Consider the following 288,358-nt stretch of genomic DNA (forward strand, 5'->3'; position numbering starts at 1 on the left):
CTTTAAAAGCGGATATGTTACCACTCGTCCAATGATTGGACTGAATTAAATAAACAGTACAAAAATAATACACACATTTTTAGACTATTTGCAAGTTTGAATTTATAACACACGGGTTTGTATTTATTTAAAGACGGCCACCCTACGAAGTAACAAAATGTAGGTGCCAAAAACAATAAATACCAATTTGCCAAAATTACATATTTGCGAAAATCCCCAAAGTTTTTGTATTCCTTACACACATTTTTATCGGAATTTCTAAAGGATGTCGGTTCGAAAAATGTGCGATTAAATAACCAACCACTAGGGTATTCTTGTAATTTTTTTCATTTTATAAAAAATGTCAAAAAGCGATAAAAAAACACTTTTCCGGTTTGCTATGTCTATGTAATTATATAGAATAAATATTTGCAAACGGTACGATAAAAAAGATAATATTGATTTTTTTTAAATAATAAGGTCTTGTCACAAACGATATTCAATATATAAAATTTCAAAAGTCATTTCAAAAAATTGAGAGCAAAATAACTGTCACTGTGTTTATACTAATGGTTTTTTGGAGACAAAAAAATGTAACTACATTTTTATTCGCTTCATATCGAAAAGTGAAAGTAGGAATAATGCTAAATGTTTTACACTGTAATTAAAAAAAATATTTGATAAATAATGGAAGATAATATTTTTCAAAAATACCTCTCGACTGCGAAGCAGGTACATTCATAATATACAAATATTCATATTTCAATCAGCCATTTATTAGGGCAGGGTTTCCCAAACTTTTTCTGCAATGGAACACTTAGCAAACCCGGAAATTTAACGGAACACTTAGCTTATTTTTTAGATTGATTCCTAATGATTCCTAATAGTTCAAATTTAAAAAAAATGTTATTTAAACACATTATTTATTATTACATATTTTTAAGTATACAACTATAATATAATATAAATATAAAACTATGAATAAATAAAGCACTTAGGTAATGACTTTGATAATTTTATTTTAAGTCCTTGAATTGCATTTCTTCTTGATATCAGGCACAGTATTGGTAAGTTGCATTCTAATATCTGGCGTGGCGTCGAGCCTGTCCCTGCACTTTTGAGTTCGTTGTAGCATAAATAGAAAATCCCGCTTCGGATAAATATGTAGTAGAAAACGGAAGTAAAACAATCATAGCCCCCACATTCTGAAGCGGGCCCTCATGATAGGATCTTTGGCGGCCCCCCTACCTATCTCTAATGTTAAAGGCAGTGTGACACATTACATTAACATATTTCAAATGTTGTTACGGCTGAAATTAAGGGCCCTTATTCAGTGTATTATTAACTATTTTTTAATATTTTTAATACATCTACTTTCATCATGGAGTTGTCGAGAAACAAAAATTACATCGTTCAATTATATAATTTAAAATTAACAAATGTCAATAGTTATGAAGTTTTTTAAACTATTAAAGCAAATTATTGTGATGTGTGTTTATCTTACTTATCTAATAAACCCGCTACGCCGGGCTCACCCAGAGCCCGTGCCCCCAGGCTAAAGCCCTGTCAGCCTCCCCCCCATTGTGGGGGGCATGAAAACAATAATAGCTTGTTTTGAAAAATTGGGGTACTCTTCTGACAAACTTGCCCAGAAATCATTTAAAGGCTGATCTTTAGATCTAGAGATTCTCAGAATCACTAATTAAATCAATAAGATTTTCATAGTCACTTGTGCTTAAGCCTACTGGTTTAGCTGTCACACAAAATGGATTCCAAACCCAAGAATCGTCCTTACTAGTTTTCAGAAAATATTGCAAAAGTGTATAAAACCTTTCCAAAATGTCGCGGAACACCGTCCTATTCAGGTCCAGCGGAACACTGTGGATTCGGGGATTAATCTAGTACCTACTAATTATTCATTTTGATCATGTGAATTCTCAATCTCAAACTAAAGGAAGTCCACTTCTGACTTCGCTTTAAATGCTATTTTGCAAAGAGAGATATTATAATTATTTTGACTTCTAACATAAAAAAACAAGAACATTATGTTTTTATACTGACATTAAACTGATACTATCTGTATCATTTTTCATTTCGAATATTTGAACTGCTCTCCTGAACATTTTCACTTTTGTGACTTACCGCCTTCTATTTCTGAGCCCCAGAATTATGTTATTATACTTTGTTCATTAATTTGTTATCTAAGAAAGAGAGTTTCTTTTGGAAACCATTTTTTAAGCAAAGGTGTTGAAGAAAAAATCTACAAAGATTAAGATTTAATAAGCTGAAAGTTATTTCGCACAAAATATTATATTATTGTCGTTGTTAAATATTATTACAAAACTGTATTACAGAAAATTAGTGAGTATTTGAAGTTTTTCTAACAATATTCTGGTTAGCCAATTTTGATGTCGCAGATGACAAATATTAGACAATATATTATGTTATGCATGGGCATTTTAGTTAAATTAAATGTCTTAGCATAACACGAAAACACTTTAACAATGGATCTACAAAATTCAATTTATTAACAATATATGGGAAAATACACCCCGTATTACGTATGTATAGGCGTAATCAAACGTTTTAATGTATATTTTTTATTCTTAGTTCGTAATTATACAACTTGGGATATACAACATATATCTGTTAGCTCAGAATTATTATTGTATTATAATTTGTTTACTCTCTCAATATGGTTTCTTATTTCTAATAAAGGTATTTTATGGATTAATTATTCTTTGTGTCAATGATTCACGGAAAAATAGCTGCTACTGACAATAATACATGTATTTCTTTTATAAACACTTAGATCCATCGTATATTATTACATTGGTAGTTATTCTTACCCTTTTTTGTTGAAACTCATTTCGTTTTATAGAAATAAAACTTTATATTTTTCTATTTTCATATGAAAAAAGTTGCCGTTCCCTGGGGTGGAGTATCAACGTAACAATAGTAAACTTTGGTAAGTACCGAATCGATATTGTTTTTACTGTTAGTATATTTTTCGTTACCGTTTTGTTTGAAAAGCAACTGTATCTATTAATTATTTAATTATTACAATACACGACATGACGTTCACGGTGGGCCAGTTACGTGACACGTTTAGATAAACGGAGGATGGGAAGACCCCGGCAATGGTGGTTTGATGACCGAAACTGATGCGGCAGCGTGTTACTTCCTACCAATGTATGATCTCGTTATATCTGTTTATTTGACTTAATCTGTGATTATTATAGTATTCAACAGGATTTTGCCTGATTATAATATGCTCCACGTTGATGCTTGTATAACCATAAACTTTATATGGACCGGTCACCGTTATTTACAGAATCAATGATAATATAAGATTTATAGAGTTTATAGAAACTTTGGTAAAAGTAATTGTCTATCTGCCTTCTATGACTAGCTATACTATCGGCGCGATGGGTAGAGTATATTATGCTTCATGACTTTGCACTCCGGATCTAGGATGAACATGATGTAATATGTTCTAAAATATTTTTTTACATAATATATTACATATTAATGTATTAATTACTACATATATTTATGCAAGTGAATATCGTTGGCTCTAATTTGATGCGAGGTATAATCAGGCAAATAGGCATATCAAAAATAGTGCTAAAACGTATACTCAAAATGGGAATGGCGCGAGCCATAAGAACATAAACCAGAATGTTTTAGGCGCATCTTTCACATGAATACAATAAAATTACAAAAAAAGGAAATCGGTAGGTATCTCGAAAATACAAATTAAGTAATATTTTTGATAAAAATACTTGTTTGCGTGTTTTTTGTCTTGTAAACATAAAATGTTTCAAATTGTACAACCATGTAACGAAATTCTAAGTTTATCTCGTAAAAGAATAAAACCAAATGTGCGAAAAAACCACACGGAGAAAATAAACCGAATTTATGTCGCAGTATATCTTCCTATATTATTTCTTTGAATTATTTGTGTGCACGACTCCTAATCCTGACCCACGACTTGGTTATTTAAGCAAAGTGGCCGCTAGAATCCTTGTACAGAAAACAAAACCATTTAAAGAAATACTGGCTTACTTGAATAATTCACTCGATCCATTGGTTGTGTGATACGCATGGCCTTGCGCTTACATTTTCAACGATATATTATGAATGTTTCAGGGATAATAGTAAAAGTTTATTATTGGATAAGTAAGTAAGCTATTTACTATACACTATCTACAATATCTATAACTTGTTACATGTATTGTTGTTACAAAATAGTTATTCACATACAATTATTATTACTGTCCTATTATATTTATGAAACATGCAATGTTTGCTTTACTGCTTTTTTATTATGATAAAATTACAAACAAGACTAGATTGATAATGAAAGGAAACTGGGCAGGATGAAATGTGTCAAATTATTGGTCCATATTTTTTTGAAAATCGTAAACAACGAATAAGTATATTTGTTTTTATATTTCAATTACATAAGTTCACCATATAATTTCAACATCGTTAATTATAGATATTTACCAATTTTATTTGCAGTCTCATTCTGTATTTATGTTAAAATCATGCTTTATTTGAAGGGGCATCTTATGATAGAAGAGAAAAGTGAAAATAAAATATATTTTAAAAATAAATTCTGTTGGGAATGATAAATTTACGCCTATGCCACCAATATAATATAATGTAATTTGTTGTAAATGTTAACATCATAACTTTAAGGATTTTCTTTGCATGTTCAGATTATGAGATATAAATTTAGTAGGTGCTTCATGAATTAAGAAAAATAAACGAGGAATAATAATAAAAGGAGACATGTTTGGTTCACAGCTGCATTTTGCCTTGGTGTTTTCCAGCCCAGGGCTAGAGCTGGTAATTTCTTGACTTTTCGTTTCTCGAGATTGCAGTATTCTAGGATTCAAGAATATATTTTTCTCGAGATTCGAGATTGGTTTAATAATTTTTCGAGATACAATATTTCTTTTTCCGTTCATTTGATACAAATTTTCTGCCGACCGAATCCATTTCAACCCAAATTCGAATTGTTTAAAAAGTTTTTTTTACCAAAAAATGTCATTGGCAAATTAAAAAAAAATTTTTTTGAAAGACATGATCTTATTTTTAGCTTTATATGTGCCACTTTACCAGCAAATTAAAATAGTTTTTTTAAGCTTTCTTGCAAAAAAAAAAAAATTGTCGGCAAATTTCAAACATTTCGTTCTGATTGCAGGTCGTCATGTTTTTCTCTTTTTACTCAAAGATAGAAAAGATGCACAATAAAAAATTTACTGGCGAATAAGAAATTCCGTTTCGGTTCAAAGTCTAATGGTTTTCCCCCACGGGGAATTTCAATTGAACGTAGTTATGTAGAATGTAACCAGTCCACAATAATGTCGAGCTGAGATAATGGCACTTTAGTAACAACATGATTGTTAGAAATGTATGTAAATGTAAAATGTCAAATTGTAAATAGTATTTTACTTCAAGAAATTTTTTTTTGCGGCTTGGCTATTTTCAACATAATGGAGAGAAAACCTTCTCCTATCTGATCTATATCATATCTAATTTTTTTTATTTTTTGTGGACTGGCTACTTTCTGCATAACTATGTCCAATTTGAGATCATGGTCGGCAGGGTTACTTTTCCGTTTTAAATTATCCCTTGTTATTTTTTTGTGGTAAGAATTTTTCAAATTCTAGAGATTGTCATTGATGTTTTTTTTCTGGAGGAATTTTGGAGAATTTATTTCTCCAGACTCAAAATTATTTCTCACATCCACACCTAGTGATTTATATGTATATTTTTAAATTTATCGATTGGTACTTTAGTATGAATCAGACAGGTAGGGGTTCCCCGAAATTTTACAAAATTGTTCAATAGTTTTACTAAGCAAAAGAGTTAAGAATTAATTAGCTTAGCTATAAGTACATATATCCTGAAGATGAAAAAAGACAGATTGCGAGTCGCTTAAATCGATTCTAAGGAATGATATGAAATTCTCATTTTATGAAATTTTAACTGAATTTCCACCATGTACCTACCTATTGACCGTCAGTAGTATTATTTATTTACTAATTTAAATTACATTTAAAAACGCGTTTTGTAATGTCCTTAATATGTCATATTATGAATAATTACAGAATAGGCTTCCGGCGATATGTGGAAGACACATACTCTTATTCTGTATCCAATAATACATAATTGAATACGTGTATTAATTAAGGCGCTAAGTACCAAAAACATAAAACTGACATTTTTATAGAAAAATGTTCTACATACCAACGTCAATAACTTCAACCATAGTCTAAGTGCCTCAAGCAAGTAAAAAAAATACAGCAACATAATTAAACCTGTATACGTTGTAAGTCCGTTGGCGTATTTTATTTATAATGGTGTAAGTAGCACTGCAGTGGTCAACGGCATTCAATATAAAATAGCTGATGATGGTGTGTTCACAGTTGCGAGTTCTTAATACTTAAAATTATAGAAGCTGCCGTGATTGCTTCACACTGTAAAACTACATTTTTCAAAAGGTCTGCTTCATGAAATTTTACTGCAACGACTCGGTATTTTGTAACTACAAGCAATACTACTTTTTGGTACTTAGAGCCTTATTTAATACACGTATTCATATGAGAAACCTCCCCGGAAGCATTTCAGAAAATATGTGAAATAGACAACGATACATGTTATTATTTAATAACAAAACATACCTACATACCTAATGTTTTTGGGATTTTGACAACTGATATTTTGGCGTTTGTATATATTGGTCTTATATTTCGTCATATTATATCCAACACAGGTAGTAGTAAACATCAACCTTTTTATAGTACTTATATAAACATGCAGTTAATACAAGATAGTTGTAATATATAGGTATTATATTTGAATAGATGCTATGCTTATTCTATAGATACTGTTACCAGGTGATGTAATTTTGAATGCAATATAAATCCCGGTATTAGTATTTCCAATAATATTGATTCTGATCTTATTGGTGAAAAGTAATATTTTTTTGCTAAGATTTGTCAGTCTTTTGAATAAACAATATATTTTTACTACTACACTTGTAAACAAAAAACTATATTATTGATTTTATTTTATAAAATACATTTTTTAGTACTTATTCCACTTCACTATTAGGAATTCAACTGAAAATGTCCCGATGAAGCGGACGAAACCGGTCTAGATTTATTTATTAAAAACGGAATATGTACATACTAAAAACATGTGTTTTATTAAATTAAATCAATAATATAATGCATTTCCACCATAAATTATTGATCGTTAATACAATAAAAGAAGAGAAAACTATATACATATCTATTTACTACTAACCTTAGTATTTTCCATTTAATGACATGTTTTAGTACCTAATAATAAATTATGTACATTTATTTACAAAATATATGTATAACAATTATCATACCTATATTTTATACCGATATACTAAAAAAATAAGAAAAAGTTATCGCACACAAAATAGAACATTACACAAATAATGGGCTAAGCTGAAAATCCCGGAATTAAAGCATTTCCAATACGATTATTTTGGGATGAATAATTAATCAAGCATAGTTCCAGGATTGCATACTCGTTACTCGTAGTTGTTATGTACTATAAAGTATTATTCCGGGCATTAAAGACTAGCTTAAGCCGATGCGTTAAAATACGGTAGTGTGTATTCCGACAAGAGCTTAACTACACTGACTAATAATAACAATTGAAAGATCGACGATTTTCTCTTACCACATTGTTAAAAAGTCATTTTAATTTTTCTTCTATAATAATTGTATACAATAAATTATATTAATTATTATGTATCGACATTTAATTAAGTGAAGCTTTAAAAATGTGATTTTGATGACATCATTAGTTACTATATTGTCAATTATTACAAAATAATCTCAATCCGTATAAAATGTTAATTACTGTTTGCAGCAATTATACACCCATCAATTAAAAGGGTTATCGCAAGACAATGATATGCCACATAATTATAAATTTATTGATTTTGAATAAAACCAATTCCCAGGGCACACACTCAAGTTTTACTAGACACTTTAAAAAAAAATCAACAGATGTCTCAATATGATTTATGTGTATTTCTTGCAAATTAAAATTTTGCTCTAAAAATGGTTATATACTCGTATTATAACAATATGATATGCCACACAAGTCAAAATGGAGACCGGTCAGTCATCCACGCCTTCTTGCTCCAAACAAAATAATTATTGGTGCGATATATAAAAATATTTTAAATCAGGATAGTAATTTTCCTGTTACAATAGCGACGTTGATCAAGAATATGTGAACAACGAACAAAAACATTAAATTGCTCATATCTCCAAACTATGTTTCTTTGGCTGTCTTGCAATAATCCCTTTAATTGAAAGACATATTTTAGGAGATTTTAATAGTCAACCGTTCCTACGCCCCTTAAAATTAATTGACTCCCTCGATATAATAAACAAATTAATTTAAAAAGTTCATTCATGAGTAAGTGCAGTTCTGATGGATAGAAGTTGAACTCTCGCTCGATAATATTTATAAATAATATTATTACGATAAATATTGATTGTGTATCTCAAATCGTGGTATAATAAATGGTAGGTCACTTTATTTTTAAGTTAAGTGTTCATATTTATAGCATAATGCTGACAAGTCTGTGGAGAATAATATTTTATATTGCTAAAGCCGGTACCAACAAATACACCCTCACCTAAAAAGTTACTTAACTACATTAGACTCTAACTTAACTACACAAACAGTACTAGTGTACTATCCTAAACTATCCAATTACAAGACTATTTAAAATATAAACTTTAAACTTATAAAGAGCTTAGACTAATTAATTATTTAATTGAATAAGCTTCGTTTAAAAGTTTCAAAAATACCACACGTACTTTATATAAAAGTCTAAAATACCAGTTCTCTGAATAGAATATAATATACTTCTTTTTTCTTTTATTGCACTACACTCGGGCCACCTCAAGTAAATTCCTCTACTCTTCTTATGCATTCGGTCACTAATATACCTCAAATATCTCCATGTAAGCCATCAAATTTAATAATCAAGGCACACCGACTTTAGTGCGCGGGACTCTAGGGCGCCGGGGTATTAGCGCGCAATACAACCCCGACTTCAGCGCGTGAGACCTTAAGGCTATACCTCAGTTGAAGCACGGTCTTAAAAGATCGTGGCTAGGCGATACGCGGATTGCGGGTCGCGGGTGCAAATGACGCATGGCAAACGAAATATAATTTGTCAAATAAATCCAAAATGCATCCATTCAATGTTCTGTTTTATATATATATATTATATAATAAGCTTCTCCACAGCAACTCCACAAGAAAAGCAACGGCATGGGAAAACCTGCAGTCGAACCGCCCCCGGGAGGGGATAAGCCAATAGTTCCCGAGGACTGGTACAATACGCAATCCGACCCCTCCTCCGAGGACTCTGACACAGATGCAGTGCTTGACACCACCAAATCCGAAAAGGAAACGGTGAGAACTAGGGCGGAGGCTGCCACAAAGGCGAAAATCCTTGATCGAAAGGCTGCGGATCTGAAAGCGGAAAAAATCCTAGCGGAAGCTGCCGTGAAAGCCAAAGCATCCGAACGCCAAGCGGCCACAGAAAGAAAAGAGAAGGAAGAGGCGGCAGCCACCAAGGCCAACAAGAAGGTCAAAAAGGTCAGGAAGGAAAGACGTTCCCTGGCTGAGGAAATACCACAGGACTCCGAGGAAACCCCGAGGCCAAACGCCAAGAATCCAAAGAGCGTTGCCCCTCCCGGGGATAGGATAGCCGACTCGGATGTTACGGACTCACAAAACGGGGCTACTAAGGTTGCTCAAGCAATCCAAAGAGTGAAAGAATTACTCACCGGCGACGGAAATATCCCCGCATCGACAATTAAGGCGATAACAATGGAACTGGAGGCAGTCGTCGCGGAGACTTGGTCTCTCGCAATCAAGCTTGAATCCAGCAAAGCCATACTGGAAGATCGTGCCTCCTACATAAACGCGGTTGCCGCTGCCACTGGTGACGCAGTCAGTGAAGGAACCAAGTATTCTTGGAGCGACGTCACTCGAAAAGGCGCCAAGCCGGTCAGACAGACTTCTCCGGAATGGCCAATTGTGCCACCAACAACCGCCGCAAGGCCCGGCGTGTTCTTTTTTCCTACACAAGAAGGAATGGAGTCTCCGGCCACTAAAGAAGTCGTCAAGAAAGCCATCGTGCCCGCGGAACTAAAAGTCCAAATAACGGGCTTGAGAATGGTACGTGGAGGTGGGGTAATCATTCACCCCAGAACCGAGGAAGAGGCCAAACGACTGGCCGCCGCTCCTGGTCTAAAGGAGGCCGGTCTCCGGGCTGAAATCGCAGGAAAAAGGCTCCCGCGGATAATTGTATTCAACGTGCCGGTCAAGACGACGGAGGACGACCTTAAGGAAGCCATTAAGACCAACACTCAAGAGGTCACGGGTCTCCCCTCGGAGGCATACCGCCATGTTAAACTGAGCCACAGGGCAGGCCCCAGAATCGGAAAATGTCACATGGTGATATCAGTCCCGGCAAAGGTGAGGGAAGCGCTCATCAATGACGGGCGCATATATATGGGATGGGAATCCTTCCCAACCAAAGACTTTTGTGGCGTCGTCAAGTGCACAAGGTGTCACTTATACGGCCACATGGCAAAGAATTGTTCGGCGAGAAGCGCCACATGCGGCCATTGCACCGAGGAAGGACACGATAGGACTGAATGCCCTAATATTAAGGCCCCCGGAAAGTGCCCGGCCTGCGCCAGGCACAAGAAGCCGCATCAACATGCAGCGATCGACCCTGATTGCCCAGCGCGCAAGTACGCAATGGCACAGGAGCGGAACCGAACGGATTATTTGATTCAATGATTCGGTTCGGTCAGTTAAATGCGGGCAAAGGGAAGGCTATAACGGCGGAGCTGATCAAGACGGTTCGGGAAATGGACATCGATTTGGTCCTGGTGCAGGAGCCTTACTCCTACGGCCCCAACCTGGGTTTCAGTGGGGGTCGGGTAATGCACCACGGCCTGGGGTCCATGGCCTGCATCTTCGTTGCGAATCCTACCCTAGTGGTGCTACACCTTGCCCACTTGTCGAGCGAACTCTTTGCCGTAGCGGAGGTCTCCGACCGATCGGGGAACTCCATTGTGGTGGTCTCTTCTTACTTTAAATTCAGCGTAAACATCCTGAAATGCGTCGAGCAGCTCGATAAAATTCTGGTTGCATGCCGCGGCAAACAGATTATAGTGGCAGCGGACGTCAACGTTCAATCATGGCTGTGGGCCCCCCGGGGGCCGCGGTCTGGCCGGGACAATCCGGCGCCCCTCGAGGAACTCGTGGCAACTCACGACCTGACGGTGCTGAATAACTCTAATGGTCCAGCCACATTCTCTACCAAAAATGGGGAATATCACATTGATGTCACTTTGATATCCAATGGTTCTGCCGGACGCGTCGTGAACTGGACTGTCCATTTGGAAGCGTCAGCAAGCGACCACCGTCTGATCACGTTCGCCTACAGGACCGAGAGGGGCCACGCGTCTCTCGCTCCACTTGTGAGCGAGTCACTGCCGAGGCGTTTCAGGACCAAGGGAACCGACTGGGTACGTTTTGACCGCGAGTTTGCTGAGGGTCTGGACAGGATGGCCTCGCGCCCTCCGCCAAAGGACATGCACGCTGCGGCTGAGGACCTCACGAATCTCATTATTGAAAAAGCGGAGGGCACTATCGGAAGGACGACCCCGAGACCGCCGAACCTCGCACCCTGGTGGAAGCCGAGACTGACAAGACTGAGAGACACGATGAGGAGGGCCAGAAGGGCCTTACAAGCAGCGCGAAGATCGCTGGAGGGGCCGCTGCACGCGGACCATCCGCTTGCGGTCACCTACAGGACCACTAGACTCAAGTTCAAAAAGGCAATCAGTAAGGCTAAGAAGGTGCACTGGAGAGAGTTCGTCACTGAAATGGGTGGCAATGATCCGTGGGGCCCCCCCTTCCGCGTGATGAAGCTTGGCCTACGGCCCGGAAAAGTCATGTTGGCGGTACGGCGCCCCGACGGATCGTTCACCAATAGCTCTGAAGAGTCCGCCACAGTCCTGTTGGATGCTCTTATCCCGCAGGACAACGAGTCGCTCGACATTGACAACGACCGATTTCAGCAGCTTCGCGTCTATGCGCTGCTCCCCTTAAACACTCCGCGATCCGCAGCCACTACCATGTCCGAGCTAGGGATCCTGTTTGCCAGCCTCCCGATTGGCAAAGCCCCGGGGCTTGACTGCATAGATAACGCGCTAGCGAGAAGGGCGTGGTCTCTTGCCTCACACGAGATCACGCAACTCTACAAAGAATGCATGAGTAGTGGCATATTCCCCGACTGCTGGAAAAAGGGTCATCTCACGGTGATCCCCAAAGCCGGCAGTCGCCCTCCTTGTGACCCGAAAGCGTATAGACCGATTACGCTCCTTCCCGTCTTCGGAAAGATATTGGAAAGATTGATAAACAGCAGGATTGAGTCCCACCTGTCGGAAAACTGTCCAATCTCGCAAAGACAATTTGGGTTTAGACCCGGAAAGTCCACCGAGGATGCGATTCGCTTTGTGATCGATTCTGTGGAGAGCTCTGGCAAGGACCTCGTTGCCGGGATTTTTCTCGACATAGCGGGCGCGTTTGATACTGCGTGGTGGCCCTTGGTTCTGGCAAAGCTTAGGCTGAAACAGATCCCCGGGGACCTCTTTGCCTTAGTTCAAAACTACTTCAGCAATAGGGAGATAACCTACGACTCCGGCCCCAGCCTGATTCACAGGAGGACCACCATGGGGTGTCCTCAGGGCTCCGTCCTGGGACCCCTTCTGTGGAACATTCTGTTTGACGACGTTCTGTCCCTGCCACTGCCTCCGGGCTGCACGCTCGTTGCGTACGCCGACGACTTGCTCCTGCTTGTTGGGGCGACCAGCCGACCGGCACTTGAGCGTGCAGCCACGGACGCCTTGGGCAGAATCCTTAATTGGGGGTTGCTGAACAAGCTGACCTTTGCCCCGAGCAAAACGGAAGCTGTCCTCCTCAGGGGTAGTTCTCGGGTCAACATAACTCGACGGCCGCCCACGGTTCGTTTTGGCCAGACCTCAGTGCGTTTCTCCGAAAGGGTTACGTATCTGGGAGTAATTCTTGATGACAAGCTGTCTTTCGTTCACCACGCCAAGACGGCCGTCTCTAAGGCCAATTCGGCCTATCAGAGAATGGCCCGAATGGCGGGCAGCAATTGGGGACTTAAGCCTAGAGCCCTTAAGGTTGCATACGGCGCAATTTTCATGGGAATTGCCGGTTACGCCTCCAGCATTTGGCATTCTCGAGTAAACTCCTTAACTCTCGTGAGACGCGCACTATTAAGCGGGCAGCGACTTGCGCTGATCTCGCTTACCAAAGCCTACCGCACAACTTCTACTGACGCGCTTGCCGTACTCGCGGGGGTGCTACCCCTCGATCTGCACGTCCAAGTCAGAGGATCGATCACCCTCCTCTTGAGGGGGATCAGCACAATACTCGCCGGTGTCCATCTGACACCACCGCAGAGATCCGAGGACGTTCCTTACAGGAAGACTGTAAGTGACATTGTGTACAAGACCGCATTTGCGGCATGGCAGGCGAGGTGGACCGCCTCCCCCAAGGGGCGGCACACTTACCGTTTTTTTCCAGACGTATTCTGCAGGCACCAAACTAGAAGACTCCAACCTTCGCACTGGATTAGCCAGTTCCTCACCGGCCATGGCAACTTCGCCGCCAGACTCCACGAGTTTGGCTTGATAGTAGATGGGCCGGGTTGTACCTGCGGGCATGACCACCAAGATGTTGAACACATCCTCTGGGATTGCCCGCTTATGGAATTCGAACGAGCGGAGCTGTTTGCCAGGGTCCGTCCTCACACGGGCCCAATTGGTCATGGAGATCTGGTAGCAACCGAGGCCAACTTTGCGGCATTTGAGAAATTTGCAGCGTCGTATGGGGAGCGGGATAGTCCCGACTCTTCTGTAGACTCATCCATTTCAATTCGTGACACTCAGTATGCGGGTACACAAAGCGCTTAACGTCAGCGGACAGCAGAGCCAGTCCAAAAACAAACATTTTCTTTCTTAACTTTCTTCTTTCAGCACTACGGTGCATGGTTGCAGCATCAGTCCCGTGCGGCTCCGTCTCGGGACGGAATGAGCACTTAAAATCACTTCTTTCAGACACGTTTAAAGCGTCATAGAAAGCGGCCGTGCATATCCACGGTTGTGCATATATGACGGGTGGTGGTGGGCACTTTAACGTATGTTCTATTAGTAACAATAATAATATATTCATACACATGGTATCTTTTTAAAGTAAATGGGTAACGTTTTTAGTCATCTTTACACGATTTAAGAATTAATACCCACGTCGCCATCACGAAACAAATTGACGTGTTCCCAGCACGACGTTCTCTCTCCAAATGGCAGCGAGTCCAAAATTTATTCGTGCCTATAGTTGAAAATTATTTGCCGTTTCACTGATGTATCGCCTTAACACGCTGACAGTAGCGCGCAAAATAATATTATTTTGTATTGTTGAGTGCTCATTCAAAGAAATTTACCTACCTAAGATAACTTTTGATCCAAAATTACACCTTTTTCAAAAATTATTGGTACTTTTACAAACCTATCCATGAACATTTTATTCATTGAAAGTTTATCAATTTAAATGACTTGCGACGGAGACGCGTAACCTAGCCTAACACATTTCATGAATATAATAAATATATATATATTACATATCTTCCACAGCGCTACATCCCGGGGTGAGATTTGGCCTCACAACCGCTCTCCACTCACTCTGGTCTCTCGCCACACTTCTCCAGTTACCGGTTCTTCATATATGAAGCCAGTCCACTTCTACGGCGTCAGCCAATCTTCATCTTGGACGGCCTCTGGGTCTCTTCCAATGGGGTAGCCACTTTGTCATGATCCTTGGCGCTCTAACTTCAGGCATTCTCTCCACATGTCCCGCCCATCGTAGTCTTTGGGACTTACAGTATCTTATGATTGCTTGCTGTTCAATCAGCTCTTCCAACCCGTGGTTCATTTTTATTCTGTAGTTCCCATTTTCCAACGTGGGTACAAAGATTTTGCGGAGTATTTTGCGCTCGAAGACAGCTAATTTGTTTTCCTCGTTTTGAGTTAAGCACCAAGTCTCACAGCCATAAGTGACCACTGGCTTTATAATTGTTTTATAAATTAGAAGTTAACTCCTTCGGCCTAGAATTTTCGACCCCACTAGTCGCTTGCAGGCATGCCAGCATTTATTCCCGGAGATAAGGCGGATTTTTATCTTCTCTGCTGTCTTATTTTGGGTATTTAGACTGGATCTGAGATACGTGAACTTGTCCACCCCTTCATATGCATGCTGTCCTAATATATATGTATAATATAAATAATAAATAGTGCGCTCGAGTCCCTCGCGCTAAGGTCGCCGCACTATAATCACCAAAGTCGTTGTCATTCTCCACTACGTTTTCCTTCCGGACTACCTACTACACGTGAAATACTTTAACAGTGCTTGTTCATCTCTATATCTCACGTGGTCAGCTTATTTTAATCATCAAGATTTGATAAATTCAAAAAAAGAACTTATAGAGTACTATGTAATGGGAAATGAGTTACTTTAATACGAATGTAATTATTTGCGTTAATTACAGGACATGTCTCGTTCTGAATGATAAATAATCATTCGAGTCACAAATAATGATAAAATTGATTCTCGTACGCGTTCACGGAGAAGGCTCTGACGTGCTCTTGTTTTAAAAACGATCACAAATTACGTCCACTGGATGAAAGCACATTTTTTAGCCATACGTAGAAGATAGTATACGACTGATTAAAAGGCAGCCTCTGTCTCATACAGTTTTCACTAGTCATACATAAACGTTGCTTAAGTTATAACAAAGCTTTCAGATGAGAACAAAGATTTTTTTAAAGATGTTGAAATCAAACACAGGTAGATCTGGAAATTACGATTACTATAGGTTAATGTTCGTGTCTCTGAGCAGTACTAGAAAATCGCTCTCAGCAGTATATTATATACTTAGGTGGACTATCATATCTTGATAATTCGGAGGATTTTAAGTATCCATAAAGCATAATAATATAGTACTTTTTATTGACATTGGTTTATAATCCAAGCTAGTTAAACTATCAATACTTTCAAATGGTTTACTATTTAGTCTTATTACTTTAGAATCGTTTAATTTAAATCTCATAAACACTTACCTAACCAATTAAATTGTCAACTTAAAAAAAAACAATTTATGACTTGAACGTGTGAAATTTAATAGGGTTACATTTTTAAATATAAATAATTCATTACGAATCAACAGTGAGTAATAAAGTCTACCCAGTATTAAATCTGAACTGAACCTATTTAAAGAATACAAAAAGCAACGTCTATTAAAAGTTACCCACGCATAAAAGGATTATATCAATATTAAAAGTATTTCGGTAGAGCACAGTAAACCCCTCACAATTAGAATAACTAAGGTAATTATCTCGTTCAATAAAATGGTTAACTACCGTATTATATTATATTCTAATTGTAAGATTTTTTGTACAATTTCATTATTAAATTTACTTTATAAAAACCATTATTGTATTCATGAATGGTTAAAATTAGAAATCTAATAACCTTATAAATTTCTCCCCTTTTAGTCTATTTCACATGGCTGAGGACCGTGACCACCTCAAAATTTTATCATCTTCTGAGCAACCAAAACTCTCCACCCCTCATGGTCCTTTGTTTCTAGAGCAGAGTTATGACTTCCCCCAGTAAAATTATTCACTTATACGCTTCAACGCGTTAACTCATCTCTCCTGGTAGTCTATTCCGCGCCGAAAACTATGTTTTAAAACATATTGTTGACAGTCATTTCTTTATCTTGAGTCTCTGTGCTCTATTCAAGAAATTACTGCGGGCGTGAAGATCTTTTCACGAAATTTTTGCTGACCGTATGATTAGCTTCATTTTTTTTATATATTATACACTACAAATATTTTTATTTTTATAATTTCCCTGTGCTCTTCTCTCCCCGGCAATTTGCATTAGAAAGTAACTTTAAACTCAGTCAGAGCTCACTTTGAGCGTACCAACCTTAGTCCTGGGTATCTTCTCTTAGGGCAGGGGTCGGCAAACCGCCGCTCGCGAGCCACATGTGGCTCTTTGGGTATTGGCGTGTGGCTCTTTGCCAAATTCCCAATTCACATTTTTACAAAAAAGGTATGATTGTTGTCGTTTTAAATCCACCCATTGCAAAAGTCGACAAATTAAACTTTTCTCCATTTCATATTGACACGAGCACTTTTGAAATAGATTTTTTTGTGGATTTAACAAGCAAAGAGTTATGTAGCTCCAAATTTGTAGGTCTTGCCACTAAAATTGAGGATTTGGAGAGAAAAAAATGCAATTTAATTTTACAACTCAGCGGAGCGCTCTTAAAGATCTACATAATAAGGTAGATACTACGATTTTTAATACATGGTATAGCTTTCCAAACTCATATTTGAGTCTACATAATATGTATGTGAACAATCATTTTCAAACATTAATAATATAAATAGCATTTAGAGAAGTCAAATAATCGATGCGAATTTGGAGTCGCACCTAAAATTGAAAACTACAAGTTACATACCAAACATACAGACACTCTCCAAAGAAATGCAAGGACGGTCATTGTTCAAATTAGTTTTAAGGAATGCGTGAAAATTGTATGTTACTCATTTTCTGTAAAAAATATATTTATAATTTCAACAATAAAAAAACTTACATTTGCGTTAGGTTTATTCGCAAAATCTTCTTCACCTGATAAATAAACAATAACATTTACTAAAATAAATCATATTTATAAAAATATATGTATGGCTCCCGAAATTTTTTTTAACCGTTGTGATACTCATATTTGGCTCTTTTGGTCCAAGAGTTTGCCGACCCCTGTCCTAGGGCATTCCCGGCCTAAAACTGAACTAAATGTTTCACATCGCCAATGTAGGGCCACGTGATATGCTCGATTAAGACCAGGTGTGGTGCGTGGTGGGTTTTGGCTTGGAGGGATAAACTTCAATATTCAAGAAATACAAATCCGTTCTCTTTCCTTTAGGGTCCTTGACTCAATATCGTACAAAAATTTGTAAAACACTAATTATATTTCCACAAGCACCATTTTCGTGGTAATTAAAATTCCTCGATAATCCCAAAAAGTGGTAGGATGTGTCATCGCATTTTTTGAAATCTGTATGCGCTTTCTTATTTCTACGGATGATTACGCTTTTCCCACTTATGGTGAATCTCAGATATACAAACTCGTACATTTCTAGATCTTAAAGTTTACCTACTCAATGTGGGTAGAAGGTTGGTGCGATCGATAACCATTAACTTGATATTATTCTTACAAATAAGTGGGACGTACTTATGTACGACTCTCTTCCTCTAGGTGTAGCAGCTCTGTGAGTTTCTTTTTATTAGCAGCGATCAATGTAACACATTGTAACTCATTTAAATGGTTGTAAATTTTATCTGAATGATTTCAAATTATAATGTAGAAGATATTCAAATAAATATTATTAAACGTTATTGTGGTAAAATAAATATATAAATTACATAATTTATTATAAACATGTCTCATAAGTGTGAGTTCCGATAGTTTTGCCACGAGACAAGACATGATTGCAGATGAGGAAGGTGAGAGAAAGCGATGCAGTAGGCTTGAAGTATCAACGAGTTGAAAATGTCCCTCTGAGGCGGACGAAACCGGTCCTAATTTATTGATTAAAAGTGGAATAAGTACTACAAAAAAATACGTTTTATTAAATTAAAACAACAATACAGTGCAGTACCACCATTAATTGACAGTTAACAAAATAAAAGATATCATATTAGCCTTACAATTTACTGCTCACTAGAAGAAATATTTTTTGCATGGTCAAAGTTGCAACTGTAATGTTATGTATTGTAATAGTGATTGAACAACCAGCATATTACAAAGCTGTCATAGCACTTTATGTAATTTAATGGACAGAAACGAGGGTCAAGGTCGAAAATCTGTCTGATAAGCGGAAGGAATCTGCAATTCTACTGATTACATTAGTAAATAAAGTAAACAAGTAAAAATTACTATTTAACCGGTTTGTTAACAGATATTCTTACGTGGAATAGTTTGCGGTAAGATATTGGGTCTTCATTGAAAAAATAGCGTACATTTTTTGATCAACCGTGGATTTAAACCCCCGATTCACGACTTTATGTGTAAACAACTAATAAGTCCTACAGTAAAAATAGTTATATAGTTTTCAAAAAATGGGTAACAATAAAAAATTCGATGAAGATAAATTCGTGTGTAAAACAGCTAAAATTAAAGTGCCAATAATACGCTTCTGAAGTACCCAGTTAATATTAATAACGCCAGCTGTCAAGACCTTTCCGGTAACTACTGAGTTTGAAAGGTTTGGTGACTTATATGAATATGGCGTACAAAAGGTTTAATAGAGCGCACGGCCCAAGCCAAAGAGAATGTAATATAAAAGGTGAAAGCGAATATTGAGGTTCTAAATTTTACTGAACGAAATATGAGTGGATATCTGAATGGACATAAAAATATTGCTGTATTGAATATCTACGTGGTACTACAGTAAAACATTTACTTTCAATTCCAGTAAACCATAAACGTAATGATATACAGTATTCATATCGTCTAAAATGCAAACTTATTGTTTATATTTTAATAAAAAAGACAAAATATCTTACTCTATTCAATACATGCAGCAATAGAGAAAAGGTTTACAACCTCATATAATATATTATAATTATAAAAATATATTTTACTCCAAAATATTTTATTGGGGACTAACCAAAAAGAGATTTTTTTTATTGCTATATTCCAATATTTAATGGGCGAGTCGAGTTATTTAATCAGGATACCAATAAGTACCAGTATGTATACATTTTTTAATATGAAATACCATTTTCTGCTAGCCTCTCCATCAATGTAGGCTGGCAGTTAGCGACTACTACAAAGATAACGTGATCATAAAACAAAATATCATACAAAATGTAATATGCGCTTTTTGTTTCTGTTTTTTGGTAAATTAGAAAATTGGTTAACAAACTGATTTAAGTTAAGATTCTTTTGCTGGAATGAAATACCAATAAAAATGGCGTATTTAAAAAAATAAAACCTTATTATTAGCTCAATAATTATTATAAAACAATCATTATTCGTAGGATGTTTTGTGCCCCTTTTTTGAATAATAAAATCCCTAACTCTTGTCAAATTTGGGATCAACGAGATTATAAATATATTTTTTATCGTTAATATTTCACTATATAATGTTAACAACAGTTTTACAAATGGTTTTATAAATGCGTTTAAAAATTAATAAAACTAAAAATCTTAACACCACTGCACATCGATTTACTGAAATATGACTATATTCTAAAACATTAGATCAAGAGGTTTAAAAGAATACTATTTTATGTAATAAAAATACTTTATGCAGTCATCAAATGTATAAATAAATTATAATTAACTATTACTTTTATTCAACGAATAATTCACAAGATTTAAGAATATATCATTCTGATTATTGAACATATATTATTATGAAAAAAACACTTTCTGATAGAGTATATAATAACCAATAGAAAAAATCTTTTTTTTGAAAAAAGTAAGTCACCCCGACGGGGAATCGAACCCTGTATCTCCCGAGTATACGCCTCATCCGTCGCATTACCATTATGCTACGGCGTGACATACTAATAGCGAACAAACTTTAACTATTGGTCAATTACTATACCTACCCATCAGCGTTCCTTCCAAATCAGCTACTTTGGCAATCGATATATACTCGGGAGATACAGGGTTCGATTCCCCGTCGGGGTGACTTACTTTTTTCAAAAAAAGATTTTTTCTATTGGTTATTATATACTCTATCAGAAAGTGTTTTTTTTTCAAAATAATTTATGTATAAATAAATATAAAAGATAATAAGGCTTCAAAATTATATAAATAGATTATCTACAACGTTTAAGGAATGTCCAGGCCTACGCTCTGAAAATATCATAAAATCTCCATTTTGACATACGTGGCGCATGTGGGCCGTCATTTTAATAAAAAAATATTAAGATGAGAAATCATTATGGAATTATGTAAATATTCAATTTACTTTAAAAAAATTAACAAGGATAGTTTGTTTTTTATACAAATATGATAATGCGGGTTTTATGTACATACATAATATACACACAGCATTTTCTATAGCCCATGATACCGTTAAAACAAAAAGCGTATCACCATAGAGCGGTAAAGTAAGCTATTAACACCATATCTTGACATTACGTCAATGCCACATAATATTAAAACGTCTGCCAAATTATAACCCTACACGTTGAACTTAATAAATAGAAAAAACTTAAAAAGGGTTTTATTTGTTTTGCCGATTCTCCAATTTGACAATAATTAATACACGCATATCTGACATATTTATATATATTTGTGCAGGCAATATTATATTTTATTATATTCAATTCGGAGAAAAATATAAAAAGTTTAATAGAGATTTTAACTACTTTTCAATATCTAAGGCACCTATTGAATTTACACAAAATGTAAGAATATAATAAACATTCTTTATTAAATATACTCGTATATATATTATGTATCGTATGTTTAAACACAATAAACACGGTAAAATACAATTTAAGATTTTTCAGCAATTTTTGTCAATTTACTATTAATTATACAATATACTCAAAAGTGAATTCGCCTGAAAGGTATGATGCATTAGATAGGTAAAAAAATCTGTACTTAAATTAATAATTTTCTGCAAAATCGTATAGGTACTTTAAGAAAAAAACTTAGACTAGGTGAGATTTGAAAATAAAACAATCGCATGTCAGTTGAGTGCTTTATTCGCTGCGTCCAACGCAACTACGCAACTAGTGCGTTGCCCATCAGGTAGCCATTTGATATAATTAGCATGTCATTTAAATGTGGTAATTAAATATTAATTAAAAAGTCCGTAGTGAATGGGTTAAGCGACCTGGTATTTGTATTTCTACTTGGCCCAATATGTTTCCTTAAAGAAAGTTTTAATATAAAACTATGATTATTTTGAGGTATTTTTGTGAGAAGTTTACAATATATCTATGTTTTATTCAATATTTAAAATCGTCTATTTCATACTAAGTCTTTAATTCTTATCTACGATAATATGAAGCGTTCGTTTTTAGTCTAGGTAAATATATCAAGTGAAAAGAGATTTCTGGAAATAGATAATCTTTCAGATTGAGTAAGATGGAAGGTGTTTTTTTTCACAGTAAAGTCTCTTTTTAGGAAGTAATGCGGTGAATAAAACGCTTGAAAGAAAGGTTTTATTGATTTTTTCTGTATCTATACACTAAGAATAACTCTATTTCCAATAAATAAGGTAAACCACCCGACATAATATTGTATCTTCGACTGTAAAAAAAATATAGATTTTTTATATTATTATAATATCTGTTTATACATATTATGTAAATTTATTAAATATTGAACATATGTGTCGCTGAGTTTCAAAATCCGCTATAACACCTTTTCATTATGTTGAGAAAATCAACAAAAACTTTTTACACTAGAAAGGTTTTTGAATGTTTCAGTAGTGTTATAGCGGAATTTGATAGACACATTGATTTTGTTTCATATATGACAGTTAATCGTAGCGGCTTTTGAAAGAGGCGATAAAATTTTCATGTAGAAATTTTAATAACGAATCCAACGATATATATATCCTAATTATTTCAAAAGAGTGTTATAGCGGGTTTTGAAACTCAGCGACACATATATGATACTAATAATAAACAAACACTACAGCTTATAAGATTAATTATTGTTTGTTTTATGACATGGAAATAGGTATAATAAATATATATTATATAAAAGATTATACATTGTCATAAATAAGAAAGACAAGTACACCAAGTGAGATAATTAGACCTTATTAAGAATATAAAAAGAAAAATATTAAACAACGTCCATTTTTAAACCCACTCTCACGTAAGTGAAACGTATCAATACTAGAAACAAGTCCGCAGGTTAGTCATGAACATTGACAAAAAAAATGATAGTTTTGATTTCTAAAATAGTTATCCGAAAGAACAGGTCAATACTAGCAAGAAGAGCAGAATTCTCATTTATATGGGTTTTAAATATTAAACGCATAATATACTATGTAGGTACATGAAAATATTTGGAGACACAGAGTATGTTATCAATTTTAAGACATTATTTAAATAAAAAAAAGTTGTGGGTAGTAACGAGTGCATTTTTCAAAATATGATGCTTCTTTAGAAATACAGACATTAACCTGTTCTCTTTTTTCAAAAAGTCAACATAGTTTTTATTGTATTAAATAATAATATTATTATAATAAAAATACCACTCTGAAAACACTATCACAAAATAATTAAATAGAAACATTTTTCATTCAATGAATAAATCATCAGATTTAATAATTAAGCATTCGTTATTGAATACAAAATAATTTAGAATACGCTCAGGATCACATTTTTTTATAATGTTCTAAGTTATGTCAGATTATATAATTTGAAAATAAAACACTTTTTTTAATTAACGAATAAGTAATTTATACGATTTAAAAAGTTTGTATTTTTCACTAAACATATTATATAATTTAAAAACACTCAGAACCATAGCTATCAGTGATAATCTAGAATATAAATAAAAATAAAAATAAATGGTAACAGGTGGGACTCGAACCCATTTCCATCGGATTTCGGCTAATACGTTTTACTATTTTATCCACGAATTTTACGATGAAACTAATGGTTAAGCAACTGAAGGTGTGTGTTTAAATTTATACTGAAAATCCGTTAGACTATTGGTGACTAATTTTGACATCCGCAAACAAGTGGGATATATTCGAAAAGCCCTTTGGAAGTTGGTTTGAAAACAACAAAACTACAGTACCTTTTTCACATTACAAGAGAATAAAGTTATTATATTATTCATCCAAGAAAATATCAACGGTATACCTGGGTAGTATAGGATGATGCCGGATTTTGTGGTATTAGATCCTCCGAGATACACGAATGAAGTTCCACCAAACTGTTTTGATACGAATCAACAAAAAAAGATTGCCCTGATAGTGGTCGACTTCCAATAAGGTAGGGCGTGACATGAAAAAATGTATGTTTACTTATACTACAAATTTACTATAAATGTAGAGTTCCGAGTGAGGATTCCAATCCCGGGATCCCGAACTATTTTCGATACCTATGAATCCCAGGATTGGTAAACATAATCCCGAAACTTTTGGGATTGAATTTTTTATCAATTTTTATGGAAAATAAAATAAAAACGAACAATAACAGAAAAAAATACTTTTAATAACAAATAATTACATTAGAAATAAACTGAGTTTGAATGAAGTTTGATTTATTACCCATGTTTAAGTTACCAATTCATTTATTTATTTACATAAATTAATCAAAATGAAAATGATTGGAAAAAAAAAATGATTCGCACTTTTAACAAATTAATTCCACCATGATCTCATATGTTCCATGGCAGTTTCATATTTGGCTGACTAATTAGATTTATGAAGCAAAAAGGCCATACAACATGATTTGATTTACTATTTTAAATCTGGGTTACCCATTCATTAGGTCTTTACTATCAGAAACAGCAATCTCACATAATATATGTAAACACTAACGACAATATTGATTTTACGAAATTTTATAAATGAAAATCGCTTAAATTTTAAATATTTTAACATAAATTAAAAAATCCACGTACTATGTACGATGCAGGTAACATCCGTAAAGTGAATTTGAGAAATAGAATAAATAAATCAAGAAACATTTAATTATACGTTTCAGCCATTTACACCTAAGCTGTCTTCTTTTTATAGAAAGCAAACCATTGCTCAATACCAGAAAATGCTATTCTGGAGATTATTTCGGGCATATTATTCAGAACAATTACTTAAATCTTTATTTTTTTTCAACACAATATATTATTTTTTATTTTAATTGAAATTGTATTTTATTTGTTATCTTTTCATAAATAAATAAAATTGTTTGACTTTCACATTCCAAGATCGAACGTACACAATATTAACAATAAAATGTCTTAAATAGTATAAATTATACTAGATTTATTTTTGACCCATTTTATCAATGTTATTTGTATATATACAAATTCAATATTAACTATGGAAAAAATGCCAATCCCGGGATTGTCAAATTGTAATCCCGAAATCCTGGGATCAAAATTTTGACTAGGGATTGGATTCCCTAGTTCAAAGGTTATAAGATATAAAAAAGAACAATAATAAGTTTATCAACTTATGCGGTTATAATTTAAAGGAGCATTTAAATTGTCAGAATTCCGTAAGTACCTACATCATTTCATAAAACTTGATAAAACATCTTTTTCATTATGTAAGTACTATTTAGTTGAAGATCAAACAACATTAATTTGTATTAATAATAAATGATACTGTTCCCATTTCCTATTGCGTGATGCTGTATTTTTATTTACTACGTTTTTCTTAGCTCGTATTTTTATTTGTCCGGTGCAAATCTTGCAATCAATTTTTAACTAACTAACCGACTAGCTAGACATTCAAAACTTTTAGAATATATCAGAACACGATGCCAATGCATTTTTTTTAAATACTTTTAGCAATCTTTAAGTAGAATTTAATTCATTTTCAGTTAATTCTGTTTTGTATCAAAAGTTATTTCGATACCATAATTGGTTGCTAAGGGGTCCTAGCAACTAAATTATTAACATATAAGTGCGTTACTATGGAAATCAATATAAAATGACATTTCATTATTCAGTATTTCTATCAAGTACATTTTTTTTGGATCGTTTAAGCTAGTCAAGTCAAGTTTATATGATTCAACATAAATAATTCACACTAAATTTTGTCAGTCAAACGTATTGGTTTTCATAGAAATAAGACAACAATTTACTGATGGTGTAGGTTAATCTATATATTTCAATTAAATCCTGCGAAACCCATGCCATAGATATAATAGTCAAAAATATTCGTCTATCTATAAAATATCTAAAATGATGCAATGATATACATAACTTTGGATATTTTATAGATAGAATAATATTTTTCAATTATTATCGTTTGGTTTTGATGAATTAAAAAAAAATAACCCACAATATTGTGTAATATGTATTCTTAATCTAACGAAAACGAATAAGTATGAATGAAAAAGTGCGCACAGTAATCCAAACTTATCTTAGTTAGGTTTAGACAGAGTTTATTTAATATTTAAAAACTAACCAACACCATATCTGTAAATAATTGTAGTCTTAGTTCAATAAAAACAAATACGTATGGCTAACAAAGTTCAATGTGCACTATTTATGGCGAATCTTAACAGCCTACCTCCACCCTTCGCCACTGCGGCGGGCACCTATATAATACATTCATATAATTTATTTTCATATTCTGCACTGCTAATAATAATATTATCGATATCTACTCGTTGGGATTATAATATTATGTGGCTTATTAACCGAGTTTTTCCACTTATGATAAATTTATTTATCGCCTGTTTAATGCAAGCAATTTGAGATCACAATATTTCTTGCGCCATTATTTCAAACCTAAACGAGGAAAAAACTAAAAAAAAACTAAATACATGCCTGTATATGTCACACCACGAGAAGTCGCACCAAAGTTAGATATCGGTGCATACAAGTTTGATACGGTCAACAGTTTCATATACCTTGGATCTCTTGTAACTCGACATAATGATATTACAGAAGAAATTAACAAGAGCATCATGTCTGCGAATAAATGCTACTTTGGTCTGTTAAGACATTTTAAGTCCCGCTTACTATCTCGCCGAACTAAAAACACTCTTTACAAGACACTTGTAAAGCCAGTGCTCACCTACGCATCGGAAACCTGGACATTAACTCTGCGAAATGTACGAGCCCTGAACATCTTTGAAAGAAAAACTCCCCGCCGTATATATGGACCGATCAAGGATGGCACCAATTGGAGGAGAAGATATAATGCTGAGCTCTACGGGCTGTACGAAGATTTCAGCGCAGTTGAATCAATTAAGATTGGGAGACTGCGATGGCTAGGTCATGTGCACCGTATGAATGACAATGAACCGGCAAAGAGAGTGATGTCCAGCAATCCAATAGGACGTAGAAGAAGAGGGAGGCCAAAGATTCGCTGGTTAGATGGAGCTGCCAGTGACTGCCGTATTCTGGGGGTACCAAATTGGAAAGCGGCCACACTGAATAGGGACAGGTGGAGGGAGCTGTTGGAGGAGGCCAGGACCCACACCGGGTTGTCGCGCCCTTGATGATGATGATGATCATTATTTCAAACCTTTATTGTCAAACAATATGTTTTTTCATACACAAATCTCAGCACATACCAGTTGATTTTATGATAAAATGATTTGAATGAACTCTTTAGAATTATAAATTTTTAGGTTTTCTTAGTACAATATGATATTATAATATATTATGAGATAAATTAATTGTAAATACTTGTAAAATAAACATTTCCATTCTCTAGTTCTAGTAAACTAAAATACTTAGCTATTTATGAATATTTTATATTAACACCGTTGACTTTAATATTCTACTACTCTGTTTTAGTTCATTATATATTATATATTATAGATTTCGACGCAAATTCATATTTTAATACACTTACTTAGGTTTTATTTTACCTGAGATGCAAATTAGTTATTGGCAAGGCGAAATGGCTTTAACATTTGTTTCAAAATGTCGTAAAGAATTTACAATGTTCACAAGTATTTAAATCGTAATATAATTTAAATTTTACGATTTTGGAAAACAATCATTGTTGCCATGCAGGCGATGTATATAGCTTTTAATGGTTTTAGATAATAATATAATTTTGCTTATAATATATTTATTTGCCTTCTACAAAAAATATATTTTCTACCAATATGACTTTATTATTATTGGTATAAAAATTCTGATGCTTATTTCTTATTTACACAATTATGTAAAAAAAAAAACATAAATCATACTAATTAATATTTCATTAATGAAAAAATAAACGTTATATTTTATATGTAGTTTGTTGTTTTTATTGTATTATACGAGTACATCTCTCGACCATGCCCGATCCTAATAGGATCATATGGGCCTCCACAGAGTGGAGGTTTATATTAACAGATTTTATTTTTACGAGAAATGGATTTCAGCCACTTGCTCAACCTATTAGGTCCATACTCTGACTCATACACAAATTGAAAAACAATATATTGTGTACTTGCCAGACCTAGGATTCGAATCTGGGACCCTCGACACTATAGACCATAATATTATTTTGAATATTAAAATGATCTACTTACCTTAACGGTAAATACTTTTTATATTTTGTATACAATATATTTTATGATTCAATTTTTTTAATATAATATCACAAAAAAATTAGTTGAATACAGTAATATTATAATGTAATATAAGAATATTATGTTAATAAATCCTGCCTAATTATCCATACATATTATTTAATTAGAGCGTACCGCATAAAAAGAAACTAGAATAAACATCCTCCAAGGATCATTAATTGATTTATTACACAATATTACATCGAATAAACTCAAAATGAAACTCAGAAGTTTTGTCAAATAACTCACCTCCATTTTGAGGACTTGATAATAACGTTATGTGTATCTTTCTTGTAATGTTGTTTTTGCAGTTTATATTACACACAGGTTTTAACACATTTACAATTAACCGCTTCCATCGTTACCTTACAAATGTATTTAGTCACATAATAATATATTTTAAGAGCATATTTTTATCATTTTATCTCACGGAAAACTATTCTAATGTGCATTCATTATATTTAAATAAGCTTTCAATATTTAAATATCTGTATATTACTTTTTTATTTATACTTAATGCATATTATATTAATAATATAAGCTCTTAAAAAGTTAAAATTTCACACACTTATAAATTCTACACAATTTTAAGAAATTTTCATGACAAACTTAAAATAAATTTATTTTTATCATCCAATAAACTTTCCTCGATACACTGTAAAAATTTATTAGCGTAACGTTATAGAAAGTCGTAGAGTATTTGGCGTAGACCCACCACAGCAAGAGATGTCGACGGTCGGCGGTTGGTCGGCAGACTGTCGAAGGAAAGCTTTTACTTCTCACTGCCAGTCTGCATTTGCGCAAACTCTCTTTTATATTTCATCTCGCTTGCAAAGTTTCAACTGAACAAACAAAAGTTCATCGTCAGTTTGATTTTCTCTTTGCAACATTAGCATTATGAGAACATAGAATATAATAATATATTAAAAAAATATATATAATTTATAAAACCACAACTTTTAGTTTTAGAAGTAAAATATTAAAAAACATATTCAATCAACTAATCCATGCAAATACTGAAATTTCAACACAAATAATAATTATTGTACAGCTAATTGTATTCTCAAAAATATTAAATTCTTAAATTTTAATTATCATTATTAATAGGATATATGTAGGTTTCAATAATAAATAATAATGATCTTACACAATTTACAAAAAATATCTCAAACATAATATATATTATAATACAAATATTTTAAATAAATATTGGTATGGAGTGTGTACCAACTCATGTACCTATTTACATTGAAAAATGAATGTTATATTCTTAAATCTTCTGACTTATTCGTGAATAAAAAAAAAAATTAAAACTGTATAATCGTTTGTATTATTATATAGATTTTTATATTTTTATTAGGAACAACATGTTGTAAACTGTATCACAAAATAACAAGATCATTCATTTTACTAACATGATATGATACTCGTATTAAAGTTTATTATAATATTTCTTTTATTGTGTTAACTGTCAATGCATGGTGAAACTGCATTGTAATATTGAATAATTTAATAAAACGCATTTTTTTGTACTTATTCGACTTTTTTATTTGATAAACTTGGACCGGTTTCGTCCATCTCAAAGTGAAATTTTTAACCCTGTCCCTTTGAGACGGACGTAACGGGTCCAAATTAATCAAATAAAAAAGTAAAATAAGTACAATAAAAATTGCGTTTTATTAAATTAAACAATAATTATAATAATATATTATTTATAGGTACCGAGTTTATTTTATATTTACCCTGATAATCCCGGAATAGTTAATATAACATGTAGTTCCATTATTTGAGATTTCTAATTTGATTTACGACTTTAACCATTAATTGTCACACAGTTACTGTCAGTGTAGGCTACTTGTTCTTAAAAAAATATTTATCCCATAGTCGTCTCTAATTTTTTGGTAAGAACACAGACTAATCTATCACAGATTGATGAGATCTCAAAATAACAGGCTCATTTTTGATTAAACGGGTTTGTTAATAAGTTACATTGAGACCAATTTAGATAAATCCGTATATACTATTACACTCACAAAAATGCACTGTTTGTTACAGTTTGCACGCTGGTGGCATCATCGGACCTTATTTCTTAAAAAAATGAGACCAAAGCTTGCTTTACAGTCGATGGAGACAGTAACTTGACTACGATTTTTTTTTTTAATATTCATAACATTAATCTAGATCTAGAAGATATTATATGATTTCAACAAGATGATGCTGCATGATGTGACACCTCTAGATTATTTTCTGTAGGAAATTTTTTTCCCGGTTACTTGTGGTTCATGCTGATGGATCAGTAATAATTTATGCCTTGGAAGCCAATATTGTTTGTGGTATTCGTGGCATATAGCCAGCAGTGCTCGAAAAAGTAGCCTAAATGTCCAGAATTCGCTTCGTCAATAACACCCTCGGCGGCCATAGGCCCGAAATAATTTTCAAATGTTAATACTATGTATTGATCTTTCGAATAAAAAAACCCCAATATAGTTAAATCTGAATTAACCTGTATTCGTTGTCAGTTTCTATTTACCACTGGTGAATGCGAATAGTGCCTGAATAGTGTAAAACTTTCGTGAAACATTAGAATTTAAATTCAAATTCCATCAAGTACCTACCCTCGGTTGATAGAATTAATATAATAGTGTTGGCATTAAAAAAAATTTTCATGGTGTCTGTATTGTGTACATTTATCCTGTTAAACAACTAATAAAATATAGCATACAAAATTTGAGAAAATTTTAAGAGAATATAATATAACCAATAGAAAAAATCTTTTTTGAAAGAATATGACACCCAGCAGGAATTGAACCTTCGTCTCTCGAGTTTCGCGCCCACACACATTGACTACAATGCTATAGGTATCTTACATAGTTGCAACAAATTTTAACTTATGCTTCTTACAATACTGTCTGAACCGCTTTTTAAATGGAGTTACTATTGACGATCGGATTTTGTATTTTTAAATCAAAGTAGGTAATTACTTTTATTGTAACTGGGATTTGCTAATAATTTGTTTCAGAAGTGTTTTTAAAATGATGTATGTTCAATAAAAAGAATATTACATTTTTTTTAATCTGGTGAATTATTCGTTGAATAAAAAAAATAGTTATTAATATTGCCATAAAATTATGTATAATGTATATTATTAACTAGAAAAATAGTACATGTAAGTCCCATCGGTCAATTGTCATACGCTCAATAATATTATTCACTTTTATATTCTTTCATCCATCTGTCACACACATTTACAGTAAAAACAAAACAATGATTCGGATCGTGGATTGTATGCGTACAAATACGTATACCATTGTCATCGCTACGAACACATTGACTGCCAGGTAACTAGTACCACTAGTATTATTATGGCTAAACATCCGCACGTACACCATCGACCAACCGAATCATTGTTTTTTTTTACTGTACATAATGTTATGTTTTCTCTCACCTTAAAACTTGTACAACGTCTTCTCCCTGTCTCACTCTCTCTCATACGTTTATGAGTACGTTTTATCTTACCATACTGATATAAGTATATAATTCTTCTCTCCGTCTCATACACATTAAGGTATGTTTAATTTCACATTACCCCCTTTAATATTTCATCTCTTGCTCACTCTCTCTCGCACAATTTTGTATACGACTTTTTTACCCTCTGCGTTATAGACAGATAGATATTATTATATAAATATATAATAATGATGTTATTATGAATTTATCATAAAGTTATTTCATTAAGATTGCCTATTTTTCCACTTTTCTATCCTTTGTCAATTTAAAAAAAATTTTCAATAAGACTAGAGAAAATTGAAATATTATGGTACTATTTTAAATAGAAAAAATGAACAAAGTCAAATAAATATTCCTTAATCAGAGACTACAGAGCTTACGTTAATTAAACCTATCAACCTGTATGAAGTAATTTATTTATATTAAATTAAGAAATAAAAATCAGACCATTTATAGCAAAGTATAATATTATTATGTTACGTTTTAATTACGATAATGAATGTAGCTTGCGAATGGATTGCGAAAAACCACGAGGATATTAATATTATCCTGGAATTTTGTGTATGTTACAATGATTTATATGATCAAAGGGGCAACATAGATACTTATTTATTGTTACAATACGTACATGAGACATTACATAAGTCCAGTTTAAATATCTTTACATATTTTGAAGATTTCATAACAATATTTTCCATCATTTCACATTTCCATTAGTTTTATGTTTAATGGTTATCAAATTCTACAAATAACTGTCGAATACTTTTGCCATAATCTTTTATTGTAACATTTTTTTTTTGTTTATTTTTAATACAATTTTAGGGTTGTTTTTCCTTTTTACGATTTTTAAGTTTTTAGGGGCATGATATGATTTCTTATCATTATAAAAATAGTCTACTTTTAACAACCATTTGTATCAAATCGTCAGCCACAATATAATATAATTAGTAGACTCACAATAATTAATACTAGAAAGATTGAATTATTGCCATTGACTAATCTTTCATGGCAGTAATTATGAATCTTTTTCTATAGGTATTTCACTTAATTTTCTGAACCTAAGATTAGGTTCGGTTAAAGTCCGTGAGAATATTTCTTATAAGGAATTTCTATAACAATCTTAACGTGGATACCTTGGACGTATCTTACCCTACTTATAACGCAAGTTGACTTCAGAATTGATGGTCTTATATAATATTAATTATACTGTGCGTTAATTGCAGAATATTTTTCTAGGGAAGTATGTGGTATGTGAAGATGGTGATCGAGTAGGAAAATGTTTTTTTCTAAAATTTCAGATTCAATACCGGCGTCTGTAAAAATTTCATGATGTTTGCAGTGCATGGAGCTTTAGGATGAGATAGGATGGCTAATAATAATTTCTCAGTTAGGAAAGCTTTTCGACGTTTGTGTGTAAAAACAATATCGTCAGTTAATGTTCTATTTATGAGTATGTAATTTTTATTAATAGAAATTTCTGTTTAATAATCAAATTAATGAGTTAGGTATGTAATTTGATTATACAATATATATATGGGTGTTTTTTTATTTTACATTATTTTTTATACAGTATTTTTCTCTAAACACTACACACCTTTTTTAAATACATATATAATATAAGTACCTACATCAGTTATGACTTTGCCACGTTGTGGATACCTATACCTAAATCCAAAGTAGGTAAATGATGACTAAGAGAAAAAGATGCAAGATTGGTTGTGTCTTTCACACCAACCCCCACCCTGCGGCAGGACGAGACCCTACTTTTTACTTTGGTGGCAATGGGGGATGGACCTCTATTTCTTTCACTTTTACCCTGGCGTTTGATCTGAGAGGAGCTCTGCACTTAATTTACTTTTGTTGATGGCCGGTACGGACGCCGGTCACATTAATTCTCAGTATTGCTTTCGCTTCATTGAGCTTTCATTACCATTTGTAAAATCAGTGTCTTCAAATGAACCAGCAGATGAGTACCCCTATTTTTGTATTATAATGTTATTGTAAAACTATATTGGTTCACATAGCAAAGATCACGAGTCTCTTGAATTTCATGTCTCTATCAGATAGAGACATGAAATTCAGATTCAGAGAAGATTCTTCTTACTTGTTTAAATAAATTCAATATTTTATAGCTTATAATAAACAGTTGTTACCTCTAAATCACAGTGTTTTCTTCAATATACCATCATGTACATATCTAGAAATCATTTGGCACCCTAATCATTAATCAATTTTATCATACACTTACAAGTCTTGTTTATACACATTTTTCTTAGTATCTACTTAAACTCTTTTTTTATTATATTACAAAGCTACAAGTTCACTGATAGTCACATCCATTTGTCAGCGCGATCACATGCCCTGAACTATTTAATTATCCTATTTTACTCTTACATCTTAATCATGCTCTACTCTTAACTTTCAACTACTCTAATCTTTTTATTTACCATTCTATAATCTCTCATCATTTATCACGATTACAACTTTCCATCAAAAAAAAATGAGATTAAAAATAGTAAAATATTATGAAAATAATCAGCAAATATAATTTTGTCATTAACATTTATTTATAGTACAACTGACGAAGGATATGCTCAAATTATTTACAAAATTAATGATTTGGGATGACTTAGATATTATTTACGGTAGTGAATCCAAAATGAAACTTAGGGCGTAAAAAGGATCCACGAGCTGAATAACTTAGGAAGGAGAACCGCAAATCATTGGTAGATTTGGTAAGTCACAAAGATTGCGTTGGATCATGTTGTTGAAAATAAATCCAAGCCATTTAGTTTGATTAAATATCTTGGTTCCAGAATGTATCCATGGATATTTCTATAAGATGCATATCGTATGACTTCTCTAATAATCAATGTAAGCAGGTATATTATATTGTAAAGTTTTCCATGTCGAAATGTAAAATTTATTTAATTCCTACACTTCTCACTCAAATTTATAAATACTTTTACGAAATACGAAAAAAGTTACATTTAAAATTATATTTTTTTTTTCATACGAGATTTTTGATTCTATCTTAGAATTATTTATAATATAACATTAATTTATTTAAGTAATTTAAGACCAAATAATATATGTAGTATATTAGTAATATCTTACAAATTTATTGTAAGATATGCATTTGCTGAAATGACATACTATAGGTACTCAATGTTATTTTCATATTCGGTATTATTAATTCGAATATTATTAATCCATGGTTTTCAATATAAGTAATAACTTTTTTTAGAATGTGTATGTATATTACGTTCTTGTCCATAAGTAGTTGTTTTTAAGAGATATATTGAAATTTGAAATGATCATTATCTTCCTAAATGTTACTTAGCAAATAATGTCACTGAGGCAAATGCATTAAAATTAAAGGTACCCACCATATATAATGTTTGTTAAAAATTATCTAATTTTCAATGGAATTTCCTACTATCATTTACAATTATATATCTAGGAATGATATATCCATTTTTATTCGATACATGAAATGTACATTTCTTTAATTCAAACTATTATAATAATCATAATGTGTCTAGTAGAGCTTTGACTTGAATTAACTAACGTTGTATTATTGAAACATGTATACTTAGTACTATTTTTAATGTTGAACAAATAATTTTGCGATACGTATTCAATCATCTTTTATGATGAGTTTTTACTTATGTTAAGTATATTATTATAAGTATTCTTATTATTTTTAAGTTAATACCTACATAATTTTTACAATTATTTAATAATAAATAAAATTATGAAAAAAAATATAATTTTATAATACTCGTAGCATGTGATTTTCTGTTGGTAATATTTAACACCAAAATATCTAGGTAAACAAAGAGTTATTCAAAATAGTGCGATAAAGTTAGATAAACTTAAAAATTTACTATTTTATAAGAAGAGGTATATATATTATTATAATATGAATGTTATATTATCATTAATGTATATAATATCACAAAACAAGGAAAGATGTATCATCCAAAACTAATGGTTTCAGAATCTTTTCAGAAAATTTTAAGACATTCCCACCTTAGGTACCTAAAATTCCTAATTTTAGAATTACTTTTAAATTTTTTTAAATTTTAGAAAATTTTACCCCTTAAGTAATAAAATAGATAAAAATGGTATCTAATTTTTCTGTTAACATGAGTCACACACAGCAAACAATTAGCCGGTCGATATTATCGCTAATGGAAGTATAATAGATACAAAAAATATGCTGGACATCACTCACAGTTACTCTATTATTATAGCATTTAATAAAATTGATAGGAATTATATTCTAAAAATAAAAAAATTATTGTGTTGCTATGTCGTATACTCCAAAACTAGGAGCTCTATGACCTCTTCCAAGAATAATTTATCACCACATTCGTTAAACTTAATTAAGAATTAATAGTTACAAACCACTGAGTGGCAGATTCAACGGTCAAGGGCCAACAGTCAGCCCCAAATCTTGGTATCTGAACGGTGTTAATAAGGATGTTGGAGCAACCGATGTATAAGACACCTGAAAGATACTGGACTAGAATAAGGAAAAAATGCTTAGACTTGATTTGGGTTAATAAATCACTGATAATGATGAATGTTTTAATATAAGGCGTCACACGTATAATATATAAATGTCGGTAGCAATTTCATAATATAAAAAAATTCTCAAAATCTCAGATCTACTAAAATACTTACATATTATTTAAATTTGAATCTGAGCACCACTCGTGGTAGACGTGAAACTTATTTGCTCTAAATAAAGAAATAGTGATCAGCTCTGAGTTATTCTGCTAAAGCACATAAAACTAAAAAGAAAAATTAGGTACAGCAGTTTTTGCTCTACAATGTCCATCGCTTTACAATCTAAAAAAAACACTTATTTAATATACAACAATTTTCATATCACCTAAAAAGCCTACTGGAAAACAAAATATGTAAGCCAAACATGATATTATGAACATAAAATAATTGCATTCTAAGTGCTGTACTTTGCCGTTTAAGCTACCGATATATCTATTCACCAATCACTACAGTTAAAGTAAATAGTGGTTGAATTGATACTAAAGCTTTTTAAAATGTCATTGCAGCCATTTTTTTCTGTTTCCCACCATTTGTATTCAGTACTTATAGTTTTTTTTAATTATAATAAAAAGATACACAGTTGTATAGCGTATTCAAATAGTTGTTAAAATTCATTACAACAATAATGAATATATCGAGCTACGTTTTGGGCTTTACTTGAACTTTATTATCAAAATAATTAACTTGCAGAGCTTACTGTTCGTAATGTGATTGGAAAACTCAAGTCAAATGGTAATTTTTGTGATGTTAAGAATCCAACTCGTCATAAATGTAAACGTCTGGAAATTTTGATGTTGTGAATTAAAATGTGAATAAAAATCCAGAACAATCAATTACACGTCGTTCTCAAGAACTTGTACTTTTAATACATAGAATATTCTTCATAAAGACTAAGTTTACACAAGAACTTAAACTGAATGACCATTTGGTGCGTCGAACATCTGCTGATTAAATTTTAGTGCAACTTGAAACAAACCCATTATTTCATGAAAAAACCATCTTCAGCGATGGAATTCATAATGATTAAAATGGCGTCGTAAATAAGCACAATTGTTGCATTTGGAGTAATGAAAACTCACATGTTATATTCAAAACATGTTTACATCTACAAAAATTAACAATTTCGTGTGGTTAATGGTCTGGAGGCGTAATTGGACCGTATTTTTTTGAAAATGAAAATGGCAATGTAGTTATTGCCAATGCTACAAAAACATGATTAGGTACTTATTTTTTGTGGCATGAATTAGATGAATTAGTTCTAGCGATATGTGGTTCTAACAAGATGGTGCAAAAATATCACTTTGATATCTTATACCGTTAGATTTAATTAACATTAAAAAAATAATATTTTGGTATCTTATATAATAGCCTTATATAATGCAACTTAAGTGTTATTTTGAATCATGGTATTAATTTAATAGGTACTTTGACCTTTGACTTTGACAAAATCGGTTCATAGTGTTATTTAAGCAACCTTCCAATTGTTAATATTTTTTAAATTACATTATTGTTTTATTGAAATGAATAAATATGTTATTCGTAATATTTATAAATAAACCATTCTTAACGAGCAAGTTACTAGATATTATTTTGGTAAAAAATCGTACCTGTGACATTTATATTGTTAATATGTTTTGCGTACTACCTATCTCAATTTTATTAAGCTTTTCGTCCATTATAAAGCATATTTTTGGCAATGAGAATTATAATTTCTTAGAATTCACCCAACTTCGATAGAAGCATCCACAATAAAAAATAAAATTGTTCTTAAATAAAAGTTAAATAATAATATGATGTATAATAGTTTTCTTCGAAAACAATTTGCCTGTAAATAATTGTTAAAAAAATAATTGATCGATGGATGAGCTGTTGGATTAAAATATAACTGTTGTTTTTACGATAATATAGGAAAGTATTTTATACCAAGAAAAATAACCAACATGGCTGTCGTTATTCCCTTGTCAGTAGAGTAATGTTAGTTATTTAATCAAATCAATTCAAGAATGTCCTGACAATAAGTTTATCAGCAGGAAAATGGAAGGACAAAAGGATGTCAAAGCTGTGATAATAACTTTATCTTTCCTAGATTCTCTAGATTTCCTTTAGATTTCCTATAACATAGATAGTTAGTTGGTATAATAGAACATACTCACAATTAAGGAGCTATAGGAAGAAAGATAAAATGTTCTCCGCGACCTTTTTAAGAAGCGGTCAATACTCAATAAGGGTTTTTGAGAAACTTTTAATGAAACAAAACAGCCTAATTGTTTTGTCCCTTTTATTTTTTTAATCGCAAATTAAAAATCAAACTTATATTTTTAATTTTAAATGTGTACGCAATAGTAATAAATTTTAATACGGATATTATATTCGCGATAAGTCTGTATTAAAAAAAAATGCTTCACTTTCGGGATAATATTTAACATTAAATATGTCACTAACTACGTTTGGCTACTGGTTTACAAATAAATTCAATACATAGTATGTATCAAAAACAATAACCAAGAAGAGCGCAAGAGTTATTGGATTGTGGCATTCATTTTTATCAGATTATGGTATTCTTGTTGGAGTGTGGCCAAATTTTGGTTTAAACTAGACTTTTATTTCATTTAATATATCACTGATAAACATAAATTGAGCACATGCACGTTACTTTCATAACTGCTATTAATGATGTAGTATTTTAATTATCTAAAAGTATTTGTATACATATTGACATAATTTAACTTAAATATATTTAAATAATATAATCAACTATGTATTTTATTCAAGAAATAAGCAAATTCACGCAAAAACAGTGGTTATAGGTTCATGACCCGTCGGGCGTCGTATGTTTTCAAAAAATATATTTTTATTAGGTATTTATTTGAGGTGTTTTTAAATTACGTTTGTTTATTATCTAAATATTAACTTTATTGTACCTATATAGCATAATTATTGGTTATTTTTTTATTTCCTCACTCTAAGCACCCAGTTATCTGGAAACAATTTGTTCAGGTAAATAATATTACAAATGACATAATACCTACTAAATATATTATTCATTTGAAAACAATAAAAAATTGTAATAATATCAAGGTTTTCAATCAAATATGTGTACATAATATGCACTTTTGGGAATCTATTAATGTTTGTGTACTACCCAATATTCGATATTATATTGAAAACTAGTAAAGCTCACAAATCTGTGAAGACGTTGAAAAAAAACATTATTCATTTAATATATTAAAAAATGTAATACTCTATCTATACGTTGACACAATACATAATATTATTGATTATATTATTTTATGATAATTATAGCAATAGGATTCATTAAAATACATATTTTTTGACTTTTTAAACATTATTTCTCACGTCCCTTACTGGGTTTTGTAGTTTCACAGCCGAACACTGCAATTACATTTTTCCAGGTGAGATTAAAAAACGTCTAATATTAATTTCAAAAATTCATTGGGTTTCTTTTTCAAAAAATATGTATGCATTCAGTAATTATTATTATAAGTACAAAAAGCCATTGATTGATTTGTGAGAAAGAATAAAAAAAATAATAACCACCCTATACTTAAAGTACTCTAGATTTCCTCTGGTATATCAAATATTACCTTATGATATTGGATACGTCAAAAGTAGCCAAATTAACAACCATTTCAGGTACTCATCTAAGCGGTACTTATCTGTTTCGGTAGCCAATCAAAGACCAATCTTTGCCACCGTCCTTAAAGTGAAGGGTTATCAAGGTCCAAATATACTAATAGTTCTTTTATCATTATCATCTTCTCAGCCACCCTAGAACCACTATTAGATAAAGGTCACTTCTTAATGTTTTTACTCTTCTCGGCCATTCTCATACCTAACTTGCATTTAGTATAAAAAGCATATTAATTATATGACTAATCATTTTTATTCAAGACATTCATCATGTGACATTTAGATCATTATTTAAATAAAATTATAAATTAAGCATACAATATATTACTTTTATTGTATAGTCTGTACGGAACGCATTGATCAGTTTCGCAGTCTTTACTATTGTTTCCGAATATGTCTGACAAGAGGAAACAATTTTTATTTTGAAGAAATCCTGCAATCCTGTAACTAATAGGTGCATAAAAAAATATTTTTTGTTATTCGCCAATGCTTAAATAGTAAAAAAAAAACATGCCTTGAATAAAATTATAATATAACAAAAGAAACATTCTCATTTTGAAGAATTATCAAAAGAAAAATGAACATATATATTATTTAACTGAACGAATAACCAGTTTAGGTACTTTTATTAGTCACCAGTTGATATAAATAAGCACAGCTGGATGAAAGCTTGACTAAACTTTCACAGCATAATTATTTGATAACCTAACTCTCAAAAGTTATTACAAGCTAAAGCTAGAGTTTGCTTTATAATTTTATACCATACTGATAACTAATGCAATTTCCCGATTTCAAAAAAGTTTATTTTAATTAACCAAAACTGATATATGGTATAATATTAGTAAGTACTTACTAATTTTCTTCATCTTCTTGTGTCGCTTTAATCTTTTGACCACCCGAGACGTTCCACTTTTCACTCTTCTCTGCTCGTATCCAGGATGAGTGAAGATTGCCCTAAGTAAGTGTTCTCATTTGGTTCCACTAATATACTGACGCGCATCTTCTGAATCATCTTCCATAAAAGCTACCCCAGACCACCAGCATCTTCAAATTCTTCCATTTACGACAAATTCATGACAGCCGTTCCTTTATATCGAATATGCGAATAATTTTTGCGTTATTCTATTTAGTGATCAATTTCTTTTCCCTTCAATCCATTATCCAATACCGTTTTGTAATATAGGTAATATATTTTTTGAAAAACATTTCATGGTTATTAAAATTACTCAATTATTCCACACAGTGGTAATATGTATCGTCGCATTTACCACTAATGGTCAATCCTGGCTTTATACATATTATAAATATTTCATTAAAAAGTTTTTACGAATATATTATAATATAATAGTTAAATTATCATATCTAAATAGATATAATTTTTCATTTTCTTGTTTTTCATTATTTTATTATTTTTAAAAAAAATATTATGGAATCAACATAATAAACAAAACTTTACAAATAATAATTATATGTATATAAATGTATCTCCATTCGAAATAAAAACAAGTTATATTAATTAATATTATTTACAAACATCTAAGAAAGTCCATCAGTATATTTGCTAAGTGTAAACATCCTTATAAATGGAAAAGTTTCTGAGGTCGAAAGCGCTATCCGCATGATTTTCTATTAAGCACACACGGAGTTTATCCTTATTTTCTTTTACCAAAAAATCTTTTAGCTTTTCAAATACTTCTCTTGAGTCACTTATTTCTGTATCATAGTATTTTTTATTTGATATTATTACAAACAGAAAATTTTATGACAATTATTTTGCTGAACAAAACAGAAAAAAACTATAAGTACGCAGTATTTATATTAAATATTTATTTTTATATTAACTTTGATAAGTATATATATATATATATATATATATATTATATTGTCTTGAATAAGAAAAAGACTGACGAAAACTAATTATCGTCATTGACACTCAAATGTAGTTGATCAACATAATATTATGTTATATATACATATTATTATTATGTCTATATAGATAAAATTTAGCTATAAACGAGATTTCTTGCAAGATTAAATTGGCGTGAAGCGCATTTTTGCGACTAAATAGTATATTCTAAAGTAACTTTCTAATGTCTCTAAAGCTAAATCAATGTGTGCTACTAGTGTTAATGACGTATATATATGAAACGTAGACTCGCAATGTAAGAAAGTACAAACATTAAAACGAATGCATGTTAGACACAACGTGTAAAGACTACAAAATGGGCCAGAAGTACGTGCAATGTCAATGCCAAACTAATTTCATAGCAATGGTCTGAACATAACGATAAATGAATAGATAATCAATGGATCAATACAAATATAACCAAAGTATACTACATTACCACATGTCTATCAAAATATTCGTAGGGTCGATTAACTAATCTAAAGAGAAGTCTGCCACCATGTAGAGGGAGGCCTTCATTCTACTTACGGTATTATTTAAAATTTTGTCACCTACATTGTAATTGACATGTGAATTCTGGGGTAGACGAATTCATCAACTGTTTCGATTCATTCGTTGTTTCAAATTTACAGAAAAATAATTGCTTAGTTTACGCATTTCTGTTGCTCTCCAACTTAATGTGCGTGTCACATATACTAATATAATTTTGGAAAACCCTGTTGACTTTATGGGTGAACGTGGATTATACTGCCAGAAGAGTACCGGGTGACATAGTCATTCTACCATCAATGATTTCATCTGTTGATATTTGGTTTCGTCTGTCAAGGTAAAATCATATTGGATAAAAATAATTTTAGTTAGTTTATAATAATATCTATACTATAATTATTTGAAGAATATATCTGGATGTTTGTACCGTCCTTCGGTTTTTCTTTATACAAATCCACACGCGCAGTCCGATTTCGACAAAATTTGCATAGTAGACGTAAACTGACGAGCCGGAGTGCGTTGTTGGAGTGTCGAATTTCAGAATTAACCCGTTGCACCCCGGGGACAATTTTACGGTTTTTGCGGAAAATGAGCGCCGCGTACAGGGCGTTGAATTTTCGACAGTTGACTGAACTGCATATGCACACACCATTTACAAAAGTCAAGTTTTATATTAACTAACGTAAAATTAGATTTTTAAAATGTACAATATGACTAACTGACAATTGAGAATAAGGTTATAAAGAAATATTTTGTCTACCCTAGTGTAAAAACAAGTAATGGCCATACAAAAAAATATTTTTTACTAGGCAGAATTATACTTCGAAGGCAAAATAACCCCATTTGACGGTAATAAAAATACTTTATGCAGTCATCAAATGTTTAAAATAAATATAAAGGATAATTAGGCTTCAAAATTATATAAATTGGTTATCTACAACGTTTAAGGTATGTATGTATGTATTAGAGTGGTAAGGTGTCTAAAAATAATACAATATTTTCGTTTATCGACAATTATTGGTAGCAATCCTCGCTCGGATTTTGAAAAACATCGTAGCAGCCAAAAGGTTTTAAATAAAAAAATTGGTGCGTTTTCCAAAATCTCTTAGGATAATAATATATAGGGGATGAGTGCGTGAGATTATAATCGCGGGTAATGCTTTACTGGTGAGATCGATGCGGTCAAAAGATTGATTATATTGATAAATTGAGAGACTTGATTCGAGTAGAATGAACGTTGACTATATCGAATGAACGACTCGTGACAGTCGTGACGATGGTAGTGCGTCTCGTGACAGACTCAATTAGTAAGAATTCATGCATTTTCCTTCTACTTGCTGCAAATGCAGTCCATATTATTATATTACAAGAGATGTTGTTGCAAATTAACAATTCACAATAATATACCCTTCTGATCCAGTTATGATTGAGGAAATGCTGACTATCATTATCGCTCTGTTGTTTTGTTTTGACAACAAAATATACATAATACAGTATGCCACTCTTTTCATGCTGTGTGGTATGATTGTTACAGTATTATTATTCGTTACTTATTTATTACTTCACTAATTTAAATTCAAAATATAATTACCCCATGTAATATAATATTATGATATTTATTTAATAAAAAAACAATAGTTTTTAAAATACTTTTCTCTACATACAGTACCACCAGATCTTTTGGATTGTTGATTGAGTTAAAAACTATTAAAATATACGTGATTATTGCTGCCACCACGTGATACGTACCAAAGTATTTATCCAATAAGCTCTTCTCAGCGGCCAACGATTAGCATTACTGGCCCTCAGCCCCTCACTAACGCTTATAACAGTAGAGTAGATACCTCTACCGATGCTCTGGCATCTTTACTTGAGTTTACGTCTTGCACATTTAGGTCAGCGGTTCTACGAATACCTTAATCGGGGTCTGTGGCAAGATGTGTGTAGTAACACAGTATCACCGCATCAGGATATTGAATTCATGAACTAGTACGTTCAAAAAGTTCCGCCATCTTAATACATTTGACACTAAAGACGCGCCCAATGCGTAATGATTAGGTGACCAATCGATATAATTAGCATGATATTTAAATGTGTTAATTAAAAAGTAATCATCTAGTCAGCAGTCAATGTGGGAACGATTAACCTTCTCTTCTAAGGTAAAAAAGCATTTTTTCCCAAATTTAAAATGGCGCTAAACTTTTCGATTCTTAACCAAACACAGTGATCTTGCATCCAAGTTCTCTCAGCTTGGCCTAAAAGAATATTCAACTTGTTTATTATTATGGTAAATTGCAGGATTTCGATCACATCCTCAGAGCGTGTCTAGGAAAGAGCATCTTAAATTATTGATCCAACTCTCAGTTTAAATATGTCAGACATTGCGACTTAATATCTACAAGGGAAAAACTTTTTTGTATTTTTACATCAATAACCGTAAGCGGAACCACGCATACTCTAGTGCACTGCAATTTTGGAAGGAAAATCAAGTACCTACATACAACGATACAAAAAAGATTAAATCAAGTTACTTTGGTAATAATTACTTGTGTTATAAAAACTTCAAAAGTATATCAATAAGAGAATCATATAAACTGTTAGGTATTTTATAACATTTAATATAATGAAATATTATTCATCCAAATAACGATGCTTTGATGCATTAGACTTGGCTCATTATCACAGTGTGGCCCTATCAAATATCAAAATTTTCATTGCAGAATAATTATTGATGTGAAACTTTCTAAAAAGTAATCTGAAATGTAAAATGTATCACAATTAATTCAGTCGTTAGCCTCAGTAACATGTTAACTTTCACAGTAGCATATTCAAGCCCCATGTTCATAATATAAGAAGGTTTTATTTGTACTAATCCAATTAATAAATTGACGCCGCTCGTTTCCACGACAAATCTGTGGAATATACATCTGGATAGGGTTATCTTATTAGATATTCACAATGTATATGAAATTATTAATTAGCTAATTAGTTTTAACGCATGTTGATAATATGTTTATTATAAACAGGATTACAATGTAACAGTAGAGAATGGAATGAATATTAATTTAATAATATACCATTGTAGTTTCATTTAATAGTTTTTTTATGAATATTCTCTTATATGAATTTTATGCGTATTTTTCAATGGATTTATTAATTGATCAGAGATTTTTTAGTATAATCATTATAATATATTAATTTATATCCTCAATAAAATATTTAAAAACATTTAATAATACAGGACATAATAAATGTATATTTCAAGTTACCTAGTCAATCATATTAAAGCGGATAATAATTAAGTGCATAATATTGTATTTTATTTTAATTATTTGTTGTAAAATTATTGTAATCTTAATTTATAATATCATTATTTTTATTTAACGTAAGTACCCAACCTAATGAAAAAAATTTACTCTCATTGATTGAATTTCTCCTTTATATAATATATTCAATCAAGCAATTAAGTATTTTTTTAATATTTAAAAACATGAACCAATGTAATATATATAAAGCTTTATGTCAATTAATCTAATTGACGTCCGATCACTATTAAATTGAAGTATTATTAGGTTATATTTACATAAATTACATTATTTTCTCCACAAGTTATAAATAAATATATCATCATCATCATCAGCCTGAATCTATCCACTGCTGGATGAAGGCCTCTTTAAGCTGCTTCCACTTCTCTCGGTCCTGTGCATTGCGCTGCCACCTACTTCCACAGAACTTTATCATTTCATCGATCCAGCGGCCTCTAGGTCAACCTTGCGGACGTTTTGTACTTCTTGGATACCACTGGATGACTAGATTTGTCCAACGATTGTCTCTTCTTCGAGCTATGTGACCAGCCTATTTCCATTTAAGGCTTTTAAAAAACTCTATTACATCGCAAACCCTTGTCTGCTTCTTTATCCACTCATTCCTCTTCTTGTCCTTTCGCGTTATGCCCAGCATGCACATCTCCATACCACGTTGTGCTATTGTAAGTTTCTGGGTCTCTCTTTTACTTAGGGTCCATGTTTCACACACATATGTGATCACGGGAAGCACACACTGGTTGAACACTTTGCGCTTTAGGCACAGTGGAAGGTCACTTTTGAAGACAATATTCAGGCGGCCAAAAGCACTCCAGCCTAGCTTTACTCTGCAAACAATTTCATCAAATATACATCCATCTATAGACACTTATTGTCCCAGATAGATGTAGTTTTTCACCTATTCGAGCTGAATACCATTTACGAGGATGTCTTTTTGGCCCGCAAAGCAGTTGAGCATGACTTTCGTCTTTGTTACATTTATTTTCAAACCTACTTTGTTGTTTACTTCAGCGAGTTCCTGCATTCTGCTTTGGAGGTCTTCTGAGTCTTGCGAGAAAATTACTATGTCATTGGCAAAGCGCAGATGACTCTGGTATTCTCCATTTATGAGGATCTTTTTTATAATAAATAAATATATAATGCTTCTTAAATACTTTAACGGTAAATATTGAATGTTTTTTCTATACAGTAACTTCTCTAAAGCCATAACGCTCCATGATATTTTGTTGGTTCAGTACCCAGTAAGTAGGTACTATTTTTTTATTGATTTTCTATTAAATTTCAGTTTCCATTTTAATGTATAATAATATTATCTATTAAAAGTAATAGATTCACGAGTGAATATTAGGCGGAGTGTAAAACTAAAGCGACAGTGAAAATAAACGACTATAATAATACTAATGTCATAATAAATCACGCAAATGTTTTAAAATTATAATAATAATGAAATACGTTAATTTAAAACCATCGCATCGAGTTTCTAATGCGACTTGTATTCTTGTTCTCAGAATATTAACGCTTGTATCCGTTGAAATATGCAAAGTTTTCACCCACTTAATGAGAGGAAAATTTGTCATAAAACCACACAACTACCCGCATTTTCAGTAGCATGGTCAAACTTACGTGACTTCAATAGCATAAGTTAATAGGCACGACCCTAAAATCAAATGAGTTCAACGAATATTAGTTTTGCGAATTTATTCACACAGAGCCCACGTGCTAAGATAATGTTAAACTTAGAGCTCTCACAGACGGGATTCCGGTGTCGAGCCACCGAAGAATCCAGCCACTCTACACTGCAGTGGCTATGGCAGCCACTGAATTTATATCGCACCATCACAACTAAACCGCCACAAGTGCAAAATTATATGATTTGAGTTAATTATTACGTTTAATCGCTTCACCGCGGAACATTTAATTACTATTTAAATACCACGTTTAAATAGCATGCTAATTATATATAATGGCCACCAAATGAGGATACAACAGCTGTGCTGTCAGCGCTGTAAGGATTAATAGTCTATCATTCATAGTAGGGGAAATGTGTTCAAAATGGCACAGTGGGGAAAAATAAACTTTTGCTCTACTGGCGAAATGGTGCAGTCTAACATGATGCAACTAGCTCAGGAACAATGCATGACTCTTCTTTTAAATATTCAGCCATATTGAGTTTACTCAAAACAGCCGTACAAGAAGATACAGTGGAAAGATTTGTGAACCAAACGAATATTTTTGCAGCTTGTCGACAAAAGGTAATATTACATGTATTTTATATTATTAAATCTATATATATATATAGATTTAATATAAACCAGCTTAAGTAGCCGTTATTAGTGTTCATGTACGATGTAAATTTATCATAATTACTGAAGTGTAAACTGCATTTTTTTTAACGAATTTGCCAAATTCATTTGATTGGGATAAAATGGCATACATTATGATAGGCTAAAACGGCATATTATGTGATTTATGATTTTATTGTTTCTGAAAGATTATGTTCCGAAATTACCTACGTAAAACTCTGTAAGAGACATGGGATACAATGAAAATAAATCAGGCAGTTTTAGCTGTGAAAATGAATGGAAGAACTTAAAGAAGGCATTTTTTAAATAGAAATAAAACAATAAAAACGGAGATAAACATCTTGGAAGATTTATGACTACTTTTCAGGTGGAAATTGAATGTCAAAATATGAAATTTTTATTTGATAATATATTTTTGTTTCTATTTTTGGCAAATATTTATGTCGTTTGCCATTTTGTACAACCGGAGGGGTGAAATGATTTTTAACTACACGTTTTTACTTCTTTTTTTTAAGGTAGTTTTACTTTATTCATGCTCCGTTTTTATAATAAATTATACGTTTTGATATTCTTTTTTTCATTAAACTTAACACTATGCCATTTTGCACACCCTTCTCCTACATGTATATCTTTAAGTCAAAAGATCGTTCAATTTCTAAATATATTTCGAAAACACAGTACAAAAATGTGAAAGGTAAAACTAATTTTGCGTTAGGCGGTTTAATTTAAATGGTGCGGTTTCATTACGTTCGTCTAATTAATAATAATATAATAATAATCACATGTTGGTCGACGAATACAATACTATTATTATTATTGCGTATTATTATTATGACGGTGAATCTAGCCGCAATAAAAATGTTTTTTGGTCGATGCAGTAATAACAAACCATTTATTTTATACAATGCGTATAGAATACGTTGTTTAATATATATGATATCTAATAGCTTTTTTGCAGGTACCTATAACTAATATAGATACATACAAATACCAACTAATATATACCTAAAGTAATACTATAACTAACTAAAATATACTAAACGTTAATTTATTTAGATTTAGAATATTTTATATCAACTTATCCGAAATGCTACACTATACCACTTACCGTGATTAAATTAGTTATAAGAACTTAAGTAGATAAAATGCAGGCTAACGTTCATTTCTAAAAGAACACACGCCCGTTCTATTCAATCATGTATTTAGGTATTACAGGAGCGAAGGGTGAAGGTAGGCTGTTAAGATCCGCCATAATTAGTGCCTATTAAACTTTTTAAGTCATACGTATTTGTTTTTATTGAACAATTTACAGATATTATTGGTTAGATTTTTAAAATCAATTAAACCCTGCCTAAACCAAACCATACTAATTTTGGTATATTTTGGGCGTTACGACAAAATTGTGCATACCTTTTCATTCATACTTATTTGTTTTCGTTGGATTAAGAATAAATATCATTACACATTTTGTTGGTTGTTTTTTTAATTCATTAAGCCTTGTCTAAACCAAACTATAAAAGATTAAAAAAAATATTCTATCTTTAAAATATTCAAAGTTATGTATGGTTTAATTGCATAATTTTAGATATTTTATAGATAGGTATTTTTTTACTATTATCTATTATGGCTTGGTTTCGCAGGGTTTAATTGAATTAAAAAAATGAAACAACAGCTTCTGTAAATTGTGGTGTTATTTCAAGGAAAAAAATACTAATACCTGATAAAGTTTGGTGTGCACTATATATAGTGGATCTTAACAGCCTACCTCCACCCTTCGCTACTGAGGTATTATTATTTGATTTAAATATATATAACGTGGAAAGACACATGATTCATGACATGCAACGGCAGGTACCTTTCTACATATTCTATTCAAAAAACACTTTTAGAAAATAAAAGGTTTTTATTTTTTTTACTTTTTCCACATTTTTTTTCATAATTTTGATATACAAGCGCTTTTATCCTAGCGTAAATTTTCAATTGAATGACAGTAAAAAATATAGGTACATATTATTGAATAAAAAAAATTATAGAGAACGTCGGTTTCGATTGTTTACTTAAATTAATACTAACTTGTTGGTGATATTTGTACTTATTTATATACATTATGAGATTGCCTAATTTTATCATAGAAAAATTTGCTGTGTTTAAAATTCACCTACAGTATGTTAAAAAAAAGGTTCCTTATCAATGACAAATTTTGTATTGTACATTGTAGTTCTGTTATGAATGCTCGATAAATACAAACTTCATTATTCCCATCCTAACCAAATAATAAAAAAATATATTTCCTATCTATAAAATATCCAAAGTTGTGTACCTACCTATAATTTAATCGCATAATTTTAGAGTATTTTTTACTATTAGCTATGGTTTTCGCAGGTTTCATCGAATTTAAAAAAACTTAGTACACCATCTGCAAATTGTAGTTTTTTTTAATGAAAACAGAATAATATTAAATACGATTTAATAAAAATAAACAATAATTTAAAATTTATTCTGCTCATTATGCTCTGCCTAATCAAATAATAAAAAATATTATCATATCAATAAAATAACCAAAGTTATGTACCTACCTATAATTTAATCACATAATTTTAGATATTTTAGATGCCTATTAATATTAATTATGCGTCAATGATAAATTAAAATTTACAAAATAAATAGCGCCGAGGAGTTCAATGAAAAGACAATAGGTAATTAGACCTGGCTTCAGCAATAAAAATAATTACACGACAAAGTATGGCAAATACATTGAGAGAAAAACTTGTTAGTATTTATTTCTTTACATACCTACTTAAGTAGGTATTTTGAAGATGCTCGACCAAACTGATCTATTTGATTATAAACTATTGTCAATAATGAATTTCATCAAATCGATCGTAAGAAATTTTCTCACCAACACCACCATCTGTAAATTGTCTTTTTTATTGAAAACAGAATAATATTCATTTTTTTTTCAGAATCTGGATCAGTATGAAACACTGTTTTCATATTATATGCATTTTATTTTGAAGAAATTTCTATTTAGCTAAAAAACATGCCTATTAATATTAATTATGTGTCAATGATAAATTCTATTTCAATATAATAATAGCACACGTGTCGCCGCATCAAAGCGGTCTTTGTATTAATTATTATTATTATTACGATCGCCGGAGTTTCGGCCGAGGCGATGCATAAAAAAAGGTAATAAAAACCGCGCTCGCAAATAATAATGAGTTCGAGCGGCTTGACATTGTGGCGGGCAAAGGAAAAGTGTGCGATTCTCGTAAACACGAGTATCTTCCGTTTGAACGCTCCCATTTAGTTATGTGTAAATGCGGAATCTCCGCCACACAGGTGGCTTAAAAAAAGTGCGATACGGGTGTCTTCCGTCTGAACGCTCCCATTTAGTTATGTGTAAATGCGGAATCGAGCCACGCCGGTGGCTCGACACCGGAATTCCGTCTGAAAGAGGGCTTATACTCAGAATAGGTAGCTCTAGTTATCTTGTAGAATCTTCTTATTACTAATCACCTAATGGCATCGGGTATAAGTACCTTCTTATTGCTTCACATGTAGTTCTGTATTCTGTGTTTTTAATTAACAGTAAGTAATAATCATTTAAGTTGTACTTAGGGATATCATACTATTATCAACTATTCGCATAAAATATTCCTTAGAAGTATCTATACATTCTGACATCTTTAGTTATAGTGGAATTTAAATGTTTTTAAACTACAATATTTGAAGGAGTAACACTGATTCTAGTACGTAACAATACTTGCTAGTGAATCCAAACGGGTGTTATGGTGGAACTATCATCATCACATTTAGCTCCCAAACTCAGAATAAGAGCCAGCTTCATGAAGTAGAATATTACAGATTTGACGGTAGTAAGTCCCAATAGTACCGATACTCGATAATTTTAATATAAGTAGTGTTTTATATTTATAACCGTTCCTTTCAAGTTATTCTGTTATATAGTTCATTCTGTTAATTAAAATAATTATTTGAAAAATATATATTTTGAATAGACTAGGTATTACTTATGTAAGCTGTCGAGATAGGCCATTTAGGTCCATGGCTTCCAGGCATGTCTCATCATTTTCCATCTCTCTGCATCCATGTTGACGTTATCCATCCATTTCTTATTCGAGTGGCCCAGAAACCGAATGCCTACTGGGATGCTTTCATAAATCTTATGAAATAGTGTAGATACGTTGCATTAAGAACTTGTCTGGCATATTTAAGTAATCTCGCCCTCGAGATATTAGCTATATTGGAGTAAAAAAATGTTAGGTGAGGTTAGCGTCTTGGTATTATTAAATTGGTATTCTTCGGATAATTTCATTTGTTCGAATTCGGACAGCATTTTCTTGTTTCTCCGTTATGCTCCAATGTTCACACACATACAGAACTATCATTTTTTTGGTCTCTTTTTGGTAACTTTGACTTAAAAAAATTCTTTGTTATAATAACACAGCATTGCCACTCTTCAGTTTATTTACGAATTCCGGGTTTATCTAGGTATGAATCGTGGCTACCGAGGATCTAAGAACAGCCTTCATTTCGAATTTAGATAAGCTACCAAAATATTTTATGAGTCTCTATTCTTCCTCAATATTCTTAACAACTGGGTATTTTCAGTATTTTCAAATAGAATAAAACACGATGATAAAAACAGTAACATATATGGAAATGTGATGGTTGATAATCAATAATTGCCTTTTATGTATGCATAAAATTTATTAGGGACTCGCAGAATATTTAGTTATTATAAAAGAGTTACTCAACGCGACAATAGTAGGATCTAGGATATATAAAATATATTTAAAGGACCAACTGGATGTTATAGAATTAAGACTTCTCCTAATTGTAAAAACATTTGTTAATTATAATATATAAATGATAATAAATGGTTGCAAAAAAATCATGTTTGGTTTTGTTATTTGTGTTTAATAATTTGTATATAAAATACATAATATATAATAATAATAATTATCAGATCTACCATAGATTTAAATTATATTGTTTTAGTGAAAATAAAACAAACACAATTAAAAAAAAAACAATTCGCTTATACATATAGATAATATATAATCAACATTGTACAATCAATATATTTCAAGTTACTTATATAATAATATCTTTATAATCTACTAGTTTAATTGTTTTATATTATGTACAAGGTTTGATACATTTATTATTATACTTATGATGTATTTCAATTCTAGCCTCTTATAATTTTATTGATTGTTACAATTTATATTAATGTAATGTAATCAAACGAGTTTTTTTTAAATAAGTATAATAATCAAAAGTGTACCTAGTCAATTTTCAGTTAATTTTTTCTACACATTCTTATCTTTTCAATTCTGCAATATTATATTTTATGTCAGTTATTAAGCACTGCATCCACTTAGTAAGAATCATCAATCACAATATATTTTTTGACAGTTCTGAATTTTATAAAATAGTTATAAAGAGTATATTTTTCCAAAACCAAGGTTTTCATTTTGACACACAGGTATATCGCTAAACTAATAAAATGTGACGTAATTTATTAGCACAATAAAATAAATTTTACATACAAAGTATCGGTGAAAACAAAAATATATTTTAGAAGGATATTGTTTTCATTAAACCAAATTTTATTTAACATTAACAATTACTCATATTAATTTATATTAGAACATAGTATTTACACTACACAATTTTTACCATGAGTATTATTATTAATAATTTTAAATTCTACGTATGTGAGTATATTATCTCAATATAATAAATTAAGTGTTTTGGTAATAACATGGAAAATTCCTTCGTATAAATTTCGTAATCTTAATAATATGAAAGATTAAATAATGTACAATATATTATAAGGAAAATTCAATTAGGGTGTTAGTGATATTACATTATTATCATTTAGCCAGATAATAAATTCTCAGAATATTCTGTTAAACAGCTTAACAAGAGTATTAATAATTTTATATTCCGTCTCCAGAATAAATAGCACAGTAGTAAAGTTGACTTAGAGGCAACAAGACATATCTTTTTTGTACAGAATTTGTTTGTGAATCGCTAAAGTAATACGTTATTAAAGCACTTAACTAAAATTAATAAAGTATAATACTAAATACGTACTGTAAATAAGTACTGTAAAAAGAGAAAATATACCAGTTAATGTGGATAAATATAATTAAATTTCTATGTCAACTAGCATCATTATATTAAATAAAATATAATGTGTACTTTTTAATTCTTTAATTCCAAATAGTATGATAATCCATTTTCACAATAAAACTATCATCATTTCAACATGAAAAACTATAATAATATTATGCCCTTAAATGTGCCAGTATGTGGTTATCAATATATCAGTAACTACTGGTGAAAGTCGTAATTTTCTTTTAAACTACTGACGTACCTGCTGCTATATTGTACCATTCTGTTTTATTAGTATAATAATATTTATAAAACCGGCTATGATGATAATTAAACTATCAGGAATTAGTAGTACATCTTACTGTGTTTACAGATTTACTAAAATGAAGTTAACGCAAAACAAAGAAACAGGTGAAAATAGACTCATCCCACCCCTATTTCCCTTTAAACTAGTCTGTGCTCTTATAGTCTTATTATAATCTCGCATGAATAAACAAAAACGTGGTGGGCGATCTACTGGCTGAGAATATGAGCACAAAGGTATAATATTGTATATGTATACCCTTTTCATATTCATGCTTAAAACTCTTAACATATTTTAGCCCAGCCCACTAATTGTAGTTCAAGCATTGCATTGTATAATAAATTAAACAGTGTTTTCAATTAAGGAAGACTTGTATTTTAAACTGGAACGAAAACAAAAACAGCAAGGTTTTTTTACGTAAGAAACTATCAGCTACATTTTTTTTGTATTTATGGTGTAACATTTCATCCGTAATTATTATCATTATACCCGTTCGTATAATTTATCTAAAATTGGCCCTTTGCTCTAAATTTGGCTAAGATCTTTGTTAATATATTATATTTACTATTTTCTATTCAACCGTTTATAATAATTATTGTTTTTAAAAAAATCAATAACAACATGAATCATAGTGATATGAAAGGATCAGATTATCGTAAAATTTTAAGGACTTTTATAATGCACTATTTTTTAACATGGAATAATACTTCAAAAATGATTCTAACATATGAAACCATGTTGTTTTAGATGATGAGAAAAGAAGGCCAAATAAAACTATCAAACCATAATATAAATTCTGATCACATATTATATTACATGCGCTTAGTAATATGTTATTTTCACCTGAGACACTAAAAGTAATACTTTCATTTTTCACCTTTACAAGGAACACAATCTACAATACTTGTATTCGATCATACTTTATAAAACTTCTAGAATTAAGAGCTTTTTGATGTTTCTCATTGTGTGTAGGTAGGTATATTAGTAATAATTATTATTAAACGTAGATACCCTCCTAAAAAGTTTCGATATATGTCAGTCAAAAAACTCTTTGTATTTAGATAAGGGTTGACTTGTCAGTACCATGACAGCAAACTATTACCGATATCTACTCAATGGCAGGACATATTCTAAAAAGCTTTTTTTTATAAATTGATTTTTTATTACCTATACATTTTTTTACACTCACTTCTATAAGTTCTAAATCTGTATAGATTTTTTTCTCAATTATATGTATCTGTATACTACTATAACATTAGCATTCTTACATTATTTTCAAATTTTACTCATGGAATTTTACAGTAACGCAATATTTTCATGACTAAATTTATTTTGAAAAATAACATTCAATATTATTTATGAAGAATAATACAGAATTTATGTTATTTCTTTTAAGAAGAAAACTGTTTAATATAAAAGCTTTAAATACAGTATAAATATGTTATTTTAACAATAAAAACAATGGTGGTACACTAACAACTACACAAATTGATATTTTATCATGTAACATAATATTATATGAATGTTTATTTATTCTAACATTTACGTATGATGCTATAAAGTTGAAAATAAAAGAACATTATTTTCAAATATTAATACGTAAAATATTTAATCAATAGGCAAGATCATTCTTTATAATATTGTTGTTATGCAAAATAATTTCTATAAAAGTATACAACATTTCATATTGTTAGATTCTTAAATAAAAATAAATGCAGGATACATAGCACAAAGAAGAGATATCAGAGAATGGACATATCTATTCACCCAATGATACCCAATGGAAACTATGCATGTGGTAATACAACTAACAAGACTATAACGTACAAATTTAACTTTGAAAGGGCTCCATCCAGTAAGGCTGGATTTACCGTAGGGCTAGAGAGGTTAAACATTTATGAAGAAACCTCGAAACCGACAAAGCAGCTGTCAGTTGCAAATTGGGTTCAAAAGCTCGACTAAAATAATGACATAGGTGTATACTAATATTGAAATTAATTTTAAAATATATATGCCACCGGAAGAAATGTATTCTATAGACAAATTTGTATATCAGAAATATATTATAATACATCATTGCCTTTAGACATTATGACATAAAAACTTATCCAAATTCGCGGTTGAAAGAAATATAATAACATAATATTGCAAGAAAGTAAGAAGATTATAAATATGTTTGTAAATTGCCATTTCAATAAATTGTTTTTCTGGGAAGCGTACCACCATTAAAAGAATGAAAAAAAATGTTTAATGATAATTGTTATAATATATATTATTAAAACAGTTGATTTATTTTTTATAGCAGGATAAAATGATTATTTTTATTTAAATAATGCGAAAAAAAATTTAAATTTACTTAACTTTATTATTTAATATAATAAATAATGATGATTGAAATTAAGATTATAAAATGTAAGGTCATTAATTTTCATCAACAAATTGATGCTCAGTATTGATAATCAATTAAATAACTTTTTCTTGTTATACAAATTTTAATTGTGTGCATACAGGCAAGTCATTATTCAGAATAGGCGTCTAGATAAACGAAGTGACTCTTATACTAATTGCGCTGAATTTTGATTGTTTCGTGTTGAGTGGCGATATCACCGTGCAATTATTTTCAATGTAAAGTGAACACGCTAATACAAGAGCTCATTTTGATTTAAGCATTCATTTTGTATTCGTCACACGAATGCTTTAACGAAAAATATTAATCAGATGCAAAAAAAAAATCTAAATAGAACAAATAACTAAAAAAAAAATGTAGCTTTTTAATGAATTTTTTTTCAAAGTAACAGTTCATTTTATCATAAAGACGTTAGAAATACAAATAATATAATAATTGTCCGCCAGTACCTAACTATTGCCATAGTGCACAATATATACTTGAAAACCTTCCGTACCTATTGTGAGGGAAGCCACACAAAATGAAAAGGAGAAAATAATATAAAACAGAATTCTGATAATATTAGTTATAATTAAGGGGTGTTATAAAGTAAGTGATAATTTATATTTACTATTTTTATCAAAAATGGCTAGATACAATTTAATGCTATAAATTATATATAAATAAAGGTGAGATATGTGATGAAAATTATTTTGAAATATAATATTACAAAAGAAATAATGCACGTCTATTTAAATATATTTTTTTTTATATATAAGTACGAAATTTTAGATAAATAAAAATATTACGACGTGTATAATAAATATGGATAGATAATATTGGGCACTATAATTAAACAATAAGATTGTTTTTACAAAAATAAAGAATTGTTCAGGTCATTAAAATAGTAACTTTCAACTTCACAAATTATTAATTTTAAACCATTTTAGAGCACGTAGGAGTAGCTCTGATTCAATGTATAATTAATTTAAACTTGCGAATTGCTGCTTAATTAAAATGACTTTAAGAAGTTGAGATAATAATAATTTTACGTGAAAATGATTCTTAGATGTACAAACTTACAAAACTTTTTCAAAACTGAAAGTCTTTTACGCCGAGTGAGATTTAAACATGCCTAATAATTTATTATGTCTGCATGGCATGCGGATGAAATATGTCACAACTTAATTTTCGACATATCATATTATAAACCTGATAATATAATAATATTCATCTCAAATATATTCTAATGTTTTGTTTCCGAAAACCTGACAATTAATTAATTGATATTATGTATTTTGAATAATTCGAGATATTGAACAATAACAGTATATCTAAACTAAACAATGGCTTTACGATATAATTGATTTCTGTAAGTTATTAGTAATTATTCTCATAAAATTGTTGACAATTTCCACTGTCTCTAGAATCAGATATTTGTGTTGATTTATTAGTTCCAATTTCAGTACCTATGTATAGACATAATAGTAATTATTACATAATTTAAATATTCACAGCTGCTGTATCGAAAGAAGTATATTAACCTTCATTAAGCATTATCTGATTGATGATTGATGGTAATGCAATAACAAATAACATAATACTAAAAATATTTTAAGCATGTTTATACAACCGAAGGGCCGAAAGATCATTCAATATAATGCATTGGATCCTACAATTGATATTATTGATCTTGAAAAAAATGTTTGTCCCTTAGTACAAAATTATGTTCAACGTTAGTTAATAATTTGTATAAGATGTTAATTCTGAAACATAATTATTACCATTATGCACACTATATATTGTTATATTTATACAGTTTTTCTACATTTTGATATAAAACCATTTTTGGTTAGCATTGTCAATTGTTGTCAAAAAGTTTCTGCATTTAACTTTATAAATATTAAACCAATATTAGAACTTATTTACATGAGATCAGTACTCGTTAGTCATACGAATACTAATACTGACATATTGTGGTGATCAAATACTAATACTTATTACCTATTCAGCATGTTTTCACGTGGCGGCATTAGTGCGCGTAGTGATTACATTAATCCCATGTAAATAATCCTCAAGAATCATAATTGTGTTATTAGTTCTTGTAACATAATTATGTATAATATATAAATAAGTTTAATTTTACAATGTCTTTTATTGTTAAACTTGGTGGAATGATATTGTATTTATTAAAATAAATAAAAAAACTTATGGTACTCAATCCAAATATTTTAAATAACAATAATAGTAGACATCTTAACGGATCAGATAATAATATCGTTTGAAACAGGTAAAATCGATTGTGACATTTTTATGTTTAATAAGTAATATATTACTGTACGTTTGAAATTTTATTTTAAATTTAATTATAATCACCATCTGCTGGACTCGATCTATTGAATAAAATAATAAAAAAAAATTAAATCTCACTTACAACAATTTGAAAAAAATCTAGTTGATGGTACTTACTACACCAAACTGTATGAAAATTTATATTAAAGAGTTCCTATACAAATATAAGATCCATATTGAACCACCTCTAAGCTTTATAAAATAATTATACAGTACAAAAAATCTTAAAATAATATAACATGTCGAATTTATTAACGAATCAGAACAAATATACACAATAACACAGCTAAATACCTTTAAATATACTATAATATTATTTAGAAATTTCCAGTCTTCATTGGTATAATAATATGGTTTAGTTGACGTCATATATTAACACTTTTTTCAAACTTTTTCTCCACTTAGACTGACTACGTTATAATATGAGTGGTCTGGGAACCTCTCCAGCTCAATATAGTCTGTCTCCGTCATAAGGAGTCGCTCTAGAAGTGTGATGCACTCCGCAAAGGTCGGTCGTTGTGCCGGGTCTTTGTCCCAACAGTAGAACATAATGTTGTACAATTCTCTTCGGCAATGCTCCGGCTTTTCTAACCGATAACCATCGCGAACCTGGAAAATATAATATATATATATATACCGTTAATGTTTATTATTTTTATAATAAAAAAAATATTTTTATAATAGTAAATAAATTGATCACATGACTGAATGAAATGGGTTAGTAAAACAATAAACTCAATGCATACTATTTTAAAACATGCATATATGACTTACATAGTATGTTTTGAGATTTGTTAATCCATCAAAGTAGAAACAATATACATAATAATATAAATAATATTAAAAGTGCATTTACTTATAAAAGTTTGAAATCTCTGTGAGTGGAAATTGTCTTAAATAAATAATAATAAACATATGTTATCGGTGACGTAGTTATTATTTTGATAGAAGCGCACAATGTTATCAAATATTTTATTTACATTCTCATATTTCATACAAAAATACCGTGTTTTATGTACGAAAAATAAGTATTGATTTTATTTTAGTTCGAATGCTACATTTCGGTGGAAAATTATAAATATTTACATTATCTAGTAATTAATTTGAGCTAGGTACCCCATATCTACCTATCATATATATGCAGCTAAGTCATTTCAATAAACTTTTTTTTAAGTTTTTATTATTCAATTTAGCCAAAACTAAAAAAAATCTACAGAAAACTGTAAAAAAAAATTACGAAAGATTTATTGGGAACATTCATTTTCGCACTTGCATGTTATAAACGATCATAGAGAAAATGTTATAAGATAAACAAACTCTTTATACTGACAACATTTTGTGAGCCATCCATCTAACTCAAGTGAAAGAAATGTCTTTGATGTGAATCAAACAAGCATTGAAAAAAACACATGTAATTTATGCCATATACAGAAATCGAATCACCCACGAATTTCACGAAAGTCACCATGAATACATATGCTTCAAATTTAAAACTAGATCTTTCTTAAAAATTATGAATAAAAACAGCATGATTCTGTTACCATTAATAAAAATTAATAAATAAAATATATAAATGAAGTATTTTTTATTCAACGAACATTTCAGAGGATTTGAAAATGAAATATTCTTTATTGTACAGACATAATATTTTGAAAACACTTCAGAAAATATATAGCTACTAGGAAAAATCTATTTTGAAAACAATTATTATTAAAAATACACTATCAAAACATTTTGCCTACTACAACAGTAGGTACCTAAGTCTTTTAAAGTTTTCACTTAGTTATTGTAAGAAATGTGTACTAATAACACTGTATTTGTAATGCAAAATAATCATTATCTGCCTTATTGACAATTTATATTGTGGTTTATCATAATGACGAGCAGGGAACTTATTCAATGACAAGCAATTCGACAAAATTCTATTTGACACGGCATGCAAACGACAGCAATATTTGTTGTGCGGCTGGTGTCTTTGAAGTTTATCAGAAAGAGAAGGTAATTGAGACGTCAGGGAGTGCGAGGGTGGTATCTCATGATAAAACAATCGAGTAATCCGACGCAACCTGCAAAGGCCCACACAAAGGCGGGAGTCCCCTTTTCCTATTTTCCTACGCATTAAGGCGTCTGAAAACTTTTCAACGCAAATTGATTAATCAATAAAAATATACATACTTCAAGCCAATGACAATGCTTATTTGCCTTTTTTATCGTGATACATTAGAGATTCTGAACCATTGTTCATTTATTATGATGATGTGATATAGAGAAAATTCACTAACCAACATTTGGTACAGCTAAAAACCGTATTTATTAAAAAAAAATACCATGGCAGCATGATACAGTTATCCAATATTATTAAGATAAATATCAGAGTATTTAAGTCGAATAACATAATTCAGATAAATGAAGAGTGTTCTATTAAAAGCATTGATCCCTGACCACAACACTTGTCAATTTTTGACTGAATACGGTGGGTTTGCTGCCAAGCTTTATTAACTTGGACTTGGTATCTAAACAACGTATACTTGTGGCAGAGAAATGCAAAATGAAAACCATATCTTCTGACGATGACTTGAATGGTGTACAGAATGGGAAAAGATGCCCAAGTCGGTAAAAGCTAGCTATTAGAACTATTGGACTATCCGACATGGTCGCATGACGATCTGTTCACATTGAATATTCGAAAGTTTTATTAGCTCTGTTTTCTACCCACTATTTTTGTATATTGTTATTTACAATTTATTTTTGTGAGTTCTCCATGCTCGTCTCTATCATTGATTTATTTTAATTACTTATTACGTATAAGTACTATTTTAGCGAAACACCTTGTGTAAAAGATAATATTTTAATTTACATTGAATTAAGTATTGTGAAATACTGCATACTTCAATATTTCGGAAACCAGGCCTCACCATCACTGAATTATACCTAACCCCAATTTGACACAAATTTCATTTGCAAACCCGGCCAATATAATATAACTTACTTTGAATAATATGTTCGGGTAGCAGAACTGATAACCAATACAGAAAATCGTACCTATATCCTTTTCAAATATCTCTCGCTACATATTGTAATACTTGCAATACTGGAATTATTGCCAACGTTGAAAGCAAAACACATTGAATTTAGAATTCCAAACCATTTCAATATTGTTGGTGATATTCAAGTAACCCATGTTTACTGTCTATTATTATACACGTATCAGTGAAAAAATATAAAAAAAATATCCGAATTAGTTAACGAGCACAATAACATAACATTTAATAATTTCATTAACAAAACTATATAAAAACTAGTTTAATAATTTTGGCATAAAAATACGTATTATTCAAGTTTGTTCCATATCCTATATTTTATTTGTTTTTTATCTTAGAAGTCTTATTCAATTGTTATAATTTAAAGAAGTTTTCATTAATTTTTGTTTCAAGTCTATATATTTTTTCATATTTTTTATATAGGTACCTACGTTCATAAACAATTTTTCAACCAAACGAATAAGTCACACGATTATTTACGAACGAAGCATATCATTTGAAATAGGTATACATAATATTAGAAAATTCCAATTGATGCACATTTATATCTCACTGTATGCCAATATATTTTCTAAAAGATATGTTATTCATGTGTTCCAACTTATATATATCTCATTATTTATGGAAAATCACTTAACTGTTGTAAACTGTCAATTTTCGATGGATAGACATAGCATTAATTAAAATATAAAACGATGCCTTGGTTGCCGTCATTCTTTTTATTACATTTTACTGATAATTTTCATTCAATCCAACGCAATCTCAATATACAAATAGTACCTACACATCGTGTTGTATTGGAAGTTTCATCATTAAAATATGGGTTTATAAGTTGTTTAGAAGATCAAAAAGTGATTTTTTAAACAAAAAAAACATAATTTTAAGATTTTTTTTTAATTAAATTAAATAAAATTTATTAAATATTTTTTTGCTTTTTTTTACTAATAAGTACCTATATTATTTACAGCCTTTCCCAGCGACATATTTTTGCTTCGCTTTAGACATTCACTTGGTATATTATAATATATAGGTTTCTATGCAATAGATATGCAATTTAATAGATCAGCGATTTGAGCAGCACTCGCATCGAATATTCGCCACGTTCCACCAGGCTGTCGGTTTTCCGGTAAATCATTTTGAGTATTCCTTTACATTACAAGTTTAGACAGACAAGCTAGCAGCCAAATAGCCAGTTGTATATTACGTCTTGTTCTGATGTGTCAACCTAGCGAATATTTTTCTGCAATTTAATATTTGCCGAAACTTTATATTGGCGATAAATTCTTAAGAGCATACTTCAGTGAAACGGCAAATAATTTTCAGCAATAGGTGGGACGTAATTTCGGCCGCGTTGCCAGTCATAGAGCGATAGTCAACCTCTTAGCACGTCAACCAGTTTTGTGATGGCATCGGAGGTATTAATTCTTAAATCGTGTAAAGATGACTAAAAATGTTACGTATTTACTCGAAAAAATAAAACATGTCAATGAATATATGATTATTATTACTTAAATAACAATAAACATAGCATTAAATGGACGCATATTGATTTTTTATAACAAATTATGTTTTGTTCGTCACGCGTTGTTTGCACAATCTACGCGTCGCGTAGTCACGATCGTTTTAAGTCTAATTCTAATTATTTCTAGAAATTAATACGTCTAACGACTTACCGAAGTGTAAAATTAAAAATAATGAGTCTTTGTGACGAGCATAAGCTATGGGAGTAAACTTTTTATTACTAAACTATTTTACAAACGGATGTTAAAAAAAATAAGTTCAAATCAAAATGTTACACACATTTTAATCACTGGATCGATATAGTAAAAACATCAAATTTATCTGTCTTCATCACTCAATTAGAGGTAGTCTGCAACGCTAATTAATAGTATACTTATGACTGAGGTGCCAGTTATTAGCTTTTGTTCAAATGAGGTGGACGCGTCATTCAAATATCTAGAATTTGATATCATTAAAGTTAGTAAGAAAATGAGTGTCTACATGCATAACAGACTGATATTACACGTCGATAAGCAACTTGATATAAGCATAAATCTATGTTAAGAGGAATCCTATATGCCAACAGAGAACCTAGCGGAAAAATACGAAGCTTGCAATTTAAAAATTCTTTTTGATAATTTACAATTTCAACTGTATTAATATACAATGAATATGTATCTGAAAACATTAAAAAGTTTTTTTTAAGTCAAAGATATACTTACAATTGTAAAAAAAATGTAAATTTGTCACATATTTGGTACGCAGGTCACGTTATTATTACATTATTTTTATGGTTGTATTTATTATTAAAATTTAGTTTATTATGTTTTAAATTTTTTACCTTTTGACTAATTCATAGTTTTAATATTTTTTATATCTATTTTAAAAAACATCGATTTTTATAAAAAATATAAATATTGTATAAACTTGAAATCTTTTTTATTTTTATGAAATCTTATTTAGGTATTGTCCCATTTTTTTCAATTTGGAATTTTATTTGTTATAAAGATAAAATAACTTTTTGATGGAAGAAAAATGTTACTTCTGACTGTGTAAATGATGTCTATTGTAATAACTTACGGGATATAATAGATTTATGTTTCAGTAACAGAAATAAGTAATGGACAGGATACTTTTTTGAATTTAAAAGTGTCATTTTCACGGCCAATCTACGTGTCAAAATATCGCGAAAATATTTAGGGCTTTTCTTTTTTACGTTTTATTAATATGAGAGACGGCTATTAAATTGAAACATAACTCTCAAAGAAAATTATTTAGTACCATTAAATTTAAGATCAACCGTATAACACAGAAGCCATTATAATTAAAGTAGGTCATCCTATTTTTAAATATGAACGGAGACATGTACCTACATAAAATTAAATATCGAATTAATTATATCTAATGTATGCTAATTTTAATTTAATTAAAATTTATGAATGTTTTAATTAAGTTTATTTGTAATAATTAACGTTAATTGATATATAAGCTATTTTTTATATTAAAACTCAGGCCATAGGTATCTACCCAATTATATCACAATACATTTAAATGCCTAAAAACCATTTTAAAAGCTCTTAACTTTGAACACCGCCTAGGAATTTATGAATCAATACAGTATTATATTTAATAAAAAATATTTCCTTTAGGTATCATATAGGTACCAATATATTTAAAAATAATGTTTGGAGAGCTAAATAAATAAATTTTGAAATACTATATTTTATTTTTTATTTACTAAACCAATTAAGTTTTGGATAAGGATTCAGGAAATAGTCGTATCCGATATCAAACGAATGTTTACAAAATAATATCTCTACAGGTAGGAATTTATTAATAATAGCTTAGTTATAGGTAATATTAACTTAAAAGATACTTATTTCAAAAAAAAAAACATAATTACTTAATACTATTAAATAAAAATTATTATGTTTGCTATATATTATTTGACGTTAATTTATAGTAGTTTTCCAAATTATAATAAATTATCGCAAAGATCGTGGATAGCATCAATTGGAAAATTCATTAATAATGACTAAAATACTACCTAGGTATAGAAAGTGTAATCATCGCCAATAAGGTGCCTCTATGGTATATTAAACAAATTAAATCAAAATATATATACAAAAAAACATAGATGGTGTGCTGCTAGATGCAAATAATGATTCATAGATCTCATCTGTTATTGGAAAACTAGTAATGGTGTAAATGAGGTCAGCGTATTCAAAAAAAAAAAATAGGCCCATTTTCGGAAATTGGAGTATGGTAGTTTCAGCATAATTATTGTGAACTGTACAGTATTTATGATCATAAAGATACCATGAAGTTTATTAATATCTTAATTTTTCGGTGTGTGGGACGCAAAGTAAGAATCGATGACAAATCGTCATCTGAACGCCAAAGACGCACCACTGAAGATCACGACTACGGTAACTAGGTCGAGTAAAAAAGGACCTTCAGACATCCAGTATCCCCAATCAACATTCCAGACCATTCTTGATTCTTTCCTTTCCATTTTTTTTAAAAGAAAATGAATCCTATAAACTTGCTCAACTTATAAGGTCCTTGCTCTGGATTTAAACATTCAACGACAAAAGACATGTGAATTTTCAAGACACGGTATTTGAACCAGTGATCCGCGACTTTATAAGCGGACACGTTATCGTGCGTGTATTCCGAGCAAATAACACGAAAAAATGTTTATTTATCTTTTAAAGAAAATACGGACAATATAAATAAACTATATTCAATTGAATATTATGTGACTTTTTAAATTTAGAAATATTTTCAATAATGTAGGTTAATCTTTTAGTAAACCGATAAAAGTCAACGTCGAAACATTGCCTATTTTTATTCTCTCAACGCAATATCCTCAGATGTTTTATTGGGTTTGACAATACTATAATTTTATTATTTTTAGACGATGTAGATGTCTATATACCGACAATACGTTCTGACATAAGCCTTTATTCACTATTGAGTTCACGTCTAAGATTATATTTCCTTCCAGTATTTGCTATCAAATAGTTTTCGTTTCCGTTGCTCATTTTTTTTCTATTTTACAAAATCTTTTGCTTTTAAAGAACATCTTGAAACCCAGTGCAGAACGCGATATGACTTAAACATGATCTTATTTTAAATATTCATTTTCAAACAGAATTTAGCGGAAATTTTTTTCACAACAATCAAATGAGAGCGATTTAATAAAATCATTTTATTTATAAAATGTTCTCGATTATTATTTATAATATAATATGTTTCGCCTTTTTGTGTTATCATGTTTCCATTATTCTCATTGTTTCCTATATGTTTTGTTAATATTTTAGATGCCATTTTCAAGACATACCGTGATAAAGTGAAGGTATTATGATATTTTTGATGCGAATTTTGTTAAAGTTATAATTCATGAACAATTAATTCATATTATACTTAGTAGCATCATATTATACTCTATACAACTATATTATTTACTATGACAGCAATTAGAGGTATAATCAATATTAAGCAAAAAGGGTATATAAAATTTCACACCGTTATTATTTTTGTATTCTCGTATTACAGTTTTTGGAAAGTGTAAATAATGAATTAATTTATATTTTAGTTAAACTCTCTCAACCAGTAACAAGCATATCACTAGTGTTAGGTACCTGAATAATTCATACAACACACAGTATTTGTATAAAATAACAAAAATAATTTTAAATAAACAGTGTAAATAACTGTCAACATTTTAGAAGGAGAAAATTATATTTCTTTTATATGAGGCTAGATTTTTCTCAATACTCTACATAAAAAAAAGTATAATATAATATGTATAACAAAACTCAACTTCAACGCAAATTTACATTATATTATATAAATAAAAATCAAGAAACTAAAAATACACAAATTTAAATATTATTTTACTAATATGCATTATATTTTTTCAATTAGTTAACTAGTTAATTGAGTATATTTTCTTGACAAATAATTTAATTTTAGAATTTTGGCTAATGAACATTTAAGAATCATTATTATACTTATACTAATATAACTGTTATAATCTCTATATATATAAAAATCTCGTGTCACGATGTTTGTGGTCGCACTCTTCCGAAATGGCTCGACCGATTTTTATGAATTTTTTAATGTATATTTTTTAGGTATGAGAATAGGTCAACAAGTATATTTCATACCGCTAGGTGATTAGGGTATCTCTATCCAGAAAAAATTTTCTTTTATTTTTTTACAATTTTTTTTTGTATTTTTTTTATTATTTGGCATCAAAAAATATCTATAACTCCAAATTTTCACCCTCCTACCCCCACCCTCCCATTTTTAATCGTGATTTTATTAAATTTTGTATGAACATATTTAATCGTCGTTCGTATTTCAAACAGAACGAAATTATTTATGTTGTTGAATGAAAGATGGCGCTACATCCGAGAAGAATTCAAGAGAAGCGTCGCGTCATTTTGACATTTCATTCGGCATATCACAACGCAGTGCATGCAAAATTTTGTAAGATTTATTTTAATTTATCTATTTTTGTGTGCGTGTATTACAGTGCACAATGCCAGCAAGACACAAGGGGGCCATTTGGGCCGTCGAACGAATAAAGCAACAAACATGCGAAATAGTAGAGCAGAAAGAACAGACGAACAAATACAACAAGATAACAAAAACGTGCGTGTGAGCATGTTGCAATTGCGTGCATCTCAATCACAAGAGGCACGAGCTGAACGAAATCAACAACGATAATTGGAACGGAGCCAAGCGCGCCGGTTCGTAATTAACACACGCAGAGCAAATGACTGACAACGCCAACAAGTACATTGAGCATTTACATCCGCTTCGTTCCTTCGTCTCGCATTCGAGTAAGAGCCAGATATTGAATATTTCGCTCATCCGAAAGTGCTGATTGGTGCTATGGATAAAGAATGTCCCCATTGTCATGCGCTCAGCGTCAGCCGGGATATTGTGTTGCGCATCAGGAAAAGTGCAACTACCAGAAATTGAGATACCACCAGAACCATTGAACGGCTTGCTCATCGGCACGGTTCCAGATTCAAACCTGTTCCTGATTCAATTCAAGTCCATTCGCACATTCAAAATTCATGCTTCCAAATGACTTCGTTCGGAGCAACAGAAATAGTTTACAATACTGCGGCAAATGGTCAACAATTCCATTCTACGTTCAAAATCAAAGGCCAAGTATACCACAAAGTAGGTTATTGTCATCAATCCTGATAAAACACCAGCTGGAGAGCACGTGTGTTGATTCAATGCACCTGTTGTTGACGACATTGATAAAATCATGGTTGGCGACCGCACATCGACGCGAGAAATCGTGATTCGAAGAAGAAACAATAATCTGGAGTTCATCGCTGACACACACCGTTCATACGACGCTCTCCAATATCCGCTAATTTATTGTATTTTAAATTATTTATAATTAAAGGGACAAGACCGATATTGCATAAACATTAAACAACGAGATCCTGTCACAGGTAATTCATTCATTATGAACATCATTACTCATTTTGAATTGAGAAAATGAATGGTTGGTGTTTTTTTGTTTTAATCGGCGGTCATCGTCTACAGCGCTCCATTCCTCTTTCTGTCATAGATCCCATCCCCACACACTTACGATACATTTGTTATTTTTTATTTAACAACCAAAATATTCACTAGAAATAATTTATATGGCAGAACAACGTTTGCCGGGTCAGCTAGTAATATTATATTATATCAAACCATAACTTCAATCTACAAATATGTAGGTATACTTATCTATACGTATTACCAAAAGTAAATAAGTATAAAATGTAATAAGTTAAAAAAAAAATTTTCTCAAAAAATATGATATTATGTTACATGAAAGTTTATGAATGTTAAATAGAGGTTTGACAGATTATTATTTGAAATATAGTATGTATGTAAATATTACATAACGGGTTGAAGCACGTGTCAAAAAAGCTTAAAAATTTATATCATGATAACTTTTCATAATAAAGTGAAAAGTTTTTGTAAAGCCATACTATACAAAGGGTGGACTATTTTTTAATATTCATCGAGTTATAAAATATACACGAGTTGTTACTGCCTTTTCTAATTAAGTGAAAGTTAATCTGTATGAACAAATTTAATTTATTTTACAGCAAAATACTTTCACTAAATATTATTTTCTGATTATGTAAAGTATTACTTATTTAAATATATACCTACTTTTATATATATAGTTATATTATATATTTTTTTACTTTTATAATTTTAACAAATACCTTTCTCATGACATCGCCGGCCGATAATCCAGGATATGGAGTAGATCCTAACGTCACGACCTCCCAAATAAGCACACCAAAACTCCAAACATCAGACTTCACCGAAAAAATATCATCGTATAAAGATTCTGGTGCCATCCACCTGCAAATAAATATTGTGGTTAGATTATTTTTCAGATTTTTTTTTTATAATTAAGTACCTATCTAGTGTTTTTATTATTTTTGTGTTATATTATATTGAAATAAATTTTTCCAAAGAAAACAATTTATTTGAATAAATTATGTGATTAAAATAATATTATGTTCTCTGCAGAGTAGAGGTAATATCAAGCGGCACTTAGTATAAAAATGCGAAGGTTGCAATTTGAAACACATAGTTTAAATTTTAAAGTTTTTTAGTTAATAAATACATGTGTATCTAAAAATAATATTAAAGTCAACAATAAACATTGTGAAATATGAATTTCTCTAATTCTCTAACGCATTGAAAATATTAAAAAAAAAGTTGAAATCTTTTATTTATATTAAATTTGATTTAGATGTGGTCACAATTTTGAACGATAAGTTTATCTTTGACTTATTTTGCATATTATTGATTACCTAATTAAAAGATATAATTGTCTCATCTTGCAAGATTTGTATTTTTACGCTAGCTGGTGCCTCTAGTATAATAACCATCCACTTTAATAGAAATAAAAGTATTCTGCACGTATTGCCAAATAATAATTTTACAGTGTTCATACAGTGGTATTCTGATGTATCAAAATATGGCTTAATTCTCAATTTTACGCAATAACGTTTACAGTAATACTATTTTACATTAATTATATATTTTACACGATGGTTAGATTTAAGTATTGATATGAAAAAAAAACTATACAATTAAATCATAATATGTACACAATTTTTCATGATTTAATTCCTTTATGATCACAAAGCAGATTACCTCCTGATTTTTGGAATTTGAAGTACCTACCTCAGTTTAAATGTAAATATAAGAAATAATTCGCATAAGTCATAGATGGATCAATAGCTTAAAAGTCAAAACACTCACCCGGAAAGTGAAAGACGTGAGTTCGAATCCCCTTCCTCAATTTTTTTCAAACATGAATGTTTCTCAGGTTTTTTTCAAAATTAGGTTAAGTTTTTCATTATTTTTTATGCAATATTGAATATTATACACAAAATGTGAAAATGTATTATTTTAGCATTAGAATCATATTACAATCTACTCATTATAACTAATGATAACGCTTTCTAGTGTGCCTTAAATTCCACTGAATGAAAAACGACCAGATTTATAATTTAATTAGACTGAGTAATTTACAAACCTCTACTTTGTGTAAGCCCATATAATCTTCTAGGATGGGATATGGCCAAAAAAATATATCACTAACTTTACCATAGCAAACCAAATTTAATGTGTAAAATATCTAAAATAATTGGTGCTTTTCATATTTTGTAAAAGAGTAAGTAATAATTTTGTTTTTAATCCGAGAAACAAAAAAATATTTGATTCAATTCTTTTTATGAACGAATACGACAAAATTTACTTAACAACCGCACTTAATATAGGTAAATACTTATGTAGTGAATATACTATAAATCTTGTACATTTGTCTAATATACAAACCTTTTTAGTTTCCTATATAATATATATTGATCATACCATTATAAGCACTTCTCTCTTTGAAATCATACCTGATAGGTAGCCGCCCTTCGCTTTTTCTCTCGTAGACTTGCGACGTGACGAGATCCCGTGCGAATCCAAAGTCTGCCACTTTGCAGACGTGATCTTCTGTTATCAAGATATTTCTAGCTGCCAAGTCTCGATGTATAATCTGAAATTAAAAGCAAAATCGTTATTACCTGAGCCTTATTTATCCATCCGAAATAGTTCTTTAAAATATACCTAGTATATGGGTTTTACATTTTAGTTTATTCATTTATAATTATTTTATTTTTTGAATTGCCGTAGTTATAATAAATACATAAATGAAATTGTTAATAGCTTGATTGAAATAGTAATTTATTCATTGGTCCAAGATAAAGCAATAATAATTAAATATATTTTTAAATAAAATTATGAATAGCTTTAGTAAAATATTAATTTATTCAATAATCCCTGTTTGGAACCAAATAAGGAATAATATGCAAATCGTCAGAAGCTACAACCCAGGAATGGCTTCCATCATATTGAAATTACTAACCCAAAAGGCGTTCATAGTAATTCGCAACTTTATTTTATTGATTTTGTCAAATATTTGTCACTGTCTGTAGTGTTAATTTTTTTTTAACTTCGTCACTGAATATCTTTTACTGCCACTCTATAATACATAAGAATTTTACCGATATTAAAAAACTAAAAATATTAGTGCAGATCAATAATGGAACAATGAAAACATTTTATTTTGAAAACATAAGTATGTATTTATGTAATGAGAAATTTGTGTATAAAAAATGAACCAAGGTGGAATTTCAATTATTTTAGGCTTAATAATTCGAAACTAGACCCAACAAAATCTAATGTTATGTTAATATTGAACTTTTTCTAGATATTATAATATATCAGCTAATTGAAATGTAAGGTAAAATATTTGTTACACATTATAATTGAGAATTAATAAAGCACATAATGTTTGATATCTCCCTCCCATTTCATTATCTAAGAATAATTTTGCAATAGCTGAAATTCAACAAAACCATTAAGTAAGTATATTATATGAGTTACATCAGTGGCGCACTCAGGATTTAATATTGAGGGGAGCCGAGGAGGAGAATGTAAATTAGTCCCATAGGCTCTTTTTCTTCTTCATATAATTACTATTTTTACATATTTTCACAATACACGGCGGCATATTTGTACAGTTTCTCCTAGTTTTGATTAAATTGGAGGCATAGTGGCGGTAACCATCGAGCGTGTCATCAGTGACTGGCGGATTGGAAGTGACTAACAGCGACCATGCTGGATATGTGCACCTAGTATACTAAAACATTACTCTACCCGCTACCCGCTTGGCTTAGAGAGCTACAATAATTATGCCGAATTCCACTAAAAAAAATGTTCTTTTGATTTAGACCACCACCGACTGTAGTGGGTGTAGTCATTCTTTTCGCCGAATGTTTATCATCGATTTTTGGTTTTTTAATATTGAGGTTCCAAAATATTAATTTAAAATGGTCAAAAAAAATGTGTGTGTACTTACGTACGCGCGTTAGAAGTTATACTTCTTTGGCGTAATAAAAACAAAACTTATGATAACTTAGATTCTTCGACTAGCTCTTAATTATCTTGTTAAATTACACACTCAAGAAAAAAGATCGCTTATTGGAACGCCGTTGGTTTATATCTATACACCTTACTATTACTAAATTATATAATTATTTATCGTTGTCTTTCTTTTTAAAGTAACAACTGCCACTATGACGTTTAATAGTTTGTTTATGTAAGGGATTGCAAATGGCCGACAATAATAAATTCGCTGCCTAGCCAACGGAACAATTCTAAACTATGATATTATAGATATAATATTATAAATATAAGATTAAAAGCAGTGTGAAACACTACATTATCGTTTTTCAAATTGTGTTTTAGTTCAAATTAAGGGTACCTACTTTATTTATTTTTTTTTAATTTTTAATATGTCTACTTCAATAATAGAGCTGTCTACTGTTGCTACTACTAATACTATGTGTTTATAATAATTAAGATAAGATATTATTATCAAAAAAATTGACGCCGTTCAAACAGAAGTCACTATCAGCATAACATTACAGATTTCTTTTTGGCGGCTCTCGTGGTGCAGTGCACAAGAAAACAACGCAAGTGTTCCATCACAGAGTTCTGAGTTTGATTCCCAGTGACATCAAAATATATTTACATAATCTAATATGTAAATTCCTCAAGCCTGTGAGTTTTACCAGTATTATTGAGCATCACGGCCTGTTGTGGTGTTTAATAAAAAAACAAAAAAAAAATGATAATATGATATTGAATAGATTTTCAAAAATATACGTTAAACAAAACAATGTTACTAAAACTTTACACAATACTAAAACTGCCATGAGGGATTAACTATGTCAAAATCATATTTTTTTCCACATCTTTATACATTCAAAGAATTTTATCTCAAAGTATGTTTCTTCTGATAGTGACTTTTTCCAGATGATATATATTTTTCATAATATTGTAGCATTTTAAGGTACTGATAGATAGTAATTTATTATAATATTGTCATAAATAACATCTTATAATCGCTTATAGTGATGATTTTTAGGGCGCTGCTACCGGAAAGATTTATGTTTCCCATGTGCACCATATACGAGTGTCGTTAAACCCTATGTGATAATTTATGGTTATAATAAAATTATATTTACGTACTAGAATACAGTATAGACTTAATCGAATTAATTTACTCTTAGCTTCAGTGTTAATTAGTATTTCTTAATTTATATGTGACTATAACCCATTATATATGTTTACATACATTAGGTACATGACAGTTTGTATACAGTATGGTGAGATTAAGTTTCTTAACTCGAGTTGTGTACATGTACGTGGAAAAATTTATATTGCCTGATTTACTTGCCACTGTCAATCCAGAAACGGTTTATTAAATCAATTCTGCCAGTACTTCTTTTCTTTGATAATAAAATTGTTCGAATTCGGTGAACAAATGAATTATATTTATTATTATTATTCTAATTAACTACCGTTCGGCTGCTAATTTTTTATTAATTTACTGAAAAAAGTATTTTAATTGTTTACACAATTTGAACCATCTTAAAAGCTAAGCCAGGCGAAATTTTAGAAACATTGGTATAAAAAAGAAAGCGTTTATTTTGTCAAACTCGGCACGATAAATACAAATATATTTTTACCAAATTTTAGCTCCATTTTAATACGAATATCGTGGGTCCAATCTTGGCAAGGTAATAGGGTAAAAAAGTTGTTTCTTTTCTTTATTTCTACAATTTCTAGTGCTTACGAAATATACCAAAATTTTAATACAATTGACAATAATTGACATATTTCCGTGACTAAACAAAATAAATATTACTATAATCTCAAGTTATTGAGCATGTTCCTGTACGCGGATTACACCAATCCTGGTTATTAATAAATTGTATAAATTACATATAAGTATATTAATTGAGTTAGCATTTACTTAGTAGAATTCCATTTTATAAGAAATGAAAATATAATTATTATTAAATTCTACGGGTATTTTAAAAATGTTTGTCGTAGTTCATGTTCGTATTCGTGTTCGTGTAGTATTAATTATATTACAATTAATAATAAGTATACAAAGTCATAATATTGTTTGAAAGAATAAGAAAATGTTCACTGTCTCTATCTATACGTATAGTATTTAAGCAAAGGCAAACGGCCTATCTGAATAGTCTTGATAATGGTGTTACAACCGAAATAGCTATCGACAAACTTTTTTTCAAAAACTTGTAGAATTTAATATTAATTATATTTTCGTTTCTTGTAAATATAAGTATTTATAATAATTAATAAATAAAAGTATAAAAAATACACGCTATTCGATTATTTTAGAAACACTTTTGCAAAAATGCAAGCATTTAATTACCAAAACTAAAAAAAAACTATTAATCATCTAAAATATTATATTAATTTATTGTTATTTATATTAAGAGTATTGGTATTATTCTAAAATATCATAAAAAAATTGGTACCAAGTTTGTAGTTAGTTAATTTGTGATGCATTTTCCCATTGCCTTTGTTTTCTTTTGACATAGATACTTAATTACACTAGAAAAAATAAATTCACAATGCGAATTGAAAATCGTTCACACGTCTAATAATTGTCACATAAATTCGCCATCTTGGCATAAAGAATAACAAATATTTACGATACTAAAAAATCCATTATAATACTTTTGAATAGGTACTTTTATTACTGTATATTAAATATTTCTATTAATGAATAAAAATAATTGATGAGAATTTTGTATTAGCACACGAGATTCAAATTGAGCCATCCGGAATTCGTATATCGGCATATCGTACGTATTTATCTTAATATTTTGAAACAAAATCGAAATAGTAACATCAATTATTGATTTGTCATCGAGCACTTTCACTAATATGCAGAATGCAAATAAATAATACGGAAAATTAATAGCTAGGTACCTACTCCTCTTCGGCTTCACTTTTATATGGTTAGCCTCCGTTCTCAAATAGGAAGGTTTTTTTTAACATTTTTTATCTCATTACGTATTTATAGGCTCAGAGATAAGAGAAACAATTCCGTATAATTGATAGCGCGATCGATCTAGAGAAACGAATTTGAAGTAGGTACGAAAAATTCGTAGTATTTTTTCCACTTCTTTAAGTCTTTTTGTCCAGTAATAGATAGAAATGGAAGGGTCTCATTTACAGTGTTTATGAAAGGATACTTTCTTTTGTTGAAAGTTTTCTGTTTCAAGACAAATTCCTACGGAGATTTAGTTTTATTAAAACGAACGGTTCTGTCACGTATAAATACTAACTTTAAAAAACTTAAGTAGATATTATTTTACTATGTAGTTTTTTGAAAAAATGCTGTAGAATAAAACACCTGTCCTGTCTATGTCAGCTTAAATAATAATAAAACTTTATATGTATATATCTATAAACTCTGTGTCCCAGGGGAAGTATATTCCAGTATACGCCCACATATTATTCAGTAAATATGACAAACAAAATCTGCTGTAATATTTTTTTTTTCATCTTTTACGATTCATAATTTCTATTTTTAAAAATCACAATTCAATACGTGTAGTAAATGAATTTTTGTATGCAAAAATGCATAAAACTAGTTGGTTTTAACAATTTTTTTCTAATTTTTTCAAACTAAAACAATATGCCGATAAAACCCTTTTTTTAATACGTATACCTAGGTAAAATAAAATTGGGCATATCATTTTATGGTGTCTGTTATTCATTATAGTAAAAAAAATCTTATGCTTATATAGTCATTACATGCGGTGTGAAATTACATATTAAATATTATGACGTATGAATTTGTTGTTTGATTTTGTTAACATATTATGTAGACCTGTCAATTTTTAAAAATCGGCGTTTAAATTTTATGAATAAATATTACAATTTGTTGGCTTTAATTATAAGTGCCTTTTCGATAAGACTTTTACTTTAGCAGTAAAATTATGATTATTTTCACATTACCTTCAGACGGCATTTTAATTTAGCAATAATTTAAAAACGTATCAAACATGTTGATTTCTTTTACCTTAAGAGTTCACGTTTTACATACATACGTGAACGTTGGTAGCACACATTGAACACTTTATGCTTAAGATACAATGGGAGGTTACTTTTGACGATGCTATTTCGACGCCTATATGCATTCCATGCCAGTTTGGTTGTGAGAGTAATCTCGTCAAACACAATATTACTAACTAACTAACTTACTAGGTAACTCAAAAGTCCAAATATTTCAGAAACGACACTTTACATATTTTGAAGTCCAGAGTTATTAATAAAGTTGACTTAAAAATAAAAAAATCTTACTACGTAGTACGAGAATTCCTTTTATATTAAAAAAAAAAATAAAACAATTTCACGTCAATCTTCCTATCTAAACTAATTGATAGAAAAAGTTTGTTAGTTTAGTAGGTAATAATCGTAAATTTCTCACTCAAAGTTTTACAACAATATACCCTATCTGTAAGGTATTTTAGTTATTCAGGGCGCCACTAAACTTTTAAAACTTAAAAGCCAATTTTAGACTTCAACTATTAAACTCACCTAGATAAGTTTAATTTTGCTGTATTTTTACCTTTATATAGTATTATTTCTAAAAAATCTTAAAATAAAAACATACTTTATGTTAACATACAAATTTAAGTGAATAATAATTTATTTGCCTTGTTAAAAAACCAATTTACGAACAAAGAGTACCTTTTTGTTTTTATAAAAGTAGCAATTATTTTTATAAAAGCATTTTTTTGTAAGTGTTGTTCTTTAAATATAACAAAATTATATTTAACCTCAACGTAAAATACAGTAAATACAGTACAATACCTACCTACAGTTTAATTATGAAACCTTGGTAATGTTTTGTACAATACACAGCAATAACGATATTTTATAATCATAATTCAATTCCCTAGCGTTGTTTGGATTAATTAATAATAAGTGATATTTATAGTGATAGTGAGTACCGTTGTCCAATATTCTACAATCTACATGTAAAACAAAAAATCTTCGAGTTATGTAAGTCAAAAGCCTAATATTTAAAGAACAAGGAATAAAATGAGTTTAACGCTTAGAGAACAAAGTAGTCAATTTAATAAAACGTATCATTTTTGTTAATGTTCGTGTCTGTCACTTATGAGGACCGTGACTTCTCTCAAATTTATTTTTATGTCTCTCCAACTATCCCTGCATTTCGTTATCTGCAAATCTAAGGTATTGAGAGACCCGTAGCATCATTCACTTAGTTAAACCACCATATAGGTGACCTCCCTCGTCAATATTCGTTGTTTCCGTTAAAGGCAAGCTTTCAAAATATATATACATGAGAAATAACTGCAAAACTCTTTAGATACATATTTTAGAGAGCCATTGTATTACGTTTTTTATTCACAATTTAGACATTAATTGTCGACCTTACCTTCCATGACATTTTAACATGGAACATGTTTTACTGATGGCCTCCAATGCAAAAGCGTTAAGAAAAATAGACCTAGAAAAACCTTGCCTCGATTACTTACGCGCGCCGATAATTTTTTATTTTACGTTCAGTACTTAGCCCAGCGGTCCCCAACCGGTGGTCCGTGAGAAAATTTTGGTGGTCCGCAGAGTACCTAATTTGAATATATTATTTGAAATTTTAGCCTTGTTATGTCGTCAATCCATATGCAATGTGTTAAAGAAGAAATAAATTGATAATCAAGTTTGCTATTCGGGATAAAATAAAATGCAAATACGAGCGACGACCACGCGATACTTTGACGGAAGTAACGTTGGTGTATTACAAAACTAAAAAACTAAACAATGTCATTATGCACTGAGAGATGCCCCTCGAGTGATCATATCGCGGCAGTATGATATGGGGGATGTGACAGAATACAAACGAAAAATGGTTACTTAACACTATCTTTTCTTCAACGTGGAGATTGATATTCTAGATGGAAACATTTCTTGAGTATTTACAACGCCATCGAAGATGCCATTTTAAATCGACGAAAAGAGTTTGAATGCGGCATAGATATTTATAAAACAATGGAATATTGTAAACAATAATTGTTTACCGAAACTGACGATCAAAATGAGGTTCAAGGACAACAAGACAATTACGCGAAAAGCAAACAAGTTTCGAACAACTTCTTGCAGTCTCTTTCGGCCAACAACGATGACATAAAATTACTGCGGATGTCAGACTGATCCTTCGGTATTCGAAAACGAGAGAATGTACGGTCGTCCGAAGAGGACTACCGAGAGATGAGAATGACAAATAAAGAGCAACGAGAGTTGATATTGGAAGCGATTCATAGAATGCACAACAATGCCGATTCGGAACCCCTTCAGATATTTTTAACTGGGCCTGCGGGTTGTGGAAAAACGTTCACAATAAAACTTTAGATGAAGACGTACAAGAGATTCAGTCAACACCATAATTATGCTTACAATTCATATTATGTTGCTTGTGCATCCACTGGTAAAGCGGCTACTGCTATCAATGGAACAACTACTGTACATTCGGCTTTTCGAATCTCGTTATCCAGAATGTTCAGAACGGATCACGGGTTATCTATAGAATCTTTGAATTCATTTCGCAGTGGAGTCAAAAACATCGATATCGTTTTCATAGTTATTATTGGAGCCGAGCTTTTTGAAATTCTCAATTCGCGGCTTCAACAAATTCGTATGGAATCCGATAAGGTTGATAATGAATCCGGCTCTCTCGACTACTCGTGGTGAGTCGTGCATCGATTTGTTCTTCGCTCGCCACATCGACAAAATTCATTTGTAAACTTCATTATTTCAGCTATCATAAACCCATATTGTCCATTACTTGTTCATAAATTTTAATTTTCATAAAAATTAAATTGTTTGGATCCTTTGGATTCGGTTACTTTCACAAATAAATTTTCTTTCGAATTTAGAAAACCAGCATTCAGAGATTCAGTAGGCAGAAAATCAGATATTCGGCAGCCAACACGCTAAAGCATGTTCCTTGTTTCATCAGGGCTTAATACTTTGGACGCTGAAGACGCACCTGGCGCATAATGACCAGGCGGCCGATCGATGAATTGACGTGCATTTCAAATATGGTAATTAAAAAAATCATTATCTAGTTAGTAGCGAATAAGTTATTAATGAAAAATTAATAACAGATCTCAGTAAAATTAACTTCACTTTACGTATTTTGTAGACCAGAGGTCATTATTAAAATTAATATGGATACACCATTTTAATTGGTTGTTGAAATAAAGTGGAAAATTTTTCTGTGGCTCACTCGGTAAAAATAATTAGTTACGTCATGTTTATGCCTATTGCTTTTACCGGGATTAAATGAGCAAATGTAACCACATTGTAAATTGTATGATGTTGTTAACTTGAATCGGGCTACTAAGTGCTTAGTGTTAATTAAAATCAAAATAAAGGCAGTATGTGATACTCATTTCAATTTATTTATTAATTATCACAACCAGTTCAGGCTTCAATGCGACATTGTCAACTTACCGTTGACAAGTCTTATTATAGCGGATGAAACTCATCTTGGTGATTAATCAACAATGTGGAATTAGTAGGTACCTAGTACCTAATACGTATTGTGTTTTTTTTATATATATTTAATGTATTTTTACTTAGAATTGACTGGTATACAAGTGGAGCAAAAATACGATGGACCAATTTAACATTGAACGTACGCAGATGAAATTTCTTCTTAATTCGCAGGACATTGGAAAGTAAATGTGCTTGTTATTACGGTTGCACTTTTTGACTGTACTTATAATATGCCATTGCATCGCTTTCTTATTATTTAGCATTACTGTGTCTTGATTTCTGACTAAACTATCAATCCGCACGTCCGTCGTTTTAACCCCTATGGTAATTTATTTTATTTATTCTTTACTGAAATATTTTTTTAAAATACTATTATTTGTATTAAAGCTTTCATAAATCTTAATTTACTATTATTATGGGTTTGTAGAAAAAAATATACTTACTTCGTAATATGTTATTTTTAAGATTTTAATAAAGACTTAATAATAATTAGTATTAAATGTAAATTAGTCAATATATATATATATGCACATTATTTTATGTAGAAATAATATGTCCACTTTATAGAAAAAATTGTCGTATCATCGCATAAAAAATAAAAGTTGCCATTATGTAAAAGAAATACAAAATAACCTAATTATTAATAATGGTTTTTGTTTTAATTTAAGATTTTGTGTGTTCTATTTTTTTATTAAGATACGAAGTCTCATTTGAGACTTATATAGTTTTACGTTTATATAGTTATCTAACATACACTGTTATTACATAAATATTATCATCAACTAAAGACATCACGATGCCGCGATAGTACAAATATGGTTTTAGCTGGTAACGCGTTCTCCATTCATCATGACGCTCCATCTTTAACTCTGCAATCTTTTTTTTTGTTTAATATTGAAGAAACTTCATCAGACATTCGGGCATTCTTTTCTTCGTGGGTCACTTCCGTTTGACGTTATATTCACCCGCAGAGATAGATAATTTGACGTAATATGTTTAACTCAATAATTTTTGTGACTTTTATTACGTCAAGTAAATGAATAACCCATGACCACGCTGCTAAATACCGTGTCTTGATTCTATTATTATTCTTTTCCTCAAAAATTTTGCCAACTACCATGGCAATGTGATAACTCTATCTTAACCTGTCCTCTTTAGGAGTACCTAGGAAAAAAAGTATGAATATATATATATATTTATAAATGGTTTGCTGGTAAACATTATTTATTATATTACTGTTTTGTAGTAGTTAGTTAAAGTATTTCTCAACCAATAATGGACTAACCATACCTTTTTAAGATTGATCAATATTTAAAAATATTGTTTAATAATTATACACGATGATATTAGTACCTATGTAGTTCCATGAGCTTTTAAAAATATCGTGGTGATATCTTTAGCATTAGAGTGGAAACGTACTTTAGTATACGACCTGCCTTTTATTTATATCAGTTAACATCAAAACTCAGGGCGAATACTGATTTTCCCATATTTAAAGGTAGACCCTCTTGTGGAAAGCTACGCCTGAGAATTCGGACTAAGTATTGACTCGTGTAATATGGTTTTCCCTAGGACTTTGAAAAACAGTGACACGTGCCGTGCATTTGGGAAGTTATTAACGTTGATGTCCAAAATAAAAAGGAGGACGATTCGCAATATAATTTATATTATAGTAGGAATACTATTTTATTTTAGAAGTAATATAATACTGATATATATTATGTTAATAGTACAAAAAACATCTGCAACAGATAATGAATACTTTCACCTTGTCATAAATGTAAAATTATTTAACAAAAAATTCTAATTGAAAAAATATTGTTAGTATAAAATATTAAGAAGGTATTGCTACCAAAATGATAATACATCGATGAGACTTAGATATTGAGACATAATTTATTATGAAGAATATAACATGACCAAAACATGTTTGGTTAAATTTTAAAGTGCGCACTATTTGCAAATAGTACACAAATTTTCAGAAAGACGGCATTCGATTGGGCGAGACAAGCATCCGAGAACCTCAGTTGATCACCTTAAAGGGCCGCTGAAAAGCTCGACATTCAAATATAATTTAGTATAAAAAGGACCTCGGCGTCGTAAGTACGTTAATTTAAATCGACCTTTTCGCAAAAATCACTAATCATCGGAGATGTTATTTCAAGAAATATTATTATTATTTTTGATATTGTCTGCCGCTGAATAATATTGTTATTTTATAAACACCTGCAAAATATACGCCGATCAGAAAAGAGGGCTGTCAAAATAATATTATGTAATATAATATTTTTAAAATGTTAATTTCATCATAGTTTTTAATCAAACCTGTGCAAGTACGTACTGATAACTTGGGTGGATTTTGTAGCAAACATACTATTGATATATATACGGGTATATTATCATTATAACCCAATTCAAATTGAACATAGGTTGATACTTAAATACTATTATAGTATGTTTATGATTTCGAGAAAATAATACGATGGTATAATTAATCCATATCAATTATTTGAAAACATTACATTCGCACTTTGAAATATAACATCAAAATGTGTATATACTTATCTAAATGACGAATGACATTCATGAGTGAGCATGGCTGAAAGCTTGGAAATGTGTTTTTTTCTATTTCAAAATCTTTTAATTGTGTATTATTTTATTACAGACTCAAGGCCAACTTCATATAACTAATAAAAAATTCTGTTTGTTTCTACAAATAAAAAAATACAGGAAGGAAGATGTGTACAAATCACGGCAATCAGAAAGGCCGGCAAATATGGCCGACAATGCGTGATACACAAACATAAAATACCCAAAATTACAAACATATTCGAAGTTTGCCGCACACGTACAGACCACGTGATATTTGTTTACGCAAAATCGTCGCTTTTCAAAATGGCAAATTTGATTGCCAGATTTTACTGCGATGAATCAGTATGTTTCTTTTTGTCTTTTTTTATTCGTAGGTTTGTTTACTATGTACACCGAGAAATTTCCATTTATAAAATCGGAAACGATTTTTACAGAAGAGTTTTGGAATATAATGCAACCAAAACTGGAAAAAATTCTATCATGGGTGTTGACTTCCTGAATTAGTTAATCCCAGGTCCATGCCACTACGTGAACCACAGTGGGTATTAAGCCATTTCCACACTGGCAACAAGTTGCTGGCAACCTAATTAAATTTTACGATACTTACCATAATTGCTTAAGAAATTTTACGATCGTAGTATATTCTTGGGTTTTCACCGTGTCTCCTTCTTCCTTCTTTACTCGACGTTTCGGGCTCGTTGCAGAGGCCATTATCAAGAGATATGTTTTATGATGAAATGTAGTGTATGTATGTGAATGTAAACGTTGCTCTAAGAAAGTCAAAAGGAATCCGATTATCTAAGAGCAAACGTTGTTCAGAGTAATCTGTCAATCATTACGACCGGAGATACTGGCTCGAATATTAGATTTTGCTGATAGTGCCGGAAGCCATGACGTTTTTAATCGTAATCCATCATCCCTATTAATGTTTTCAGGGTTTCTGTGGATTTCAATGGCCTCCTTTACCAATCGTGCGAAATATCCTTTATTCCGACCCAATATCTTGGTCTCGAAGTCAAATTTGTGCCCTGTATCCATCGAGTGCTCGGCAATTGCCGACATCGTGTAATGTTAAAAGTCTTAAACATTACACGATGTCGGCAATTGCCGAGCACTCGATGGATACAGGGCACAAATTTGACTTCGAGACCAAGATATTGGGTCGGAATAAAGGATATTTCGCACGATTGGTAAAGGAGGCCATTGAAATCCACAGAAACCCTGAAAACATTAATAGGGATGATGGATTACGATTAAAAACGTCATGGCTTCCGGCACTATCAGCAAAATCTAATATTCGAGCCAGTATCTCCGGTCGTAATGATTGACAGATTACTCTGAACAACGTTTGCTCTTAGATAATCGGATTCCTTTTGACTTTCTTAGAGCAACGTTTACATTCACATACATACACTACATTTCATCATAAAACATATCTCTTGATAATGGCCTCTGCAACGAGCCCGAAACGTCGAGTAAAGAAGGAAGAAGGAGACACGGTGAAAACCCAAGAATATACTACGATAAAAAACAACCGTGAAAGCCTCAAACATTATATAAATTTTACGATAATCATCATAATTATCGTAAAATCTAACGAGGTTGCCAGCAACTTAATTTGTTTCCAGTGTGGACCCGGCATTAGATGAACAAAACTTAAATAATATATATTATAAATAAAAAATTAAAATTAAAAATATTTATGATTTATGTCTTCGACAGCCCTGATGAAACATGAGTCGGATCGAGTCATAGAGCAAATTTATTGACACACACAACATTGACACGACCTTTTTATATTAACTAGTAGACCAGATATTATGGACTACATGTTAAAAAATCATATTTTCAATTTTCAAGGCCAATTCTGTAGAACGTCCCCTTAAATCAGTTGGAGATTGCTGTTTTTGAAAGCTAAGTTTAAGCACGAAATTTTTTTAACATGTGAATACGTGTAAGAAATAAGGCTCTAAGTACCAAAAAGTAGTATTGCCTGTAGTTACAAAATACCGAGTCATTGCAGTAAAATTTCATGAAGCAGACCTTTTGAAAAATGTAGTTTTACAGTGTGAAGCAATCACGGCAGCTTCTATAATTTTAGGTTTTAAGAACTCGCAAGTGTCAACACACCATCGTCAGCTATTTTATATTGAATGCCATTGACCACTACAGTGCTACTTACACCATTATAAATAAAACACGCCAACGGACTTACAACGTCGACAGGTTTAATTATTTTGCTGTATTTTTTTGATTTGCTTGAGGCACTTAGACTATAGTTGAAGTTATTGGCGTTGGTATGTAGAACATTTTTCTATAAAAATGTCAGTTTTTATGTTTTTGGTACTTAGCGCCTTAATTAATACACATATTCATGTAAAGCCATACCATTCAATTTTGTTACTCGGTGGTTAGGAAAGATAGGTATTTCTCGTTTCTAGCACCATCACATCTTTTGTAATTAAGTTTAAGTAACGATATGATATATTATTATATATTTTTTAAATACTTCCTACATATTTAACAATTTTGGTATCGAATATTATTAGCATTAACAACAAAATTTTTGAAATTAATATTAGTTTCAAAATAAAAAAAACTGATATTTTCAATAGCGAATCCACCTTGGCTAATGATGGTGATATAATTATCATTCAAATATTTGTAATGGTGAGTTTTCCTGGTTTTGTATTTAATTGCCAGTTTTCTAATCGCCTCATAAGATATTTCTAGGGAAATACTCACTTACTTACTTCACCATGTTTGATCCTCGAGAGGATCATATGAGTCTTCACGGAGTGGACGTTGTATTAACAAATTTTTCTACGAAAAATGGATGTTAGCCACTAGTTAATTAAAAAAAAATTATGTATTTTTCACACCTGGGATTCGAATCTGGGAGCCACGATATTATAAATTGACGCTTAAGCCGCTCGACCTTCGTGAGCACTCACATTTAAAAACCATATAATAATAATTGAGAAATATTGGCTATTCATAACATATAGGTACTTGTGAAAGATACTCTTTAGAGTTTATTTTCAAAAAACGAAGAAAAAATAGCAAACTTCTAAGTCGTGCCTATAAAACGCCCAGATTTCATATATCCAATGAACCGTGATTTTAGAGCATAGTGCTCTTCAAACGCTGGAAACTCGTTTTACGTTAAGTAGATATCCTATCCGTATAATACCAAAGGCAAAGAAGAAGTAGAGTATTGGCTTGTCTGCGGATTAGTTGGAGATGGCTGGTGGTGGGAACCGAGGAAAAATCTCGCCGCAGGATGTGTGGGTAATCCTTTTGGGACGTAAGGGTTGACCGACTTCGAATACTTCTTACACGAGCGTGCGTGTTAAGGGAAAATGTCACTGCACTGTGCCGACTTTAATTAATTTAATACACAGAAATCAATAGCCAATATTATAACGTAATTTGATGAGCATTTCACGTAAGAAGCACTACTTAAAGTTATCGTAATTAAATAAGATGCCCGCAGCTTAATTGCAAAGAACACTAATGCAAATCTAGTGGTTAGATTTTTAATTTCCGTCGGGTGTCGTATTTTTTTTCTAAAATGGATTTGTTTCTAGTATGTAAATATATGCATGAGATGTTTTAAAATTATGTATGGTCAATATTGCACGGTGGCCACGCGGGTTAATACTTTGGACGCTGAAGACACACCTGGCGCGTAATGACCTGGCAGCCGATTGATGTAATTAACGTGCATTTTAAAGGTGGTAATTAAAAAGTCATTATCTGGTCAGCAGCGAATGAATTAAGCGTTGGACTATAACGCCGTGGGTCCCAAGTTCGAATCCTGAGTATGGCAAGTAGGTGCATAATAACTATATTGTTTTTCAATTTGTGTGTGGGTCAGGGTATGGACCTAATAGGTTGAGTAAGTGGCTGACATCCATTTCGCATAAAAAACAAAATCTGTTAATACAAACCTCTACTCTGTGGAGACCCATATGCTTCTATTAGAATTTTGGACATGGTCGAAAAAAACAGATTTACAAAAAATATATAAAATGGATACATTCTCGAATCTTGTGAATTATTCATTGAATAAAAGTAGTGGTTTATAAATTATTATAGAGTTAGTTAAAGGATTTACTTTAGTTAGTAAGTTGGTTAAAAACATTAGGTACTGTACAAACATTAATTACATGATTCTATATTTCAAAAGCATAATCCTAAGTGGAAAGTCAAAATATCATATTTACTTCTTGGCATATCGGCTTTCACACAGTACATATAAGTTGTATTACCAAAATTAACCTAATGGTTGTTTGCTATTCGCCCATCTGATTGATTCCTTATACATTAAAGTGAAAAATATTCATTTAATCTCCCGTTGGATCAAACCCACAACCCACAGCTCCGGATGATTTATATAAATATGACCATTCTACCCACTAAGGCAATGTGGGGGCTAAATTAACTTTAGTACATTAAATTCCAAAATTTGTTAAATTTAAGATAATTATAATATTATTTTTGCAATAATATTAATTATCTTTACACTAATGAAAAAATTCGTAATAAAAAATAATTATGCAGATTTTTAATATAATTTAGCTTATAGTTGATTAATTAAAAATAAAGGTTCAATAAAAATAAGTATTTAAAAAAAATTGGTTGGTTCGAAGAGAAGTGGGTACCATATTTAAAAATTGAATTGTAGAATATTGTTATGGTTTTGAGACAAAGTAAGGTATATTTTTGAAGTAGAATTAGCACAAATAACTTTGTTTCAAAAGTATTATACTGAAGTTCTACCACGTAAACACTAGTTCAATTAAAAGATTATTGGTGTTATTTTTATTCAATTCAACTTGAAATTTATTTTCTTTTGTATGCTCTGTTTCTTCAAAAAAACTCCACTGTGAGACTTGTAATATTCGTGTTGTGTTGTACGCAGCTTTCTAGGATAGTGCTCAGATTTACGGCAAGGCCAAAACAGGTGTGAAAACCATACAGGTGAGCCTTATCATCGCATCGTAAAATAATAATATTATGTTGTATAGTAATCTATTAACACACAATACAATATAAACATACTTTTTTATTTTATTATTATGTTTATGTATTATTGTACATATTATTATCATTCTTTTATTTTATTATTTTAGAGTACCCAATATCTCACTGACAATATCTAGGTACCTATATAATAATACTATATTTGGGTACATCTAAAGAATTCTACAAGTTTTTTTTTGCTGGAAAAATTGGAAATAATTCTAGCGATTAGTGTGAGGTACGAGTAATATAATTATATAATTGTGCGCGCACCATTTACATGGTCAATGAAATTTGCACGAGACGGATAACCTGCAAATCTTCTATTAAATTTTAATCGGATAATAAATAAATAGTTTTAATACTGTTTACCTGTTTCCGATCTGGAAAATTATTTTTAATATTAAATTTTTGCAGGATATAATAAAATGGAATAAAATAAAAATTATCGATGTTTTTTCCCTGCGTTCCGCACTGAAATGGCACTTTACCATGTTCAACTATAATAATATCTACTTCAAGTCTTCAAATATAAAATACAAACTTCAAGTTTATTAAAAAAAGTTTATTTGAATTATTGACAAAAAAAACTATTTGTAGGTAGATAAGGATCAGTAAAATAAGGTCCAAAAAAATCTCTTCTTATGTATGAATATTGAATTACAAAAGATTTTCATGTCCTAACCAAATGTCAAGTATTACTTATCCGTGCACGAGATAAGTGCCCCAAACGATATTCTTTGGAAAAAATACCGAGCCTTTTTTACTTATACTGTATAATATATGGGTACAAAAAATAACTTATAAGCTCATATTCATGTTTTTTCAATCTGTAGAAAAGTTTTTATTTGTGATTTATGGAAGCTAAATAAACTTGTATGATGTGTAATGTGTTATGTGTGATTTTGATTGACAAGTCAATAAAAATGTTTTATTCCTCTATACGTATGATCACAAAAAAATCTTTCTCAATCACACTTTTATGTTTCATTTAAACACATGTTTAGCATTGTGAATTTACTCTGAGTAAATAAAAGTAGTATGTGTACCAAAATCAAAATATCAAAGATCTTATTTATGTGCGGTTTATGGATACTAAATTGGTTGTATATACTTAGTGTAGGAAATCAATGATGCGAAAGGAGGTCACACCAATCACATATAGGTGGTTTATTAATTTAAAATTAAAATTTAATTAACAAATTAGGTGAGAATGCGTTTGTGTCAAAATTATATTTAAATTGAAATGTGTAAATATGTACGTCAATATTATACAAAGGTACCTTTATTTGTAATATATTAATAAATTACATTCCTCGAAATGCCAACTTCAAATATATCTCCTGAATTGGGATTGATCCTTTGTTCAACATATTATTATAGTCTACGATACAGCATGGTAATTGCTTTGTAGAACATTTTGCTAATAATAAACATATGTTACAGCGAGAAACATTTAAATACGGACTATTGTGGAAACAACGAAAATATTATTTATGATTATTTACCATTATTAACATTTTTAGTTTTGACAAAACTGTGTATCATTTAATATAGATATTATAAATAAATATAGAAACAAGTAGGTATCTTAATTATAAGATTTCTAATCGGATGGCCAAATGCAATATCAATATTCAAATAATTTAAAATAAATATTGATGCAGATATTATAAAGTAAAAATATGGTAGCGAATATTAACAAAATTACAGACTACGCCTCGGACATATTTATAGTGGACGTCATTTGGTAAGTACAACCGGAAATTGATGACACTCAGTATGCGGGTACACTAAGCGCTTAACGTCAGCGGATAGCAGAGCCAGTCCAAAAAACAAAATTTTTCTTTCTTAACTTTCTTCTTTATGCACTACGGTGCATGGTTACAGCATCAGTCCCGTGCGGCTCCGTCTCGGGACGGAATGAGAACTTAAAATCACTTCTTTCAGACACATTTAAAGCGTCATAGAAAGTGGCCGTGCATATCCACGGCTGTGCATATATGACGGGTGGTGGTAGGCACTTTAACGTATGTTCTATTAGTAACAATAATAATATATTCATACACGTGTTATCTTTTTAAAGTAAATGGGTAACATTTCTAGTAATCTTTACACGATTTAAGAATTAATACCCCCGTCGCCATCACAAAACAAATTGACGTGTTCCTAGCTCGACATTCTCTCCCCAAATGGCAGCGAGTCCAAAATTTAGTCGCACCTATAGTTAAAAATTATTTGCCGTTTCACTGATGTATCGCCTTAAAATCGTCAAAAGTAATGAAAAGAGCTTGAAGAGGCATTCGTCCAGCAGTGTATTGATATCGATTATAGACTGATAATAATAATGAATCACTACCCTTAAAGGTTAGGAAACTCAAAACAAATGAAGAAAATTGTTGTTGAATTATATTGGAAAAAATTTGGAGAATATTGGTAAAAAATATAAAAATATAGATGACATTGTTACAACACGAAAGTAGACCCCTCCAAATCAACCTACCCCACATTACACTCTTAATCAAACTTAATGAAGTGGGAATAAAGCATCAGTAGTTTTATTTCGCCTGTGAATGTCTCAGGAGCAGATACTTAAGACTAAGGTCATAAAGCACTCAAGTGTGCTTTGACTAATTTTACTGTGAGACATTCTAATAAAAATTTACCATGGGGGAGAATAGAACGGTGAACTAAAAACCAATAAAATATGACTTTACTTAATAAATATATATAATTCAAAAAACAAAGCTAAAACAATACTGACAGTCAAAACTATGCGGAGAGATCTTCATGTCCTCAGTAAGACATCGCATTTTTTTTGAAACAATAAAGTTGGCCTTTTTGTGGCATCAAGTCTGACGGTCTGGTGGGCCCATCAGCTGGTTGGACCGACTTGAGTATCTCTTTCCTTCTTGTACATATTTTTAGAGATTTCCAGGGCATATTATAAGAAGAATTTTGTTGGTAACTTTCGCTTTGATGCTGAAAAACTATCACAGAGGAAATGGAGCGGCATCAAACAACTGGCAGCAAAAGTGGCATGACTTCACCAAGGGCATAAACATATAATTGCTTTTTCCTTATGTGCAATGGCGATTGGAGATAGCCGCTTTTACTCCTAACTACTATTTATACTGCCCTAATGCCCTGCAATAATATGTGAGTAACTTTCTACTGAATATTTTTTTTGTTTAAAAATGTTTCTGTTATTTTGAGAACGGTAATCCAAAAGAGTTGTTAAAAACAAAACTTTAAGTACACTTATAAAAAATATATCATCGTTAAAAAACCACATCCATACTTACGCATGTAGGCTTTTTTCGCATTTCAATGAAATCAGCAAAATACGCAAACCATACCACACCCGCCTGGGAAACTTTGCTAAGCAGGCAAAAGGAAAAATCTCGCATAAAAAGACAAAAGGTAAAGAGCGCAATTTTTAAGCCGTGCACTTTACGTGGAAACTTTTTAACACCAGTATGTATAATAATATAAAGATACTTGTTCTTCTTATTTACGTAGGTAAGGTATTTAATAAAATTGTGAATGTTAAAAACCAAATGTATTATATTGTATACTAATAAATTAATGTATGTTCAAAGACCTGATACAAATAATTATATAACGTTTACCTTGATTTGTAAAAAAATCCTCTTATTAGCTGGTTTTTCCAACAATTTTTTTTCCTATTAAAATCTTATCTAGACGTCTATTTTCAGTGACAATATTGAAATAGTCCGTGGTACATACTTTCGCCACCCCTATTATAATACATTGATCGCTAATTACTTGTGCATTAATTAGTATTATTTTCGTTTGCTTTAATTGCCACTGATACGTCCTGGCTGGGTACATTATTTTCAATGATACCACAATATCTAGAAAAGTAACATTCTGTATTACATAATTTGAAATAAATATAATTGTATTATTATGCGGAAAATGTAGAAAAATAATCTTAAACTTTACTCACATCGTTATCCGAGCGGTGATTTTTTTCTGATTAAACTATCATGAACTAAGTTGTTATTTCAAATCCGTCACCGTTTTTATCAACTTACGTTAATTAATATTTATGTATACCTATTATGTATATTAATAATTGTTTATTCTAAAATTTACGAGATTTAAAATACTCACCCCTTTAGAAGAAAGATAATCCATTCCTTTGGCAACTTGGTAAACATACGAAGTGAGATCACGTGACGTGAGGGTATCGCTTCCTGCATGAACGTTTCCGTAATGACGCTCAGCTCTAGATGCTCTAAGGAACGCTTGGAGTTTTCCAAGGCTTATGTATTCCATGATCACGAAAACTGGCTCCTGGAAAAAAATAATATTTTAATATACGCCGTATTGATTTTAGTTAAGGTGAAGTGCTACGCAGCCACGCACTTTCCACTGATGTGGGACCTGCGTACCTATTTCTTAATGCCAAGAGTGAAGCAAAATCATGGACAAGGCTGCCGATGTCTAAATTATTTTGGTCACGATCCTCATTTAGACAAAGAAGAAAGGAAATATTACAACCAAAAAGTTGCTTAATGTTGTTTAAGTATATTATGCAAAAGATTTGTAAATCATTGATAGAATTGCTATAATAGTCAATAAAAAGATTGTATAATTTTCACTTAATTATTAAATATAATATAATATTATGACATTAAATAACACGTGTTGAAGAAAAGAACAAGAGAATACCGCCAACGAACAAATTCTCAATCACCATATTATAATTAAAGTACGTATTACAAAATACTTGATAATATTGTATTCACTTTATCACATACACTTCGTAAACCTAGCCGTAACATAAGAGCTTGTACAAATGACGCGTATCTCAACGCGATTCGCCGCGAGAGCATGTGGACATCTCAATGACGTAACCTGGATCTCGACTGCGCGCGAGAAGTGACACGCAAGGATTATATGTGGACGGCTTAATGAGGTCACATGTATCTGGAATATGCGCGTATCACAATTGAGTTGTCGGGGTTTCTTATTGCACTCGCGTTTGTTATGTATGCCGATTCAAAAATGGATTACGTCACCTAGCTTGTTCACTGCCAAATGAAACGCGCTATTTGGGCGGAGCAAATTTTTGGTACTTAGCGTGCTTGCGTGCTTGCGTGCGTACTTGAGCGTAAAACGCGGTGAGATACGCGCCATCTGTACAAGGTCTTACTCTGCAAAATGAATACGCCTTGATCATTTTCAAAAGAAAAACCCTATACCAGGGGTGGCGAACCTATGGTATGCGAGATGAATTTGCACGGCACGTGAACGAAAACATATAAAAAAATTCAAAAAAGATGTACAAATGAATATTATACTTACCTACATATAAAAAAATAATGACGACATTTGAGAAAATTGTGCAACTTGCGGCCCGCGGCGAAAATATATACCTAAAAGCACGACTCTTTGGCACGTCAGACAGTCGAAAAATATTTTTTTGGGAAATGTTGGCACGCGTATGCAAAAAGGTTCGCCAACCCTGCCTTATACTCTATCTATCGGCCAGTCAGTAATGGCAGTAATTGGAGGTAGGTACTTAAATATAAAATACTGAGTTCTACTATCTGTGTGAAAATCTTAGCGTTGTTATATTAATTAAAATAAAATTCCAAGGTCATGTGTGCTATAAATACGACAATGCACAGTACAAATTGAGTATTATTGATCAATCCATAAGGAACAAACGAGAAAGGGCGGGGTACTATTTCATTAGCCAGCTGGTAGGTGATACCAAATACTTGAGGTAACTCATTGAAAAACATCTACATGAAGATATATTAGATTGGAATAGGTGGACGGAGTTTTTTTAAGGAACTCATGACCCATCGCATGTCGTCGGGCACCTGATAATTATGACGAAATTTGTTCATACATAGTAGGTATGTGAATTGAAATATCGACTGAAAATAAATATTTGATGCGTAAAATTTGAAATAAGTTTATCCTTCTATATAAATTTATAAGAGATATTTAGATTTTATAATACTATTTTAATCTTCTTTTATACGCAAAACTACGATCGTTTGTCAAAATTATTTAGAGAGTACTAAATTGTCATGCTTATGTCTAGACGTCACCAAATACAAAATTACAAAGAAAATTCTATAAATACTTTGCGTATTTCGGGCCATGTGTGATAAAAATCGATCTTTGACGTTAACGGAGTATTTCATTTCAATACTTTAACTTTGACAACCACGTTGTCATCCATCTATTATGGTTTTAAGTTTTATTGTCAATAATATAGAAAAATACTTTTAATTTATTTAATACATATATTTTTAGTACATAGTATTATAATGATAGAGATTGAATATCATATTATTGTATTATATTGTCATACTAAACTAATATTTTATTGTAATATTTTATTTGAACGCTTGGTATCAAAAGCATATTTTTTAAATTTACGTTTGTAAATTATAGAAGTCTCTACAAATGATCTAAGTGTACAATAACCAGTTATATAACATTGGTAACAGGGTATAATGTACTTGGTGTAAATTGAATTTAAACTCTAAATGATGAGATTTTTTTCTGATGTACGAATATAATAGGTATTCAAAATTTATATATATTGCGGAGTCTAAAATGCAGAAATAAGAAACATGGGTAGCTAAAACTGATATAATACGAAATAGTGCAAAACTCTCATCATCTGACAATAATTAATTATTGATACCTATTTTAATTAAACACAAATATTCTATAATTTATATATAATAATATATATATTCCATAAAATATATATAATATATTCCATTAAACGATATTCTTATTTAAAAAAACACTGCTTGTCTTGTCCACTTTCAACTACTTATAGTGGGTACTGAGCAATGACTTAGTATATTTGAAGTAGACTAAAAAATATGTGCTATAGTGCAAAGCAGAACGTTAACTAAACAACGTTACATGTATACTGATGAAAGTATAAAATTAAACGAAGACAAAGATAGCGCCGTAAATACAAGTTTAAGTTCGATTGCATGTCTTAGGCATAGTACCGCCATATACAAGAGCCATTTTTATTTTCAAGTTCAGTGGCTTATGTGATCTTAATAACACCCTTTCCCACATAGTGTAGGTACTTGATTCTCTATTAAATGTTGCTATTAAATATATCAGATCAAACCCAACGAACTAAGGTTTTAATCACATGTGATAAACCTAACGTGAATATTGTTTGCTGTCGCTTTATTATTATTTTTGTTTTGTTGAAAATAGCAACAACTGTTTTTTTTTTTTGTTTTGTTGACTCATTTTGGTAATGTTGAGTAGTTTTTGGTAGTATATTCTGCTTATAATTAAAATAATTGGCGGCCTTTTTAAATTAGTGCCAGTTGTTCATACTTTTTAGATATTTCCAACTGTGCATTTTACAGAAAAAAACTAACTATTATTTAGAAATTACGTGTTTTTATAACGAAAAACCTAACGAAATTTTTGATATAGTTACATACTATTTCAAAATGGAAAAGTCTTTAAATAATGTAAATTAAATAATCTGGATGCTTTTTGTTTATATTTTATTACGTTTGGATTCTCTATTTTATAGATGTTTTTACTTTCTATAAGACAGTAAATATAAAAACATAAGCATACATATTATAAAACAAAGAAAAGAGAAGTTAATTGGAAATATCATTAGGCTGAGATTTAGTACAAACACAGTTGTTTTATACTGAATATTTTTAACGTAAGATTATATTAAATTTAATAAGAAAATTCTTTACACATAAATTTAAACTAAGTAAATACAAAACATAAATTATCTCTTATATTATATCCGTTACGGGAAACCAAAAATCCGCCCGTCTAGACTCGTATTACTATTTCGTAATTTTATATTAGCCTATTTTAATTCAATTCCATTTCCATATATAAATAATGAATCAGGCCACCTACGTTTCAAAAAAAAAAAGTAACCACATACTATAATTACATTACAGATTAGTAGTATTATATTTCTCGAACGTTAAACAACGAATAACCTATCTCAAACCAAACATTTTTTTAAACATACATACATATATACAGTAAGTATCATTTTTTCTATTCACTAATAAAATAATGTCTTTTAAATATTTTTCACTAGAAAATATCAAAAGACAAACCTTAAAAACCTAATGTCAAAATATTATGAAATAAATAACTGCTAATTATTACGTAAAACATAAGTTTTTTTAAAATATTTTTTCTTATTTGAATGAACCACGTAGGTACTTGCTGAATATTTTGAAAACAATTATATATTATCAAATATAACACTTTGAAGCGTATTCAAAGTTGAATCCTCTAATCCAAACCGTTTCTTTATATACCGGATTTTAATCCAAAGTAACATGCCTATCATTTGAGTTGGGAATATTTCTGGTGCCAAACACTCACTAAACTGTTACTCAGTTACATCTTGCACATATCCACTACATGGAAATATTGGTCGGGTAATGGGTTTAAATTCATAGAGGTTGCCACTTGTCACTGAAGCCTCCAAGTCCGAAAAATTGTCTGGTGTAATATTCAGGTGTCAGTGCAAGTTTTTGCCAATTGCTATTATATTTACATTACGGAAATTTAAATAAATTTGTGTACCACTGGTGGGGGGGGGGGGCATCCCACCAAATGTATAATATTCGTATTACTTTGAAACTTTAAGTTTCGTAAGGTGTCTTCAATTAATTAGTGTATTTTTAATATATACCTTATCAGTACAGCACGCCAACAGTCGTACTACATTTGGATGAGGTTGAAGAGTCTTCATTACTTGCAACTCAGATATTAAATCAATTCGTTCTTTCTCGCTTGCGTTTTCCTTCAAAGTTTTCACAGCAACTGTAGATGCACCAACTTTACCTGGAAATGTAATTGAATGCTGAGTAAATAAATAGCTAACTTAATCGATATTTCAAATTGTAATTTCAGTAATAACGTTACATTGTTGTGCCAGAGGAATAATTGTTTGACATATAAAATCAAAATTTCCTAAACTAATAACTGCTGTCTATAAATAAAGAAAACGGGTATTTTGTATCAAAAATCTTTATTTTATAACAATGGTGTAATAAAACTACTGTCTGTTAAGGGGGGACATGCTCAGCGTAGGTCAAAATGGAGCTTTTGTTCTATTTTAAAAGCATGATCCTGTACATACCTTAAACGTTGTAGATAATCTATTTATATAATTTTGAAGCCTTATTATCCTTTATATTTATTTTAAATATTTGATGACTGCATAAAGTATTTTTATTACATAAAATAGTATTCTTTTAAACCTCTCGCTCTAATGTTTTAGAATATAGTCATATTTCGGTACATAACTGTGCAGTGGTGTTAAGATTTTTTACATTTATTAATTTTTAAACGCATTTATAAAACTATTAGTATAATTTATGACGAGATATTTTTTTAAAATATTTACGATAAAAAAATATATTGATAATCTCTGTGATCCCAAATTTGACAAGAATTAGGCATTTTATTATTCAAAAAATCGGCAAGATTAACACATTTGAAGATAATTCTGAAGATACAAATTATAAGCTGTCTTTGACCATTCAAGTGTGATAAACATCCTATGAATAATGATTGCTTTATAATAATTATTGACCTACGAATAAGGTAGTGTTTTTTTGAAAAAAGCCATTTCCTTTATCATCCCCCCAGTGGTTAAGCTACAACATACGACCGTAACCATAAATTGACAAACTAAAATTAAAGTAGGGAGTAAGATCATGTTAACGCGCGTGTTTGAACATGTACCTAACCGAAAAAAACCTTTTTTTTTAAACAGTACATGTTAAAAAAATTTAAATATTCTTGATGCAAAAAAAATGAAGTCCAAATTTCTCGTTATCTCAATTGTGTTATATAATAAGATAACAATTATTGTTAAATCTCTCTTTGACCGGCTAACTAACCTGTTATTAATTTATCTATTAAGCTCTAAATCAATTATCTCAAATGTCTCAATTATACCAAATATTGTCACATCGTGAACCCGTTATTTTCAATTTAACACAAATAATGTTCATAACATTGTATTTGTATTTTAAATCAGTCAAGGAATGAACAGTTTTGCTTTTTATTATTTTACAGTATTGTAAAATAATCATCAGTTATAGTTTTATTTTGTATTAAGTCATCGTCATTATTATCGTTCCAAAAAAAATGTATTTGAAATAATATTAGTATGTACGTAATATTATATAGGTATACAAGTATTTTGATTGATTGTTTGGTTATTTCATCTAGATCGCGTTTATGCCTACGCATTGTATACTTACAGAGTATCTTCGTAATTTGAACTATGATATTATAACGTAAATCACTGAAAATAATCGTCACTACCTAATCACAATTTATTTATTATCTCCAAACTGTTCAATTAGAATAAATATTTTCTGAAAGGTTATATTTAGGGGAATTTCTTTAGCCCCCTTTGCTACGGACTATTGCACAACTTATTTCTGTCATAATATTATTTGGCTTTTAAACTTTTATTTTTCTTCAGTTATTCATTTCCACCGACCGTGATGGTGGATTTTAAGGCAGCCATGAAGCCATTTATTGTTTTTGAGTACAGTTATATAATTTTTTCCAGTTTTTATTAATTTTCCAAAAATATTTCCACCCGAAAGACATGCTATTGGTTAATTACGAAAATTCTACAATACACAGAGTTGGCGTCTTGTAAAAATAATTATATAAAATATTTTTTTAAACTCGTTATTCTTTTTGCCCGTTGGATAGCTATGAGTTCAATTTTAACGCCTAAAAATAACGTAAAATGCTTTTATGAATCATTTAAAAAAAAATACGTTGGTTTTTAAGAGAAAAAAGTAAGTATGACACAAAGAGGTATACGAAAATATTTCAGCAAGAAATACGTTGTATAATTATATACAATTTTTCACCTTTGACTCTTCTATTATTAACAGAAAGTTCGTTTGTTTTGGTCACGCAGAAGTTTGACATAAATTTTTATGGACATAAAATAAGTACGTGTTCCTAGATAGTAAAAATAAGTATTTGTTTGTGGTAACAAATGTGAAAATATTTTCAAAATGTTTTCTAAAAGAAAATAACAAGAAATAATTACGAGTTGCGAAAATTTTTCCTTGTACACACTTATTTTTGCAAAGCTTACATTCAGCGGATAATATATTATTACAAACACTAGCTGACTCGCTGTCAACAATATGTTATAAGGTCTTTGTATATTATATAACTAAGAGTTTTAAAAGGATTATCAAATATTTTTTATCTTATCAATAATAATTATTCTTGTATTTTAATATATTTATATTAGTTCAATATATTTATTTAATACAAATTCATTAATTCAACTTGTGTTTAAGGGGTTGAATGCCAGTATAATTATAATAAAACTATTCTTTGTAAAACATTAAAAATAATTTAATAAATTACTTAATGTAGCATCACTTCACAGCATTAACTATCACTATCTTGTGTAATAAACATTTGTACTATTTTTTTTTTATAAATACATATTACTACGACAAAGGATAAAACCATTTGATTAGTTTCTTGTTGTTTACCTGATTAATAATTTATTTATATTTTATTTATATTATTAACTCATAACAATATGTAAATATCAGTTTATTACATTATTTATTTTACTATCCAGTATAAGGGCTTATTTCAGGTAATTATAGTTGCTTTACTAAATTTTACAAACAGTTATATACAAGTACCACAATATTAAAACAGGAAATACACGATAATAGGTAGTAGGTATATATTATAATGGTCCTTCCAGACAACTCGAAATATCTAGCATTGATTCCCAACCGCGTACTGCGGAACCCTGGGGTTCCGCAAGTAGTACCAGATGCTTCATGATAATTTGTATTAGCTTTTTGATAATACTTGTACAAACAAATCATGTAATATACTGATATTAAATATTATTACAAGTGACATTTTAAGATAGCCTTGCAAAAATAAAATATATAATGAAATTATTTACATAAAATTTGACGCTATCGGGCGGCAATTTTAGTTTGCGTATAGGTATGTGGTTTTTTGCTTATGTATATCACCAGTTACTAATTTACACAATTATTTCTAAATTTATGTCTCTAGATCCAGTCGTCTAGCTATGGGTTTCCTTAGATTATGCTAAATGCTGTGCATAGATTATGCTAAATGTCAAGAAATATGAATACTGCGAATATATTATTTATTGCAGATACCAGTATATTAAACAATGATAAAATTGTAATACATTTCAAAAACGTAGGCATATAATTAGTGATTCCCAGGAGTTAAACATATTTTATTTTGGAAAATTCAGACAAAGATAATGACACCGGACAGCACTAGTAAAGTAAATTGATTTCTCTGTAACTAGGTAGAACGCAGAGGGGTAAGTAGTTGGTAAAAACTATCGGTCAGTATCCGATGGATGTAGGATCATGTTCTGTATCCACAACCATCTAGTTTTTTCTAATGGGTATGTTTCTGGTGTTTTCAAATTACGTTCCTTCAATAATGAATATTCATTTTAAAATCGTGTGAATTATTTATTGAATGAAAAAAATATTTTATTAGGTATACGAATGTGTTATAAACGAATTCTTATTGTAAATGTAAATTGTCAACGTATTCATGTTTACTGTTGTGGATACATAAGTAGATACCTATGCACAGATATTTTTCTATTGCACGCTACGTTACCTGATGTGAACAGCAATTTTAGTTTGTTTTGATATTGTTTATATCGAAGCTTATATTTTTTCGTCATAGATATATTCAATAAAGCTTTGAAAATAAAATATTCATTTATACCAATGAGATTTTTTTTTATGTTTTCATATATAATAAAGCAATATTTTTGGAAATCCAAACCTTTTGTTAACATGTACTCTTATAAAACAGATGTTTCTTAAGTTTAAAGACAAAGGCAACCGCGGGAAATACGTGGTAAAATATTCAAAGCCCGTATCATATTATTTTTTATATATGTTTAGATTTAGATGATATACCTGATAGACTGAGAAAGTGGGCATTGCGATAAAAATATTTGTAAAATATATACTGAATGTGTTTTAATATTTTACAAAAACGTTATAAATGGTAGATATATTTTCTTTTTAAGTTAATTTCTTTTCAAGCTTAGCTTTCTTATGATAATTCGATATAATTTTCATTTAAATAAGAATAAAAATATGTCAAGCAATACCTTAATATTGTTATTGTTATTTTTCAACACTTTATACAGCTTAATCGTAATTTTGTTATTATCAATAAATCAATAAGATACAACAATAAACGCCTAAATAGCTTTTGACTAAGCTTACAACATTATAATCATAAAAAAAATATGTTTCAACTACTCTGTTTTCCTTGATATAAAATAACATACAGGCGGACCTCGACTTACGAACGTTCGACTTTCGCACAATTCGCTATTTCGCACATTTAAAAAAAAACGTTTTTTTAAAACGTCGCGCTGGCCGTGGGGTTAAGACATAATAAGATTTATAAACAAGAGTGAGAAACAGAAAAACTGCAGTGTTGATAGGTACGAACAAAGAGAAATCAAGGACTTATAAACTTCGCACGACGTTCTGATTGCGGTGAATCTTTTTCTTCAATCGGACGTTCGTATGATACAAACAGGTCTACTACTATATTATGTTCAATTTTGAAAAATAAAATAAAAATTAAGGAATACGTTCAAAATTGTGGAAATATATCTTTAAAGGTTGTTTCCAAAAGACACGGCATAGTTATGGATGGAATGGAAAAATATTTGTCATCATGGATCGACGACCAACATCAAAAAGATGTCCCTCTGAATATTTCAATTATTCAAGCGAAGGCTCTTAGTTTGCACAGAGATTGGAAGGCTAAATTAAAAGAAGATTCTAACACAATTTTCAAGCAAGTAACGGTTGGTTTATATTAAATTCACTGGAGAATCGGCTGATTTTCGCGGAGAATTTATTTCCTCATTATCCAAAATTATTGAAGATGGAGAATATTCCTCTAGCCAAATATTTAATGTAGTTGACACAGGTTTATTTTGGAAAAAATGCCTAGTCGTACATTCTTATCTAAAGAAGAATCAGTTGCTGTCCTGGGCATAAACCTTCTAAAAACCGATTGACATTGCTTCTTGGTGGAAACTTGGCTGGTGATTTAAAATTGATGCCAATGTTAATTTATCAACCAGAAAATACCAGAGCATTGAAAGGGAAGGATAAAGAATTGTATCCAGTAATCAAATAAAGATAAAAAAAAAACTGGGTTTACTGCGTTAATATTAAAAGATTGGTTCACTTTACATTTCGTGCCAGCAGTTAAGCAATATTGTAAAGTTAATAATTTACCACTTAAAATAAGAAAAAGAATAGTGGCAAACAGTTAACTCTTGATAACTTTTTAAGGGAAACATCCGCAAACCCCACTTAAACATGTCTCTTAAACATCTTATATTTACTTGATAAATACATATTTCAAAATACACACAATTTAATTTTTTTTTACTTCCCTCTACTTTCGAACATTCAACATTCGCACACCTTTTCAGGAACCAATTATGTGCGAAAGTCGAGGTCCTCCTGTACTCGTAATAATTTTAAAATATTATATTATACGAGTATAAAAATTTGAATTAGGTAATCTTTACAATCTATTGTATGTTAGTAAGTTTATATTTTTTTTCATGTAAGTAAATCTTATTAATTTTAAGAAAACTATTCGAAGCATAATATTTTTCTCTAATATTGTAATCAATGGTTTATAATATTATAATCAGAATATTACACTTGGTTGGGCTATTTATGTTCCCATTCCACTCCTTATCTCCTCACCCACCTCCTAGTTCCCAGTGTTATTGTCACTAGATAATCAATAAGCAATTACGGGTGATGAGAGACGGTTTTACAAAGAGCATGCAGTTGCATCTCGATAGCGGGCGTGAGCGGGCTTCAAATGGCTTTCCGTCGCTTAAGTGATTGACTCAATAGATACAGACTCATTCAGAATCTATCATCATCATTCATACACCCTCACATATAATCCATAAAACTGTTGAAGCCAGACCACGGAGCCATCATACATCATTACTAGTCTGCCATTCTGTTCCATCGCCCTCACCCCTAGATCCGACCTCCTCACCATCCCTTAAAATAATTACAGTCCACTTAAAAAGCTCCACAAACATTGTTAATTAGGAATATATCAACCCACCTACGATACTTTTATTAATCAAATGACCATTGTTTCAAAAATTTCAGCTTTCGTCTTGATAGAATTACTTAGATAGACTTTTAATTGTATTGAAATCAATTTTAAATATTATTTTATTTTCTCCCAATTATTGTGTACGTGTAATTGTAATGTAGGTACCTACCTACTTATTATAATTATTTAAACTTTAAAATCTTAATATTAACGAGGTACCTACGCTAAAAAACGGATTTGGTTTATAAAATCATTCAACATATTTTTGATTGGTATTTCTGATTTTCTATCGTTATTAATTGACGTATTAAAATATTTTATAAAAGATATTTTTACATCACAATAATATTATATACTTTTTTTTATAATATAATATGAGCTATTTGAACACTAGCTTTACCTGGGTGATGGATATTGATGGGGAATGAAGACTGATTACGATTTGTCTAAAGTCTAGACTGTTTTGTAGATCATAGAAAAAAAAATATTTAACCCTAAATGTGTCACCAGTTCAAGAAAAAGCTAAAAATCTTATTACAAATACCTACCTAAATTTTATCTACCGTTTTTCAAGAAGCTTCTTGAGTTGATTACATTATATTATAATATACCTAATATATCAATCACTGTATTTAAAGTAATGTGGGAGTTACTCATTTACGTATATTATGCTTCAATTTAATATGCGATTCTTATTTTCTGTTAATGGATTATCTTTAGAGAATGTTTTAAATATTGAATAATCAATCTCATTTTTATGTAATCTTGAAGATATTATGATACATGTATCATATTTTTTTACTGATAGGATAAATTCAATACTCTTATTACTAATAACTAAATCATCTCGAAAAATTGATTGATTTATTTTAGCTTAATGGAGAGATGCATACCATTACCAGCAGAGGCATCTAGCGGAAAAAAAACGAAGCTTGCAATTTGAGACATTTTTTTGATAATTTACAATTTCAACTTTAATAAATATGTTTCTGAAAACGTTAAAAAGAAACATATTTTTTTAAGTTAAAGATAAACTTACAATAATTGTAAAAAAATGTTATTAAATGTGAATTTGTCACAGGACCACATCTTATTATTACAATATTATCTTTTATGGTCATATGTATTATTATAATTTAGTTTATTAAGTTTTCTATTTTTTCTCGTACAGATTTTTGACTAATTCATAGTTTTAATATTTTTATATTTATTTTAAAAAACATCGATTTTTATAAAAATATATATGTATTTAACTTGAAATCCTTTGAAATCGTAAATTATCAAAAAATGTCTCAAATTGAAAACTTCGTATTTATCCGCTAGGTGTCTCTTCTGGCACAAGCATCCCCTTAAAATGCTTAAACCAAAAATTTTGTCTTTTGAAGAAGAAAAACTACCATGAGTCGCCTCACTAAGATATTATGGAAAACGGCAGCATCCTAAAATGTGAGTCATTGAATTGATCTTTTTGGGAATTGGACTTTCAGAAGTTCGGATAGTGTGTTCCTAGTTGATGATGCTTAGCATTCTATTGACTGATATGGCTATTTGTGTACATAATATGGAAAAGCTTTTCACCAAATTAATAATACCTCTTAACTACCCTCAAAAAAATTGTTTATTCTTTCATCGGCCTTATTGTTAAAATAAATATTAGCAGTTTATTACTGGTAATGTTAAAATAATGAGCTTAAAAGATTTTTTAATAATTATTTTTTTCAATCACAACAAAAGTGAAATTTGGTGCGGCCACCAGACGTTTTCGTAGAACTGTCAGAGGCCACAGATAAATTTCACGTGAGAACCGCTGCTCTAGAGTCAATATGGTGCAACATCAATAAGAGAGCGACTAAATTGAATTAACAAATCAGCACACGATTGCTCCAAATGAAAATTAATTGTTTTCAGTGCCAATGACTTTAATCTTAACTAACCTCAGTAATGAAACAAAGACATGAAACATAATTAAGTTTTAGTACCAGAGCCGTAACAGGAGTATCAAAAATGAAAAAGGGAAAAGGATTCAGGAAGAAATGGCGGAGGCTCTTTAAAATTATTTTAACTAATCACATAAATTAATAATATTTTATATAAGAAATATTAATTCTAAATAGCTGTGAAACGTCGAATGATTATTATTGCTTCATTCTTTTTTATCTACAGCCTGTAATTCTATAAATCGTCTACGTTTGCCGCAACAATGGCCGGAGTTTGCCCCCCCCCCCTGGTCAACACTATAATACTATCATCCTTTTAGCTTATATTAGGTATATTAATGTATTTTTATGTAACTAAAAAACATTGGTTTCACATATTTTAAGCGTGCAATCATATTGTGCTGAGTGAAATAATATTAATACAGTTTTTATTAGTCCAATACTTTAATATTACATATTATTATCCTTGAATCTCTTAGGACGTAACATACTAAGTTCTTATCTAAGCGACACTTTGTTGCAAATAAACAGAGTGCCAAAGTAGGGCAAAGGCATAGATATATTATTCGAAATAAAATAAGGCACTAGTTGCAAAGTCAGTTATATTCAAAAAGTCTTATTTACAAGAATCGCTTAAAATATTATTTATTAAGCAATAATTATAACTGTAAATATCGAAATAGAAGAAATTCAATTTATTGGCGATTATCTGCTCATATTAATTTAAATAATAAAGGTACCTACCGAATATTAATAAAATATATAACTTTCATTAAGGGCATATATTTAAAATCAGGGTTCATATATTATATTGAAAACATTGTCATAGTACTATCGAAACTGAGCAGGACTCGAATTAAATAATCAAGATTTTCAACAAATATGCGTGTGATTTGTCAATTCATTAATATTGGCCATCATCTTCGGATCAATGTATTTAAAAAAAATATTAGATTACCGTGAGGTTTGATAGTTTTGAAACAAAACAAAACAGAAATCGATGAAATATTGTTAATGCAAGTAAGTATAGAGAGCCATAACAATCGTAACAGTACTCATATTAGTCCAAATTCCAGCGCACTAATAAATATTGCTTCTGCACATAAATAGTAACACGCTATATTATAAAATTGGAGAAAACTGGCTACGCAACCTATATCTATCGTCAAATCATATCATTAAGCACAATGGAAATAATTCAATACCATTTCCGTCAACAAATTAGTGAGGTATGGTTTCCAAAAAGAGAGTTAATGATCTTGTCTTAAAATACAGTTTCCCGCTAGTACTGTAATAGGTCTCTTGAGGGGACCTTTATTTTTCCTTTTGTAGCACAACTTGTGTCGACCCGCCTGAATAGAGTTATTTTCGAAAAATGAGGGTATCAGAGCTACCTTGTCCAAATTCAATTTAACAAATTGCCTAAACAGCGTCCGTATAAATATGTATAAAAAGTAGATAGTATTTCTTGGAAAATTAACCTGAATCTCTGATTAGGTAGCTATTCACGAACTCATTAGGTGTGCAAACGGTATTATTTGTACAAATAAATTGCAATAAGAAGGTTAAAATATATATATATATATTTCGTAGAAGTATTAACAAATATTTTAGCATATAGCTCTAAGTAGTATAGTGGTAATTTTAAATGGAATATATCCAAATACCAATGAGTCTTCTCTTCGATAAACTAGAATAAAATTAGGGTTAGAAAGCTTAGATTCTTATAAGTGAACTGTATAAAAAGAGATACTTACAGCATCTCTGAGGGTAGGATGGGGGAAGGAATTTTCAGCATATAGAAGAGAGTAGGGAATCCAATCCTTAGATCCCGAGCTATTTTCGATACCTATGAATCCCGGGATTGATTAACATAATCCCGGGATTTCGGGATTGATTTTTTTATCAATTTTTATGGAAAATATAACAGAAAAAATACTTTTAATACAAAATAACTACATTAGAAATAAACTGAGTTTGAATGAAGTTTGATGTGTAGGTTGCCGATTCATCTTATTTTTTCACATAGATTATTAAAAATGAGAAAGATTGGTAAAAAAACAATGCTTCGCACTTTTAACAAAGTAATTCCACCATGATAATATACGTTTTACGGCAGTTTCATATTTGGCTGACTAATTAGATTTATGAAGCGGAAAGGCCATAAGTACGCCATGATTATTTGCTATACTATTTTAAATCTCGCTGATCTATTCATTATGTCTTTACTATCAAAAATAGCAATCTCATATTAAATTCACATTATTATTTATATTACAATATTATTTACTCCATTAAACTTGTGTATTTCCAAGATTTAACGTACACAACATTAACAATAAATGTCTTAAATAGTATAAATTATACTAGACTTATTTTTGACCGATTTTATCAATGTTATTTGTAAATATAAAAATTTTATATTAACAATGGAAAAAAATCCCAAATCTCGGGACCAGTCCCGGGATCCCGGGATTGTCAAATTGTAATCCCGAAATCCCGGGATCAGAATTTTGGCTCGGGATTGGATTCCCTAGAAGAGAGATATATCCAGAGATAGGCGTGACTTTATGTTGTAGTGATGATGATTATGGAGACATAGAGTTTAGATTAGACCATAAGTAGCAGTCTATAAAAATTAAATTATTTTGAGTTTTTAATTCAAATACTTACATTTCGTAAAAAAATAACATACATAGGTATTTATTACACAATAAGTAAGATATTACGAAAAAAAATATTGGGAAAGTTTCAATATCCAAACTCTCCGAAACTTTTTGAGATCACTGATAAAACTTATTGATATTTTTGTTTCATTAATAAGTTACGCAAAAATTATTTGAAAAAAACAAATCAGTATTTCCCGAACAAACTTCGATTTTCTTTTGACTAAAAGTATAAAATTGACATACCTACATCATCAAAACTTTTAGAAATAATGTTAGTATGTACTTTAAATGTATACAGCCGATAGGAGAAGTAGAAAAAATACTTCTAAGATGTACGATTTTTTCAAGTATAGTCACAATAGTTCAAGTGATACTCAAAATAGTGCATCAAATGAAGAAGTGGTGAAGATGGTATCCATTTTTTTTTTAAGAATGGAGTATTTATAAAGAAGAATAACCGAATCAGGTCAACCAATATTTTATTTTATTGTATAATCTATATTTACCATAAACTTTATTTAAAATTGTCTTCAATATTGATCTTCTATGCTCTAGAGACAGACAAACTACTAATGTTGGTAACTTGCTTTTAAGTAAAAAAAAAAATATCTAGGCACCGATGTTATTATGAACGCCCTATATAATCTGCCGATTGACGGCTGTCTTATCTAAAATATGATCGTTTGATGTGGGCCAATGATTTTACTTCGCCTTTTATAAAGTAAGAAGAACGATTCTTGAACATTGAAAGTCTGAAAATAAAATCACTGAGTCGTAAATTATTCACCTAAGCATCTTTTTATTGAACACATTTGTAATATTATGCAGCTTTTTATATAGATGTGTGCGATTAAAATCGATAAGCTGCTCTTGGCCGAATTTATTATTTATATAACAATTTTATAGTAGTTGATACTTTGAAAAGCTAAAAGCATTTTTTTTTTGGTTTTTTATAGTAACGTTTGTTTAATCTTTATCTTTATCCTCATCATTGAAGCATGATATAGATACCATACGGTGCCTACAAAAATCCTTGTTGCTTGTCAGTTTCCTTGCGTCATTCCAGGTCATACCAGTATACCATAACTGCCGTATATACTCTGTTGATAGTATTTTTACGGCCCTCTAAGACAAAGAAATCCGGTAAGCTTGAAAAACAACCGATCTAGGTTTAAATTCTCTTCAGGCATCCATAACGCATGGCCAAGCTAGGTACAATGTCACCTCTTCGCTCCCAGCGTGATGCTTATTCCGTTCTCTTAAATTTTAATTCAGTACCATGATTCGTTACCATAAAACAGCACCGTCAGTCAGAACGCAAACGTTGATTAGACGGCACATGGTTTTAATCGAGTATAGTCGTGAATATTAGACATGTAAGGTATATTAAATCCGTAAAATTATAATGGAAATAATAATCTGAAATGTATTTATATTGATTATGTTATTTTAGACGAAAGTTTCGTATATTTTTTTCAATGTTTTTCTCGAGAGATGTTTTTCTCACACAGAAGTCTACTTGAGATAACTGAGGCAGATGTATTTTAATATTTATTATACAGATACATCACTTGTATTAAAATATTTTTTTAATTATTAATTTTTCAATACGCAAGCTATTTTTTGAACAGTTTATTTCTTTAACATTTATTAAACAGTCAAAAGAAATAAATATGATTTTCATCAATTTAAATTAATAAGCCCCATGCAATAATGCAGTCAATTAAGCTTAATTTTGGTTACAATTGAATAATTATAATTTAATAAAATAAACTGAATAATGTGAAATATTCATAGAAGTGGTGACGCGTAAATTAATAATTAAAACTACACGAGTCAATATGTAAATTTCCAGGTCAATGCTTAAATTATTGTATCGAATTGTATTCAAATCTCATGCTAATTATCTACATTTTAAATACATGTATACCTAGTATCATAGCGCCTGTACGCGTGCATGGATTTACTGGCACTAATAGTGTATACATTGAACTATAGCAATAATAATTATTGTTTACACGTAAAAGTGCTGACTGTCTCGCCAATCTCATTCTTGAAGCATACCTAAGCGAGATGTGTTGTTGTCATTTTATGGCGCTATTTTACTGGCTGTGAAAAATTGTAAACGTCAAAATGCTTTGCGCGGTGTTGTTCGTATTTTTTTCCGGCAGATTCGCAATCACCGTAGAACCTAGAACGTATTATTACCAGAAGCATAGAATACGAAAGATGCCATATAATATAATTTACTGATGACATGTTTAATGAATGCACCACAACAATTTTTTTGAAATTGTAAGTTTATCATAGCATTATTTTTATAATCTGCCAACAGATGGCCATAGTTAATTATAGTAAGCACTACATACAATACAAAAAATACGTCTAGGTATTTCTAGCTTTTAGAAAGAAAAAATATCTCGTGCGAACCAGCAGTATTAATTAAAATATCAAAGTTTGGAAAACTTTCTACCTATTGGGGGCTTTGTTGCGTTTTACTTTCAACATAGTATTTATATTATTTAAAAAATAATTATTTGATTTCATACAAAATATCCGGCACTTAACATATTAAATATTGTAAAAAGAAATTCTTCTAAATAGATACACACATAAAATGAAAAACGAACATAATTGAAAATATACCTCATAAAACGCGCAAACGTTCTTCAGATTCTTCTATCACTTCCATAATAGTGTATTTGGAACTATTTCACAAGATTCATTCTCAGTTCAAGCATCTTTATTCTAAAACTACAGTTAAAAATGCAAAAAACGTTTTGATATAACGTATTAGCGAATATTTAAAACGCAAAACTGACTTATATCAAGAACAAAAAATATTGATACATTTAGATAATTCATAAATATAATGATTCAAGGTACTGTATTCTTCAACATATTATATTAAGAGAAGAATAATATTTATTGTATGGTAAATAAAACAAAACTCACCATCAATATCCATAGCCTCACATCTCCATACTTGTCCAAAAGCTCCTTCTCCGAGAATATCGAACACCTTCAGATGATGGCGAGGAAACTCCCATTCATCCACTGTATTTTTTTCATCATTTGATCCTGGTGTAGCCTATAAAGGTGTAGAAAATAAATTATTCAGCGAAATACGATTATTTTAGAATAAACGATTACTTAATAGGTACCGATTGTTTTCCGAATAGACCAATTAAATAGATTGGAACATTTATTTAAAAATATAATTTGACTATGGTAAGTAAAATTTCTTAGAATTATTATTATTTTCAAATATATTTGAAATTTCTTCACATTATTACAAATTTAGATTAAGTATAGCAATACAAAGCTAATTCCATATTTAAAATACGGTATTGTGGAAGATGTATATTAGTTAGTTATGGTGAATATTTTCTTTCCCAAAAAAACACAATTTTAATGTAATACATTCAAAATATGAAATATAAAATCCTAAAAATATGCTTTATTTCTAAATATTTTCTTCTGCAAAAAATATGATCCCTTTTTATCTCCTTTTTCAATATACGTTTAATAGCTAAATATAATATAAGTATAATAATAGTAAAATAAAATAGCTATTATAGAAAATATGTAGTGTGTGTTTATCTCAATTAACTGATTGAATCGTCATACCGGGTCCTCTTTAAGCCCAGGCACCCAGGCTAAAGCTCTGTTAGCCCCCCCCCCCCTCCTTGTAGGGCCATGGTTATATTTACATTATTTAATATATAGATTTAATATTTTTTAAGTAATGCTTGTTAGCTATTAACTCAACCAATGGAATGGAAGAGTGAAAAAATATTATTTAATTACCTATAACTATTTCTTGTGATTACCATAGTAAAGATACATTGTATGTATATTTTAATAATTATTGAAACATTTTTTACACGTTATCTCTCTATGTACTTATTTTTGTAACGCAATTTGATTATTTTATTGCAGAGAATAGCAATTTTGCAAATCATTTAACAGCCTACATGCCCAACGTAGGTCAAAGTGGAGATTTTTTTGAAATTTTTAAAGCATTAGTCTGAAAATTCCTTAAACGTTGTAGATAATCTATTTTTTATATAAAAGAAGCCTTAATATCTTTTATATTTATTTTAAATATTTGATGACTGCATAAAGTATTTTTATTACATAAAATTATATTATTTTAAACCAGTCGATCTAATGTTTGAGAATATAGTCATATTTCAGTACATCCATGTGCAATGGTGTTAAGATTTTTTAGATCTATTAATTTTTAAACGCATTTATAAAACCATTAGTAAAATTAATGTTAACATTATATAGTGAAATATTTACGATAATAAATTATATTTTATAATCTCTGTGATCCCAAATTTGACAACATGACAACCATCACATTTAGCCGCACTAACTGACTGGGCCATCTACATAAATTGGATGATTTACGCATTGCAAATGAACTCACATTGATCACCTCTTGATCGAACTTGTAAAATATGAAAAGATAGTGTGTAGTTAGATTTTAACATTGCATGTGACTGTGGAGAGACCTAGAGGAAGCAAAGGCATCGCGTAATAACGGAATAACAAAAGGAGGAAGAAGAGTTCTTTATAAAAAGTAATTTCACATAATATAAATATATTTCTATTGAACTGTGTAAAGCTGAATTGAAGTTTTCACCAAGGGATTTTGATAAGAGAAGTTGAAAAGAAATGTGTGTATTATAATAAGTGCTTATATCTATTTTATTCGTTTGAGATACACAATATTCGTCACATTGAGTTTGTGAAATAAATCATTTGCCTAACGACACAAAGGGTAGATTTAAAATGACAGCAATATGACGCCATCGACATAATAATGAGACAAATAAAATAAAAGAAATTCCCTTGAACATCTGTATAATAATATTTTTATTCAATGGATCATTTGAGTGATGCAAAATTGAATAAAAATTTATGAAATAAAAATAAGCTTTATTTTATAAGATTTTCAATATTTTGTATTTATATAATATTTCTATCGCAAAAAGTATCTTGGTATGAATATAATCTGTAATAATATTGGATCGTTTTATAAAAATCTAAATAACGACGATTCAAATTATTATGTAAATTTGCCAAAATTAATATTTTTCTATTAACATTATTATAATATTTATTTGTTATTTGTCACAATATATCTGTTAAAATTGTACAATTTTATTATATATAGGTACTAAGCATTTATAAAACTATTTTGGTTTTAGAAAGCAGAACGTATTAATTTATAAAACACTATTTTCCTTCCTCTTCCTCTTTTCTTTTTCTTCTTCTTTAGGCGATCTGAGCTTTATCACGTTCTACACGGAACAGTTTGTTGGAGCTTCATTTTTACCAGTCACGAGGGTTATTAAGCCACATGGCCTAGGCTTAAAGCTTAGCTTCTGCTAGGTTTTCCGTTGAAACTTTTGTTGGATAATAAATAATTAGAGAATACTGTACCCCAATCATCTCATAATGTAACCAATGTAGGTACTATAGTTTTTTGATTTTGATATTACACACAATATCTCTATAATTTACGATTTGTTTGAGAACGTACACTTTATATTTATACATATAAAAAGCCACATCTTGGATGCTTCAATTTTTCGTAATATTACCTAATTTAGCTTTCATACAATTATGCCATAATTGGGAATATAATATCAAACTATATATTATTATACTCAGTCTTAGGTATAGTCTCACGTCTAGATTACTAAAGAGACAACTCATTTTACGAAACCCACTTCCTGCAATCTCAAAATTTATTTTATTTTTTAAGTATTCAATTTTACAATTTTACAAAGTAGGTACCGAGTTACTATAAATTAAATCAATTAATTTTCACTATAACCATATTATTATAGAAACATAAGACAATATAAACATTTTTATACCATTAAAACGCTTTAAATATATCGTTTTCTGTGAAAATATTTCTAAAAAGTGTGTAAATTGTTTCAGCCGAAATGCCGTCTGAATACTGAACGTATTGTGCTTCGACTTGAATAAAATTTTGATGAAAAATAAATAAAAAGAAAAATTGTAATATTATGTATCAATAATTTAGAATAATATTCTATATTATGTAACAATATTATTTTATAAATCTACATAATAAAAATATCCATGCTTTATCAAAATATTAAAAGTTAAATTATATATTACTTATATTAATTCTAATTGGAATACAAATCCAGGGATATTTTTTTTAAGAATTAAATAAACGAAACCCCGTAAGAACAACATAATATAAAATAACTACGGTTTAATAAATGATATTAATGCTATCAACCAGAGGAATTGATGGAATTTGAATTTAAATCTATTATGGTGTAATATGATTTAGGAATAGATCAATGTTTTTTTTTTCATTTCAGTATATTATATTGATAATATTTTATATTATTGATGAAAACACAAAATCTTATTGATTACGTATTACATTTTTAATGAATAAAGGAAATCAATAAGACATATCACTAAAATGACATCTTAGTTCTTCTTTTTTTCTTTAATTCTTTAAGTTTCATTAGGTCAAACAAAAAACTAGTATTCTATTTACTCGAAAATGCTCTATTAAATACCTGTAATAAATATAAGATACAAAATCATATATTGATAATTTCTTCTTCTTAATGTTTCATCTTATGTATTTTCTAACGAATTTTTGAAACGAAGATGGAACATTGTTTTTAAATTTCTAAAAAATGTGTTTAAACCAGTAGTGCATACTTATTGGGCAAGATATACGTTTTTTTTCTAGTCTAGTTTTTAGTATATCTTTTCATGTACAATGAACTGAAACACATTAATAATTCCGCAGAATGTGGTCAAATTAATTCTTTTTTTGTGTAAAATTGAACTTCAGAATGATCACAACTTTATTATTTGACAAAATAATTATTGATATGTACCGATTAATTTTAACATGTCCAATTTAAATAACAGTAAACCGAAATATTTGTATTTTTTCTCTTGTATAATATCTCTAATAGACTTAGGTGAATTGCACATACAAACTCGTTTCAACTGTAATAATATGTCAATTTTGTCAGCGTTTGCATAACATAATAATATAAATTAATGTGATATCGAAGAAAGCGTCGATTACAACATTATTGGTTAGATTATAAAAAAAACAAACGTTGACGAGTGTAACATAGTTAGAAGCGTTTGTCAAGAATATCACTTGTGAGTGTAATTCAAAAAGTCTAAGCTACTATACGTTTAATCCATAATACTTTTCATAGCGCGCCAGTTGCTTTTTAAGCTTGTCTAGATGATCACCTCGCCCCCACATTGGTCTGTCAGTGCAAGATGGTGAAGTAAAAAATAAATAATGGCAGTTATAGTAATATAATGATAATTCATGTTCCGAATTATCCTCCCTATAATTGAAATACTGTACCTACAATAGGTATATTTTATAATTGATAATTAATGTACTCAATATTTTCGCCTGTATAATATTTCTGTGCACAGTCACTGTTTATTTGTTGGATTTTATTTATTTGACATTTGGGTTTTTAACTGTTTAACTATTTGCATCGGTCTGCGCGTACGCGAATGCAGCATTGTTTACAATGAACACATTGGTATCGAGTCAAATTTCAGTGTGCATTGGGAGTTACAGTCGCTCTGCATACTGGTACCATAACTTATTCTGAGATAGTAATTTTAAATAAACCTTGTCTCATATCTAGTCATAGAAACTTATTGTTTATCAGGTGGGGTGAATAACTTTTAATTTTAATACGAGTAGTTTCACAAGCTATAAAGCCTTCTCTAATACGATTAACGGAACCCAAAGTAAACAAACCCTTCGCGATTATAATGTAGTATTGGGGTTATATTGTAGAGATTATACGTATTCCACCAAGCCAACATCGTCTATCAATATACATGACAGCAAGTCACTTTGTATGCAATGTCTTATATTATATTAAAATAATTATGTTTTCTAATCTCAAACAATTAAGTTTACACACGATCTATTAATAATCAGATTCAAGGCTCAACAGAAATAATTTTATTTTATTATTAGAGAATACTAATTATTCCAAAGCATTTCTTCCTTTCCTACTGGCCTTTGCCTACTGCCTACTGCCTACTACATAATACTATGGTCCGGAATAGTAACTTACAGAAAATAATATGTATAGATTAATTGATGGTAATATATTTAGGTCTCAAATTAACATTATATGAATTCATTACCCACCAACATTTTTACCACATTCCCTTTTTCTACTCACTAATATTTAGCACCCCAAAATGTTAACCCTCATAGAAACAACTCTTGAAAGTTGTAAAATTCATATCTATTTTTTAACCATGTTCAATCCCAACAAGATCATATACGGGCCTCTACAGAGTAGAGGTTATACTAATAGATTTTACGAGAAATGGGTGGTACCCAGTAGGTACCCACTTGTTCAAGATTATTAGTTTATAATCTGGTTTCAAAGATAGATTAAAAAATAATATATGAATGTTTGCCAGAATTATTTTTATTAATTAGGCAACCCTTTATAAAATGCCATCCTGCACGATCCACCTATCCGCACGAGACGTAATTTCCATTAGGATCGACAAATATTTATTTTAAATGAATACTTATAAGTATATGAAACTAATATTTTATTCCTTCGAACATAATATACGTCTTTGTGTTACTTTGTAACTTTTTTTTAATTTTTGCGAAACCTCTGGGATTTGCCATACAGATAAACTCAACATAGTAACTTATTCATATCAAGATTTTAACAGTTGCACATATTTATGTATTGCATATATATTTATTATAAGATTTCTACGATAAATATAATAAAAATGTGTTATTCGGTAAGTACTTAGTTTGTAATTAGAACAAGCATAATAAAAAATAGGTCAAATTAGAGTGCAGTGCCGTGCAATTTTTAATATAAAGCCATCGTACATTGTATAATGAGTTTAGTCCTCCATTTTCTACGTCCAACAAAGAACTCATATTTATGGTCTATACGATATATTGAATCTGTGTGTTATTTTCTAAATACAACATATTACGAAATTATAACTATAGTACATACCTACTAATCATTATTCATTACATACTTTTAAACGAATAAAATATCATTATTCAATATCAAATATATATATATGTTGGTCTAAATAGAGTCTAGACTTCTAATAATGTAGAACGATAATAAAAGGATTATTAATTTTATTAATAGCTATTAATTAAGAAAACTGCTGGATTTTAGGATTTGAAAATCCTCAAGTGATTTATGAGGAACTGATATATTCTGAATAGGGTATGGCTTGGTTTAATTTCTGGACAGGAAGTATCATTTTGTCGTGATATGATTATATTTGCATTGCATTGCATTGCATACATGCATTATATAAATGAACTTGAAAAGACCTATCATAATGCACGTGAATTATGGCAATTATTGCAAACCATATTAGTGGGCCGTGTTATATACCAATTTTCCGATGTTAACAGGCCTCCAAGCTTATGTGATTTTAACACAGTTAGACATCTTTCATTTGAGTTTTTCAAAATATAAGACTACGTTGATAAGCAAAAAAACATTCCCGATCTCAATCAACCAATCAGGTACTTCATCTGGATGTATGCTCAAAAGTCATGGAAGAAAGGCGAACAAAATAATCATCTGTCGGAGGACCCAAAACATTAATTTTAATAATGTTACATACTGTAAAATAATTTCTATGTATCAGTATTATAGTATCGAACTGAAGAAATTTTATATTAAAAACATTGATTATAATATTAAAGTCATTATAACAAATCTGCGTTTATGTAGATACGCAACTGCCATATTCTGCTAATGTGGTAAACTTACATACTTTTTTGGAATGAATATGAAATTCCACGTAAATTTTATTTAGGTAGTTGTATTTTTGTGATTGCTTAAAATTTTTAATCAGTTTATTAATTATTATTATTTTTAAATAATCTACTTTCTTTACGAAATACAAAAAGTGAATAAAGATAAAGTCTAGATAGATTTTCAACAAGCTATTATTAAATTTTGAAATGTATTTTCTATACACAAAGAACTCAATACCACTCAGATAAACGACAACTGATTTCAGTTTGCAACCATTAAATGTACAGATTGAACACGAATCCAGCTTACACATTTTGTTCCCTGTTGGATTTTCGTACTTATTTTAGACATTCTTGATTACCCAAGGGATAAGCAACAAGCAATTCTCTGTACTTTTTAGCTTTGCAACTGTTATTTCCATAAAAAGGTTATCTCAGAAATGGTCGACTATTCAAATTGCATCATTAACGAAGACTGATTTTTTTGTTGATTATGAGTAAAAATTGGGTCTGTATTTTTTGCAATTTAACAAATTTTAAACAAAATTTTCTATTATTATTGAAATTAGGTGGACCTACCTATAATTATTCAGTTGATTACAAAAATATATATAATTTCAATTTGAAATATAATACAATAGTGTCTGAAATGGAAAAATTCTAAATAATATTTTTTTGTGTTCAATTACTTTTAAGAAAACATTGATTTCTCACTAATAAATTATTTTAATTTCTAATGAATGATATTTGTAAGATTTTTTTTTATGGTTCAATTGATTTAACGTGTATTAATTGGTAGGTACTTAATTCCAAAATATTATTTATAAATCATTTCATATTTACTACAATATGCTTTCAAATAGCACATAATCGTTTGCTTAGTATTACATTTTTGCAACATTTTTTAATAATATATTTAGCAACGGAGAGAAGCATTTGTTTATCACACTCAGTATTAGCTTTAAAAATATAATATAAACAAAAAAAATGTGTTTGTACTTGAACTTCTATAATATATAATATTATATATTAATAATGCGGGTTTTCTGTAATCAAAGGTGTCGGAAACAGTAATACGATCTTACACAAAATATTCATAGCTACTCTGGAAGACATGGCATACAGATGATTTTTTACAAAATGTCCAAGATAACTCCAGTATAGGACAGACTTGATAGAGGAACTTACAAATTAATTAGAAGTCGTTGAGTAGAGTAAAGATAAATAAAGAACGACTAGAAAAGTCTCGAAGATAAAGGTAACAATGTAATACTTTTCTGAAACAAAACTAGTGCTTATCAATAACTGCGTCTATCCGAGACAACAAATATCTATAGACATAGGTATGTATGATGAGATTACTCGCAGAAACAAACTGGCATGAGTCACATTTAGATAACTAAATAGTATCAATTCAAAAGTAACCTCCGATTCTGCTTAAATCTTAAAGTTTTCAACCAATGTGTGTATACGTATAAATTTAAATCACGAATTCTCAATAAAAGAAAAATTATAAAAAACTACCAGTATCGCAAAATGACATGAAATAGTGTGTGTTAATAATAACGTAAAAATCCACTAAATAAATCTATGGATTTAGTGGCAGACAAAAATAAGAGATTTAATAGAGGCAACAACCTAAGAAATATCAAAATAATGAACACATAGTTCAGCGAATGAATAACCGATAGGCAAAATGCGGTCCGAGGGGCATTTAATGAATTTAAGAGTGCTGTGAAGCCAGTTGAATTGACGAACTCACAAAATTTGATAGATGTACATATGTGGCAGCAAAGTGTTATGGACTAAGAATATTGTACAAAACTAGAGGTTTTTCATATAGTACTAAGTTGACTACAACTGATTATTATTATATTTAAAAAGTCATTTACCTCCATAAACACGTCATTCAAACTTTAAAACTGTTTTAAAATATTCTTCTATCTATTATTGACTAATCGTTACTTACTTTGTAACTAATGCTTTCGTAATGCTAGTGTAAATAAATAAACAAATTAATATACGTAAGAACAAAGTTACATAAATTATTAACAAATTATTTTCAAGTTTTGTACCTAATAAGAGTTCTAACTTTATTTGATAGAGATTATATGGCATCTATCGATTTTTATAAAAGACAACGGTAATACGTTATACAGAAATACTATTTTTCTAGAAGTAGGTGAGTATATAAAATAATTTTACGGCCCATGTGAAAACCTGTCAATTCATTGTCAGAAATCGTGCAAAAAATACAGATAACTAAAGGAAGTCTTTGCAAGCAATATTATTTATTATTCTGATCGCATTTTCCAGTTATTAAATTTGACATTCATTTGATAATATTGTTCATAATAATAATATTCGTAATAGCGAAAAACAAACTACAAAACTATCGTTGTTGGTACATAACAGGGTAATTAAGAATTTAATTATAATCGCATTAAGTTGAACAGATATCTAACGAAGTTTGTTGTTCTATTCGATAAATTTATGAATTTTTGTACTATAATCATAATATTTTTGTATCTATTAGATATAATGTGAAAAATATAAAAAAAACTATATTATTTAATAGTCATAATAACACTCTAACGAATACTTTTAATGATTCGGTTCATTAAGAAAAGACTAACCATAAGTTTTAGCGTCAAAATGATGTTACTAAGGATAATAATATCTACAAAATTACATAAGCTTTTAAATATTTCTTACTTCTGAAATAAGCTATTTTTCATTCAATAATAATGCATAATTACGACATTATTAAAGAGAAAAAAGTGATACTATATTATACATCTCGTGACGGAATTACAAATTATGGAGTTTAATAAAATTGTACTCCATATTTACCATTTACGTAGTGGCATTTTGGTTGAAAATAATATATTATATTATAACATAAAGTATAGTTTGATCTGTACATGCTAATGATTATTGCAATAATTGTTGAATAATTTATACTAGTTGTACTATTTGTTTATTGTATTTTAATTGAATTTTCTTTATATCCAATAATTGAGCTTCGGTAACATCACAAATTATACTTAAATAAATCATTCTTTAGGTAATCTAATCAATATCAATTTTATAAATGAAAATTTATACTTGGGTAATGATTTATTAATATTTAGCTATTTTACACATTATAATGAACATGACTACAAAAATCAAAAAAAACGTTCACACCATAACATTGTGCTAACAATATTTTAAATATACATACAGGATAATGAGTAAAAAACTAATACACCGAAGCACGCCATATGTGTTAAACCTTTCTTAAATATTCAAATCGATTTAAGTGAATGTAGTTATTGTTCTCCTAGTATCGCTATTACAGATAGTATATTAATTCTGCAACTTGGTAGAACAAACAACGGATGTTCCCGGGACATAGTCAATACTACCAAATTGAATTGAAGATGTTACAATCAAATGAATTATAATATGTTTAAATTACCTGAAGATTACTTGTAGTCTTGGACTGCGACTCATATCTGTTACTAAATGCTCGAGGGACCCGCCATCTCTGTATCGCAAGTTGAGGTGCTTCTTGTAAAACAATTCCGCCATTCACTTCTTTACTCTGAAAGCATTAATAATCCAAATGATGTAACAATATATTTATGTTAGTGGTATAAATTTGTAGACCAATAATAAAATAATATTAAGCAATTTAAGTTTATTCTAAATAAGTTAGTGTTCATTTATTGGTAGAATTCCGTTTAATACTTATTAATATATTTTTTTGAATTTCAATAATATGCAAAAAGACGAGATATTTATTTCATTTAATCTAGTAATATATTTCAAACGACATTCTGTCCATCACTGTGAGAAAAATACATAGGTAGGCAAGAAAAATGACACACGTGATCCATTAAATTGATACAGCACATTATTTAGTCCTTTCAAAATTATGTATGTTCAATGAAAAATTATACATTTTATTTATAACATTTTTTAATTGTGTATGTAACAAAATACCTCGATTAGAAAACTATTAAATTTATTTATTTTTATTAAAATTACGTATTCCTTATAGGTATTATAATGTAATATTATGAAGTAATGTTATACCTTATTATATTTATTAATAATTCATGTATATATTATGGAATTATAATAACAAATATTATATTGATATCAAATACAACTATTTTTATTATTTTAAATATATTTAAAAATATGATAATATATGACGGTACCTACTAAGATGCAATTATCTAATCATTACAAAATAAAATACAAATGAATGATTAATCTTTTCAAATATGACGTTTTGTTTTCATAAAATAATACCATATTAGTCCTTAAACGCCAATTAATATTCAATGAGAAATGATAAATATACCTTTTTTAATTTGCTGATCATTAAAACGCATTATTTTCAACGTGGTAACAAAATATTCAATATTTCTTTACACAACTTTCAAATGACTGTCATGTCATGTCTGTTGTTTTATAATGCGCATTTTTACCCAATACAAAATGCTCAGTCATCTAACGAGTGGAGCGTTGGTAACTAGGGTAATACATTCAGGAGCTAATGTCATTTGTCAGTCAAGGAAAATGTTTCATTAACATAACAGTGGCCCTTTATCTGTCTGCCTTTGTCCATTTTTGATTCTATTATTTTCTTCTTTCGCAACCCGTATTTTTATTATTTTATATATTTTTTTAGTTTTTCCTTTTATTTCTGTTGAATGTAATAAGATTTTCTAAATACCGAGGAGATATTAACTTTTTAGTCTTACAGAAACTTATTACGTACTTATAAGATTTTCTCTACCTCGAATATATTATCTACTCAATACATTCAGTTTATAAGAATATTATTTAACATAGTATTTCGAATTTTAATAGAGGTTAAGTAATGTTAATATAATGCATTATTTAGATTAATTCATGATTTTTTTGTATTCTATTATTATAGATCTCATAGATTAAAAGTCTTTAAAATAGATTCATTTGATTGTATTTGACTGAATCTTGTGTAGGGATCTTTATTATTTATATGCAATTAAAAGCACAAAAATATGAATTTATTGTAATGGTATTTTTTATAACTGTAATTTCCATTACCGATCAATACTCACGGTATACAATATCCATGAGTCAAATTTATCATTAATAAGCCAACAACTGAAATGAAAATTTACGTTCTTTCTTTAAAACGTCTTAAATAGTAATACATAATATTTTAAAACAAACGAATTTTATACTGCGGTATTTTTAGCTGTGTGTAGAGCACTTACAATAGCTAACAATTAATTTAAGTTTTCTAAACTCTCACCACATGTAATGTATCTATGCGGAATTCTAATTAGATTATCAAAGAAAAAGATTTGAGACATAAGTTTGATCTTTTAGAGTCTAGACAAATGAGCGGACATCGATCCAATATAATGCATAAGGTACAGCCTCCTCATACAATTTACTCCATTGTCGGTGAGTTTACAAGCTTTGTGATTTTCTCAAAGCTTGTGTATTTTACCATGTTTTTATGAGCTCGCATTCTTGTTTGTCCGGTACAGATTTTTTCTTGTTTGTCCAAGATTTTTAACTAACTTCCCGACTAGACATTTGAAACTTTTAAAATATATCAGAAAACGACGACAATGCATTTTTTTAAATACTTTTGGCCATCTTTAAGCAGAATTGAATTCATTTTCAGTTAATTCTGTTTTGTATGTTTCGGAAAAAATTCGTTAAAAGTAATATTTACTACTCACTATTATTGGTTGCTAAGTGGGTCCTAGCAACTAAATTATTAATATAAACGTGCGTTACTATGGAAATCAATATGAAATGTCAAAATGACATTTCTGTATTCTATAATATTAATTTATTCAGTATTTCTATCAAGAGCAATAAAAAGTTTTTAATAATACATATAATTGTCAAGTTTATATGATTCAACAAAAAATTTAAAAAAGTGGTAAGTATATAAAAAGTTCTTTTTATATTTCCTAGTTAATAATGATTGTTTTACTAGTAGCGTTTTGTTCTAAGTGTATGTTAAACATACATAATTTTGAAAATACCTCTGAGAAAATATACCTATAACAAATAGAAAAAATCTTTTTTGAAAAAAATACGACACCCAGCAGGAATCGAACTTGTATCTCTCGGGTTTCGCGCCAATGCACATATACCACTATGCTATAGGTATCTATATTATCTATAGGACAAATTTTAATTAATGGCTCTAAATACTCTCTGAAGCGTTTTCCAAATTGAGTTACTATTGGCGATGGGGTTTTGTATTTTTAAATGAAAGTAGGTAATTACTAACCGAAGTCACGGACCACTCCAAGATTTTTTTGTTATGACTGGAAATTGTTAATAATTTAATTAACACTATATTTTTTATTCAACGAATAATTCACAAGATTTAAGAATGTGATATTCTAATTATTGAACATACATAATTTTGAAAACACTTCTGAGAAAATAAATATAACTAATTGAAAAAATCTTAGTTGAAAAAATACGACATCCAGCAGGATCGAACCTGCATCTGTATTTTTTAGTCGTAGCATAAATATAACTATTTAGTATGCAATTTTCAGATTATATTGAAAAAACTACATTATGATGAAAAATACTGTATGTTTTTGCTACAAAATATATAACTATTTTAAATAATTTAGTGGACTGTAAAAATGAATGGTTATGATTTCCCATATTTTATCACATGAAACGTAATACGAAAGATTTTTTAAATTGAGTGTCTAAAACACTCAAAGGCACAGAAAGTTCGCCCGTGGGAATACCTACCCAATGGGGTACCCAAACATTTCGTAAGTATTGGCATAAAAAATAAATAGAGCAAATACTGTTCAGAGTGTAATATACCCCGCGTGACTACATTACAATTTTATTTTATTTTATGGTGAGTATTTTTAGTATTTGTAGCAAGAACCCTTACCTTTCTATATATATTTTCTATATTTCTACAATAGCAGAGAAACCAATTGGTATAAATCAAGATTACAATATTATATTACGTCTGTAAAAATAGATTAATGTTACAGTTATTAAAAGTAGTGCTCTATAACATTTTATGATTATAAAAAACATCTGTGCATCTAATAATTTCTTTTATTCAGAAACTAATTCCAAAGTCTTTTCTGTACAAAATAATCGAATTTATATTGCCATGCTGTAATGATCAAAATAAATTCCATGTCTTTGGTTAAGATTATAAACCAATGACGAAGAACTCTAGATGAACAAAAATAGAAATTGGCTTGATGAAGGGTTAAGCATATTATGCTATTTTTGTACTTCAGTGGTAATCAAGTTATAAATGTATCGTTTTAAATACAGTAATAAAAATAACTATTTTTTAACATTTTCAAGATCAAATCTTTCAATAATATTATTTTAATAGTATTTCAAATTGTATAAAACAATAATAATTTATTATTTCCATGTAAGGATGTCATTAAAATTTTTGCTAATTGAAATGTTAGAGGTTTTTCAAAATCAAAAACATTAATAATGTATTAATAAATAAATATTTTCTTGCATTTGTGGATGTTTTTTCAGTTGACATCCTAATAAAACTCTTGACTAAAAGTAAAGTAGATTATTTTTTCGTTATTGAAAAAGTTTTCGTGACGTGTATCCGATACTTTGTCGAACTGTTTTTTGAAATGTGCTGAAATAAAGAAAAACCACTAGCAGCTATCTTCATGCTGACCGTTGTAAACGAATGTTTTTCATTCGGTGTATTATTTTTTAAACTTCGATTATATTCCAATAATTGAAATACATTTAAAGAAAAATACTAATTACCTATTATTTCAAATCCCAATCACGTGGTGGAAATATACCTAATATATTATAATATTAAATGAATAAATTATTTATTATTAATAATATATCCTCCGAAAAACAATTTATTTGGCACGTGTGTGCCCCCAAGTCCTTTTCATGTAAGTTAATTGGTCGTCCCTACATATTGATGGAATCGAGATATATTTAGGTTTAAATTGGTACAATGTCTTTTCACCATATTATATAATATTAATGAATAAATTCATGTGATTCGAGTAATAAGTTATATTGTATTGTTTAAATATTATGTTCTTAGAAAATTGGGTTTCATCTCTAATAAAATTTAAATTTTGAATATATCTGAAATACGTCATTAATATCGAACATACAAAAATCTGTATTAAATAAATATTGATATTAAACAATTTTCCTTTTTTACATTGTTTAATAAGTATTTTTATATTATTTAACGAATAATTCACAAGATTTAAGAATGTGATAATATTTTTTATCGAACATATAATATAATTTTAAAACACCTCAGATATAGTATACTAAAGTGTAGAAGGAAAACGGGATTTTTAATTGACTAATTCTACGACACAAATTTTGCTCACATGAAAAGCTTAATCAGGTAAAAGACATAAATTTTACAATTGGGTCTATGTATTAATATAATTACTAGCTGAGCAAGCTGTATCGCTACACCTTGCAGGTCACTTGGCATTATAATCTAATAGAAATAAATATAGGATTTTAATAAAATGATAAAACAAGTCTAATCACCATGAAACCCAATAACTTTGACTACCCTTATTAGTTTTATGTAGTAGGTAGTTTGGATATAGTTATAGTTTTTCATAAGAATGAATTTTTGCTCAGTTTGACGCGTTTTAATTGACAGGATAATCTTATTTTTCATGTATTTAGATTATTGCAGTAAAGATAATAAATGTTTTGATAATTCATTGCGGGAAGATCTCATAAGATTGAAAAAAAACTAAAAACTAATTCTCGTAAAAGGTCTTATAAGATAATTGCCACTCTCAAAGGGTGTGTCCATATTGTTTGCTTAGGAGGAAAAGTGGTATTTTATTTTTAAATTTATAAGTACTTAACATATTAATGAATAAATTTGAACATGCTAAATTTATTATTTAACAAATTATCTAGGAGAGGAAATATTTTTTTTTATTATTTTTAACACGTACAAAAATGGGAAAAGTAGTAGGTATTGTACTTATTGTATCTAATTGTGGCGTAAAATGGTCATAATTTACTAATATATTATTACTTGCCATAATCATGTATTTTATTTAGAGGTTATAAAAGATAACATAGCAAACAACATGCGTGATCTCATTATTTGCAATATTAAATTTTAAGAAACATTATTACAATTTAATAATTATTATTAGTAAATATAAACATTTAGTATTAATAGTTACTTACGATATAAAATAAGAAGAAAGGTTTTTGTATTGTTATATATAATTATTATTAAGAAATATAAGCATTATGAATACTTATTAATTACTTGTAACGTGACATGAATTTCAGTTACCTACCTAAATGTAAAAATAATAAAATTGCTGTATCAGGATAACTATCTATTTTATATGGAAGTATGTGATAAGTACTATTATGTGCTTATAGTGACAATGGACGGCTGTTATATAGGTACGTTACCGTTTTGGTTTTGAACCTTTGCCGTATAATGTGAAAAGGCTCACTCTTCTTCACACCACTAAAAGAATATAGCCGTTCGATTTTTTGCAGTAGGTACGGTCAAAACTCTATAATGTGAAAGGAGCGTTATTGTTGTTAGGTACCCACACTTTTTTCCTCAATCCTCGCAGTTAGATACCTACTTAAGATACTAACTACCTGGAATCTGGTTTTAATTTTTGAAAAGAAACCTACTAGGTACTACACCACTATAATTGGGTGTAGTCCTACGTTGTAGTTGGAAACCTGATAAATCTAATCATGTGAGTAATATTTTTATATGTGATAAATAACAAGTTTTAAATACAATTGATTTAGAAAATATGACAATAAATTACCTAACATTAATTAAACTATGAATCCAGTGAAAAACAATAACTGAAATATTATTACGGATGTTAAAAAAGTAAAATAAAAATTTTGAAAAATGAAATTATACAAAATAAATCTATACCTGAGTATATTTGGAGCATAAATTTAGAAAAAAAAATCGAATTGTTATTATTCGAATTAATATTTACTGGCTCTCAAGTACAGTAATTATTTATATTTTTATATTAACAAAAATAAAAAAAATAATATCTTACCATATTTGCTTTTTTCGTCTTTGACCTGGAAGGGCATATCTTTTTTCTAAAAAGCAGTGCAACGAATCCAACTATCAGGAATACTGCACAGACAGAAATGAGAGGCACAATCGTTGCGGTTAAATCTGCCGCAGATTTTACTGTACCTTCTGTTGCATTTAAAGCATTTTCCTCTCCACCCACTTCATTGGTCAATAAATGAACATTATTGTCTTTACCGACTTTGGTTAACACCGGCTTTGTCCCGGGAGGGTATTCAAAGAGTGGTACTATTGGATTTATCGCATGTAATTGTGTAGTAGTTCGGTTTTCTATAGCAGGTTCAGTAACATTAGAAACATCGGGTTCGTCTTCTATGTATGTTTTTGTTTGTACCCTTCTGTGATTCGGATTATTAGGTCGTTCAACAGGTCTAGAATAGTCAGGTATATTTGGTCTGTTGTTAACTGGGTACAGGTTAAAGTTCGGGGGTGGGGGTGGAATTCTCGAGTTAAATCCCGGCAGGGATAGAAATGGGGGGTTCACTCTCGGAGAATTGCCGTTTTTCCCAGGGAAAAAGCCTCCATGGCCGGAATTTCCACCCGCGCCGTTTTCAATTCTCACCCACACTTCGTTTTTCGACGTGAGTTTTCCGTCTGATACAGTCACGTACAAGAAAATATCTTTTCCACCCTGAAACAGATAATTTAATACAAATAATATAATATAATGTATAGCACTATTATGTTTCAATGAATGATATTAAAAGAATCTGAAACAATATTAATTGGATATACTTAAATTCATAAAATTATAACTACTAGACATATTATTATTTTTAGTTGGTATACACATACAAATCTAATATTTTAATACAAAACTCACAATAATACATTATTAAAAACGATAATTTGGATACATGCCTCTTAATGAATTCGTGGGTCTTATATTACGTATATTTCAAATAAGTAATAAAAATAAAAATTATAACATTTATATAGAAATACATAAAATAATATCTCCGCAAAAAATCAATACCTTTATTCTTTGTATTGTTTTGTTAAAATTATTCGAAGAATACTCACAAAAGCAAACCCAACAAAAAATAATTTATTCATAATATAATGTAAACCATTTTCCTTAAAAGTGTAAGCAAAATTAACCTGTATTGAAGTTTCATAAATAAATTGATTCTATAGAAAAGCTTGAAGCATACGTATTGAATATAAACATTCTATTTTATCGAAACTAACTGACCAATAAAATCTGTAACACGTGGATCCAATTTTATACACGAATACTTTCATTTCTTAAAAGCATATTGGTGTAACTAATGTATGTAAAATATCAACAAATATCAAAAAATCAACAAATGGTATAAATAGAAATATAATATTATGTAATTATTAAAGTTAGATATCGTATTAAAAACCCCAATTATAATTAACTGATTTTCCATTCAAAATAGATTTAGATTGTAAAACTCTGATGTATTTAAATTGTATTAAATACGTAAATAAATTTAAAAAAAACCATTTTTATATAATATATACTTCAATGGGTAATATACAAGATTAAAGTATTTTACATTCGATTGAACACCTCATCCCCAGGACTACAACATACATTACACTGCAACAAAATTATACTTTCAAAATGTGTAAATCAGTTCAGCTGCTTTTACAATTTGTGTTATCAACTTCCTTCAGTACGCTATATAATTTATAAATATCAGTCTTAGTTTTTCTGTGAATACGAAATATGAGATATTAAAGGCGGAAATGCACTTTTTATGTCTTCAAGTTCCTTATATTATTATGAAATATATTGAAACTAGGTGAAGACGTAGTCGACAATCTGAAACTTGATTAAAATTGAGCATACGTCTTCATCGATTTTCAATTAGAAGTATCTAAATAACTTTTACTAAATAATAAATTCAATTATATCCATAAACAGCTTTATAACATCCGATGTTACTATGTTATTTTCTGGTTTCTTTGCTGGAGGGTAATAAAAAAAGCTATTGGAAAATTTCCCAAAATTTTCTCAACCAAAAATGGTAAATATTTTATTACACGATGGTCGTTGGGAACATGCTATAGAGAATAATTTACCTTTTACATCGTCTTAAACTTAGCACACTTTTGATATTTATTTACAACTCCAAATGCTGTAAATGCAAATCCAATGTACATACATAAAATACTTATTAAACAACTTTCCTTATAGAAACTATTTATAAATATAGAAAGTGAACATTCAATTAGTTATGATGTTGCATTGAATAGTATTAATTCACAAAGTTCACACTAAATTGAATAGCAGATCTGTCTTTGTAATAAAATGAATGTGGATGAAATTTGAATCTTAAAACTGTATAACGAAATGTATAAAGTGTTTTACTGTTTTAAAAGACGTAATTAGGTATATATAAATTAATGTAGTTTTTCCACGAATAATCAAAAAACCAGAAAAAAAATTGTTAACTACATAACTGAAAGGTATCACTATCTAGAGGCATCAAAGTTATTATAATAAATATATACAAAGTAACTTCGCTCGCTCGATCGATTAAATAATTAAGCTTAATAAAAATACGTAACAACTTTACTAAAGAAAACAGTCCAAAAAGGTGTTTCATTCAGCTGTAGATTGAGAGAAAAGATAATCGAAGACATAAAAATATTAAAAAAAAAATGTGTGTCTATAAAATTTTTACATCTAGTAAGATGCACCGAAGCCTGGAAATAAAGTAACTTAGTTACATGACAGACGTAAAAGTATTGGAAAAATTAAAATCCCACATAGGCCCTACATAAGGAAGGATAACGGGAACATGAATTCGCATCCGTTTTTAAGTTGAAAATTAAGAATTGTGAGTATATTTGCGAGCTTAGCTTGAATAATCTGTAAACTTTGTAGGAAAATTAATGTACATATATTTATATATGTGTATTACGATTCATTATTTTTATATATTAGAAAATAGAAATTGATTTTTATATAGAAATATTAACATTATAATAGAGTAAACGTGGCCGTGGTAAAATTGATAATATAGCCATATTACATCAGGTACCTATCATTAGTGATGGGAAAAAAAATTAATTTGGCAACATGAGTTAAGCATTACATCTTCAATTTTGAGCATAATTAACATTATATAGAAAAATATATTGGGTAAACGTTTCATTGGAGTTTGTAATTTATTTTTCTGTTCTATTTTACATTTTGAGTTCTTAATGGTCTATAACTATATACTCCATAACGATACAAAAAAGAAGAACGTTGTACGAAATTCTTAGATTTAGTTACCATGAATAAAAATCATTATTATGCAAAATTAATTCATAAAATTATTAGGTAATTAAAATGATCTATATGGATATCATTTTATCTTGTTCATTTTCTTACACTTATTAGGGAGACTAAATAATACTTCATTGACATACAATACTAATAATAAAACTAGAGAATCTATCTATCTCTCCGTCTATTTAACTAAAATTCTAAAAAATACTGGACAATATTGATGAAAGTTGTACATGATCACCGTTTTGAGACTATACTGTTGTGCATGATCACCGTTTCTCGATATTTCAGATAAATTTTTGCTTTTAAAAATTCTATTTTAGCGCACTTTTAAGGTAGATAAGGTGACCTTAGAAATCGAATAAATCCTGTTTCCACAACAATATAAGGAAATGCACGGGTAGAGAAACACCGCCGCTAGATATCGAATAATAAATTACCTGTTTCTCGTTTGTATGTATCTGTCTATCTTTTATTTCGTATTTCACGTGGAGAAAGTCGGAGGTTATTTCCAGTATTAAATTTTATATATTTTGTTTACTAGCAATAATTACTGTTTCAAATTTTTATTTGAACGATACTAAAACCTTTTTATTTTTACAAAAAAAGAACCAGTTTGAAACTTAAATATATTAACTACCTGCCTTTTTATTGTGAATAAATTAAGTAGGTAGGTTACTGCTCTTTGTTTCAGATTTATATTTTTTATAACAGCTTTAGCAGGTATTTGTAACACTAATGCGATTGAAGCTATTACTGTACACAAATTTAATGAGTAGGTACAAGCCCTTGTATTCATCCCAGATAGTTTAATATATTTTTGATATAACAAAGTATCAATCTCTTCATTCGGATTTTTTTCATAATATATATTTTTTTTACTCTTAAGTGAAGCATGTGGCTTTGCATAGGATGAAGTAAACGGTTTATGGTTAAATGATTGTTAGCCATTTTTCCAGCTTTAAAGTTATTTTACAGTGTGTACCTAATATATCTAAGTTTTTAACTCGATTAATCAATATAATATCGTTTCAATTAAATTCTCACGTGTGTTTCTAGTATATATGTGTTCCTTCCAATATCTATAAAATAATGTTCGAATTAAATGTTAGATAAATTTTTCACACATATATAAGACTAAATAAGTCTTGTGATCGACAACCATAAAATTTAATTTGTTATATTATTATAAAGGTAACCAAAAAAAATATACAGGTACACAGAATTTAATAATTTCATTTGTTTTAAATATAAAAACAACCTGAAAAACTAATATTTTTAAATATCTAAGAAAACCGATAAGCAGATTGGAATATTATTATATAATGGCATGTGTTTAAGAGAAATTACTGATTCCATTGATATCTTTAATATACATAAAAAAATATATTTACCCTATCTTTGAGACTTTCATTGATGTAAACCACCCCTGTAGAATTATCGATCGTGAACGGCAGCCGCAAGTTTTCTGCCTCTGTATCCTTTGGTCCATGGTGAACAGGCTGCAAGCCGAAGATCAGAGGGTCATGTTCTTGATCAGCAGCTCTCACCCTCGTGACTACTGAGCCAACTGTCTCCGTTGAAGGTATATTCCAGTTTCTCTCCAACTGGAGAATAGGCGGTGTGTTTTCGCTGTTTTGGCATGATACTGAAAAGGAAGAGAATTTTTTTTTGTAATTTTTATGTCAATATTTAAAAATTATGCTTATGTATAAAACAGTTATGCAGCTCATTTTACTTTGAATAACAATGACATAACATCATAAACTAAGGTCAATTCACTGCTGAATAAAAGCTCCATCTAGCTCTTTCTACTCTTCTCGATTTATAGTTCTTCGCTACTATGTGCATTTACTAAACTTGATAATTTAGTCAATTCAGCGGAGTGTAGAGCATCCTTATTTATTTTTTCTGTAATAATAACATTCCATACAAATTCAATAACATTTTACCCAGTAGTTATCTACTTACCTATTAACATATTTTTAATAAAAAAAATGTTAACAATGAGCAATATAATGCTATTATGTAAATTAAAATACATCTGTGTGGTGACTATAGCCATAAAAAGAGGCAATCTAGTCATTCAGTAACACTCATGAGAAAGAAACTATCAGAATAAATCCTTCAGGCTGCTAGATTGATGGGATAGTAAGATTATGCAGAAGTACTTAGTAACTCAATGCGCAAGAGTAAAGGACGCTATTTAGTAGTGAATTGATCCAGGGTTCTCATTATGAAAATATATCCTGGATATGGATGGTCTCTTAACTTTATTTTGATCTCCACAACATGCGGAAGAGAAAATAGTTTACAATAACTCATCTTTAAAATCACTTCAATTAGGTAGTTACATTTAATTAGGTATGCTACATGACGGTACTAGACATTATTTAAATTTATTTATGAAATAGTTATTATATTATTTTTTTTTTTTCAAAACTAAGTAGAATTTTTATTTAAAATACATCATTTTAAATTACCTCAGAAAACATATCTACAGTAACCGAAAAAAGGTATGCCAAGTGGGACTCGAACCTCGTAAGTGTTTATGTATAATGTTTAATAACATAAAGTGTCTATTCAATGTTGAATTAAAGAAATAACATTATTTTATTTCATTTTACTATTTTTTGAAAGTTGTAAGAAATTCATTCTAAAAAAATAATGCACCCATTAACAAAATAAGACGATTTAAAAATAAAAAAGTGAAAATAATAGCACCTTTGATCGTTACATTATGTAAATAAACAAATAAATTAAGTTTTGTCGAGTGGTACTGCTTAGGTACTATCCAAATTCTCTATTTTTTATTACAATTTTTAATGCATACATTTAATTTGGAATCAAGACTTTCATAATATTATATCGTTTGAGTAAATTTTATTTTCCAATATAATATGCAAGTAATTAATATTGTTTTAATCTCTGCCAGCGACAACGCGTAATATCTTGTCAAATGGTTAACAAATGTACGAACTGCATTATTAAATTAATTACTTTTCTCTAAAAATGTAATTAGCATTTATCACGTGCCATCCGACTATAAGATTTCGTTATTTTCTTTCCCTGAACCTTTTGTTATTGGTTCAAAGTTACGTGAAAAACTTTCAATTCCAAACAAGCTTTAAATTGATTAGATATCTATGTAGGTACCTAATTTATTTATTCTTAAGGCTTTAGACATTCACACAATGAAAGAGATTCACGAAATTTCCTGGCCTGGTTCGTATATTGTTGTAAGAAAATAAAAATAACATATTTGAGTTGCTATCAAATTATTTATTTGAAGTAACTATTTTGTACTTAATGCTATTGGTTTCAAAGTTTTTTTATAAATTTTTATCGATATTGATTTTTTGAGTACTTTTTAATTTTAATTAATATCAAATCCGGCTCAATGTAATAGTTAAATATAATTATTAAACCGTAGAATAATTAGAAAGTCGTTTCTGTCTATCAGCAGCCATTTATTATGTTTATTTAATTTATATACGATATTTACAGTACAAATTTTAATTTTGATATTCGCATTTTGTAATAATTATTGTTTAATAATATTTATATCAAAAAAACTTATCAATTTGCGGTTTTAAATGATCTTGACAAGTTTTTGCGATTTTGTCAAAATGACGGAATATTGAGGTTACTGAACTTAAAACTTACAACTTTACTTTATATATGATCAATATGCAAATTTAAAATATAAATATACCAAATAAAAATATAGGTTTAAGATTATTCATTTAGGTAACATAACATTACTATTTTAGTATTGCATCAAAGTAAATTTCAACATCTCTGTGCAATAAAAAAGTATCACTCTAACCTCTCAAATATGTTGAATGAAAAATGTATTTTTTTAATAAACTTTCCATATTATTCAATTTTCTTATTCTAATTTCCCAGATACAGAGATTTATAATTTGTCCTGTATAATAATACAATAATCAAGGACCATATTTGAGATGGTATGCGCAGAAACATTCAGTATTTATAGTAGTTTGTTCTAATGTCATACCGTACTCACACTAGATTTAATGCTAACCATGCGGGTTATAAAGTGTTATAATATCCTTGTACTTTGCGTCACCAGTAGTAAAATAATTTAACTATTTTGGGTAAATTTATGTACATACGTACATCATTTATATCTTTGATTAGGTGGTATTACTAAGTCCCTAGATTTCAGTTTACATTACCTTTGACTAAAGTGAACAATTTCTTAGTTGAATGTATTTTTGCATGAATACATCATGACAATTATGTTTTAAGATTATTGTCTTAACAGAATAAGACTTATAGCTAAATCCTTTATAGTGTTCATTATGCTTTGATAAATTCAAAATTATCAAAGCGACTACATTCATTTAAGTTCTTCATTGCATAGTAAAAGATAGTCAACGGAAGACTAGAATGAATAACAAAATAATTTAAATATTTTTTGTTAAATTACATTTATTTTTATTAAATAGTATATCATTTTAAAAAGTCAGTAAAATATGGTAGTCATCTTATGATGAAATTCTAAAACTAGGTACATTATTAATTAGTTTCACAGTTAATTTTGATGCGACGACATGCTATTAGAAATAATAATCACTTTGCTCAAAATGAATTATTATAAACCCGTTCTCATTAAAATCTATTCTCACAAAGTTAAATTCAAAGATTTCTAAGAATACAAAAGGATCATAATTGTTTATCCAAATTGGTTATGCGATATATAAAACTTTACCGGTACCAAAATCACCACTTGTGGAAATATCATCAGATGAAAATGAACAAGGATCTATTTTTACATTTATTCGACCTTTCAATATTCTCATTTTCATTTTATAAAATTACAGTTTTGCATTCAAATTTTGATTTTTTTTCCTTCAAAATATAGGAGCCGTAGGTATTTTGTGAGCATATTATAAAAAGTGATTGTGATGAGAATGAAGTGATGAATCCGAAGATGCTCTCAAACGTAAATAAGCAACTACATGGAAAAACTCTGTTCATTTTTGTCAGTGTAGTAGTCGCTTATAATGTTATGTCATTTTTTATATATTAAATTATAATATTTATTATATACAGAGATACAAGAATGCTTTTCATTTAATTTAATAATATTTATATTATAATTGATATTCATCTACCGAAACTCAAGAGACACATTTTTAATTTTTTTGACGAGTGTAATATTTTTTACGCTCATAGACTACGCCTAATGCTTGAGAAGTCCATTTATTCAGTATTATGTTATAAGTATAGCATATTAATATAATTTCCTTCAGCTTTTAATAAAGTGTCATTTAAAGTATTTATCTATGTACCTGTTAGTGTTAGTATTATAGATGAATTTTAAACGTATAAATAAATAAATATTGAATGCGCCTCGTTCAAATCATCAATAGACGGCACGTCACTGTAAGTAAAAAACTAAAGGTATGTAAATTCTTTTTTTATTCGTAGAAAAAGGGTCACCTCAAAATGTCTATGGGCAATAAAGATTTGGTTTGCTCAGTTTTTTTTTAATTTGTGCATTTGGGGGGAGGTGTTATCATCCTTACTCCCGCGCGTACTCAGGATAACAGTAAAATTGCCCCTGACTGCTACGAGTATCTACATACTTGATAGAAATTTATATTTAATTGGCTTGTTTGCTTATTTTAGGAGCTGGTGTGAAAATGGTAGTTACCTCTTACCTTATTTTAATGCACAACTTTGCATGCATAGGAAGATTATCTAAGATATGCATTTCCAACTTCGAGTATGCTGTCTACACTAAATCTACAACACTCTTCCATTGTCATTCTTCAACTTGTAAAAAAACACATATTACATTTCACAGAAAATATTAGTCAAACAGTACAATTTAATCAACAACATCTTTTTCTATCTAAAAAAGCACCCATTGTCTCATTCTTTGTGAAAATGATAACTTGTTGTCTTTTTTTGTCACTCATTTATTCACATGCTGTGCAAAAAGCCTAATACTCGACGGCAAGAAAAAACTATGTCTATGTTTAAAACGCTGGGTTTCATATCTCTTCTTTGACAAGCTGTGATTGATGAAATACGAATCAATCGTTCTTTCATAATATGTTTAATTTGAAAACGACTTTCACGTATGCTAGTCAAGAAAATAAAAATGATTAATGCTCTCCTTTCAAATCTCAATATAATAATATTATATGTAATATTAAAACTGAATGTATACACTTCATATATTTTTACGATGCAACTTTTATCATAAGAGTTATAGGTGTATGGTGCGATCCCGCAATCGACCCATTGGGCATGCTTTACGTAGTTTGACAAAGTTATGATATTTATCATTGGCACATCGTTTATGGACAAAGTGCTAAAGTACCTTTGTAGTGACACATACAACAAACTTTGGGAGTAACTTGTTTCGTAGGTTTACTTACCTAAGTAAGACGTTGGAGACTCTAAGTGGAGTATTGTATTTCATACATTTAATACAGTACATAATATATCATTCTTTATAAAACATAATTTAAAATTACAATATAATATACTTATTATGAAAATTTAGAGAAAACTAGACCAAATGGCAGTAGAATGCAGATTCATCGCAATTCTATTGGTAAGTACCAATAATCTAACCTAGTAACTAAATATTCTAATTGCTATGCATCTGGTATATAATTTCAAATGACATTTTTTATTGGTGGCCATCTTTTATAAACTTAAATAAATAAATCTACAGTAATATCTTTTGACGATTCCTAGATTGTATCGGTACATCTTCAAGTTTTTGTTTTAATTTAAGCGGTGTTTTTTTTTTTTTGCTTAGATATAACTTACGAAGAGGTTAACTGTCAAACCGAGTTGTAATACTACGCTTACTTTTTGATATTTTTGATGAATGTTCTCTGGAAAATCATCATAAATAGGCATGCTTGAACAACGCTACCAAAGTATCTAAGTTTATGTTGAAAATCAGTCGTCAAATCTCGTAACTTGTACACGACTTCATGATTTTAAGGCACACATAATCGTCTACTTAAGCAAACCATACGTTGAACTGTAGATAGATGTGGTACACCACATACTGTCTAAATGATTCAATAACACCAATACCTCAAAGAAATGTGCATATTGCAGAGATTATCGCCGCCGTAATCGGAAAGTATGGAATAAAATCCAAATTAACTAATTCACTGTCGATCGGAGGTGTCCGTCCACTACCTCGAAAATTTTTGTGCAAAGATCTGAACCTACACTCAAATGAGTTATAATTAGTGCAGTAATTAAAGCCATATGGCCATTGTAGTATGCGTCGTTCTTTTGTCAATTGGGCTCTAGATCAGATGGAAAATGACACGTCGTTTTATTGCAAAATTGCACTCAGCGACGAGGCTCATTTTTGACTGAACTGGTTTGTAAATAACCAACCTTGCCACATATGGAGTGAGGCCAATCTGAAAGATACCCTACACTCTACAGACTTCATTTTATCAATAAATATCCACTGTTTGCTATGGTTTACATGTTGATGGCATCGTTGGACCTTATTTCTTTAAAAATGTGACCAGAGCTCACATAACTGTCGACAAAGATCTCTATTGGACCATGCTCAATGATTTTTATTTTATTTTATATAGATGATATTAATCTGGACAAAATTTTCTTTGAATGGGATACAGTAATTGCAACCATCAACTTATTGAAATCAAAATTTGCCGATAAGTTGATTTAGAGAAATGTACTTGTCAATACGAGTACAGAGGATACTTCATGTCATTAAAGATAAATGACGGCAGAGCAAGTCAAGATTCGTTTTATTTTCTAAAACTCTTTCTTTAAGCCCTAAGGTAAATGGTTGCCATGTCAGTCCTGTGTAGCATCGCTTTGAGACAAGAAAGTGTAGCACTAAAATCTTTTCATTCCGATACGTTTATGGCGTCATGGAAGGCAGCCGTGTAAAAATCACGGCAGCATATACATGGCGAGTGGAGATGGGTTAACTCAAATCATTGGCCTCGTAGGTCATGCGATTTGGCACCTTGATTATATCCTGAAAGGTTACTTGATGTTACTGGTTTATGCTGATAAACCAGTAACAAAAATTGATGCCTTGGAAGCCTACATTGTTCGTGTTATTTGTGACATACTGCCAGTAGTGCTCGAAAAAGTTGACCAATACTCTAGTATACGCTTTGTCAAGAACATTACCGCAGTCGCCATACATTTGAAATCTATGAAATCATGAAAAAATGTTGATGTTATATTATATTGATATTGTGAATAAAAAATAGTTAATTAAAAGTTAATTTTTTGTGTTATTTTTTACAATTTCATATTCTATCGAGCTTAAAAATCTAAAATGTACATTAGATGTCAATCAAATTAAGTAAGTAAAATATTTTTGGTTGATTCTACGATAGTCAAGTGGTTTTTTAAATATTTTTTGTATGCATCGTATTGTATCATTAACCTTATAATACAGGACCGGATTTAACGTTCATACAATAACCTTTTCCATTTCCCTAAATCCTAGGTCAGCATCATTCAGGTATGGCCTCGTTGTTTCCATATATCTGGCTTGACAATAATTAACATATGATAATTTGCCAGAATATATTTTATTTTTATTCTGTGCTGATTCATTCAAGTACATATTCACATAATATTATTATTATATACATACATAAATCAAAAAGTTATGTTACGTTTACAAAATGTCACAAATATACAAGATAATACGGTGAACTTATCAACATAAAGAAAGCTTTTAAATGTTTTATGATCCAATCTACAACAGCTAGCAGTTCTCATTTATTTTCAACTTTAGAAAGGAAATTCAACAAACTCAAGCATCAAAAAGAATGTAAAATAAGGAAAACGAAAAAGCCTCAATAGAATACGAATATTGTAAATATTTTGGGATAGAATTATTAGCTGACTGAGAAAAAGAAAGCAGCGGAGCTTTATAAAAAGTAATGAAAGAGCTTTTTTATAATATTTAACGATTGTTATCCTATGTAAGTATATGCTTATAATATTAGAACAAAGCCTGAGATGCATATAAGGTCGAGTTACATCAAAAAGATTTAATGTCAAATTAACACGCATACATAAAAATATAATAGACCTCTGCAAAAGTTGCGACGTACTCAGGCGATGTTATTTACTAAGTATCATTAAAAATTATTAAAATATTTTGTAATTATTATTTGAATGGTAAAAATATGCAAAAATTTCAATATCCATAAATTAGTTTTACTAGTATCAAATAAAACAGGGGAATACTAAATCCGTATATTTTTTTATTAACATGGTCATACAATTTGTAATAGATCACCATAGAATATGTTTACACTTTTTTGTCACGGTGAAAATAATACGAGATGCATTTACTTGTTTGCGTATGTATCGAATTGTTACTCATTCAAACCTACTTTTGTAAAAGTAATTTGGGACATTCAAAATCATATATTTATCGTTTGAATGCATACGTCACTAGTTTAATAAAAAAAACATTTTACACTCATTCCTACAATGTCATTATTGGGTCTGAAATGTCAAATTTTATACTCTTTATACTTGTTAAATTATTTACTCGCAACTAATTAAAATATTATTCCATTGGTCCACTTTTTCAGCTGCCATTTGATATGTTTTAGTTTCACATAGTAGAAAAGTTTTTCTTCAACTTCTTTTATTTAATGAATTAATCTTATTTATTATTTTATTATTGAATTTTGAATTCCAATTAATAATAACTTTCCAACAATACATAACACACTCTCAAAAAAACAAAATCGATTTTATAGAGCGGTTAAGCTGTCATAACTTCCCTAATTTCCAATCAATTCTATACATATTTAATTTCAAACTAGATACCTCAGTGAATACATAAGTAGCCAATTACATAGTTGTATGGTCGTTCCTCTTCCAATGAAAACATCTGTCCAAAGCCTAGGCTTAGTCTACAAAAATATATCTTTATACTTAATTAATCTACTATGCTAGCTAATCCCACTTCTGCTAGACAAGCTTAATGAGGATTTATAGTATAATCCGTATATTTTCTTGGTTTTTAGAAGTATCAACCTGAATTTAATCAGTTAGTTAAATGTTATCTATTTAAGGTAGTGTGTCATGTTAATTCAGTTCCGGGTAAAATCATAAAAAAGTATAAATATATTTTTTAAAAAAACTTCACTGCAAAAGGCAGTTAACCAATAAAAGTTTAAGAATATTTATTTAAATCATTTAGTACCTATTCGTTAATAAATGCTAACCTTATAAAAAAAATGCGGCATTTTCTGTTACCAACTTAGGCGGCACAGTGGAAATTAATAGAATCACCTTAATTTTGTATTTAATTGTCGAATTTTATTATGTGATATGGGTGATTTATTCAAATTCAAACTAATTTTGTCTACACTTTGTAAATAAATAAAAAAAATATGTTTACCGTTTAAAAAAAACGATTTTTTGCGGTGTTTAAATACGCGCGTTAATGCGATCTTACTCCTTACTTCATTTATCATTTATCAATTTATGGCAACGGCCGTATTTTGTAGCTTAACCACTGGAAAATGTCAATAGAAATGGCGTATTTCAAAAAAAATACTACCTTATTCTTAGGTCAATAATTATTATAAAACAATCATTATTCGTAGGATGTTTATCTTATTTGAATGGTTAAAGATATAGCGTATAATCAATATCTTTAGAATTATCTTCAAATGTGTTAATCGTACCAATTTTTTCAATAATAAAATGCCTAATTCTTGTCAAATTTGGGATCACAGAGATTATAAAATATAATTTTTTATCGTAAATATTTCACTATATAATGTTAACATTAATTTTACTAATGGTTTTGTAAATTCGATTAAAAATTAATAAATCTAAAAAATCTTAACACCATTGCACATGGATGTACTGAAATATGACTGTTTTCTAAAACATTAGATCGAGAGGTTTAGAAGAATACTATTTTATGTAATAAAAATACTTTTTGCAGTCATCAAATGTTTAAAATAAATATAAAATATAATTAGGCATCAAAATTATATAAATAGATTACCTACAATGTTTAAGGAATGTTCAGGCTAATGCTTTGAAAATACCATAAAAGCTCCATTTTGACCTACGTTGGGCATGTGAGCCGTTAAGTATCCAATATTTTAAGAATTTTAAGCGTGGAACAACGTCGTCTTAAACTCACTCTACGCAAATGGAAAATATCTATATCAATTTTCAAACTTTTGATAAAACACAGCAATTGCTTCTTAATTACGTTTACCAATGGCAGGTTAGTTCTGCACCTTGTACATACTTAAGTGCTAATTAGATGCAATTTTATTCAGAGTTTACTTTATTAACTGAACATAAATTAGTAATAAAAATAATAAAAATACTTTGAACTTATATTATATTTAAATAGTACAATAATTCAAACCATAATAAAGACATGCATAGTGAAATACCATTATGTTTTGTTTATAATATTATTTAATTGAAGTTTTAAACAATTAATCATTTGGTGATAAAGGTAAAGGAAAATATATTTTTTTCGATTAGCTAACTTCAGTTGAAACCTTTCTTGTCTCTTGCTCTGTCTAATTATGAGATATCAATTTGAGTACACAATAAATAATAAAAATACCATTACATCATTTGAGTTTGAGATACGTAAATATTAATTAATAATAAAAGATGTCGTCAGTTGGATTTCACCAAAATTCATTCAAATAAGACAATGGAGATTTTTTTATTATTTTATTTTGCGTACCTTACTTCACAACCAAACAAAAATTATAACTAATGTCTTTTTATGGTAAATATACAAAATTTTATTAGTATAGAACCTCAAAAATTTGGTATTATTTTAAGGAATTCGTTTCTCAGGACTACAATGTTAACCCAATGTCGTTATTATTTTATTTTACTAAAGTCTAAATTTTGAATGAAACAACCTTTTATTTTGTCAGATCAATTATTTTATTATGCTACAAGGAATTTTGTATGCATATAATGAAAGACTACTTAAGACGATAGTATACATGATATCACCTCTGTATCTCGGTTGTTTAAAAACTTATATGTTTACTTAATTTAAGGATCTAAACAAATATATTACGTCTACATCTTTCCAGATTATGCAAAAGCTCATATATAACGAAACCCATGGCCATCCATCCGATTTTCCCGCGCTGTTATAAAGCAAGCAAGGAGAATAATAACCAAGAAATCTAAAATAACGTGAAGAATAAGCGCTATATGGATGTATCAAATTAAGAATGTCATGTGGTTTTTTTTACACATGTTCTGAATACCGCTGTATGCTGATATGGTAAATCTGATCCATGGAGAAGGCTACTGCTCGTCAGCCAAACTATCTGGGTCACAATCTTCAGTCATGATCTCCCGAGGATAAAGAAGAATACTGCGAACAAATTTAATAATAGGCACCCACTACACATGATAGAAGTCAGTCATAATATTTTGCGCCAGAAAATGAGGCTTATACCACTGACTAAAGGGAGCTAGGAGTAGGATCCATGGCCACTTCCGGGGTCAGGATCATGATTTTTCGTATTAACTATCGACTCAGGTGGATTAATTAGAAAATATACTGCTTCTTATAGTCTTATACTTCTAATAGTATCCATACAAAACTCCCGTAGCATCCGGTCTAGTAATTTATTAATCCTTTTTAATCCGATTAAGCCTTTCAAGAGATTCAGCGTTTACTTGTTATAATATAGGTGAACCATTATACAGTTTACAGTGGTACTATAGGTATGGCATTAGTTGTAGTGGTATTGTTTGAAAGTAGTTAAACAGGTATTACCGCAAATAGTTCCAATACACCTCCAAATGATGTCACTGTAGAATTATTTACTTACATATTATAACATAATTCATGATAATAATATATAAAGTGTATTTTATCACTTGGTATTCAACACAATTTGAAAAAAAGTTTCATGGCACGTGTTTTGCTCACACGGTGAACGATTTTAATTATTAAGCCCTAATTATTGCTCCCTCTTCAATTAATATTTAAAATTTTATCAACTAGCCCTTTCCCACATAACATAATTATATATTATGCTCTTGTCTACGCCCAGCACACAGTACCTACCCATTGACAAAAATACATTTTAACAATAGATCACAAACTCAGTCGTTTATTAGAAAAATGGTAACTTAATGTAATGGTGTATTATAAATTCTTATGAATTCTTAATATTTTGCCTGTTGTTTATTTATCATATAATAATACCAAAGATACCGGAATGAGAAAAAAAGATACTTAAATCGATTTATATGGAGTCATACCTAGTATATTCATCAATTAGAATTTAAATATTTCCATGGCTAATTACTTACTCGTGTGTTGGATAAATAATTATTAAATTAAAAATTATTCTGGGAAGCTATTATAAAACTGCCTAAGTATGTAATTACTAAACAATAATACTAAGAATCAAGACTTTGTTATAAATCATATTATTATTGTAATTAACTTAAAAAGAGATAAACATTTTTTATTAATCACAGTTTTTATTCCCTGTTCATTTATTTATGGCAGATGTATTTTACTCTGGAATATGCAAAAAAGTTTTTAATAAGATTAATTTTTGAATAAATAAAAAAGAATGTGATAGTATGTCTAAGGTATCGGTATGTAACACCCCCCTTATAAAAAAATAATTTTTGTCAATAGAAGGAACAAAAAAGTTAATTTACCTATCGATTCGCCTAGTTTAATCATACATATCAATATTACAACACCCGATTCTACAAATATTTTTCATTTTTTAATCCTAACAACGCATTTTTATGTAGATACTTCTAACTAAATATACTTAGTAGTACCTAAGTGGAGGAACACGCCATGCTACGAGATGAAACGCCATATATGTGTGGAGTGACATCATAATATCTTACTATTTTACGCGATGTGGTGTCGGGTCTTAATAGTATAATAATTTCTTTAACATACACAATATATAATAGGAAGACATGGTGTCATCCCACGCGCGTGGCATGTCATCGCGTAGCGTGGCGTGTTCCCAATATATTCCGACCTTAATTTAAAAAAATCTAGAGTAAAAAAAATATGTGACGCGCTACCGTTTTTTGAAAATTATACAGAAATAAGCATAATTTACGAAGTTAAAAAAGGACCACCAGTTAATGTAAATTTTTGTGGCAAATGACTCATTCTTACCCCTCATAAAATTATTTTTTATCCAACTACAGTCACCCGGTGTTATTATAAAAAAAATATATAACCATTTTACCCCGAAACGAAACATATGTGTAGAACGTTTATCATAACTTGTTCCGTATATTGAATTATAGACAGTTTCACTTTTAGTTGTATACAATTCATTTAATTAAACGAAATGAATGGCATGTATCGGTTTTTTAACGGGATAACGAAAAAATAAACAAACGCGACCCTTACTAGAAGTTGCGAATATACTGGTGAGAGTTGACATCTGTCAGTTACGATCCACAGGTATCAAGTAACCAAGCAACTATGAATGCTTTGCAAACATTTGCATTACATACGCCTAATCAGTACCAACAACATTGCTATTCACGAAATATCTCACGATAAATGAACTTCTTGCGATTTCAATAAAAAAAGCATACGAATTCAGTTCCTACACCTATGTTCTACTGTATCCACAATGCATCAATTGATGTACCTAACTAGGTAGTTATGAAGCAAAAATTTAGATCTTTACAGTTTATATTATTAACAATAAATTTATAATTACCTATCCAAGTTATATATTGTGCAGTTTTCATATTTTTCCATCGTATATAAATTAAAAAAATAACATTGTTATAATTCTGAAAAAATCTAAATATTAAAATTGATAACAATAACTAGGGGCAAGTTGTGTTCCTCTGAACAATCTCCAGTTTTGAGCATTCTTGATTTTTTTTCTCAAAACTATAAAAAAATTACAAAAAATGTTTAAACTCTTTGGAGCTCAAATAAATGATGCATCACATTCTATTTTTTGGTTCAGTGCATGTATTTCAATAAACGAGATATAGACACTCTTATAAAACCCCCTAAATTGTCCAGAGGAACATGACCATGTATGTTTCTTTGGACATAGGGTCCTGTTTTTCTGGACAGTATTGTTCCTCTGGACATCATATAATCAATCATTTTTTAACTTAGGAATAACCTATATATAAAACGATATTTACTACTCAAAGTGTTTTAATTTGAATTGAAAATAAAAATAATACATTTTTGTTATAGGTACATAACGACTACCTCATGAAATAACACACCAATTCAAAATAGTCTGTTTTATGTTTTTTGAGCTATTGTTGCATAGAAAAAAATACCACACCAGCCAATTTTTTTTGGATTTTTTTCTCGAAAAACACCCAAAATACTGTTTAAAATAATACTTGTAAATAGAGTTATGATTATATAACATTTTTTGTAAAATCTTAAATAACATGGAATAATAATCCACCTGTAGTTGGTATCACAATTTATTGTTATTAATTTTTATGTGACACTGAATATGACACTATGCCGAGTTGGTATGATATTATTCGGAAAAAATATACACGCTCCCTACACAAATAATTTTAGTGTATTATTTAACTATGATTTCACCGTGGAATATGACACTAATTCAACTTTCACCTTCAAATCTCGCCTTTATCAACATAGAACAACACTGTATTGAAAAATCATTATCCTTTATAATGAATCGCACATACTTTCATTATCGCAAATTGCTTTTGTGACAGTAAAGTTGTATTATTTTTGTTATTGTGAACAAGTGACTAATTTTAATATTATTATTGATTAATATGTCTCCAACTAGATCTCGGATATATAATTAGCTCAAAAGACTAATAAAATAAAGGATGGAAACAATACAGGTAAATAATATGTAGCTTTAATAATCTCCTACTTCAGACAACACATTTTTAGGTTATAATTATAAATGATTCAACCGTAATATGTTTCGTAATATAAACTATAACGTCTTCCTATCATTAGTAAGCATCGTATAAATGCATATTTGCACCGTTAGTTTCTAATTTACAACCTACATTAATTCTTCTTCTTGTATTGATACCATGACGACTTGTGATAAGTAGGTAAGGTAATACTTGCCTATCTTTGCATATGTATTGACAATACTTTTTACTATACTTTTTTGTTAAATACTGTAGTGAAAAAAGTCAAAAAGAATCATTGCATGTCTAGATGAAAATTGCATAGTCTACGATGATAACCAGGTTGATTCTACCCCATCTGAAGACTCCGAATACATATCAAATTCCAATAATACTTCTAGTGATCCTAAATTATTGGGTTTTAGCTGTTCTTTCAGTGTGCCAAATATGACACAAACATTTGGAGGGGGTTTGGGAATGATCGATGATTTGATCGAATAAATTACGAAATCTCCAGCAGATCTTACACAGAATGAAATATATGGCTCTACTTCAGAGCATAATAACATTAAACTTCTGTCTGAGTACTTTGCCACCTTTAGACACAAATGCACTTGTAGACATCACATCACCAGACATGACGTTGTCCTTACCTAGTGCATATGCACAGAGTATTTCCACCATTGACACACCTGAACTGAGAAAAAGAAGAGAGCTGTAATTTTTAAGACTTGTGGAAAAGGAAGAAGGCCAAAAAAGTATTATATTCGGGTGAAGAATATTTGAATGAATATTAGAATATTTGAATACCATGAAAGCACCGTGTAAAAATTCTTGTCTATTCAAATGCGCTTCAAAAATGAGTGAATCCAAACGTCAAGTTAGTATTGATTCATTTTGGATGATTGACAATCATGAGAGACAATGGATAAACATGAGACATCTTACGATATGTCAAGTCAGTGCAAAAGAAAACCCAAAAACTACCTGCTTCAAGACGTCCAAAGGCACTTATTTATAATTTTCCATGCAACGACGAAATAATAAAAGTGTGAAAAATTATGTTTTTACAAACGCTTTCAATTTCAAATATGTGGGTGGTGAGTGTTTAAAAAAAGTAAAGAGTCAGAATAGCTATTGGTTAGTCAAGGCAGGCACAACAACCGTTTTCATGCACTCAATGAAGCAATAAAAAATAGTGTAATTGAACATATTAATAATATATTTCCGTAAAGTGAAGTATGAGTCTTTCATTATAATAGAAAATATGCCATCTACAATCTCACTGTTTATGATATTGTTAGCAAGGATGACTATTGTTATCTTTAGCATCTACAAACAGCTAAGCAAGGTGCGATAGAAATAAGTAGCTGCATAGAAGTATAAGTCTTATAAGTAATATTTTTACATATTTTAAATCTAATTTTAAGAATACACTTGTATGTTAGTTGATAGTTTTCTCACACTTAATACCTATAAAAGAAGATTTATTTACATAACGTTCCATGTAAGTACCTATTTACTTGACAATGCTGCAATGCAAACGTAATTTTAGTAAATTATATAGGTAACTAACTATCCTATCATTTTTTTAAATATAAACTATCAATCATTATTATGTTGAGTGAAATATTCATTTTGTACCTTTCGCAATTATCTTACTATAATAGTATGTTCTGTAAAACAATTACCTGAAACTGACTGAATGGTTAAAATACAGTTTATTGCGATAAAATATTGTTAAATTAAAAAATCTCCTCATATTCCATCAGAATATCTAAAAATATTTTTGGTTTAATCAAATATCATCGAGAAAAAAAACACTAAGAGCACATAGTATGTCATTCCTCGTAAAATTCAAAACAAAAATCACTCTAAGTCGAGATATTTAAGATTATCATTCAGAATTAGCATGGAAAAAAACACCATCTCAAGTTACGTGGTACTTTTTTATGAAAAAAATTATAATTACGTGGAAAAACACACCAAGTATAGATATATACACCCTCTAAAAAATATAAACGGAAAAAATCACACCAAATCTAGATGTAATATTTTAGTTGTCAAACTTACCGTGGAAAAACACATTTAGGGTGTTATTTCCTAAATTAATGTCATGCAAAAGTTGATAAGGGGGGACATGCTCGTCGAAGGTCAAAATTGAGTTTTTATTGTATTTTCAAACCATGATCCTGGACACTCCTTAAACGTTGTAGATAATCTATTTATATAATTTTGAAGCCTTATTATCCTTTATAGTTATTTTAAACATTTGATGACTGCATGAAGTATTTTTGTTACATAAAATAGTATTCTTTTAAACCTCTCGCTCTAATGTTTTAGAATATAGTCATATTTCGGTACATAACTGTGCAGTGGTGTTAAGATTTTTTACATTTATTAATTTTTAAACGCATTTATAAAACCTTTAGCATAATTTATTACGAGATCATTTTTGTAAAATATTCACGATAAAAAATTATATTGATAATCTCTGTGATCCCAAATTTGACAAGAATTAGGCATTTTATTATTCAAAAAATCGGCAAGATTAACACATTTCAAGATGAATCTAAAGATATTTATTATAAACTATGTCTTTGACCATTCAAGTGTGATAAAAATCTTATGAATAATGATTGCTTTATAATAATTATTGACCTAAGAATAAGGTAGTGTTTTTTTGAAATACGCCATTTCTTTTGTCATTCCCTAGTGGTTAAGCTACAACATACGGCCGTAGCCATAAAATGACAAACTATAATTAAAGTAGGGAGTAAAATTATGTTAACGCGCGTGTTTGAACATGTACCTAACCGAATTTTTTTTTATTTTTTTTTAAACGTTACATGTTCAAACACGCGCGTCAATATCATTTTACTCCCTACTTCAATTATAGTTTGTCAATTTATTGCTACGGCCGTATGATGTAGCTTAACTACTGGGGAATGACAAAAGAAATGGCGTATTTCAAAAAAACACTACCTTATTCTTAGGTCAATAATTATTATAAAGCAATCATTATTCATAAGATGTTTATCAGACTTGAATGGTCAAGGACATAGCTTATCATTAGTATCTTTAGATTTATCTTCAAATGTGTTAATCTTGCCGATTTTTTGAATAATAAAATGCCTAATTCTTGTCAAATTTGGGATCACAGAGATTATCAAAATAATTTTTTATCGTGAATATTTTACAAAAATTATCTCGTAATAAATTATACTTATGGTTTTATAAATGCGTTTAAAAATTAATAAATGTAAAAAATCTTAACACCACTGCACAGTTCTGTACCGAAATATGACCATATTCTAAAACATTAGAGCGAGAGGTTTAAAAGAATACTATTTTATGTAACAAAAATACTTCATGCAGTCATCAAATGTTTAAAATAACTATAAAGGATAATAAGGCTTCAAAATTATATAAATAGATCATCTACAACGTTTAAGGAGTGTCCAGGATCATGGTTTGAATATACAATAAAAACTCAATTTTGACCTTCGACGAGCATGTCCCCCCATTTAAATAATATTTGCACACAATAAACGGCTTATGCTACACATTTTTTTGAATGGTTTTTTTGCTCTCCTGAAAAGTTGATAATTTAGAGTTAGTGTGTTATTCCATGAGGTAGTCGATAAGTACTATTTAATGAGACAAACATAGTCAAATTTCATCTCATTGTAAGTACATCTGCAATTAATAGATACTCACTACCATAGACTAATATACTTTTCTCACTACTAACAGATTTGTCCGATTCAGTGTTTCAAATATAACACTTTTCACACACAAAAAAAACTTCATGTCACTCCCTGTTATGTTTTCTCTATGAATCTTATCAACACATGACTTGTGAACGTATTTCTGGCATGTATCAATCACATTTTCTTACGTTAGCTTCAGTACCCAACCTTTTACAAATGCCATAAGTAACCCTTAACTCATTACTTGAGCGCGTCTTGATGCATGTTTTGTGGAATTTTGCTGATACCGAGATCGACAGAATCAATAAATTTATCCCTTTTTCAGTTTCAGTTTTAGCTTAATATATCCTGTATCATTTAGTTTTTAGAATCCTTTGTTATGTTTCTATTCAATGTCAATGATATAAATGCATTTTTCTCTGGTGTGTTGGTCAATATCCGTGAGTTTCCTGTTATACTACCACGAACGATTTTCCTTGGGGGTGCTTTTAAGAAAAGACTTACTATTTCAGGTAATTTGCTTGTAGGCACCATTTTCTGGGAACCCGGGGTAAGAAGAAAATGTCTCGAGCACCTGCTCAGTTGGCATCTGAACAACTTCGATTGACTCAGAACTCTTTGTTTCCATGACTGAAATAGAGCCGTCCTCCTGTTGGTCCATTATAATTAGTTCAAGATTTTGCGGACGATTTTTAACGTATGCTGATAAAAGAAATCATCTGTAAAAATAGCATTGTTGAGAGGAGTGTTACCTGTAATTTATAAATAATTTTAATTCTGTAAAATTGCTTATGACAGATTGTCAGTAAGTTATGATCCACGAGGTGATCCCTTGTCTTTCCAAGTTTGCTGCGTGGCACTGAAATATCAACTGGTTGGAGATTAAGTTATTTTGTCCAGAAAAATATGATGCATTGTTCCTCTGGACGTGTCCAGAAGAACAATTAAATATTTGTCCAGAGGAACATGACATGGCAATTTTTAACGGTTTTTAATATTATACTTTTTGGGGTTAAGTTATCAAAAAGGCAATTAACTCTAAAGCATTCTAAAACAATACACTATTATGTGACATTAAACAGTGCCATATACAAGGCATCTTTACAATAAAAAAGTCACTTGATAATTAACAAAAATACTTACTTCTTCATTGAAAAAAAGACAAACAGTATGATTGACTTTCACTTTGAGACATGAGACTAGCCGTCAGGATAGTTTTGACTGCTGTAAAAATGGGCGTTCGAATGTGTTGAAAGAAGAAAAATATGATTACCCGTTTACGATAAAACACTACTGTCTAGAGGAACAATCGTCCAGAGGAGCACAACTTGCCCCTATAGCTGAAATCAATCTGGTATCACTTATTATGAGCTTTGTAACTGTATTATATTTTATTAGGTATATTAGGTAGTACTAAACGGGCATGGAGTGCATTTGAGCGACTGCATAGTATCTTCAAAAGTGCCTTTCTTTTGTGTCTTAAGGATACAGTGTTCAACAAATGTATGTTACTAACACTCAAGTATGTGTGTAAAACATGAACTCTTAATGTAAGAGAAATCCAAAAATTACGAGTAACACAATGTGAAAGTGAAAGTTGGGCATAACGCGTAAAGATCACTAAATACCTATACCAATAGACAAGAAAACAGATAATAATACGCGATGTGATATTGATCGCTAAGCAGATGAATTGGCATTATGCTGGACATGTCGCTCAGATGCCATTATACAGTGGTACTGAAGGGGCACTAAACGCCCACATGCTCGCTCTAAAATACGGTATTCGGTGCTAAAAGTTAGGTGGATGTACATAGAAACAAAGGACTAGGGACCGATAAAAGTGGAAGGAGAGGCCTTCATCCAGCAGTGGGCTGACCCTGGCTAATAATGATGATGATAATAATATCAGGTAGGATTGAATATCCTCGTGTGTTTGATTATATTCGGCATTCTATGAATCTCGAGCTAAAAGTGAGAGTTTATATTTCTAGTAGTTTTTCCACCATTTTGTATAATAAACCTCAAAAGGTTTTAAAATAATACTAAAAATAGTAACATAATAGGTGTTTATTATATCATTTAATATTTTAATTAGATGTCTTCCTACCGAAAAATAACAGTGTAAAAATAGCTTAAAAAAAACAATGGATGTAACAATGTTCATTTTCACGAGCAAGCCCTTACATATTGTATAAGTAAATAGTACAAAGTGTGTTATAATACTATTTTGTGGATATGAATTTCACGCCAGTTATTATATTTGAATAATATAGCAAAAGATAGGCACAGATTTATGGCCACTGTGATAAAAATACTGCAAAAGTATTTTGAAAGGATAAGACTATGAAATATTCATAGACGTGTGAAAATCGTAAGCGCGGCCTGTGGTTTTTTATAATATATTTGACCTCATAAAAATTTAAACGCATGCCAAACAAAACTAGTGAATTTTTTTCGCTAAATACAACAATAAAATAATCTAGGTACTGTTGTAACTAACAAGTTTTACTGTTTGTTTTAAAATTGTTTTTTAATATAACAATATTATTTATAAAATATTTTTTATCGACTGAGAGCTTATGGAATTTGAAAAGTTTATAACAAGTTTTAAATATTAAAAAAATACAATAAATTTTAAATCTTAATAATTGTGAAAATAAATATTTTTATATAGTAACTGCATGACTCTTATTGACTAATCAAAGCAAATTAGACATGAAATTTTATTCTAGGTACAAAAAATATTATACAATATTTATATCTTTATAATCTTCACTAGGTGTAATACAATATAGACTTCCAACAATATGACAGATAACTACATCGTTTTTTTTAGAATGATTGATTGTAAATAATCGCTCAACCCCTATTCACTTTGGTGAGAATATAAAGATGAAAGGTAAGGAAGATTCATCACCTGGATTGAAGTAGGTACACATTTAAATGTAGAATTATTTTATAATACTTGCATAATATTCGAACAAGTTAATATAATAATAGCTTATTTTTAATTTAATTGACACTGCTAATATCGGAAATATCATCATTTTGTGTTTAGGTATGATTGCCTCAATTGTGCAGTTTTCATATGTTAAACCAATTATATTGTCTGTGCCAAATCAAATGGATTTAAGAAGCGTTTTGAATAAAAAGAGTTGTTTCATGCAGCAATATTACTTAAAAAAATAATTGTCAGCGTCACAAAAGTGCGTGACCATGACGAATTAACGTTATTGAAAAATATAATATGATTGAAGCCAGTAAAATTATTTCATTTTTCCCTCCTTAAAGTTGTTCACAATTTTTTTTCGGAATAAATTTTTCCCTACCAAGTAACTTACCTTACTACCCTCGTTATCATCCTTATAAAATTATCTGTAAGTATATTTATTCTTTAAAACTTATAGTAAACCGACATCCAAACACAATAAATTTTGAACATATATAATTTAGAAAAACACTTCCTGAGAAAGTATATTATTATAACTAATAGAAAAAAATCTTTTTTGAAAAAAGTAAGCCACCCCGGCCGGGAATCAAACCCTGCATCTCCACGGGTTTACGCCTCATTCCGTCGCATTTAACCAATATGCTACGGCGTGACATACTTATTGCGACAAATTTTAACTATTGGTTAATTTTAATACCTACTCATCAGCGCTCTTCGAAATCAAGCTACTTTGGCAATCGATTTTTGTTTCTTAAATCAAAGTAGGTAACTATTTACTATTACTTCGATTACTAACTGACGTCGTGGAATTTCTCCAATATTTTTTAGATGTACCTAACTACTTGCACTTGCCAATAATTTATAATTAACTATTTTTTTTATTCGACGAATAATTCACAAGATTTAAGAATATATCATTCTGATTATTGAACTCATATAATTTAGAAAAACACTTTCTGAGAGAGCATATTGGTTAAATGCGACGGAATGGAGCGTAAACCCGTGGAGATGCAGGGTTCGATTCCCGGCCGGGTTGGCTTACTTTTTTCAAAAAAAAAATTTTCTATTGGTTATAATATACTCTCTCAGAAAGTGTTTTTCTAAATTATATAATTATGTTCAATAATCAGAATGATATATTCTTAAATCTTGTGAATTATTCGTTGAATAAAAGAAATAGTTAATAATACAATAAATTGTATTCGTGACCCACGGTTACATAAGCAAACATTCGGCTGCCGATTCATCATGAGTGCGAAGAAACATCATATTATTATAGATATTAGTCTAAATTCCAAAAACATCTGATCGTAAGAGGCCATTAGACGGTACGACAGAAGGGTCCTTATATACTCATCAGTGTTAAAGGCCACTAACTGGATTTTATCGACCAAATGGAAATGAATTTCTTTTCCACGGTTAACAGATCCTTTTATTAATGACCAGATTAAGATGTCCAATTCATCTCGGCTTAATATAGCAGGTTTCCAGATGGCATGCAGGCATGACTTCTGCTGATGATAATTGATTTGTCTCCATTTAATGAAGAGCATACGGGAAATTAAAGTAATATATTGAAGAGATTCGGCTTTAACATGCTTGATAATATTTGTGATAATTTTATTTTAAGTATGAAAATGATACCTTTATACTTAATATAAGAAAACTGGTGTATTTTCAAATCCACAATTTTGTCCGTGGAGTGAGAAATTTTAATGGTAAAATTATGAGAATTGATGAGCGATAATGATTTAAAACGTTGTTAGATTCATATATTATTATGTACTATTAATATTTTCATTTATTCCCACAAACGATCCTTTCATCACATTATGGCGTTTCTACCCACGCTAACCTAAGCCTGTCAGTACCTAGCCTAGCACCTACTTGTCAAGTTTAAGTGTTTAAGCTCACTTGTTTGATCCCTATGTAAATGAAACCCGGCGTTTCTGGAGCATCTAAAAATTCCAATGTGTAAGGCAAGGCTAATTTTATTACTAGTGTTATTTTTTTTTTTTTTAAATAGTAATGAACTAGTAATGAATGAGAAATAGTAAAAAATTTCTCATAATGAGTGAATATAAGTATTCATAATATATTTTTCAATAACAATGTAAACCGTTTTTTTTTTAATTTACAGCTAAGTATACTCACTCAGAAAGGAGACAATACTATACATAGTTAATTCTTGCGAAATCTCCAGGAAAAGCGGTCCACTTTCTCCACACGGTGGAAACACACTCTAGTTCAGGGTTGGCAAACCTTTTATGTACTCGTGCCAAAATTTCCCAAATATTCTTTTTTGACTGTCTGACGTGCCGAGTATTTACTTATAAGAATTTCACTAAAAAACGTTCAAAAATTATAAGTGAGTTCTTGAGTGTTACTTGATTTTGTTTATGTTTGATTCTTTGTGCACGAATTGACGCCAGAATTACTCCCATCAGATGAAGCATTCTCTCGGTACAGAGTAGTCTCAAAGAGGTGAGGTCAGTGCGATAATAAATTATGTGTGGCGTACAAAACCTATGGAACTAAATATGCGATTTAAATTAAACGTAATGCTTATTCTTGAAGGATATCTGCCTGCTATTTTTATACAATACGATCTGTCATTTACACATGAATTTTATCGTTTTCGTTTGAGCATCGATTGGTAAATATTATTAAAAACCGAAGAAAATATACATGGCTATGTCGTCATTATTTTTTAATATCATATAATATATTTATTCGTAAATCATTTCTGGAAAACAGTTTTTTTAAAATTAATTATCTAATTTGTTTGTATTCAACGTAAAACATTTGCGTGCCATGCTAAATCATCTCGCGTGCCATAGGTTCGCCATCACTGCTTCAGGTTGATATGCGTCGGAATAAATATTTGAAACACAAAACTAATGATTATAGACTGACCAAACATGCTGTTATTAACGACAGACAGGCTGGAAAATGCTGACTTTGTATGTGGTATATTATAATAAGATTGTAAACCTGAAATCGTTGAAATGAATAGTGGTAAATAACTGCGATGTCTAGACTAGACTTAATTCGCAATAACAGAAAAAATACTACACACTCTTAAGAGTGTCTAGTACGATTTCTTGTCGTCTCTATACGCCATTACCGTATAGAATAATTATAGTCACAGAAACCAATAGACAGTAAATGTGTAAACATGTTTAAGGTGTCTAGATAGAAAATAAAATTACGCTTCGTATTTAATGGATGGCAAACCGTTCTAAAGTGCATCGAGAACTGGCTCCCGGTAGTGTCATGTCAAACCGTACTTTCATAAACCAAGGCAGAGACAATATTTGCGCTTACATCGATGTAGCTTTTAGAGACCGCATTTCAACGTCGAACGTCACTACTTATCGGAAATTAGTGCATTACAGTAGCCTTTGGCATGAACATAGCCATGCGCTGATACCGCACATATAGTAAATAATGCCAAATCCTACTTACGCACAATGGAGCAAAATTAAATATTATTAATATGTTTTGCTTACTGTCCAACAAGAAGTGACATTGTGTACAACACCGCATTTGCGGCATGGCATGCGAGGTGGACCGCCTCCCCCAAGGGGCGGCACACTTACCGTTTTTTTCCAGACGTATTCTGCAGGCACCAAACTAGAAGACTTCAACCTTCGCACTGGATTAGCCAGTTCCTCACCGGCCATGGCAACTTCGCCGCCAGACTCCACGAGTTTGGCTTGATAGTAGATGGGCCGGGTTGTACCTGCGGGCATGACCACCAAGATGTTGAACACATCCTCTGGGATTGCCCGCTTATGGAATTCGAACGAGCGGAGCTGTTTGCCAGGGTCCGTCCTCACACGGGCCCAATTGGTCATGGAGATCTGGTAGCAACCGAGGCCAACTTTTCGGCATTTGAGAAATTTGCAGCGTCGTATGGGGAGCGGGATAGTCCCGACTCTTCTGTAGACTCATCCATTTCAATTCGTGACACTCAGTATGCGGGTACACAAAGCGCCTAACGTCAGCGGACAGCAGAGCCAGTCCAAAAACAAACATTTTCTTTCTTAACTTTCTTCTTTAAGCACTACGGTGCATGGTTGCAGCATCAGTCCCGTGCGGCTCCGTCTCGGGACGGAATGAGCACTTAAAATCACTTCTTTCAGACACGTTTAAAGCGTCATAGAAAGCGGCCGTGCATATCCACGGTTGTGCATATATGACGGGTGGTGGTGGGCACGTTTTTCTGTCCAACAAGAAGATTAGGCAACAGCCGGAAGTCGCTGTCGTCGACTTAATAGGAGGAGTTTTTTATTTCACAGTTTTAACACGTGGACAACTACTCGTCTCTAACCAGAAGGCGCTTTAATCGAAGTGCAGTTAAAAATAAAAGAAGCTTATTAGTTCATAGTTTTAACACGTAGCCAAGAATATCTTGTTTATTACAGCATTATATTTTGTAAAAATGAAGATATATTTACACTTTTCAAGGTTTATTGAATATTTGATACATACTTCAATACTTTGATATAGTGGTGTGAATGTATCAGTGTTTGCGTCAAATGCTGCTGCGATGTACTGATTTACGATAAGTAGAGTTTAGAGCTGTAGTATGTATGGGCGACGTTGAAAAATGTAGTCGCCAATGACTACGCGTGAAATTTGTCTTTGCCTTGCGTTCTGATAAGTAGGGTTTGGAAGGACATATTATCCGGTTTTTCGGATAGAACACATACTTTTCCATTGGTATATTATCCATAGGGGTGTCGATAACTTTTAAAAATTGATATTCACCAGAAAATTATATGTGGAAGGATCCTGACTCGCATGTAGCAACCAAGTGAAGAGCTCTATGGGATTTTATCTACCAATGGCTTTGGCGTTGTGTAAGAAATATTTTCAGAGGATTGACGAAGAAAATGAAATTCAATCAAAGTCGTAACTTTTAGTAGTGAGCCTCCCTCCTTCCTACCGACTATTTCCTAATCTAATCAAATGTATTTTTTACCTTCCCTAAAGTCTTATTTTATTACAGAATACAGTGATATTGGGCTATCCATCTAAAAAGTATAAATTAACCATAACTATTTGTTAAGCTGCAGAAAAAAATGTTATCATTAAATCTATATCATCCAGATTTACCCTTAAGTAATCGTAAAATTCTGCATTTTATTAAAAAAAAAAAAAAAACATGAATGTTATTAATAAAATTTTCCACCTAGATTTTTTTTCGTTGTGATTTTTGACAGAAAAGTATTTTTTTAATAACTACAAATATTTCGTGAGTAAAAAAATATTTTTAATGATAGATGTAAAAATAAAATAACCACGCTAATTGTTATATAAGTATAGCAACGAATGTATATTAGTTTACTCAATATATACAAAAAAACATTTGTTTATACTAGAAAAATATTATCAAATATAAAAAAATTGGCTATGCAATAGTAACCGATTGCTGCATTCCTTTATATTATTGTATTTAGGCAGATTTTTATGATTATTATGTATATATTATACACAATTTCGGTCGCTCTACTGTAATGCACTTTTTGAGTATATCACCCTAATATCATCCATTTCAGAATACCATTCATATTATGCGACCTTGATAATGTTCAATCAAGACCCACTTTCATACCTAGCTATTTCGATATTATGTCGTAATATATGTCCATAATAAGATTAATTTAGATCATAATTAATTAATCTATTCATATGTATATACTATATCAATTAAGAGTTTATTAACTATTAGATCTGCTTTGCATATTCATTGATTTATTTGATTTAACGTGACAGATATTGTATCAATAAAAGCGTATATTCAAAGCCCGCCTAAGCTTATCTAGATATATTCTATGGAATAATATATCTATGCATAAACGAATGTTTTCACATCAACATGAGCTGTAGTTTGGCGGAGCTTACAAAATCTAATCAGTTTACACAATATGCTTGAAAATTTTAAGCTCATTATTACGTAAAATATCTCATATAATATACTCGCTAAAATTTTAATTCTGTATTTTAGAATGGCTTAAATACTACTGATTATTTTACGTTACACAAAAATGAAACAATTTATAAAATTATTTAATCTGTAGAAAGTTCTGAAGCTTTTCAAAGCGATAGCAATTAATTTAAATTTCTTAAGAGTACTCAAAACTTGATAATGTTGATTGATAGCAATCGTATTATATTATTAGTATTTATATAGACTACAATTTTCTTCTGTATAAATACAGATTTACTACCAAAAAATATAGGTAACCTGAGTAATCTCACTTGTTTTTCTATTTTTATTTCAATATTCGATGATAAAATATACTCTAAATTTACTAATAATACGAGAATTATAATAAATTATGCTCATACTATAACCACTCTAGCAATGCTTATCCCGCCTGGTGCTGATAGAAAGTCACGTCATCAGTATATTGTAGACAGGATGTTGGTAGTTTCACTCTTAACTTTAATTAAGTAGCATGCTTCCATCACCATGCCTTTACCCAAGTCTGTAAGGCTGGGAGGGCCTTCCAGAGGGTGGGGCGTATGGCTGGTGATGGATGGGATTTTAATGTAAGGCGCTTAAGATCGCCTACGGCGCCATCTATATGAGGATTGCCGTCTACGCTGCTAGTGCGTGTTGCTTGTGTATCCCGAAAAGTGTCAAACTTAGAAGCACTTCTTTAGGCAGATAGCGCAGTGCGCTGCTTTCCATTACGAAGGCTTACCGAACAACTTCTACGGACGCGCTCCCGGTCCTGGCCGGCATTCTCCCACTTGACCTGCATTTATACAGGTCAGCGGCGCGTCAACGATGCTCTTCAAAGGCGAGGAGGCCATTGTTGGTGACTTTTACCTTGCACCGCCTCCACGGCTAGTTGCTGAAAAGGTAACCTCGTTGAAGCGGACAATATTATGTCCCATGACGCTTGACGTGGCGTGGAAGACCTGGCAGCGACGGTGGAATGAATCAACCAAGGACCGACAAACATATATATGTTTTTTTTCCAAATATTAAATGGCGATTGGATATAACCAAATATCTGACTCCTGACCATCACACCAGTCAATTTGTGACTGGACACGGTGGGTTTGCTGGCAAGCTCTTTGAGCTTGGATTTGTAAGCCGTCCAACATGTCCATGCGGAGGGGGAATTCAGGATGCCAACCACATTCTCTGGGAATATATTAGAATGTGCTCTTAACGGGAGGAAATGCTCAGGTCGGTCCAACCAGCTTGCTACTAAGGTAAAATATCTTGCATTTTAAAAATTTGCGGCGTTTTACTGCGAGCGTGAAGATCTCTTCACATAATTTTGCAGTCCGTATGATTAGCTTCATTATTTTTGTTATGTACACTAGAATCATTTTTTTATTTTTATAATTTCCTTTTGCTCTTCTCTCTCCGGCACTTTGCATTAGAAAGTAACTTCTTTAAACTCAATCAGAGCTCACTTTGAACGTAGCAACCTTAGTCCTGGGTATCTTCTCCTAGGGCATTCCCGGCCTAAAATTGAACTAGATGCTTCACATCGCCAATGTAGGGCCACGTAATACGCTCGATTAAGAACGAGTGTGGTGCGTGGTGGGTTTTGGTTTTGAGGGATTAACTTCAATAGTATGCTGGAGTAGTAATAGAGTGACCGCCTCTTAAGTCGCGAACGAATCCCACTTTTGGATAAAATCAGAGTACTTAATTTTTGAAATATGTATTTCTTCAAGACCATGAACTCAATAGATAGAACGAATGGCTCACAATAATTCCTCTTAAAAAAGGTTGTTTTATATAATTTCTATTAGATGGACCTACATGCTCCATATTGAAATGGTTCAACATAGTAATTGATTGAATTAATATATTGTGATTTAAGTATTAGGTATCTATATAAAAAAATATATATTTTATCAAAAATTACCTTACTTTAAGCATGGTGATTTCATATTAATACTTTCGACCGAAGGTACTTGATGGAATTTGAATTTAAAATTGCGTTTTTTACTGACACTTAATTAACTATTCATAATTTGTTTATTGTATTTTTTGTTGTAATTTCTGACTAAATAGGTAGGTAATGGAGTTTTTACCTACTTTATTGTATTGTTTTACTATATAAGGTAGAGTTAAGGGTGTTCGTTGTCAGTGTGTGTTTGCCTTTGGTGAGTGTACACGACGCCTGAAGATGCCGAAAGGCGAAACCCGGGTTGCAAAAAACGACTTAAATGGAATAGTACAGAGCTTGAATCCATTAGAATGGTGATTTAAATATTACTTAACGTTACCAATAATTGAAAGTACTTAGATAGCAATCTATTCACATAACTTACAAAATTTAATCCTCCTATTGAAATGTAATATAAAAGCGCGGATTAGTGAAAGCAGCTCTGTAGGGCCAAAGGCTATGAAACTTATCCGATAATTAACTCAATCCGTTTTATCTCTTTTTGAAATTCCTGTTAGGTATCATAGAAGCCGCGCAATATGAGTAACCTATGTACTACATACTATAACTTATTCGTTTATCTGACTCAAACAATTATTTTATTGTTTATAAAAATATGTAAATTTTAATGTCGGTGAATTAGAACATACATATTTCCTAAAACAGTCTTAACCGAATTTGAGTTAGTATACACAAAATGGCCATCTGCACCATGATTAAGAATATGTCCTGTCATTCAAATATATAATTATTATAATGCTCATTTTGATTAATATTTTCTATCAATTCAATCTATCAAAATTCGATTTTCTCAAAACATACAAAACTAGACAATTTACTCTTTGAAAATGTTTATAGCCGACGGAATATTATGGTCAGTAAAATTTGGAAAAAGTTTAGATGCATTTGAAATGTGATTCTGAAAGCAATTTTTCTTGTTAATATCTAAACGGAAAACCAAATCGACTGTATAATAACGCACTAATAATATCACAATGGTATTTGGTCAGGTTAGGTTTTGGAAAGAATAAAAACAGCTCCTTCTAAATCTAGGTAGACCAATCAAATAAAGAAATCCACAACTTTTCTACTATAACAACCCACGCGTGTCGCTGGTAATTTATGGTGGTTAAACCAATATGCAGACAAAGCTAGCTAATGTTCAAAGTATCTGAGTTAATAAAAGGCTACCAATTAGACTATTTATTAATCAGAACATAGCAATCATTATCAATAACTGCAACCGTTATCCATTTTAGTGAATGAAGGCTATCTAGGGCCTTTTTTACCATATCCGATCCTAAGAAGATCGTAAATGACCCTCCACAGACTAGAGGTTTGTATTAAAAGATTTTATTTTTACGAGAAATAGATATTAGCTACTAGCTCAACCTTTTAGGTTCATACTCCAAACACATATTTTAAACTAATCTGCATTTTTTAGAGCCAGGATTTAAACCTGGTACCCACAACAGTATCTAGAAACGGACTACACATGGATTATATCTTATTTTATTTATTCTACAGATACAATCAAATAAGATGATTTTAAACTATAATATTATTCTTTGTATACAAGCCATCATTTTATATACTGTGAATTTGTGTTCTATTTTGTATGAAAATAATCCTGAGATACCGAAAACTAGTCATAGGAAACGAAAAAAGTTGCTGTATAAATTAATTTATTCAGCATTTACTTTGTATGTATTTATAAAAATTATAAACAGGTTTGTTTATTAGGCAATGGCTACTTTAATAGATATAATATACCAGTATAAAGACTATATCGATAATAATTGGTTTGTCTCTGATTATGTACTTGTTTCACAGAGAGGAGATTGTCGCTGTCATCTATCCAAAAACTAATAATATACCTGAATTAGTAGTTTTTTGGAAACCGAATTAACTTAGTTAACTCTAATTTAAAACAGGTTAATAAAATTATTGTGTGTATAGCGTGAATTATAAAATTTTGATCAAGTACATAATAATTGTGCTATTATTATTTTTGGATAATTTCAAGCTTTTTAATAATAATAGACATTGCTTAGTGGTGTCAGATAATCAGATTTTTTTTAATTCAATCAAACTTTTCGTAAATGCTTACTCTTTTCTTATTTATTTAAATGGGCATTGATATTATTTTTCAACGAGAAACTACCAACTAAAAGAATTTATGGCGCACAGAAAATGGGATAAAATTTTTAAGGCTTTCACTTTTACACATTTCCATTTTTATTTTAAGCAAGAATTCCTTATGACTATGGTTGACATGACATATTTTTAATGTTGTTATTTTTTTACACAAAAATAAAAGTTACTAAGCATCTACTGTCAAAAACAAAAACATTCTCGCTTTGTATGTAAATATTTAACATTTTTCTGTCAAGTAAATATCGAAATGTATTTCAAATTTCGGCTGCCAACTTGATGGAAAAAATATTAAACCTCAGTGTACCATTACAAAATAAACAATATCATGTATTGAAATAATATTTTTTTTCTTAATTAAAGCGAAAAAGCATTATCTATACTTACCTACCAACAAAAAAATATATACCTATCTTATGTCCATTGTTTCGGTTTTAACAATCTTGATAAATCTTCGTATATTTTTTTTTATATGTAAAATGACGGACTTGGGTCGTGAGAAATTCGCGCCTAGAAATCTATGAATACTTTTTTGATACGAATCAATCTGTCATCATTTCTTTCCATATTTTACGCGGATTTTGAATGATTGCTCATTTTTACTAAGTTTATTACAATATCAAACATTCACGTTTTTGATACGCCATATACGTCATGTTAGTCACACACCATAGAATATTCAAATAGAAAAACTTACTAGAATACTAAAAATAGTCAAGAAATTAATTTTCTGTCACAATACCGAATTTTACAGCTAGTAATCTTATAACAGTATTTTATGAAAAAAATATCAGTTTTATAATAATTTGACTTTTAATTTATGGGTAAAGGGAAATGAAAATAATATAATATAGAATAAGTATTTAATTAAGTAGATCATTTAAATTTTAAATTTTGACACGAAAATATAAAAATTCACAACTATATTCAATAAAATATTATAAATTAACTTTGAATAATAATGTTATTTGATATGCATTTGTATATCTATATGACATAATATAATAAAAATATTCAGGATGCGCCAAGTGTAATCAAAAATACCTTGAAAGTTTCTAATACCTGTACAATGCATACAACCTGTTTTACTGCAGCTCAGAGGTAGACAAAGAAAGATATACCACTACAAGATGATGATGCTACTCGCACCTACCTGAGTTGCCTCAAACCACGATTCAAACAAACATACGAGAAAATATTATTTTTATTTTCTAAAACTTAGAAGTCATTCAATGTTCATATCCAAAGACGTACATTTATAACAAGAAGACATAGTAAGTTGATCCGTGGAGGTAGTTGTGTCTATTCCTTTTCTACAGCATTAGACGATGTTAGAAAGTATCAGGCTCGCAGAAGTGATCAGGCGGTCTAGGAGGTATCGCATCACGCGATATTGCTTTCCCGCGCAAACTTGTTGTATGTATCTATGTAGGTAGATACCGCGTAGACTCGCATATGTGGAACACCGTTTCTGCGCTCCTGTTCGTAGGAAAATACCTGTTGGGCTCTCTCACACCTCGGAAACTTGTATTGCCGGAGGTTGAAGGAAGTGAGACGACGATAGCATCAGCTGATTCTCATTTATCTGTACTTTATCGTATTTGCGTATATGTAAGTATATTGTACGTAGCTTTTGCCATTCAACGACGAACAGGTGAACGAAGTAGACGCCGGATAGTAGTCATAGAATGAGCTTTTGCAAATTTCATCATATTCATTTCCACTTGAATTTTTATTAAAAATAAGAAAAAAAGTATTGAACTCCATCTAAAATTTAATCAAATAAAAAGGGAAAATATTATTATACTTACCTGCTTACTGAAATAAAACTAGATATGGAATTTAAAAAAAAATCAATAAAGTGGACGATAAACCTTTTACGTAGGTAGATGTAAAGATAGAGGTTATGGAATTGCTATCAAGTTTTGTAATATGGATAGTTAGAATCTCCTCATCTGTATGTATAGTATAGCGACTTCATCATCAGCATCATCATCAGCCAAGGTCAATCTACTGCTAAATGAATGTCTCACATCTTGGATCTTGTTATTATGTTTGACAGTAAACTGACGTTTAGTGGCCATTTACAAAAAATAAACTGTCATACTTAAAAACTCTTATTTTCAATTTTATTTAAATACTTTGTTTATTTAGGCACTAGCATAAATTGATAACATTTTGTAAACAGAATATTATAATATATTATTATAATCACTATCAAAAGCCTAATAATTAATCTCGTTTCAGGAAAACGAAATATTAAAATAATAAGATTTACTAAAAAAAACTGGTAGGTAGCTAATTGGTATTTTTCCATCCATTTACGCGAAAAGAAGATTCATTGGAATAGCGAACAGCTTATTATTATAAGATAAATATTATAATGTACCTAGTACAATATTTTGAATATTCCTCTGACATAATGATGAATACTATAAGTATCTTAATTCTATGGATTCCTTATGCTAAGCATCCTAAGTAAATATTGATGCAATCTGGCATAATATCTTTACATTAACGTACCTTTATCAATGTTTTTTTTCACATGAATGAGCGTTGATGTAATAAATATTTCTAAAAATTTAAGTTACGCATACAATCAAAATTATTTTTATGTAGGTCTTAAAAAAATATTTGACTAAAATCTGTTAATAACGCATCCATTATAATATCGTTTCCGAGTACCTTTAAATTATTTTAATATTATATAAATATCAGTTTCAGATTATCATCCATAACCGGTTGATTTATTTATAAAAATGTGGTGTTCATATAAACTGTATTGGCTTACAATAAGGCTTAAATATTGTGAATAAAAATTAATTTAATTTAATGATATTTATGTTGATTTTCTAAAAAAAATGAAAATAAATTAGAAGAAAACTTATCAAGATACATGTTATTTTATAGCAGTTCTTTATATTTTAATTCGATCGACCTATTGAATAACTAAAATACGTTGTAATTTATATTTACTTGCGTGTTTTGCATTTTCGCTTCTAGATATCCCTGGCAGCGTAACGCTTCAGCTTAATATTTAAAATAAAAGTTTTGAATAACGTAAATTTGTATAATGCCCAATTATTATTAGTATTCGTTTGCCCACTATGGCCAAGCGGCTTATGTGTCATCTTATAATTTCGTGGGTCCCAGGTTCGAATCCTGGATAAGTAAAATTCACATATTGTTTTTCAGGTTGTGTTTGAAGTCAGATTATGGACCTAATAGGTTGAGCAAGTGGATAACATCCATTTCTAAAAAAAATCTCAAATTGCAAGCTTCGTATTTTTCCGCTAGGTTCTCTGCTGGCATGCCGCTGCCCCTTAATGCAAACCGTCTATCAGGATCAGAGATGGTCAAAAGAAGAAGAAAAGAAGGTATTTGTATAGTTTTTTACCATTCAAAAATAGTCTGAATTCCAATAAATTTGTTATCGCAGAATTAAGATTGAAGTAATGGCAGGCCAATATAGTTATTTGGGTTTTACAACAATTAATATTTTCTAGGAAGTTCATCTTTCCCATTAATAAATTTTTTTCTCATTACTTGTTGATAAGCGACAGCTTGGGGTGAAATGATATTATATGATTTATTAATAAATATGAAATATTTTAAAACATTTGATAATATTATGTATATATTATATTTTTTGGGTATTTACCTTTATTAACACATTTATAGAATTTTTTAAACATAATAATAATAAATGTAGTTCAATGACAACTAGCATGAAAACTTATATTTTTTGCTTATTATTGTATTTTTATAGTTTACAAAAAGTGATCATAATATCAAACTAACTTGCATGACAAAATAATAAGGCGAGAATTAACGGCTGCCTATGTGTAATTTCAATTAAAATTATTACATAACATAACATTACAATTAATTATTAATACTTATGTTATTTCGTACAAACGTCATCAACATTATCGCAGTATGTCGAGACACTGTTTGTATAACAAACATCTATTGAACAAAATGAAACATGAATCTTTTAAACTATAAGATATTTTTTAAGTACTTATATAATATATTTAGTTATATTTGAATTACTGAGACGGTATCAGTGGAAATATGCAGTATCTTCTAATTTATGAAAATAATGGCATTATCCCCAATACTCCCAAGTTATTATTAATGCACCTCTTTTTTTTATTTTCGACCACAGCCATACGCAACATTTTAAAATTCGTTAAGTATACGTGTTCAATAAATATTTTTGGCTTTATTATAACTCTTGAACGATACAAGATACTAATATGAATAAAAACATAACGTTTTTTGTTTATGTCTTATTAAATAAAAACTTACACCAAATTTATAGAACACTAATTGTGATTGATTTTCCTTATCAACCTCTGCCGTATTGGATTCTCACACAAGCCATTTGCAATACTTAATTTTAAACAAAATACCTTGATTGCAGAGTACACAAAGAATCCCTATATTTCAAGTAGCCATTCAATTTTTGCATTTAAAATCCCATGGAATAACATATTATGCCCTAGGTCCTAGGACTAGTACCATAAAAATACTTTTTCTGTTACATCAGTGATCTGTTATGAGCGATTATTTTGCCCATTATTATTTGCTAGAATATTTCTTCTGAACCAAGCCAATTATTTTAAATGTTATATTTGCAGTACGCAAACAATAAAATTAACTCTTTTAAGCTAATATTTTGAATATGCTTTTCAAACAAAAACGTTTCATCGGAAAATTCATTTAAATATACACAAAACCAACAAACGAAATTGTATAATAATGAATTTTATCATCACAGTATTTTTCAATATTAAATTATATAAGTACACAAATCTAAGCGCAGCATGGCCAAACGAGTTTTTTTTGTATACGTACAATAATTGCTAAGGGACCCTTTTGAACAATTAATTATAACTGTATCCGGTACGGTTATTGCAAAAGCACAAGAGTAAGTTTATAGCAGCTATTTTAATATTCTGATTTTCAGTAGAACGTGACCAGTCTGCTAATGTTGAATGTATTTTGGCCTAGTTTTCCGGGAGAAGATTTTTTCTGAGCTTTTTTCAAAGTCAAATATATTTAAGGCACGAACATCGTAAGCAAATCGTTCGTAAAATATTTTACTTCATTCATATGTATTTTCTAAAATATTGTTTTGACGTTTACTCGCAGGTATGCTATGGTGACACATAAGTACCTGCCCACATAGTCTAATATACTATTGATCTGTTTAGTAAATAATACGGTAATATATATCTTCAAAATGTCTGTTCCATAAAGCTTTTCATAATTGTATTTTACCCGATGTATATAAGACACCGACATCCCAATATCATTATAAATTAATTCAATTGAAGCTAGTTGCTTATTTATGTAGAATAATACTATGCTCAATTTTATTTGGAGCTTGTTTTCAGTTGATTACTTTTTAAATAGTAAAATAATAATTGATACGATAAAATTTAATGAGTGGATACTTAATACATTGACTGCTGACTAGATAATTACTAATTAATTACCACATTTAAACAGCATGCTAATTATATATAATGGCCACCTAATCGATAAGCGCTAGGCGCGTCTTTAGCGTCCAATGAGTTAACTCATACGCCAAAGATGTTGCATAGTACCATTCTTTGCTTCGATAAAAAAGTTGAACAAATGTCAGTTAGTTTTTATTATTAATTAACTAGTTTCTATGAAAAGTACTTAACAAATAAGCAATGTGTTTTTGTCATTTGGTCATTTGAAATAATGAATAAAAATAGTGGCAGAGGCAAACTCATGTTTTGATTGACAAAACTATCGGCACTTTTTTTTTTAATACATATTATATTATTTACCATAATCATTGATACCAGAAGATGAAACCTGGTTCAATGAATCTGGTTCAATTTCCATCAAATATCTCTTTATCAAACTTTTGGAAATCAGCTTCTAATATTATTAATATGTTTGCTATTTCTAAGATCTAAATTATGTATAATTAGTTTTCTAGTTAGATTTTATCTTAATATGGCATCATCAGCCGAGGTCAGCAACTAAAATAATATTCTTCAATAGCTGAATTAATATAATATATTTTAAGAGTAAAAATAAATTTTTCATGTAATCCAAAAGGTGTAGGTTTTTCCCATCTTGGTTTTCCCACAAAGGATCATTTTCAATACTTGATTTATTGTGAAGACATAATTTAATGTAGATGTTTCATCATGGCTTGCAGAACTTTGAAAAGTTATGGGCACTTTTTGACTGAATACACCATTTTTGAAAAATTTGCAAGAACGACTTGCAACTAGTAAAGTAACTGTCATGTACTTATAGCAGGCCAAAAGTCCCCTTTTAGCTTTAATTGCATAGATTTAGGCTTCACTTTTACATAAGAAGCTTTTTTTAACATTGTTGGAATATGCATACTTAAGAATGTGCTGTAACGTTATTTAAAATATATATATTAATGATAAATCAGTTGAAAATATTGATTTAGAGCAAAATACGTTCTAAAGAGGTGAAAAATTAAATAATTAGAGTACATTAAGGGAGTAAGCCTGAAAAATCCCTTACATACCGTATATGTTATAAATACGAAGAAATAAATCACCGTATTTTTATAATATGGATGTAGTGGCAAATATGAATCGATAATTAGTTTTGATTTTTTTAAATAACGTAAAACAACTCCGATGCAAAGTTTCAGCGAATATATTTTATTAATAAATGTTTGGTGAAGATTAAATTTGGGTGCAAATATAACATTAGTTAGAAAAAAATACAATAACCACAAACACCTATCTATAAAAAATGCAACTAAACGATTTATAAATAAAATATACCTACGATTTAAGGCATGAAACTTATTTTATATAATCAATCTATTTTTATTTGTATGATAAGGAAGATAAATCATGATGATAAAATCATATTAATTCCTTAAATTACTTGGGTCTTCATTTTCAACAGCTTGTATCAGCTAAAACGTCTAATAACTTTCAATTACATAAATAATATACCTACTTTCACTCTACTATTTTTAGCTTAAATAACATTTTCTTCAAAAACAAAAACTTCGCCTTGTTGATAAATTTTAGATTAGAGAGTTGCGACTACTTTTTTATTTTTTAATGTGATGATAATCAAAAAAGTTTTTTTCATTATATTATAAGCAATTAGGTACAATGCCATTCTTAGCCTACCTAGTTATTAAATTTATCTTCAAATTTAATTCCATTGAAAAAAATCAATGTTCAATAAAAAGTTAAAATATTTTCTTTTTTATCAGCAGTGTCAAAATTATAAATATTTTAATATGAACATAGTACGGCTAACAAAAGAATCAACAGACTAAAAAAATGATCCATATTACAGTAATATAGATATTAATGTACTTTGATACCCATGCAGCAGTAGTAGACAAATAAAATACAAAATTCTGGAATACTTTTTTAACAAAATAGGCTTTTAATATTTTGCAGTTCTGTTAAATATAATATCAATTATTATCTTTCAACAAACCAAATTAAAAAATATTTAGATCCTGAAATTATTAATTTTAATATACGGGCTTATTAGCAGTAACTATATGATAATAATATATAGGTACTTACTCCAAAACTTGGTATCATATTAATATAATTATTAATTCTTAATGTACAAGTTGAAACTTACCATTCCAATTACTAAATTATGTTAAATAGAAGTTGTATGGTCAGGTCTTAGTAATATTATACGATAATTACTTCATTTCAAAGCCACAACTAGTAGGTATACGAAACTCGACTTATAACTTAGAACACTTAGATAATTAGTAGTTATGAAGTTAAAATATTAACGGGCTCAGTGAGATTTTAGGTAAATTTGTATTAATTAGCAAATCTTATGAAAAGGTAAAGTTTAAATTTTCTTTTGATTATTTAGTAGGTATATGTGGATATTTTTCTAAAGATCTGTGATATTATAAAAACTTGTCTTCGATATTTTTTTTACAAAATAAAAAAAATATAGTTTATGTCTGGTTTTTACGAAAACCTCATGGGTAGAATACGCATTTTGTTTACAAATACAAAAATATTATGGTGGTTGACGTGATATTTATTTCTGTGGTACCAAACAACGTGAGTAGTCTTGAACCTCACACGACGCTGCAATTTGCTTGCGTCAATGCAGGTCTTACTTGATGCATCCGATTATGATGTATTTGGAACCAAGTAAAACCTACGTTGACGCAAGCAAATTGCAGTGTCGTGTGACTGAGCCCTTAGAGGCAAAGCACGCTATTTCGCCACCGCAAAAATGGGCAAAATCATACATATTTTTAAAGTATACAAATAATTGTGAAATCTGTCAATTAATTTAGGTACCTACGAGTACCTACTATGAATAATATTGTAGTTTTCAATTCAAAACATATACACGCGATAGCTACATAACATATCAAATATATGTACATTAATTGAACTATGATGTAGGTGGGTTATTATAAATATAAACCAAATATCACACATATCTATAGGAAAATAGATGTTCAGCAAGAGCATTTAATTTGGCTTTTTGCCTGGAAAAAAGTTTTTTTTCAATTGTTTTATCCTCATTTTTTATTGTAAACCTCTATAATGATGGCAGTATAATATTGAAATACGATTTTTCCAGTTTGAATAGTTTTCCGCTTTCCAGGAAAGTTCCCGTTATAACCGTTTCAATGTGTGCAAATATTTCATGTTCCCGTAACAATGGACACGAGTATTCCAGAAAAGTCTCTATTATAGATACATAATCGAAACACATGGAAATACTTTTCGTAATAAAAATGTTTATCTGAAATTGTATAATTACGAGTAGTAGTTAAATATTATATAATAATAATTAATGGAAATTTAACGAGATATAACATAATATGGTTAAAACAAAGACAACTATCTATGAAGACCCGTATAGAGGTCTAACAATAAACTTAGCTAAGACTAAAACGAAAGTCATGTTTATCTGGTTTACTAATCAAAAAATCTTAATTAACTTCACTTAACTAAAATAACTTTTGAGATAACACGTATCTACAGATGTAGTTATTCTTAGAACAAAGCAAAGCTGAAATGCCTTTCTCTGCCTGATTAAAGTGTTCAAAATTAATCCGTCACTATGCATAAAATGTGGTGTTTCGTGACTATATTATATTTATTACAAAAACCTTTTTAGGCCTCCTCCAAAGACTTCTTCCATCCTGAACGATTTAGCGCCGATGCCATAGTAATAACTTACGCGTGCGAAATATAGATCTTAGGCAAAAGAGAGGTCCGGAAATTTGGAGTACCTAGCTTTCCTTGGTATAGACATAGAGAGATAGGTGTTAAGAGCTCGGAGAAGAACGTTATGCGGAATTACGCGGCTATGTAATGCATTGGACCGAGTAGTATAAAAATAGCTTAAAAAGGACTTTATCCAGTAGTAGATTGGTCCAATCTGATAATAATAATAATCGTAATATAAACTCAGAGTAAATATATGAAAGTTAAACAGAAAAAAGTCTTTTAAAAGTAATTTTTCATTTCAGATTCGCTTGTACCATACGTCATAATATTACTGGGCTCAAATCTCAAAAACCGCAAGAGTTTTAGATTAACTGAAGCAGTAAATTCCATAAATATTTAAATATAAAGATATTATTATGAAAAGCACGAAAACTTGAAGACTTTACGTACCTTTATAATATTATGTTATTGTTTTATTTAAAATATAATAATCATTTTTAATTTAAATATGAAACATGCTATATAATATCAATATGCTTCATATTGCCTTTACAACACAAATGCAAATATGAATGCTCGTATTTAAAATATTGGTATTTGCAACAAAAAATAGTACTCAAAACTATCGTTATTATGAATAATCACAAAATATCGTAAATAATAACAGAATTTTATATATTCACCGTTATTTTTGAAAAAAAACTGATATAATTTCACTTTATTATACTGCTACTACATTCCAAGATGGGTGGGATATTTCATGGTAACATACTGGTTCTATAAACAAAATACTATTTTTATTATTTAATTTATTATTATATAAAAACTTGCTTTCTTTTAACTATAAGGAGATATTTCTATCCTGAGATCTCTTTATTTCTCCAGTCGGTCACACTCACCTTCTCAGCACCCCTTTTTATGTTACTTGCCCATCTCATTCGAAGAAGATCCAGGAGAAACTTCATAAACTTTATGGAGAACTCCAGATCCATCGCATCTACCAACACACTTTACTTATTTTATTATTATTTTTTATCTATTTTATATTTACTGTTCATATTATTAGTATAATATGACTATTTGCCTATATTAATATTAATTTAAATGACATAATAATGTTTTCTAAATAAATGTATTCGAATTTCTCTCCGTCTAGTATCCAGTATTAAGCACTGTTTCTGTAGCCATAAATGCGGGTTTGAATTTCGTGTCCTTTAAAAAATACATGTCGTTTCAGAACGAAAGTTTTATCCAAATAAGTAATTTTATAGATTGGGTAAATTCACAATACTCAGTATTCGTCAAAGAAAAAGTTATGCGGGGTCCATAAATTGTTAAGAAGCAAAAATGGTTAATTTTTTTAAATATTCTAGTCCTAGTCCAAGTTATACGATGGCGAGTAAAGGTATCTGCCAATAATTGGCACTTTAAAAATGTAAGATTAGTTTTTTCACATAAAGAACATTGTTTGAACGAGTTAAATCGAGCACGTTTGGTTCTGAATCAATAAATTGATACTGTCCAATAAAATTGTTTACTTACATGTGCTCGTAGCCCAGATATGCGAGCGGTGGCCAATAAAATCGGCCATTTTTGGGCCTGCTATCTACCCCGGGCCATTTGGCCAAATGGTCATGTAAGTACATCACTGAAATTTCGCTTTGAAAGTACTTTTACCTGAAATCTCTTTCTGACACAGGGTCTCTAAACACACGTGGAATTAATACATAAGGAAACAGCTCCAAAAACATTCATTTTTATTTGGAGATATAAGTTAATTCGATCATTTACCATATTTTTTAACTAAAAGTACTCATAACGTTATACATCGTTATTATCTTTTTTCAGAAGAAAATATTGTTGTAAATATAAAGTTATCTACTAAAAATAATTTTTAATGAAACTTTTTGTCATAATAGAAATACATTTTATTTATAACTGCAAAACGACATCCAAATTAAACAGTATTTGGACGCTGAAAGAATATCAACGAATATCTTATTATTTGAAATAAAAATACGAAACACACGTCATATTATTAAATTTGTAGTAGTATTGTGTATTAATGTATTTAACTTAGTAATCTTAGTATACCATATACCTAGATTGAGTTCAAATCATATTTTTAGACTTGTTTTGTACGGGAAATGATTATCAGCATCAGCATTTTTTCACAACCCGTTTACACCTGAGTCATTGCACAGAATCAAATAAACATTTTTTTCGCAACCATCGGATCAAACCTTTAGAGATGGTCGCACTACGACCGTAAGTATATGTACATAATATGTACTGAGAAACATACCATAATATGAATTGTCATTATCATATGCCAGAAAAACATTTATTTCATACTATAATAATAATCAGCCGGGGACGAAGACAATTGCATTATTATAGTGAGGATTTTTTTAAAACTTAATAATAGTATCACACTTCCTTAATCAATATCAGTTTGCTGACCGCTATGTAACAATTTAATTTAATAATCAAAAGAATTATCATTTTGTTAATGGCACTGATTTCAATTCATTGACTTCCCGTTAAAAAAATTGACTACAAAATTGTTTCAACGAGAAAATGTTGTTACGGGTATCAGACTTGAAATTATCACATAGTGGTTCTTTCTGCATTGTAGTAAAGGGGAGGTTACATTAAGTGACACGCACAGCTATTTATACTTTATTACTATTATTATTACAATTTCTACAATGTTTTTTTCAATCATGTGTACTAACAAAACACATGAATTTTTCATTCAATCTTAATTACAAAAAATATTATAAAAGTATAGCAAAAGAAGCAATATAATATATATTGTATATACGTCTGTACTAAACGTTTAACTTGATCAAGATTTGAAAATAATAACAAATGATATTTGCATTGCCAATGTAATATTAGTAGTTGAATGCGGTTGAAGTTTTACTTCAAATCAATTACGGTAAAATGATTTGCCAGTAGTAGGTAACACTTTACTTTGAACAATATCGGCGCTTTGTATGTATAGTGATGAAATTAAATCAATCGTTGCAGTCTGAATTTCTATTGTATGCTAACTGTAAATAGTTTCCTAGCTGTATTTGAAAAAATTTAGTCCATAAATAAATATCTGCCAATTAATTTGGCAAAAAGACATGTTGGATCTATTAAATGTTTATTTTATTTTAAACTTTTTAAAATTTGCCGATACATTTTATTATTGAAGTGTTAGTATCGTTTTGGCTATTTTTATAATACTTCCCTATGTATATATTATGGGCTTTTTGGCTGACTGTTTTTTACACTATTACATACAAATCAAACACTAATAAACCAATATTAATGAAATCTGCACAGTTAATAGAATATAAATTGATACTATTGTTCAGCTTAATATCTCAGTAAAATTTACATAAACTCTTCAAAAAAAAATTCACTTACAACAATACTTGATTACCTTCATGTAGATAGCAGCGTTGTAGAGGTGAGATGAGGTATCATAGGTAGAGGAAAGTATATCTTCATTTAACCGTCGTCGATCGCACACGACCTCTCAGTCAAATTTGAGACAGACGTGCGTGTGTTAAGGTAATTTCTATAGAAATTTAATATCTGGGTAGAGGAATGCGCGCCTATATCCAACCAATGTAAATCAAATATTATAATCAATCTGTTTCTTCATTTTGAATATTATATTATAATTTTTTTTATTTCCGTTGTTTGGATATTCAATATTAACTAACCTGGATAAAATTTACTATAAACATACCGAATAAGCGTGAAGTTCGATAGTATGATAGATATTTGACAGAAAGTAAAATAAATGACGTATGTTACACACTATCTAAAAAAAATAAAATAACTTTCTTTTGATCATGTCCGATCCTAATAGGAACATAATATGGGCATCCGACTGGTAAAAAAATCCATGTAGTATTTTTCAATACGTGTTTGATCCCGTGCAAGGACCAAATTATTTGGGTCTGTTAATATAATTTTCAAGCTATAGCAGTCCATAATGCTTGACTTGGACTCAATATACGTTTTTAAACAATTACATGATTATAAATTTATCATTGTCCTTAATTTCTGTATTGTGAAATTAAAAAAGATGTTTTCAGACGTCAAACAAAATATTACAGAAAGCATAAAACATTTAAAATTACGCGGATAATGTCTAATAATTTATAAAGCCAAACTGACCAATATAATAAAACTTGTACACCTATTTGATAAATAACCCGACAATTCAATATTGGGAAAGGATTCATATTGTTGCATCATTATGAAGCCATCGTAGTGTAATGTGTATGATATTGGCTTCTCAACCGGGGACTCTGGGGGGTTCGATTTCCATTAATGTCACAATACATTATTTATTTAACGTTCCGAAAGCCTATTAAAATTATGATTATTTCACTGCTACTACCACTATACTATTATGTTTATCTATCATGGTCTACTGTAGTAATAACATATAAATATTTATTTTAATTTGTTACTGTTTACACTAGTTAAAATTGTTTATTATTATACTAGTAGTAAAAAAAATGTCAAATATATATATTAATATATTAATGTCAAATTATACTAACCTGTCATATTTTACAAATATTCACATGTACCGTAAAAATGCATAAGCACTACGTATATGTTTATTATGTATATGAAAAATCAATTTTACCCAAATCTGGCATCAAATTAAAATAATAATAATTACAAAGAACTTTTTATATACCACGTTTTTAAATTGTCTGTAGAATCATATAAACTTGACAATTATATGTGTTAATAAATACTTTTTTTGTACTTGATAGAAATACTGAATAAATACAGAATACTGAAATGTTATTTTGACATTTCATATTGATTTCCATATTAACGCACGTATATATTAATAATTTAGTTGCTAGAATCCCCTTAGCAACCAACAATAATAACCTTCCATACAAAACAGAATTCATTGAAAATCAATTCAATTCTGCTTAAAAATGGCTAAAAGTATTAAAATAATGCATTGTCATCGTGTTATGATATATTCTAAAAGTTTCAAATGTCTAGCTATTCGGGAAGTTAGTTAAAAATCTGCAATCGTCCAATACAAATCTTGGACAAACAAGAAAAAGATTGTACTGGACAAACAAGAATACGAGCTAATAAAAACGTGGTAAAAATGACAGCTTCCGTTATAAAGCGATGGTGACTTGAAGATTCAAAGTTTGTTAGACTGCCTGAAGGAATAAATCCGACCGAAACATTATTGGCGGCACATCCAATCCTTCTACCTTACTGCTAATATACCGTGTATGACTGTCTTCAATGCAAAAAACTGTTAATTAATAATAATTTTTAAGATTTATTTTTAAGAGATAAATGAAATAAGTTAATTGTGTGCAATGATAAATAATTAACGTAATTAAATTTTTTTTTTTTTATAATATTACAGTCCAAATGCTCGAATTAACCAGCAATCGAAAATTTGACCGCATTCCAGAGATCTAACTCTAAACTATATATACATAGACTTTATAGAAAAGATATATTTTATAAAATAGTGTTATTGATTCTTGATTAAATGATAAATATTATGCCATATATTGTTTAATAAAGATTAATTGAATAGAAAATAATGGACACTGTGATAATAATTTAATATGAAACCGTTCAAAATAAATATAAAATCAGTGCAAATAGACCGCAGACTTCAATACAAAGGTTAAACGAATATATTTCACGACATAATCTTAAGTGTTTATTAAATAACTACTTCTAAACATAGTTTCAGTTTAACGTAAGTATCATTTTTATATAGATAAAAGCAATAGCAATGTAGTTAATTCCGCTAGGTTTTTTTTATGAAAACTAGATGTTCTCGGGGTCTTTTCTACCTTTATTCTCATATGCCATTTGCGCGTGTAGACAAAAGAATATTAATATTATAATGAAACGATAGGTACATGGTTTAATTTGAGAAGGAGGACATATAATATAAAACTCGTTTATAGTATAAAATATTGTATGTACTAATAATTATTACATGTACATTCGTATGGTGACAAAAGATAAAGCATCATTATGACATACATATTTTTACAATAAAAAAAATATTCAAGCTTAGATCACATACCCTAAATTCGACTTGTATACAATGCATAGGCCCTTAATACACACAAAAAACTGTCATACCACTAGCAGCTGAACAGTATGTATCTAATCATAGTAGCAAGATTTATTTTGTTTAATTTTGACTAAGCACTCAAATTTATACAGAGGCAATATAATCATTATCAATCAACTGTGAAATAATGGCAAAATTTATCTTTTGTCTTGCAAAATTTTGAATTAATAAATAAATTATTAGTCTCAGGACAGCAGACTGACTTAACGTTTGCTATAAATTACATTCTTGATTAATTTTTGGGTTGTATTTTTACTAAGACTGAAATGAATGCAAAAACTGAAATATATTATGTTATACGTCACAAAAATAGTATAGACAATTTTTTTTTTAATTTTCATGCATTGATCAATAACCTACATAATAATCAAAACGTTGCATAGAAAGTTGCTTGTCGGCTATATCGCAGAAATATCGTAAAACAAACCATTGGATAAGGAATCAGACGAAAGTACGCGACATGATAGAGGTCGTCAAACTGGTTAAATGGCAATAGGCCGGACATATCGCTTGATATTTGACCCTCTGCAGTTATACAATATCAATATGATACATCAATAGTACCACTATATGATGAGATTTATCCAACAATGATGAGCCCTGCTCAACTTTAAGGTTTTTACGCAATATAGTATCACTTTGTTTTGCTCACTTAACCATCATTTATTCATTTTACTACCTCGATGCGTTATGTCCAACGTGCATCCGCAATACCAATCAATAAACATAGTGCTAAATTAATTTTAATTAAACTTAAACTTGAACTTTATTCACAAGATCTAATAAGTCTAATCTGACTAAGTTGATCCACTTAAATGTTAAATATTATTTATGCAATTATAAAAACTAATTCTCTACAGTAGTCTTATTTTTATATAATTTTAAGTGTTTTTTTAGTACTATTTCAAAGAAAAAATAATCTTTCGGCACTACAATCAAACTTTATTAAAGACGTGTTTTTGAAAAAGGACTAGCCAGGTAAATTTATATTATTTACTTTGCTAAAAATAATAACAATGTTTTAGACTTTGTAAATGTAATGATAGAAATAAAATTTTCATAAATTTTTACACAAAGCTGTTGTAATATCATGCTTCACTCTTTTTTCATTCATTAATATGTGTATGGGTAATAACTGCCTCATAACTATTTATTTAAATAATGTATATCCTATTTTGATACTAGTTTAATCCCTAAAATTTCAATTATTGTACTCTTGGTATAATTATATAAGTATTTTGTGTAAATATTAGAGTTGAATTAATAATTAAATCTACAAGTAACCATCAATCCATGTGTATACGTATGTTGGTACATAATAGTAAAAACAATGAATACATAAATATGTATTATTGTCGAATTTATCTGAGAGGTAAAAACTCATGACTTATTCCTGACTCGTAACTTGACAGTGTCAATATGTAAAATAAATACTGAAAACAATGACGAAGCACTCACTTATATAAAAAGTATTTAGGGACGTTGTTTGTACGGCAATATGTAGTCGCAAGGCTACCATCGATTTCTCATTTATCTTACGCGGCCGTACATTGTACATTTCGCGTTCTACTGAACTCTAATGAAAACTCGTATGTACCTACTGGCGTAAAAAAGCGATTCAGTGTGTAAACATTCAAATTGAATTCAGCTTGATGCATATTGGATCATTCAAATCAGACTCTCTCTTTAGACAGTACAATAGCTTAGAATAAAAATAAAAATAAAAATACACAATTTCCTCCTCCATAAAGATTGGAAATATCACTACAACGTACACTTGCCAGATTTAATTTGCACTCAGCAATGAAAAAATTATTAGCATATTAATAAATCAGTTGGCTCTTAGTGAAGATGATACACAAGAAACTGGACCCACATAAGGCCTAGAAAAGGCCGCGCGACAATGAAAATATTTGAAAGCGCATATCGATAAAAATTGAGATAGAGTAATCTGTAAAGTATCCAGAAGTTATACTATCGTGAAATCTCTGTATCGATGGTCAGCTAAATAGAGCGGAATATTTTGATAAAAAGTATTTTTTGCCCAAGAATAAAATAATTGTAAATGTTATATTTTAACGGTCGACTTATAAACACAGTAATATGTGCTATATCAAATTTCTTTAACTATCCACAGAAAAACAAAGACTAAAAAATAATGTATAATGCTTTAACACAGTATGTTGATTACGATTATATAGTTGGCGAACCTTTTTACGTACGCATGCCAAAATTTCCCAAATATTATTTTTCGACTGTTTGACGTGCTGAGTAGTTTTTCATGGGGAAAAGATAGTTTTTAATAATCGTATTTTAAAAAAATGATGATTTCTAGATACCACTCATAGAACATGGCACACATATAGCGTTATCACTCTTTTTCAATTACGCCATACATTTCGGTTCACTAATTTTGAAACTATCTGCCAGAGTTCTTACTACCAGCTGCACCAAGTTTTTGTTTTTTCTTTAGCGCAGCCATTTTTTGTGGGTAAAAATGAAGTTTTTTGTTAATGTATTGATTAGTTTGGTTATTTACGCAAAAATTGACACCATAATTCCTCCGATCAGATCAGGCATTCTCTCGCTACAGTGGTCTCAACTCAAGCATTGTAAATCGATCAAAATTAGAGGTTCGCGGCGCGGCATCCCCCGCCGTCTGATGAGGTTACTGTGATAATATTATATGTGACACATAAAGCTTAAGGACCGACCTTTGCAATTATTTATTTAGATTAAACCTAATGCTTATTCCTACTGCATACAAAGTTCTGTCGAACATTATCCTCGAAAGAATTCTGCCATATGCCGAAAACATTCTGGGTGACTACCAATGCGGCTTTAGACGAAACCGCAGTACTACCGATCAAATCTATACACTGCGCCAAATCTTTGAAAAGAAATGGGAATACGCCCAAGATGTACACTGTCTCTTTGTAGATTTTAAAACCGCATATGACTCTATTGATAGAGAAGCTCTCTGGAATATATTGAAAGAATTTGAAATACCGTAAAAACTTATAAATATAATAAAAGTATGCATGGACGGATCCAGAAGTAGAATTCATATGCAGGGTAGTATATCAGAATCTTTTAAGGTGACAGCAGGACTAAAACAAGGCGACTCCCTATCACCAATGCTGTTCAACTTAGCTTTAGAGAAAGCCGTTAGAGAAGCTCTGAAAGCAGAAGGTGGAGTTACCCTGAATGGGTCCCATAAAATATTGGGCTACGCAGATGATTTGGTGGTGCTCGGAGAATCTGAAGAAGAAGTCAGAGATATTTTCACTCCTCTGGAGGACACAGCAAAAAGGTTGAACCTACGAGTAAATGTGGGAAAGACCAAGTATTTGAAAATGACAAGAGGCATTGAACCCTCTGGAAACATTGGAATAAGTAACTCCTCGTTCGAGAGAACCTCTCTCTTCAAATACTTGGGCTCCAACATTACCTCTAAAAATGAAATGTCCCTAGAGCTCGCTGACCGACTGGGAAGTGGAAATGCAGCGTACTTCGCGCTGAGTCGTCTGTTTAGGTCCAAAATGCTGTCCATCAAAACAAAATTCCGGGTGTATAACGTAGTCATCAAACCGATCGTCACGTATGGATGTGAAACGTGGGGTTTAACAGAAAACCAAGAAAAGGCGCTCCAAGTGTTTGAAAACAGAATCCTCCGGAGAATACTTGGACCCGTCAATGAGAACCACCGCTGGCGCATCCGCACAAACGCTGAGCTCTTCGACCGATACCAACCTAGAATCACTAATATTCTGAGGTCAAGAACGCTCAGATGGGCGGGCTACGTTGTACGATCTGAAAGATCTAGAACTCTTTATAGGATTTACAAAGGCACACCAGCTGGCACTCGACTCGATGCGGAAAGGCTGGGGATAGTCAACTGGGAAGAGAGAGCGCTGGACAGAGATGCCTGGAGAAACGTTGTGCAGTCGGCCATGGACCTGAACGGCTCCTAGCGCCAGTTTAATAATAAGTAATGCTTATTTGCCCGCTATTTTTTATAGAAAGCGATCTGTCATTTTTATTATTATTTTAGGTATTTTTTTCTCTCCAAACGCGTGCCATGCAAAATAATCTCGCGTGCCATAGATTTGCCACTACTGATCTAGATTATCGATTTCCCTATTTGTACCATGACATCAATTTTATTTGATTATGAAAACAATTTTTAAACTGCAATGGAATAGGTTATTGTGAAAGTAAAATGGGTTAATTAATATTTTTGGCTGCGATTTTTAAGTTATTATTTTCTTAAGTTGGTACTTTTATCTCTATCATTCTGGATAATTAAAGTTCCACTGTCCAGTATCTTAAATGATATATTAATTCAATCGCTTAATAATATACATAAAAAAGGACCTCCATTAATTTGAATGCAAAACTCAGGTAGGCAATATACATAAGAGTAAAGCAAATGCCAATGTACGTTGATACCTTCCATCTCTTAGAAAATAATCATACGCCCGGAAGAGTTAATTTTACGTAACATCAAAGGTATAACATGGCAGTATGTATTCTTTTTCAGTTCGGTAAGTTGGCTTCCAGAATATACATCTATGGCAGATGCTTAATGTTAATATCATGGAGTAATTCACCACTAGTGGTAGTAATGTGGTCTTTCACATTGAATTCTGGGTTAGAAAACTATTCATTTTATGATTATAATGTGTCAATAGTACCATAAATCTAACTAACTGAATCTAAAAATAAAAACTTGCCACAACTGTATTTAGTTCAAAGCGGAGGCATATATATGCGGACCTTAACCTTAGATATACCGGTTAGCATATTAAATTAGTAGATAAACACTACTACAGGACACTGGCGTTTCTCCAGGTCCAAACAAATGCTTATGAGTAGATTGACAAAAACAAACCAAGTCTTTTAGAATTCCGTTCAACAAAATACTTAGCTCACCTTATCCAAACTTATTATTATAAAAAAACTAAGTATTAAAGATAGCGACAAATCTAATAAACAAGAACTTGATGGAGAGAATGGTTTATAATATTTTACAGGGAAAACATAATTAACAATAATTAAAGGTAATTATTGTATAATATATCATGCTTTATACTTTATACCTCGTGGCGAAGGTGTTGTGTGTTTTTATCAGAAACGGTTCACTGGCAAAACGTGTTGTCTCACATGTTAATATTTTACAATTCTTAAATATATAATAAATATTAACATTAATCGTAGCTAAATAGCAGCTGAATAATAATTATAATTTTATTAGATACCAGTTCCGGCTTAATCTCGGAAAGGTGGTCAATTTAGTATACGTTACAAGCTGGTATTCTACTAACTTTGCATATAGGTACTACGAGGTTTTTCATTGAAACTATTTTTCGCTAATTGTCAATTTTAACAGCAGTTTTGCTATTTACTTATATATATATATATATATATTTAATTATATATTATTTATTAACGGTTGTATTAATTTAAATGACATAATCGTGCCTGTGAACAAGCGGGCGCTTACAAACATAGCTGTTAATAATGCCAATTGAGCACTCAATTTCAACGCATTCAATTCAACGATGTTGTCATCAAGATACAACGTATGCAGAAAATCATCATTCTTCACAAAAATCAACATTGATGTATTACGATTATTATAGTAATTAGTCTTGGAATATAGTAATGGACCTTTTCTGATAAATATAAACTTAAGAATTATTAGTCTTTCAAAGCGAAGAAATATGAATGCCCCATGTTTCATTATCCAACGTAACGAATTATATTGAAAACTTGAATAATCATAATATTATTATAACTACACGTAGGCAATAGGTTCGGAAATTTATTGTCAAGTTATACAGGCCGGAAATTGATGTCATGTGGCAGCATGAGTGTTCGTGATCGTTATTTTAATACGTCTTGTTCCCTAAAGCAAACGGTTACAACCAATATATAACAAAAACTATATATTATAGAAAAATCTTACCAGAATCATTTGTAGTATAGTGAATTATTAACACACCTCTAATGTATAGTTTTAATAGTTATTTTTTAAAGTGGGTTTGTGTGTTATTCAGACAATTTTCACAGACATAGGAAAAAATAAATTAGTGGTACTTTTGGTGCTAACATTTAATCAAAAGTGTCAATGTCACACGTTTTAATATGAACATATAGTTTCGGATAAATCAAGCAATTATATTGACTACTGATTATTTACAGAACATCACCCCAAAAATATTGAATAGTTTCGATGCATTTGTGGTAAATACAAACTTTGTATATTATATTTTTGTGAATCAAATTTCAGATTTGTATAGTGGAAAGCAAAATTGCTACATTTGTTTGTTTTAATAAAATTACACTTATACATAATTATCGTAATTAGTTAGTTTATATGACGTCGAACAATCTATTCATCATGTTCATAATCTACAAAATAAATTAAAAATAATATGATTCGCTATTGATCTATAAAGACGTCATAAAAATATTAAATATTGAACAATTCCCCTATTGAACACCAGAGTGTAAGAATATATTATTGTATACCTGTTAGACTGGTTAAATCTTTGAGACACTAATACCACAACATATTATTATCTGCATAAGTACATATTATTATAATTATAGTTGCCACCGCTATAATGTTTTTAATATTTTATACTAAGGGTTTGTTAGTTTACATATTTAACATAGAAAAATCAATTTAAATTTGACAATAATCATACTCGATAATTTTTTGTGTATTTATATTAAGTATATTAAGGATATTATTATATTTAAAAATAATAATAACTAAGAACAGGTATACGTCACAGATAATAACAATTACTTAAGTTAATTTTGTTTTCAACAAAGATGCCTCAAAGGCAAAGCATATTGTTTTTAATATTATTTTCATTTTGTCTGTAAAAGTAAATTTCTATAGTTTTGTAAGACTGCTAATTAATAATAGCAATTTGCAGTCAAAATTCGAATAATAATCACGAAAGATCAAATGGAAACTTATACAATAATACTTATAAGTAGGTATATTATATTTTTCGAAAATTGGTTAATCTTTTCCACGCGCCATTATCTAAATGTAATCAAAGCTATATTTTCTTGATATCGCTTGATAATATTTGGAATACCTGCAATGTAAATAAAACTCGAGATACATATTAAATTTTTAATAAAGTACTGAAATAGAAACTGGTTTTTAAATATTTAAAAGGCTTAGTGAAAAGAGCGTATTGGAAGACGATAGACGATGAATAAAACAAAAGATAAAATTAATGTCTGGCAAAAATAGGACGTAGGTATGAATTTGACCTTTCTAATGGTTAACACATACAAGTTTCTATACCTACTCATTTTTATTATTTTTCGTAGTGTGGCGATTATTATTTTCATAAAATTGACAGGTGTGTTTTGCGCACTTTAACTTCATACATTCAACTTGTTACAATTTTAATACTATTTAGACATCATTAGTTTGCTATAGGAAATATAATAATTAAAGTAGGTAATTAAATAATTAACAGAGGGTTGGAGCGGACCTTTTTTTGAGTTGCTCCGCGCCAGCTCCGCTCCGGAACCTAATACTTGCACCGCTCCGGGTAATAAGGATTATATTATGTACTTATACAAATGTTACAAAATTTAAAAAATAAATAGTTTTGAAATAAGGTTTATTATTCGTCTATTATTAATTCTATTGAATAAAATTTCCGACAGTATATCCTCTTGCATTACATTATATACCTCTTCTGTCAAAAAAGTGAGGTTATTAATTACTGGGCAGTGTTGCTGTATTTCAAATAATTTCAGTGTTGCAAAGTGTGAAATACAATTTGTTCATTAGATTTTAGAACGAAAATTGAATAATAAAAAAAATCATCCGGAGCAGTGGAGCACTACAAATTTTCGGTTCTCCGGATAAAACACATTGCTCCACTGCTCCGTGCTCCTGCTCCGAGCTCCGCTCCAATGCAAAAGATAACATACAAATTCGTTTATCATGAGTTTACAAAAATTAAGCGTTTTTATTTATTTTTATTTTTATTTATTTATTTACAAAAATGCACATTCATTTTTAAACACTTTCTGTAAGCACACTAGCAGACATTGGAGCTTGTCTCTTAAAGCCCAAAATGCTATAAATGTGAGTAATCCGACTTTTGCTGACAACCTGTATAATTTAATGGAACCGCATAGCCCGACCAGTTGTCCACACTAATTACGGTGCATTATGTAACTTTCCTCTGCTAATGCACGTAGAAGCATATTGAATTACCCTGCTTAATAAATATTTCATTTTGCCTGGGGGCATTAATGAATTACTAATTAATTGTTTTTGATTATAATGTATTTCGATATATGTATAATATATTATATGTTTTGACGATATATTACCCCGTAATATTATTTTAATTTACTAAATACCTGACAAATTATTTACCTTCAACTTTCATGTGAACGTGTGTGCCTTCTCTTTTATAGATTTAACAAGTTTATTACACTACATTACATAACTATGTTTGATCCTATGAATATCATAATATGGAGTTCATGTAGTGGAGTTTTAATAATAGATTTATTTGTTTTTACAAGAAATAATTGATGTAAGCTAATTTCTCAACCTATTAAGTATATACTTAGGTCTAAATACACATTGAAAAATAAACATAATATCATGATATTATATTTAGACCCAGAATTCGAGTTAACATATAAATTATTGTACATATGCAGTTCTCTTTACCACAGTTCACCGTGAACTCTCGTACTGAAAACACAAATGGCACGTTGTTCATGAATCATTAATTCACGAGCACATATCTACTTACTAACCTACTTTTGAATAATTCTATAAACTTTACTGTATTATAATATGATATAATTGTATTTTTAATTTACTTACCTATCTATTTTCTTCTGTGTTCCTTGTATTTCTATGGTTTTTACTACCCACGTATGTTTAAGTATTTTATTTATAAGTACATGAATCTTATTTCATAGCTATATGACCATCTGTTTCCAATACAACACTCCACTATGAATTGTAATACAGCAAACTGCATACGTACAATTTTAAAAATACAAACCCACGACTGAATAACCCAAACGTTACCGCTCGGCTATCGTGGGCGTGAGTTCATTAAAACTAAACTGACAATAAATAAATATAGAAGATCATATTGTGTTAGAATATTATAGTGAATTAGTACCTACATTACACATTATTTTTTTCACGCATTAGAATTCGTTTATTGATTGTCAGTAAACTACCATGTTCGATCCTAAATGGGACATATGGGTCTCCGCCAATTGGAGGCTATATTAATGTATCGATTTTTAGTATTACGAGAGGCTCAACTTATTATATCAATAATCTTGTGTCCAAACATATATTGAAAAAATAACATGTACATTTTCTAGAACATGGTTTCAATCCCGAGATCCACAACTTATAACCTGATACGTTACTGCTTGGATTGGTTTTATTATGATGCAGTATTATATTCTCTTATAGTATTTTCTTATAAAAAAAGTACCTATGTATTTCATAATATCTCTCGTGTAGAGAATTTCTCGGGAAAATCCTATTCACAATTATTATTCAACCATTTTATAGAAAACGTGTATTTATAGCAGTAAAAAATTGAGTATAAAGAATAGTATGAAAAAAAGGCACGCTGGATATAACATACATAATATAAAATATCACATAGTTCTATAAAAAGTCAATTGCTGCACAAATCTAGATTCTAGACCTATAAGTACAATGCATAGGCGCCATAATTAAGTGACAGCACAACGCACATGATTAAGATTAATAGAATAAGCTTGGAGAAGCCTTCATCTAACAGTGAATTGAGAAAAGCTAATGATGTCATAATTATATATATATATATATTGTTCCAGATCGTCTTTAATTAAAAATAATACGTAATTCATTTTTTTTTCAATAAATATGTACTTCAGAAAAAATTGTATAATAATGTTTGTTTAATAAAATATGTAATTGACAGCTTAATTGGTAAAACATAATGACCGTATAGCGATGGTAATGCATTTATTCAAGTCCAATTCGGAAAAATTACAAATTTATTCTAACGGGTATGCCATTATCTTTCAATCAATATAATATATTTTGTAAAAACTGACCTGCTGATATCGGGACCCATTAATGATTCATAGCTTACCTATCCCAGATCCAAATACTAATAAAATTGATTATCTTCAATACAGAAATAAGTTAGCGAGTCCAATTTGAGACGCTATGGACTTTCTCTGCTTGTAGAAGGAGTCCAACCGACCGACCAGCCAACCAATGAAATCGAAATAAAGTAGGTGACCTTGTCGGCAAACTCTTAAAACGCCTCACCACACATTTTTGCAATATCAACTTACTCAGCTTTCACAAATGCAATGAGATCATTTAAATTTTACTCCGCGGCAGAAGTGCTCATTAATGTCGACAAAAACAGTATTCAATGTGACAGATTTTTTATCATACAATAATAAAAGTGAGGTAAATCAGGATTTGCAGTCGGTTTTGCTCAGTAGTATACTTAGTATGCTATCTAAGCATTCTATGATAAGAATTGTTTGATAATCATTGTTAACATACAAATTATTATTTTTAAAATCGTGACCTACCTACCTACAGATCCATTATCAGAAATAGTAGTAGGACGGTGAAGTATGTTTAATTTTAAAAATAATTATCATTTAGTGATTCAGTAGTATGCAAAAGTAGAGGGATATTTTTATGTGCACTATCTTTTAAAGTATTGATTTACATGGGCTCTGCCATATTAATAGTTTGTCTCATTCGTCTACCCCCACCAACCCTTGACGTTTCTCTGAATTTTTGAATTATCATTAGTTGAAATACGTCAAAAGAAAGTTTTGAGACTCCTTTATTTGAGGTTGTGTGGATACTATCCGTGGCTTTATCCAACTGTCTTCCTCTTAGGCATGCTTAGGTACTTACTGTATATTAAACACTAAACGATATTTTTCTATTTGAGCACGTATTTTTTTGACTTACTGTGTAAATGAGATTTTGCCATTCTTGGTAGTATTGACCTGTGTTCCTGATAACTATCTTAGAAGTTGGGAGCACTAATTGTTTGTTTTTCCAAGTTTGTTTTGTTTTGTTTTTTGCCAGAACTAACCTTCCATTGGCAATGCCAATTAGGGGGGGCAATAACTCTGTTCAACCAAATCACGTCGGATATTGACATATTCCACCTACGTGAGTATGAGTGTAAGGTGGGCATTGTTTTATAAATTCTTAAAATAGGGTTAATCATTCTCATTCAGTGGACTTCCCTATAAATATCAAATATATAATTTTTGTATTTACTTTTTCAACTGCTTAAAAATTTAATAATGCTTATATTTATTTTTTCATATATTATACGGTTTTAATAATATTTCTTTGTTTTTAAATGTTATAAATATCTTAAATTCATAATTTTTAAAGTTCACTATAAGTATTTAAAATAAATAAAAGTTGATTGATTTGATTGACCAATCCTTATCTAAAATGTGGTACATTTATAGCAAGTACCTATGTTTCTCGTAAAAAATGCTATTGGATGTAAAAAAAATATATAGTTACAACAATATACTATTATATGGACTATAAACGCCCACGATGACTGAGTGGCTAAAGCGTCGGCTTATAATGTCATGTGTCCCAGGTTTGAACCCCGGGTCTGGCAAATACATATATTGTTTTCCAATTTGGTTTGGAGTCAAAGTATAAACCTTAAAGATTGAGCAAAACAAGTAGTAACATCCGTTTCTTGTAAAAATAAAAAAATGTCAATATAAAAATCCACTCGGTGCAGGACTATATAATCTTTTTAAGATCGGATATGGTAAAAAAATTCTAGATGATTTTTTCCATAATAATATATACCTACTAAATAAAAAATAAGTTTTATATTTCATCATTTTAATTGATTTTAGCGACCGGCATTTCACCTTTCGGCATTTCAGGCAGCATGTAGTTTTTAACTATAATCCGTATCAATGCGCACAGTGCCGAAAATATCAAAATTACACCATCTGGTCGCAAAAACAACTAAATTAAAACACATTGTATAACAATTATATTATAAAAGAGTACACTGGTCGTCATTCTGCCATCAATAATGTCGATTTTTGGTTTCGTCAGAAGTTCTGTTAACACAGGAAGGAACCGATTAGTGTCTGTCAACAAGATAGCAAGTGGCCTGATGGTTTCACGATGATTCCATGGAGGGAAGGGAAATACATGGTTTGGGAAGCCACTGTGGTGGAAACACGGAATCCCACCTGAACAAATCAGTTCAATCGTCAGGTTTAGCAGCTCCTTTAGCTGAGTCTAACACTAACAGAGGTAATGCAGTCGCTGATTTAGGTACTCTTGAGGTATGCAAGGGACTGAAGGAGATATTTTATATACTTCGGGAAACCTGGTATATCAATAGTTTTATAATTATGACTTTATATATTATTATAATTTATGTATCTACTTAAATCGTTTAATTTTTCAGCTTTTCTCATTTATTTTGTTCTCTCTAACTCTCTCTCTTGTAACTCTTTTATTATTACTATTATTTACCTATGTATTAATTCTCTGTGTAATTCTCAATGTTATATAATAATATTTAACTGTTTGTTTTAAATATAATTAATCAATATTTAACGTATTTAATTCTTCCCAGAATTAACGTAATTAATGGGAATGTGTAAAACGTGAATTAATCAACTGCTCTCACAAAGTATTATTATTTTTTAATAAATAGCATTGTTTCAGATTAAATTATATTTTTTCTTATGCCAGTTTATGCATTAATTAGAATAGACTACTAACATTATTATATGTAACTATATTAGATATAATATGTATATATTTTAACAAAATCAATTTATTAAACCGGTTGTTGAAAGCCTGATATCGATTTCAATAACTTCGTCACACAATTGTTTGTTTTGAATAAATAATACGTTTTATAACCAAAAAAATCTCAGCTGTTGATATTTTGTTGGTTGGTTTTGCATATTCGCGAAAAAATCCTGTTTTCTACTGAAGATTATTATGATCGAAAAAGCACTATGAAGGAATTGCAATTTTATATTTTAGACGAAATAATTATAACAACATGAAAGTTGGCATCTGTCCATTTGTCCCAAAAAAAAATACTAAATCAATGTTGATAAAACTTCTACAGCTTATAGACAACATTGCAATTCGCAAATATTAATTTAGTAGAGTTTTAACTAGCAAAAATCATCATGGATAGATAAAGCAATCAGATAGCCGCAGTGGAATAGCGAGGTAAGATGATGGTAGAGGGGTGGACACTTATATCCACCCGTTGTCGATATTGTCGGGTTACTGGACTATGCTACAGGTCTACGTGGTGTCTATATACGTTTATTGGATATGACAAGATATAAAACTCTCAGTAGAATGGCGTGCACCTAGATCTAACGGTTGTCTATCACAATGATCACAATCACATCGGTCTACTTTTTATTTCCGTATTTCAGACAGAGGAAATCGCAAGTTTATTCTTGTAATTATTAAAAATCCCATTGAATTGTGCCACTAATTTCTTTTATGGCGTTAAATCTAAATCGTTAAAATATAATATACCTGAACCAAAATAAATCACAATAAGTATGTAAATCTGATTCCACTTAGCTTAAAAATAATATACAGAACCGGTTTTATTCACATCAAAGATACCCTTTGTAGTAGATAAAACCATTTCTGAGTATTATTTCAGTAAGTGGAGTTAATAGTACATAATTATTGTATTTTATTTTAATTAATGAATAGTTTCATGCTCAACAATTTTATTATGTAAATATCTTAACGTTATTTCTTCATAACAAATTTGTTTTATTCGTCTATACCAAATAAGTAAATTAAATTACATTCAAATTAAATCAGTATATTATATCTTCGTTGTATACTTTTTATTTTCATATTTCACGCAAAAAAAGTCACCGGAAATTGCTAGTTTAAAAAAATATTTATAATGAATTCCATCAAATACGACAATGATTTACTTTAAAAATCTCTGTTTTACAGATGCATATACAATCACGATACGTTACACTTTACAGGGTGATTGGAATTTTAACCTACCGTTCATTGTATATATTAATATGTATACATATCTACTATTTTTTTAATTAAACACTTCAATATCTTAAACGGACAAAAAATAAGATATTAACCTTCCAGTGCCGTTTTTTTTATTCGATTTCACTTACTTTGATTTAGAAGAGAGTATGAAAAGAATTCACACAATGATAAAGAAACACTACCGATCATTCTACAAATAATGCTACGTCATCAATACACTCTACATGCATTGGCTTATTTTTGAATTTTTACATAATTACGCCTTATCCATTATATTATTAAGAAATAAAACCCTAACATACATTCGTTTATTTATTATACAGAATCGATAGGATCCATGAATAATTGTTGATATATTTTCTTAGTAAAAATTAATCTTATCGTGGCCGACTAAACAGAGAGAGCTGATGATAGAGCTAAATAGATGATATCTGTACAGTCACTGGTAACTTATAATAATTACAAGATAAAAAGAACTTTTTATATACCACGTTTTTAAATTCTGTTGAATCATATAAACTTGACAATTCTATGTATTAATAAATAGTTTTTTTCAAATTTTTTGATGAATTATCCCATCAACAAGAAAACAAGAAAATGATCAAATGCGTAATAAAGAGAGCAATTATAATAAATTTTCAAACATATATTAATTGAATAACATATATGAGATTTTTAAAACTTTAAAAACAACAAAGCGAGTTAAGTAAGTAATTCTTTTTTGAAAATCGTCGAACGCCGTTACGCAAAAGTGCAAGCATTGAATTCGATCGAAGCACCACCTTGCAGATTTTTTCCGAACCAACTTTCCATACAAAACAGAATTAACTGAAAATGAATTCAATTCTGCTTAAAGATGGCTAAAATTTTTAAAAGAATGCATTGTCATCGTGTTATGATAAATTCTAAAAGTTTAAAATTTCTAGCTAGTCGCGAAGTTAGTTAAAAATCGATTGCAAGATTTGTACTGGACAAACAAGAAAACGAGCTAATAAAAACGTGGTAATAAAAAAGTCCTAGATGAGCCATATTATAAACGGTACTTTATTTTGAACTTTGTTTTATCTGAAATATTACACTTTATTTTTTAATACAAGTTATTTTACTAAAAAAGACAACTTGCACTAAATTAGATATTTAACAAAAATTATGCCGTTTGCCGAAATTTTGGAACCGTTTCCTCGTGTCAAGCTAATCAGGCACCATTAGCTAGGGGTGCAAGATTAGTAAATGCGCTCCCTAAAGACAGACATTTTCAGTGATGTACTTTGCATTTTTTTGTTTTTGAAACTTTATTTTACTGTGTAAAATTGTAAGTTTTTTGTTTTCAAAATTTTATTTTTCTGTGTTAAATTTTGTCCTTAAGTATGTTTTGATTTAATTTGTTTTTCTGTTATTATTATTACTATATTCTATATTGTAATATTTGTTATAATGTTAATCTCATGTTGTATACGTCTTGAATTTAGATTTGTTATGTCCACGATGTTTTGTATTCTTAAATAAATAAATAAATAAATAATATAATAGTGAATACAATTTCCAAAAGTAGTATCCAGAGAAACTATACGATGTAAATGACGTAAACATAATATTTTGCCTAAAGTTTACTCGTGCTATGTAGCCTTGCTGGTGAAATTTCTATCCCATAATAACCTTTATATCAAAATATATTATGTTCGCCTTCATGTTTTCCAATAATAAATTTAACAATGTGAGTGTCGTATTGTTGATAATAATATTATAGCATGATGAATAAAATTTGAATTAATTAGACGCAATAATAAATACCATGCCACTTTTTCTTATTATATATTATTATGTACGTAAATTAATATGTTATTTGGATGTTTATTTTGACTTTATAAATACCACAATCATTCCTGCTATCTCTGAAACTGTAGAAAAGAAGAAATATATTTAATATATTAATAATTTGCGAAAACGCAAAAAATAATGAAAACTATTGACTGGCTTGCAGTGGAAAATATATAGTTATCCGGACCGCCCCATAGCATTGATACAAATAATTTATGAATAAACCACTGTTTTCACTACAAAAATCTTAACCAGGTGAGTGACAGTAGGTAATTCTGTTTACTTGGATTATATACTTACTTAAATAATAACACCCACGATGGCCGCGCGGCTTAAGCGTTGGCCTTTGGCGTCATGGGTCCCAGGTTCAAATCCTGGATCTCACAAGTACACAATATATTGTTTTTCAATTTGTGTATGAGCCAAAGTCTTATGGACCTAATAGGTTGAGCAAATGGCTGACATCCATTTCTCGTAAAAAAACAAAATCTGTTAAACCAACCTTTACTATGTGGTATGATCCTATTAGGATTGGACATGGTCGGAAAAAAAGAATATATTTGGAAAACTATTGGCTTCTCATTCCAAGTAGATTTTTTTTTAAGTTAAATTATTGGTGAATAACTATTATAATATGTGACATTTTTAAGCATCTGTGTGTTTATTATTGAATAGTATAAGTAGTATTACTGTAATTAGTGCCACGCAATGTATCCTGTGGTATTATAGTATAATATTTTGACATAACTTTTTCTGCCAAACTATATTTTTTATCAATTACAGGAGATTTTCTAAACAATTGAATGAAGCATTTTGATACCATTATTATCATACGGAAAGTGCAATCTTATGATTATAACATGTACGTGTAATAATGATACTACATTTAATATTAAATTCATAACTAAATAACTAATCCTAGACTACCCCATATTTGTTCCAATAAGGAACAATACCGGGCAGATAGTATTAATTAAAAAACAACATGCTATTTTAGCTCAGTTGAGTTAAAATCTTAACTTAGTGATAGGCAGCACAACAACAGCTATCCAATAAGGCTGTTAATAATACCTACTGTTAAATAACTGCGTTATCTGTTTATACGAATAGGTACGGGAGAGTATTTCGTGATATTATTAATTTATCAATAATAATTTATTTCGGTGAAAATAAAATAAAACTTTGTATTTATTTGAAGAAATATAAAATTTTATTTAGCTAATAATTTTGAGATATCTATGTATATATATTTTTTTCCATAAAAATATGAGCTGACAAAATGTTAGAATAAGAAGTAATTTTCTTTTTTCTCTTCCAATTCTTGAAAATTGTGTGAAAAGAAATCAGTCACATCGTGTAATATTTACGAAATCTCAGTTTTATTTTTGGGTTTATCAAATATTAATAAGAGCGGGTAAAATCCAGCACCGCAACCAATTTTAAAAGGAATTTTACGATAGCTTAAGAAAATTTTTCCGAAAATTTCATATCACTTTTACGAGTATCGCAATTCGGGGCTATTTAAATTTTAAATAAGAAAGGCAAAGTGGTACTCAAATTATGAGAAAACTCATAAAGTGGCGTTGAATAAGAAAGTTCAAATTACAAAATATTCATTTGGCTACACAAATCTGATAAAGTATTTTTTACCAGATAATATCAAGACAAAACAATGAATGAGTTATTTGATCATAATAAATAATATTGCTTGTAATAACATATTATAATTGTTTTATTAATTATTAATAATTAATAATATAATAATTAAGAATAATATTTTTTGTATCTTTATTGTATTGAGTGAATTCAGGAGAATGCTAGGTAATTGATTCATTTGAAATTTTGGTATCAGAGCCAAATACTTTGATTTTATTAGACAAAACACGAGAAGTACCAATTAATTAACTCAGAGTCTAGATATTATAATGAAGTGGCTGTTGACTTTCTACAATATTTCTGGAAAGTTTCTTGTCGTGAACAAAATATCTGTAGTATCTGTTAGTTTTGAGTATTTTTCAGGAAAACGGGAGGGTGTCAACGCCTGGAGCGACAAAGTGGAGTAAGTACCTAGTTTACTGATGACAGCATCCATTTTACCATGAGATAACTGAGAAAAGATAATTATTCTAATAGTAGTCTTTCACATTATTTTTGTTTAATCTTTAGTAAGGGTTTATACAAATTATAAGTAATCGATATTTAAGTACCTATATTTAAACATTTTTGAAAAAAATACATTTCACTGAATTAAAAATATATAACATTGTGTGTTTATTACGATAATAATTTGTTAATGGCTTTGATTTAATTTTAATCTATGAAAGTGATACCCAATATAGGAAAAAATAATACACATTTTTATTGTCAATCCACCAAATTAAAATTGTATATTTCATTAAATATTTTTTATTTCCCAAAAATTATTGTATTCATTGATACCACCATTTTATAGATAACATGAATGGCACTGCTAAAATTATTAAAAATATTTTTAATTTGAGATACCTACTTGACAAATTCTCATTAAGTTTTCTTTCAAATAATTGAAATAGAAACGATGTTTTTTTATTATTATTCACGACAAAATTTTCTTTGCATGATTGCTGCTCGGTGAATATTGTGGAGATTGCCAAGAATAATTAATGCTTGATGAATATTCACTTTTAAAATTTAGCAGCAAAATTTTTTCACACTGAATTGAGCTGAAGAAGACACACACACATGTATACATTTTCAGTCATCCCCAAATACATATTCTAAAATGGTATTAATTTCGCAGTTTTATTTATTTATACACCTGCATAACATAAATATATATTTTTTTTTTGATTTTAACTGTATAAAGGTTTTACTTATTCTTTTCTTAAAATATTATTAACAAACCCTAAAATGATAATATAATATTATTTTTAATTATTTGATATTTAGTTCATTTGCAGTGCGTATTTTATATCTGTAATATTTTATCAATACTTATAATTAGACCCAAGATAATATTATACTCAATCCATATAATTTCATAACTTTCGATTTCCGTCTGTTTGGCATGATGGAAATATTTTAAACTGAAATTAAAATTAAATACTTAGTTTGTTTAATTAAGTAATATACTTAATGTCTTTCCAACAAGAATTTACAGTTAACTCATTCTTGACAATTCAATAATTGCCATACGTAAAATGTTAATATAAGTACCTAATTTATTTATTATAAAATATTTAAAAACAAAAAATAATGGTCATTCGTTAAAAATAAAGTATTTAGAATATAAAATAAACTTTTTATAATATATATGTGTTGTCTGTAATAAAATGCAACCATTTATTATTTTCTTTACAGTTTCAGGTAACATAAATATAGATTCTTTGTTTGTGACAGGTTTTTGAAGCAAGAGCATCACTCTCTATTTTTTCATGACACTTTCACGTGTCAATTTTACAAGATAGCCAACATCAAAGCACTCTTACTTTCAAACCCATTGTTAGTTATTTAAGGTTGGTATTTTTCAAAAACATTTTCTTGAAGATATATATTGCTAGCAGTAGGTAATTGAACTCTTATTTGGTTATATTACTATGATACAATTGGTGCCTAATGCTTATGGTAGGGTGGCAGTTAATCGCACTTACAACTATAAATTATTCACTTAAGTTAAAAAGATAAATTTTGTTTTCACACAATTAAATAGGTTACTTGAATATAATTTAATAAAAAAAAAAAAACACTTCACAGATTTAAAAATACTACCTGATGAAAAACTTATGCAAGAAATAATTTATTTTACCAAGACAAAATAATTTATAGTTAAAATATATATTATTATTATATACACAATATGAGGTCATTTATTTATTTTTAAATAAACCAATATCTAACACAATCTACCGTAACTTAATAATGAGTAGGTACTCACTTAGCTAAGTCCTCTTTTTTATTTTAACTAACACGTAGGTATACGTCATTTTCATATTTGATACCTAGTTAATTAAAATAACCTACATATTATTAAAAAGTGAAACATTATACCTTAATAATATTTCTCTTTTGTTTTTTTTATTCCTATTTAATCTTTATCGCTAACCATTTACAAAGTGCCATCGACGTTTTTAACATTGGCAGTATTTATACAAAAACACACTATTTCATTGTAAAAATATTGAAGAAAAAAAACCGAATTTCTATTTAACCGTATAATTCTTAATGCAATTTGTTCTCTTGTTCATGATCTATTAAATAATAAAATATCCCAACTTAATTATTTGTTATACAATAATCAAAGAATAAATATTTTTTTTTAAATTATTAAATTGTATGTCAAGACATATTATAATATTATGTGTGTAATCAAATACTTCAAATCAAAATAAAATACCTATACGAATTCACAAAGAAAACAACCAAATTGAATGGCCTTCGATTCATTAATAAAATAAGTCACAAACTTATTAAAGATCTAATCTTTGATAAATATTATGATGTTGTCTTTGTAGACGTATGTTTTGTATACGGATATAGAACCAGTGGTACTAGCAAATGACCTCGTCATTTTGTGACGTCACTACGGTAAATTATATAACTTTGCAAATAATTCTGGCACCTAGGCAAATTGTAATAATCATTTATTCATCTCAATACCGCTTCTGTTACCTACGCACAATTTCACGTCAAAAAGATTAATATTATAATATGCTAATAAAATATTCTCACTCGCCTTTATCATTACAGTAAGAGCATTTTAGGATTATTATAACTTTAATAAATAATCCTTTTTACCGGTAAAAAAAACTATTTTTAATAAAGTTATGTAATAGTATAATAATCAATTTAATGGTGTAGTTACATATTAAGTGAATTAATAAAAGGACAGGCATGCGGTTAATGTTAACAAAATAGTCCAATGCATAAAGTACTGGCTTCTCGTCCGAAGCATTGTCTTATCTAATTCATAATATTGTATCAAAAGTGCCTAAACTCATGCTATCTATGATCGTGAAGTCGACACTAAATAAAATTGTTCATCTTTGACCATGCCATATATATTATGTACTATAGATTCACATGCAAGTAGGTACCACATTTATTTTCATATATTAGTAATTAAAATCACACTTATTGATTTATCTTATCTTCGGTTGTTATGATGTATCCTTTGTTTTTTTTCTTATGTAAATATAATGGTTTAAATTGATTATTATAACCGAACTCTATTTTTTTGAACTAATAGAATCTTCAATACGAAAGTACTTAGTTGGATACCTACTTAGTTCAGTAAACTAAAAAATGCTTGCGCGATTATTGTTTTAATGAAGAATTTTTTTCTTTTCGATTAATAACTCTAATCTTGGACTAATAAATTATCATGATTAGATTACTTTTATGATTTCTCCAATAAATGAAATCAACAATTGGAATCTTTTCTTGGATACAATTTTACCATACGAATGATGTTTCGACTTGTTTATTAATAATATTTTTTTCCTAATCTATCACACACGCTCATTGATGATAATTGACACAATTTAAAAATAGTGATTAGGTTAATAATTTTACTACAACACATTTTTGTACTGAATTAGATATACAGATTTCCACTATGAATTGACAGTTAATTAGGTTCATGAAAATTTTATATTCATAAATTAAGATATGCAGATATATTTATATCATTGTAATCTCATTTGATCAATATTTTCCAAATATCACGAGGAGGTTATATTACCATACTTTGGGTAAATATGTTAGCTGAATGGTTGTGAATGAAAGTTTGCTTCTGAAATATCTCCATAAGGTGTCAATAAATTAATTTAAAAAAAAAACACGTAGGTTGGTAAGCCTGGTGATTTATCTACACAAAAAGAAAATGCCACACAAAATAACATGGTAGACACATATTGTTCAGTGACTTTAGATTGCGATCTTACTGTATGAGGCAAAAACTTTTTTGGCTTTTTTTATTTTTTAAACAATTATTATTTATAGTATATGTATTGAAACACAAAAAAACTGAAAAATTGATACTAAAACCCAAATAAATATCTATCCGAACGGTATAAATTATCCAAAGAAACAAACAATAAATAATTACTTACAATAAATTCCTCTCACACTTAGTATTATTCATATATCAAGTACTTACCCCTTTTCACAAGTGTGTGTAAAAAATATTTACTTATATGGGTATTTTATAAAGTATGGTACCTAGTTATTATTATAGCTTATTTTTAATTTCAGTGAGATGGCGCCAAAATTTATAAAGTATTCTATTCAGTATTATTCTTTAAGTTTCATTCTCCAAACGACTTTTGTCAAAAATTCAGTCATATCTGAGACATAGTTAACGTGCCATCATAAAGCATTTCATTTGAATACATTTACAATCGCATATATATACTTTATTTGAAGCAAATGAAGTTCAAAGGGACCAAAGATAAGTCTCTCTCCAACCGCCCAATTTCGATACCACGTGAAAGACCTAAAAGTGCATATTATATTATGATACGAAGATAGCTAGAACTGAGAATAAAATTAACGATTGCACAATATTAATCATGTAAAAATAGATACGAAAAAAATATCTGCGCGATGGGTGCTGCGATTGTGGACTATCGACTAGAAACCCACTTGAATCAACATTTCAGCGCAGCAATTGGCAATACATAATCGCAATCAGAAAAACTTTTAAAAATAATTTGTGACTATTTACGGAACTTGTATTAAGCACTATTCACCAAAGTATTTGCACCAGTCACAACAATGGATACAATTAACTGGTAAAGAAGTCGGTTTTTTCGTCTGGAAAGTTAATAATCACAATATTTTATATTGCCAAGAAATCATTATGATTGGTAATTAGAAAATAAAAGACAATAACAGAAACCTATCTATTATATTATGCAGCGTTATTGAATCGTTTAAAGACGAGTTAAAGGAAAATCAGCAAACCACTCTTCTACAGGATAGCGCGTAAGTAATCCCACAACACGATCATCTCAATGAAAAAATTGCATGAAGGAAGCTTCTCTTTGGGTACTTATCCACATTATTTTCCAGACTTATTTATGTTCATAAATTTAAAAAGTTTGATCTGTGGAAGAATCAGAATAAGATTACCGCAATCAATGACTAAGAAAAGATACTACGAAAAAAAAATATTTGATTTTTAATAAATTTCTAACTACTTACCTCTCTGTACAGTTATTTATAAAATGTCAGTGACTATGGATTATATAAAATTACTCAGGTGCGTAATTTATTTCTCTCTATTATGGATAATTAAAAATACTTTATATTTAGCTTAACTTTGAATTTATCTGTTTTTGACAAAGGTTATAAAGTAAAATATAGTCATACAAAAGTAAATGACTTATTTATTAAAACGAAAACCTCGTTAACTGATTTTCATTATTTCTTTTGACATATTTTACTGCTTTGACAAATATAATAATAATTATTTACGACGTTTCTAAATACCCACCTCTACTGAAAGTTTTGCCAATGTCATTAAAATACAACGTTTAGTAAATTATTCTTGAAGGGTCAATGTACACATTATTTACTAGGTATACTTTTATACTATAATTATTATTATTTAGGCACAATATATGTATCTTAATCGAACGTTATTTTTCATTCACTTAAATGGTGACAGTGTAGAAGATAAGATGTACATAGGTAAGCACTGAATCAAAATGAAAGGTATCAACCCAGATCACCATACAGTTTAATAGTACTCAATAGAGAGGTATCAGGAGAGTCTCAATCGATGAAAGTGCATTATAAATAAATCCCCCCAGGGACGACATACAGGTTTTAGATCTGAATAATATACTCAGTGGTTTCAATTTCGTCACATTTACAGAAAGGAGACTGTTAAATTGAATGCCCTCCTATAATTGCTTGCAGGTATCGCATATCATAATACATGAATAATAAATACTACGAGCATTACAATCAGTCTTTTTGTCTACCTACAAAATATTATATAAATCTGCTTAATTATTAAGAATATTACGGTGGCATTCATAATTTAGGATTATGCTTTATATAAAACAAGAGACAAAGCTTGCCTTAAGAACCTTCTATTATGTTGGTGCCTAATACCATACTTTTTACTACTCCAAAAGAAAATATCTAGCATATACAATCTGTAATGTCATCTTCACAATTAATTATTATGATTGAAGTCTACCAAATAGCTAGAGTATGACGCAATAAATTCTTCCAACAAATCTTTTTCGTGCTTTTTAAAATGTTCCCCACTATTTTAAGGAACCACTTCAAAATGTAATTACTTATTTATAACTTTGTTTAGTGCGTAATGCAGATAACAATAATTCTAGTTTTATTTATTTGTTTTTTCCATCTCTCATTATCATCGTAATATTTTTTTTTAATTTGAACTGCGTGGCTTCAAAATTTGTAAAATGTAAAATGATATAAGATCGGCCCGTGATATAATATTGACTCTAAATATATCTGAATGAAATATCAATATTGCTTTCACAATAGCTATGAATCGAATGCTACAAAGTCATTCAATATCAGGTGAGATAAAATTCCGAACTCATTGAACGACTACGTCATCAACACAAAGATGCCGAGGTAAAAAATATCATCAAAATAATGTATTGATATCAAACTACGAGTAAGTAAGTACTACTTATACATACAGAAAAGTAGTACGTACATATTTTTCACAATGGGGACCTGTAAGTTCCCTACAGAAGGAAACGTTCTTACCTATATGACCTCAACGACGTCAACATGCCTATAGATTTATGGGTGTAGTACAGAACAGGAAGACGACCCACAATTTCGTTACCAAACTTAATTGTAAGAAATAACACTCTGAACAAGGCATAATATTATGCCACTTAATAACTAAGTATGCTAAAATAAAATTATAACCAATTATTTTTAACCAAAAGTAAATAAATCTATTATCGATACTGGTGTAGAAATATGACGATAATTCATTTTAGTAAATTAAATTTGATTATATATACGTTTAAATACATGTATAATAATATATAATATATTAATTAGTATCATCCGCATTTAAAAATGATTTAATATAACACTCATTTCGTAGGCACATAATATTGTAAACTCTATCAATTTGTACGTAGGTAGAAGTAAATGTTATGTATGACTTTATAATATAATACAGGTAATAAGTATTATCAGTGCAATGAGGGGAGAGGGAAGAGAGGGAGAAAGGAATTACCTATGTAATATGGGAAACGGTAGGTGATAAAAGTTTCTAAGTTACAGTTACAAAGATACTAAAGAGAGGAAGTATAGATGGATAATTTACATGTAAGGAGTTAAAAGAGAGGAAGTATAGATGGGTAATTTACATGTAAGGAGTTAAAAGAAATGGTTATTATTAATAATTATGTATGCAGCGCCGGCGCAAGGTTATTTGGTGCCATTGGCAACGTTTATATGCGTGCCCCCTTTTTAACAAATAGTCTCATTTTTTTCGAAATAATAAAAAAAAACATTTAGGGATCATTATACATAATATAATAGACACCTATTAATAAAATAATATTAGTCTCTTCCAAAAAATTGTATTTAAAAAATTATCATAAAACACGCACACACATAAGAGTAAAATAATAAGAAAATTATAAACTCTTTATTTTTCAGTTTCAAATATACAGTTTAATTTAAATAAAAAAAGAATTTGTAACCAAATAATAAACAAAAATGCACATTTAACAAAAAAAATAGACATGATAACAGAAAATTACTTAAAATTTAATTTTTCTCGCCTTCTTTTCTCGGAAATTAATTTTAGTTCTCCATTTATGTGCCCCCTTATGTTTTGTGCCCTAGGCGGTTGCCTAGTTTGCCTATATGGACGTGCCGGCCCTGTATGTATGGCTAACAAAGTTTAGTGTGCGCAGTATTGATGCCGAATTTCAACAGTTTACCTCCACCAATTATTACCACTGTAGTGTAGGTACCTATACGCTACCTGCTACGTTCATATTATCATCCTATAAGATTTTTATAGAACATGGCTAAACGCCAAGTAAACGCTGAATATCTTTGAAAGAATTCAAATATGTTATACAAAAATATTTCAGCTAAGCAAAAAGTTAATAATTAAGTAATATGACAATGTTACGAATATGAAAGGAATTTTGACAAAACTTTATCAATATTAAAACGTGGGTACCTACAAAGTCTCTGTATACGTTCAATGAGTTTGAAGATTTTCAACAATTTATGTAAAGGCAAGATAAATCTTTTTTTCATCATATTACATACCTAAATGCAATTTCTATGTTATTGCTCACAAGAATATAATATAATATTATAATGCGTAGTAATATTTACCATTTAATATTATTATTAATTATCAGTCTGTAATCTGATTTTATATATTTTAACTTGCCTATCAATAAACAGTATTCAAATAGGTTTTTCTCCATTTTACGTGATCATAACAATACAAAATGTAAATCTAAAGAAGTGGATGCAGGAAAAAGAACACCACAGCGATTCCTCCGTATAACAAACTCTCACGACTCTATTATTGTTGTTTATTAACTAAGGTAATCGAGTTGTATTGCCAATTTATAATGTTGTCAATTCCAGTCAGCTGACGATTTAATGTCATGTACGCAATATTCTTAACCTAATAAAAAAAATTATAATTTCTCATATGTAGGTAGGTACCTACTTCAAATTAATTTTTTGAATCATTGAGTTTTACTTCTAAATACTTGTTCTGTTATCAACTTCGTAAAAACCGAATGATTATTGTTTTATTTTACGTAGATTTTTGACTTAATAACGCTGTTAACTCAAATTTTACCACCATTTAATATATATGAATATTAATAAACTTCTTTATACAAGTGCGATTTTATTTAAATTGTTTCATCACAAATTTAAATATATTTTAAGAAGAAATTATTAAATTTATATGGGATGCTTTATCACACAAAATTAATCAAATCTCGAAGCCTCCGCCTTTTGCTTGAGTAGGTGTTGGAATATTATAATACCCACATAATATATTAAAAGAATTTTTTGAACAGATTTTTTTATAAATAAAATAAAATAATATGACAAGATGCTATTGCTTGAAGGTTTAATTAATATTCATATAAAATATATAGACATATTAATACAAAATTGTTTTCAGTAACAAAGGTTTTATTACTCATGGTGGTGGAGTGCCAAACCAATTGGCCCCTAAGCCTTTTGTTTGTGTTCAAATCTCGCATCTAACAATTAATTTAGTAGTAGTATTTCAATAAATAAATATTTCATCCAAATACAGAATTCAGTGGATTGGGCAACAAGCATTAATTTTTAGAAACTGTTTATTTATACAACCTCTAAAGACTTGTTTCCCGAGGCTTAGAAACAGAAATTGTAAGTAACTTTTATATTCATCTCAAATTGCATGCTAATGCAGATTGTAGCAAAAATTAAAATTTTGTGGTCTGAGATTTAATAAAGATGGGTGCACTGAGATAAAATTATGATTTATGAAAGAATTTTTAGGAAATTTAGGTATATGTACATTATGCACTGTTCAGAAATAATTACGAAAATTGTAATTATATATCATTTTTATATAGATTTATTTATATCACTGTGTAAAACAAAACATGTGTATATTTTCAATATTGCTATAACATGTATGACGTTAACATAAATATGGCACCTATTCAATATTAGTAACATAATCGTTGTTCATGTCCTGTAATAAAATTGTATTGGAAGGTTATACCTATATTATAATTTTCAATTAAAAAAAATAATATGTATAAACACTAAATAATATTATTGAAGTCTTATATAATGTTACCCCTGCTTATGAGATAATATCACGATGATGCAATATTCACCAAAGATTTTTCGATCACAGATTTAAATTTAAAAGCTTTTAGACTATACACTTAATCTTAAATTTTACAAAGCGAAGACGCTTCAGTCTTTGAATTTTGCCGACAGATTAACGTAAGAAGTTCTCCTGGTGAATTCACGAGTGACATTCTATGCATAAATAAAATATCTCTGTGCGAGATTTCTTGATAATACCTATAATGTTTCTTTATTTTTCTGTTCAGTTTTTCTGTCACGCTCAATTTTCATCCATTTTTTCTGATTACCGAGACTTAAAATTCGATACACAGGTGCTAATAATTTATGATGATAATTCATTCTAATAAATTTGGTCAATACACAACTTTCTTTAAAAAACTTATTTATTTGCTTATCTGAAGCATGTAATCCTGTGCATCCTCATTGACCCACCGTGTCCTCCATTTACTTTTCGAGATAATGTAACTTAAATAGTATTGCATTGTGTTATCGTTTTACGCGGATTTTAAATGGAGAAGAGAAGCTCGACCATGGTGCTTGAAGAGAGGATCAGGGGGAGGCGGAGCCCCTTGATAGTAATTATTAAGAAAAAAGTTAAAAACTAATAAACTCCCAAGTGGTGTATATAGACCTCGCCAGTATAAAATATATTATTTTTATAAGGAATGATCGTTAAGCATTATCTCAATTCACTTGGTCATCGCTAATAATGTTTTATATACGTTTACATTAATTGAAATACATTTATCGTAAAATTTCAGCAAATTATATTTAATGAATGATTCGTCAGTTCATCTCTATTCTATAATATCACTACACTCGCTCTATTGCAGGAATTTATTGACTTATTGATATGCCATACTTATTGATATGATATAAATGATATGCCAACTTATTTGTTTCCGCTGATTTAGACTATCGTACCATTAGAATAACGATATCTTCATCTTGTTTTGATGAAATTTATTTTATGGTTGTTTGAAAACATCAAAAATCACTTGTTTTCAAAGTTGGGAGCCTTGTGTCTCAGACAATATCGCGAAGATAAAAGTTTCGGAATATTTAAAAGGAGAAACTAAGAAAGACGTAACGTCGACGAAGTACTGTTATCGTCTCTTGATGTTCTATTTAAAAATAAGGTAGTGAGAAGGTACTGAAGTACTTAGCATTTCCAAATCTTCAATATTTTAAGAGAAAGTTGAACTTTTGTTAATTGAATTAGTAATGAGTAGTTATTTATATCAAATGACTTAGTCAATACATTCTTCATCATAACAATTAATATAAGAATATTTTTGTATAATGATCATTTTTGTACAACAAATAATACATATTTATAAATAATTATTTGCATTGATAATTAATTAGTGGAATCCAATTTTACAATAAAGATCTTTAATATAATTTGACTGAGGCCGTTGACTGCGAACCTTCCCGCAAGTGAGGATCCGTTATTCAGACCCTAAATTTCTTACAATAATTACAAGTTTATCGAACTATTCCATCTTCTCCAATTCCCAGGGCACATTATTTAACTCTGGACATCTACAAGTTGCAGATATACACTATTTCATTAAAAATGACTATGTGTGCAATATCCTCATGGACATCACATTCATCGCAGGGCTAAAACTTACTCATCCTCTTTAGGACATCAAATATGTCATCCATTGTGTAGCCCGATCTTAGTCTCAATATCAGTTTGGACTCATTTCTACTCGGATTCGACTTGAAAAACCAGAGCTCCGGGTATAAGGAAGGTAGTATGGATATAATGCATTGCTGCTAATCTAGGAATGCCTTATAGAATTTACCCCATGTTAGCCGCGCGGCCTGGGTTTGACGAGTACACATATTGTTTTTTTTTGTATGACTCGGAGTATGGACCTAATAGGTTGAGTAAGTGGCTGACATCCATTTCTCGTAAAAACAAAATCGGTTAATACAAACCTCCACTCTGTGGAGGCCCATATATGATCCTATTAAGATCGGACAATGTCGAAGAAGAAGGAGAAATTTATTCACATGTTTTACTACATTTTTTTATTGGCTCATTCCAGCCTAAACATTCTAAAATCCATTGATTGGTAATATTTTGCTAGATTATCGACTTTCCATTTCCTTCAATTCCCATATGTGACCGAATTTATACAAGACATAATATGTTTACAATTAACTATCTCTTTTATTCAACGAATAATTCACAATATTTAAGAATATATCATTCTGATTATTGAACATATATAATTTAGAAAAGCACTTTCTGAGAGAGTATATTACAAAGTAGCTTGATTTGGAAGAGCGCTGATGAATAGGTTTTAAAATTGACCAATAGTCAAAATTTGTCGCAATTAATATGTCACGCCGTAGCATATTGGTTAAATGCGACGAATGGGGCGTATACCCGGGAGATGCAGCGTTCGATTCCCGTCCAGGGTGGCTTACTTTTTTCAAAAAAAAGTTTTTTTCTATTGGTTATAATATACTCTCTCAGAAAGTGCTTTTCTAAATTATATATGTACATATTATGTTTACCTTATTATTTCGTTAACCTTTGATCTATCAAAGCTATCCTATTAATTCATCAATTTATCACTGAAATATCATTATTGTACGTAAATATTCAAAATATTCCAAACCATAAATAATTTCACAAATTAATATAAAATATTTTTATTCCTCATGTGAATTTAGGTCAACATAAATAAGTTTAAAATAATGGAATCTATATCTCAATCTATCATATCGGTACTTCAAGTTAACCAGATTCCAGAATCTAGGATAATTTTAAATTACATCGTGAATTGAGTATACCTACCAACATAAAGCTTACATGAATGACCAACTTACAAATCCAATGCCTTTTTCTATCTGACAAAAAAACATACAATTATATTATAGATTCGTACCATGTTTTAATGTGCTTAGAGTAACTTTGATTATCTAAAACTATGTTGCCATCTCCATTCCAATTATCAATCATCATACGCGGATCACGGATACGGACACGGATGTCGTAAAACCTAACGAAATTATAACGGCGAATTATTATTTGTGTGGATTATTAAGTATGTGAGAAAATTGAATGAAAATGTGAATACTAAATTTTTATAGAAATTAAGATGAAATTCTCGGTCATTCATGGGATTATTGAAATACTGTTATTACATCGATGTGATTTTAATATAAGTGGGAATGGAAAATTATAAATGAATGCACGGTGGGACAGACAGGTAAAATTTATTTGCTTAAAAGCCATATATTTTAGAGAGAAATAATAGTCACATTCATTACACACAGTGGTCGTATCAACTGTATAAAATAAATTATTATAGAGTTAATAAATTTAATAATCTTAGTCAATAGTGACATATTAGTAAGTAGTCCATGGTGAAGAAAGGTGTAGAACTTAAATTCTTCAAACGAAAACTCTTACCTTGTAAATATTTACAGTTATTATAAACTTCATATTCCCGAAATCTGAATCTCTGTTGGTATATAACATAATTATGTACGTATATTTTTTTACGTAATCATCCATCACTGTGTCATTATGTACATTGTAATTACTTTTTAATTTGAAAAATTACCTCCGGCACGTTTAACCTATTCAAGAGGAAGTAGAAGTTCATCTTTAAAAGCCAAGGCCTAAAAAATAAGTTTTTATTACATGGCATCCATTGGCAATGAAACAAAGATGCCTCACTAGCGAGAGAATAAAACAGTACTTATGTAAGTGAGTAGGTATCTATAATAATATGTATTCACACAAGTATAAGTTTTGTTCATTAGCTCTACACTCCAATGTGGATCATCGCCGACCCACAAAGAGGCAATTATCTCAACAGTTATTTTTACAAGAAATACGTGTTAATATCAGCTATATAATATTTTTCCAATTTGATGTAACATTAAAAATACGTGTTTGTATACGTTTGTATACGTGTTTGTATACGTTTGTATACGTTGTATTGTTACGCCCACCTTGCAACATATCGACTGGATTGCTCATACAAATGCAAGTTCGAAGCATAAAAGAGATTAATAAGAGTGTGAACTGTGAAGTGAGATAAATTTTTATTTATTTTTAAAATGTACAGATAATTATATATATTTCAATAAAATGACAAAATGAAATGCCACACAAAAGTATATCTAGGTGCATTAGATATCGGACATGGTACATAATTATAGCATTATAATATATTTTGTAAAATTTTGACGTAAATCGTTTATGATATTATAATACTACATTTTTGATAAAATACCGGCATTTCTTCCATTTAATTAGCATTGTAATACAAAAAATAGACGGCTGCATAATATTATATTTTGATGATTTGTTCATTGATAAACGTTCGACGATCGATATTGGCACGTATGTTTAAATTCAAAAATCTCAGTAAGTATTTCGAAAGTAGCTATATTTTATTAAAAAACAAAATTATTAGTTATATTGGTGAAGGTTTCATATCAACGGCTTTCAAATTAAAATAAAACGTATTGAAACCGCAATAACAGTCTTGTACTGAATTGCAAGTCAATATAGATACGGAAAATACTCTAAAAAGCCGTTGACGGACAGATAGCACCCAAGTAAGGTAGTAAAATACTTATAAAAACGCGATGTAGATACTAACTGTAAAAATTGTTCGTATAAAAATTGAAGTACTTTTGGACGCTTCAATAATAATGATAAATGTCTTTAAAAGTGTGCACGTCATAATATTGTATATATTATTAAAGACCAAAGTATTCAACCATTAATATACTCTCCGTAATTAACGTATAGGTAAATTAATATGAACGAATGGCTGTTAATCTACTGTAATTTTCAATTTCCATGGTGTTATTTTAGTTAAACCTAATGTGTCATTTATTTATATTTGGCTAATCGAGATTCAAGATTAAATTCATATTAATATGAAAGTTGATAAATAAATTCCGGGTAGTAAAGACGTAAACAGTGGATCAAAATAAAATAGGTAATGCCTTCTGAAAAATACCAAAAGATTTACGATAATTATTGATGTAAAATCTAAAAAGTAATTTTTCCTTTACGAACAGTTATAAACTGTGAGGCCATCAATGGATTAAAACCGTATGCGGCTTAGAACCGTGTACCATACTAAACTTATGATTTTTGTTCATGAAAATATATGTTCACTTAATTTGTAAGTGTAAGTGTATAGTATAAACGGATACGATCAGATGCTTATAATATGGTTTGTGAAAATATATTTCCATGAACAGAAAAGATAAACTTAGTATGGTACACGGTTCTAAGCCGCATACGGTTTCAGTCCATGGATGGACCTTGTGTCAGAAGTCATTTACATGCGTTTAAATGCACGTCATGTTATTTATATTTAATTAGACATTTGCTTTGTTATTATTCATTCTTAATTATTAAATAATTTACCTAATTAGTATTCGTCATATCCTTGACTTATGAAATATTTTTTTGCTTTTATTTTCTCGGATGAATATTATCAAAATATATACCATAATAGAAACCATATTTGATATTAATCTCTAATATTCATATTAAAATTATTATATACATTACAATATCAAAATATAATTTATTACTCCACAATATTAATGCGCATTGCAAACTAGAACAATAATACTGTGTATTATACTTACGATACAATATTATAATAGGGACCGGTTTCTCATATCATATTAAACCTACTCCTATGGCTCGAGGGGAAACATCAAATTCACAATCGATTGCTTCAAAAATGAAACCAGGCCTCTTGTTTTTGACCAGTCTCCAATAGATCATCTGGATTTCATCGATCATTATTTGTAATTACAAACTAACGAATGCCTATAAAATAAATTTATAATAATATTATAAATATAAATAAAATAACTGATAAATTTAATATGGTATTTACTAATATTATTTATACCTCACGAATCGACCTTATTTTTAGGTGTATTTCACTATATCAGTCTTTTTCAACCATGTAGACTTATTTTCATCAGTTTTTTGATATAGTTACTGCAAATAAAAATACTTTTTGATTTATATTATATAATATTCATAACGTTAGGCAAATAAAGAGTTTAAGATGGAAATTTGGACCGGATGTAGAATAATAAAAAGTCATGAACACCTGAATCATAAAATTTTATAAATCATACGAGACAGTAACTACACTGCTGACAGCTAACCTTGAAAGAATTATCAAAAAAGCTACCCGATTTCTATGGAGGAATAAACATCCTACTTTAGTGTATATTTTAGAAGATTTTCTAATATTATTAGGATCGATCTTATCAAAATGTTATAAGTTTTATGGAAATATAATATATGTATGATTCATTGTGCCTATAGCCATATTTTCAGGAACGTATCTCGACCGTAAAGCGAGATATTAGTGTATTTACATTTTGCCTACACTTTAGCAGTTAGCTCCATCGTACACATATTCTAACATGGCGAATAAGGTGAAACATATGTTTAAATTTTGTATTCAGCAATTGGTAGATAAGTATTAATACTCGTTCCCCAGTGCCTTATACTAAAATATTTTATTAATAAATCAAAGTGACGAAAATAATAATTATTAATTAAGCCAACCAAAAGGATCGAAACTCAATTGACTACTCAGACTAGAAAGAAACTAACTAACCTCTCTCCTACAAAGATTGCCATTCGAATTTTATGAACATGTAAAAATAGATAATAAATTATACAAAATAATTAATACAAAAAATTGCGATCACGATATATTATATTATTATGAAATGAAGAACTTCTTTGTGTATTTGTATCTTTATGCACTCGGGTTTACCTAGGTTTAGTACCTAGTATATAAAATAATTATGTATCATTAGAGAAAGATAAAAGAATCCTTTATTTTTAAGTGAGATGAAGCTTACTGCTGGCATTTACTGCATTAATAATATGAAATGTAGAATTAATACTATTTATAAATTATTGTGTGCAAGAATTCCTTCTTTTTTAATTAATATGAATGGATATAAGTACCTACACGTACTTTAATTTTTATTTTATTGTTAGAAGTAATAATAAAATAGGTTAATCTAATTAAAATAGTCTAAAATAATATTAAAAGAAACACAGTTGTTGCGAATTGTAGTGTATCATTTTATGGATTTTTTTTCATAATGATCGTTATCTATTCAATTGACTATAATATTTTTAGCGTGGTATTGGATAATATATTTTATGTTATTTAAAATTTACTTGATTTACCATTTTGATTTTTGACAGTTATTCGCTATGGTGAAGAGGGTTCACAATAGATTTATTAAACTTTTCACGGTAATCTGTATTGACACTTGATATGCCTTTATTCTGTTCATAAATGAGAAAACGTTTTTGTTTGGGCACATATTATTTACGCTTACGATAGTCGAGCGGTTTAAGCATCGGCCTACAGCATCATGGGTCCTAGCTTCGAATCCTGGGACTGGCAAAATATACATTGTTTTTCAATTTGTGCATGAGTCAGAGTATGTACCTAATAGGTTGAGCAAGTGGCTGACATCCATTTCTCGTAAAAACAAAATCTGTTAATACAAACCTGCACCCTGTGGAGGCTCATATGATACTATTAGGATCGAGCATGGTCGGAAAAAAATAAGAACATATTTATTTACTTATCCATGGTGGAAATAAAACCCCCAATATTCATTATAGTATTGATATGTGTATCATTGATAACTATCTAATATTAACCATAAATAATAAAATTATAAATTATTATATCTGTTGTGTCTTCTCTTAAGTTGTAGAACTATTCTGCTATCGATTATGTCAATTAGATGCAAAAAAACTGTGTTCAACCAAACCGCTTTGGATATTGATATATTTTGCTTGCGTGAGAGTAGGATTTGGAGGATTTTCTGGTCTCAAAAATGTTTCTGAAATGCACTCAGCCGTTTTTTTTTGATACATTATTTAGCGCGGACTAGATACTGGAGGAACTGGTGGTTTTGAACAGCCTCTAGAAAAGCTAGAGCTGAGGAATAGCGTTGGTGTGTTGGAGTGACCAAGTGTAGACGATTACTGATCCCTGAGAGTAGCAGAGGACCGTGAGGGGTGAAGAGCCTGATTCGGTTAGAAGATGACTTCATTTCGTGATACTCACGATCCTCACCCATGACGAAATGACCATAAAGAGTGGGAAGATGTATTTAATTAAAATATTGTATATTTAGCCAACTTGACTATTATTTCATTTTTTTATTGTGTTATACATACTTATATTTTTTTAATAATAAATATAGGTAGGTACCCAATATTTTTATGTTTTCATTGTGTAACTTATTTTGGTAATTGTGCCGCAGAGGTAGCCATGACCTTTTACATTTTTTTACGAAAACAGTAAGTTTATTCCATGTAGACAATTATAATAAATACCTTTTTTCTGTCAGCGCATCGGCTTTTCGATCCAATAATCGTTAATTGAAAATTTGAAATTTTCATACATCTTGATGCACCATTATCTCAAACTACGATTATGGTAATATTAGATTGGGGTAAGTTAGATTAGGTTAGGTTTGATCTAAAAAGAAAGTTGTAAAATCTCATGGCCACCTCTGCGGCACATTTACCCCTATTTTTTTATAATGAGTTATATGTCATTTGGTGAACGTATAACGCTATTTTTTATTTTCAATTTATATGTATTATTCGTTCATTAAATTAATAATATATAGATAGGTAAGTATTAGATAAATATGCAAACTAAACACATATCTGCAAACTCCCGGATCTAAAAAGTGAAAAGTTAATTACATAAAAACACTGTCAAAGCAAAACCACGTCACGCCTGAAAAATTTCACAATACATTTCGAGCAAACATTTACCTTTTAGTATGAGATTTATCCACAGAATGCATAATACGAAGTATGAAATCGGGTTTTTCCTCGCAAAATTCGTGAGACACGAATGTCTCGTACAAGACATCTCGCCAGCACTTTTCCTTGAATCTTCGTCACAAAACCAGGGCATTGTTGAAACAAAACATGACAGACTTTGTAATCAAACACTGACACGAATAAATAAAACAAAAGCACTTTGCATGTAGCTGTATACTTATCACACTGAACTAAAAATCACTACACAAAAACTTATGTATAACGATGTATATTTCTTTTAAAAATTTTAATGAACACTTTTGATTCAGCTAACACTTGTATGATTTTACTTCACTATAAGTTGGTACGCACTAATAAATTGTTAACAATTTCGGGTTTCCTGACACGCGCGTTCATGTCTAAGACAACTTTCACGTAGTATCATTTATACTTTTCTACAATAATCACTACATTTCAGTTATTTAAATGGTACTAAATTGTTGAAAACTGTTAATATATATGTCAATTAAAAGCAAATGTAGTTCTGTGTTCACGATTGTTTCAATTCGCGTGGTGAGGTTAGGTTGAAATTCAGCTAATTGACTTCAATTTGCTCCGATTTCACAACTGTATCGCGTCACTATTAGCCATTTTCTATGCACATTTTCAGCGTCGCGGATTTGCCGCGGAATATTTTGTTTCCGATTCTAAATTTAAAAAAGTATACTTTTCAAAAATGGACCAAAAGTATCCCGGAAACGGCGATCGCGCATGCGCAGTGAACGGCCGCCTGATTCAACTCACGACCGAGCTATACTGAGACCGCAAAACAAAGTGCCCTCTCTTTCGCGCCTCGAACTGACAACGGGAAATCTTGAGGCAACTTTTGATCAAAAACCGGCTATTATAACAATCACCGACATACAAAAATGACCTTTAATAGCGCACAACATAAAGTCTATAGCGAAGCAATTTAAAGAAACCTAACTTTAACAACTGGTAACGAGTTTTAAAATTAAAGTCTTAATGAATGTTTTGGTCTCGACTGCCAAGGTGCACAAGGTAACATAGGGCGTCTCGTGACATTGCCGATGTACTTTTTTCATTTTATTTGTTTTTAATATTTTTGTGTTTTTTTAGGTACACGAATTTAAAATTTTGCGGTCGCTTGACACTTGAATCGATTCGTTCCTAATATGAATCAAAATTATTTTGTCTGACATACTTAGTTGTCTGTATTGCGGTTAATCTAAATGAGTAATATTTGATAAACAGGGAGTTAAATATTTTGCGATGGCAAAATTAATATTGCTGCTTACGAAAACACTTAAAATTAAACATATTAGGTAATAAAAGAACAAAAAGACCCGATAGTTTTAAACTCAACACTACATTATCTTTGGTCGAAGTAATGACAAACAGGAAAAAATTATTCAAATGCATGGCATTACTATATGAGTTAATATGACACAAAAATAAGAAGATAAAATAAAATTATATTTTATTTAAATTGACATAGTGTGCTTGTGAGAAGAATATTAACACAAAACAATAAACAATCGGACAAAGAAACCAACAAGCGATGTAATAGCGAATATGCAAAAACTTTTAACGTACCTATATGTATTGGGCACATGATTATAAGACAAAGGAGAGACAATCCGTGGACAGATCTAGCTACCCAGTGATAAAGTTATCCAAAATAACCTTATCTGTATTAAGGTAAGTACTATAAAAACATACGATTGAAAGTTTTCTAACTAAGATGGTTATTAATATTATTATTCGTACCTTCAAAAATACCGTCATAATTTTTAAGTTATTATTTTTTGTATTCTATCTAAAAAATTTACAAGATGATAATACTATGATTGCCTGACCGCAAGTCGATTCACAATATTAGAACGAAAAACGTATTTTTTTATAATAAGCGTTGAATGATAAAACGTTATAATATGTGTAATAGGTCATTACTCCGTGACAATGTTGTATACAATCACTTCATTAGCTGCATTATAAAACATAAAGTAAGCAATAAAAATAATCCATAAGCAAATCATATATATTGAATAAAACTAGGTATGTAAGCCAATATAATAAATACCCGTTGTGTATTTAATCAAATTATTTCCAAATAATGCGGAAAAATAATGATAAAAAATACGGAACCATTTTAGCTTCACTACAAAATTTGTTAAAAAATGTAGGTACCTTCCTGTCAACGTTATCAGTTTAGCGTTTTTATTGCCAGATAATATAGCATTTTTTGATAGGCATCTAACTTGAAAAAAACGCATCTGGCCTGTGGCGTTTTTATTAGCATTTTTGATGCCTCCAACAACTTTAAATTTCCTGAAAAAACGCTAGATAATAGTTTATTTATTTTCATGCGCATCAAATTTCTGACTATCAGACATCTAATTCATGCAGGTAGGTCGGTACCTATCTTAGTATGTGACACTAGTTTGGCGATTATAATAATGACATGAAACGAAACATAAACGCCGTTGACACAATATAAGATAATATAAGAATTTCTTGTCAATTTTGAAATATATTTCTGTTAAAATGAGTGGTTTTTACATGACGTATAGACATTTTTTCAATTTTTGCACTTTTTCGATACACTAAAGGAAAGATATTGACTTCGTTCTTGGTAGAATAAGTAAATTTACTTGCAATTTTATTATCACAAAATTTAGCGTCCGAACTTAAAAACGTAAAAATGTTCTATGAACTTTCAAGTATGTCACCAGATCCACTCTGAGACTTGTTATTAATAATTAACAAAGAAATCCAAGTACGTTCCTTATAATAATAACAATAACAGTATGTTGGTAGATACTACGATCAGAAGACGAAATGTGCGAAATCATTTCTATGCTCAATACGACACAGACAAACCTATGTTGTCAGTTAGAGCAATAACTCAGTCATAAAAAAACATTACAATTTTATATGAACATCCGTACTATAAAGGCCCATTTAATCTTTTTGGGAACGAACATGATAAAAAATATATGTACCTACATACATAAAAGTTGATTATTAATTATGTTCAATATAGTATAACTAATTATTATAATGTAAAACAATTTTTACTTATCTGGTTTTAGTCAATTTCAATCCATGTTAAGCCATACGTACGTAGTCCATTTAAATGTCGGCTCGTATTGTTTTCATTTAATTGTATTTTTAATTACGCCAAACCCTAACGGTTCACGGGTCCAAGCGCCGCTGATTGGGTAATAATTCACATGAGGCTAAGGGGTTAACCGAAATGCTAACAGGCAATTATTGTCCTCACACGATCTATTATTACGTGACCTTCGCCATCATCATCAGCTGTCATCAGTGACTCAGCAACCGGGTAAACGGGCCCTAGCCTTCTACAAGAATTTCCTCAATCTCCCTGTATCCCGAGCTAGTATTTTATCCAGGTGTATACTTTTAACATACCTATTAACAACGTCTAACCATGGAATCAACTTGCAACCATCTAGCCTGCAATACTGAATGCCTCCCAGCAGCTGGCCACTGTTAAGACCCGCCTATAATATAAGTCTACAAAGCTTAACAAATGTGCACAACATATTTTTCTTAGATGAGGTAGGTACTTAATAGACCTATACGCAATTTTTCTTCTTCTATTACGTAGCCATACGTAGCACTTTTCTCTTGAATACATCGAGCGAACACTCATAAACCTTGGCGAGAGTCAAACAGATATAGATAAATATTGGTTAGATCAACTACTTGTAGGTACATTACTATTTTCGTATAATGAAAGAATATACTATACGCTAGTTTCGTAGGCCAAAATAGCATTTGTTTTCTCCTACGATTTTTCATTATATTTCTTCACTGATGACATTCTTGTTGGTTATCTGGGAACCGAGATATATACGGCCATCGACCCAATCAAAGAGGCAGCTATTAAGTCACCTTTTTACCAACATCTTTATTACAATAATGCCATATTAGGTTACACAGCCCAATAAACTGTCAATATTTCAGTTAATATGCAGTTCGTCATCATAATATTTCTAGAATTATGAATATATTACATCTAATTAAAATATTATAATTTCCAAAATCAAATAAATACTTACATAATATCGTCACTGTTCACAGAAGACACTAATTCGAAAAAATGACATTTGAGTTAGTACCAAAATGTTCCTTATTTCAAACTTTACCGTCTGGAAACCTTCTTAATAAATAAACAGTCTTTATTTGAAAGTCATCCTTTTTACGATTACTTAATAAACTGACATGATAGACCATTATTTCAAACTTTTTAACAACTTCAAAGTCAAACTACTCAAAACTAGTATTCTCCAGTTAGTGTGTTCTGCCATAACAGAGACGATATTATAATTGATAAATATCTGTCAGATTTTTTTTTTGTAAAGTATGTCCGATCCTAATAAAATCATATACTTATAATATATATTATGAGTCTCCACGTAGATTTTATTTACCTGTCAATGATAATATATTATAAATGCACATTGCAAGCAGAGCGTTGCATTCCATTACGAACAAAAAGGATAGATTAAAAAATATATGCGATAAAGAGAAACATACTCAATAATTGTGAGAATGAGGTATGAAAGTAAGAAGTGATATTAAGATAGTACGAATATTATGATTTGTAGGCTCTAGGAATGTATAGGAATACTAGTATAATTATAATAAAGTTTTGATGCTTTGATCATTTTATGGATAAAACAAAAAATAGCAAATAATGATATTGAAACAAAGTGTGTTTCCAAAATAGGTATTTCCGTTTATTAATGCGTTAAAGTGACTTGTATTATGATGGTGTAAATATTCACGAGCCACCCATGTATTCTAAGTGGAATTTCCTTTTTAAATGTTTAGCAAGTCACATCCTCGTATATATTTATTTTATGAGATTGGTACGCATGTATTTTAAAAAGTGAAAATTGACAATCTAAAGGACAACTTCTTCGAACACAAATTCCGGGAAGTAATACTCATCAGATATAATATTTAGAATATATTTCATAACACCGATTCGATTTTTTTTATTAATGTACGCTGTTTTAAGACTTCGATGTAAGAATGAGAAACGATATCTATTATTCCTCCAACAGGCCTGATAAAAGATCGTTGATAATAATAATAAAATTATATTATAAACGTCTTCTAGATTTTAAATGCTCATCTTTATTTCCTTAGTTTTTGTGTTTTTAATCCATAAATTAATCGATACTGACATTTATTTATAAAGTTAATAATAAATTCACATAATATAACATATTTTAAAATATAAAATACAACATTATCGCCTAAAATTGACTTTTACGGATATATCTATTAGGTAATTCTAAAATGGAACTCTTCCTAAAATTAAAAAAATCTAAGTATATGTAATTGTTTTATATTTCAGTCTCTTTTTTACATTAAATTTATTGTCGTTATTTAATGAATCTTTACTTTACATTGATACACATGACAAAATATAAATGTATCTACTTTTAAATAATAGCTGTGAATGGCAAATATACGTGACAAAAATTAAACATTTGTTTTGCTAACCATTGTGATAATTAGTATATCCAGCCATGGTAAATTGCATTTTTTGTGTTTTGATGCAATTGGCATTATTATTGGAAATACAATAGATATTATGTACTTCATTAAAATTGGAATGTATTCAAATTACGTAACTTTTAAATACTTATACTTATAAAATAACAGTTTTATACTGCCATATGTTAATACTAGCACAACATAATACTTTTTAAAATCGTTAATCTCACGTTTGCGTCTACAATAATAGTTTATTTTATATCAACAGAGTAAAATCATAAAGGTACGAGTAGATGAAAATTGTCTCTTAACCGTTGCCGAAATAGCTTAATCCGCAGCGTGCGGACTTACTAATCGAAATATTAGGTATATATGGTTTTTATCTAATTTTTTTAAGTAAATTATGACGTTTTTCGTCACAATTCAGTAGGATTCACTCTCCATAGAATCGTCATTTATTTACCGAGCATAAAAACAAAAAATATTCTTTAAAAGTAAATAAGTACGTACCTACGTAATGACTTGTATTATAATAATATCAGACACTCTCTATTTTCGATATCGAATGTACTACATACCAATTCTATAGAGTTCAATACAATATTTATTTTATTATACTCGTAGTTACGATATTTTTGCGGTAACTTTCAATCCGCTGGCATTTCTTTTGAATACGGGCACAGACCGTCACGATGATTGCGTTCCGGCTAGAAAGTTTCTCTCGCCACCAACAGCGTTTTCGATGCAAACGCGAGGCCAACTTGTTGACAGGAATCGAGAAAGTTTCTTTCCGTTTTAGATAGGTAGTGACCACGACGTTAGACCAAGCTTGACCGCGGAGTACAATCATGGCATCGATTTTTAGTACCAATACCTTGTAAGCCACATTCAAAAACTACTCACAACATAATATTATTATCAACTCATTTATTCGTGTATTTTTTTTTAATTAGGTATATAAATCTTTAGAACACTTATCGAATTCTAGATTGAAGATTATACAATTTAGACTTTAGAAAAAATAGAAAAATACTTTTAATCCAGGTACTTATATTTGAAGAAAGCATTCGACCAATTTCAACTAAAATAAATGTATTGTCATCAATTATTGATATTGTCAATATATATCGTAAACAGAACCGGTCCTGTTATTTGTTAATTAATGTAAATAAAGTATTTACCTACTGTATATTTAATTATAAAAACAATAACAGTCTCAATAACATGTAGATATTATAATAATGGCTATTTCATACTAAATAAATGTATTTATGAGGTATTGCATGCTCGATTTCTGATAATTATTATTATTACGAATTTGATTCGTTCACAAAACTCAGTAAGGTTTAGTTTTGTATCAATATTTTAGTCAAATATTTGACGGAATAATAATATCTTAAATCTCGTAACCTTTTAGATTGTATAGTAACGTACACCAATACTTTATTATTAATAAGTATTTTACTCATTATAAATGTATTAATTCAAAATATTATTTAGATATTCTACTGTATTTAAATGCAAATTGCTATAAATCACCGGTTACTGTGTATGAACTGATTAAATAACTGATTTAAACTAAATTAACTGAAAAAAAATATTTGGGTAATCAAAAAAATCATAAAACTATTTTGGATTCAGATAATAGGTGTTAAATAAAATATGTTTATCATTAAATACTTTTTATTTTATTAAAATAATATTTTGTTATAATCACCTCATTGTGAAACTTAAATATATAAAAAGGATTTAAAGTTATAAGCATTTTTATATTTTTAAATTAAACTTAATTCACCTTAACTATAAATTATTTAATAAATAACACATGTACATTCCATAGAATTTATAATAATTATTATTTTAATGATAAATAGATAATCATAAAATAATAATATAATATAATAATAGGATGAATAGGGAACAGACAACAGTTTTTTAATTAAAAAAAATAATGCTTACGTACTTTTAAATGTTTTAGATACACTATAAATAATTGTAAATTAGCAGTAAACGTGATGATCTTTCGTCTTGTGTCGGTAGGCACCTCTAGTAGCGTTACATTCCTCAAATGTTCAACATTTTGTAGTTTGATAATATAGATTTAATCTAGTGAGGCTTAGACACGTTACGAGGAGTGTGTGTCGCTGAAGAACTTAGGAAGAATAGTATGCTAGATTTCAAAATCAGCCAAGTCCATAATAGATGAATAGGAAAAAATAGCTTTTTGTTTTCTCAAGTACACAGTCACAAGGATAAAATTTTAATAGCTGATGGTTACAATGGATAATGGATATGGGGTGGTATTGCTTTGTCAGAAACCTGAAGTTAAGAGAACGGACTGTCATGCCTTTCATCGCATATAAAATTCGACCTTATTTAACCTAGCTTGGACACATATGACGGATATCTAAGACTACTCAAGAGTGTCAAGTTTCCCCGGATATTCTTCAACTCAGCTTAATACTGGCATCTAGGAAGACCACTAAATGCTATCTGCATGGTGTAGACAGGGGGTGTATGAGATAATGGTTTGACCTGATGTTTCGTTCAAGTCGTCGGTAGTATCTATTATGTATGTGGACACGACACGCCACTACGATCCCATCATATCTATGTAGTATGAAAACTCTTTATGTGTGTTTGTGGATTACCCATCCTCAGGATTGAACATTATAACGAGAAATATTTTTTTCAGGCATGTAATTGTTGCAATACCAACAATAATTTGTTAAATGGAAACCTTACCGACACCATGGCTCCATTTCCATTCCGAATCAGGGAGATGTGATGTTTTTTATCCCACATCGACTGATACGAAATGTGTTTTTACTTTTATTCCCTTTGCAATAAAATTTAATTCTTTTTTCATACACTTCCTACAATTTTTCAATAATATACTTGTGTGCGTATGCCTTGAAGTAAATAATGAGATGCATCCCTCAAAGTTACACTGGGAGCGTCATTTAAAGCATTTTCCAGGATTCTCGTGCATAGTTGGACTTATGTGTAATATATTGTTACTTCGTTCGAGATTATAATATGAGACCATTTGCTTTGTTTTCTCTAATAAGACAAAACTTTCTATATATATATTCCAGTTAAAAACGAGTTGTATGGTAAGCAGAGACCATTAAAACGGCATCGTAAGTAATTTTAATTAGGTACAAATGTCAAAGTCACACGGTACCGTGACACGATCTGAATGAAAGGTCTCTCATGAAGTACCCTGGAATTTGTTTCACTCCAGTATCGCATATTCTGTTTGTTAACGCAAGCTACTAAGTTAAAAATGTGCCTCGTCAGAGAAGAACACAAGTACTTCGTAAGGTAAGGTGTCAACAAGCAGCTTACATGATGTTTGTCGGGTTACATAATCCCACAAATACAAACCTTAAATCCAGCCCCTCTCATTGAGCCCTTTCTCTCCCCTCTGTGACCACCACTAGCTTCACCATGCCGTTTAAAAAAAGGAAGTTCCCACGCCCTAAACTGTATAAAGACTACCTCCTTGGCACAGTGTGTTACTTAATTATATAATTAACGCTTTCGCTGCTGAATAGATAATGAGATTTTAATTGCCCCCTTTAAAATGCACGTTAATTACATCGATCGGCCGCCTGGTCATTACGCACCGTGTGCGTCTTCCGCGTCCAAAGTATTAAGCTTCAGTTAAGGGGGGACATGCTCGTCGAAGGTCAAAATTGAGTTTTTATTGTATATTCAAACCATGATCCTGGACACTCCTTAAACGTTGTAGATGATCTATTTATATAATTTTGAAGCCTTATTATCCTTTATAGTTATTTTAAACATTTTATGACTGCATGAAGTATTTTTGTTACATAAAATAGTATTCTTTTAAACCTCTCGCTCTAATGTTTTAGAATACAGTCATATTTCGGTACATAACTGTGCAGTGGTGTTAAGATTTTTTAGATGTATTAATTTTTAAACGTATTTATAAAACCATTAGCATAATTTATTACGAGATAATTTTTGTAAAATATTCACGATAAAAAATTATATTGATAATCTCTGTGATCCCAAATTTGACAAGAATTAGGCATTTTATTATTCAAAAAATCGGCAAGAATAACACATTTCAAGATGATTCTAAAGATATTTATTATAAGCTATGTCTTTGACCATTCAAGTGTGATAAACATCTTATGAATAATGATTGCTTTATAATAATTATTGACCTAAGAATAAGGTAGTGTTTTTTTGAAATACGCCATTTCTTTTGTCATTCCCCAGTAGTTAAACTACAACATACGGCCGTAGCCATAAATTAACAAGCTATAATTAAAGTAGGGAGTAAAATGATATTGACGCGCGTGTTTGAACATGTACCGTTTAAAAAAAAATTAAAAAAAATTCGGTTAGGTACATGTTCAAACACGCGCGTTAACATAATTTTATTCCCTACTTTAATTATAGTTTGTCATTTTATGGCTACGGCCGTATGTTGTAGCTTAACCACTAGGGAATGACAAAAGAAATGGCGTATTTCAAAAAAACACTACCTTATTCTTAGGTCAATAATTATTATAAAGCAATCATTATTCATAAAATGTTTATCACACTTGAATGGTCAAAGACATAGCTTATAATAAATATCTTTAGAATCATCTTCAAATGTGTTAATCTTGCCGATTTTTTGAATAATAAAATGCCTAATTCTTGTCAAATTTGGGATCACAGAGATTATCAAAATAATTTTTTATCGTGAATATTTTACAAAAATTATCTCGTAATAAATTATACTAATGGTTTTATAAATGCGTTTAAAAATTAATAAATGTAAAAAATTTTAACGCCACTGCACAGTTCTGTACCGAAATATGACTATATTCTAAAACATTAGAGCGAGAGGTTTAAAAGAATACTATTTTATGTAACAAAAATACTTCATGCAGTCATCAAATGTTTAAAATAACTATAAAGGATAATAAGGCTTCAAAATTATATAAATAGATTATCTACAACGTTTAAGGACTGTCCAGGATCATGGTTTGAAAATACAATAAAAACTCAATTTTGACCTTCGACGAGCATGTCCCCCCTTGTGGTAAATGGAATTATAATAATTATAAAAAGACAAGCGATTAATAAACAGGCAACATAATTTTTATAATAACTACTCATTTTAGCAATAATAATTTCAATATATTGTGATTTTCCAAAGACTTACACTTCATTAAACTGAGAGGAAGCTGTTTGCTCTCTTGGAAGAAAATCCGTTAGCAAATAAATTGTCACTAAGGTAACTTTATTTCAGCTAGTGATTCTGGTAGATTTTTTAAAAAAGCGCCTTATTTATTTATTATCTAAAATACTTATTTATGAAATTTAGTTAATAAATAAATTATATTGTTGTAAATCTAGTTGAATTATAAATTATTACTAATAATTAATTATTTTGGTTGATAAAGTTAGTTTATTGTACAAATTAAAGGTAGTTCTTAGATGAAACATACTTTGGTCCGTTACTCGTTCTTGCAATTTCGTAGAAACAATCACCGTGCATTTCTCTCGACGACACAAAACTCAGACCGGGTTGTTTATGTAGTAATAAAACATACTGTACGTAAACATTTTCCAATATTTAATTAGCTAACAACACCATTTTATCTTCTTCGCCTGACACTGGGTTTAAGTTTTCTGCACGATGGCATTTTGAAAAAATTACGCTATGTTGTATTGTACCTGTAAAATATTACCGATTTTCAAATCTTTTACGTAATATAAAGCTACTATGTATACTCAAAAGTAGGGGAAAAACATAATGGGAAATGCGTTAACTTCTGAGTATGGTAGTAATAATGCTCAATTTATCGAGTGTGGATATATATGGGATAAACTTTAACAGGTGTTGAAGCGTATGTAGTTTTCAATAGACAAGTTTGCACAATGCATTAATGTTTGTCGCGTAATCGAAACGCGTTTTCAAAATTGATCTTATTTGAGGACATTCCAAAGGCTATGTATGTCAATCATTTTATAGTATTATCTTCTTAAATTCGTTAACAATCTCCGGTTTTAAAATCTTGATATAATATGGCGACTGGCTTACATTTATCCAATCATGAGAATCCGTTCTGTGATCAACAGTATCAACATAGTCCAAGTGCATCGATAATGGGTATTAGTTGTTTTCTATATGATTCATTGATAACATGTAAAGTAAATATCACGATGTCCTGTAATATTGATATGAAAAGTTAACAGGTGCAAAGTAAAAATTTCGGGTAATTCTGATAACTCGATGTCCATTTTAGTATTTTCTGAAAAACATTACGCAATATTGTTGCATCTGATTATAATTAATATATTTAAATAATATAAACCATAAGTACAGAAATAATTATTATACTTAAATCACAAGAAGACTTTGGGCTTATTAATTCAGTGGCGTTGATTTAACTCGCCTTTTTTTCTCATTTATAGCTATAATATTATTGGGTTTTTGGCTTATTCATTGATACTATATTAATTCATAAATGCAAATTATTTGCCAATAATATACTTATATGTACCTATATCCATACATGTATTATATCAGGGTTTCCCAAACTATGTTCCGCGGAACACCAGTGTTCCGCCGAACCTGAATAGGTGTTACGCGACAATTTGGAAAAGTTTTATACACTGCAGTACATTATTTAAAGATCTTCTACTAAGTAGAAGTAAAATAAGTCGCATAAAAAATGTGACCTGCGGTTTCACTTCAAGCATACTAACATTTAATAATATTATGTAGTTTTGCCATACAATTTTTGATTATTGTCAATATTTGACAAGTTCATAATTGTGCATATCAACATAAAAGTGGGTGTATTAAAAATACAAAAAATCGCTAAAAAAATACCCTTAATTTTACCTCGAACACCATTTGAAATATGCAACTGTAGATCGTCACATTGCCTTTAACCTTTGCAATAAGTAGGGGTCCTGCCAAAGATCTTAGCCTGGAGACCCGCTTCGGGATGTGGGGGCCATGATCTAGGTACAGGCGGAGGACCATCCTTACACCGTGCGCATGAAAGATATGAGGTATATTGTTTTTACCTGACCGGCTGACAAGTCTAGTCAGTTTAACGACAGTTGCCAAAATTGACGGAACGGTTAGCCGCGCTAATAAATAACCTAAAAAATAAAATAAGTGTTCCGTTAAAATTTCCGGGTTTACGAAGTGTTCCATAGCAGAAAAAGTTTGGGAAACCCTGTATAATTATAATATGTATATATCTTCATTCTACTATGTACCATCACACTCCATACTGTTAATGCATAGTCTATCTTCTCATTCTACTATCAATTTATTTCATGAATGTATTTGGCTGTTATATCTGTCCATATAAATCGTCACCTTAATACTACAACTAGATAACTCTAATTTGGTCATTGTTGTGAAAATGAAATTAAAACTTTACTTGATTAACATAAATCTAGACTATAATTATTATTTAAAATAAAAATGGAAAATTGTGCTGATTTACCTAGTTTTATCATTTTGTAGAGAAGGATATGTAAAATCATATTCAATTAATAGCTAACTCAAAAACAAAAAAAGATATTAAAACCGTTTTTTTAAATTGTTCATTATACAACTCGTGCGATACTAATTATCCATTCATCAGTTAACTCATTTATAATATATCCAAAAAGTACTAAAACACTGAAAAAAAGCTATAAGCGTGGAGTTCGATAGTTTTGACATAGTTGCGACACCGGACGAGAAAAACGATGCAATAGGTTGTATGTAAGAGTAGTCGGAAATAATAATGGTAACAATAATTAAATTTACCATATGTAATTCGTGCACAGTGAAATAAATCGCAATCTATTTTAAATTGTTTCATTATATCACGCAAACATAACTAAAAAAAAATGTTAACAAAACCTTCATAAAATGGCATTGTTTAGGTACATATGAGTAGCATAACTTTGTGAGTAATTATTGTTTTAATGATTTATAAAGAAAATGTAACGAAATCCGGTGGTACACTTTGTATTCGCTCGCGGCACACCAGTTGGGAATCACAGCCTTAACAACTACCTAACTCAAGTCATCCGCAACAATTACAAAATTTTCATATTTAAAAAAAATGTTTTTACATTGTCATCAATAGGTAATAAATAAATCTTACGATTATTATAAAACAAGTAAGTCAAGTACAATCATTCAGTAAGATGCGAGGCCAAATGAATTTACGAGGTGAAACAACAAAAAATATGTATGAGGCCATAATAGATCTCGGTGCCAAGAAGAGCATTGTTCTACGATTTATTATCTCAAATTATTTGCGTGGTTTACCTACTATTAGATCGCATGATTTCATCTCATGTTTTTTCTCTATTTATTTTATTAATATTAAATACGGCGTATTCCCGTTTGCATGCAACGAGTTTTTTTTTATTAATTCAACACGTCATATTACAATTAATAATGTTAATGTCATAATATTATTTTGTTGCTCGTTTGGATCATTTTTCTTAATAAGAATCGTAGGATCTTTTCATAGCGGGAAATTACACTGAATTTTTTCAAGAGGTTTTGCGTTAATTTGTAACTATAATCCAATACGCTAATTACCAATAATGTGCATTCAAAACGATTCGTTAGCATTTAACTCACTAAATTTTACGTGTGACTTTATTCAAATTTAATTAAGTATTTCAATATAGTAAACTGTGAAAATTGAAAATTCGAGACGTTTACACCATGACATTAAAAACAAAGAAAGAGTATTATAAATATAACCAATACAAATAAAAGAGTAAATATAATTACTACTATTTAGTTGGCACCGTTATTGTTTTCGCCCACTCAATTGACATTACCAATAGCAGGTTAGTTCTGCACCTTGGGAGAACAAACAACCAATTTTCTCGATTTCTAAGATAGTTATTAATTCTATGAAAGTCGGGATGAAATAATAGGACTATATTGTGACAAATAAGCTGGTCATTTCCAAGTTATGTGGTGAGGTATTTTATGTAATGCACATACAACCTATTAAATAATATTTTATATTTAGTGAATACCAAGTGATACGTCATAAAGTATATGAAACAGAGCGTGAACTACCTACATATTTTTTTTGCCTGGAGTGATAAGTTCTAAAATAATATAATACTCAACTTACCAAAACCAAAAGGTAGATACACCACTATCTGAAATAAACTATGTTTGCATCTACTGTTACCATTGTGAAATTCTAATGCAATATTTATGGTCTCACTTAACTTAAATAGACAAAGTTTAATTTTATTTGTATCAAAATTCAAAAATATATCAATACAATGAAGAATGGGTTAAGATTGTACACCCAATGTAACTTTTTTGGTTTAAATAAGTGAAACTAAAACCACATTTAAATAACATGCTAATTATATATAATGGCCACCTGGTGGGCAACGTCGTTCGCTGTGTTTTTTGACCTAAAATCACTCACCAGTTTACAAAATATACATTATTAAAAAAAAATTAGGTCGATTTAACGAAATGTTGTTTTTTGTCATTTATTTGTATATTGTATACATTTGTACAGTGACAAGTTAATTTGAGATAAAGAATACTGTTTTTCAATTTAGCACATTTTTGTTGATTAAAAAAATTGTGGAAGTACATTTTATTTAGCTGACATATTATAAGCTTATACAAATGTTCAATAACAAAGTTAATAAACATTTTTATAAAATAAATAATACAAAACTATACTCCATACATAACATTCAGTCGATATTTACATACTTAAGTATTTTGTTAAATATACAATTTCTAAAACCGATGATATTGTAAATATATTTTCTCTTTCAAAGTCCTGCAAGATAAACTGTAGAAACATAATAAAATAATGTAACCAATAAGTCTAAGAAAATATTTGTTATTTTGCTAGGACATGATTTTCATGTTGTCAAGTAAATTTTAAAGCAAAAGCGCCTAAGTATACAATTAATCATCTTTCAATGAACTAAGATAAAGAGAAACTGAAGTTTTAAGCGCGATAAAAGTTTCTAAAGTGTTGCTCTATAAGCAATCATAAACTTTGTGTAGGAGTATTTTATTATTTCCTTCTAAACATTTAAGTACATATTGAAATATTGTTTTATATAGAAAAAAAACACTTCAAAGTTAACCTCTCAATACGAGATGGAGTGACGGCAAACGACAGTACTAATCATATTGGATTGGAGTGAAATACCTAATTCAAAAATGTTGTAGTATATCAATAATATTATACTAATCAATGTCCGTGTTCGTTTGAAATATGTACACTAATAAAGAAATAATTTTATTATTAAGTAAGTATTGTAAAATGAATGACTACTTGTTACACTAATTTTATTATTCTGCATAGCTATATTATAGTACCTATACAGACTTTGACACAGCGTACAAATAACTGTGATCATTTATGGTGTTTATCGTAATTTTACATTCAAATTATATTCTTATAGAATTATTTTAATTTATCTTATTCTAAAATAGTGGTCATACCGTTTGACTCAATGATCTTAGATTAGCAAAATTAGAAAATTGTATATTTTCTCTTACTTACATTAATAGTTAACATAATATAATTATGGATAGTTTTCTTCGTAACCAATTTTGAATTTTATTTTTGAGGAGGTAATGCTGTAGCTAAATATAACATAGTAAAAGTCGACCCCTTAGAGTCAAAGAAACCTATCTTAATTTTTAACAATTTTGAGTTACGTATGGTACTGGACATTAAATGACATGTTATGTTAAGTGACAAAGAAACTTATCAAAAAATTCAATGGCTAAAATAAAAGTCAACACATATCTCCTGCAAACACGTTCTTGTCAATGTATGTGTAATATAAATTTACTTATGTTTAGAGTCTCCAGTAAAGTAGAGAGCCAACTCTCTTTGTGTCCAACCAATTTGAAAACTAAAATAATATTAAGCCAACAAACAAAGATAGGATTTACATAAAAAATACACAAATTCCATGTACAACCTAGCCAAGTAAATAGTTACTTTAAAGCACTATAACAAACATCAAATATTAGTACCCGAGGACAAAACACACATAGGGTAGTTTTATACCGTAAGAAGAGCTTAGCGTAACACGAATCTTCACTACTAGCTTGAACACGATATATCTTTTGAAAATAGCAGCATACGACGTGGAAATAACGCTAATGTTATATGTACGCGTTTATGGAAAACATCTAAAAATAGTGAAATAAAAAGTTAAATACCCACTCATGTATTTTCCAAAGTACGCTACAATAGATACTCGTGTTGAATCTCAGCTTCCTTTCAGATATATGAAGGAAATGTAGGTATAGATTAATTAATACATAGTTACACTTTATTTATTTTAATTTAATGTTTATATTTTGTGAGTTACCAGCAAATAAATAATAATATACGATTTTACAATAAATTTTAAATTACCTTGAATTATATAAAAACTATCAACATTATTTCAATAGAATTAAGGCTTGCCTCATGAAAATGGAGTACGCAGATGACCCAGTCGTTCTTGACACCATGATTGGATGTGTAGTTTGAGGTTACCGAGAACAGTCTCGCCGGAAACTCGAACTATTTGGTTTTCATTATTGAATGCGACAAAACCCGTAGGTATCTATGATGTTCAGTGCCGCAAGCATTCCTGAATACACTCCTTGAAAGGTTCTTCATTCAGCCAACTTAGTGTCGTCGTGGCCTATCATTCCGTACTCTTACTACAAAATCGTTCTATGCGCTGCAGGTTTTATTATATTAGCAGGTAGCATGAGACATGGCAATGGACTGAAAGAAATGACTTAACACTATGCTAGTCATAAATGCTCCGTTATTGGAGCTTGATAGTGTTAAGGAGTACTATATAGGAATAATTTCAAATTCGCAGATAAGTTGCATTTCTACTTATACTGACTATATAGTATAGTATGCACTGACTGTATAGTATGCACAAGACAAGCATATATCAATGTTAAAGACATGTCTACTAATACTTTGGGAAACAAGGTCATCAGACTGCTATAAAATAATTTAAAAAAATAATGTACTTATCTAATTATTTTAACAATCTTTATAAACACTGTTTTTGATTCCAAACTAAAAAATAATATTAACCACACATGAGAATTCCTTCGGGCTTCCCTGATTGACCAAAATACATATACGCTCAGGGATTACTAAAATCGTAAGTATTTGCTAACGTAAAACGGCAAAACGGCTACAAGCTTAGATTGATATTAATACTATATTTTTTCATATTTTGTCCCCAAATTTAGCATACCGATTTAAAACCCATTTGACTAGCTCTGACTTGGGAGGAAATGTAAAACAGAGATTAGTTAAAAAAGATCCAAAAAACATTCGAAAGGAACATTTATTATTACATAATATTATATTTTACAATGTAAGAACCATTAGTTAAAATTCATCGCAATTAGATTATATACCTATAGCATAGTTGTCAGTGCAGGTGGGCGCGATTGCCGAGAGACACAGGTTCGAATCCTGCTGGGTGTCGGTTTTTTCAATAATTGGTTATAGACTCTCAGAATTAATGTTTTCAAATTATGTATGTTAAGTCATTTACGTTGATTTTATCAACTGTTTCGGACAACAAACCCATCTTCGGAACGGTCGATAATTTGCGAACTATAACTTTACTGAAGTTTACCATGAAAGATATTTGTTTGAATCCCACTCGATCCAATATTTTTTCTAGGCTGAGGTTTTTCAATGTTCTGTATTTTCTATTAAAGAATTATACAATCTTAGATGTTGTTTCAAGTTTTAAGTCTTAAAGCAAGAATAAAAAAGAATTTACTCTAAAACGTCGGTTAGCTGAATCTCGATTATCCAGACTATATTCATCCCCAATTCACCGAGATTTTAATAGAATTAAAAAATACACTTTTATTTACTAAATTCTCCGTTCTTAATACAAAATGATTTTTTTACTAATTTGAATATCAAAAATACCATAATAACTTTTAAATTACTTTGGAACTTTTAAAGGGTAAGACGTCTAGAAAATTCACCTGATCTCGTTTCAATAATATCTTTTTATGACTTAATTAGAGATTTAGATGTCAAAAACTAAAAGTTCCGTCGTTACCCACGCCAGAAAAGTAGCTAACGCTTTACTTACGATTACAGGCAAACTTTTGTCAGAGGTATCGTCTTACTTTGAACTTTCATTTAAGTAAACCGCGCCGGACAGCCTTAAATTATTGGGTAATTACAAGTTGAGCACACAAAAACCAGATTTCCGTGTCTTGACATGCGCTTTATCTTGGTACAATTTATTATTTACTGATAACGGTACGTTAACTGTAATATTGCGATACGCTTAAACACTTTGTTGTAGGCATTTTGTTATTACACTTAGTAAAAAAGTCACAATAAAATATAAGGATATTTTATAAATACATTTTTGTCATTTTTTTTCTAAAACTAGTAATGATTAAATCATAGAAAACACGCAAGCTTTTATAAAATCACATAAATATATTGTGATTTTGCCGGAAGTGGAACCCAGAGAACCTGGATGAGAAGCAAAATAGCATACGAATTCTATGACGAGAGCCGCCAATAACGCCTAACAAATAGCTAAACTATAATATAAGACATGAAATATTATTTTTTTCTGATATATAAAGAAAGAATGTATAAAAATTAAAAGACGTCTAAATAAAGCTCATAAAAATCCATCTTGAATTAGATGACCAATACTTTTCAATTTTTACCATTTCGCCCCTAAGAAGATCGTATGGGCCTAGAGATTGTATTAACAGATTTTTGTTTTTACAAAAAATGGATATTATTTACTTACTCAACTTATTTGGTCCATACTATAATGTAACATAACTAATAAGAATTCTATCAATACCTACAGCTTGAAATTTGAATGTTCGATCGACTTTTCTACTATCCTTGATAATTTAAATAGTTTTCCTTTCTTTCGATAATTTCCGATCCTAATAGGATCATAATATGGGCCTCCAGGCGGTAGAGGTTTGTATTAACAGATTTTGTTTTTTACGAGAAATGGATGTCAGCCACTTGCTCAACCTATTAGGTCCATACCCTGACACACACAAATTGAAAAACAATATGTGTACTTGCCAGCTCCAGGATTCGAACCTGGGACCCACGGCGTTATAGTCTAATGCTTAAGCCGCGCGGCCACCGTGGGTGTCAAATAAGTAAATAATAAATAAATAGTATTATTATATTAAATAACCAAAACTTTGATATTTTTCACTTAGGTTTTTATCATACATTTCTAAGTAACTTTTTTACATTTAACCAAATAGTTGGTGCAAAAACAATATTTAAAAATTTAGTTCAATTCATCAAAATTTACTGATATTATTCAAAAAATGTTAAATAAACGATATAACTCTTCTATTCAATTTAAATGTTTAAAATTTTATGAAAGTATGAAAATATCATTCGGATATAATTACAAGTAAATGTTACATGAATATTTTAATAACTGTCAACGTGGTGGAGAGATTAACTCGTTTTAACGTTGATTAATACTTCCGGTTAGGTAAAACTCACATGTATTTTTAATACCTACTATAAGCTATGTATAATTTGAGTCAATTTATTTTGTATATTTTATATATACTTACGTTATAAAAAGTCTCAATAATCAGTTTGCTACAAAAGTCACCAGGTCAGATACAATAAATACTTATTGATAATTAGAATTTAGTTTTTATTACAGGGAAAGTAAATGATCGTAACCAACCGGATTGATATATGCGGCAGAATGTGGTAATGTATATAGACCAAGACAAAAATAAGGAGCTAATCCACACCTGGGTACCAAGCAGTAGAACGACCCTGACTGATGGTGATGGTGTATTTTTACATTGTCATAATCATATTGATTCGATAAAACATTCATAATATTGAGTGCTATACATAATATTACTCAGTTGTATTGTAAACTTCTTCAACACTCAAAATTTATTGTCCGTGGTCATCTCAAATACAAATAACCGGATCGACAATTTCTATATTTATCCTGTTTTCATAGCAGTGTTTACAAACAATTTTTTTCATCGGGACCTAAATAAACATATTTTGTTTACAGTGATAAGTTTTTGCGCTTTAGCTGATTACTCTTACCTCTTTTATGGGTTACCCAGTTTCTTTTCGCCGGGGAAAAAATACTTTTTCCTAGGGCGTAAAACGAAAAGGTTTGTAGGCTTATATTATGTTTATATACAATAATTTTAGTTTGTGTACATCAAAATACATTAATATTCCTTATAATCTTTCTACAATAAACTTAGTCGATCAAAGAATGTATTAATTACGATTCTGCGAAACTGAGTCTTTGAGACTACGAACAATATTACCCCTAAAGCCTGCATTGTCTTTTTTATTAGATTACTGGTCTCCCTTTCCATCCATATAATACATTTATATATATATATATATATATACATAGCATTTTTTTATTTTGTCAGATTTCCGAATAAACAGAATTTAAAAAAACCATTATATTACTATCTAAACCACTAAATTCTTGTTTTGTTTTCTTCCCTTCAGACCAACGATTAAGGGCCGTGAGCTCTTCTTCAATACATATACATTGACGACTCCTGCAATGACGGGGATACAAAGACCTTTTGTATACCTATAAAAATATAATAAATTTGATTTATTTGTGTGGTCTTGTGGCTAATGGTGTAACACCGAAATACCATTTTTAATTAATTAAATAACATTTTTAATGAAAGTTACAATAACATGGAATGATTGTTAGCCATTTATAATTGTCTTACCCGCCGAATCCTTACTCTGTATTAAACACACGGCTTTAGGTACTCAGCCGAGTACGTCCTGTAGGGCTTATAATGATATTAATAAACTGAAATTAACTTGATGAAACTACATTACAATGGTTTAAAAACAAAGTTATATTTTGTTAATTCTATAATATAATATGAGGTATTTATCTTGACAGCTATTTCGGACTATAAAGCTATCTTTGGAAAGATTGGTTTTACCGACGGTTATTATCAACCGTTCCGAATATGAGTTTATAACCTGTAATAATAGCTGTCAACATACAAACAAAACAATTGAACAAAAATAAAAAAATAAACTTGATTAATTTCAAAGCCATCACATAATATTATTTTTTTTAATATATAGTATATTAAAAGTATAGATCGTCTTATCTAACCTTTAAGATAATGTTAATTAATGAATTCGCGGGTATTTTGTCAACTGCTAAATACGAGTTAAAAATATGAGAAATGGTTTGACATTTTATTTTCACTTAGTCTAATGATGCAGACATCTAGAAAATGTTGTAGGTACCTTTATTAAATGTACATCAAACAAAATATTCTTACTATATGTCACCGTAAGTAGGTTGGTACCGCTTTCTTTTACCAAATTATTATTAGTTATGAAACAAGATTAATAAAAAAATAATGGCTTCATTAAACCTATTTTGAATTGATTAACTTCCATTTAAAAAATAAGTGCTGGCTAAAACTTTAAATATTAACAAACTGTACAGTCTAAATTTGAATTGAAGTTTTATTACCCTTTTAGCTTATTCCATTATAATATCGATAAAATTACAGTAGGACCTTAACTCATATTTTAATATAAATTCGATGTTACATGAAGAACCGATTACATTTTAATCTGTAATGAAACTTTTAACTGCTTTGACGGAACATCAGTTAAATTTATTAATTATATATATTTATAATTATAATAAATAAATGTTTATTAATTATTTCGACATCATTAATGTCATTTAATTATAAAAATAATATCTAATTTTTAGTTCGCAATTCACTTGTTATGGACATTATTTTTTAATAATTGAATAAATTAAAACAAATTTAATATAAATAAACTTATTGCTGAAGGCAAGAAATATTAGAAGATCTAAAGAATGCCAAAGAGCCTAGTAGCGGTTTAGTAGAAGTACATGGCAGTAAAAAACCAAGAACCAAGAAAAATAGAGACAACTTTAACTTTTTCTTCTAAAAAAACTTCTTATAGAAGTGAATTCACCATATCTGAAACTATTATAGGATTAAACGTTTAGAGCAATCCCTGAATTCATTAATAATTTATTGGTTCTCGTACAAACACGCAATAAATGTTAGTATAATAAAAATACTACAAAAACAAGAAAATCTAGAGTGTGCCACTAAAAAAATCATCTTTATTCACAAAGTAATTTTATAAAAACTCTTATATTAATTATACAATAAATTAATATAGCTTCTCTGAAATTGTTTTTCATCTTTGTTTCTCAGAAACAAAATATTCCCATAATGTAAAGTATTTTAGAGATAATTATTGCTGTGAAAAACCATTTCTCGTAAATACTTCTTAAACATAATACCTGGCTTATAAATTATAACTAATTATGATTTTTCAGGTAAAAAAATATGTTTAAAATAAAATATTTGAGCTCAACAATGTAAAAATAATATCATCGAATTTGAGAGCTAGGTATCACTATATTTTAGGTTGTACTAAATTACTCCAAACTGTCTATAAATAATAATGTAGGTACTCGATCTGATACATCACGGTATCTTTTACTTGTAAGAGAAATATTACATCTTTTTTTAAATTGCTTAATTTATAATGTTTAGGTCTTGCGTTATTAGATCAGGCATTGGTATAGTATTGTTTACGGACATGCGTCATTTTATTGTATATGGGCATGAATCATTTCAAATGTTTTAAGATTTTTAAAAAAACTGCGCGCATTTCGATGAATAAATATTGCATTTGTTTTGGTTATCACGAACATATTACGCATTGTCTTAATTCTTCGTTTAAGTTTTAATTTTAAAACGATCAATGTATGAAAATTTTGTTAATCCGTTAGAAACACAGATTAAATACGAGGGTGGGTCAATAATTCCTTAGAAAAAAGCATTAAAACAGTTTTTATTTTTGTATTTTTTTTTTATTTCTCAACATAATCTCCTTGGAGCTCAATACACTTGGTTAGACGTTTCTCAATTTTTTTTAAACCATCAGAAAAATAAGTTTTCGGAAGGTCCTCAAAATAAGCATTTGTCCGATCGATGACTTCTTCATTTGAAAAAAAACGTTGTCCACTTAGCCATTTTTTTAAGTTTGGGAAAAGGAAAAAGTCACTGGGGGCTAAGTCTGGCGAATACGGTGGGTGGTCGACCAATTCGAACTTCAATTCTTCAATTTTAGCCATTGATCGTAAACATGTGTGAACACGGGCATTGTCCTGATGAAAGAGGATTTTTTTCCTGTTTAAATGAGGCCGTTTTTCTTCAATTTCGTTTTTTAGCTGGTCCAATAAAGATGCATAATAATCCCCTGTTATTGTTTTTCCTTTTTCCAAATAGTCAACGAAAATAATTCCACGTGCATCCCAAAATACAGTAGCCATAACCTTACCAGCTGATTTTACAGTTTTCGCCTTCTTTGGACATGGTTCGCATTTCGCAATCCACTGCTTTGACTGTTCTTTCGTCTCGGGAGTATAGTGGTGTATCCATGTTTTATCTACAGTCACAAAGCGACGAAAAAATTCATCCGGATTGCGTTGCATGAGCGACAACAGGGCTTTAGAGGCCACCACCCTATTGCGTTTATTGTCGACTGTGAGCAAACGCGGCACCCATCTTGCAGAAACTTTTTTCATGCCCAATTTGTCATGTAAAATAGAAATGACGCTACCTTTTGAGATTCCTGTAACCTCAATTATCTTACTCAACTTTAATCTTCGGTCACTTAACACCATATCGTGGATTTTATTGATCATTTCTGGTGTAGTCACCTCTACAGGACGTCCTGAGCGTGGTTCATCCTTTGTTGATGTACGACCACGTTTAAATTCATTTAACCAGTTATAAATAGTTGCAAGTGAAGGAGCAGATATGCTGTGAACTAAATCTAACTCATTTTTTATTTCCTTTGCTGTTAACCTTTTTATATTAAAATGTTTAATAACAGCTCTAAACTCAATTTTCTCCATTTTTGTAAACAAGCAATTTTTTTTTTAAATGTACGAAAATAAAAAACAACAACCCGACCAATCTGATTGAAACTTCGCAGCATACTGAATCGGTAGTGCCGCTGCATGAAAACAAACCGCTTACAGTACTAGTCGCGCCACCTGTCGGCTTTTCTAAGGACTTATTGACCCACCCTCGTAGCATAGGTACAGAAGTGCAATGTTGTAAAATTACGAATTTCTTTGTGGTCGAATTAATTGTTATTTACTTACCAATGAATACCACATACATTTGATATGAATACAATATGAAGACGAAATATGCACAGCAAATAAGAACTAGGATGATAAAAAGTTACGAAACAAAATGGTTTTTCTAGACATTCTGTTCGATTATTTATACGAAGAAAAATTGGCCGAAACTATCAGACTAATTCTGAAATGATCACCAATATTTAAAGTTGACATAGTAAGTTGTACGATTGACTAAATGTGTATACATCGCAATTATAATCTAGTATTTATTGATGTCTAATACTCCAATTTCATTTATATGATACATCATAATATTTTCAAATAAATATCGTTTCTCAAAGTTTACTTAGATAATATTCCTAGAATTCTTACATTATACCACTTTATAATAAATTTATATAGACTGAATGATTTTCAGGCATTTTAAATGAGTTTTATGGTTTCGAACAATTTTCCTTTATATAAGTGATTTTGTATAAGTTACGTATTTACACTTGGGCCTCGAGTCTAGCAGTCAGCAAAATGCGCCTCTTTGGGTATGCGTGAGTGGTTTATAAGAAACACTAAATATAAATATAATATAACTATATACTTACTCAATATATTTTTAATTATTACATTCAACAAAGTTTTTCCATACACAGTTTCGACATACAAATTACCTTTTGGTTCAGTTATTGAACTACGTATAATTATAATAATAGCGAAACGGTATATCCTTTATCGCTTTTATGAAACTACTAAAACCGTAAAAACAATTTGGGAAGTACAGCTTAGAAAGGAGATCTAAAAAAACTCTTGACTCAAATAATTCTGGTGTGATTTTTTTTGTGAAGGAGAACTAATATATTATAATATGACCCTTGGAAATGATCAAAATCATTTTTTATTCATATTTTAATTTTCTATGTCAAAAGTTTACCTACCCCTGCCATATACATATCGCTCAGCCAGTGAAAAATCATTGGACAAGTTAAATCATCCATCCTTGTCGGATATTTTTTCACTTATCATGTTTTCAACCCAATTGAGCAGAATTATTATAATAGATATTTACCTACGGCGCGTAATATTTTACAGCATTTTTATTAGCTCGTATTCTTGTTTGTCTGGTGGTTGTTTGTCCAGTAAAAATCTTGCAACCGATTTTAAACCAACTTCCCGACTAGCTAGACATTTGAAACTTTTAGAATGCATCGGAACACGATGCCAATGCATTCTTTTAATACTTTTAGCCATCTTTAAGCAGAATTGAATTCATTTTCAGTTAATTCTGTTTTGTATGAAAAGTTATTTCAGGAAAATTCGTAAAAATTAAAAGACTGTCATTGGTTGCTAAGAGGGTGGTCCTAGCAACAAAATTATTAATATATACGTGCGTTACTATGGAAATCAAAATGAAATGTCGAAATAACATTTCAGTATTCTATATTTGTTTGTTTGTTTTTTATTTACTTCATATCAAGTACGAATATGAGCATATTAAACATAATAATTCAATGGAAAATTTAAAAACGTTGCATATAAAAAGTTCTTTTTATCTTGTAATTATTTATTTCGAACTTCGTCAGTTTTCTGAAATATTTGATAAGTCTACGATAGTACAATATTTAAAAAATATATTTGACTTTTAATATTTTATATTGTTTCTTCAAACAATGTACTTATTATATATTATTTTATCAATATTATATTATTGTATATTGTGTATATAAAGTACTAGGTAAGTAAAACCCATTTATTATGACGTATTTAGTCTAAAAACTTAGCGTAGTGGAATTATTTTGCCTGCTAAATGGCTAGGTGATTTACAACTACTAACAGCTAAACGGGTGGCGTTATCTAGAGTTTACAAATTATGCCAATAAATCCAAACACTTTGCAGCTTCCTTCAGATTTTGCTGAAATACATTAATTTAGTGCGATAGTTTGTTAGAATCAACAGATCGGGTGAGATTATTCAATAGAAATAATTTAACACTGGGAAATTTCTTAACTTCGTTAATAACTTAAATTTGCTTAAATAAATAATTACAGGTAATAGGTACAGCATAAATACCGTTTCGAAGATATACGAACATGTTAAAGTCACAAAAATTAGCCTCTAAATTCATGGATTACTTTTGTCAAATTCATGTGCTGAGATTTCAATGTGTATTTGGATCGGGAGAATAACTTTATTGGATTAAATAAAGTGACCCATCATGACGCATGGGTTCAGAGATAGCCAATCTACCAAATAATTAAGTCACCATGGGTATATTATTACTTAATATATATATATTGATCCCTACATATAAAATATAACTCCACTATACGTATATAAAATAAGATATATTAATTTTGTTATTTGATATTGCTCGCAGATATACAGATAAATCGTTCATCATCATTTTGCTATTAAATGGCTTTAACGTGCATCTTTCATACGTATATATTGAAGACATTGCTATGCAATTATATCATATTTACAGCAAAATTAAAGGAAGATTATGAAGCATGATTTAAAATCGTAATGCAAATATTATATTTTCGAATATTTACATGAATTGCCATTGATCGCTTATGGCAGTAGTCAGAATGCTTTAAAATCTTTGAAAATCGTCAAATCATAAAATATTATAACTTTTTTATAGTTAAAAAGTAATAGAATGTTTTTTTTATTGTATTTATATTTACCTAATTCAGTATTATGGAGATTCATGCATGTGCTTTCATAGTGTATCGATTACTGTATTAATAGTATCACTGTGATTTTCGGAATTCCTTGTTCTCATCGAAATTTTAGATCCTTTGCGTTTACAATCATCTGGACGAGTTGTGCTTATATCAAAAAATTAACATTGAGACGACCATGACTTGGTGATGACCCTAATTTATTAATAATCAATGTAAACATATTATGTACCAGGTATTTTGGGCGAGCTCAAATTTAGGAAGGTTTTGATATATCATTGTTTTGTAGTTAGGTATTTTTTTACTAAGGCGAAAGATTTCAAATAAAACGGTAAGCTGATGTCAGATCCCTAATTATAATTTATTAATTTTTCAAATTCCATATCTCAAATATAAACATTTTTCAGAAATAAGCTTTGAAAAGAGAAAAAAGTACATAAATAAATAACATGATTGAAAATTATTGTATTATTTTGTTAATTTTGGGTAAAATTTAAGAACATTTAGCAGACTACTAAAATTCTCGCAGCATATCGGTTGAAAATATTAATCAATGCGAAACAAATTTTTAAGAAGGTGGTGAGTGTGAAAATTAAAATATGACTTTTTATCAAAAAACCGTAGCCTAGTTCTATATAGAGTGATACTACTGACTAATTTTACTAACCATGATATTATTTTTAGTAAGTAGTTTTTTATAAAATATGATATCGATTAACAAGATTTATAAGGGAATTATCAACTTTTTAAAAATTTAATCATCAACCCGGGTTGATTTACTACTAGATAAAGGAGTCCCCTAGCTTCTTCACTACCCCTAGTTATTCGCTTCCACGGTACGTACGTTGATAATTTAAAGTAGAAAAAAATCCAAAAAGGGCGCATCAAATAAATATATCTTACAATTAATGGTATTGTCATTAAGTACTATAATAATTGAATAAATATTCATTTAACTCTTTGCACATAATAAAGTTTAATGTTGTAATATTTTGTATATTTAATTATTGTTGTATTCATTATTACAATGCAAGTATTTATTTTTGTTGTACACTGATTATGTCCTTAAGTATTATTTACCTAAAAAGATTTTCAAATTTTACTCTGATTCCCACTGTCAAAAATCCTTCTGCAAACTAAAAACGAGTAGTCGCGTAATCGCGGAAGAACTTTTAATCAAATTTACTTTCCTAGAATTCACCGAAACACAGACCGGCTTATCCGAATTTGTTTTAAGATATTTTTTGTTTGTAATTTATTATTAAGAAGCGAGGGATTGAATGGGACTTGTTGCGTATTAAGGAAAATATAATAAGATTATGTTAATGGAACGAAACTTTATGACAAAAGTAAGGACTAAATCTGAATTAAGGAAATATCCACCAGAATGATAGCTAAGAATTAGGCAATTTTCAATTTCAGTAAACTATAATAACGAAATTGGAAAATCGAAAGGGCGTATGGTATGTTTGACAAAAATAAGTTAATTGTGTAGTCATATTGTTTCACAAAAATATACGTTAGTGTCAATAAGAGTTACTCCTTGATAAAGTGAAACTATTTTACTACGTTTTTCTTAGCTCGTATGCTTGTTTGTCCGGTGGTTGTTTATCCAGTACAAATCTTGCAATCGATTTTTAACTAACTTCCCGCTAGCTAGACATTAAAAACTTTTAGAATATATCAGAACACAATGCCCATGCATTCTTTTAATACTTTAGCCATCTTTAAGTAGAATTGGATTCATTTTCAGTTAATTCTGTTTTGTATGAAAAGTTATTTCGGAAGAAATCCGTAATCCAATCCACTATTATTGGTTACTTAGTGGGTCTTAGCAACTAAATTATTAATATATACGTGCGTTACTATGGAAATCAAAATGACATTTCATTTTTATATATTTGTTTGTTTGTTGCAAAAATAGCAAAAAAATGATTTGTTGATAATTGCCTTATTTGTCCTAAATTATTAATACATAATAATATAATTGTCAAGTTTATAATGATTCAACAGAATATTTAAAAACGTGGTATATAAAAAGTTCTTTTTATCTTGTAATTATTTCAATAGAGTAAGAGTAGTAAATGAAAAAAATACGACAAAACCAACATTTTTTTAAAAGTGTCTCTTTTAAAATAATAAATTGCTTCCTATCTTTGATTCAATACACTCCGCAGACCGCAATATGAAGGTAAGTATATCAGAACGAATATGTTATCAATAAGTAATAATTTATTATGTGACGGTGTTGAAAAAAAATATATTCAGATATACTTTTATATAAAAAATATATACTTCCATTCCAATGAGCTAATTATTTTCAAGTAGGTATTCAATATATATTCAAAATGTTAACGGCACTTACCAATACGTAAAAAAAAATATTTAGCTGTAGGTAGATTTTTATTCATGAGGTTGGAAAAACGGATGAGCAATGCTAATGATGCAATTAGTTGCAAGTCATTTGGCATTACAGATTCATTAGTAGAAAATATCACACCCATTAGGCAGTGATTATTTTTTACAAGTCACCCAAAGTAAAATCGTGCTTAAATTGCTGTTATTTATTGTAGTACAAAAAGTTAGTATGATTTACCATTTGCATTACTCACCAATAATAATTAAATGTATCAAATTAAAATAATAGTTACTTACATACATAATATTTATTAATTTTATTTCTCACTTTAAAAATAATCACACTATGCAGTAGCTCAGAATGATTGTTGATATATCTAACTTAATTGAATGTGGGTACATATATATTTATATACCCTTTTATATATCTTCCGCTCTTCCCAGATTTGCGTATCTGTCATCAATGTTGACAACATTCCAAACAAATTTTCCATAATATCATTAAAATGATTACCGTGAGTACGTTTACACCATCTATTAAAATGTAGTTATGATTATTAACCCTAAAATAACTTTGTGTTCGCCACGAAGTAGAAGTTAATACAGTCCGCTTCTTATTTATGATTTGCAAATTAATTTTCACACCTGAGTTAAATTCGTGTATTTTTTTCAATCCATATTATTATGTATGTTTGAATCCAGGTCATGGACATAACTCAATGTATTGCGTAATGTGTTAGTGGATCCACATCACTGAGTTCCTAATTTAATACACATTATCACTTCCGTAAGTAAGGAAGCGGATCTTTTGGTACTCCCTCTCACTGTATTTACTGCTGTTGGTAGTCTTATGATAAAAAACACATTAGTTGAATATAAAAACGGTGAGATTTAATTACTGGATAATGATTACAGTTGTCACATTGTGTTATGTAGATATAAATAAAAATTTGGCGGTTGCAGTACCGCGTGAATCGAAAGTCCGAGAAGGTTTGTGGATTCTTTTTTTACAAGTTTGCTTCTGCTAGTACAGATGCACTAAACTAAAAATAATTACAAGATAAAAAAGAACTATTTATATACCACATTTTTAAATTTTCTGTTGAATCATAAAAACCTGACTTGACAAGCTTAAGCGATCAAAAAAAATTTTACTTGATAGAAATAATACTGAAATGTCATTTTGACATTCATATTGATTTCCGTAGTAACGCACGTATATATTAATAATTTAGTTGCTAGGACCCCAGACCCCTAGCAACCAATAATAGTGGATTGGATTACGGATTTCTTCCGAAATAACCTTTCATACAAAACAGAATTAACTGAAAATGAATTCAATTCTACTTAAGGATGGCTAAAAGTAATAAAAAAATGCATTGGCATCATGTTCTGATATATTCTAAAAGTTTTTATTGTCTAGCTAGTTGGAAAGTTAGTTAAAAATCGATTGCAAGATTTGTAACGGATAAATAACCACCGGACAAATAAGAATACGACCTAATCAATACCTTGTAATAATAAAACAGCGCGTCTCAATCTAGACAATAAAAAAACGAGTTGGATCATGCAATAGATTCGCGTTGTCCTTAACATATTGCGGATCAGAAACAAATTTTAATATCATTAATAATAATGAATAATTATATTTTTCTTAGCATAAAAACTTCTGTCTTGTAATCAACGATGATAATATTTCTATGAGACTGCCCAATAATGATTCCATGATGAACCTAATATATTTATCATATTATAATATGATTTAAAATAATACATAATATTATGTATTATTTTAAATCAAAATGCCAATAATTCACCGGTTCATTATAATAGTGATTACCTGAGACGTCATGCTATTTCAATCAATATTACTTTTACTCGTTCCGCACTCGGTTCCCGCACAGTAGGAAATTTAATCTATCTTAAAATCCATAAATTTCTTACTGTCAGCACACATTATTTTGAAACGTGAAGTAGGTATTTGAAAAGATTTTTTCCGTAAATATTTCGACCGACGTACGTCAAATGGAGTAAAAATAATCATATAAATAGAATTTCAAAAGAACGGTTCAATACATTATGATTTTGTATCACAGCGGAAAAATATTCAAAATGCTATTAAGTACAATTAATATTTTCAATATAAAAGTATTTTCCAAATTATGTAATATAATACCTACAACTGATATGTATTATACAATAACTGGATAGGTATTTTATATTATGATTGTATATAATATTTCTAAAATTTATGTACATATTATTGTATTGAGTGAATAATACAGAATCTAATATTATATAAGTTTGCCTATTATAATGTATTTCTCAAAGATGTAATTTTCCACTATTAAACCAAATATCATATTATTAACACCATTCTAATTATTTTTTTTATCGTCTATGTCATGACAATATGTTAAAAAAATAATTAAATACCTACATTTTAAATATTTCTAGGGATTTTAAAAACAAATTTAATATTTTCGTTTTTTGACATTTGAGTTTATTTTCACCGCTGTTTCTGACTATCAATTAATTATCTTAACTATAAATATAAATCCCTTAATGTGAAAATTGAAATTTTCAACACTCTGCAAATCATGTCAGAAAGAGAAGGTATATTTTTGCTTCACCGCACACAATAGTGGCGTAGATTTTATTTTTACTATCGAATATCTTAGATAAAATAATTATTCTACGAATTTAATATAACTTTGAGTAAAGAGAACTAATGTACATATTAATATCTTAATTAATAAAGTCATCTCTGGACTTTTTTAGTTTATTTTGTATTTTATCAGCTTGATCCGTGAAGTTCAATCGATGACAATTGTCACATACATAATTTTCATATCTCACAGATATAAATTATAGTTCGAAATATATTTCAACATACATTACTAAAATATCGTAGAATTAACAATTCAATAGCTTATTAGCGATGATTTCAATTTAATGCTGAGGGTAGCTTTCTCCAATATCTACAAAAATGCCACGGTTGATGCTTCGATGATCTGTTATTATTATTTGTTATTGTTGAGAGTATGTCTATAAGATCAATAATTTTCCATGTGGCTTAGGTACTTCCTTTGGCGGGAAATTTCACACAATCAATTATCCTTACGACCATATTATATACAATTATTGTCTACAGTGTTCAATTTTATTATTCAGGAACAGTTAATATTATTTAATATTCTTGACGAGCTATATATTTGCTCTTGACTCTGGTATACGTGAACAATGAAAAGAAAAATCCAATTTTTATTTTGTTGAGTAGTATTGATTTTACCACACGCAGACGTTAATACCATTATCACAGGGCTCAAATAAACGGATCCTCTACAACGTATATTAAGTAAATTCAATTATATTTAGTAAAACGTGTTATAATTATAAAACAATAAATTATCAAACAAACCTCTACGACCTTTCAAATGCATTGTCATATTGGAATGATAAATGATGCTATTTCTCATGTCATATTTGAATACGCTAATTGCTACACTATTGTCTTCAAATGAATACCTATTACAATAATATTATTATCATTAGTGTATATGAAAACCGATAACGTATTAAACTTGCATGCGTATATTGTGAAAGTGGTTCCCGATGACAAAGCTTCTCAACAGATGAGGTGCGATCGATAGGAATAATACCGCAAGATATTACTCTGTAACAAGTTAAATCTGCTTTAATTTTGGATTTTTTTTGCAAAAACTATATCGAAATAGTTAAAACTTCCAACGAAAGAACAGAGACGGTCTAGATTTTAAAAACGGTCTTACTCATCGAAATTATTTAAAAAAATATATACTTATACGTTACATATATGAACAAGGGTTCATTACCTAAAAACATTACCTATAAAAAAAAAATTATAATATTAATGTAAAGGCAATAAAAATATCTATCACCGCACATAATTGCGAGAATCTCTTGCAAGCATTGATCCCGATATACCTTGCTTATATTGTGTTGTATTCATCAAGAGTTAGTATTTCATTGGAAGTCAATATTACATAGTATATTTAATTTTGTTCGTACTTTGATAGCAACCTACTTTTTATTTTACTAACGATAATTAATACTACATATTAATCACTTGACTGTGTTGATCTTAGAGATGTAATTTTCTTACATTAATATCTATAATTTTGTGTGATATCATTATTATTATGCTATCACAAAGAAAAACATTTATTTTATAGAATTACATCCGATTATTTTAACGAGTCTGAAAGAAAGACGTATTCTTAAGTATGATTGTGAACCACAGGCTTATGATACTCATATATTTATTTTGTATTCAAGATCGTTGCACCGATGGATGAGTGCTGACTTTCTAACTACTCGTAAGAATTAACCATCTATAACAATATACCGATCTATTATCAGTATGGCACCAGCCAATTATCTGAACTGATATTCAATTGTTACTTTTATTTTAACGCCATGTATAATAATAATCTAATTTAATAGAACATAATACATATTTTAACCTGAAGTAACTAACTAATTGAAGTTAGGTTATAATTTTATATTTTATAATTAAATTGTAAATATTTGTATTCACATAGTATTTTAAGAAAACTGTGCTCAATCTTCACGTAAAATTTTCACGTAATAAATTAATTGAAATTATTAAATTTAAATATTGTCACATCTGTAAATAGTTATATTATATACTAAATTAATTTACAATATCTGTATTGGCGGATGAAATTAGTTAGTAGAATAATAATTATAATACAGTATTTTGAGTATTTAAGTAAGTTATCGTAATTTATTTTAATTCATATATTTATTTATAATAATATAATATAATTATTTTCTTAAAAATTGATACAAAAGATGCTTCTACATACATATTAATAACATAGATATACTCAATTGTTTGATTACAATAATATGATTTAAACAATGTACAAAATATTCATATATAAGACCGATAAAAAAACGAAGTTTGAATAATTTCGCTGCCGCAATATGTACGTCAATGGATTAAATATTGCTTTTGTTTGTGGTTGTAGATAACCTAATTAAATACTTACGTACCTTCAATAATACTATTTTTTCATCTGAATTGAGGAATCATTTTTGCGAATAATGAATAATCGAATAAAAATATTAAACTTAGTACCAACTTATATATTATGTTTTCATTACATTCACAACTAAATACGTACCTACCTTTCATATTGCATTGATAAAAAGTCGAAAAATCAAGTCGTCGATGGCTTTGAAAAGAGAAAACTAACAGACAGTTTTCCCGAGCGTATATTCGGAATCTTTTAGCGTAATGCGAATGTTTTCAAAATAATTATTGTATAACTACATGGTACTAAAAATGTGGATATTACCGTCAAATAAAGCCATATAAATGATTTTAATATTATCAACACAGAAGTCACATAAATTTGCTCTCGCTCCTTTAAAAAATCAATAATAAATTATTATGGATAATTTTTCAAAATCGACACCCTCAAAGCATTTTTCTGTGTGCGTGACTGATTATATATCTTACTAATAATATAATTAACTGTACTGTAATAAAAATATCAGTTTATTCTATAAAAAACAATTCTGTCTAATTGTTATGAATAAAATATTGGTATAAATACTTTTGGCGCGAACTTGTGCTTGCCCTATGCCCCAATGCTGGACCGTGACAGGGTGAAATAAAAAAAGGAGATACTGAAATTTTAGTAGAAAGAAGATATAGAAATAAATTTGACTTGTGTTGGATTATTTGGTTTTATTTTCTTCAACTCTATTCAATTTGCTTATCCATCATGAATTCCTATGTGGTGTCAAACACTTTGCATACAAATTATTTTAGATACAGCAATTGAATTTAATGCAGTAAATGATGATTTTCGATTACCTATCTACATATATCGTTCATATTAAATTGACATATTAACATTTTTTTATTTTCTGCAATCCGTTTCATTAGAAGAATAAGCAATAGTACTAGTTCTCCGATCTAAATTAACCGATTCGTGCCGCTATCTGATTACAGTGGGCTTTGAATAGGTAAATAATTTCATTGTAATTATTAATTGTAAAAATTGCAGGAAAATGTAAAGCATTTTGAGATATTCTCTAGGATTAATATTTATATTAATAGTCTTTAAACATGTATAATAAACATATTATTATATTATGTTTATGTATAAAAAACATATTATTATATTATATTTATGTATAAAAAATTTTACAAATTTATCATTGTAATCGATAAGCCAGACATTAAAATATTATTATTTCTCCTTTGTATTCGCTACTTTAGTGCAAATATATTGTATGTCTAGTTGTGTATGTTTTCAGAAAATCAAATTTTAAGATTTGAGATGCACGAGAAATGGACATAGGTATTATTATGTATTTGAATGATACAATATCCTCTCAAACATCCTATTTGGACGTACAATAGTTGTACAGCAAAAAGCTATGATACAGACGAACGTTCTGTGTATGTTAACTCAATTTCGACTAAAACTGAACATACATATTATTATCTTTGCACTAAGTCATTGAAGGTCTCTATTCTATATTCACCGTGTTATTATAAAAAATCAGTTTGCTATTAAAATACAATGGAATACATACATTAATAATTGTAAATTAATCACATTGTTTCTTATCAAATACTGTTCAATACTAGGATTTTTTTGTAAATGAAATTGTGTATCCTTTGAAACTGTATATTTTCGAGTTTACGGCTGATTAAATTAGTTACGCCATAAATTTCTGGATAATACATCAAATATGACTTAATCAAACGAATACTTTAAAAAAACCCAGGAATTAAAATAGCAATATCGTTGCCATAAAATTGGCTGTGAGATTTTATATAATATTTCAAAAGGTTCTGAAATTATATATAGATTTAAATACCACTGGTCAGAACGTGGGTGCCTTTTATACTGGTCCGTCAAAAATACGGGCATTATTCATTAATTACGTAGTATTAATATTAAAATAATATATCTCTCGTTTATTAATAAGTGATTATAATCCGATGAAAATAAACCTTGTCATCGTTTTATATAGGTACTGTAGGTATGTAATGAAATATTTTACGCACAATATTTTTAAATTAAATCTTTATAAGCTAAAGAATTAGTTGTATAAAACAGCGTGAAGGGTTTCATTTTAGATAAGTACTTATGTACCTATTTTACGGTTAACGCGAATTTATTTTTTTACCTTTTTCTTGGAATCTCAGGTGAAAATTAAAATCGTAATACGAAAACTCCGAAAGTAGTAAACGCGATGTTGAGACTTGAATAATTTATGCAGACAGCTTGGACACAAAGAACAACGAAAACTTTGCAGGAAAAATGTCTTGGGAAAACCTTTATGGAAGTATACCCACATGACTACGAGTAGGTACATCATAATCTGCTTTACAAGGAAGCCTCTTGATATAAAAATACTGAGAACTAATCCCTTGATGAACGATGCAGAATAATATAATTTGTATTAGGTACATGCCAACTCATTGATAAAAAGACTGGGGGGAATTTGATATAGCATCATTAATTTTCCAGGCGAAGGCTCTTGCTTCTTATTCATGAAATGGCCGATCGACTTGTCATTTTAGCGAATATTTTATAATAACTACGCTATCTACGATATCTGTGTGGTTTAAATCATTGCAAAGTCTTTAAACCGTAGGATTTTTTATTCATACACTTTCAGCTATCTTCACTAAAGCAGCCAATATACTGGAATCCATATATTCAAAGCTTCAATCTAGTGACCGCCAATGCCAACAATTCATTATACATTATGCTTACAATGTGTCCCACCTTGTTGCGTAATAATTGTTGGACGATGTATGTGAAGGGCTCGCTTGAGACGTTAATAAGGATGTATCCTGCATTAGTAGTGCATAGTGTATAACAGGGTGGCGAACCTATGGCACGCGAGATGATTTTGCACGGCACGCACATGTTTTATCTTGAAGAGAGAATAAAACTAATAATAATTTACAAAAAAGTTTTACAAATAAATATTATACTTACTTACATACTTACATAATATAAAAAAATAATGTCGACATAGCCATGCGTTTTTCCTTCGGTCTTTAAAACTATTTTTACTAATCGATGCGCAGATCGCATTGTACAAAAAATATCAGGCAAAAAAATGAGCCGACTCTAGAAAATTGTGCAACCTACGGCCCACGGTGAAATTTTTCTCACAAAAAAACAAGCCGACTGCGAAAAATTTTCGTCTAAATTGAGAAACAGAAATCTACTGATATATTTTGTCGAATCTACTGAATTTTTTTTTCCACGTTCTACTGAAATGTCAAATTTTACTTGGCACTGGTAACGACAGAATGCCTCATCTGATCGGAACAATTATGGTGTCAATTCGTGCGTAAAAAACCAAGCTAAGTTTTTTATATAAAATTCTTAAAAACCTTATTTTTCATTTTTTTCCATGAAAAACTGTTTCGAACGTCTGACAGTCAAAAAATATTTTTTGGGAAATTTTCGCACTTGAATGTAAAAATGTTCGCCAATCCTGGTGTTATAATATTCATAAAGATTAATGAAATACGTCGCCCGGTACGGCAACCGGCAATGCATACTGTAATGCATATTGCGTTTAGTTAAATTAGGCGTTTGGACATAAATGAAAAAATGCTTATTTGGAAATATTAATACATTTTAATATACCGATGAGCAAAATAATAAACTACTATTATAAGAAATCACCACACGTGGTTTTAAAAAATAATAAATGCCATACTTAACTAACAAATCATGATTTAAAATTGTTTCACAGCCTTATAATGGCTCTGCACTTCATATCATCAGATCGCTTACTTTTTCAATCCAGGGAAGGCTCCTTTTGTAGTAAAATGTATAAATAAAAAAGAAAAGTGAATATACCCTGTCACGCAGTGTCAAAAGATTGCGAGAATGGTATACTAACTGGTAACTGGTTATAACTATCTTAATATCAAAAAATATCTTTACATTAACTTTCACCGTAACATAAACCCGATCGTTTTTAATAATTCCATTGACGGAGTCCCTTAATCAATTCTTATCTGTCACGGAAAATCGTGACCTAGGTTTAATTTTCGTTCAGAAACTATCTTTTATCACACATTAATATTACTTCTTCCAAAGCTAATAAAATGCTTGGTTTTATTATGCGGTACCTACTCTAAAGGATTTAATAGTAATATAAATTAACAATATTTTTTAGGCTTTTATATACTTAATTCACTTGTGCGCCCACTTCTTGAATACTACATGAATCTACAATACGATTCCCCTATTACAAAGTTTGTATCATTTTTTGTTTGTGTATCATGTCATTGTAAATTTATTCGTTTTATTAAATTTAAACTTAGTACCTATTCTAGCTGAATATATCGTCTATAGTAATTTGTTAGAAATAACACTAATATTATATTAGAATTAACACGGACACATTACAATAAAGGTGATAAATAGCTGACCTTTTGATTATGTTAAACACCGTACATTTAATTTTCTTCTACTTTTTTTATTTAATTTTTTAAGTTGAGTTATTATCCAGTATCATGTCTCTGCTAGGCAGATTAAAAATTGCGACCATTTTCACGTTGATTTTTTAAAACCCAACTTCTCTGTTGATTCATCAATACCTACCAAGAATGTATTATCTTTCTAATAGTTCTTCTATTGACATGTTCAAGACCTGTGTTCAGACAATCGAGCATTGTAATAAATATTTTTCTGGTGTCTGCCTACGCAACTAACGCAACTTCTTGTCATAATTTCATATGCTACTATTATGTTATTGTACATTATTTTTATTTTTTTCTATTTTATTTCAAATACGAGAATTATAACGATAATTGCACTTTGTTGTTGTTTTATAAATTGTAGATAGCTGTAATATTTAATATTATTGTTATTCTTAAGTAATAATATATTATTAAGTGCCATATTTTACTGTGTTGTATTTAATATATTTTATTTCATAGGTGGACGCGTCATTTATAATTAAATAAATCAGTAGACAATGTCCCATTGAAGCGAATAAAACCGGTCGTGAGTATTAATAAATCATGTACAATAGAAACTATGTCAACACGTAAGCTTTCCTTGACAAAGATTCTCGCATTTCTATCTTCTAAGTTGTAGGCAACATCTCCAGACATGTCAAATAAATTGTATAAAATAATGACATGATATATGTAAGTAAATCATATTATATTTTTATTCTGAGCCTGAAAACAAATGCACCCCAATATACATAGGTCTCTGATATATGAACCAATCGTATTTCTTCCTGTGGGAATGTGCCTTTCGCTTTGATATCCCGTTGGAAGCTACGATTTTACAACCTCTTTATCCTTCTTCGGGCATGGCTGGTCCATTGTCACTTTGCCCAAAGATGATATTTTCATATCTGATGTAATCCGTCACTGACTTTTTCAACGTTGATTCTTCCATCGGTCGATGTGCCACTCGATATTTCCAGACTAAGTCGGTTGTCAGGATCCTTTTTGCTAATCGATGTGCTATCATGGGAAGCACGCTTTAATGGAGAAAACCTCTAGTTTTATTATTATTACAGCAGTTTTTTTATTACACTAATCTCTCTCATATCTCATACAAAACAATGTGATCCTATATAAAAAATCTATTGTGTTCTTAATGTTTTTTACATTCCTACGAAAAAATCAAAGAATGTGTAAAGTACTGATTTCGTTTTGAGGGTAGGCACTGGAAATAGATTATATTATTTAGATATTTCGTTGTCCATACTTATAAACATTTCGAAGCTTGATAAACAACTTGATGTTCGAAATAATATTCAGGCCTCATTATTGTGAATGCTATCATTCAAAAGGATTATAATAATTTGTATTCAGTATACGTTTGCTTTAGAGTATAGGCTTAAAGCGCTACGAGGTTTGATGATTTAGTCTTACATGATCGTGTGTAATATATATATGTATATATCAATATAATACAATATATATTTTAAATCAGAATTATCGAAATATTTTTTTCTCTCCCTCCATTTTCGTACATAAGAAATTATTCATAATTTATTCATAGTTTAATCATATTCAGTATTTTAAACCCCAAAATACACAACACAAATAGTTTAGTTCATATACCTACTAGGAAGAGGCTTAACATACTTTTTGTATTGTGAGTGTAGGCGGAAATTTCAATATTATTTTAAAATTAGAAGCCATGGAAATTGAATATTGGCCATGTTTGCAGTTTTGAAAATATGCAATAACCATATCCTGTTCTCGCTTCCGGCATATTGGCAAGCTTGTTTTGTTTACGTACTCTGATTACGTCATGACCCGAGAGCTATTTTCGGTTTCACCTAATATTGTTCACCTAACTCTAGAAATTAGATATACCTAGTCCTCGTCAAAATAAACGATTAAAAATGTATATCTGTACATTAAGCCGAGAAAGAGGGTAGGATACTTACAATACGTTGGTTACCGTCTAAAGGAAGACTTCAACCTGGTCCATGAGATGAAACTCAGAACTGAGACAGCGAGGCAGAACATTATTTTTAAAAACTCAATCCTGTTATAATAAGTATGGGCGCTCGATGACAAGCAAATAATTGCTACATTGTACTCATATTGCTCTACGCCTAGGGCCTACGCCAGGGTTGGCGAACCTTCTTGCATACGCGTGCCAACATTTCCCAAAAAAATATTTTTAAAATATTTTCGCCGCGGGTCGCAGGTTGCACAATTTTCTTAAATCTCGTCATTATTTTTTTATATGTAGGTAAGTATAATATTCATTTTTGTAAACCTTTTTTGATTTTTTTTATTAGTTTTCGTTCGCGTGCCGTGCAAATTCATCTCGCGTGTCATAGGTTCACTACCCCTGGCCTACGCAGTTGAAATCTGGATATTAGTGGAACGGGCCAATATCATCGGAGGGCTTTGAAAAATAGAAATATCTGCCTACGACGAAGATTACCCAGGCCCATCATATTACCCATGAGGAGACTCTTAGACAAGCCGATAAATCAAAAGAACTTCTTCTATCAAGCTCAGACAGACTAGTGACTTCGATCACTTTTTTCAGAAAGAGAATTATTATTTTACTCTCGTTTATAAGGCAAACTGAGGTAGAGAGTAACAGAAATTTGAGGAAAAAAATATTCTCTTGGCTACACAATTTCTGTAAGTGGCTTAATGTCAAAGTTTTGATAATCTGAAATGTAAAAGGAGATGCACTACAATAAATAGTCACAATTTTTTATAACAGATGGCATCCGGAGAATCGAAAAAGTAGTCCCCCTTGATGTCTTACACTTATTTAAAAATGACGATGGATTGTTTTTCCACGCGTTGTTATGCTTGCATTTGTATTACAAAAATTTATTTAATGTGAATCCATATTATTCTGATATATATGTAAAATAATATGTCCCGTTAAAAAAGAGCAACGTATAATATGATAAACCATGCATTTAAGACAAAATCAAGTTTCAGAGTTTATCTTGGAAATGTAATCTTCTATGAAATTAATGCGTGATTGAATGAATAAAAATTACATGCGTTGAATTGTTTTCAGTTTTTAATAGATGTAGCCAATAATAGAGTGTGGTTTACATCAAATCTGCCATTCAACGTGACTTGCAAACAATCTAATAGCCATATTTAGCTTAAATTTCACAATTTAAGCTATCTTTATAGTATAGCAAATTTTTCTTTCAAAGAATTTGACATAACATAACATAATATAAGTATCTATGAAGGTACGAGTAGGTATATTTAAAATATTCATACAAAAACCGTATTGAATTCAATGAAGGAATTACTGTGGGTTCCAAAATAAATACCCGATATAAAAAGAAACATATTTCGTGGAAAAAATAGATTTAAGTGACACAAAGATGGTTTCATAAACGGTATGCTGATAGGAAGCTTTCAAAAAATATAACCCATAAATGTTCAAAAAATACATTTCACTTGGTAAATGTTCATGAAAGAAATACATTCTTAAAATATTCACAGTTGATCGAATACAAATTTCTTTTATGACATTTAAAACGTATCACAATTTGCTTCTGATCATGAGCTTTGGTGAACTTTTATTTGCAATGCTTTCGGAAAATAATTTCATTATTTTTGAGAGCTGAGTACTATTTAATTAAGCTAAGGCTACATTTATCAATTGAGTTGTGCATTTACTTAGTAAAATTTTATTGTACAAAATGGTAATAATATAAATTAGTACCTGAGTATATATATTTAATTCTACAATATATTGTTGTTTTTAATTCGATAGTAATATTAGTTGAAATACCATTAGGGTACCTACCTATATATTATATAATCGTAGGTATAATTTTTTTTTTTAAATAAATTTCCTACAATTCGTATTTTTTATGATATTCAAACCAGTCATAATAGCATATTCTTTTCTTAACACTATTCACATGATTTCTATTATGGCGATATTCCGTGCTTTAGATAATCTGTGCACAAAACAATATTGTATATGGTGAAACTATACTCAGACCGAAACTGAAGATGCAAAACGTGACTAAAATGCGAATTCTAATCTTTAATAAATAGTCGCCCGGCATATTCGAAATGGTTCATATGCCTTTGATGTAGATACTTACTCAAATTATTATGTCAACAGTGTGAAATTCTCCATGTAAAAATAGTCAAAAATAATGTGGTAGGAAATGTTCCATTGCTCTTGATAATAAAATTCTCATACTATCGAGTAAGTGTAAGTGCTTGCCAGAATTTGAATTATAATTAATTCAGTTTGGCAGTAGCGGCTCTAGCATATTTTAGTAAGTGGGGTCAGAAGGCGTGAAACATCTAATACATAATTTATATACCTAATTAATATCAATCAAAACGTTTATTATTATTTTTATTAATAATTTGAATTATAACATTACTTTGTATGTAAGTCATTTATTTTGTATAGTGGGTGTTTGTATAGTTTAGATTCTATGTCAATGTACTAAACCTATATTTCAAGAAATAATCCACCTCATTCATCATACCTAGTATCAAATTTATTTTACTAACGTGAAATGAAAACTATCTACAAATAGTACTTTACAATACCAATAAAGAGTATGTATTAACCATTGATCAATGGTATTAAAAATAATATAATTTAAAACTTACTTAATATATTTATAGATGACCGTTGACCACGGTTGTCTGACTGGCAAACTAAAGCGGTGTGTGACAGGACATGCCCCGACCGACAAGATAATATAATAATAATATTATGTACCTACGTCAACTCTTACCTAGGTACTCACATTTATGCAGGACTGGGTATTTTGAATCGCATCCCCGAACCAGCACCAATACATGTAGGGCTAAACGTGCATATAACGTGCTTAATGTTCTACATAGTTACGCGATACAGAATTTTGAGAATCATAACTGACAATCGCATATAGCATCTCAAAATATAAACATTGCTTTGATTTGAAAGGATCCATCTCCCAAGTCGCCACCACGGGGAACTATGTTCTCAGAAATCTGTTCTCAGAAGTTATGTGCTCCGCCAGTATCGTTGTATATACGTACCTGCTATGTAGGTAGACTGTAGTGTAGTAGCATTAACAGGGTTGCGCCAAGAAACAAGAATCAAGGATGGGCAAACGGTACAAATAAAATTATAATTAATGTATACTTAACAAAATTAATGTATTGTGGCAGGCACGTGTAACATGAATATTTAATTGAATATTGATTATAGAATGATGGGGGGATCGTCCCCATGGTCCCTTAAGATATAGCTGCCCCTGCAGTTTGGTATTTTTTCGATTAAAACGTTTTTGCGACTAGTGATCGCCTTTCGGTATCTTCACGCACCATGTCACGAATGGCAAACAATAATACAACTGACACATACTATAGTTACTTAGGTCCTAAATAGTTTAGTTAAGTAATTTAATGATTTTAAATATTTTAATAATTATTATTAAAGTATTTGAAAATCATTAAATTACATTGTTCCTTTGTAAAGAGTTTAAATTTTAAAATTTTGTACATCAAAATCATCAAACTGTTTGTATACCCTCCGTCACGTAACCTTGACATTTGGAATAGATGTTTTTGACTGAAAACGTGAATAAACCAATCGAGTGCCCGGCTTTTATTAATACATTTATACGGTTGAGTATACACACAAATCCTTGTCACTGTGTACAATGGCAAGGTTACGTGGAGGATAGTCTAATAATAACAATATAAGTAGTTAATAGAAATCTGTCATAGATAGATCGATAGATCAAAGGACAACTGAACTTGCCCGGACAGTGAATTCGGTCCAACGATTTTTTCAAAGAAGTATGTTTCCGTTACACCCGCGATGGACGCTGGTAAGTACACAATTGTTTTTAAATTATGTGTGTATGAGTCAGAGGATGGACCTAATAGGTGAAGCAAGTGGCTTTTCTCGTCAAAACAAACATCTGTTAATACAAACCTCCACCCTGTGGAGGCCCATATTTTATGATTTTTATTAGGATCGGATATGGTTTATAAAAAAATGTTTATTTTCAATTATCAATCTATCGTACCTAGTGTATAAAATCAGTTTTATGATAAATTCAAATTATCTTAACTACCCATAATTTCACATAATATTTAATATTTTATCAAATATTCAGTATATTATTACAATATAATATATAATATACCTATTAACGACGGAGGGCAATTGATGGAATTTGAATTGATTTAAAAAAGGATTGTGGTAAATGAAAATTAACTGTATAATTAAATTTATTGTCCATGTGCATGTACCATTAGTGAGTGCTTGAAAATACCGAAAAGCGAAATATGGGTCGCAAAAAACGACTTAAATGGAATTATACAAAACTAATATCAATTTTAATTTATATACATATTATTATGTAATAAAATGGGTTTTAAATCATCTTTTATAATATTATAAATTAAACACATATTTTTATACTTACGTTTCGTACGATTTTTTTTTTTGCATAAAAGCTAATAAAATAATAGAATTCAGAAAATGTGTTATATCTTAGTCCGTTCTATAACAGCTTTTAGAATGTGTCTTTTTTGTCCTTGAGAATGAATAAAATAAATTTGTTAGAATAAACCATGAATTTGCAAGAAACTACCCAATGTGTATGATACGGCATAGCACTTTATTATTCATCCAATATAACTTGATTATACAATGAAACAAAACAATAAAATATATTGTTTACAATACTAATTAAATGAAGGATGTAAATAATATTCTTGGCATGTTTCCAGACTATTGTATCCAAACTTTCTCTATTATTTGTGATATTTATTCAATATTGAATAACTTCACAACTTTTATAACTTAGTTTAATGTACATGCTCCAGTAGATCACGTAATAATTACGATGCCTACAAAAAAATCAAATCAATACTTCCGCTTAAAATAATTAACTCTCAATGTTATATTCGACGATTGGGAGATAAATGGTTTTAAAGTTTATATAATAGAATTTCATCAAATACATTAATATATTATGGAACAAAATAATGCAATTACACTTTTTGTGTAAGTATTAAAATAAAACACAATAACAACGTGGAGTGATATTGACATAATTCTATTAACTATATGAATCTAGCATGGCTTGGAACTAAATACAAATTACTGATAATTTCAATTTTTAAAGTATTTTAATAAATCAATTTATATGCATCTGAAATGTTAAAAAGAAAAATTAATATTAATGATAAACCTATTACAATTTACTAACCACCATTTATTTTAAGTCAATAATAATTATAAAAATATGTTTTTTTGAAATCGTATAAATTTGTATAATATTAAGAGCGTACTTCAGTGAAACGGCAAATAATTTTCAGCAGCAAGTGCGACGAAATTTCTCACTAGTCGCCAATCGGAGACCGACAGTCGAGGCGTCTGCACGTCGATTTGTTTTGTCATGACAAAATAAATCGACAAATCGCCACGGCGTCGGATGAAAATATTCTTAAATCGTGTAAAGATGACTAAAAAACTTTACGTAGGTACCTTCTTAAAAAAGAAAACATGCCAATGAATATACTTTTATTATTAGTAATATAACAATAAACATAAAATTAAATGGACGCATGTTGGATTTTTATGACAAATTATATTTCGTTCGGCACGCGTCTTTTGCACAATCCGCGCATCGCCTAGCCACGATCTTTTTATACCATGCCTCAGCTGAAGAAGTAGGTATATTATTATATTTGTATAGTATTTTATTTCTCAAATCTTTATGTTGGATTTTTTGTAAGTGAAACAAAACTAACAGGTATCTCTGTGTACTTCCATAAAAAAATCAATATTATTAAGAATATTTTCCATTTTATTTTCAGCCTTAATATTTTGATATTTTTAATTAGCAGTATTGTGGAGCTATAAAAACAAAATCTTTTCAAACTTAATTACATTTGACAATATAACAGTTATTATATTAAATAATAATTATTTTAATTAGTCAACGCCGTTAATAACAGTAGACGCACCACGTTTTAAGTTATGTTAATAATTTTGCAGCATTTCATTTTAGGCGTATATTTAAAAAAATATTATTGAGGTACTAATCTTCCTTCTTGATACCTTGTATAGCAATGTATTAATGTTGACTATTATGAAATTACGATACTAGTAATAATACGTTATTATAAGGAATGCCATATGTATCAGCCAAGTTCTAAAACTCCACCGGCTTGAATAATGGAGGGTATCTGTTAGAATTAAAAATTAATAAAACTCTGTCAGTAGTCAATAATAATTATTATGAACCTACATCCACTGATAACAATTTTTAAATTACTGATAAGCTTTGGATGTGTAGGCGCGTTTTCACGAAACTGTAGTTTAGTACTTACGTTTGTCTTTCGATCAGCTTCTAAATTCACAAAAAATAATATTTTTTCTTCAACGAAACTTACTGTACATTTTTTTTTCAATTATCGTTTCGGTAATATTGTAACAAGACTAATGAATAGCATTTCTTAGATCATTATTCCTAGAAAAATCTGGCCCTAATCAAAAACGAAAAACCACGACGAGAAAAGGGAGAGCACGCGATTTCATCCGACATCAGAAGAATGCTTAGCGATCCCATTTATTTGATCACTCTAACCTTGACCATGGATAAGTTAGGATCCCTGTGAAACTTCAGTAACGACTTTCTAAATGTTTTAATCTTAAACGTTGCTTTTAGACCGCATCCATATTCAATCACCATTCGTATTTTACCATGTCCTAATAACCTTATTGTTTCTGCAAACCAAGAGTAATAAAGTATTCTTCTATGAAAAATCATGTCTCTATAATATTTTGAATTGCATATAAGAAGATTATAGTTTTATTTATATACTATTGTTTTACAAGCAATAAATTTTCATCATCATATTTAAATAACAGTGTTTTCTTTTTAACAATTTGCATAACTAAAATATTTTACACACTTAGAGAAAAGCACACGATGTACATATACGTACAGACTTGTTAAGTTATAATTTAAAAAAATGTATAAATAGATATATAATGTATTTATTATATTATATATTCTTTTATTTTTTATGTTACTTTTTTATTTTTATCTTTTGTATATCATTTATTTATTCATTATTCTTCCTAATTTTTCTCATTTTTCTCATGTAATTTTCTTATGTAATTTCTTTATATTTATGTTATTTGTACTATCTATCTTGTTAGGCTTAACTATATTATAATGTATATTTGGAAACTTTGCTGGTTGCAATAACTTTTTTTGTTATATTTTAAATTTCTGTAATCAATATGTAACTGTTTGTTTTCCTTAATAAATAAAATAATAAAAAAAAAAAAAAAAATCTACTAAATCTATACTCTGTAATCGAAGAAAATATGCTACAAGATATTGAAGAATTGTGTGTTACAAAAAATCGAAATAATCTTGGTTAATAAATAGAAAGTGAATCCACAACCCCATATTTCAGAATAAAATTATACTTAATCTTAAATATGAATGGTTGGCATTCCTAGAAGAAAGATGTTATTTTCTTTAGAGTGCGAAAACAAACTCGGTATACAACATACTACATAAAGTTCCGCACAATAACCATATAATAAATCAATAGACAGGTGGACTATTTTTCAAGTAAAGATTCCAGTGAATTACTTATTTTCTCCAATTTATCAACTAAGATAAATCAAGTAAATCTTTTCTATAGTACTAAAAATTACTAAAACTATTTTATACTATTTATGTATCTCTTTCAATTTTAAATCAATTTTAAAGCATCTAAAACAGTGGTTCTCACGTAAAATTTAACTATGGCCGCACAATTTACATTGACAGTTCTGCGGAAACGTCTGGTGGCCGCACCATATTTGGACTTTTGTTGTGATTGAAAAAAATAAAGCTAAATATTATTTACTAAAAAATGGATCAATTTATTTTTGACAAGTCTATTTAATATAAGACATTTGAAAATTTTAGTACATATCAATTTATTTAAAAATAATGCAAATTGAAAATCCTCAATACTCTTTTTTTCCAATCCGAGCCTTGCTTCTAAGTTTACGTCTGTCAACTGGCTTCGATATTTGTTTTTTATGAAGTGCATTCCACTGAATGATATTTCACAGTATAGGTAGGTACAGTAGTAGGAAAAATTAAAAATAAAAATATTAATAAAGCAAGTATTGTTGCCAATTCTTTGAATTGAAACTTTCTACGAAACGTGATCATCACAAGAACATATTATGGATGATTTGAGTGTGGAAAGAAATTTAAGACAAGTCATGTGTATTCTACCAATTTCATAATTTTATAAATAAATTTTTGAAATATAATTCTGTAAAACGCTAGTGGCCGCAGCAAAATCCTTTAGTGGCCGCAAATGATAACCCCTGATCTATAATATACTAAAGTATTTTCATACAACTAAAGAATCACTTTATGAAATGACTTTTCACCCGAACGCGAATAATAAAGTCATTCGTTCCACGTATATTTTCAGATTTATGCTTTCATGAAAATGTATAATGCTGATCTCTACTTCTATCTACAGTATAGAGACCACATTAATACATTTAACTGTTCTTTTGTCAATATCCGATTCTTAGGTAAGAATCTCAGTCACTCGCCAATCTTGTTACATATTTCTAAGATATACCTACCAACATTTATACTCTGAGGTTGATATTTATTAACAGGTCAGGTTGAGACTCTTAGCTCTCTAGACTCTCTCCATAGCAAGTTAGTGTCGAATAAGGAGACCTAGTAATTATTTAAGTTATGACCAAATGCCGCATGCTTTATGTATGCCAACATTTATTCGGTGGCATGAGTTTAATTTCCAAATTATTATTTGAGATTGCATTTATTTGTTTAACTTAATTTTAGAACAGTATAATAATATTAATTAAGCATAGTAGTTATGAATGCAAGTTCAGTCGACTTGATCTAATAATATCTCCTACTTGCCTACATTGTAAATCATTATAAGTGTAAGTGTTGCCATGTTATGTCGGTTGAAACAGAATAATTTCTAACGAATCATTTCTTTTATTCAATGAATAATTCACAAGATTTTGAGATATATATTTTTTTTTGACCATGTCTGATCCTAATAGGATCACATGGGCCTCCACACAGTAGTGGTTTGTATTAACAGATTTTGTTTTTTACGAGAAATAGATGTCGGCCACTTGCTCAACCTATTAGATCCATACCCTGACTGACACAAATTGAAAAACAATATGTGTACTTGCCAGACCCAAGATTCGAACCTGGGACCCACGGCGTTACAATCCAATGTTTAAGCCGCGCGGCCACCTTATATGAAACATACATAACTTGAGAACACCTGAGATATATACCCACTAGAAAAAATCCTATTTGAAAAAAATACGAAACTCGATGGGATTTGAACCCGTATAACCATTAGTGTCACGCCAATCGGTGCAGTAACTAATTATGCTACGAGCTTTCTATATATTTACGATAATTTAAACTAGTAGGTCATACATGAAATGCTTATCAAATTGCGTTATTATTGACTATCGGTTTTTGTGTATTAAATCAAAGAAAAATTTCTCGTGTCGAACAGTCAGTTAGACTTATCAGTGGGTCTATTCTATACACAAGACGGCTATCGGCGGCTATCGATGGTAGTTTATCATAATTATGTATTGAGGCGGTTAATTTCTACAATAAGTTAACCGTCAAAAGTGTTTTAACACCCCATCTCTTGGCTGTGTTAACTTTTAGAGCGAGATAGACAGTTTATACGGGTAACAATAATTATAATACATCAATACATTAATATGATAAAATACAGTCGATAGCCGCCTTTTGTATAGAATAGACCCACCGACATTACAATTTCTAAGCGAGAAAATTTAATAGCATTCATAAACTATGCTGCGCCTTTCGAAGGTTCCTACTCTTGAAATCTGAACAACACATACTGTACGCTAATCAGGTTATAGAGAAGTTGCCCCTGAAATACTCTCGGTATATTTTTGAAAGCGCGTAATATTCTTTATCTCATAATAATTAGTGTAACGTAATATATTAATTATTTTATTGAAAATCCACAAGTAGATAGCTACATCAATAATTATTATTGTCGCACTATTAACGACAATGCTTTACGGTTAATACAAAATATAGTAATTATTTACCGAATATTTCTATAAATTTTTCGCATCTATAACATCCGTAACTGCACGCCACTGGACCCCAAATATAATATAATAATAATATATTATATACCTACATGAACGAATGAATAAAAGGTACATGATATAATATTACAAAACGTAAAGATTCCGAAACTATTGATACCACGATGACGTATTTAAAAATAAAAGCGTACGTTCGAACGATGTTTTCATTTTCCAAAGAAAATATTTTTTTAACAAGAAATAATAAATCATTTCTTTTAATAAGGATGCATAAAAAACATATTATACAGAATTGGTACATTAAATATTTTTGTATTTACCAAAGTAAGTACGTTGTAAGTTGTTTACTGAGATTATTTTCTTAAATGGTTTCACAAAATAAAACATTTTTTATATTAAGTAATTTATAATGTGATAGCGTATTCCAGTGATTTCCAATCGTTCATATTTTACTTCTTTTACCAAACTATAAAGTATTTTGATAAAATCTAGGCGGAAGTGCCGGAGGTACCTGTATTGTTTTCGCAATCTTCGAAAAATCCTTGCAGAACCTGGTTTGAAATCCTTTTAGGTCGAAATTTGACCTCTGTTATAATAAGAAAAAATATAAAAGTCGTAAATTATTCATTAACTTCAAATAATACTGAAATCATTCTACTGTGGTCATATAATAATATGTCGATACGACAATGCATCCCAGTTATATCGGTATTGTTTGTTAGTATTCAAGCAGGCTTATTAGCAAATAATACCGATACAAAAGTGAATCGTTCTTAGTGGCACTTTAGAATGATTTCAGTTTTTTTTTATATGTGGGTTGCTTTGTTTGCAAACATAATAATTGCATTGATGAAATGTAAGAATAGTAAATGTATTATAAGGTAATTAGTCAATTTTATTTATTGATGCACATACGAAAGAAAATAATAAAAAAAATACAAACATAAAAATAGAAAACACGGTACAGAGGTAAAAAATAATATAATAACAACATAGGTACAATTTGTGAAGAAATAAAAACGACAATTTATTATATAAAACCAGGATAATATCATATTATTATTAAAAACGAGTTCAGTATCTAGGTACGTACACAATAAAAAAAAGATCATTAAATGCAGTGCTTGGTGCGTGAACGAATTAGGACTTCTGTTTAGGATTAACGCTATACTGGATTATGTTCAATAGTTCACGGAAATCGAACTTACAGTAACGAGACGATGAGCTGTTTGTCATCTTGATTTAAACGTAGATTATATCAGTTATCTTTAACAAATCACTATATATTATACAATATGATATTCATTAAAGTTGGAATACCAAGTTCAAAGTTAATAAAACGTTGAAATATACTTTAGGTTTGGATGTGAACTTTATAATCGGGGAATTTGTATTGCAGAAGTGAGCTCAAAAGATCTGACGTCTGTCTCGATGAAAAGTCTGATGATTTGACGCTTGTAAACTTGAATTATTTGTAGACTAAAGCACAGCAAAATGAAGCATTTTGTTAGATTTCAAGGATATAAGACCAAAAACAATACCTATGTCGCAAGATTCAATGACAGGTAATAGAGAAATAGTGGAATCGATGGGAATGGCAATATATTTGATATTTTACGATTTCTAACCTATTTAAAATACTTACACTATTCTTACAATCTATTCAACATAAAAGACGTATCCTCAAAACTGGAAATGCATCTGAAAATCCCCATATAATCAGCGAAATGAGGAATATGAACACATTTGAAGAAATGCGGAGACCTAATGAGATCATTAAGAAACTCCAAATGTATCATGAAAGAAATTGAATTTATGAAAATTTATACCTGACTATCAGTTATCGTTCACCTTAATAACTTTAAAGCCATTGTGATCGGATACCGTAACCATTCAATAATATGAGAATGATCATCGTATGAAAAAAAATATCAAAAGCCTAGCATCTTTAAAAAATCATTGTACATTAAATTTAATATATTAAACAACATAACCAAGATAATTTTAGACTTATTCCAGAGGTCATTTTCTAAAAATAATATGGTAAATTGCAAATGCTTCTCAAAAAAATGTTAGTATCAAAAAGAATCAAGTTAACTAACATCGAACGATAAAATCGAATCTATTTCATCCAAAGATGCTCGACTGGACATGAGATTTTGTCGATAGAATCTGAGTCCATAATGACGTGTTCAAATAAACGTATCACACTGCAATACCACAAAAATATCAAAAAAGTTTAACAAATAAGCCAAATATCATAAAAGTCTCGAGAATAACTGACAAGATTTTTTGACATATTTTCTTTTCGTCAAAATATGAAATAATATGACGATCGCTCCTTATTTTCTTAAAAGGTTTAATCAATCACTTTCTTTTTACTTACGGATCCTTTTTGTCTAAGTGTTTTCATACTCTACCTCTCAGAAATAGCAATTCCTTTCACATTTTTTTTTATAAATAATATTTGCGACATATTATTCTGAATAGCGCACAAAAATAAATGCTATTTCCTCAAATATGTAAAAGTGATATACATATCAAAAAGTTTTGCAATATATGTCTTGCCTTTTTTTTTTTATCTCAAAACTAAGGATGGTGATCACTTAAATAACATCTAAGATTCAGTAATTTTCGTAAGAACATGGTGTAATGCTTTAGTGGAGGATCTTTTTATGCTTAGGTGACATACATTAATTTAATATTGAACGGCATACCAAGGGGAATAAATATTAATTGTTTGAACCAATCTCATGCAATAACACCCTCTCCAAGCAATGTCAAATGATGCCCATCTATGTATATCCTGGGCACATTTAATTTAATACCGTATTGACAGTGAACCCAACAACATTCAACATTAAATTCATCAAATCCAATAAACAACATAACTGCAGGGTGACCGCACACACATGTGCGCATCACAGCCATGAGTGACTTTGTGATATACTGTGATATTGTGTACGTGAGCGGCTGGGAGTGTGAGTCCTCCCCTCCTCACCATTAACAAGGTTAGTGCACGGTGTTCCCCAGTTTACTCCATCCATTCCAACTATAAATAATTATAGTTCAATTAAATTATTGCCATTAACTATAGATATTTTTCACCCAGAATTCAGAAGAGCTTTTTGACCTCTCCCTCAAAGCATAAGTTTTTTTTGTTCGTGAAAGTTTTCCACCCAAAAAGAAATCTTCTACCCAGAGCCAAGTAGGTGACAGGCCTGGAGAGCTTGTTTCCAAATCGATTCTCCTTGAAGGTTAGTGCCTGATATGAAATCGGACCGTTTCCATTTAAAATTTAGATGCTGGGATCCGGGATAAGGAGTTGTTTTCTATATTTTTTTTTTGCGTGTAGCAGCAGAGCTTTCATTCGTAATTTTGTCACTGCTGGTGTAGTGGATACCTGCTTCAGTCTATACTGCGGCATGGTGACCGGTGACGTTACAATTACCCCCACAAAATACTATAATTAACCCATTAATAAGATTCTCTTCATTATTATTAATAGTACTCGTAGGTTTTATTATATGTGAGCAGCGGCGGCTCCTCTAATACCATGCAAGTGCTACGCACCGCCTGCATTTTTGAAGACATCGCTCAGCTTTTCATTGTTATTAATATGTGTATCACTCACTTTGCAAAGTAGAACATGCAGCAGTATTATGAACAATCCTCCGTTCATGGGCGCAAAGCGATTGCGATCCAAATAGATTTTCAGTTTGCACAGGATTACAATGAGGTCATTGTTTACTTCTTAAACCGTGGTCCAATGTTCCTGAGTAGCGTTTTGTGTAGCATTTTTTACACACTTTATGATCGGCGCACGAAATTAGGACTCAAGAAACAAAAACGCCAATTTCTATTTTATAACAATGTTAACGAGTTAATTTTTAACATTTTTACATTTAATATTTAATGAATCGCCAACATTTTACGAAAATACGAACCGCCGCATTTATTTCTAAGCCACTCAAATACATTCAATATAATAAAAAAAAAACACAACACCACTACATGAGTAGTAGGTCGTAGCTGACTAATAAATAAGAACGATACTATAAGAGAAACATACTTTTAATGCCATATAAATCATCAGAAATAAAACTGAGTTTGAATGAACGTTGATTTACAATATAAATATTACCCACGTTATGTTAGCTCATTTTATAATTTCACATAAATTAATAATAATGTGAGATTTAAAAAATATACATACTGCTTTGCACTTTTAACAAAGTGAATTACCCAGACGTTTGGCTGACGCATTATTCGGAGCGTAAAGCCATAAACGGTGACATTTATATTTCTTTATTGATAATAAATCATTTTACGTGTTCAAAAACTTTTTTAAGAAATAGAATAAATAAAAAAGACATATTTAATTTACCTTCTGAGAAGTACGACGTTTCAGTAATATTACACTAAGATATTATCTAAGCCTATGGCCTTCGATGATTAAGGTAATCATGAAGAGACGCCTTACGACCTCTACGTGGCTAGGTGTTCCTGATGCCGCCAAAGAGTGTGACACTTCGTACCCTTATGGCACAGCCTCAAGGGTTCCGTTGCCATGGCCGGTCCTCCCTCATCCTGCAGCGGTGCCACAAAAGCGACCTACGTGCTGCAGGTCTGACATGGCGGGAGGCGCAAGAGTTGGCGATGGACCGAGGGAAGTGGCGCGAACTTTTGCTTGCCCTATGCTCCAATGCTGGGTCGTGACAGGGTGAAAGAAGAAGATCTTCTCTTTATAGAAGGTAAACCATTGTCCACTACTAGAAAATGCTATTTTGAAGACCACCGGCCACCACTGTATGTGAGTAGTATATTAATTAATGCATCCCGTTCTCACAGAACTTGTCCCAAATTCCCAAATCAAGGCCATAGGAAACTACTGCTGTCAATCGTTTTATTGATGTAAGTAAAGACATAAACTATTTTGATGAGTTGAAGAAGACTGATACCCACTGGGCTCAAAAACACAAAAATATATAATACTATAATATATAATACTATAATATATAATATAATACTAAAAAAATCTCTTTAATAACTTTACCTGTATGTATAAAAAGTCAGCTGAATATACAACTATTTGCAATTCATTGTAAAAATCAAAATCGAATTTTTATCTAACAAAATATTTCTGATTACATATTATTTTATGACTAAGTTGAACAGAGGTCTATCTCATCTCGTATTTCTGGCTACAGTGTACAATAATATTGTGCATTCTACGAATTATTATTGGAATAGTATTTCCATATTATTTTAAAACGATTGTTTTCGAAATACATTCATGATACTCATAACATGATAGTCGAATATTGATTTTTAAAAGTAAATATTTTGAATCATGTTTAATCAAAGCGGCATGAAAAAAATATTGTCAGACATAATATTATTTAGAGAATTTTTCTAATTTTATAAATTTGCCAAATAACAATTTCGATAATTTCAAACTATTTTCAAAAGCTCCGTAACGCTTTCTGATTAAATTATGCCCTCTCTAAATTTCTTTTCTTTGTATTCACAAAAGCGTCGGGAAGCATTTTTCTTTGTGAGATAAACTTCCTTTTTGACACATTGCTTCATTTTGGTTATTTATCTAAGACTATTTATATTCTTTATTAGAAAATAATCTTCAGTCTACATAATTTAATATTAGGTTTTCTTCAGAGTTTTTCTTAACTATGAGGCAAATGATGTGTATTGGGTTTTTGTTAAATTATTTAAATTGATACCACGTATCCAATAGATTGATCAAATAGTTTATAACCGATCCCTATGTACTGTACAAATATTTTCATAAGAAGGTGCATATTTGTTATCTAAATATTAATATAATACTTTCCTTTCTTCGTTTTAGGCATTTGGTTTGATAAAATTAGGTAGGTAATCGGATACAATTTCTAACATCTTCAAATAATTTTATTTATCAGATATGTATAAAACACGTCATCATTTATATTAATAAGGATATCAATATTATGTTAGTATATTACATAATATTAAGATTTACCCATATAACATTTTCAATTCATTATAAATTTTTGTTAAAATCCTGAATTCACTAGAAAAACTTGAAATGAATGTATGCTAAATAAAATTATTCAAATAAAAATAGAATTCGTATAAATATAAAACAAAAATATCTCTTTATTCCACTTACATGATTCATAAAAAAATAGCAGGCGTGTCAAGTACCAATTATCCGAATATTATATTATGATGTTATCAATGTTATCTGAGCATTTTTCTCATAATATATATATATTTTTTTTTTTATAATATAATATCCCATATCTAAATAACTGTAAATAAAAATGTATTTATGTAATTATTATGGCTTAGTTTACTATTTTTCACAATCAACAATAAAAAAGATGTTCATATCATATTTAATAAACCATTATCATGTCTGAATTAATCGACCTGATTTCATTCCTCTTGGTTTTGCGCATTGCGTTCAAAGTATGCCGTCGATTCAGCAGCATCTAGTTTTTTCACCTTTCCCCTCTTGGGTATCACTATTTGACTAGATTTGAGCTATATTTCAGCCCTTTTCTACTAACACACTCTACTGGAAATTTTACGCATGCTCATTTCCACAAACTCTATTATATCGCATACCCTTCATTATTGGTTCATTGTCCTAAAGTGTTATATTATCCAGCATACGTTTTTTTATACTCACTTTGTTACTCTAAGTATATTTTTCGTCCATATAATATGGTTACGGTGAGTACATACTCACTAGAAAATACTTAGCGTTTGAGATATAACAAAAGGTCACCTTGGAAGACATTATTCTATCACACAAAAACACTATTATAGCCCAGATTTTATTTTATTTTAATTATGTAACTTTTAGGTATTATGTTTTGTTTACATAAAAAATACGTCTACGTAGTAAATACAGTTTTTTTATTAATTGTGTCATTTATTTTCTAGTGGAACAACTCAATTTATTTGAATAATCAAAAATCAGTAGATTTTTATCGATCAAACTGCGAAAAATCTGTCTTCAGTGACATTTGACCTAGCATCCAATAAATAACCATATGTTTTTTTGTCAAATCTTCATATTTCGGACTGTAGGGAATAACATGATATATTATTACTGACGTCCTAGGTAAAACGTTTCATGATAATATCAACTTATAATATAGATTTAAATATTATACTCTTTCTGAATCGTTATGATAGGTAGCAACATCCATTAAAGTGGTACTCTTTTCGGGATTAGGCCGAAACTGGCTTTTGATGATCTTATAACAAGGAGTTAGCTGCAACGCAGATACGTCACATCATTATTACATTTTATTTAAATATTGAAGTTAATTGTCCCACCAAATCATATCCGCCCCGCACCACAACCGGTCTTAATCGGGCGTATCACGAAACCCTACGTTTGGTGTAAAGCATTATTTTTTATTTTTGTCTGTTATTGACTGAGAATGTCTCAGAAGCAGTTACCCAAGACTGAATTTACATGACTTTAAGTTAATGTACCGATGGGAGAGATGAGCATATTGTAGAGGGAATATTAAAATTGCAGTAAGTAACAATTTAAAGCTAATACAAAACTGCCGAACATTCTAAGTAAAGAAATCTTCACGTTGGCAGTATGACGCCGCAAATTTTCTAAATGCAATAAAATTGGCCTTTGTGGCGACCAGGTCGGACGGTCCGATGGGCCCAACAACTGGTTGAACCGACTTGACCAGCTCTTCCTTTCTGTACACATTTTAGGACATTCCCAGAGGATGTGGTTTACATCTTGTATTTCTCCGCCACATGGACATGTTGAACGGGTAACAGGACCAAGCTCAAAGAGCCTGCCAGCAAAGCCACCATGTCCAATCAAGAATTGACTAGTGTAATGATTTGGAGTCAAAGTGGTTATCTCCATTCACCATTTGATATTTGGAAAAAAACATATATGTGTGCCTGCCTTAAATGGAGGCATCCCATTTTATCTGTCGGGTCTTTAACGCCGTAGCTAGCGTCATTAGACGGATGTCCAAAATAAGCTTTTTGGTGGGTAACAAACATTTTACATGATCCCATAATCCGGGAAATCAACGCTCAGGTATCGCCGTGCGTCGGGAATAGTTCATGAATGCAATCATTTGTTTTGTTTTACCGGGGCCAAATTAACCTCAATGTTGTATAATGAATATAAACAACACGCTATCTGTCTTGATATGTAGAATATAAATTAACATTCTTCGCCACCGAGTTCTTCTTTATTGGATTCGACACTCTCCGCCTAAACAATAGATACATGTTAAATATTGTTTAACTCATTTAGTGCTAACACCGCGACTGGCGCGTTTGGAGTACTTGGCCATTATATATAATTAACGTGTTATTTAAATGTGGTAATTAAAAGGTAATTAAAAGTTTAGCAGTGATTGTGTTATTAAGCAATTTTGAATTTATAATAGATCGTAACAATATATTATCAACACTCTAAGTCTAGAATGTGGAGACGTTTGTAATACCTGTATGAGTATTCCAACTAACTTTCATGCAATTATGCCGATGTGGGTAGTGATATAATATAATATACTCGTATAGGAAAAGTATTTTTAGGTAGGTACCTATATGTTACTATCGTTTGATTATTTATCTTAAAGCATTGGCAACACCTAGTTATATATTATAAGGAATTCAATTTGTTCGTATGGGTTTCTACAGAATATTTTTATTAAACATATTTTTTTTAAAGCCCTGGAAGAAATATAAAAATCAATCAAATACCTTCATTAATAATAAATGTTTTAACATTCAATTAAATCAAATTTTAAGCAGTGATTATTCCATGTGAGTAACAATGATGTATAGTACCTATATTGTAAGAAAACACTCGTATTACTTGGGTAGTTTGTTGTCGTTTTCCGATAAGTTTAAGCGGCTCGCGCACACTTTGACCAAATCCGACAGGTCGCAACGACTCGCAGTTGAGCATGTTCATTGCTCAGTATTGGTTATATATGAAAGTTTTTGTACGTGAGGTGTCTCGTCATGAAGAACATACGCGGAGAATTTACGGTAGAAGTAGTGAAGTACGGTAAATAGTATGCAAAGTAAGATGGAAGGCTTTATGTACTTCGTAGCGAGTTCCGTCCAGTCTACGAAGCGTATACCTAGTCATATACGAATAAAAACAATATGTAAAATTCAGTCCACAGTCTGTGGTTACCACTTACAACTTCATCTCACCCCACATTTTACGCATACATTCTTCATGTGAACACATTTTCCGGAGTCCGAAGAGTCCGAAGATCAACATTTTCAGTTTCAAATTTTTCCAACATATCGCAGCCACGAGTTGTAATCGTGTGTGAATAGCATTAGTAGCTGTGTCTAGGCTGACTGTCAAAGATAAATTCTATTACTTAAACTTCCCAAAGATTTTGCGCTGTATTCATATGAAACAATGAAAAAATTAATATGCTGTAGCTTTAAGTTTTACTAGAGAACTTTTAAATGCTTAGAAATTTCCTATTAAATTGTTCAAAGGAGTATTTAAGGTAAATAAATTTTCCTTATTTCTTTTGATATTTTCTGAAATATTTAAGACACTTAACTACTAAGAAAACTATTATTCAAAAGTGAATTTTAATAGAGAAATGATTGTGAATTGAAAGTTTTTTATAGCAGTAGGTGCAGTTAAGCAACACTATTGGCTTGATCAAAATATACCGATAATAATTAATATTCATAATAATATACATTTATTATGTGTAGAGGTGTAACGTATCTGATTATGATGTCGTGGGTTTCGGGCTCGAATTCAGAGTCTAGGAACTTCACGTGAAACTTGGTGTCTGGAACCAGAGCAAGGATCTTGCAGATTGATGAACTGGTTATCATCAATGTTTCGTAAAATAAATATAATAATATTTTAACACAATGCTTACGGGCCCTTTTAATTAATTTTGTAATTAACGTGTTAATTTGCATTTGAAAAGCAATTAGCAAAAACACAATTTTGTGCGGCCCGTAAACAAATTGTTAAGATCCACATCAGATTATAGACCCAATGTAAAAAAATGGTAACTCTCGGAAAATAGTATTTTTTTAAAATACATATCTCACCTGAATCAATAATGCAATAAATATTGGTACAGGCTATATCTGCTAAGATAATATGCCAACCGGTATATATTAACACAAAATTCAATTGTTACATAAGTACCTACATAGTTGACAGTTATTTGATTGTCTACAATATTATGTTAAAGCTTATTTTTTAAATGTTGTCAGAAGGTGTCATTGTGAACTGAAATACTTAATTATTATCTAAATATTATTTATATTTTGTAATGACCCTATAGATTTGGACAATTCATAGAGGGTTGGCAAAGCTTGTGTTTCGAATATATACGTACCTACGTTAACCGTGATTGTATTTTGCGTATTGTTGTGAGATAATAATATCGTCACGCAAATCGATCATCGCAATATCTTTTTTGAGCTTTCACGCACCTGAAACTGTTTGTAGATGTCCCCGTATTGTGTAAAACATAGTTACATAATATAAAAATACGATCAGGGTATTTTTCAACTCTTCCGAAAGTTTTACAAAAGTTTTATATTTCATTAATAGGTAGATAGATAATAAATATTCTAATACCCATTAAAATATTACATAATAATTAGATATATACCTATATAAAAACAGAAAATAGTGATGTTTTTATATTTTTATTTTTGCAGTGCAGTTCGCATTGACGCTGACACTCTTCTGCAGTTTTCCGGTCTGCCTGTCGAGTTAGTGACCACGTTTTGTAAATTCGTAAGTGCCACAGTAAAAATAAAAGATTTTTGGGACTATAAACCCATCTTCGGAACGGTCAACTATAATCTATTATAAAATTGGAGATTCGGATAACCTTTTCACAATCTCGGACTGTTGTGATAAAACGAGAGGGTTCAATATCTTAAAATCTGTTTTTCGCCACTCTTCCTATTCGTGACAACAACGTAGACATTCGATATCTTCTTTAAGTATTAATGTATATATTATATATATATTTGTTTATACAAATATTTCTGGTCTGGATCTGGATTACACGATCATCTCTGAAGATGTTTTGATATATTTGTTTATCTCAACTCACCCCATAAGGTTGAGTCGATGACCCTTGTCATATAGATGTACATGTATTAGGACCTTTGCTAATATCTACAGTATCGCTTTTCTCCAAGGGTGCCCGGCAAATTGGGAATCCGCCTTACCTGCTTTCCATGACTGAATGTGCTCTTTACACCTGGTAGCAAAATTTCTGCCTGCTTGCTCAAAATAAACTGCTCGACAAATCCATCATCGCCATGTTGACCCTCTCACATCTTGCAGTGGTGCTACTGAAGCAATCTACGCGTTACAGGTTTCACACATTACGAAAGAGTATGTGAGTACGTAGAAAAAATAGTTTAATTTTTGATGCGTCTTATTAATTATATGACTTCATTGGAAAAATATAATATATGCAAGAGTAATAAAGTTAACTTGTGAAATTGTATGCATTAAATTTTTCAGTATATTTTCTTTCACATTTATAATTTCTACAATCTACTTCGGAAACTTTTATAAAACGATACTCGAAGTTTAACTAAAAGGAAAATATTATTTTGTGTTCACTGAATAGGTACTATGAGCTTGTAAGTCTCGTTTCTGTTAGATAAAATTCTTGAAACATTTCTTTCTTCATAATATTACTTTTTATAATAGATAGGTAGGTAAGTACAACACGGGAGATGTAATATTACAAATAATAAAATTGTTAAGTTGTTGAAATAGTCGCATTTTTTCCCCCGATTGGTTGGTATTGTAAAATAATAATTTTAAAATTCTTTTTCGGCAACCAAAAAATAGCATAGTGATATCTTGTGTGTTCTTCTAAACTTGAACCAAATAAAATCCTCTCCAAATGATTATAAAATCCTGTTTAACTGACTAATTAGATAGAGCAATTTATAAATGAACCTTTATTATATAAATGACCGCCACACCACGTACCTTCTTCTACAAGTTAAGTGACAAGTTGGTCAAGCTTTTCTAAAGTTGTATTTTATTTTATTTTTCACCTAAAATATTCAGAAGACTATATTATTTTACACTACATAGCCTTGTATATTACTTACCTATTGTTATTTTATTAACTATGCTACAAAAATGATCAAATACATTATAATATGAAAGCACATAATATCTAACGTACAAATGTAATCAAATCGATAGTTTATTAAATATGTTCACCACTCACAAATTAACTCTAACAAGAAAAGCTCAAAGCACATTTTCATTTAAACCAAATAACACGTATTCAGTATTTATTTACTTACTTCACCAAAGTAATTTAAAACATGTAAAATATCACAACTTATTTAACATATTTTTTTGATGTTGGTTATTTCACTTTACTTCTCAAGGGCTCATTTATACTTGCATACATTAAATATTTTTTCAAAACATACCACGAAACGATTCCTTACATCATTCGTTGATGTGTAGATGCCGTCTTTATAACTGAATTTAGCTATATTATGTGAGTTTCATGCACAAAAATATTGTTTTGTATGGAATACGCAGTCAAATTTCGACAGTTATTTTTAGTATCAAGCACGGTAAAATAACAGACAATGATTTGTATTCTATTGGGGGTCTTACTTAATAATATAAATAATTGGCTATTATGAAAATTATAAAAGGAAGTTAAGATAATAAACGGAATTTCGGCTTATGCTACAAAAACACACTTTTTCAATAAAAGCATCCAAAATACTTACTGCCGCTAAATGGCTTAAGACCTTTACTCATACAGGCCTTTACGTTACTCGGGACACAGCCGCTTTTATGTTCAAATACACTGTCAAAATTATAATAAAATATTAATTTAGCATATTTCCTTATAATCGGCATAAATAAGAAAATGTCAAAACATAGTCGACTTTACACGATGAAACTCCAGTTCACATTCAACTCCTGGACATGATGTGCATAAGAATTAAGTAAAATTTGTCAAAATTGTTATTTTTTCAGTAAATGTGCAAACGCTGCTTTTTTAATTGTTTCGCCAAGCCGAATTATGTCACTGTATTGGTATGATCTCACATGTGGAAGAGAATTGCAGCATTGCCGGCTATTTTAATTTATGACCATGTCTCAGTCGACACAACGTTCTATAAGTATCCTATTCGTATTCTAAAAGGCGGAGTAGAGGACTGGTAGTCAAGAGTTGAAAATGATGTATCTAAGAAGAAACCGAATTATTACATCCTATATACGACCCAGCAAACTTTTTAAATTCCTTTAAGCTGGCCTTGATTAATATCAAATCAACGTGACAAATACGTTGCGTGTCAAGATGGACCCTGGCAAAGAGCTGCGCTCTATCAGATGCTATGAGCAGGCAGTCGCAGATGACGTGTTCTGACTGAATCCCATATCGTCGATAATGCCTTGAACGGAACGTACAGTTCATAAGCGTGTATTGTTATATCCCCGCAGCTTTGAGCCTAGCTCCGTATTCTTATCAAGTATTAATAAGCATGCATAATGAACGGCTGAAAATGTATTTGATAAAGATTTGTTTTATCGCACAATTGTTTTTTATAAATCTTATAAACATCTTAATGCATCTTTATCGTTCATTGTTTCAAACTGCTTTCTAACGGATACGTTTGTATTTATAGGTATCCGCTTTTCTTATCAACGTTTGGGAATACCATGCGTAATATTAATGAAGTTTATTTTATATAGAATCAAAATAATTTTTCAGTTCAATTTTAACTCAATCTTAAAAAAGGACGCATCGATTGCATTCTTTCACTGTATCAAATCAGACTTTTAACAAGTTATTATCTAAAACATAATCTATTATATATTACCTTGTAATAAAGCCAGTTTAAGTATAACAAGTGTTTATATGAAGCCGTTCCATGACAGTATAAAAGATTTCTGAAGATGGCCAAAACCCACATTGGGATGTAGTGTCATGAATGTATAGTATTAACCTAGTCACTGTATTAATTATTGCTTTATCTAGTTTGAAAAATCCGGCGTAATTTAAGCAGATTTTAGGTGTAAACCAATCGATACGTACTATTTACTTCCTTACCATTGACTTACTTATGGAAGCAGCATGGGAAACATTAAACGTTATTATATCATAAACCAAAACTACCTTGAAAATCTTAGATGGCGGTGGCTTTAGCATATTATCTATTTTATTAATCCATTCTGTGGTTATGACAAAAACAATATATTAAAACAAAATAATGAACAATCTTCTCTATAAAAGTTTTCCCTTATGTTTATACTTTACAAGGAAATGCGGTTAATATTTTGGCAAACTTCCATAGATATAAAGAATAATTTGGAGGGATTTTTGTCATATTTTTAGTCATATACGTTTTGGATAAAGTAATTTACACTGCGGCAAGTTTATCTCTCAAAAGGCGATAACACAAAATAAATTAAAACGGTTTATAATTTTCTTTTACACATATTTGGAGCCAAATTCTACAGATAGAGTGTAACGTATATTATAAAAGATAACCTGTATTGAACTGAACCCAATATTATTTTGACTGATCGACCAACCCCGACAGTTTTTTGTATGCGAAACCGTTTGGTATGAGTCTCAACTTGTGGTGATTCAGTAGGCTAACCAAGGATATGCAAGCAATTAGCATCAGCAATGAAGGAAAGTTGCATAAGATGGCGACGGGAGATAGAGGAGGCTTGATCCCATCCCGCACTGATACACTACGAATGATGACGAAGAGAGTTTAAAAAATACTTTGTTTTGTAACCCACATACCTCCCCTCTATTATGTCTATTTACTGAATATATCTTCTTCTTCTTTGGCCATATCCGCCACTTAATTGTAGCATATGGACAGCACGAGTCGCCTCCTAGAACCCCTGTCGCTCGCCAGTCTTCTCGCTTCGTTTCAGGTCAAACCAGCATCCCGTAGCTCCGCCGTATACACATATAAATATATGCATTAAAACGTGTACTTAAGTTTTTTTCATTACACAGTAAAAATATTTTACTTTATGTTAATACTCATTATTATTACTACCAGTAGGTATATTGTGTATTTTTATTTTTCTATTGCGACAATATAATCGTTTATAGCTTTAAAGAAAAAATGTTTTAATGAGTTTCGCACGCGTACAAGATGTTACACCTATTAACATAAACAAGCTAAAGTCTAATACTTTTATTACGCTTTGATACTTGAATACTCTCATTTCATACTTTTATAACGTAACACCAGCTTTATTTATTAAAAAAAACTCTTATTTCTTAGAGTAATCCAGTTGCAATATGTAGGTTGAAATTATAAGTAGGTAAACACGTCTTTTTGTCTCATAAAAATTGTCTTAAAATATTGCGTCATAATTACGTCTTCTTAAAATTCACGCATTGAAAAGTCTAAAAAATGAAACATAATAAGATGGGTCATTTGTTAAGTTAGATAATATATTGCATAATATGTTCAGGGATTTTATAATATCTATATCAAATGAACTATCAGAAGTTTGCGTCGTAATATTAAAAAATGGATGCGGTAATCGTATGCCCCCCCCCCCCATTGCAATTGCAAAAATAACAAACGTTTAAAATAATAATTTGATTTTTTGATTCACTTAGAAAAAAGGCTATACCTCGGTTGTGGCATGGTCTAAAAAGATCGTGGCTAGGCGATGCGCGGATTGCGGGTCGCGGGTGCAAATGACGCATGCCGAACGAAATATAATTTGTCATATAAATCCAACATGCGTGCATTTAATGTTCTGTTTATTGTTCTATTAGTAAAGCGACCGTGCATATCCACGGTTGTGCATATATGACGGGTGGTGGTGGGCACTTTAACGTATGTTCTATTAGTAAAACGAGCGGAGTTGTTTGCCCGGGTCCGACCCCATTCGGGCCCAATAGGACACGCGGACATGGTGGCAACCGAGGCCAATTTTGCGGCCTTTACTAAATTCACCAGAGCGTACGGGGAGCGGGACACTCTCGACTCCCCTTGCGACTCTTCAAATTAAAGTCACTCTTATAGTTGCGAAAGCGGCCGTGCATATCCACGGTTGTGCATATATGACGGGTGGTGGTGGGCACTTTAAACAAGTTGCCATATAAATTAACATCATGCATTCGCACTTCGGTGCAATGTTGCATCACCAGTCCCGTGCGGGTCTGCTCGGGACAAAATGAGGGCTTAAATTCTTTGATCTGGCACACGTAAGGGTTATGTTAGCCGGCCGCGTATGACAGGCTGCATATACATAACGGGTGTGGAGGTGGGAGTTTTACACACCATGTTCTATAAGTAACAATAATAATAGATTCATTGACATGTTTTATTTTTCAAGTAAATGAGTAACGTTTTTAGTCATCTTTACACGATTTAAGAATTAATACCCCCGTCGCCATCACGAAACAAACTGACGTATTCACACCTCGACGTTCGCTCTCCGAATGCCAGCGAGTCCAAAATTTCGTCGCGCCTATAGTTGAAAATTATTTGCCGTTTCACTGATGTATCTTCTTAATTCAATTTTTCAGACTATTTATATTACATTGAATGAAAAGTATTGTATTAATTATTTTGTTCAATTAATTTTATCAGATACGCCAGTTTGTCCATGTCTAGCTCAGAGGAAGACTACCTGTCACAATTTACTGTAATTATAATGGTCAACTCAAAAGACCATACCCAAAAACCATAATATCGTTATACTCGAAATGAGAAACATTCCCATTAATACATGTCCCGGTATGAAAGCAACGAGAATAAACTTAGATTTGATTTTATTTGGTAAATCAAAAATCTTTATTAAAGAAACATTGCGATATCGTACATTTTTACAGTCATACATCACTAAGCATTTATGGACCATTTAACATATTTGAAGTTGTCACCTGACCAACAGTTTTTTCAACAACATCACCTATTGGTCTATTGAAAATATGAAAGGTGAGGCAAATGAACATGTCAGTAGGTAGGTATATCTTTTGCAACAACTTTCAAATGAGAAATTTCGAATTACATTATCTCAAATTCAAATTCATATTTATTTATTTTACTTAATATGGTAACATGACAAATTTCAAATTTAATTCATTCACATATTATATTATATAATATAAAGAAGTGTAAACAATATTTTAACAGAATCTACAGTAAAGTTGTAAGAAGAATAAAATTTAAATGCAAGTATATTGAATAAACTAAGTAGATACCTACTCATTAAAAAATATTAAAGAACGTTCACCTAAACTCATTCTCACGTAGGTAATAGTATTCATATTAAAATTAGAAGTATTTTATTTAACAGATTTGTTGTCCTCCCAATTGGCATTACTAATGTGTGGGTAGGTCTGCACATTGGGAAAACATATATCGATAAAGCCACATATAGTATCCATACAGCCTCAAATACCTGAGAATCAATGTATCATATTTAGGTGTTTATTATTATTTTATATCTAAAAATAACACTTTCAAAAATGCAAAAAGTTAAGCTTTATGTTATTATTCGTTTTAATGTACCTACGATTTTATGGTTTTATAAGTGTCAGGTTTCTGTATAAGATAAAAAGTGAATACGCCCTGAAAGATATTTTAGGTAAGAAATCTGTACCTACTCATTTTCAGCATAATCGTATTTGCGACATGCTGTATACACTGTATACCTAAAGAACATTCATTGTTTAATTATAACACTTATACATTTGATACTTTTTTTAATAATATTAGTTGAAACCGTAACAAAATCAGTTTTTGTGAACGCTATTGAATTTCAGACAAGATAAATTCAATTCTAAGTATACACATGTATATTATTTTAATGAACGAAAACAATATAATGATGATTTAATAATATCTTTATGCGCATTTTTATCATTTTTCCCTTCCAATTTTGTAATGGTTATTAAATGAAAGCATTCTAAGGTAACATTGTATTTTATAATATTTTCATATCAAATAAACATGTTATTATAATATTAAAAAAACAATTAAAATTATTTCTTTTATCTCAATAATATCAGTTTACTTTAAGACATATTATTTTCATAAGAAGTTTTAGTAAATAGATAAAGGCATGGTATGATTTTATGAATTTCACGAATATAATATGATTTTGAATTATTTAGGCATGTGTATGCCTTACGTACCTACATCAATATCGGATTATATTATCTATAATCTATTTTTTTTTTAATGATTAAAGTTTTATACTAATATGTATTACGGTGTTATTATGGTTAACACCTACCTTATTAATCTAGTTTCATAATATAAATAATGTGAAAATTCAATCTCAAGCCAAATTAAGCCTCGTTAAAGATTTAACTTTCATGGTCAATTAATTGGAAATAGTCTAACTCCCTGGTGGACGGCATAAGTAGGTACCTACCTAGTTAAATTAGTAACTATAGAAATATTAATATTCTCAATATTGCAAATAAATAAAAACAAAATGGTGGCATACATTCTACGTGATTTTTGTCCATTTAATGATTATTCATTGCACAGAGAAAATTATTATCATGGCAGTTTAATATTATATTATTATCTGAAAGTCCATTTTTACACATTCAAAAAATGCTAGTCTATCAAATTCATTCATTGATTTTATATTTAAACTAAACATTCTACCATAATATAATAACAAGTAGTGAAAGGGAATCAATTAAAATGAATGGCTTTGTAGGTAATATTCATATTATTTTGAATAATTAATATAACATACCTTAAGGCATATTTACACGGGCTTAGTACAAATTATTACTACTTGCTATTCGCACTAATAATTTGGTAACATGCTGAATACTAATGATTATCACTAATTAGGCTTATTTATACGTAGCGGTATTAGTGATACTAGTGAATACTAATGATTACCAATAAATATGTGTAGCGTGTATAAAACTATTTGCCAGTTACAGTATTTTAATGCAAAATGGATAATACGACTGAAACCTAATTTTAAAAAAACTGATGATAACATTACTCTTTATATTGTAACATACACGTATTTATTATAAGACTATTCAAAGCATTTAGATCAAATATACTTATTTGATTTGTGTAATACAGCTACCTATAAAATAGACTTCTGTAAACCGTATAGATACCTTATAATATAGCAAACATTAATACTACTAAAGCTCAAAAGGGTGCTTTAGAAAATTGCTCATCCAATAACCAGTATTTGGGTTGTATCCACAGTCGATCGTAGAGCAAACCCATTGTTTAAGGGGGGACATGCTCGTCGAAGGTCAAAATTGAGTTTTTATTGTATTTTCAAACCATGATCCTGGACACTCCTTAAACGTTGTAGATAATCTATTTATATAATTTTGAAGCCTTATTATCCTTTATAGTTATTTTAAACATTTGATGACTGCATAAAGTATTTTTGTTACATAAAATAGTATTCTTTTAAACCTCTCGCTCTAATGTTTTAGAATATAGTCATATTTCGGTACATAACTGTGCAGTGGTGTTAAGATTTTTTACATTTATTAATTTTTAAACGCATTTATAAAACCATTAGCATAATTTATTACGAGATAATTTTTGTAAAATATTCACGATAAAAAATTATTTTGATAATCTCTGTGATCCCAAATTTGTCAAGAATTAGGCATTTTATTATTCAAAAAATCGGCAAGATTAACACATTTGAAGATGATTCTAAAGATACTTATTATAAGCTATGTTTTTGACCATTCAAGTGTGATAAAAATCTTATAAATAAAGATTGCTTTATAATAATTATTAACCTAAAAATAAGGTAGTGTTTTTTTGAAATACGCCATTTCTTTTGTCATTCCCTAGTGGTTAAGCTACAACATACGGCCGTAGCCATAAAATGACAAACTATAATTAAAGTAGGGAGTAAAATTATGTTAACGCGCGTGTTTGAACATGTACCTAACCGAATTTTTTTTTATTTTTTTTTTAAACGGTACATGTTCAAACACGCGCATTAATATCATTTACTCCCTACTTCAATTATAGTTTGTCAATTTATGGCTACGGCCGTATGTTGTAGCTTAACCACTGGGGAATGACAAAAGAAATGGCGTATTTCAAAAAAACACTACCTTATTCTTAGGTCAATAATTATTATAAAGCAATCATTATTCATAAGATGTTTATCACACTTGAATGGTCAAAGACATAGCTTATAATAAATATCTTTAGAATCATCTTGAAATGTGTTAATCTTGCCGATTTTTTGAATAATAAAATGCCTAATTCTTGTCAAATTTGGGATCACAGAGATTATCAATATAATTTTTTATCGTGAATATTTTACAAAAATTATCT

General features: G+C 29.9%; 1 protein-coding gene across 1 annotated transcript; it reads right to left on the reverse strand.

Annotated features, from left to right (window-relative positions):
* Positions 1-59,678: 59,678 nt before the first annotated feature.
* Cad96Ca (tyrosine kinase receptor Cad96Ca) lies at positions 59,679-217,243 on the reverse strand. The gene is made up of 10 exons (XM_085949207.1): positions 216,435-217,243; positions 133,099-133,352; positions 128,411-129,082; positions 121,768-121,893; positions 111,416-111,551; positions 97,340-97,491; positions 92,761-92,943; positions 71,937-72,076; positions 70,236-70,377; positions 59,679-60,040 (listed from the first exon to the last, which is right to left on the reverse strand). The coding sequence occupies exons 1-10, from the start codon at positions 216,577-216,579 to the stop codon at positions 59,816-59,818; spliced, it is 2,175 nt and encodes a 724-aa protein (XP_085805333.1). The 5' UTR covers positions 216,580-217,243; the 3' UTR covers positions 59,679-59,815.
* Between the last annotated feature and the right edge of the window lie 71,115 nt (positions 217,244-288,358).

The sequence above is a fragment of the Rhyacophila brunnea genome, unplaced genomic scaffold (genome assembly GCF_057557595.1).
Source record: "Rhyacophila brunnea isolate RB1 unplaced genomic scaffold, BYU_Rbru_1.0 scaffold_10, whole genome shotgun sequence".
NCBI classification, from domain to species: Eukaryota; Metazoa; Arthropoda; class Insecta; order Trichoptera; family Rhyacophilidae; genus Rhyacophila; species Rhyacophila brunnea.

Excerpts from the sequence above, each read along its gene's own strand:
- Cad96Ca (XM_085949207.1), bottom strand. The coding sequence starts at position 216,579 with ATGCCCTGGTTTTGTGACGAAGATTCAAGGAAAAGTGCTGGCGAGATG. Across the intron at positions 111,552-121,767 it reads AGACTACAAGTAATCTTCAG|GCTACACCAGGATCAAATGA; the intron begins GTAATTTAAACA and ends ACACCTTTATAG. Across the intron at positions 72,077-92,760 it reads ATTATCTTTCTTCTAAAGGG|ATTATACATCGAGACTTGGC; the intron begins GTGAGTATTTTA and ends TTTTAATTTCAG.